The sequence below is a fragment of the Rutilus rutilus genome (assembly GCF_951802725.1).
Source record: "Rutilus rutilus genome assembly, chromosome: 13".
NCBI classification, from domain to species: Eukaryota; Metazoa; Chordata; class Actinopteri; order Cypriniformes; family Leuciscidae; genus Rutilus; species Rutilus rutilus.
The window spans coordinates 36,000,147-36,286,837 of record NC_140218.1 but is presented as its reverse complement, the minus strand read 5'-3'; the positions used below and the strand labels follow the sequence as shown (position 1 = coordinate 36,286,837).

Genomic DNA, 286,691 nt, shown 5'->3' with positions numbered 1-286,691 from the left:
TGATTCAATAGATAAGACAAAGAGCTGAAACGAAATCTTCCATAGTATGAAAACACCTGCTGTTCCCTTTATGTACATTATAAAAAATAAAACCCGTCATTTAGAAAAAGGTCAGGAAAAACTCTTGACACTGTGTCCCCTCACATCTCACATGATGGATACACCCCTGCTCAAAAGAGTGTGAAATGAAGGGTGTTTTCAAATGATCTTTCAAATCGTGACAGCCTTTGGTGTCATTGCAGCAGAGGAATGCAGTTACATCAGCACATCAGTGAAATAATCTAATTATTACAGAAATTTTCATCACAAAGTCTGCAGATCCACAAATGTATTTCTGTTGAGACTATATAACTTTCACTTGGGCTGTTAGTTCCCTTTTACTTATTATGATGACGCCTGTTTTTTGTGGCGTCTTAGAATATGTACCACAGCTCATACATTTTGTAAAAAAAAATATATATATTATTATTTTATCAGAAAGTTAAATACATTTTAAGTTGTTTTATTCAAACATGTGCACTGGACATGTATCAAGGCTCAGTGCTAAGGATTTTTTCAAGTTTGACTTGCCCTGCCAAAATTATATTAATAATAATATTGTATTTTTTACATGCCCCACCAGGCAGGAAACATACTTTTGTTGTGTCTCTTGAATCTCTTGAATTGTTAAATTGACAAGACTTAAAAACAACTGATAAACTTTCGTGATGATGTAATTCCGTCAACGGTCCAGAGTGTCTTCCACGCTCCTTATTGTCGAGCCCTGTGAATAGATGGAAGACACGGGCAGTTTTTATATAAGGAAGCCTGATATTGTCTGCTAGTGTCTGGGTGCTGATAACGCTACTGGATATAATAATATTATTGTCATATCTAATCACATCAGATTTGATTCTCATTGTATTGGAAGTATTAGCTTGTGATGCATTTAAGACCTTGTACTCTCTTAAACATTGTTTCATACCCCATTTACTTAATGAGAGTAGGAAAAAGTTAAAGGCCCCTTGAAATCAAAATGTAAGTTTGTTAGCTTTTAGTATGAATATGTAACCATTAAGATTACGAATAAGCTGGTTTGTTCCAAAACAATGACCAAATTCCAGAGGTGTCAAAAGTATTCACATTCATTACTCAGGTAGAAGTATAGATACTAGTGTTTAAAAAGACTTCTGTAGAAGTTGAAGTATCAACTCAAGCTTTTTACTCAAGTAAAAGTATAAAAGTACTTGTTTCAAAACTACTTAAAGTATAAAAGTAAAAGTAATGTAAGGAAAAAAAATGCAATTAATGCTCTCTCTCTCTCTCTCTCTCTCTCTCTCTCTGTCTCTCTCTGAATCAATATTTGACGCGATTTGCCCCGATTTCTCCCTCGCTTACCGCATCTAGGTTTCCTTCGGAGGAGTTTTGGCGCTTCGCACAACCAAATGTGACTACAGCCTCTTACAAGTTAGAAAGAAAACACAACGCCAATCAGTTTAGCGATGTGTATTCAGGAGGCGGGACATGGTCAATAATATTTTTAACGACGACAAGCCGGAATGAAAACAAGCCGAAATTAAATAGGAGTAACGAGGCTATTTTTAAAATGTAAGGAGTAGAAAGTACAGATAATTGCGTGAAAATGTAAGGAGTACAAGTAAAAAGTCGTCTGAAAACTAATTACTCCAGTAAAGAATAGATACCCCAAATTTCTACTTAAGTAAGGTAACGAAGTATTTGTACTTCGTTACTTGACACCTCTGCCAAATTCGCATTTAGGAGATATAAGCAAACTTACAGTCTCTCTCTTCCGCTAAAATGGATCACAGATTTTTTATGATGTCACTGCGGACTTCAGCTTCTCATCATAGCTTCTGTCCAATCAAATGCTCTCTAGAATCTAAAGCTCCGCCCCCTGTGCTATGAACACCACCTGGCCGAAGCGAGCGTTGACACGTCACGGAGCGATATGTGTTGGAGATGTGTGTTTGGATGATCAAACGCTCCAGTTTTCCAACTGTATGTTGGTTAAGAATGAAATGGCTAGAATTTATTCACACCTCTACTATTGAATCCAACGTATCATCAGCGCTCGGGTTCGCTTCCATGGTGCCGTCAGTCTGTGAGGTAAACTAAACTAAACGCTATTGGCTATTTGAAAAGGGGGAGGAGCCATTCAATATGTCCCGCCTCAGCTTCTGTTTCAGTGGAACAAAGCTGCTCGTTCCAAGGCACTTCCGTGGGCCTTTAAACACACTACCAGAACGCAGAATCCAATAATGACCAGAAGTATTCAAGGGTCGTTTAAGGGAGTAGCATCAACTTTTTGGACCGAGCAAGAGATCAGCAATCTGCCGATTGCTTGTTTAAGAGCATAATCATTTCTGATCATCACGATAAATACAGCATGGTAGCAACTAAACTTCATGCTTGTTAGTTGACATGACGTTACCAGAGACTTTATGGTCTCTAACACAACAGCATTATTGTGATGACGGCATTCAAAACGGCAGCTTCCCAAAGCCAAACAAAGAGCCCTATTGTGTGGATAACGGGAGAACTCCTGCTCCGACAGGGCAAAGGGTGTCGTGTTTGCTTTGTTTACATTAATTCTTCTGATAAATTGTGCCCTTGATGATACTGGCTTGATGTGTTGGCCCGGCATTCGAGTGTGTAAATGAATTTCGTATAGAACCGCATATTTGACGGTAAATGCTTCCAGGTGTTGCCGGGTAAGGTGATGTCAGAAGCTGGAAAAGAGAAACGTTTTTTTTTTTGAGGGGTGTGTAAAAAGGCCTCTTATTTTACTCCTTTTAATGGAGGATCTTTCATCCTTCTGCAGGTAAATTGATGTTCTGGTGAGTTCTCGCTGCACTCTGTGAAAGGTAATCACATTAATCTGACTTTAGTGCACTTAGAAGAGGAAACTCTCCCTTTCTCTTTCTCTCCTCCGGTTTCTCCACTTGTCCGTCAGGCGAACGGTCTGGTTGGAGGGGAAATCTGTTTGCCACGGTGCCTGCTATTGCTTTTGGCAACCCTCTCTAAACTCTGGCAGACCCTGTCAACGCCTGGAAGATCTGAAGAACTTCGAGAGTTAGATACTATTTCACTTCTTGTTTTGGCTCTATGAGCTCTAGAAAGTGAAAAGCAAAGGTTAGCCATCCTCCATCCTCCCTGTGCTGGAAAAGTTGTCTGATCCAACATGATTTTCTTTTTGTCACTGCAAAGCCGCACCTCTCTGGCCATGGACCCATGCAGGAGAAACGGACAATGGCTTTAAAAGAGGGAAAAGAGAAACTGTGCTGTGGATCATTGGTTGGATACAATGTGATAAGTGTTCTTGTTCCCAATACTTTGATGCAATAACAGACATTTGGATATTTTTCACTGCGTATATCATATTTTGGCATCGATTTTCCTAATCCTCCTTTTCTTTTTTCTTTTTTTTTTACAATTTCCTTCCACCCTCCACCCTTCTCTATCTTTCTCTATCTCACTATTTTCCATCAGGATGCCTTATCCTGTCCAGCTCTTTTTTTTTTTTTTCTTGTGTCAATATACTCAGCACTTATTAACTCTCTCCAAAGCCTAGTGCGCAACCTAGACAGTATTGCAGGCATCATAGACATACTTCCCCAACTAAACCAAAAGGAAGGAAGCAATACCATGTTGTCGAGTGTCATTTAAGATATTATTTTATTCCACTCCTTACTTTCCTGTGACAAGGGTTTTTAAACTCTTTTGCTGCGTTTACACTAGCACAAAATATCCCATTTTTAACTCACATCTGACTTTTTTTGCACGTGTAAACACAAAAATCTGCACGAGATCCGATTATTTCACATAAATTCTGAACCGCTTGCAAATGTGGTTTTAAATCAGACACATATGCGACATCTGGACATCTGATCGACGTCTACACGTGTTTACCCTGGGAATTTCAAGCCACCACAAGGTAAGGGCGACACATTTTCCCACAAAGCTCACTTTTTAGGGTACGTTACTACATTTACACAACAAAGATATGCTTAAAACAGAGAAATTTTTCCTTTGAGTTTTCCGCGTGCAGACAAAACGATCCCCATTCACACGGATCCGCGAAAACAACTAAAAACGTATTCTGCTGCCAGGCCATTAGATGGCGATGAAACACTATAGACTGAACACGTAATACGCATGTGCATGACGTCATCGTCTTCACGTTTCTGTTGTTTACTCAGAGACCGTTTTTAAAAACTTCCACTTTGAAACCCGTTTTCAAAAGTTTGCGTTTTTCAGGCCCCCAAAACGCCGTTGTCGTGTAAATGAACTGCCATTGACAAGAGCTGAAGGTCATTCGAAGGTCAGACTAGAGCCTAGAGCTGAAGGTCATTTCTTAGACTAAAATACCTGGAAAGCATGTCAGGATTAAATCTTTGTAAACCTATAAATCCTGCTAAAGGGATAGTTCACCCAAAAATAAAAATTAGCCCATGATTTACTCAACCCTGAAGCCATGCTAGGTGTATATGACTGAATACAATCTGAGTTATATTAAAAAATGTCCTGGCTCTTCCAAGCCTTATAATGGCAGTGAATGGGTATATTTTTTTGGAAGTCCATCTATCCATGATTAAAGTGCTGGAAACAGCTCTGCAGGGGTTAATAAAGTCCTTCTGAAGTGAAGCGATGCGTTCGTGTAAGAAAAATATCCATATTTAAAACTTTATCGACTAAAATAACTATCTTCCGGCAGACGGCCGTACGCAAGTCGACTCACGCTACAAGAGCAACACTTGAACTTGACACACTACGTAATGAAGAACGCGGTTTCCCAACTCTGTGTGTTTGAACAGTGAGAGGCGTCAAAGCTTAGGCTACTCCTACATCTACGTCATATATCATCATCAAGTGTTACTCTTGTGGCGTGAGTCGACTTGCGTACGGACGTCTGCCTGTTATTTTAGTCGATAAAGTTTTAAATATGGATATTTTTCTTACACGAACGCATCCCCCTATTATTAACCCCTGCAGAGCTGTTTCAAGCACTTTTATGATGAATAGATGTGCTTTGATGGACTTCCAAAAAAAGTACCCATTCACTGCCATTATAAAGCTTGTAAGAGCCAGGACATTTTTTTATACAACTCAGATTGTGTTCGTCTGAAAGAAGAAAGTCTTATACACCTAGCATGGCTTCAGGGTGAGTAAATCATGGGCTAATTTTCATTTTTGGGTGAACTATCCCTTTAAGTTTAAAACTAAACTTTGACTTGATTGATGATTGATTCAGGTGTAAGGAACTTGTGTATGTCTGTGTATGGATTTATGCCTGTATTTTTAATTGAATTTGCATGGTAAGTAAAATGCCATCGTTGCTATATTTTATAGAAAATAATTTATAGAGGTTTAAAATTTCCCAGTCTTCTCCCCTTTGGCTGAGCTCATGGTTACGTTGGGATGCATTTAAAACTCACATGGAAGAAAAACAAACAAGTCTCTCTCGATTTGACGGCCTGGTTGAGATTTTTATATGAGAGCTGTGTGACTGGGCTGGAGAACTTGGAGGTCACGAAGATCTTGGGTTCCAGAAAGCTGTCGAAAAAAGCATTCGCCTGTTACTCTGTTTACATAACAGAAATTTGAGCAAGTTCCTGGTTGCTTTACTGACTCTCATACTCACTTAGGAATTTTCCACTTCACTTCCGTATCTGACCAGTATCAGAGCAGTAAACAAACATCTTTTATTAAATGTTGAGGAAAGCAGCAGCGTTATCTAACTCATCTGGACTCACTGACCTCTACGTTCATCTTTCCATTGGCCTGACACATTAACAGCACTATGAATAGGTTTTCTTTCTTTATATCCTTCTTTTATATAGCTTTCATTCATTTAATTCTCTTCCATTGAAAAGATGGCCCCCAAGATAAGCGTTCCGGCAAACGTCCCGATGCAGCGGCTCAGCAAAAAAACACACTTTTTTACTTGTTGTGTATTGTGTTTTTATTTGTAAGTAATGCAGCGAACAGTGTGAGATACAATGACAACAAAGATTCTTCTTCTTCTTCCACTGTTTCACTCAATGCATATGATTCCTTTGGACATAATTATGGTAGATATAATTATTCAATCATCCTAATTTCTGTCAGAGTTCTGTCACTTCTGTTTGTGTTACATCTTGGGTTGATGACAGAGCTCTGGCATTCTTGGGGTGCTTCTCAATTCTTATTTGTGCATCCTCCTTTCCTCTCCTCGCTTCCTTTCCTCGCGTCTCAGCTCCGCCCCCTGTAGGATGCGAGGGAAGGCTGCAAGGAAAAGACGCGAGGACGGAGGGATCGAATGAAAGCTTTTTTTATACATTGGAATCCTTGATCACTCGAGCGTCACTTCATCGCGTCATCTGCAGAGCTCAGAGGATCTGCCCTTATGTTGTTGAAATTTGTTTATTTAAGAAATTCATAATAAAGAAAGATACCCTGTTGAAATATGTGAGATGTGTGGTTTATATAAACTGCAAAAGTAAAGTATAAATCAAAATTATTGTGACCGATGTGAAGGGGGAGGAGAATTTATACGTGCGTCACGTTTTAGTCGATAAAACTCTTCCGCATAGGATACACATGTGTATCCTCGCTCATGACTCCTCTGGAAGCCTCCTCACTCCTCGATCCTCGACTCCTCGCGGTGCAATTAGAGAATTGAGATGTCCTTCAAGATGGCTGTGCTCGATCGGTTTCCGGGTCATAGGATGGAGGACGGAGGAGAGAGGAGACGAGGAGGGATATTGAGAAGCACCCCCGGTCTGTCATGCGTTGGGTATAGTCTGGTTTGTTGTGAGCACATGGCTTGTCATGTATTTCCTTGTGCCATGTGGTCTCCTGTCAATTGTCTGGCCCCTCCCATCTTGTTACCTGATTTTTGATTAATTTGCCCCAACTGCTTTCCTCGTTACCCTCTTTTGTTTGCTTCCCTATTTAGTCTCCCTGTGTTTGCAGTCCTGTGCTGGTTCGTTCTCTATGTTCCCTCGTGTTTCCAGTTTTGCCAGATGCCTGTCTTGTTTCCCCCCATGGGGAGTTTTTGTTTGTAGTTTAGTTTTGATTTTTATTTACTTAATAAACATCCTTTTTCCTGCACATGAATCCTCTCTCACTATTTCACCATTCCGTGACAATTTCTCTCTTCTTCCTCTGGTAACATTCATTCCACCAAAAACGTTTAGCTTGTTTTCTTTCTAAGTTCTTTCAAATTTTTTAAGGGAGAGATCTTAGAAAGGAGGTTTTGCTCTTTTCGAAAAATTTATTGAAACATGCTGTTTCTACAAACTAAATGCCATGTTTGGGATATGACATGTTTTAAAGGGATAGCTCATAGTCTGTCATCATTTACTCACCCTCATGTCATTCCAAACCTGTATGATTTTCTGTCACGTGGGATCCAGTAGCGAATGCAACAATAATAAATGCTGGGTTGTTTCAACCAAAATTTGGGTCAAATATGGACAAACCCATCAATATTTGACAACCCCCCCCCCCCCCCCCCCCAACTGGGTTACATTTTTTTAATTAAAAAAAACAGCTTTTTTTTTTTTTTAGAGTGAATAAATGAGAGTTTATTTAAAGTACAAATAAACTCAGAAAACACAGTAGAGTGATGGTCAGATGTTGCAACAGCAGGTGGTAGATGACAGACTTTGGCAGCGAGGAACAGATTGCAACACAAGGTAAAGAGAGATGATGTCAGGTGAGGTTGGCCACTGACAGAAACACAACACATGCAAGGATGAACACACAGACCCATGAACCGTGACATTTTCTTTCTTCTGCAGAACACACAATAGTTTTGGTGACCATTTACTTCTATTGTATGGAAAAAAAACACTGAGACATTTCTCAAAATATCTTTTATATTCCATAGAAGAAAGAAAGTAATACATGTTTGGAACAACATGAGGGTGAGCAAATGATGACAGAGTCAACGGATTGAAGGTGTTTACTTCTTCTAGTCATCCGTTTTCCAGCTGCCCTTCACGCTGACTCAACCTGTAACAACAGTCACATGTCTATATCAACATCAGCTGCTACACAAGGTATAATCGGTCTGTGAATATATCAATAATAATAATAATAATACTGCAATCTCACCAATTTACTTCTGGCATTTCAGAAGAATTGTAGCCATATGTTCAGAATATACATCACTGAACACCAATGGTCTCTTTATAATTACTTTGCTTTATGACCATAAACTAATAATATTAACTAATAATAAGTAATAACATACAGTGGGGAGAACAAGTATCTGATACACTGGCGATTTTGCAGGTTTTCCCACTTACAAAGCATGTAGAAGTCTGTCATTTGTATCATAGGTACACTTCAAATGTGAGTGACGGAATCTAAAACAAAAATCCAGAAAATCACATTGTATGATTTTTAAGTAATTAATTTGCATTTTATTGCATGACATAAGTATTTGAAACATCAGAAAAGCAGAACTTAATATCTGGCACAGAAACCTTTGTTTGCAATAACAGAGATCATACGTTTCCTGTAGTTCTTGACCAGGTTTGCACACACTGCAGCAGGGACTTTGGCCCACTCCTCCATACAGACCTTCTCCAGATCCTTCAGGTTTCGGGGCTGTCGCTGGGCAATACGGACTTTCAGCTCCCTCCAAAGATTTTCTATTGGGTTCAGGGGCCTCATTTATAAACGTTGCGTACGCACAAAATAAGGCGTACGCCGCTCTCTACGCAATAATTGGTATTTATAAAAAGCAAACTTGACGGGAAAATGTGCGGTCCTTCATGCAAACTCTGACCCAGGCGTACGCACAAAAACGGGTGAAATGAGAAATGGCGACACCGCCGGCAGATGGAAGAAGCACATGAAAGTGTGTGGAACTGTAGACCGTTGTGTAAAAGAAATGGCAATACTGCCTCTCATAAATAACATGAAGACTTCACAAAGCAAGCTTACAATTAACAGCCAACACGAACACCCGTTTGATTGATCTGCAGTGTAAAACAAACAAAATCAAACGAAGATTACAACAGAAATGCAAATTAACACATATTTGCAAAAAGAAAAGTGAAATATGTTCTGCAATAATATTGGCATGTTATGCAATTCATCCTCATAACACATCTGTAGCTTGTCAGATGCAATCAAATGGATGGTAATAAAATGCCATGATGCATCACAATGCGTAATGACGCACAATGGCTGATCTTGCGCTTCACGCTTCCGCGTGAGTGAGTGAAGTTACGTTTCTTGGTTTTCCTCTCTGTGTTTCCCATGATTTCGCAATCGATGAATATTAACTTGTGGGCGTTTCACGTACTATTTATGGGCAACTATGGGCGTGACATGAACCTGCAAAAGCTGCGCTACATTTAGAATTGATTGTGATTTATTAAGGGAAAACTGCGTAGGATGTGCGTGCGCACGGTTTTATAAATCCGAATATTTTTGTGCGTACGCACGTCCTATGTTTCATCCGTACGCCACTTCTGACGCAAATCCTACGCAAAGTTTTATAAATGAGGCCCCAGGTCTGGAGACTGGCTAGGCCACTCCAGGACCTTGAGATGCTTCTTACGGAGCCACTCCTTAGTTGCCCTGGCTGTGTGTTTCGGGTCGTTGTCATGCTGGAAGACCCAGCCACGACCCATCTTCAATGCTCTTACTGAGGGAAGGAGGTTGTTGGCCAAGATCTTGCGATACATGGCCCCATCCATCCTCCCCTCAATACGGTGCAGTCGTCCTGTCCCCTTTGCAGAAGAGCATCCCCAAAGAATGATGTTTCCACCTCCATGCTTCACGGTTGGGATGGTGTTCTTGGGGTTGTACTCATCCTTCTTCTTCCTCCAAACACGGCGAGTGGAGTTAGACCAAAAAGCTCTATTTTTGTCTCATCAGACCACATGACCTTCTCCCATTCCTCCTCTGGATCATCCAGATGGTCAATGGCAAACTTCAGACGGGCCTGGACATGTGCTGGCTTGAGCAGGGGGACCTTGCGTGCGCTGCAGGATTTTTATCCATGACGGCATAGTGTTACTAATGGTTTTCTTTGAGACTGTGGTCCCAGCTCTCTTCAGGTCATTGACCAGGTCCTGCCATGTAGTTCTGGGCTGATCCCTCACCTTCCTCATGATCATTGATGCCCCACGAGATGAGATCTTGCATGGTGCCCCAGACCGAGGGAGATTGACCGTCATCTTGAACTTCTTCCATTTTCAAATAATTGCGCCAACAGTTGTTGCCTTCTCACCAAGCTGCTTGCCTATTGTCCTGTAGCCCATCCCAGCCTTGTGCAGGTCTACAATTTTATCCCTGATGTCCTTACACAGCTTTCTGGTCTTGGCCATTGTGGAGAGGTTGGAGTCTGTTTGATTGAGTGTGTGGACAGGTGTCTTTTATACAGGTAACGAGTTCAAACAGGTGCAGTTAATACAAGTAATGAGTGGAGAACAGGAGGGCTTCTTAAAGAAAAACTAACAGGTCTGTGAGAGACGGAATTCTTACTGGTTGGTAGGTGGTCAAATACTTATGCCATGCAATAAAATGCAAATTAATTATTTAAAAATCATACAATGTGATTTTCTGGATTTTTACATGCTTTGTAAGTAGGAAAACCTGCAACATTGGCAGTGTATCAAATACTCCCCACTGTATATGCACTTTAAAGATTGTGATGGCATAAAGACACAAAATTGTATTACTTTTTTATGTTCAGAAACTAACTTTGGTTACGGTGATGTGATGTTTTTGAGTAGGTTATGTTGTAAACCTGTCAGTCAAACCAGTTGAACCATATTTGTTTAATCAGTCACCAGATGAGCAACAGGAACACAATATTAATTCAGTATTAAATCAGAAGTTTCTTTCATAGAGAAAGCCTCAGGGTATTCTCTGCTGGTCTTATAAACACTTGTATTCATATACTTGTTCACATGTGTGTTTGCTTGTGCTGTATGAACGAGATGACCTCAGTGTTTACGGATGATGGGTGGAGTGATGCTGCTTCAGTTAACATGTAAACACTAGCATCTAGATCAATTCCAAAAACTTTCTAATTCAGAGTTTATAGTTTTGGTGGCTCATCTCATTTCTACAACTGGAAATATTGAAAGAGAACTGTTGTAAACTTCTCTTCCGTCGTGGACGATGTAGGGATAAACACTTCCATAATCCACTGGAAAGAGTATACCATCCAGGCATCTTTGACATACCATTTCACAGTCTTGCTGTGAAATGCACGGAAATGCATGCTAATATTTAGTGCTAATTTTTTTACATTAATTTTCTTTAATTTTAAATTGTACTCAAAACTCTGTAAAATTACAAATAATATCTGTAAAATAAAAATTCAGCTGTTATTTTAGGTTATGTGACATAAATGACAAATTGCAGTAATTCACAGTTTTCATACAGAAAATGTACTGTATTTTTCTGTTTTCTTAAATTACATAAAAATGTATGTAAAAAACGACCCTAGGTTGATTTTACTCTGAACCATCCCTTTAAGGTGGACGATGACGCAATTTTCTTCTAGAAACAAACTTTGTTTTATTATTTTCATGTTATCACTGTGAAGCTGCTTTGATACAATCTGTTAAAATATAAATAAAGTTGACTTGACTTGATTTTATTTAAATTAGGATATTTTACATTAATTTTACGGTTTTTGTTTGGCAGCCGTGAGCTGACAGTCATTTGGCTGTTTTTTAAATATTTTATTTTTTACAGTGTGGGCCTTTGATTTCCTATCCCTTCCGGACACAAATCGCACTGATGCCCTGAGATTAGAAAGGGGTCTTGGGACGTCTGTCTCTGAAGCCATGAGCATGTGCTCCTGCGGTGGTACTAGAGCAGACATCTGTACGATTCCATCAGTTTCATCTGGGAGATTTACAAGATGAGAAGGTTTATTAGTTCACTGTTGGTACGATGAAGCCTCCGAGTCTTTACATTATGAAAAGAAAACAGACACGTGGAAGGCAAGGTTACCCTCTTTATTTTCATGTTCAAAGAAAACAAACAGTTGAATCTTATCGTTCCATTCCTGAAATTATTAGCGTCTTTAAAGAGGGTATACATTGACGTCACTTTCCCGCTGGATAACACCCCCTCAGTCAGAGCATCCTGTAGCTCGGCTGGCACTAACTGTGAAAACAGGAGTAAAATAAACATTTATCTGCTTAAGACAGTTAAACTCGACGGTTATCAACTTACCAAAGAACCGTGGTCCATGGACATTGAGTGGCCAGGAATCGGGTTTCCTTATGTTTATATACCTGGTTTAGATGCCAAGGAAATACACAAAAGCACGAGTATTTTATACTAGACAGCACTATAAATACAATACAACACACACTATATAGTAGCCGAGTCTTCTTCTTTATGTTTACAGATGTGACGTAACCACACGAAGACGAATGACCTCAAACTGACATTTTCCACGAAATTAGACCCGACAGCTCAAATGATCATTTTTAGAAGCTTAACATTGCGAATCAGGATAAGGTAGGAATACAGTTTTGAAAACTGATTTCTTATGTACTTGCTCAATAACTGTTTTTCATTATATTTTTTGAATAGGGATGCACTGCGCTCGTTTACTTGTACTCGCACTGGTTAAAAAGCTCCTATACCATTTACCGTGTACAGTACAGTGCTTGTGACAAAGAAACACCAACAACAGAGCAGGATGTCTATGAAGTAAATGTATCAAATGAATATAATTAAACATTTAAATAATATAAATCACAAAGAACAAATTAAATATTTATGCCTTGATCCAAATGTGTGCTGAGTGATCGATCAGCAATCAAGAGCATGCAACTTATTATTTCAGGGTTTTGATCTTCTCTCAATCGAAAGAGAGCACATCCTGTATTTAATTGTGTTATAATGACTATTTAATATTACCTCTAAACTTTGACTAGGCTAGACATGTTGCATATTAATTGTTCTAGGCACTTCAAAGCATATGTACATTTTTGTGTATGCTACTCAATGATGTTCTGGTTGAGGTCATTTGTAGTGTAGGTAGAGCCCAAACTCAAGACCCCTATCCCAGTACTTCTGGGTACATTCCTGTGTATGTATTCCTGAGGAACAATTCAGAAAACCAGGATTGGTTCCTGACAAGCCTTTATTTTGGTTTATGCCTTTATTAATGTAGGACCATTTAAACACTGCCACATTTTCAATAAGCAAGTACATTTTTTTTTTTTTTTTTTTTTTTATCAGGCTTTTATGTTTAGACTCTGGGAAAGTCTCAAGCATAACTTGTCACTTGATTACTCATGTGTTTGATAATCTTCTTGCATTTGTATGCTGCTTGTTTACATTCCACATTTTATTGCAACATAGTTATATAATTTCATGGATAAATCGATAGTGTGTATATAGTGTAACAAACCTCTCAGCTAAACAAACAGGACCTCACCTGTGAAAACAATGCTGCAGTTTTTGTTAGGATACTCATATTATCTGTCAGTTCTGAGTATTTATCATCTTGTAATCTATACTTTCCTGTCTTTTTTCAGGTTCAAACAGACTATAATGGATTTCACACCTTGAGAAATATGCAAAAGTGCCTCTCAGTAGGGTGATAAAATCATCACTGATTCTATGATCCTTGTCCTGTGTGCCGCAGGGTTGCCAGATTTGGTGACCTGGCTGGAGTGAGATTTTGATGACATGGGCCATATTAATCACATGCCCCTATTTGAGGATTAAGGATCCAACACTTCATTTTTAATTTTTCAAACCCTACACTGCAATTAACCCAAATGCTTAAGCTTAATATTGTATTAGATGCACTTTTTAGAAACTTGCACTGGTTAGCTGTAGCTACCTAATATTAACTCTCTTACAATTTACCAATCAGTCAGATTTCTTGTGTGGGAAAATGGTGTATATAAAAATAACTAAATGATGTATTATGATATATTACAGTTTTTCTCAATTGTTTACACACAAATACTGGTACTTGAGACACAATGACCACAACATGTAACTCATTCACTAACCCCCTGAACCAATTCTGCTAAACTACAAGCACAATTCCTGCTTTACACTCAAATTGCAGTTCTAAAACACACCTTTTTCAAAACACTACACACAATTCTCTGCTTTTGGCACAATTTTCATGCAGAAAATCTCTTGTTTTCACAAGGAACACACTGCCATTCAAATATGCACACTGACTCATCACATGGGCAAACACCCGTCACACAGTTTTACAATTAGCAATCAGAGCTTTAGCATAAAAGGGCAACAGGTGAGCTCTTCAATGGAGCAATGGATGCCAACATTGGATTTTTTTTTTTTTTACTGTAACTGTATACAGTCAATTCTTCTGTTGTTTTGTATGTAGACCACTGTGTAACACTGAACAAAAAAGGCCCAAGTCATTATGATGAATGGAGAAGAAGCGTTTTCCATTCATCATAGTGTTTTACATTGAGCACATCAGTGTTCAACTGGTTCTTATAAATGTCTATTCATATGATGGTTTGTGTGTGTCATTTGAAAACAAAATTCCATTTTGAGAAGAAATAACATTGTTTTGAATGTAAAGTTTCATTTTGCAGGAGAATTGAGGGGTTTTGCCCATTGTGTGTGTGTTTTTTGATTTGTGTGTAGAGTTCTGAGAATATGAGGCATGCTTTCAGAAAATGTGTGTAAACAATCAAGAAAAACTGTAAGAACAAAATCAAATGCAGTGTTAACAGGAACACAAGTGTTATACTTTTTCCTATAGAATGTAAGTGAATCTTTTTTAAGATCCCATTACAGTTATTTAAGATATCATTTCTTGCATAATTTGATCCGTGAAATAATGCATGAAAATGCATTTTCTAGTCTAAATTATTGTGCTATTGTTCTCTGTTGCGCATTTCTCTCTTTGACACGCATTCACATGCATATTTGAATTTGAACTGGGACTCCCTTGCTATTATGACAAACTGTTTTGCAAGATGGAAATACACAAATAAGAATACGGGGACTGTATCTCTCAAGTACCTTATTCACACAATATGAATTCTCTCTGCACCTGATGCCATAACCAGCTCAAATAAGACTAATATGTGTTCTTGAAGTTTGCATTCTTCTCAATAGGTTTGCTATTACACAGGCCCCTTGACTACATAGTCAAGAAGTTTGATTATTGCTTTATCAGCAGACCAGTCAAAAAATATCTGTTTTAGACCAAGCAAGCCACTTGCTGGTGGTAAAATCCTATGAGCACACTTATGGATATTTTGCGGTTGCTATTTGGCATGAAATTTAGTTGGGCAGTGTGAGGGTGTGAGAGTGTTGAGTGTTGGCAATCCTGGTCACAGTCAGGATGAATAAGTTTACTAATAACTGATAGTCTTAGTTTTGTTTCTTGGCTTCAGACCACCAGAAAGCACTACTGGGTTAAATACCTTCTCGCCAAGGAAAACAAATCCCCTTTCTGGGCCTGATGGGATAGTAAAGTGCATGCACACTTCAGAATCTCTCTGGAAGTAGTAGGTCATGGGTATTTTTTGGAAACTGTAAACTGTGTTAAGCTAACATGATGATAACATTACTTAATGTCTTGAGTTAGTATGTGTAACGGACATAGGCCAGTAAGAGCTGTGCTTGTAAACCTCACTCCCCTGGCCTCAAGAGGTGCGCTAGCGACTGATGCTAGAAGCTGCGGTCTTTAGTGTCCTTGTTAGCGCGCCCGCCTCCCACGCCGGAGACCCCATTGAATCCGAATCCCGCTCTTTCAAAACTAGCCGGCCAGCCAGTCCTTCAGCTGTCACATTCATGTCTTGTTCTGTTTAGTTGCATTATCTTGTTCTGTTTGTTCTCATTGTGTCCATTTGCCTGAGTTCTAGTTCATTAATTTGTTGTCATGCTTTCTGATTAGTTTTCACCTGTTCTCTATTTTGTTAATGATCGTTCTGTGTATTTAAATCATTCTTTCTTTTGGATTATATACACATGACAGAACCTAGAGAAGATTGAAATGGCGTTAATAGCAATGGATATTCCTGCGGTTTGTCTCCTGCTGGTACAGGGCGATCACACCCAGAACTTCCTAGATCTGGCGTGCCTAAACCACTATCCCTACCACTTGCTATGCATTTTCTATAACACAGGCCTCAATGAGGGGTCGAAGGCGCGCCTGCCCGTGGATGGTCCTCGAGGGAGCTTTGCAGAGCATGTGGAGTTGGTGCTGGTTCAATGTGGAACTCCATTCGCTGTGTGCCCCATTAATGAGGACAACGCCAGCCCCACTCTGGACCCAGAGCCCAGCCACCCTTCAGCCATGCCTGCAGTGGAACAGCCAGAGCCCACCGCAGACTTTGAGCATGAGAAGGCCATGAAGCAAGAGCCAGACCTTTTTGGCCAATTTGGTCCCGGAGCCCGAGCACAGTGTGGAGTCTGACCAGGTGTGTGGCACCAGCTTTGTCTCTACAGGTTCAACCCAGCACAAAGTATTCGTCGTCCAGTCCCAGTCATCAGCTCTGCCTTGGCCTGTGGATCCCTCAGCTTCATCTCAAGCTTCCAAGCCCCAGTTTCCACCTCGACCCTCCCGACCCATCGGCTCCACCTTGGCTCAACGCTCCCTCGGCTTCACCATAGTCTGTAATCCCTTAGGATCCGCTGGACTCCCTCATCTCTCTGGCTCCATCTTGGTCCATCATCGCTCTGGCTCTGTCACGTCCGCCTGCAGCTCCCCCGTGGCCCTACAGACCTTCAGCATCACCGTCTACGTCTCCTCGGCCCTATGGTCACGTTTCCACCTCCTGTCTCCATCCTGGCTCCCCATCCATCAGTTCCACCGTGGGCCTTCATCATGTCATCCTCTGGCTCCTCCCACCTTTATCTTTTCCCTGGTCATCTCCTTGGGGTCTCCCTCTGCCTGCTCCTCATCCTCCTCCAGAGCCCATTCTTCTGTCATTGCCTCCATTTGCATGAGTTCTAGTTAATTCATTTGTTGTCATGGTTTCTTATTAGTTCACACCTGTTCCCTATTTTTTTGATGATCACTCTCAGAGTATTTAAATTGAAAAAAGTGACGTGACGTGTTGCCAAATATGGTGTCCCATCCTTGGAATTTGTGCTCACGCCCGAGGAGCGATTGGGGGTTAGATGCCTGGCTGAAGGGCACCTCAGTTGTGTTTAATGAGAGTAGAAGAAAGCGCAGTTCATTCACCCCCCCCCCCCCCCCCCCTACATTTCCTTTTACATTTAAGCCTTCAGTTTTCCTCAGTTCCCTGTTCTGCATTGTAAACATTTAATGTGTAGTGTTCATGTTCTTGACCCTCTATTAAAAGTATATTTATTCTTCATTCTGCTCCCACATCTCTCTTTTGGATTACACACACAGTACATGTGAAATCAGCATTGGTGTGCTGTGTTTCCAGTAGTTCGTATGCCTCTGTTGATTAAGTACTGTTTGTTTCAGTTAAATTTTATCCAACACACTCAATTCCTACATCTACATTCCAGTTGAAGCTTAAAATTTTCTGAGCACATTTTCACGTTTTTATAGGTTGCTATAAGTAAAAGTCACTGTGACTGTGTTGTCTGAAATCTGACCCGATAGCACAAATTATAAATCAATCATTATAAGCACCTTTGAGAATTAAGGTAAAGAGGCAGAACACTGTTTTTATGAACTTGCATGATAAATTATTTTTATACAGATTTAACAACATAAATGATTACATCTGTTGCTGTCCTAATATTGAAAATTAAGTAAAAATCCCAGTTGTTCAAACAATTGTTTAAACAATCAACAGTGATTTTCACATTTATTGTTACTGCTTTAGACAGTTGGAGTGTCAAGGTGAATTACATGTTCAATTAGCATTGCTAGCATTCCTCTAGCTTCTACGCTCCTGGGTTGACCTCTGCTCTCCTGTCCATATCATTATTCATTACTGCTAACGTTAAATGCTTAAATTATATTTTCAGCCTATAGGCCAAAAGATATGTCCCTTGGCTACACACAGTGCAGTTTTTTTGAGGCAATAAGTAATTGCGTGTTGTATTTTATAAGTAGTAAATTAATGGTGTTAAGGACTTTGGGTAACTTTTGGCCCATTCTCAGGAAGCTGCCATTTATGCCTGGAAATTACAGGATTCTTCATGTTATTAATTTCACTTCAAGGGGTCAGTGCTAAACTTCAAGTGAAATCATATTTTCCCACGTGTGTGTGTGTGTGTGTGTTTCAATGGTTGAATATTACAGGGTTGAAGGCCAGTTCAAGGGACATTATTTACAATCAATATTATATTGTAAGTGTCATGTGTCATGTGTGTTCATTAAATGTGAGAGCATGTTAAATCTGAGAACTAACCTGCTTTGGCCTCACCAGTATCCTCCTCACTTGACCTTCATTTAAGTGTTTACTTTCTCGAGTTTCCCACACGTGTACTCCAAACCACACAACCAGCCCCGTGTCTCCAAAATACACTAACCTCTTGCCGCAGGATGGAAACTAGGTTGGTGGAAGACTGGAGAGGGAGAAAGAGAAAATGTAATGGGGGAAAGAAAGATTGTGGCACAACAGTCTTTCTCTTCATGACCCCGTGAACAGTGTGAAATTGGATTAAGAGGTGTGAAATGAAGCTGTATTTACCCTGCAGCAGGACGACCGGCGAGGCAAATCATGGTTACACATATCAAATTAAGGAGCAAAAGAGAAAGTAAAAGCATGTAGAGTCAAAACATTCTGTACACTGGTGCACTGTTGAAAATTGAAATCAACACCCAAACAAACTATTTTGTGAATATTTGCTAGATATTTGCTCTGTGTTTGTGTTGAAATATTGTATTTGTACATAAGTCCTGGCTATGTAAATAGGAGAAATTAAAAGTGGATCGGACCGTTCATACGGAACATCACAACACCCTTGCAGCCAATCTACAATAAGGGGTGTCAAAATGAAAAGTCTGAACAAGTTGCAATTACAGTGGATATAAAAATTGTGTGATGTAAAAAAACTGAAACAAAGATAGATAATATCAAAACTTTTGCACATTTAATGTAAGAATTACAACCTAAAAAATGCACTGAAAACCATGGTTAATTTGTGATTACCATGGTTTAACTACAACCCCCAGCCCTGGTCCACACAGCCCCTTTTCCCACATCCCACATGCCACAAAGACTGACGGCCCTGGAGTGGCCCAGATCTGGATTAAAGGGTAACTAAACCCCTGGTCAGAGCTTGACTCCACCCACTGGCAATATTTGAAAAATGCTGGAAAAGTGGGCAGAGCCCAGTGGAGAGGGGGCGTGCATCTGAGACGCATCTCTCTGTAGGCAAGGGCGTGGTTAGCTGGCTCCCTCTGACGTCACCGGCCACCATAACTTCCAATCGGAAAATTCAACTGCAGTAGCCACTGTTCAACCTGAAGAGGGCAGCACTCAGACATTTTTACACCATATATTGTAGAATTAAAACACTTTAAACCCAAATGTCAAAAAAAATTACTTAAATCAATGAACAGCATTAATAAAGCCCCAGTCTTACAGATCATTAACTAAAAAAAGTTGTTTTAGGGTTTAGTTACCCTTTAAAAACATTGGCCACACATGTGCCATAACTGGCCCGAGTCTCAGCCAATTACTAACCTATGACTGGACTGGGCCTGAATAGGTTTTAGTGTTGGTGCCGATTCTCAACCTTAAGTAAACCAGAAACCCCCAAAACTGAGCCACACCTGAGCCTTATCCACAATACGGTTGCCAAACTAAAACCGTAAAGTATCCTAATTGAAGTAAAATGCAAAAACCTTTAACAGGTATTTCCTGCATTATTACTAACAAACACATTCGCTGTAAAATGTGAAACTCTTACAGTGAATTACATATGTTAATTAATGTAACTATATGTCACTGCATCAGCAACTACCCCAGTTAATGCCTCTTAAATAAAGCAACATGTAACAAATCATCAATGTTGGTCTTCTCCTGGATTAGTACAGAAGTATAGGCTCTACTCTTCAGCATAGTGGTGACCCACACAACTCAACAGAAACCCTTTAAATCCTAAACAATAATAAAGTTTAATGTCACCATTATGGTGATTAGTGTTTGCTTTAGTTGGGCTCTTGACCCTTGACTTTTTAACAATAAATCTCACTCTACAACAGTTCCTCACACAAAGCATCATGTCCTCAAGATTTGGATTGGAACACAGGAATAAAATACGGTGTGTTTTATGACAGCATATTAATAAAAGTATGGGTAACACTTTATTATAACTGCACGCTATTAATCATTAGTTAAGCATTAGTAAATAGTTAATTCATCATTTATAAAGCATTAATAGGCATTAATAAGTAGTTTATAAATACAGTATGCTGTATTCTTGATTTAAAAGCATATCTATAAAGTGTTTAATAATTGTATTTTCATACTTCATTAATGATCAATAAATGCTTTATTAACATGTATTTCTACTGTAATTCAGGGTTAATTTAGGTAGCTATAAAGCATTTAGTAGTGGTCAGTGAACTATTTTTGTGAGCTCATCTAAAGTGAGGACTATTTATGCCTTGTAAAGCATTTACAAAGGAGATTTAAAGGCTGTTAAATATTTTTATGTTCTGTATCACTAGCTGCGTTTACATGGACACAATCGGAATGAAATCAATCCGATTGATGAATCCGAACAAGGTGTTTACATGAATGATAAATAAAGTAATCGGGTTGATGTGCGCGTTTATATGTCACAAGTTTCAAATCGGATCTGATGTTTTGACATGCGCACACTGCACGAATATACAGCGTTTCCCGCTTTTCGCGCATAAATATTCTCCTCTATTGGTTATTTGTTTTAAAAAGCAGACGTAATATTAATTCGTCTCTGGTCATAATTTAGATATTAACCGTTTTGCCGTGCTGCTTGATCACGCAGTTAAAATGCCCCTCCCCGCGGCCAAAACCAGTCGTCTGTGGATGAGAATCCAAAACAAGGACTGGTGGGACGTTGTCCTGCTCCACTTCACAGACGCGCGAGTGAAATGAGAATTTTAGAATGACGGGAAACTTATCAATATGACACTTTATTCAACAGGAAGAACAGCTCGTTCCGCGCGTCATACGTCATTATGCTAGTTAACGTCATTGCACATGCGCAGTCCTTTCAGTTTCGGTTTTCAATCCGATCAAGTGTTTACATGTTCTCTCGATCGGATTACAAAAGGGATAAACCACCCCTTTCAATCCGATCGAAATTTCATTCGGATCGAGCTCAATCGGATCGATTAAGGTGTTTACATGAAGGTTTTTTAGTCCGATTGAGCCGTCAATCCGATTATAAGTGTCCATGTAAACGCAGCTAATGTGTTGTGTTTGTTTCCTTTTTCTGTTTAGAAGATCAGTGATTGTAAATGCTTTACAAGGCATAACTAGTCCTCACTTTAGATGAGCTCACAAAAATAGTTCACTGACCACTACTAAATGCTTTATAACTACCTGAATTTACTACATTTACTTACACTTTCTAAGTGATCTTATGAATCAGTGACAATACCTAAATAACTGGTTTGTAAATAATGCAATACTTCATTTAAAAATGATAAATTGATCATTAATAAATTATGACAATTATTAAACACATAGATATGCTTATAAATCAAGAATAAAGCATTTATAGCCGTATTTATAAACTGCTTATTAATGTCTATTAATGCTTTATAAATTATGCATTAACTGTTCACTAATGCTTAACTAATGATTAATAGCATGCAGTTATTATAAAGTGTTACCAAAGTATGGCCCATGATAAACAAACTTAATGAAATATAGCATTATTATGGTTAAATGGTCACACAATTTTTATTGAATTTATTTTATTTTTTTAAAGGTTGTATTGTTTAAAATTAATCTTTGAAATGCCAAGTCATAACAGAATGAAATGTCTTCATTTCAAATGAAGTACATTGTAAATCAGTCAAGTCAACTGCATTAAAGTGCACTTAATTGGCCCAAGGACAGAATCATGATTTGGAGCAGATGATCACTGGATTGATCTGGGCCACACTCCTCGTCCTCCCAGCAACAATCGGCCCTCATGTTGTTTGCCGTGTTCATGCTGTGCTATAATTGACACATATGGCCCAGCTCTGGCTGAATGCCATTGCCTACAGGAGGCCAGCAGTGCCAGCTTGAGGCCACATTCGGGCCAAGATCACTTGCTATGTGGGAATAACCATGGTTTTATGATTTTATTTGTAGTAAAACCATGGTTAATGTTCGTAAGGGTATGGTTCATTGAACAAGCAGGAAACACATTGTTTAAACTTTCACAGTATTTGCTAAGAAATTGTTTGTGTTTTGAATGCTTTTTAGTGGCTTCTTAAAGGGGTGGTATAATGCCCCTTTCACAATATGTAAAATAAGTCTTTGATGTCCCCAGAGTGTGTGTGTGTGTGTGTGTGTGTGAGGTTTTAGCTCAAAATACCCCACAGATACTATGTTAAAGTTGTCAATTTTTGAGGGTGAGCAAAAACGCATCATTTTGTGTCTGTTCCTTTAAATGCAAATGAGCTGCTGCTCTCGGCACAGAGGGCGGAGCTTCAACAGCTTGCACTCACACAGACATGCACCGGAAATTTCTAAAACGTTTAGCCTTTTATGTTCAAACCGGAGTCAGACAAAGATGGAGAGACTCAAGAAGAAGTGACAACATGTAGAAGCAACAGGACGTTTCTGAATGGTTAGTTGATAAATTTATGTAGCTTATGTGTAGTTATCTTCTAGTCATTGATTAGCATATTCTGTCATGATAATCTATAAATCATGTTCAGGGGGCGGGGTTTATGTAAATTTTAGGGTTGGTGATGTCACTAACCCGGGAGGAATGTCCTGTAGTCTCTACCAGCCGTTTGTTGTAGTCCTTAAAAAAACGATTTCTTTATAAGAAAATATCTCCCTTTGCTTTGAATTTTGAGCGCCGTAACTTTGCAGATGTTGTTTATGCTCAAAAAGCAACATTACACACTAACTAAAGTTAGAAAAGCGAAATCATAATCAACCACCCCTTTAAGTTTCCAGTAGTTTAATTGGTATCATTTCAAAATACGTATTTCCCATTGACGATTATTAGATGTTCATTATCTCTGTGAAAAAGGCTGTTACGGTAAATACTGCCATCTGGAATCTGGAATCAGATCAGAAACATTGAAAGTAATACGTTTCTTTGTCCAACTCCAAGAAATTTTTAATAGTCTGGGAAAGAGAGGTTAGTGAACAATTGATTTGTCTCAGAAAGGATGAGGAGCTTTTTCACCCTGGCAGCCATTAAAAGACAATACATTGAAGAGGATTAACAAGATTTTGAAGAGTACAACTGACCTTTGGAAATGCAAAACCATTTAAAGGGGTCATGACATGGACAAAACAACAAATAAACATGTGGAAAAATAATTAATTTCAACCCCTCATTCTGACTGAAATGATCCGATTGTAAGGGGCGACTCCTTTTAGTAAATGGCCACTGTTATAATTGGCTAATAGGAAACAGTATCACCGCCCGCTGGCTATTGCACACGAGTGTTTTGAAACATCCTTATAAAACCATAATTTACAGACAAAGCATTATGAAATCATTTACTTACGGTTTGTGATGCCGCTGATCAGGGGCGATTCTAGGATTTTCATTTTAGGGGAGCTCAGCCCCCAATGAGGGTATGAAAAAAAAGTTAGTTTATGGTCTAATGCGCATTATTTACTATATTTTATAATCACTGAGGTACCAAATGCAAGGTATTTAGGGGGGTTCGCGGGCATGCTCCCCCGAGAAAATTTTGATTTCTCTAATCTACATATGTGCATTTTAAGATGTTTTGAAGGCCAAAAAACTTGGATGACAAAAGCTTTAAAACCATGTGCGGGCAGCTGTTTATTTTCCACACTTCATCAGCATCACACTCTTCTTCTCTTTGTTTTTATCTTGCTCTGTCTTTTCCCCTCCTAAAGCTGAGCTTTGACTGATATAGGCTTTTCATTTTTGTCTGTCAGTGAAGAAAGTAAACATAGGGTCAATTGATAGGTTGATTTAGGAATCATTTTCTCAGACAAAGCTACCAGGAAAGCTAGGTAACTAAGTTTATTAAATTCATTCACAATATGTACACATTCATTATTGATCTAGGTCTAATACATGGCCGTAAACAGGGCTTTATAATCAAAGAGGTCATAAATTTGAGGTTGTTATGGGGTTGAACATTTTTATTTCTCTGATATGCGCATTTCAAGACGTTTGAAGGCCAAAAAAGGATAAGAAATAGATTTAAAACCTGCTCTCTCCTCATCTCCATCACTGTCTTTTTCTCTTAGTCTCCTGATCTTGCCCTGTCTCTTCCCCTCCTAAAGCTGAACTTTTTTAATTTACTGAAGGCTACAAATTGTATTATATTAATTCTCAACATGTACACATGCACTATTAATCTTGTGCCTATGAAAACGGCTTTGTTAATGTTTCTTGTCCCCTCACAATGACATAATTACACGTTATATAGGCCTATTTTCAGCTCAAAATGGCGAAATTAGACAAAAGTTTATTAGTTTTCTAATTATTTTTGTCATTCATTTAACATTTATGACCTAAAAAACTGTCAAATATAAAACGTTTAGTTTAGCTACTTACATCTTAACTCGCACTTGACCGTAAACTGAAGCGTCAGTCGTGCTGCTAAAATTCCATGTAAAATTCGCGCTCAGCAGCTTCTGTGAACATAAAGCCCGCCTACTTTGATTTGATTGGTCATCTCAAATATTCTGACACTGACGAGAAGCGAAAGACCAATGAGGCTCAGATGAACAAACACACACACGCGCGCGCGCCTCTGTTTCTGACCTGCGCTCTGCTTGGCGCTTCTGCCGACTGAAGATGAAGAACATTATTTAACCTTGTCAAAGACAAAAAAAAAATATATATATATATATATTTTTAGAATAACAACATTTCTTACTCCAAGTTTTAGGGGTGCTGAGCTCCTTTTTAGGGGTGCTGAAGCACCCCTAAAAAGGGGCTAGCCTCGCCCATGCCGCTGATCCAGTCCCAGTACATCTGTCAACGCAAGTATTTTACAAACTCTTCACACTGTGCCTCGTTTACAAAACAATCCGCGGTCAAATTCTCTGAACAAACATATAATCCTAATCCTGTTTAAACAGGACGCGTCAAAGCATTCGTTTACATAGAGTAAGCCAGAAAGTGATAGGCCTATACTGTATCAAGTGTAGACAGCATCAGTGATTATAATGGGTTCTATGGGCCAATTAAGCATTTTGATCGGTATCGGCTATCCTAAGCCAGATCCTTCGGTTTACATCAGCTGTCACGCAAGGAGATTTTCCAACCGCCATTAAAAGCTTGGGAGAGAAATCTGTTTATATTGTCAACAGTCTTGTCACAGTTTCTCCAAGTTTGCTTTATTGTTCTAGCCTGGCAAGCCAGACCTACATCAAGATGTTGGGTCTGGCAACTCACCATAGACACTGCTCAATCCGAGGGGCGGGATAAACGGCTGTGTTTCAAATTCCCTCTGCACGCAATAGGACAGCGCTTCAACCAACCAGAGCGTTTTCCCAACAGCGGAGCAAACGTTAGTTGATAGATTCAACTTTTGAATCTGGCCGGCAAAACTATGAACACATCTTCCTTTTTTAAGAATGACTTAAGTGCGGTTCTTTGCTCTTTTCTCAAAGAAAAGCTTAACTCCAAGTCCTCCAGAGTCGCGGTCAAAGCCGATTCGAAAGACTGTTCGCCAGCAGCAGCCGCCATTCTTTGTTTTCAAGTAGCAGGGAACCGTTGTTATGTTAAGCCCGCCCCGCCTACTCTATACACGATGTGATTGGCCTGACCCAATTTAGGTTTTTACAGCTCCGAAAGTCAACGGAGAGTTGATAGACTACCCTGGCTGCAAAATAAATTTTGCTGCCGCTAGGGTGCGTCTAGATTTCTAGGCTATTATTGTTCAGTATTACCTTAACAATAAGGTTAAGGTACTTACTTGCCCCTCTTTATTATCTAGTCATTTACGACGCACATCGAAAACAGTTAAAAATCATATGAACCATGAACACATCGTGTTTTCAAGGTCAGAACGTGTTTAATGTTTTGGATGAAAGCATCTGCTTACTTTTCAGGCTTGCTCTGTCATGTCCAGTCAAATCACCAAACAGATTGTTTCAAAGAAGCTTTACAGTAATAGACAGGAAAAAAATGATCAACGACGATCAAACTTCATCAAAATATGAAGCAAATTCAAATAGGCCTATTTCACAAAAATGGCCGCCGAGACCGGAAGTAGGGTAAACTCTTTTCCGGTGAAAGCGCTAGCAGTAGCAGTCGGAGGACAAATGCGGAGACTAAAAGCGGTCAGTCCTGTTGCGTACATTTTTATGTTTGCACTCATAGAAGAAACAACCCTATTTATAATGTCACAGCTTTCCTTGTGACGAAACGTTGAAAAAGCGCTGGATTTGGGCACTTTTTTGTGTATTAAGCACTTCACGGAGGATGATGTCCGTGTGACTTACGAGTCTACGAGAGTCCGGTCGTAGATATATTACACCGCAGGCCGTGCTTTGCAGGTTTTCATGGAACAACTGGGGAGAAGTTAAATCACGCCAGACACAGACGGCAAAAAGACGTGTCTGTGGTGTGAAGGAGGAAGCAGATGTTGAAAATGAAGTGTTGATGCCGGTTCGGGAGTGATGCCCTGACTAAACATGTTTATATTGCTCTTGATTGTTATCTGATTTGCACGTCATGCACTTTTATTTATTATTATTAACTGTTGGCAAATTAAAATTGTTTGTAGAAGTTGTTTTCTGTAACTTTCTTTCAAATGAGTGAACACGGAGCAGTTTTCCCGGAAACCCGGAGTGGATCAGGAGCGGAGTAATTACAGAACGCTTAGAGTGGAGAGAGGAACATGCTTTTGCTCCACTCCAGGCTTTGACCACATCCCCCTAAGTAGGGTGAATAGCCTACACCTCGTCCTTCCCATTCAAACTAAAATTAAGACATTTATTACGCTATTTGAGAAATGTAAGAATATTTACAGCCTTAAAATTATGAAAAGTGAATTTAAGACATAAGGACAGGGGGAACCCTGATATTGACGGAAATCCGTCGTACACTCTCGTAGCGACTGAGCACTTTAATCCCTGTATATATTATGAAGTGTATTACTGAATATAAAATTACATACATTATGATATATTAGTAAATATATCGTCTCACGTTTTTAAATATGTGATTTTGTTTATGTATTATTCAATATATTGTAATATTAACACAATATTTTATTCTGTATATTTTCATAGTACTGTTAAACCATTTAATATATTGATCATTCATATATAGGGAAATATATTTTCTTTTCACAAGGGGACCCGACAGTAAAATGTGATTTTGTAACATCATGATGTTTTAAAACATGAAATATCACTCACTTCATTCATGTTTTTAGTCTAACCATTTTTTAATTATTTGCCTTAATTTCATTATTAGACCTACTACCAACGTTAGGTCAAATTCACTGTAAAGATGTTAAATTTTTTGTTTCATTCATGGTGGTAACATGAAAAATGAGCCATAATCTAGTCACTAGTGGAAGATTGCTGCAATCTCCGGGACAAACTAACACTTAATAACATGAAATTTGAACAAAAGTCACTATAGATTTCAAACATAGCCCACAATCAGACATAATTTCAATTTATTTATTTATTTATTTTGTTTAGCTATAGTAAGTGTGAGCTTAGTCATCAAGTGCCATGCCATTTAAATGAATGGAACTTTTTTTTATGTAAGCAAACGTCAAGAATAATTTGTAACCTTTGTCCAATTTCGATCTTGTCACAGCTCCCTGAAAACTATCAACAAAACGGACAACATCTGCTATTCTTACTTTTGTCAGATATATTAATGACAGAGAAAACAAGCTGTTCACAGTCTATTTTGAGAATGAATAGCGATCGTAGCGGGCGGCGGCGCGACCGGAAGTATCGCTACCCTACTTCCGGTTTCGGTCGCCATTTTGTGAAATAGGCCTATTTCAGTTCAAGTCAGTTCAGTTGGTTTAGTACGGTTCAATTACAGTCAACCCCGACTAAACAAGCCAGAGGCGACAGTGGCAAGGAACCCAAACTCCATCAGGTGCCAGAAATTGAAAAAAAATTGAATATAAAAAACATGGGAGAAACCAGGCTCAGTCGGGGGGGGGGGCAGTTCTCCTCCGGCCAAATGAAGGAACATGGTGAGATTATGATTCTGGGCTGCAATACAGGTCAGATCGTGGAGTGATCCGACAGTGTTGGACCTCGTTGTAGTGTCAGTGACTACGTTTACATGCAGCCAATAACCCGTTCAAAACCGGGATATTAGCAATAACCCGGTCGCGCACGGCCATGTAAACACCGGCAAAAACCCGGATATGCTCATATCCCGGTTTTTAAAAACCCGGATATTACCCCTGGGGTACCCCTTTTCTAACCCGAATATTTGGTCATGTAAACGCGTATCGGCATATCCCCATCAAAAGGAACATTGATTTGTGTTCTGCGCATGTTCTATTCGCAAGGAATCTTGGTCTTTTGAGTAGAGACGGCGCATACAGAAACCCGCATGCAGTATACCGGAAGTAAACAAGAAGTAGAGGTTAACATGGCGAGACGCAGCACAGCAACACACTTTTGGAGCGAGAAGGAAAGCGCAAACAAAGGCGATCGCTATCTGCCCCGAACTATTCATTATCCGCGTGTTGCTGCTGTTGTTGTCGTCTTTGGATACAGGAAGAAGAATTGGAAATGACGCATATTGCGTCTTAAGGTTGTCCGTACGTCCTGACGCTAACCGTGCGTCGCCGTTTACATCGGGATATTCCCAACTGATTACAAATTCCATGTATACAGGAGTAACTCTCTCTGCTCACGCATGTAAACGGGTTATTCCGAATGTTTCAGAAACCCAAATAGTGACCCTAACCCGACCATAACCCGGATATTGGCTGCATGTAAACGTAGTCAGTGTTAATATGCAGTCAAAAATAGTACACTGATAATAGTATATTTTCAGTGTTCTCCTTTTATAAATTAAAGAGCCCAAAGGTTCTTGAGGTCAGAAAAGTAATCCAAATGTTAGAAGAATGTTTACTGTGGTGTGTTTTCACTGAAAAACTGACTCAAGAAATGCTGCAGATATTGCTGCAAATTTTGAGAAAAGGATGAAAAGAAATGTAATGTCTGTGTCCTTTCGTTTGCAAGAAAAAAATGTGAATTATGTGACACGACAGCACTGGATATATTTCAGAGCTTTTGAGATTGAGGCAGTAATGCAGATTTGTAAATAAAGACTAATGAATCAAAGCACATGGGCCTTAATCAGAGTCAGGAGTCTCACAGCACGCCACAGCTATGAAATGTGAAATCTGTTTAAAGTCGATAGACTTTGACTGTATTCATGAAAACTTTAAATTGTTCCACACCAGCTGCTGCAGGCCTTTAGAGTCTAAGTATTGTGTTTAAGCTCAACTGCCCCAATAAATCTCCAGCTGTGTCAATATGTTGAATGTGAAACAGCACCAAACATTTACTGTTGCTCTGGCTGTGCGGTTCCTGTCACACTGATGTTCAAGAGAAAACTCGGTCAGAGAGAAAGACTGGGATTGACTGAAAAGCTAATAATGTACTTTATGCAGCTGTATAAGTACACACACACACACACACACACACACACACACACACACACACACACACACACACACACGCACGCATGCACGCACACACACACACACACACACACACACACACACACACACACACACACACACACACACACACACACACACACACACACACACACACACCAGATGTAAAGCAGACACTGCCTGCTGCAGATTTACTGTGTGTGTGTGTGTGTTTAAAGGCTTTATTACACACACTGGAGCTCTTGGATACCCATCACTCTCCTTTGCTTCTCTTTGACAAGCTCAAGAGATTTCTCCATCTTAGAAGAATAGTTTCCCTGAAAATGAAAATTCTGTCATTATTTACTGACCCTCCAAATGCTGTTTTTTCCATGAACACAGAAATTGTGACTAATTTTTAATTTTTTACCTTTGTATTCACACAACAGTTTATATTAACCATGACTGTCAAACTCCAAGAAGGACAGAAACAGTTCATAATGTGTCTGCAGCCCGGCTCCTGGAGAGCTCATGATGTTTGAGAGCAGAGGGGGAGATTTCAAATAACTTTAATTCTGCTTTAAGTGTAGTCCGTTTATAGATAATACTTTTTTTTTTGGTGCACAACTTCTTTAAAGTCTGCATTAAATGAAAATTCCCTATCTTCTAAATGAATGTCGCTGATCTTATTGTGAACAATTCATGTTTGTGTAGGTTTTGACCTGGTAATGTTTGATCATCACAATGTCACATGTCACAATCATTTAGTCCACTTAAACCCACCCCCCACAAACTCATCTTCATCTGCCCACCCTTACGGAACGAAAATATATTTCCATATATTTATGATCAATATATTATATGGTGTAAATATATGAAATAATATATTGCGTTAATATATTGTGTTATACTGTATATTACAATATATTGAATAATACATAAGAATTGCCGCTTTTCATATTTAAAACTATATATATATATTCACACTGTAAAATGTAATTAGTTCAGTGTACTTTGAAAACATGAGAAAAACGATTGCTTTAAATTTCTCAAGGATGTTTTCCTCAAAGTTGTAAGTTTCTAATATAAAAACATACAAAAGAGTTTCAGGACAATGATAGACTGAGCATTTATTTGTATTTGTTAAACTGAAACTTATCTGAATAAAATAAAAAATCTTAAAGAGCTTAACAGAGATCACTGCAATAGATTACTACATTTTAAATAAAGCATCTTCTGCTGGACGATCAGGCTCTACTCTTCAGCACAATGGTGACACACACAACTCAGACAACAGAAACCCTTTAAATCCCAGCAGAACATTAAACACTAACAGATCTCTCAAGATCTCAGCATAGGAGGATTAAACTACAAACACAGCATTACCAGCTTCTCTTATTACTAACAGTTTGACTTTATTTCTGTCAGACATTTACAGAAGTTATTATTGCGAATCAACAGAGGTTTAGATGTTGATGATTTATTGAAAATAATATAATTTCACAGTCACCATTATGGTGATCAGTGTTTGGACAGGAGCTCTAAAACCTTGTTATAGTTTCACAGTGTTTATAATACAATATTTTAAGCGCATTTTATGATCTAACACACTTTTGATCAGTGATAAATCTTGGGATGAGATCTAGGCTCAGGATAATTAACAATAATTATGATATCATCAATAAACACACAACAGCTTGTCCCCAGATTTTCGCTTGGCTTTCTGAGCCATAATGCCTGTGTCTTATAAACACAGTTACAGCAGCCAGAGAGCTCAAGAGTCAAGATTCCAACTAAAGAAAACACTGATCACCATAATGGTGACTGTAACATTTTATTATTTTCAATAAATCATCAACATCTAAACCTCTGTTAATTACGTAGAGTCTGAGTTTTGTGGGTCACCATTGTGCTGAAGAGTAGAGCCTGTGCTTCAGTCCAGCAGGAGACCAAGAAACACGGATGATATGATGGATGTTGCAAATTTACTGAAAATGTAAGGCAATTGTAGTCTAAGTACACTCAACTAATTATATTTTATAGTGTAAATATATAAAAAAGCTACAATTTCCTATGTATTATTCAATGTTTTGTAATATATAACACATTATATTAATGCAATATATTATTTAATACATTTTTCATAATATATATATCAATAATATATTGATCATAAATATATGGAAGTATATTTTTGTTCCGTACGGGTTAGAAGTCATTAAAAATATGTCAGCAAAGAGTTTTCAACGTATGACAAAGACATCTTTTGGACGTACCTTTGCTCAGTAGGAGATATAGATTGTGCTGCATGTTAGCTGGCTAATTTTTCTGAAGATCATGATCTATTAAATCACAATTGGTTAAATGAGACACATGTGAAATGCATGTTAATATCAGGTGGAAAAAAGTAATGCATCTTGGCTGGCCACTTGTGATCGAAAACACATTCTTCTATCAGGTGTAAACAGGGTTAGATACTCAGTCATTCCACCTTCTCCCTCTCTCTCTCTTTCTCTTTAGGAGATTCCCTTCAGGAAACCTAATCCCTGGTTGAAGGTCAGAACACAGAAGCTAAACAGATGCTTACATTAGCAGTCCCCAGAGAGGTCAAAGTTTAGTGTCTTTTTATGGGCTTTTGTGCCTTTACTTATAGAACAATGTCTAGCGGCAGGAATGTGGAGGAAGAGGGTTGGGAAATGGGATCAGAATATGACACAGTCCAAACTCAAACCATCATATCCAAGAGTCAATGGCTCTTACAGCACAAGCATATGCATTACCCACAGGTGTGTGCAGTGCTTGAATTGTATTTTATAACAATCATTTTTTTTCTTGTGTGTGGATAATTTAAAGTGAATGTTACTGTTTCTTTATATTCCCTTAAAATTTCCTTTACATCACCAAAGTACAATTATCTGCCAGGTGAAAAAAAAACAAACATAAGTATGATCATTCTGAAAAATAAAAGCACATCTCTCTTCAACAAGCTGCCTGATCCATAACACAATCCAGGGTCATTGGAAAAACTAAATCACAACACATTTGGCGACATTTCTGCAGTAATATTATTAAGATATTGCTTCTTGTGTGTTTTGCAACATTTTCAAAGTGAAATGTACAGTGAGCGCCACTAAAATGGCATTTAGTTTTATCCGAAACAGATCAAAGTGAATCTGGCAATGTTTTATTACGTTAAATAGACCATGAAACACAGTGAAGACAGTCATCGACAAGTGGAGAAAGTATGCAAAAGTTGAAGAGACAGTGAGCCAATGTTGCAACAACTGTAAAAGATCTCTAACACAAAACAAAGTATTCTGTAATATTTTGGTTCAGGGGTTTGTTAAAATGTCTAACTCTCATAAAATGGTCTTTCTGCTTAATGTTAACCATGCACACATTTTTCCCATGTTGTAAGACTATACTCTAAAGACACTATTATTCTTTATTACCTTTTTTTTTGTATTGCATTGTTTTAGAAGAATGCATTCCTTTGTGCTTTTCATTTAGACCACATTATTAAGGAGACATATTAGCACTCTTTTTGTGAGTGGAAACATCAGTCAATAGCACAAATCCCCTCTGAGAGAATCAAACAATAATGTTCTTGCTGCTTGCTTGCTGCAATTCTTTTTCCAGGAAAGATTTAGTGAACTATAACAAATGTCTTTCTAAATGCAAATAATACCACATACTTTTTCCATCGGCTTTGCCAGAAAAAACCCAATTGCTTTTGGAACTACTGAGATGGTCAAGATCACGCTGTATCTTTTCTCAACTTTCAAACTAATGCATTGGGATGATTAAGACAGGAAATAATAAATTCCAAAACATGGAAGGAGGACTTGTTCTACTGTCTACCTAAGTAGCAACTTCATGTCAAACACACTCAAAGCTCAGAGATATCCAAACTCGGTCCTGGAGGGCCACTGTCCTGCAAAGTTGAGCTCCAACCCCAACTAAACACATCTGAAGCAGCTAATCAAAGTCTTACTAGGCATATAGAAACTTCGGTTACACTTTAATTCGATAGTCCACTTTAGACATTCCACTAACTATAAGTAACTTTTCAACTACGTCAACTAACTGTCATTAGAGTATTAGTAGACTGTAGTAGACTGTCAGTAGACTGTTAGGTTATGGTTAGGTGTTAGGGTTCGGGGTGGGAGAATAAGTTGACTTGTAGTTGCCAAGTTACTTGTAGTCAGTGTAATGTCTGTTGGGGGACCAACAAAATAAAGTGTTAGCAGATATTAAGCAGACAGTCTACTAATCCTCTAATGACAGTTAGTTGACCTGTAGTTACAAAGTTACTTATAGTTATTAGAATGTCTAAAGTGGACTATCGAAATAAAGTGTTACCGAAACTTCAGGCAGGTGTGTATAATAATAATAGATAGATAATAATAGATCATCTGTTTAATCAGAGATTAAGCTCTGGAAAAGATCAATGAATCAAGTCACTAAAAGATGATTTTCATCATCAAAACACAACCATCGACACCTGATCATATTTTATTTTGTGCCACAACAAATGTGTTTTATAAACACACAGTTACAGCAGCCAGAGACAAACTGGTGTCATAAAGTCTAGGTCAAGAGCCCAACTAAAGCAAACACTGATCATGGTGTCTTCAAATGAGACTCAATAAAACATCAACTTCTAAACCTCTGTTAATTCTCAATAAGAACTTCTGTAGACGTCTGACAGAAATAAAGTCAGTCTGGTTAGTAATAAGTGAATGCTGTTGTTTAATCCTCCTCTGCTGAGATCTTCAGAGATTTAACGTCTTTTATCTTCAGTTGATTTAATGTAAGGCTGTGTCTGGAAGTCAGTTGTAGTTCTTGTGTTTCTCTTTTCTTCAGTGATTCTGCTTGTTGACAGCAGGTGTTCATCACTAATGCTCAATCATCACTTAATTAATCACTTAATTATACAATTATCATCCAATTAGCATGCTTTGAGTTCTGTTTCAGTCATTGTGTCCACATAACTTTCTGTAATATATGAGTGCAATTACCTCATTTTTATTTAGTACATATAACTGTTAGGTTTTACAGTGTCATAAATATCCTTGTTTTAGTGGACTCCATTAAAATAAGTTCAAAGTACTCATAACTATTTTTTTTAAATAAAATTAATTTAATTGAGGTAATCATTGTCCTCAAATGTTATGAGTTACCTGAACTTGTAGGGCTTTACAGCACTGTAAAACCTAACAGTTGTACTAAATAAAATTGAGTTCACTGCACTCAAATATTACCAAAAGTTATGTGGACACAATGACTTAAACATAACTAAAAATGAATGCGTTATAGCAAATGTCTAGTTCCCAGCAAGATAATTGGATACAAATTGTATAATTAAGTGATTAATTAAGTGATGGTTGAGAATTAGTGTTGAACACCTGCTGTTAACAAGCAGAATCACTGAAGGAAAGAGAAACACAAGAACTACAACTGACTTCCAGCCACAGCCTTACAGTAGATGAAATTATGAAGATAAAAGAAGACGTTAAATCTCTGAAGATCTCAGCAAAGGAGGATTAAACAACAGCATTACCAGCTTCACTTATTACTAACCAGACTTACTTTATTTCTGCCAGTCATCTATAGAAGTTTGTTTCTCTTATGATAATTATTGAGTTTCGTTTAAGGTCACCATAATGGAAATCAGCGGTTGCTTTAGTTTTAGGCTCTTGAACCTTGACTTTAACACATATGTTTTTCTCTGGCTGTTGTAATTGAGTGTTCATAAACACATTTCTTATGGCACAAAACACCCCAAAAAATGTGATTGGGTGTTTATGGTTAAGGATTGATGATGACAGTCATCATTTAGTGATCTAATTCACTGATCTCATTCAGACTAAAGCTCTGATTGAGCAGGTCGTGTATTATTAGTTTTATTCATTGTAGTAAAACTGTGACTTTTTTGTGGCAATCAGATGAAGTGAAGGATTTAACAAACACAAAAAGTTATCTATGGCATCTCTTAGACTTACACAGACATCAAGAATCAGCATATAAATCTCAGCAATGGTGACAAAAGTATTCGTGCTACAATGCATGCTGGTAGTCATGGGTGAGTACCTGTGCTGGTACCCAGCATGCATTGCGACATGAAACTTTTAATGTCATCATCGTTTAGATTCATATGCTAATTCTTGATGTCTGTGTGAGTCAGCATAATACCACAGAGGTTTTTATATATATATAAACACACAGTTACAGCAGCCAGAGAAAAACTGCTATTATGAAATCAAGGGTCAAAAGCCCAACTAAAGCAAATGCTGATCTTCATCATGATAACTTTAATGAAACATTAACCTCTGTTAATTCTCAATAAGAACTTCTGTAAAGAACTTTTCCTCAAATGTTATGAGTTGACTTAAGTTATTGGATTTGACTTTGTGTGTGATATTGTGAGCTAGCAGTTGGTGATGTTTTATTGAAAAAAAATTATAATAATTGTAGTCACCATGTATTTGCTTCATGATCAGTATTTGCTTTAGTTGGGCTCTTGACTCTTTAACATTCTTTTTTTTTTCTTTTTCTGGCTGCTGCTCTGTGTTTATAAAACACATTTATGAGAGCACACAGAGTGAACACACAGCGTGAACAGCAACGGTCCTAGTACTGAGCCTTGTGGTACGCCATACTGAACTTGTGATCGATAAGACATCTCTTCATTTACTGCTACAAACTGATAATGGTCAGATAAGTATGATTTAAACCATGCTAATGCAATTCCACTAATGCCAACATAATTTTTTAGTCTATTTAAAAGAATGTTGTGGTCAATGGTATCAAATGCAGCACTAAGATCGAGTAACACTAATAGAGAGATACAACCACAGAGTTCATTTAAAGTTTGTAATTTCAGTGGTTTTACTCAATATAGTGAAGTTTCAGCTATGTAAAATATTTGAATGCAGTGTAAATTTTAATTGTGTATTAAGAAATATCCTTGTTTTAGACTCAATTAAAATAAGTTCCGAGTACTCAGCACTATTGTTTTTATCAAATTAATTGAATTGAGGTAATCGGTGTCCTCAAATGTTTTGAGTTAGTTGAACTTGTAGGGTTTTACAGTGATACATTGTGCATATTGATGAACAACACTGTTAATCCAGCTAAACTGATTTATTTTGAATAAACTACATTATGTTGTGTGTAAAAGTTTGTTTAATCAAATTAAGTAAGGGTAATGAATTTGTTTTTGAAGTGTATTTACATCAAGGTGGAACAAGGACTTTCATCATATAAAACAAAACAAGATTATGTCAAACTTATTAAGTTTTACCTATTTGGAGAAATCAGGTTGAATATACTGACAGTTATGCTTCAGTAAAACCTTGTTTTTCTGGTTGCTTGAACTATATATGTATAATCAGTAATATTTAATCATTTATTTCATTGCAACAAAACTGGTTATTGTAGATGTTACCATAGGAAGTACATTTTCTAAGTTGAACAGACTAATCATTTTCAGTGTACTTTGCACACACAAGTTTGGCATACTTTTTTTTTTTTTGTTAGATTGAGTTTTTATTACTTTTTAGTACTTTTCAGTGCCATATTAATTTGTTTGCACTTTAATTTACAGTATGTGCACTTACAATGTAATTACAGTTAACTTACAAGTGTTATACCTGGACTTAATATGGGTTATGGTAAGGTTCTGGGTATAGTTTTTATAGTAAGTAAGGAAAACAACAATTTAGGTTTTATACTTTAATTTAAAGTACCAAATTCTGTTTTGAATCTTATACTGATAACCACTGAAGTACACAACCTGAGGTAATTTCTTTGTATTGAACTTTGCATTCTGGGATTGTCTTGTTCATGAAGCAGTGCTGTCTTAGAAGCCAAAACGAGGCAGCGTTGAAGACCTTGTGGAACAGCCTTTACACTGGGAATTAGCAGACCACCTTAGCTTAAAATGCTCCCAGATATACCTGCTAATAAAGAGCTCATCCAGACCTTTCACCTTCCAATATTTCTCACAGACACATGCAATAATGTCTGTATAATATCACAAGCATGTATGACATGTATGACCCCAGTGGACCAGAGAATTGGAGCAGCAACAAACACCTGTGCATGAGATTTCTCAGAGATTTTAGTGCCGTTAGCTTGAAGTGAGACACTGCAGAATCATGGGAAAGTGGCAAGACACTGTAAAGAGGATGTTTTGGAAAGACTGGAGTGCTGGAAACATCATACAGACTTCTTTCATGACAACTCATTTTATCATCCAACCATTTTTATAAATTATGATGAAATAATCCTTTTGATGTTGCATTTGAAATAGTTTTGTTTACCAGTGAAGTCAATACATGTCTTTCCAATGCAGAGCGACATAAGCCTCTAGTCTGGCTATTAATTATAGTCTTGTTTACACTTCAAATAATCATAAATAAATAGTAGTTGATGTGAGTGTATCATTTTATCAAAGCAATGCATATCTTTCTTGTCCTTGTTGCATGCTGGAGAAAAACACGTTTGCTCTTGATGAATTACTCAGCAGCACAGCAGCACTGTTTCAATAACACTAAAAGGGATTTCAGTGATTTCAGTTTTGAGCTTAATCTTATTAGAAGATGAAAGTATTGTAATTCTTATAAATGGAGTGCAACTGGAAGAAAACAAAACTAGACATTTTTCGAATTTCGTGAGAGAGAGCACGACTGCGTACAGAAAAGCCTTTACAAACTGATAGATCTGCTTATTTTTCGACTCTCTTAGAAGAAAAAAACACAATCCTAGGTATTTATTTGACACATTGGCTAAATTAACAAGAAATAAAGCTTTTACTTCTGAAGTTTCCAAAGAGCATAGCAGTAATGACTTTATGAACTTCTTTACTTACAAGATTGATAATATTAGAGAGAAAATAATAACTGTGTGTTCACTCTGTGTGCTGTCATAAATGTGTTTTATAAACACAGAGCAGCAGCCAGGAAAAAAACTAATGTTAAAGAGTCAAGAGCCCAACTAAAGCAAATACTAATCATGAAGAAAATACATGACTACTATTTTTTTATTTATTTTTTTATTATAAAACATCAACTGTTAATTCTCAACAAGTACTTTTGTACATGTATGAAAGAAATAATGTTAAACTGGTTTGTAAACTGGTTTCAGTGTGGCTGGAAGTCAGTGCCTAAATGAGATCAGTGTGTGCTTTAGTTGGGCTCTTGACCCTTACATTTTTAACTTTAGATTTAGTTTGGCTGCTGTAATTCAGTTATAACTGCCAGATGAACAAAGAGAAAAAGTGATCTGATGGTGTTGGTTGTGTTTTAACAATCATTTTTGACCTGAATCACTTAACTCATTTAGAGCCTCTGAGTTATCTCTTCGGATTTATGTGTTTCTATGTCAACACTTTCACAGCGAAATGAATCTGCTGCAGTCAGGTAGTACAACTCTTATGAAAAAGATTATTAGTATACTACTTTTAAACTTAAAATTATTTTCAGTCTACTTTTTATGTACTTCTCAGAAATATACTTAAAATTGCACTATACTGACAGACAATTCTATGTATATTTGGCCTATATTTCTACTCAGTCTTTTGATTTGATCGAGATATACTTAAAAGTATCCTGGGAGCCATTATAATATAAAGCTTATGACTCCCAGCATGCATTGCAGAATGAAGTATGTCACCATTGTTGAAAGATTCATATGCTGATTATTGATGTCTGTGTCTAAAAAAAAAGAAAAGGTCCTGCAATGTATTTAAAAATCCAAATTTAGAATGTCTGATCTGTGCCAACAAAATAATATTGGAGAAAATGTATCAATATCAAATAACTAGTTTTGGTCAGGGATAAGATTAGTGATTTATTCTACTTCATGGTGGTGAAAACTATGTGTGACTAATCTGATCATCTTTGTTTCTGGCATCCTTTGCAACAAATTATGTGATACTAAGACCACAAACTCACTTAAAAAAGCCAAGAGTCAAACTGCCCAACTAAATTAAACACTGATCATCATAATGGCGACCGAACATTTTCAATAAAACTTCATCATCTAAAGCTCTGTTAATTCTCAATAAGAACGTCTGTAGACGTATGACAGAAATTAAGTCAGTCTGTTTTGTAATAAGATATATTTAATGTCTTTTCAGTTGATTTCATCTAAGGCTGTGGCTGAAGTCAGTAGTAGCTCTTGTGTTTCTCTTTCCTTCAGTGATTCTGCTCGTTATCATCTGGTGTCTTCAAGGTTGGCAATAAAAAATAAAGAGTTCTTAATTCACCTTTGATGTACTTGTGTGTGTGTGTGTGTGTGTGTGTGCTATTTGCAGTTGAATTTTAATGAATTAATTTGATTAATTCTAACTCAATAATTATTGGTTGGATTTAATTAATAATATTGCTTGTAATCTGTTGCCAAAATTTTATTGAGTATATATAGTGTATTATTTTTTTTTACAGTGGGAATTACCCTTTAAGTTACATGATTAAATACATCTGTATTAACCTGTAATATAATCTTATCTGTGTTGGTTGGTTCTTTCTGAGCCAGTAATAGAAACAGGAGACAGGAGAATCATGTGGTATATTACCATTTTGTTATAGTTTTTGTTTTAGATAGCAAGCAAATGTTCTGCAAACAATTTCTGCTTCCTGTGAGAGTTCAGATGATGTCCCAGACAACAGAGAGCATGTGTGCCGTCAGACTCGATGACCTGTTGTCCAAACTCAGCTCCACACAGCCCTGAAGAGGGCACAATTCATTACTCCTGCGTATATTACGCATCCTCTTGGCACACTTTCACACGCTCCCAAGCCAACGCTGGCATGATCGCTCACAGCTTTCCGGATGTTCTGATGCCACTGGAATGCTTTGCTTTTGCTTTTGCCCTTCACCAACATCAAGATGCTCATAGGTCTGTCTAATAACGTCTGGTTCGCTGGCTTGATCCAGCTTGGCTGATGTGCAGGTTTTATGCATTCCAGCCGCTAGATTGCACGGACTCAGAAGCTTCCCAGATGTGCTGGCTTGCAGTGCTGAGCCACAGCTGTACAAGAGAAGAGTTCACATCGAGGATTTGGGTGGGTCTGACATTTAGCTCTCGAGCGTCTATTTAGCAGGAGTTTTTTTAGACATCGGTCTTCCCCTTCAAATAGACTTACAGGTTCAAGTTTGGGATTTAACTGACATCTGTGTGTAAATACGAATGATTCGTATGAACAGGCTCCTGTTGAATCATTTGCATTGAACAATGTGTTTCTTGAATGTGCATTGAATGAGATATTTAACGCAACATAAAATGCAGAAATCACTTAAAAACTACTTAAAATGATAGATTATAAGGCTATTTATTGAAAGTTCTCTTTGGACTGTTGCATTGTGAATGTGATGGTTTAGTTTAAGTCACATCGCTGAAACATATGTTGTGTTATAACTCAGACGTTTAACTTTCAGTTTCTAGCATGATGGATATTCTTAACAAACAGATCAATCACACAGTCAGTGCTGAATTTATTGTACATCTCTGAAGACCGAATACTTCCAGAGAAACTTGCCTCGGTTTTCCATCTGTCAGTTCAACGACACAAGCAACTTTCCAAAGTAATCCTATCATCAGCATATCGAGACAATCAAGCAGCAAAACAGAACAAGGAGACTCATTACGGCAAATTTTCAAGTCACATCATTTTTATTATGTAACCACCGTATATTACACAATTATGGAACTGAATTGGGATATTTATTATTTAAATATCCATAAGACATTGTTTTGTTCACTATTGATTATATACTATTATATTTAGGCACTAATTAAAGTTCATCATTTACTAATTAACTATATATATATATATATATATATATTTTTTTTTTACCGTTTTCATAAGCCCAATAACAAACTTGAATGTATGTGTTTTTTTTAAAAGCCAAACACGTTTGGGAATATATTGCCTTTAAAACAGGAATGGAGATGTACTTTGCAAAGGTTTTTGCTTGTTTTAACATGTACCCCTTAAAACTGCATAAACATCTTTTCTTTAAATATTTCTCATCTAATAGTTGACATATTTGTTTAGATTAAAAAGAGATGAAAAAGTGAGTACTCTAGGGATCTTATAAGATCAACAGCCCAGCTTTGGTGGAACATGGACAAAGGAAAGAATTCAGAGGCTGTCCAGCATTCCTTGTTTTTTTAACAGGGAAATGAGTTTGACTGCTTGAGAAAGTCGTCTATTTTAATAAATCTGTTTAAATAGTCTAGTCCAGTTTTCAATTCAATTTAAATTATGTTGTAGTGCATTTTTCCACAATATACTTCCAAATCAAATCTCAAATTAAAGGAGACAGTAAAATAAAATATTCTCTGAGATGCTTGAAGGGGAAACCTTGAGAGGAACCACATACAGGTCAAGCAACTTCTTAAAAGTTTTCTGAAATACTGAATAACTAGTAAAAAAAATAATATATATATATATATATATATATATATATAATTATTATTATTATTATTATTATTATTATTATTTTTTTTTTTTTTTTACAAATTACCATTGGTTATAAAATGGGGCTGCTGAATGCTTGATTCTGATTGGTTGAGGAAAGTTCTAAGGGTTGCAATTATTTTTCAGTAAACAGCTATAGCGGTTCCAGGTCTGCCAACCACATTACAGTTATCACTTCAGTAACAATTATTTAAGTTATTTCAAAGGTCATTACAGCCTACAACAGCAAATGAACCAAAAGCTGCAAGACCAAAACCAAAGGACACTGACCAAGCAAAGAAATATGACTATCAATAGGATACAAATGACAAACGATGTACGATTTTTGGATTAAAAATCCCCAAACCACTAAAACAATGTTATATAATTTGACTTGTGTACTTACATTATCCCAAATGTTTCCAACAATGTTTAAATATATAGAAATCAGCAGTTTTAACCAGTGTAACGGCCCGTGTAATTGTGTCTCCTGTCAATGACATCATATGTTACCCTTGACTTATGTAGAAACCATGGAAACACCAAAGACGCTTTAATAAATATATTGTGTTTTGTAAGTAAAACAGCGCTGCGTTACCCCACAATTTGAATTAGTCAGATAAAGATCATTGGAATAAAAGAATGTGAATTCTGTAAGTGATCAACGGTGACAAAGTTCAAATTCAGTGAAGAAGGAGGCGGACATTAAACATAACTTTGATTATAAAATAAACATAAGCAACGAAACGGAAGGAGCAGCGACTGCGGCATATGTGCTGAAGCATAATAAAAACAGCAACGTAAATTGTCCCGGGCTCTCGGCCCTGCCCTGCTTTATACCACAGTAACGTTAATAAAACTTCAAGAGCAAAACCTCTTCTCAAGTCTCCAAAAGTCTAAACACATTTTCTGCTTTACACACATTTTGCAATTCAAAATGGCACTTTTTAAACGCACTGAACACGGTTCTCTGCATAACACACAACAATCTGACATAAAGTCACGTGTTTGCCATTTCAAAACACTGCCATTCAAAATGACACTCCATGAGCTGATTGGCCGATACATGTGTCACCTGACCAAACACCTCAATGGTTCACTGTTAACACTTCAATCTTTTTCAGTTTGCTGTTTTTTTGTGAGCATATTTTTGTCCAATGTAAATATTTCTGCTGTGCATTTGTTGCACTGACTTGTTTGGTGAAAAATAAAGAAAATAATGTTTCAACAGTATGTGTGTGTATCTGCAAATATTTCTGTGCATGTGAACAATCGGAAGAATTTTCTACAATTTGAACTATTTTAGTATTACAGTTTTTCTCAATTGTTTACACACAAATACTGGTACTTGAGACACAATGACCACAACATGTAACTCATTCACCAACCCCCTGAACCAATTCTGCTAAACTACAAGCACAATTCCTGCTTTACACTCAAATTGCAGATCTAAAACACACTTTTTTCAAAACACTACACACAATTCTCTGCTTTTGGCACAATTTTCATGCAGAAAATCTCTTGTTTTCACAAGGAACACACTGCCATTCAGATATGCACACTGACTCATCACATGGGCAACACCCGTCACACAGTTTTACAATTAGCAATCAGAGCTTTAGCATAAAAGGGCAACAGGTGAGCTCTTCAATGGAGCAATGGATGCCATTGGATTTATTTTTTTTATTGTAACTGTATACAGTCAATTCTTCTGTTGTGTATGTATGTAGACCACTGTATGTACAACTTTGTGTTGGTTGGGATGTACACTGTGTACATTGTTTTTGTGGGAAAAATACAATATATTTGTTACAGTGTGTTTGTGTGTTCTGAGTATAAAAACAATATTCTCAAATATTTTACAACACACTTATGTATGTACTGTCTGTAGTAAGTGTAACACTGAACAAAAAAAGGGCCAAGTCATTATGATGAATGGAGAAGAAGTGTTTTCCATTCCTCATAGTGTTTTACATTGAGCACATCAGTGTTCAACTGGTTCTTATAAATGTCTATTCATATGATGGTTTGTGTGTGTCATTTGAAAACAAAATACCATTTTGAGAAGAAATAACATTGTTTTGAATGTAAAGTTTCATTTTGCAGGAGAATTGAGGGGTTTTGCCCATTGTGTGTGTGTTTTTTTGGATTTGTGTGTAGAGTTCTGAGAATATGAGGCATGCTTTCAGAAAATGTGTGTAAACAATCGAGAAAAACTGTATGTCAAAGCATACTGAAGATGAGAGTGCTTTTCATGATGCCCAACAGTGTGTAGTTGGTTAGACAAAAATCTGGTAATATGAATGAAGTGTGTGCCATTTCGTGCAAAAGTTTGATTTTGATAATGCTATATGTAGTTTTGGTTGCAGTGCTTCATTTTGCAAAGGTATTTTGCAGTTTGGGTGTGGTTGGTTTTGTGAATTGTGTTAAGTATTTTGATAAAACCAGCCTAGTTTGCAAAATTGTGTGTTAGCAATTGGGGAAAAAAACTGTAATTAGATGCAGGAGTGACAGTCTCGTGTTTCTTTGGAAAGGTCACCTGGTACCTCAATTTATCCTCATTCTTCCTTGCCGAATTGGACACTAACACTGTTGTTTTTAAGCAATTTTCTAAGTAGCATTGACTTTATTTTTGGGGTCATTAACATGCGAACAGATCTCCATCAGTTTTCCTCTGGGATTTCCTTGTGTTTCTGTGGATCTGTAGCTGAGATGTCTTATGACGGTGATGTTATGACGTATTCCGATTATTTGTGTATCCGATTGGAATCTGATCTAAAATTATTGACTGTCCACATTGTGTATTGCAATTGTTCAGATCCGATTTGTGTGTCCCATGCAGCTCTTTAGCTTTCCTGAATATCTGCATTGGTTTCTATGGCAATGACGTTGCGTTGGTAGGAATACGCCAACAACCGCAACATGGAGGGGTTTTGCAATACAGATGTTGTCTTATTTACAACATGACAATGTGTAGACGCCGCGCTGGACTACTGGGGACCATCAGCAGTTGTTGCTGTGTCTTCTGTGTCTTAAACGTATGAGGCTGGTGTGCATGGCTTTATTCTGTGCTGTCGTCTCCGCTGGTTTGAAAACATGTCTCTGTTATATTGTCATTTTCTGCTCGTCCGGCACTTTGCAACATCACAACCTTGTTTCTGCAGCGACTTTCAGCATGTTTCCTATAACACCGTCTGACGGCATGAGAAAGTCACATAAACCACACGAAGCCTGATCAGAGCAGTCAGGCTGAAACATATTTCCAGAAATGTGATTTGAATAGGATTTCAAACCGCATATGAATGTAGCTCAAAACAGATTTGTAAAAATTGCATTTCATGTGATTGGATTTCAATCAGATATGCACAAAATTCAGATTTGGACTGATAGTCTGAACGAGGCTAAAGACTTCTCTGCCATTGTGGCTTGTTAATTAAACGTACAGTATGGAATTTTTCGCCGCTAAGGATCGCTAACCTCTTACAATAACAAAGGCGTAGTTTGATGACGCAACATTTGCTAAGAATTATGGATCTTGTCGTCAACGTCAAGCCGACCGATCTAATAATGTTTATGGATGAGTGAATACATCAATGTTTATATCATGACTGTGATATGAAGCAGGTCGGGATTGCTAAGAGACAGCTATCAGCTCCACACGCGACGCGAGTCCCGCAGATATAAAAGGAATAAGGACATTTCATTCTACCGAACTACACGCAAGTGCAGAATTACTACTAACAGGTCAGTTTATTAGACAAATTAAACTTGTGAGGTAACGCAGCGCTGTTTCACTTGGTCTAACATTACACTATCACACTAAACTGCATTTGAATGTGTTGAAATGTATGTGTTAGTTTGTCTGTATGAGACTAGCAGTAAGCTAGATCAACATTAGAATAACATACAGATCATATTCTAACATTTTATCATTGTTGAACTATATAACATTGATTAGTTTTATGTAAATGTACTCACCTGTTTACAGTTTTTCTCGATTGCTTAAACACTATAACCAGGCTTTTGAACTAAAATTTCAAAACCATAATGCCATTTATCAAAAAGCACACCCATTTCACTAAACTATAAACACTATTCCCTGTTTTGACACATGAGTCAAATTTGTTGAACTGTCACTGCAAAACTCTACACACAAATCCCTTCATTTCTCATTGCCTACACCATGTTGTCATGTATAAAGCACTAGCATTCAATATTGTTCACTCAAGTCAGCACAGCTTCAGCTCAGTTAGCACACAATTACCCAGGTGGAAACACCAAGAGTCAAAATTGAACACACATCAATCAGATCCTTCAATAGATAGATAAAGGGGCCCAAATCAGTTTATTGAGTTTTGGAACAATGGATCCAGAAAGACATAAAGGAAGAGATCGAGGAGGGATAAGGAGGAGGAGGAGGAGGACGACGAAGGACAAGAAGACAAGCAGTCTCAGATGAAACTCAAGCCACTCTAGTTGCCCATGTCTTTGTCAATGGTATGACTATGAGGGAGGCTGGGCTATACGAGTAAGGCCAAATTTGAGTCGCTTTACCGTCGCCTCGAGAACCTTCAGGGAGGTGTGGTGGCAAACAGAATTCTATCACTGAATAAAAGACAAACATTTCCAATAGTCTTTGATGAGGTTTATTTTCTTGCAAGAAAAGGCCAGCAGTCATACAGTCACACAGAGTGGCACAGAGTGTAACAGTGAAGGTTGGCCATCCTTCATCCTTTATAGTCTTGACTCCCAGAATGTTATCTTTCTAGGCAAATGATGGTATTTCAACCATACGTGGAACATTCTTAGACGTGTTCATCATATTGTCTCCTTGAGTGGATCGAGGCCCTCCTGTCACCTACTAACACTCTTTACCACTCCAATACAATTCCACATAGAATAAGGTTTTGTGTGTGCTCTTTTACTGTCATATGATGGTCACACACATCTTACTGTAAGTAAGTAAATACTGTAAAAAAAAATTAGAGGAGAGAGTAAAAAAAATATATAATTTTTTTTGTGTGTGTGTGTGTGTGTTGTACTGTGTAGTACATGAATGAATAAAAATGTGCCAATGTATCCATTGGTTGTGTCTTTAGTGTTCATCATGTGAAAAGGTTTGTGAGGCGGGGAACCACAAGCAACATAACTTACCAGTTTTGGAAATGTTGTTTTGAATTTATTGCACCAGTGTGTTAGACTATGTTGTAGTGTGTGTGATTTTGAGGGCTTGTGTGTCCAGTGTGAGGGCAAAGTTTGGTTTTTCAGCAAGAGTGAATGGTTTTGAGTGTAGAGCTTCATTTTGACCTGAAAATAGGATGTTTGGGGAATTGGGTGAGACGTTATGGATTTGTGTTTACTGTTTTGAGAATATGAGGCATAGTTTCAAGAAATGTGTTTAAGCAATCGAGAAAAACTGTAATAAAGTACATGAAGGAGCGGTCGAAGTCTCGGACGTGGAGCTCTCGTTTATATACTGTCTATGGGAGTTCTAGGCATCTTGAAAACACCGCACTGATATTGATTCTCGTTTTAGTTCTCCTTTTTTATCCAAAGTCTGCTTGCCATGGTCCATAATGTTTGAACGAAACAACAACAGCGTGCAAATAGACATTACGAACTACACAGTTGTCCACGTCAGTCGCCTTGGTTACTATCAGAGGGCTCTGGTTGCTATGGCAGTACGAGCGGAAACCAGGGAGAACGCGGATATGACGCCATTGACGGCGACAAAACGGAAATAAAGAAACGGGACGTGTCTTCGAATTAAATTACAAATTTCTCCTGGTTTGAAAGTTGTTGGAAACAGTCGGGATAATTTAAGTACACAAAAAAAAAAAAAATAAATAACATAAATATAGTGATTTTTGCTATTTTTAAAGCAAAAAAGTTACATATTGTGCCTTTAATCTAAATCATTTTAGATCAGTTTGTAGAAATCTGTTTTCAGCATTTAGTCCAATTATTTGTGTTTTTATTTCATCAAAGTTTATCAGAAGGATCCTTGATGCAGTTCAGAAAACTCTGTCTTAAAGAAATAAAGATTAGTGTATCAATACATAGAAAGCTAATTGTAAGTTTCCTATAATATCACCTAACAGCAGCATGTGCAAGGGGAACATCAAAGGGCCTAAGACCGAGCCTTGTTGCACATCATAGTTTACAATTGTTAGGTCGGACAGGCGCAAATGAGCAAAGTGGTAATGATCTGACAGATACAGGAGGAATTCAATCTGGTTAGTTTCTCTCTAAAAATGTCTAAGTGTTTTTATGTTTCTGCTTAGCTGGATTTCTAGGTGTAACGGTCACCAGCTGGAGTGCCCTTGAGAGCCACCAGAGGGCACTCCACATAAGACTATTATCACTCACAAACTACATTTCCCATAACTCACTGCCCGGACTCATCACTAATCACATTCACCTGTACCTCATTCACTGATTGCATTCACCTGTGTCTCATCATCCTGTTAGTCTCAGTCCATTTATACCATGTTCATTCATTCACTCACCGCGAAGTCTTGTTTGTGTCACAATGCATTTCTGAGCGTTTATCCTGTGTTTTGGTTATCTGGTTTTTGATCTTGGACTGTTTCCTCATTTGTATGATTGTTATCTGCCTGGCCTGACTTGGACTGTTCTTGGACTTTTGATTATTGCTGCCTGCCCTGAATTCTGCCTGTTATCTGGATTACCCTTGCTGTTTGATCTACATTGCTCTGTCTGCCCTGTTTGACCCCGCCTGTACGACCTTCCTTATTAAAAGCTGCATTTGGATCCTCTATTCTCGTGTCTTGGAGCAGTTTCATGACACTAGGTACTTCTAGATCTATATCATCTCCATAGTCTCTCCCTGTATGTAATGGATGGAGTGATGGATGTTGCAGTCAACTGATAGTCTAATGGTTCATGGTTATCTTCCCAACATCCACATGCTGATTTTTCTTCTTTTTAAAAAAAAAAGTTGAATAACATGCATCATAAGTACTTGTTAATTTACACGAGCTTTAAACTGTAAGTCAAATTTAATTGGAATGTTTTAAGAATAACAGATATTTGGCAAGAAAAACTGAATGTAATAAAATACAAATATAAAATTCCTGGGATGTATGGTGTTTAATGCTGAAAGGAACTTTGAAAGGGCTCTTTGTGCTTTGCAAAGATTACTGCGTTCAGCTAATCAAATGGATTAGAGAGGTTTTGAAAACCATCCAATTTTAAATAACCATCCATGCAAAATAAACAGCATTCCTCCATCCAGTAACGTGTGTGCATTTGTGTGAGTGGACTCATGCTGAAAAACAGCTTTATCGAGTTTTATTTGATAAAGAGAAAAACATTCAGTACCGATGAATTACAGTAAGTGATTATAAAAATGATTCGTCTGCTTGTTCAGATTGGTAGTCTTACTCTATAGTCTTATTCTTACTCGATCGGTACGTCGCTAAGGCTGCATTCGAAATTGCATACTCTCTTGAGTAGGCCCTTATTCTGAATAAGTAATTACTTCATGACTGCTAAAATGTATGCCTTATATCGTATGAATGTGTGCAGTATGAATGTAATCTGGACTTGCCATTTTGTCATTTTCACGCGACCTACCAGCGTCAGTTGCGTTGACATTCACAAATCCTCTCCCGTGGCCTCATGGGATAGTAAAGTTTCAATCGCATGCAGGATCTCACTGGAAGTATAGGTCACCTGGGTACTTTTTGCATACTCTATTATGAGTACCATGAATTCAGACATACGAAGTATGATATTTCGGATGCATCTAAAATTTGACTTCACGAACCGATAGCAATTTGATGACGTAAAACTGTACAAAGTGGATGTAAACAGATGAGGCTCGGTTTGCTCTGCAACTAACTGAAACATTACTAAACCATAATAAATCACACATCTTTATTTAGAGCAGGTTGTTTTTATGAATTTATGATTTTTATATTTTACAGTACATTTAAAAAAATTAACTTAAAAATAACAATCAGTTTCAAGTAAAAAAACAAAAAAACAACAACCCAGATTTAGTCACACTTTAATCACACTTCTTTCAATGATAGACACATAAGAGTGAGATCTTTCTTACAAAATACCTCATTTTAGTGATAACATCAGTCTCAGCTTTCCTGAAGTGATGGAGAACAAATCTGTCCCAACAGGCGCAGGAGTGAAGGGGGGCTTTCTTTGGTGAAACTGGGAAGGTATTTCCTGTATGTAACAGGGCTCTTAACAGTTTCTTTACAAATGGATCTTTCCATACGGATTGTCTAGGATTCCCTTTCCTGACTTTTAAGGGGTCAAAGTGTCTACTGTATATTTGTTTCTAATTCCTGAAGTCTTTTCCCATCACACACACACACACACACACACACACACACACACACACACACACACACACACACACACACACACACACACAATCAGTCCTTCAGTTTGTAAACATGGAGTGTTTCGGATATCGTGTCTCATATTTGTAACGGAGACCATCTCAGTATGAAAAGTTTTGAAACAACACCAGCAACTGTGTATAATGAGTGTGTGTGTAAATGGCTTAGTATGTAATGGGCAGATCATGTTATGACAGACAATGCCCTGGACAGACATGCGATATTTTCCAGCCATGGAATAGCCTCAGTGGGCCCACCATCACCAGTCCAACAGCTCAACCGAAACCCCAGCTGTGGGGTGTTTATGTTCATCTTGTGGTGTCAAGCTTTGCTCCACAGACCACATTTACAGCCAGATTTCTGTGGTCAGTGGCGGACGTTCACACCAGTGTTTCCCAGGAGCTCCCACTATAGACCCATTGGGAATTCCATCAATAACAACAACATGCAAAACGGTGATCTCTCCAATGTTGTATCAGCAACTATTCTTAAGGCGTGGCCACGTTAGTCAAGTCAAGTCACCTTCATTTATATAGCACTTTTAACAATATAGATTGTTTCAAAGCAGCTTTACAGTGATAATAGGAAATTACAGTAACAGGGATTGTTTTGGCTTTACAGCAGCTCTGGAATAAAGTTATTAGTTTTTATTTGATTCACTATCATTGCAAAGATCATTAGTTATTAACTTAGGGGCCAGTAGGCTACACGACACTGTTTTAACTGAAAACACAAAACTTTTAATGTGTTCTGGCTGTTCATTTGCACCACATAAGCACAATTTTGCGGGTAAAAAAGCCATTGTCCATTGTCAATAGTGTAGCGATGTACTGTATGAAGCACAGCTCACACAGAAGTCACTTTTAAACCACACAGCTTTCTGTTGGTCAACATAGCGAAGCCAATTTGAACCCATTTTGATCAAAATTCAAAATCAAAATTCCCGATCATGTGGATTCCTGTGGAAATTATTGTATTTTGACAGTCAACATTTGCCAAACAATGGTAAATGTGATCGCACCTTTTGGCTGTTTTCACAAGTGGTTTGATTGCTTGGTCTGAACCTGAGATTGATTCCTCACAGGTTTCCTTTCGCATTGCATTTTGTGTTAGGACAGCTGTGATGACTGCTGTAACTCGGTAATAATAAAGATTGAGTAGGACAACCCAAAGAGTTTGGCCCTTTGGATTTACCACCAAAACTGTATATGTACACAACGACACTTGCGTTTGTCTGTTTATAAGGCAAGCAGCTGTGACCGGGAGCATTCAAAGATACAATTATATGCCATTAATATCTGCTGACTCCTAGAGTTAGAACTCATTGCTTTCATACCAATTATGAATTGCATTAGTGTTCACATGAACCAGATTATCTCTCAGAGGATAAAGATGCTTTATGGCAATAAGGTTTTATATGAAAAAGGGCTCTTTTGACAGATTTCCCGAACCTGTTTTAAGTTATGCTGTAAATATTTACATTGTTTAGTTTGCTTTTTTGAGCACAGTTTAGTATGACTCCACGGTAGCAGTGCTGAATTCTCTCTCTTTTTAAAAAAATACTATTTGTACATTAGTTGTTAGACAGAGTGATGGCTAGATGTGTTAATATTTTGGATAATATAGCTTAATGTCATTTAACTTAACATGCAGATTTATTAATTATTATAACTACTTCACTTTAAAGGTGCATTGTGTAATATTTAGGAGGATCTGTTGACAGAAATGCAATATCATATACGTAACTATGTTTTCAGTGGTGTATAAAGACCTTACATAATGAACCGTTATGTTTTCATTACCTTAGAATGAGCCATTTCTATCTACACACACCGCGGGTCCCCTTACATTGAAATAGCCATTTTGCGCCACCATGTTTCTACAGTGGCCCTAAACGGACAAACGCGTTTCGTCACTTTGTTGTTCTTCATGCAAACAAGCTAGCTAAAGTCAGCGAATAAAACACTGACACAATGATGAACAAGTAACGTCTCGGTTACGCATGTAACCCTCGTTCCCTGGAGGAGGGAACAGAGACGTAGTCGGACGTAACTTCTGTTGGTTGCAATTCGCAACCTTACCACTAGATGCCGCTAAAATTTACACACTGCACCTTTAAAGGGGACATGACATGATTTAAAAAAATATATTCGATTAATATGGTCCTTGAGGTTCACTAATAAAGTGTTTGCACACACACAAATAAATATTTATGTGGACAAACTGTTATTTTCAACCCTCATTCTGACCCTCTGTCTGAAATGATCTGTTTTTAAGGTGCGGCTCCTTTAAGGTTTTGTCAGTAAATGGCCACTGTTCTGATTGGCTAAAGTCACTGCATAGGAAACAGTATCAACGCCGGCTCGCTATTGCACACGAGTTTCAGAAAAAAAAAAATCCATATAAAACCATTGTTCACAGTCCAAGCGTCATGAAATCATTAGGATTGTGATGCAGTTGCTGTCAGACCCAGTACAGCTGACTGCTTCATCTGTCAACACAAGTTTCTTTGCGAACTCAAAGCTCTGACACCGTGCCTCGGTTACAAAACAATCCGTGGTCAAATTCTCTCATTTTGAGGAATTATTTCAACTTGCCCTCACAATCCACTTCTTGTTCACAAATCGTGACCATAACTGTAAATAACATTCCTGATATATATTTTTTACAATGCCTTTCCCTTGTTTTTTTGGGATTGTGTGCCGTTAAACAAACATCAGATGCATCTATTATTTTCTCAGACTTCCCTAAATAAATCTATAGACTGAACTTGTATAAACTTTTTAAACAATGAACCTTTTAATCATCACAGTCCTTTGCTCTGCTGTTTTCGTACTGTGTGCTGCCCTCTGGCGCAGATCTCCCACTAAATGGCTCAGTCTTCAGTGAGGGGGGAGAGATATAAGGGTCTTTAATCTGGAAAATGTGTTTCATTCCCACCAGATGGTTTTAATGACTGCGGCAGAAGCCGGTCCAGAATCCCAGTGAATGGAGTTGGCGTCTCTGGGCCTGGGCTTATTCCATTGGGCCTCTCTGATGGCATTTTGCTTTCCGCTAAGAATAAAACTCCTTCATAAGTCCTGCACTTCTGCTATGACCTCTGCATGTCCCAGTGTGTGCACAGAAATGTTAATTGCACAGGGTGAAGAGTGTAACTATGACGTACGTGTGGACAGGCGACGCTCATATGGCCTGCAGTCGATGCTCTGACTGCGCTCACATTAATGAAGAGATTCACACACTCAAGTAAGAGTTAATCACACTGACACACACGTGCTTACTGAAGAACATGCTGTATTTATGAGGTACAGTACCTCCTGCTCTGGATCTGTATGACTTTGAAACATGCTACTGCAGATGCACAGTTTCAGTTTTCTTTTTCATCACTTTTGAAGCAATATTATGTAAAAATTATTATTATTTATTAGGGGTGTAACGATACCCTCATGTCATGATTCGATACATATCACGATACTGAACTCACGATACGCTATTATCGCGATACTCCAAGACATATGATAAAAGGTAAACAAAAAATGCACTTTTGATTAAAATGCTATATTTGGTATTGCATTGAGTGTGTTAATGAACAGGTTTGGACTTGGTGCTGGAAACCCAAAGCACAGGACAATAGAGACGCCAGAATAGCAATATTCATGACTCTGAAGATGAAAATACAGAATTATTTTAGACAAATATGCTTGGACTCTGTCACTGACTACTTATTTAAAATAATGTAGGCACTTTTTACACAAATATTCCCCCATTGCATTACATTATATTCAACATTATATACAGTAGTTTAATGTAGTGCTGACACTAAAATCTTTTATTTTGGGTGAACTATACACAGTACGTATTGTCACTGTCCACGATACATATTGTTGCACTTTTCTATTGCGATATATTGTGACATAATATATTGTTACACCCCTATTATTTCTTGTTATTATTAAAGGGGGCATCAATTGCGTTTTTTTTTTTTTTTTTTTTTTTTTGGTTTCCTGAGGTGCACTTATAATATCAGTATGATTTTTACATCAAAAACTTTTTAGTTTAGATTTTAGCCCTCTGATTTGATGTCGCCGTTTAAAAGGACATGTCTTCTTTAAGACTTTGATGTGAACGCCCTTTGCTGTGATTGGGTAACATCTTTGCATATGAAGTATTGTCACGATTATGCAAGAGAGAGGACCCAGACGCAGAATGAACAGTGATGGTGTTTCATTGTGTGAGAGAAAACTAGAAATAAATAACTGGACCTTGCAAACAAAAAATAAATCAAAAGAACAAACTTGCAGGGAACTAGATACTGTAGATGAAAATCTTAAAAAGAGAAAAACAAAACAAGACTGGAATGCACATGAGCAATAACTAACTAGAACAAGACTAGAGGAAAAAACACAACAAAATAGCAACAAGGAAACACTAGAAGTAAAATCGGTCCCAATTAGCTTTAAGTGCACTTACATTGAATTATGATACAATGGACTTATTGTGTACATACATGTTTTTACATTGTACTTATATTTTAAAAATACCTGCATGTAATACCACACCTGTCCCTAACCTTACCCGTATTACACCTCAACAGCAGCAAAAGTGTTTTACAATACAACACGAACACAATAAGTACATTGTGCATATTTTTCAATGTAACTACATTATACTTAAAGTCGCTTAATATAAAGTGGGACCGTAAAATCAAATACATGACTAGAACAAGAGATTAAGATTAACGGCAGACACAGGCGAGCGAACAAGAACACACCACAAGGCACATGAAACGATCCAGCAATGACATGAGGGAAAGAGCTCAATATAAAGGGAGCAGAGCACATGAGGAACAGGTGAACACCAGGACTAGAAACAGACTAAACAAGGAGGCGGGACGAGAGGAGCACATGGCCAACACAAACAAAGACAGAGACGTGTTCAGGCACAAGCAAATAAGGAAACATTTAACAGTGACAAGACAGACAAGACAGTGTCAAGGTAGGACCCTATTTTTTACAACGGTCTTACTATTACAGCTGCCGACAACTAACCATGAAAAGTGTTGATTATAACATTATTTTTTAGATCTACTCCCATCCCAGACAGCAACATATAGTGTCAGCCCAGATCTGGCCCACATCTGGATTAAAGAGTCTCAGCCAATTACTAACCCATAACTGGACTGGGCCTGAATAGGTTTCAGTGTTGGTACCGATTCTCAGCCTTAAATAAACCAGAAACCCCCAAAACTGAGCCACACCTGAGCCTTATCAACACTGTAAAAAAAAAAGAGAGAGAGAGAAACACAGAAATTACAACTGACTTCAGACACAGCCTTAGATTAAATCAATTTAAGATAAAATAAGACATTAAATCTCAAGATCTCAGGATTAAACAACTCCACAAACAGCATTAGCAGCTTCACTTATTACTAAGCAGACTGACTTTATTTCTGTCAGACGTCTACAGCAGTTCTTATTGAGAATCAAGAGAGGTTTAGATGTTGATGATTTATTGAGTTTCATTTGAAGTCACCATGATGGTGATCAGTGTTCGCTTTATATACACTTGATTTCATTACATCAGTTTTTCTCTGACTGCCTTAATTGTGTGTTTATAAAATACATTTGTTACGGCACAACAGGTCGATGGTTGTGTTCTGATGATGAAAATCATCAATTAGTGCCTTGATTCACTGAACTTTTGCAGAGCCTAATCTCTGATTAAATAGGTGATCTATTATTAGTTTTGTATTATTCATTATTATTAACAAAAACAGCAAACATAAAAGCAAATAGTAAGAATAAAAGAAAATTGACAAATCACCTGTATTATTTATGTATTTATGTCATGCCGCAATGCATGCTGGGAGCCACGGATAAGTCTTCGTGTTCAGTCTATAATGTTTCATCGCCATCTAATGGCCTGGCAGCAGAATACAGGGCTTTTAGTCGTGTGAATGGGGATCGTGTTGACAATGATGTCGTCTGTATGCGAAAAACTTCTCCGTTTTAAGCAGATCGTTGTCATGTAAATGTACCCTTAGTTTCTAAAATTAAATGAATTAAGGTAATCAGTGTCCTCAAATGTAATGAGTTAGCTTAACTTATTGGATTTGACTTTGCGTGTGGTATTGTGAGCTAGCAGTAAAGAGTTCATTTAAAGTTTGTAATATCACTTTTTCTTCTCAATATAGAGAAGTTTCAGCTATATAAAGTTAAATGCAGTGTAAAGTTTAATTGTGTATTAAGAAATATCCTTATTTTAGTGGACTCAATTAAAATAAGTTCAAAGTACTCATAACTAGGCTTGGGTATCGAGTATCGAGTATCGATTGGAACCGGGACTAGCTTTGCGATTTTCCCGGAATCGTTCAAAAGTTAAAATTTCGATTCCTAGTTTCGATTCACAGTCCGCCGACCGGAAGAAGAAACCGCTGTCTAAGTTACCAATTTGATCATTTCTAGCCCTATTCTGAACTGAAGTAACTACATAATGTTAATCGATTTCAAACAGCCAAATGTTAACTCGCTGAACACTGACAGCTGTAGCCTACTTCCCCACATTAGTTAAACATTTGTAAACTGTAGCAGCTAACGTACACACGGCATGGTAAATGCGTGTATTACTAGCACAGGTGTAAGCATATATATGGATTGTTATGCTAAACTGCGAACCGATACATTTTATGAGACGAAAATCATTCATAAAATGTATATTCAGAGCAAACAACCCTGACGTTAAACCTTAAAAACCTACTTACATGATGTTTTCTTATTCTTCGGTATCTTGCAAGTTACAACCATATTCTCTCGTCCTCTGCTCGTCCGTTTGAAAACTGCGCACGATGCCGGCGAACGTAAAAAAATAATAATCATGAAAACACATTTACACATGAGTGTAAACAACCTTATTTAGCCTATTTTACCTGATAGCCCATTTTAGCTGTGAAAATAGCAATTGATGGAGAAGGTCAGACTATTTCCTTAGCTAGCTCATTTAAAATATCCTAAAAAAAATTGTTTAAAATAGATTTGATATTTATATTGTAGTTGAAAACAGCCCTGTGAGAAATTCATAGTAAAGTTCATAAAAAGTAAAAAGTTCATAGAATTAAAATTTATCTAAACTTTTTTGACCCTGCCTCTTAAAAGAATCGGAATCGAGAATCGTTAGGAACCGGAATCAAAACAAGGAACTGGAATCGGAATCGGAATCGTTCAAATTCAAACGATACCCAACCCTACTCATAACTATTGTTTTTTTTTATAAACATAATTGAATTGAGGTAATATGTGTCCTCAAATGAAATGAGTTAGCTTAACTTGTTGGGTTTTACAGTGTATTGGCTAGTGAGATGTCCTGCTTCAAAAAGAAATATGTCAACACAGAAAAAAATGAGCACCATGAGCACCATGGTTTGACATCTTACAGCATTTGTATGCCACAACACCCTATTTATTCAGAATCTCATGGTATATTAATCCCAGTATTTTGTTTACATAAAGCCCAGCTGTTGACTTTTTTGGCAAACACAGGGTTTTGCTGCCATTTGGACCTGTCTGATGCCAACCACAGTGAAATGTGATCTGCCTAAATACCATTTTTTCCACAGCGGATTAGTCCTGGGCAGATTAGTGGGATCACACATCAGTCTGGTTGGATTCAGGTTCCTGGAAACCACAATCACCCCTGAAAAGTCACAGAGGGATCTTCTTTTATGATTCTGGGATAAAGGGAGTATGTTTAAACAGCATGTTTTGGCACAGTTTCACTCAACTTCTCCCTGAAGATGAGCTTTATTCATGATGCATTAACCATTTATCCTGTATTACCACAGATTTATAAGTAAAAATACGCAGTCTGGTATTTTGACAACACTTTCCTGTTTATCTGAGCCACAGAGGCTTAAAATGTAATGAAAATGGCTTTATACATTAACCTTATAAATCTCTTGGTAGTGCAGGCTGCATTAACTAATGGACCCTTTTCACATTTCCGGGGTTCTCAGAAGAGGAGGAAGATGTCATAGTTGGGTTAACTTCCATAGCGGTGAACAGGAGACGACAGCAAAAAAAATTATATATAATCTATTATAGCAAAAGAAAAAAATATGCAATAGCGTTTTTCCACAACTTTCTTGTGAGATTGATTAAGTAAGTCAGAAGAAAGAAAGATGTCAAATTAGTTTGAAACACCCATTACATTTAGAATCACTCTCGCCGCTGTCACGTGTCAGTGCATGTTTGGATTTTCAGGTTGTTTTGATTGGTTCCTGGTTTCCTTTGTTCTTTTCCCGCCACTCCTTCGTTTCTATGGTTACTAACATTAAGTTAATTTGTCCCAGCTGTTTATGATTAAAGGAGAACTCCGGTCAATTTTAACATTGAGCTCATTTTTTTTGTACATTTGGAGTGCTGTCAGTACAGAGAACAACGACAAAAATCGGTGAATGAGTGATTTCTTCGGAGTGAATGCGGGTGAATCTGACTGCAGTAGATGTGAAAGATATTAATAAAAATGATGTTTATTCAGCCAGCGCACATACCTGTATTTTCTTCCTGTTTTCGGTTGAAGTCCACAGTAGTCGATTGTCGAGTTCACGCACGTGATCATAGGTACTAAACCTATGCGCCGGAGTTCTCCTTTAAAGGTGAACTAAGTAACTTTTTTTACCTTAACTGAACAGCTTCGGAGTCATTGGAATGGTTATATTACTTATTTCGGGTTGAATGGTGGTCGTTTCGCACCCCCCTGGTGCCCGTGAGCGGAAAATACGCACTTGCAACTTTGGGGCGTCAGGAAGTCTCGCGTGATATCAGGTCTCGCGATGTAAACAATTGCTTTACGGCCAAAAGAAATCTGCTAAAATGCCGTCATTATTGCGCTCCCTCACGCTGTTCGAACCCGAATGAAGAAGACGTTTTAAAGAATGTCCCATCTGCTTTGATGTCGTTGATCTACTAGCCTCTAGTGTCTGAGAATAGCCAATGAGTTTTTACAACAGTGTTGTCAAATATCTATTCCGAAGCTGTGGGGGGAGCTCTAGAGAGAAACCTGCGAGCAAAAAGCGAGAATACAGCGAAGAAATCCCGAAGTTACTGAATGCAGCTTTAATTATCTTGTTTCTGTTTGCTATTTAAGATGCACCCTTTCTATCAGCCCTTGTCTGATCTCTGTTGTGTTTATGTGTGTTTTCCATGTCTGTCAGCTTGTTCCAGATTACGGTTATTAAAGTTTGAGTTTGTATGTATAATCGGAATCTTCAGTCTGTTCCTGAGGAAACCACAGTGTGACAGAAGATCGGACCAACCCAAATGGATGAACGGGTAATGTTCATCTCTGTGGCGGAGAGCCACAACCTTTTAGAGTTTCCGAGGGAGTTCCTCCGGCTTGCCATCAGCAGCTCAACACCCTGAGGACCCTGTTCCAGATCGGGACAACTTTCCACCACCCCATTAACCTCCCAGACACCACAGGGCTGGACTGGAGGGAAACCTTGATTTGGTGTCCGGTTTGGAACCAAGCCCATCTTAGAGTCCATTCCAGAGTCTCGTCCGTCATGGCCGCTGTTCCCGAGTCTCGTCCCGTCATGGCCGCCGTTCCAGTGTCTCGTCCCGTCATGGCCGCTGTTCCCGAGTCTCGTCCCGTCATGGCCGCCGTTCCAGTGTCTCGTCCCGTCATGGCCGCTGTTCCCGAGTCTCGTCCCGTCATGGCCGCCGTTCCAGTGTCTTGTCCGTCATGGCCGCCGTTCCCGAGTCTCGTCCCGTCATGGCCACTGTTCCCGAGTCTCGTCCCGTCATGGCCACTGTTCCCGAGTCTCGTCCCGTCATGGCCGCTGTTCCCGAGTCTCGTCCCGTCATGGCCACTGTTCCCGAGTCTCGTCCCGTCATGGCCGCCGTTCCAGTGTCTCGTCCCGTCATGGCCGCTGTTCCCGAGTCTCGTCCCGTCATGGCCGCCGTTCCAGTGTCTCGTCCCGTCATGGCCGCTGTTCCCGAGTCTCGTCCCGTCATGGCCGCCGTTCCAGTGTCTCGTCCCGTCATGGCCGCTGTTCCCGAGTCTCGTCCCGTCATGGCCGCCGTTCCAGTGTCTTGTCCGTCATGGCCGCCGTTCCCGAGTCTCGTCCCGTCATGGCCACTGTTCCCGAGTCTCGTCCCGTCATGGCCACTGTTCCCGAGTCTCGTCCCGTCATGGCCGCTGTTCCCGAGTCTCGTCCCGTCATGGCCGCTGTTCCCGAGTCTCGTCCCGTCATGGCCGCTGTTCCCGAGTCTCGTCCCGTCATGGCCGCTGTTCCCGAGTCTCGTCCCGTCATGGCCACTGTTCCCGAGTCTCATCCCGTCATGGCCACTGTTCCCGAGTCTCGTCCCGTCATGGCCGCTGTTCCCGAGTCTCGTCCCGTCATGGCCGCTGTTCCCGAGTCTCCTGTCCTTGTCCAGAGTCCAGAGGAAGTGGATTTAATAGACTTCGACACCGATATACCCTGTCTTCCTCCATATGTTTTATCTGTCTGCCCGGAACTATCTGTCAGTCCTAAATTGTCCCTTGTTCCAGTTTATTATTATTAAAGTTTGTATGTATAATCGGAATCTTCAGTCTGTTTCTGAGGAAACCACAGTGTGACAGCAGCAGCATTAATGTTTTTTTTTATTGTTTTTTATTTATTTACTGCCAAAGCCAACAACTTAAAGTTTGTCTATAAATTGTATCTAGTTATATTTAAGATACATTACCTTTAAATGTAATCTCAAATAACATTCTATAGTTAAACTATAATCACACACTTTACATGTTTAGTATGCTGGTCAACACATAAGATACTTTGATAAAGTACTGTTTGACAAAGGATTTTTAAATCAGAATAATTTAAAGTGTACTTTAAAATAAAACTTTAAACTTGATATTACAAAGCTCACTTTTTAAAAATGTATTTAAGAGTGTACTCCCTTTAAGTCAGTGGTTCTCAATTCCAGTCCTCAGGACCCGCTGCTCTGCACATTTTGTATGTCTCCCTTATTTAACACACTTGAACCAGATCATCAGCTCATTAGGAGAGACTCCATGAACTGAGTGTGTCAGATAAGGGAGACATACAAAATGTGCAGAGCAAAGGGTCCCGAGGACTGGAATTGAGAACCACTGCTTTAAGTACACTTAAGTGGCATTTTGTTAATATTATATTATCTGCAAGTCGTTAAAAAAACAGGCCTATACTTTTAAGGTTTGAAATCCTCTACAAGTGCTCATTCAATAAATCAAGCAAATTTTTTCACAAAGGTAGTGTTTGCGAAGGAAGGCAAGAATCGCAACTCCGTTTCTTTAGTGACTCTGACACCATGAATGAAGCTTCAGTGTGTATCTGGTCCTGTGCTGTTTGAACAAAGGAAAACATGTCTTCTGTCGAGGTGATTTACAGAGAAGGACAGTTATCTGTTCAGCATGATGACCTTTAATGTCCCTGATGACCTCTGTGTACCGCATACTGCCAATGTTCGCAACTGCCTTATTCAAGAGTAGTGGGTTAATACTGATGTTTTTTATGTTGGAGAATGAAAGGTGAAAATAAATCGAGCTTGTGTTCACCACAGACCTTATTTCAGGCATTTGACCAGAAGCCCGTTCAAAATTCCCACTGGATTCAGGACGATGAAACCGGAAGTGCAAAAATGCAAACTTGCTTCCTGTTTTTAAGATTCATTCATTCAGCACTATGACTGTCAGTGAATGAAACTATTGAACCGGAGAATAAAAATCATAATTTTACTGAGGACTTTACACACATGCGGTTGTTATCAATTGCTGTGGCCAAAAGATTGTAAAAATATCTGATTAAATAGATAAAGATGTCCTCCCCCCTTTTCTTTTAATATCACACATAAAAAGGAGTAAAATCACATTAAAGTTGACTTTTCAATTCAGTAAGTCTCTCAAGTATGAACCCCGGATGTTTGGCAAAGCTTCCGACATATTAGTTTATGTCCAAAACCACTCATGAGGAAAACATGCCTTTATCTCCAAACTCTGAGTCCCGTTTCACAGAGCTGGCATCGTTTCCACCTTCATCTCTGCAGTCTTTCTGCATTTATATTTATTTTGTGCCGAGATGTGAAACCCAGTCCGCTCATTTAAACCCAAATCAAACATTGCGCTGTCTTTTTTGCGCTTTAGGAGGCATTTTTCCTACCGCATCATTTCCAATTTGAACATGCAGTTACCGTCTTCATGACATCAGGCGGCAGAGAGTTTATTTTCGCGGTGAATGTTTACCCAACCGCTTTGTCTTCTTGCGAGTTGGACTTGCACTTGCCTTTGGTTGTTGACGTGTTGTTTCAACATCATCATAATAACTTGCATTTACTGATATGCTTAACAATGTCAGTATATTTTAGCAGTGCAAAATCTCATACACAAACATCACTGATGCAAGGAGGCAACAAACAACAGTGAGACTTCAGATGATTACAGATTGAGATTTATTGGTCAAACTGTGCCAAAATGTGTGTGTGTGCCCTTCAGAATAGTGTAAGTGCTGGTTTCTGTGTGTGTGTGTTCAGACATCTGTTAATGATTCTGCAGATGCTGGGGGGAGAGGGGGTGGGGGTCTTTAACAACAGGAGCTGTATTGTGTTGTGTTTTATTTCTGCCTTGCATTGGGCTCATTTCTGGCTCTCTGGTTCTGGGTGTGCTCATAGCCTGACGTATTGCTCAGTGCGTGTTTACAAATCAGTTGCACCAAGCAAGCCTATATTAAGGGAAATAATGGTTTCCATGTACTTTTAGGGCCTGTCCACACGAACACAGGTATTGTGAAAACCGCATATTTTTCTATGTCCACAGCATCCAGTCACTGAAATCAAGCCTTTTTTTTTTGTTTGTTTTTTTATTCTGAAGATTATCAGAAACTCTGGTTGCAGTGTTGTCGTGAGATTTTGGCTTGTGACGTCAGATAGTGCGCCGCTATCTCCTTTGTGTACATGAGGCGAGCCTGTGCAATGGCGGACGTAGCCAAAATATTGCTGCTAATAACTGTGCTATAACATGTATACAGATATATGCACAGTTCTCCCATTATATTGCGTAACAGAGGCGCCAGAATGCAGTAATACGCAGGTCACTGCTTATGACAACATGTTGTTAGCCTACCAGAACCGGTAATAACCTATTTCTCAGGCTTCTGATTGGCCAACATGGCTTTAGGGTTAGGGTTATATTGACAGCTGTTGGTTTGGCATGCTCTTCACAGCGCTTCATAGCGTGCTTTTTTATGTGGTTGTGTGGACTAGATTTATTTATTTTTTTAATGGAGGAAAAACTCAGTTTATAAAAATTCCTGTGTACATGTGGACTAGGCATTAGTTTGGGGCTGTTTAAAAACTAAAGCTTTTTATGCGTTTTGGCCGTTCATTTACATGACAACAGTGCATGAAAATGGGTTTCAAAGAGCACGTTTCTGAAAACAGTCTCCGTGTAAACAACAAAAACGCAAGTCTCTGAAGACGATGACGTCACACACATGCGTATTACATGTTCAGTCTATAGTGTTTCATCGCCATCTAATGGCCTGGCTGAAGAATACAGCGTTTTTGCTCGTTTTCGTGGATCCGTGTGAATGGGGATCGTTTTGAAAATCGTTGTTGTGTAAACGTGCCCTTTGTTTCTCTCAGTTACCCGTTTTCCTTTTAGTTTCCCGCTCTTCGTTTGTTTTCATGGTTTTTAACCATTTATAAAAGCAATAAGCCCCTTTAATAATAATGCCTAACACCCTTTAGCTGTTCTAAATTCACTGTAAAACACGGCTTCGCAGGGCTTGTTGCTTTATTATACCACAGTAAAATTACTGTAAAACTAACTACAGTAGTTTTAAGCACAGGCCTACTGTAAACTAAAGTACAGCATTATGCTGTTATTTTTTATTGTTTTTATTTTATTAATTTTACTGTTATATATTCAATTACACCAGTTATTGCTTCACATAAACAGCTTTATTCAGAATATCGTCTTTTACAATTCATTAATTAACTTCAATCAAATATAGAGAATTAGCAGCATATTAACCACTTGAACAAAAAACAATTATAGCCATACCAGTAAAATCTCAGTAATGCATTGTGCCAGAGGAAAATAAATGTTGGAAATATAAAAATAAAAGTTTAACGAGTTAAAGTACTTAATTAGTAGTAGTATACAACAATAACCAGCGATTACATATCGACTTAAAATGCTTAAAACCACATGCTGTAAAGAAAAAGGTCTCCTTTATTACGGCGACTCTTCCCACGGAAAAGGCCAGAAAATGAACGCATATTCTTACAAAAAAGTATTAACTAAAACCTAGCTTTATATCTTGCAAATTACCTTATAAAACAGATACAGTGTTTTAAAAAGCCCACATTTGTGGACCTTCATCTTCATGATGAGTCTGTCACAGAGCCGTTGCATGAGGAGGTGTGTGGTTGTTTTTCACGGTCATTTAGTACTATTAAAAATCTACAGTAACATACTGTAAACCGCTTATACAGCTGTAAACTGTTAATAATACAGTAACAGGGCTGTGAAATGACAAAATCTACAGTAACATACTGTACTCATATTCTACAATAAGGAATTGTTGAGATATACAGTAATATTACTGTGAAAACAACATAAATCATTTACAGTGTAGTTTATAGATTTATTGTAAAGCTAGTAAAATTGGTGATTTTAGAGAAGATGTCTTGTTTTTGGTTCCTGTTTTGAATAAATGTCAGCTTTTAAAAGTAAAAACAGATCAACACAACATTCTACAGTATTTGACCACCGTTAAGTATTTAAAATAGACATCCAGTACAAGAAAATGCAAACTGAAATTTTGGAGGGAAACATCTCATGCAGAAGTTTTCAGGTATTGTAAGCAGATGATTTGCTTTGGATCTGTGTGTGAGTGTACACAGGTGCATCTCTTAAACCCCAGTACAGATGTGGAAACACTCTTTGATGGTATTGGTTCTGTCACCTATTGAGAGAGAGGCTAATTGGCCATTGCTGTTGGCAGCGGGGGGGATTTGATGGGGTTATTAAACTGTGGGATGTAGGATGTTATGAGGGCTTGAACTGGTGTGAAATGAGCACTGACTGTTCAAATGAAACCGTGTGCAGTAGAAAGCAATCTACATAAGACAACCATAACCTGTGGCAATCACGACAACAACAGAAAACGTACTCTAACCCTCTGCTGTGTTCGCTGATAGTTTTTGTGTTATTTCAATTCTGTGCAAAATACACTTCCAACTTTGATGGAAACTAAGCGATCACTAGCACTGTTGGTAAGCAAACCTTGAAAGATAGTTTGTTTGCTTTTGCTTTGATGAATGATAAGAGTGGCCTTGTGTTTACTATAACTTTGAAAGCATTTTTAATTTTGATAGAAGTCTTCATTTCAGTAATTTCGGGGGTCTCATTGCGGTTGTGGTAGCGGTTAGCGTTCTGATAGTTAACAGGCATGGATCATGCTCATTTCTAACCACAGCAATGAAAAATGGTACTTCATGCAGTGAGGAAAGAGAAAATCCAGGCACAAAAAAATTTACAAGCCTTAACAAAATAGTGGCACCCTATTTATATCAGCAGGTTACTGGAAGCAATCCCAGAATCAGGTAAAGCGACCAATGTGTGTTGGTTTGGACTTCATGTGTGGAAGTCAGGGGTTGGAGACTGGTAAAAGGAAAGCATGCTGTTTTACTATTGTGTGAGGAATAATAGCACATGCCTTTGATTTTGTTGTTGAGACGTGATTAATGTAGTTTGACAGCTATGTTATATTAAAATATGTGAGTCTACAATTAGTGACTATTTCAGTGGCTGTACATTTTTATATATTTAGTAACAAAAAAAATGCTATAATGGTGTGGAAAATAAACCCCGTGCCAGTTTGGCTGGCGATATATATATACTGTACACCTCTGGGCTTATTTTTCGTTCTTACCTGAGGGGTAAAAAGACGTTTAAAATACCTTTACAGTGGTATAATATTAGCGAATATCCTGACACTGCCCACACTGGGAGCTGCATTTAGATGAATATGTAAATATGTGCTGCAAAATAAACTGACAACAAAAATCATAGCGATGAGGATGTGTTTGCATGAGCTCTGCAAGTCGGCATTCCAATCAATGCACACTGTTTATTTACTGTATTTAGCACAGTGTGTAATGTTTCCTGTCTTGTGTTTCCCTCGTCTTGTGTGGACTTTAGTTATTTCCTGTTCTGTGTCATGTTTTGTAGTCCTTTGTAGTTTTTCTTGCTTATTAGTTCTCCCAGATGTTTCTAATTAGCCACACCCCCTTGCTATCTTGTTTAGCTTGTTTGCCTGTGTATTTAAACCTCTGTGCTTCAGTTGTTGGTTGTCGGTCGTTGTTTAATGTAGCTGTTACCTGTTCTTGTCCTGAGTTCCGTGTTCTGCCTGGATTACCTGTTTGTTTTATTAAATGTGTGCTTGCATATGGATTCTCTCTCTGCTTCATCCTTGCCTCAGCGTGACAGAACGACCGACCTAATGATGAATCCAGCAGCATTTTTGCCAGTGTCTCTTCCCCAGCCACCAGAGAAAGGACAATCTTTTGAGGGGACCCGGTTGGTCATATTTCGTGGGTCCCGTGGAGGCCGCAGTAGAGGAGGTGGTCGAGAGGAGTCCCGACAGCACTCTCCATTCTGGCCCCTCTTCGACCCTGGGTTGGTGATGTCCAGCCCAGGGCCCTATTCGCCACTGGTTCCGTCCAGCACAGAGCCATGCTGGTTTCCGGTGGTCCCGAGTCCGGTGGTCCCAGTTCCAGTGGTCCCGAGTCCGGTGGTCCCGAGTCCGGTGGTCCTGAGTCCGGTGGTCCCAGAACTCCCCATCATCAGTCCAGCCGAGCCTGCACTTTACGCCAGTCCAGCCGAGCCTGCACTTCACGCCAGTCCAGCCGAGCCCGCACTTCACGCCAGAGCTGCCGAGGCCAAGGCAGTATGCGTCGTGCCCGCCGCCCCTGAGACTGTGAGCATCATGCCCGCCGCGCCTGTGACTGACAGCGTCGTGCCCGCCAAGCCTATGTTCGAGGTTGATGACTTCAGCGATCTTCCTCCTCTCATTGGGCCTGACGAGCCAGAGCCAGAGCTTCACGTCAGTCCTGCCGAGCCAGAGCCAGAGCTTCACGTCAGTCCTGCCGAGCCAGAGCCAGAGCTTCACGTCAGTCCTGCCGAGCCAGAGCCAGATCTTCACGTCACTTCTGCTGATCCAGAGACTGTTCACGTCGCTTCTGCTGATCCAGAGCCTGTGCACGTCACGCCTGCCGATCCAGAGCCTGTGCACGTCACGTCTGCCGATCCAGAGCCTGTGCACGTCACGTCTGCCGATCCAGAGCCTGTGCACGTCACGTCTGCCGAGCCAGCGTTTCCAAACCAGATAGCCGCCGCCGAGCCTGTGTCCCCTGACAAGATGGCCACCGCCGAGCCTGTGTCCCCTGACAAGATGGCCGCCGCCGAGCCTGTGTCCCCTGACAAGATGGCCGCCGCCGAGCCTGTGTCCCCTGACAAGATGGCCGCCACCGAGTCTGTGTCCCCTCACAAGATGGCCGCCGTTGAGCCGGTGTCTGTTCCTGAGCCGGTGTCTGTTCCTGAGCCGGTGTCTGTTCCTGAGCCGGTGTCTGTTCCTGAGCCGGTGTCTGTTCCTGAGCCGGTGTCTCCAGCCTATGACCCCGTAGCTGCCCCCAAGAAGATTTGGGGGGGGGGCAGTAGGTCCCGCGATGGGACCATGAGGGCCACCACGCCATGGTCTCCCAAAGGGTCTTCACCGCCGTGGCCGCCCGAGGGGTCTTCACCGCCGTGGCCGCCCGAGGGGTCTTCACTGCCGTGGCCGCCCGAGGGGTCTTCACCACCGTGGCCCAGGGGTCTTCACCGCCGTGGCCGCCTGCACAGCCTGATCTGCCCTGGTCGCCCGCACAGCCTGATCCGCCCTGGCCTCCCATCCTGCCGCAGTCTCCAGGTCCTCTGCCGCCCCACGGGCCTGGCCCTCCATCCCGCCCCCAGGTCCGCCTCCGACCCACCACCCTCCTGGACTTTTCTTTTCTGAGGAGTGTCTGGAATCCACTCCTTAAGTGGGGGGCTATGTAATGTTTCCTGTCTTGTGTTTCCCTCGTCTTGTGTGGACTTTAGTTATTTCCTGTTCTGTGTCATGTTTTGTAGTCCTTTGTAGTTTTTCTTGCTTATTAGTTCTCCCAGATGTTTCTAATTAGCCACACCCCCTTGTTATCTTGTTTAGCTTGTTTGCCTGTGTATTTAAACCTCTGTGCTTCAGTTGTTGGTTGTCGGTCGTTGTTTAATGTAGCTGTTACCTGTTCTTGTCCTGAGTTCCGTGTTCTGCCTGGATTACCTGTTTGTTTTATTAAATGTGTGCTTGCATATGGATTCTCTCTCTGCTTCATCCTTGCCTCAGCGTGACACAGTGTATAAAACAGTGTCTATTTTAATGAGAATTGTACAACTTCAGTTTAATAAAGAAGCCCTTGTTTGTTTTTTCTCGCATCTGACTTTGACAGAAATGAACCGGAGAAGATTTCCCTGTCAAAGAAGAGCCACATCTACCTTCATAATCGCCACGGACCAATGGAAGTTTAAAGGAGGTTACCAAATGGAGCAAACTTTTCCGGAAAGTTCACTTCAGCAAGCTGTTTTCTTCACATGCGTGAGAAAATATGTACTGTATATCATGGCCACAACTTAATTTTTCCCGCAAATTAGTAATGCATCAGCACATTTTGTTAATTCGTTCCCTCATTTTAAGTAAATTGTGCACATGATATAATAATTTGTTCACTTGTTTTATTGAATCGTGGCCATGTTATAAGAATTTGTTCCCTTCTTTTAGTTCAATCAAAATGAGGGAACGAATAAGTCGATATATATATTTTTGCCTGCATGTTATGTGTGGGGCTCTGTAGTTTCGAACTCCTGAAATTAAATCTAAATGAACTGCATTTCGGTCTGATTTTGTTTGAAATGATGTCCTTCTTTGATTTCGCTATAGTTTATAGCAGTGGTTCCCAACCCTGGTCCTGGTCCCGACTCGATCAAACACACCTGATTCAGCCGATCAGCTCCAAGATCTCAGATGTGTGTGTCAAACAAGAGAGCCGTCAGAAGTGTGCAGTGTTGGGGGTCCTCCAGGACCAGGGTTGGGAACCAATACTATATGCTGTATATGTTTAGGAAACAAATGCATTATTGCATCAAATGCTCTGGTAATACTTTAAAATAAGGTCATCTGTTATATCCCACATAGCAACATTTTGACGTCCCAGATCCGGTCCACATCTGGCACATGTGGAAAGATGATCTGGCCCACATGCAGCGAGGAATGACGGCCCTTGGGCGGCTCACTCCTGTTTGCCAGATCTGGGCCACAAGCAGGCCATAGCAATGCCACATGTCAGCCAAGAGCAAAGAAATAAACCACAGCTGGACCTTATCTGAGCCACAAGATCTGTGTATATTAAATATGGAGTCATCTCAGCCTTAATAAGCCTGTTAACAAGCAGAATCACTGAAGGAAAGAAGAGAACAGAAAAAGAGACGAGCAGAAGCACAAGAACTACTACTGACTTCAGACACAGTCTAAGATGAAATCAACTGAAGAGAAAAGAAGACATTAAATCTGTGAAGATCTCAGCAGAGGAGGATTAAACAACTCCACAAACAGCATTACCAGCTTCACTTATTACTAACCAGACTGACTTTATTTCTGTCAGACGTCTTCATAAGTTTGTATTGAGAATTAACAAGGGTTTAACTATAATGTGTTTCATTTGAAGTCACCATAATGGTGATTAGTGTTTCCAGTAGTTGGGCTCTTAACTCTTATTATATCTTTTGTCATTTTTGGCCACTGTGACAGTGTGTTTGTTAAACACATTTGCAGCAGCAAAGAAAGCTAAAGTGAAATGAGATCAGGTGATGATGGTTTCCTGTTGATGGTTTTATAATCTTGAATAAGCTCGTCTCTTTTTCTGTTCTCTTCTTTCCTTCGGTGATTCTGCTTGTTAACAGGCTTATTAAGGCTGAGATGACTCCATATGTAATATACACAGATCTTGTGGCTCAGATAAGGTCCATTTGTGGTTTATTTCTTTGCTCTTGTCTGACATGTGGCATTGCTATGGCCTGCTTGTGGCCCAGATCTGGCAAACAGGAGTGAGCCGCCCAAGGGCCGTCATTTAATCATGGACTGAAAAGCAAAGCTATTGATGTGTAAATTTAAGGATTTCATTTTTGTGCATTTTACAGCTTAGATTCAATAAATGCTGTATACAGTATGTTTTCATACACTGAACCCCTTATGTCAGAATATGAAGTAAAATTTGGATTTTAAGAATAGGATGTTATAAGATTGGCAAACTGGCAAACATTAGCTTTCATTGTGTGTAAGCATGAATATTCTGCTAAACATACGTGTAACATGGAAGAAAGAAAACCACGCAGGTTTGGGATGACATCAGGATGCGCAAATGATGACAGAATTTTGGGGTGAACCATATTTCCTGTGATGGTCTATATTTGTGTTTTGGTGGATTTGATTGCCAGCCCATTTTACTGGAGCTCAGGCTTATGTCTGCCAGCCGCAGCTGCTGCTTTCTGCATTCACAGTCTTGACTCTGAGTTCCTGTCTCCGCTGCCCTGGCACTCCAGGAGGAGCTCGTGCTTGTGTGTGAGCCATATGAGCTCCCTCTGAAACCCTTTCGTTGAGGGGAAATTGAGGCAAACCCAGCTCTGGCCTGACTGGTTTCATACATTTCAGGAGACTCACTCCTCATAAACACTGTCCTGCAGTCTCAAAGCTCTGAAGACCCATCATCACACATCAGCAAAACTACAGCAGATCAGTCCATCTTTAAACTCCGTCACTGCTCAGTCGCTTATACACAAGCATTTATTATGTCAAGACAGAGCATCATCTTTATATAAGTATTTCAGCCAAAAGTCTGTTATTATTTATTCAACTTAATCTCGTTCCAAACACGTGACTGACCTTTTCTGTGGTCCTTTAACTTCAGAAGAATCAAAAGCGCCATAAAAGTGGGTCACGTGACTCGTGTTGTTCTAGAAGTTTTCTGAAGCCATCCATATTGTAGCTTAGTAAGATCTCCTTGGTACACTTCTTGCTAGCAAAGTCCAATCGGTAAACCGTCTGATGTATTTCATTAATAGGTTGATGAAATACATTTTTGGGTAACACTTTACAATACGGGTGCACTAATAAGCATTAATTCATGCTTAACTAATGCACAGATAATCATGTGTTAATGTATGACTCATGAAGAACTAAACCATTAATTAATGATTACTGCATCAGCAACTAATAAAGATTCTAAATGATTCATAGATTAAGTAATATATTAATTGTTATTAATTAAATGTGTCATAATGTATTAATTCCTTAATAACTTATTTTATTAACTAAAAGTGTAAATGAATGTGTTAATTACCACAGCTGGTCAAAGTCATGTACTTCAACTTCCAGTTGTCTGCTTTAATTAATCATTAACTATAATGATTTGCAAATGTATCATTATGTTATGACTTTACTTGTTGAGGCACATGACTGTTAACTAATTGTTAAGTAATATGCCATTTATGGGTTTACATGGCACCAAAATGGCATATTACTTAACAATTAGTTAATAGTCATGTGCCTCAACAAGTAAAGTCATAACATAATGATACATTTGCAAATCATTATAGTTAATGATTAATTAAAGCAGACAACTGGAAGTTGAAGTACATGACTTTGACCAGCTGTGGTAATTAACACATTCATTTACACTTTTAGTTAATAAAATAAGTTATTAAGGAATTAATACATTATGACACATTTAATTAATAACAATTAATATATTACTTAATCTATGAATCATTTAGAATCTTTATTAGTTGCTGATGCAGTAATCATTAATTAATGGTTTAGTTCTTCATGAGTCATACATTAACACATGATTATCTGTGCATTAGTTAAGCATGAATTAATGCTTATTAGTGCACCCGTATTGTAAAGTGTTACCCATTTTTGTTCAACTCACTCTCAATAATCTCAATTATACAGTTGCAGCTCCTTACGCAAATAAAATATATTTCCTTATATATGAGTAATCAATATATTAAATATACAGAATAATATATTGTGTTAATATATTGAATACATAAGAAATTGCCACTTTTCATATATTGAAAAATATGTGACAATATATTTACTATATTTACATACATATCACATATCATAATGTATGCATTTTTATATTCAAGATATACATGTGTATAAATATATTGAACACATATTTACTCATGCAGTAAACATAATATGATATATTTATTACATTTTACAATTATTTACATTTTTTATATACATATATAGCTAGTTAACAATAGCACAAGTCAAACAAACCTGCTTGTACTAAAGTATTTAGCCAAGAGACTATCACTGTGCTCAATGGTCTTCAGCCAGTCATCAACCGAAGCACAGGCTCTACTCTTCAGCACAATGAGCCCAGAAACTCACACATACCAGAACAACGTTTAAATTCCCAAATAACAGATCACTAACAGATCTCCCCATTAAATAACACATTAAAGAACATTTTATCTCATTTACAGTCAGAAGCAAAGCATGCTGGGAACTAGAAATCTGTTGTTACTCATTCTGTGAATGTGTGCATATATGTGTGTACAATACATAGTGGAAAGTATATGTAATATATGTACACAATAAAGGATGAAACTTTATGAATATTACATGTAATATATGTTATATGTATTACAGTTTTTTTCCGATTGCTTAACAACAGTGAGCACAACTGGAGCTACATGTGCAAAACTCTAACTACAGTCTGCACTACCAACAGTCACCTGAGCTAAACAGTTCACATCACCTGCAAAACTCATTCCAAGCAACACAACTCTTAACACATGGCTCAAAACAGGCTCAGTGCAGCTAAACACTGGCACAACCCTCACTGAGAGTAAAAACACTAGCATCAAACACCAATACAGAAAATACAAACTTTTCATCTTTATAGTTTGAACAATTTCAGTGACTTCATACAAAGTAATATTTTCTTCAAAGAAAAGAGTGACATTCTTTCACATGATTTATTTAAATTTTTAGAACATAACAATTCTTTAAGGTAAATGAAAATTAGCAGTTTGCTTCAATAGTCTGTAGTAATTTACGGAATTACAGTAATGAGAAAAAAAAAGGTAGAAACTAAAAGTACATACTGTAATTCGAACAAATAATTGAGGGGCTAATCCTGCCTCTCTCTAGCATCAGGCCACAGGTTTTCATCAACATCAGTTCCCATCAAAACCCGTCTTCCTTGTTCCATTTCCAAAATTAGTCTTTCTGAGCTCTACCTATATATATATATGTGTGTGTGTGTGTTCACTAACAAGTCAGATACAAGACACCTGCTTAACCTTTCAGCTGAAATTGCAATCAGCAGTGTTTGAAAGGCACAAGGCTGAAATCTATTCTGTTTTGAATGTGTGGTTCACAGTTTTGACAGCAGTGTGTTAGCATTTGAACAAAGTGCTGTAAATCCACAGTGTTGTGCAGGTTGTGGTTAAAGTCATGGGATAAGTGTGTAGACTTTTGAAAACTGTGTTCAAGCAATGAAAAACGAACTAGAGTTTGGTCCACATGAACTGCTGCTGTGCAGACTGTAGTTAGAGTTTTGCACATGTGACTCCAGTTGTGCCCACTGTCGTTTAGCAATCGAAAAAAACTGTAATGGTCAATGTATATATTGCAGTACATTGAAAAATTTAAGCACTAGTTTCCCATTTATGGTAATCTATTATGTAATCTATTACATTATATTTTGCGGTATATTCATATATTTTTTTTTTTGTTTCGTATGGGGCAGCTCATTGGAAGAAAAGATCTTTTGGTAAATAGCTTAAATATGGGTGTCACAGAAGTATCACATGACTTGGAATAAAGAGCACAAGTCTTATTAACTGCTTTTATGATAGATTTATAATGTTTTTGCTTGCTGGTTGTTGAAAGCCTCAATTCTCTCCATTCAATGTAATTACATGGACAAGTACAGAACGACCTGTAGCAATTCCTCAAATATTCAGGAGTTTGGAACGAGACGAGGACGAGTAAATGATAGATTTTTTGACACTAATTCTTATGGATCTGTCTGCTGTTTTTTAACACTGCCAAACCAAACCAAGCTGATCTCCAGACTGGCGGCTTCTCTGACCACTGTTATGCTGATGACTTTCTACTGTACATAACATTACTGTGATACAGAAACAATCTTTGCTTGCCTTTCAACATACTAAACCTGATATCTACCTTTCATCTCATGGCCAAGCTCCAGAATCGTGTCTTGGTATTGGTTAACAGTAATTTCAACATTATTGTAAACTCAATAAATGGACAAGCTTATAAGCACTTTATTTTCTTAGTAATAACCAGTAATGTTATTTAACAGGGTTACTAAAGCTCGGGACTTGTAACCAGAAGGAACTGAGCAAAACACATAACTGCAGGTTACTCCCGGGGGATTGTCCCTGCAAGGTTCATGGCACCATTCTATAGTAACAATATATGACAAATTTGGAGATGTATCAAAATATGTAGTAGGAAGCATGTCAATGCAGTTTTAATGTAATGTAATTACTACAGAGCTTCGCCCCTCTGGTTTGATGTCTGATCCTGGTAGAACCATAGACAGTAAAAGAAATGGACACAGCGACCCCACTGGATTCAATGGAGAAAAGTGAAGTCAATTAGAAGCTCTCACTTCCTGATGGCTGAGCGTACTGCGCAGACTCACACTGAGCTTGACGACGTAGATGTGACGTGAGTAACCCGTCTGTCTTCTAGTAGCTGTGCCAAGAGAAATCTGAATCATTCCCTTCCGAAACTTGCAGAGACGGAGAGTGTGAGTAGGAGGTGTCCATGAGCTTGGAGCAGGAGCAACTTTTGCTAAGTATTCTGGTTAATTATTTTGTCATTTTGCCTCCACGTCCCCCCGATTGCCCGCGAGCTTCTCCTCCTGTCCATACGGTAATCTCTCTACTGTGCGACAGAGAGTCGCGTGGTTATGACTCAATCGTTAGTCTATTTTTACAAAAACTGCTTCTACGGGGCCATAACGTAAGATACAAGGTAATGGAGCCTTTTATACATTTTCGTGTTTCTTTAGAAATAAATAATGGACAAATGGAGTCTTTAAACGCCTCAGATGTGAAGTTATTCGCTGTCAAAGTGACGCCAAAATGAATGGGAGTCAATGGATTGCTAACAGCAGGTGATGGTCTGCTAATCAATGGCGGCCACCGGGGAAGCTTCAGTTTCGGCTGAACGATTACCCCCTTGGGTAGAACAAACACATCACGTATTAAAATACAGAACCAGCCGTTTGAGAATTTGATCTGCTTCCCTGACACCTCCACACCGGTGCATCATGGGAGTTGCAGTCTGAGGATTTGGGGAACCGTTTAAAGCTTAACTCTCTTTTCCTGAAGGCTCTGTTTTTCCAATCTGCCCTCATAAATTTCCCTGATGCTTATCTGAGCATCTTGCGGCTTTTCAAGTAGACAGAAAGAAGCTAAACAGGACTTAAGAAAAAAAAGATGACAAGGTGTTGACAGATGGGTTTGTCATTGCCAGAACAGTGAGACAATGCCCTATTCATAGAGGCCAGAAAAGAAGAGAAAACAAAGGAAGACCTTAATCTGGAAGACTATCAGAGCCTACTGTCGATATTAATGTGATTTATTAAAGAATGTCTTACGGTGGAATGCACATTGACATTTTGCTGGACTGGATTTACTGTACATGCACATGTGCTTTTCTTGACAAGAGAATCTGAAAAGAGAATCCCAGTCCCATGATGCCTTTTAGGAGAGTATGTTTCATTTTAGATGTACTATAAGTCTTGTTTTCTAGAAATGTTGGTGGTTTTTGCTCTAAAAGTGACTTGCAGGACACTGGTTAACGAACAGTCATGTGGCATAATGATGAAATCAATGAAAAATCATATTAGCCATATAATGTGTGTCGTGATCCCACATAATCTTATCTGTTTATTGGTTGTAATTGAGTTTTATCTGAACTCACTAAACAGCCAGTGAGCATCTGCTAATGTGGAATAGGGTCATTTAAGTTCATTATCTTGGGCTGGAACAATGAATGAGCTTTTAAAGCAGTCTAAATCCGTGCAGAGCTCCAGAGACCGTCTGTGATCCCAGTGCTCGAGGGAGTATGGGATTTCAGTCTGAGCTTTTCTGTTTCTCAGGCACCTGAGCATTGTGCTATAGGCTTGTCCTGTGAGGCCTTAGGGACTGGTATACTGGAGGTGGTATGGGTGGTTTGGCTGATGGTATCCAGGTTAGTCCACTGACTGTAAAATTTACAACAGAACTCTCAACTGAAGTTATACTTGGAAAGGGGTTTTAATCCTTTATAAGTCATCTTTGGATCAACTAATTTTAAGTTCAATAATAAACCAAGACAGACTCTATTTTTTTATTTTTTTATTATTATTAGATTAGATTATTAAAACAATTTCAATTAAGGCAGTAGTACTAAACCTTCAATATATGTAGAGGGGTTGGACGATGAAACTGAAACACCTGGTTTTAGACCACAATAATGTATCAGTATGATGTAGGGCCTCCTTTTAAAGTGCATGCATCCAATGCAGCATCAGTTCATCTTGGGAATGACAGATATAAGTCCTTCACAGCGGTCAGAGGGATTTTGAGCCGTTCCTCTTCCAGAACAGTGTGATGCTGGTGGAGGAAAACTGACTCGCTCCTCCAAAATACCCCAAAGTGGCTGATAATATATAGATCTGGTGACTGTGCGGTCTATGGGAGATGCTCAACTTCACTTTCATGTTCATCAAACCATTCTGTCACCAGTCTTGCTGTGTGTATTGGTGAATTATCATGCTGATACACGACACCCCCTTCAGGGCACAATGATTGACCCATTAGGTGCACATGGTCCTCCAGAACGGTTCGGTAGTCCTTGGCAGTGACGTGTCCAGGAATGCCATGATATTACATCTCGAACCATCACTGATCCGCCCGTGCTTCACGCTGGACAGAAACAGTCCGGGTGTTCAGCCTCTTTGGTTCTTCTCCACACCGTAACTCACACGGATGTGGGAAAGACAGTGAAGACAACAATACATGTTTCACATTGTCCACAGCCCAAGATTTGCACTGTTGGCACCAATGAAACCGACATTTGGCATTGATACGAGTGACCAAAGGTTTGGCTATAGAGCTGGTAAGTCCCGCCCCTTCCGTAAAACCCCGCTGGACCTCAAAGTTGAAAAACCGTCAATGCAAGTGAATGGGAGAAAATAATTATTTTCTGGTCCCGTTTGAATTTTGCCATGAATGTGAACATATGTTGTCTGTGAATTTTTTATAGAACTTTTCGTGTAAAGAATGCTACAATTTAGCGGGTAGAAGTTTGATACGGTTAGACTTTGTGTGAAAGCACTTTGTGGACTACAACTCTTCGCTGCTTTCGACGCGTTTGAAACGTCACCACCACTAGCACACGGCTCTAGCTCACGGATCCCGCTAAACATGACTGTGTCTTTGGTGCACTTCACCGCCTCCTTTCAGGGAGAGGACAAAATCGTTGAGGTTGGTGAAAACCACGGGTAAGTCAACTTTATGGGGTGACGTCACATAGGCGACATGTAGTCTTTCTCGTTATGTCTTTTCCACAACTGCTAGCCGACGAATCATACCATATACTGTCAAACTTGTAACATGAAAGATTATATAAAAAATTCACAGACAACATATGTTCACATTCATGGCACAATTCAAACGGGACCAGAAAATAATTATTTTCTCCCATTCACTTGCATTGACGGTTTTTCAACTTTGAGGTCCAGCGGGGTTTTACGGAAGGGGCGGGACTTACCAGCTCTATAGCAGCCCAACCATAAATATTGACTTTGTGCAGATCCTGACGAACAGTTTTGTTCGAGGTGCGCATTTAAATTTGCAGCGAGTTATGTTTTTTTTTGGATACAATGGGATATTAGTACCTGGATATCCCTTTCAGACAGCTTCCTCTTGTGTCGACAGTTACTCATGTTGGATGTGGTTCATCTACTTGGTGGTATGTAGGGCTCTATCTTTTCGGAAAACGCGGACAAAATTGCGGAATTCAGTCATAAAAATTTAATTTTCTGTCTAACTCGGAATGTCGCAGAATTTGTCAAATATAGGTCAGTACAGTTAAATCAAATGGTAATATGGAGTAATGTCTGTGAATATTAAGCCGCAAAAAGACTCAATTCTGTGTGTTTCTGTGTGAATGAATGGCGCAGGCGGCAAAAAAACCCTGCATTTGGGAAAAACTAAAAAAAATTCATAGGGCCGTAGGTATGCCAACATTACCCTGGGCACCATAGCTCTCGATACACCACAAAGGCTTGCTGTCCTGGTCACAGATAAGCCAACGAGATGCGCACCAACAAACTCTTTTGAACTGTGATATGTGACATGTCTCCCATTATGTTGTGTGGATTGCAATGTTTAATGTACAGCTGTGCGTTTGGTGAAATTGTACAGTCAAAATCACCATAATCTCAATGGGAATTCATGAAATGAGGAATTTTGCCTGATGTAATTTTGGTGAAATGCCCCTACCTGAAATTATCATTATAGGTTCAAGTTTGGTGAACTTTGACACTTTGACACCAGCAGAAGTTGCTTGATTTGGCAGTGACCTCTTTGTTGTCAGTGCTTTATCAAACCTACACTAAACATCCACAATGAAAGAGGTGTTGTCTACTCAATCACTTCTTTACAACGGCACTGTTATGAAGAAGAATACATTCATTGTTTGGAAGGTGTGTTTCACAAACGCCTTTTTCACCCGCAGAATTTGACAGAGCAGAGCTAAATGTGTGTTAATACTTACCTGTGCAAATGCCACTGTGCAAGGGTGTTGCTAACTTGCTATATGATGAATTCCACAACACTAAACATGATAGATACATCAATCCCTTTATTTTACTCTACTGTTTGTGCTATAGGATGCCTGTTGGATTGTATCAGCAATCATGCAAGATTTTGAGATGGAAGAAATGTGGCCAAAAGTACAATTAAATGCCTTGTTCTTGATATCATATCTCACTCCACCCTCCCAATCACAGAGCTCAAGACCTCAGCTGTCCATGAGGCTGCACAAACAATTGTGTTGACCAGCACATTTGTGTTGGTACACATGCTGAAGGAAGGATGTACACACACACACACACACACACACACACACACACACACACACACACACACACACACACACACACACACACACACACACACACACACACAGATGCTCTATGAACAGGAGACATAAATGAGTTTATACAGTGAGAAAGGCCTGTGTGTTCAATGAAGAGCGACGTTGTGTTGAGCTCACATGGACGTCACCGCTGAAGTTTCAGTAGCGGTGAGATGTGTGTGTGTGAGGTTAGGAAGGTAATTTAGTCCAGATGCTTAGTTTACACAGGGTTCTATACTGTGTGTGTGTGAAACAAAGCAGACAACTGATTAACAATCCAATATAATTTCATCTAAACCACAACGGCTTAAATGATACATTGTCATGTCAATAAACATTATCTCAGCCTTCTTATGAATCTCAAAGAATAATTTCTGACTACAAGCTCCGATATAGAGTAAGAGAAACATCATACATGCATACATACAGGCTGAACAGTCTGATTATAATGAGAGCATTCATGTTTAATTCAATCTTTTGAGGTTCAGTCTCTCTCTGCATTTACAGTGATATGAGATCTACTCAAATGCTAAATGCTTCTCGTTTGTGTGACTGAGATTTTGGCACATGATCTCTGGTTGCCTCTCTGTTCTACATCATATTCTACCTTTAAAATAAAACCATAAAACACTAAATCCCTCCTCTAGCTGATTAGAAAATGCATTCCCAGAGGAAATCTCTTAAATAGTTGCTCCAGAGGATTTAATTTAGTTTTCAGTTTTACTCTTTTTTAAAGGAGAACTCCGGTCAATTTTAACATTGAGCTCATTTTTTTGTACATTTGGAGTGCTGTCAATACAGAGAACAACGACAAAAATCGGTGTTGCCTACACCGAGTTATTCTATTTTTAAAATTTGCACCCTATTGACTTCAATGGGGCAAGTAGTAAGCCTGCTTTTTAGCCTCTTAACATCCTTTAAGTGTCATTACAAGTGCACAGAAAATGTGAGTGATTCCTTCCGAGTGAACACGGGTGGATCTGACTGCAGTAGATGTTAGAGATATTAATAAAAATGAAGTTAATTCAGCCAGCGCACATACCTTTGTTTACATCCTGTTTTCGGTGGAAGGCCATAGTAATCGATTGTCGAGTTCACGCGCGTGATCATAGGTAACTAAGCAACAGTGGAGACTCAGACTGTCAGCCCAGCCGATGACGGTGCTGTGTGGTGTTCTGAGAATATCAGATCTGATGGATAGTTCATCCGAATCAGATGTTGAACACACAGAGGATTTTTTTGAACTCGACAATCGATTACTATGGCCTTCCACCGAAAACAGGATGTAAACAAAGGTATGAGCGCTGGCTGAATTAACTTCATTTTTATTAATATCTCTAACATCTACTGCAGTCAGATCCACCCGTGTTCATTCGGAAGGAATCACTCACATTTTCTGTGCACTTGTAATGACACTTAAAGGATGTTAAGAGGCTAAAAAGCAGGCTTACTACTTGCCCCATTGAAGTCAATAGGGTGCAAATTTTAAAAATAGAATAACTCGGTGTAGGCAACACCGATTTTTGTCGTTGTTCTCTGTATTGACAGCACTCCAAATGTACAAAAAAATGAGCTCAATGTTAAAATTGACCGGAGTTCTCCTTTAAGAGGGATAAAAGTGACAAAAGAGTAAATTGTTAACATATATCAAAAGCACAGAGTTAAAACATGTTTCTGGATACCAGCTCAGATAATGTGGTGGTAAATTTGTATGAAAAATGTTTAAGTTACTATCAAGTTTTCTGACTTTTGACTGAAGATTTGGAATTTTGACAAATGTGAGCACAGTTCGAGACATTGTTTTGACATTCAGTGCTCTTCAGAATAGGGTGTCGAGATGTCCCAGTTTATCCTTAAAAGTCCCCGTGCCACTAGGTGTGTCTCAAAAAACTGTAAATATGACCCAAATTCAGCTGTTAGTCTCACCGACTTTATATCAAATGCATTTAACATCCTTTATTTAATGTCTTTTAGTTATTGTTTTTTGTGTTTTAAAAACTATTTCTTAATCATAGCAAGCTGGCGCTTCTGGTGCCGAACAGCCCTGCATCATACTTATTTCAGTTTTACTCTCATTAAAATTAAGAACATTTAAAGACAGCCAGGCCTCCACATCAGACAAACAAGTCATAAGTCCTTCCAAACCGTCAGAACTTTTGAGGATCATCTGCATAGCAATGAAACGCCAGCCCATGCTTCCTCCCAATGGGAGCATATATTTTAGAAAAGAAATTGGAGCTAAAATGGATCCATGGGGAACACCACATGATAGAGGAGCTGCCTCAGATTAATGTTCGCCAATGTTAACCTTAAAACTATTGGACAGATATATGTTTTAAACCATTCAAGAGCACTTCCTTTTAAAAGGGACATAAAAACTGAGATAAATCTATAGCCAAGGGGTAATTGTAATTGGTGACAGGATTTATTTGTTTGGTGACGAGGGAAAGCCTGATGTCCCTGGTGGAGAGCCAGACCTTCTGCACAGGTTGGTATTGGGGAGGAGTGGATCTCCGTGTGTCTGGCTCTTCTGGTGTCGAACTTCCCTGTAAAGCTGGATGTGTGCTGCAATCCAAACCCTCTCGCTTTCTTTGAGCCAGTGGTCCACAGCTGGAACGTGCGATGGTTCCCCTGGTCAGGTAAATAGGGGAGGATGATAGCCGAGTATGTGTATACTCAGCTCATGGAAGAAAACGCCTCCAGCTGTGTTGGTTTGAATGGCAGAATGTCCTGAGGAAGTGACCAATCTCCTGTATCTTTCTCTACAACTGTCCGTTCGACTGTGGATGATACCCTGAGGACAGACTAACTGTTACACCAAGTAACTTCATGCACAGATTTGAGAAGGGGGCAGAGGCTACAAATTGTTCTTCCTCGAGGGTAGTCAGGCAGAGCGGGTTCGGTTTCCATGGCTTGAGTGATCTGTGTATTGATGTGCCACTGGATAGGAGACACGAACACTAATGGGGGTAGGATGGGTTCAAGAGTGCTGGACTGTTGCTCTGGAGCATGAAGGCGGGATAAGGCGTCGGCTTTTATATTCTCGGAGAACCAGAACGCTATGAGATCATGAACTGAAACCTAGTGAAAAACAAAGCTCAGCATGCTTGGCATGGATTAAGCCTCTTCGCGGATTGAAGGTATTCTAGGTTCCGGTGATCAGTTATAACTTTGAATGGATATTTTGAACCCTCGAACCATTATGGCGACAAGCCCTGTAATATGGATATTTACCAGTCTATAAGGCATCACCAGTTACACATAGTGCTTGTTAGGAGAATCAAAGGCCGTTTTCTATTCATCCCACCTTCGTATTCGAACGAGGTTATTGGCGCTGCGGCGTTATTCAAGGCACAGTAATCCATACATGGCCGTAGTCCTCCGTCTTTCTTCTGGACAAAGAAGAAACTAGAAGTGGTAGATGGGAGGTAGATGTCAGCTTAACTGCCAGAAGCTCACGGTTACCAATGTCATAGTTCAGTTCTGCCTGTGAGAGTTTACGGGAGGAGAAGGTGCATGGATGGAGCTTTTTCCGGAGTCCCCTTCCACTGAGACAATACAGCACCAACTCCTGAAGTACATGTACACATTTGGCAGACGCTTCTATCCAAAGTAGATGCGTCCTCCTCCACGACGAAGGGGAGTTCTGGATTTGGGTGGACCACAATGGGAGCCGAGGTGAAAGCTTTGGTTAATGCAGCAGAGGGTTTGTCGTTCCAACTTAGCGTCTTCGGTCCCTTCTTGCCGAGTGAGGTTAGGGGGGCTGTGATGGTGCTGTAGTCTCGGATAAATCTTCGATAAAAATTTGCAAAACTAAGGACGCGTTGGAGGTCCTTGATGGTCCTTGGAATGGGCCAATAACTAACCGCTTTTACCTTCCCCTCGCCCATCTGTATGCCTTGCTTGTAAATGTTGTAACCGAGGAACTGAACACTGTGTTGATGGAATGAGCATTCTTCCGCTTTCAGGAACAGCTGATGCCTCATCATATGCTCTAAAACGAGGGCTACGTGTTGACGATTTTCGGTCAGTTTTAAGATGCATCGCAGATTAAGATGTCATCAACCCAAATGATGACAAAGCGGTGGAGGTACTCCCAGAACACCCCGTTCATAAAGCCCTGTAACACAGAGGGGTTGTTTACCAGTCCATAAGGCATCACCAGATACTCGTAGTGCCGTTAGGAGAAATAAAGGCTGTTTTCCATTCATCCCATATTCATATTTAAACAAGGTTGTCAGTGTCAGTGACCCGTCCTGATCCCAGATCATATGAGCCCACTGTAGAGCTCGACCCTTCAGCAGGGAAATTACATATGCAATCTTGGGACGTTTGGTCGGGAACTGATGAGCCCGCATCTCCAATACGAGCTGGCACTGCAAAATAAATCCGCTGCACTCTCACCCAGAGAATGGAGACGGATTGATCATGGGACTGGCTGGTGGAAGGTCGGGATGTTCAGTGTGTGAACCACTCGCTGAAATGGATTGTGATTGAGGGCTGAGAAGAGTGGCGTGTCATTTCTGTACCATGTCGGCAAATGTTGTTTCTGCACTTGAAGCTGCGGCTCCAGCTGAGTCCATGATTAATACTCTGTCATTAAAAAAGACACAAGTGTCCTACACAGACATAAAAACAAGAGAGAGATTACTCAAGTGCGCGAGAGTTTTATTCAACACAAACACATTCAGGTAAGTATTCATGGGAGAATAACTTCAATAATGAATGAATGAGGCATTTATATACAGAGGAACAAAACGGCTTCCATGAAGCACTTAAACAACAAAAGATAAACAAACTTAACTTAAATAGTCCTTAGAACAGGCACAAGAATATCAGTATAAAACTAATGGCTCCCAGCATGCATTGCGGCATGAAGCATGTCACTGTTGTTGAGATTCATATAGTGATTCTTAATGTCTGTTTGTGTCTTCAAACAATGTGTTTAAAAATCTAAATTCAGAATGTCTGATCTGTTGCAAAAAAACAACAACAATTGTTTGTGAATATAATCTATTATTTAATAAATTATATTTAATACAAAACTATTTATTTAATACAAAACTATTATTTAATTAATTTTATAATATCTGCAAATTCAGTTTTTTTTTTTTTTTTTTTTTACAAATATACTTTTAAGATTCGAAGTATCACACAAGTGTGCTTCAGTACAATTAAGTACAACTAAGCACACTTATTCACAAGGGATTTAATCCCTTTAGAGATGTTTCTTTCCTAGAGTTGGACAGGTAAAAGAAACACACAACTCTTTAAACATTGAATATCTAGAATATTTGCAGGTTTAGGTCAGGTTTAGGCCAGTGTCTGCTGAAGATCAAAATGTCAAATTCACAGTGGTAAAGCTGTCCAGGTATCCATCAACAAAGAAATGCAGCCATCGAGTCCAGGCGTGAGAAAAGCTTTTCTTTCCCAGCCTTCTAAACATTCCTTATCTGTGTGAGGAAGTCACAAACATTCGGTCCAAAGCTGCATTGTCAAGAAGTTTTGTACACACATGGACTGCGAGCTGAGGTATTTATGGGTTCAAACAGTGACAGTTCTTCTTTGTCATAAATGCAGTTTACATAATGCAATGCAGGAGCATTAAGTTTCCCATCCACTGTGATTTGTCACTGCGTTCAGCCCTCGTCACACTAGTTATTTTCCACCAGTTAAAACAGAGCACTTCACATATGCGTGAGGGCATACTGATGCTGTTCTCATACTAAAATGTAATTTTTACATTAAATATTTAAATCCAGGAAAATCGTATAGTAAAGCTTAAAGTCAAGTCATCACATTTATTTATACAACGCTTTCTACAATACAGATTGTTTCAAAGCAGCTTTACTGAGATAACAGGAACATAATGCAACAAAGTTTGTTTCTAGAAGAGAATAGCGTCACAGTCCAGCTTAAATAAGTTTTATTTTTGTTGTAAAAAGTTATTAATTAAGTTATAAAAAAAAAGTTAATATATATAGTCACTCTGGAGAAAACGGTGAGGGCATCGTCCAGCTCAGTTCAGTTGAGTTCTCATATAACGGTGTCAATGCAGGCAGATCAATGATATTGTTGAATATTAAATTAAATGTAAAATTTTAAAGGAGCTGTATGAAACTTTTTCACTTAAAGCATAAAAATAGCATAATATGTTTGCAGATATGCCGAGTTCACATGCTCGTTTCTCTGAAAAACACTTCTACAGCCAGTTATTTTACTTTGAAATGTGCGTTACGTGTGGGAACGTCTGTTTTGGTTTTGGTCTGTGTGACTCCGCCCACTCCCAATAGTATTTCACCACCCCGGGATGCCAGTTGGCAGGAAACACATCGTATTGCAGCCTCGGAAACAAACTGGGACAGAGATTGCAGATTCTATCCAGCCATGGTATCCATCTTAAAAAAAAATCTATTCGAGAGCATAATAATACGCGGATAAATCAACTCATCAGCTTACGATAAAAGTTATAAGATAAGTCTCCTCAATTTTCATTGTCAATTGCGCTCGTTCCTTAGCCTGGAAATCCAGACCTAAATCTGAAAGATTAATGGTCTGGCGTCGACTAATGAAAATCGGCCAGCTCGAGGGGCGGCACCAAGCATGCATTTGAAAATCTCACTGCACGCAATTGGATAACACTACGACCAATCACAACAATACGCCATACGCTTAGCTACCAGCGGAGCTAACTGGTAGATTAGACCATACCTGTCAACACTCCTGTTTTTCCCGGGTTTCTCCCGGTTTTTAGCACTATCTCCCGGACCCCTATCGGTTTGTTATTTATCGCAGGAAACTCCCGTAATTTGCATGGCCCAAACTCCTTTATGAGTAATCGGACCAATATGTTTTAGATAAAAAGCCAAGTCTAACTCTTTCATTGTAAAAAAATGAACCAATGAACGGCCAAATGAAAAATGAACGGCCGTTTCAAACAACTGGTGTTCATCCATAGCCATCTTGCAATGTTTACTAATGACTTCGACGTCACAGCGCTGTCGTCATCTGTTTAGCTCGCCTGTGGCCCGCCTATATCAGATAACCCGCTGTGATTGGTGCAGCTCAGATCGAGGGGCATATTTAATGAGCACCATTACTCGACACCAGAGTAACTCGCTGAGCAAATTCAACTTGTGCTCTCGCGAGAGCTCTTGATTACCAGAGTACTCGTTCCTGTCGCGTGTCCTCAAACTGGCGACCCCGAAACAACGCTCTCCGATATTTTGAATTTGGACTGCAGTACCTATTTCCACCACTAGCTGTCATTCTTACAGACTGCACCTTTAAGGTCAGGTTTGATGCTCCACTTTAGACATTATACTGACTATAAGTTAGACTCGAGCTGCTGTACAGCCGAAACACACTTTATTGGATAATTGTCCTGTTGTTAAGCTGCTTTAAAACAATCTGTATTGGAAAAAGCTCGATATGAAGGTGACTTGATTGACTATAAGCAACTTTGCAAATGCATGCCAACTAGCAGTGCAAATTTCCCCGAACGCCTATTTTACATTGCACACCTTATACCCATTTTGTACATTCGTAGGACATTCGTTTAATCAGGGAATGACATACAGTGCATTCAAAGTACATTATACACGTTTTATCGGTTCATGCATGCAGATCACACATTTCTGAAGGATCACGTATCAATGAAATACCAACGGCTAGCTCTCTGCAGCTATCGCATATCTCCTCCTGTTATGTGTACACTAGGAAATTTAACTTTTTTTCATGATTTAACATGTTGTGACTAGGTCTGTCAACATGCCCACGTTATTAAACCAATAGAGTTGTCATGTCTTCTCAGCTTTTATTTCATTTGATGGGGAGCAGGTCACCATTAGAACAATTTGGCCAGCAACTATTTTGTTAAATAGCTTCTGTCATTTCTCTGGTGTTCTTCCAAAGGTAGAACAACCGCTGGAAAGAAAGGAGAGTGAAAGAAAGTCTATTGGGGAGAAATGGGCCTCATTTTTTTTTTTTTTTTTTTGTAGAGAAAGGTATCAGTATCATTTTATATATAATATATCACTCTTCAGTTTCTCACTACAGTGGTGTGCTCATGTGTGTGTGTGTGTGTGTGTGTGTGTGCATTGTGCTTCTAGCTCGTGTTTTACACATTCTCTATAAATCTGGGGTACATTTAACAACTTGTCAGTTCGGGACACATTTCAAGAATCCGCAGAGACACTCGGTTTAAAAATTACACTGCAGTTTGGAGGTTATTGCATTAAATTAAATCCCTCGCCGCAGTCGGAAAACAGCGACCATGTGAGTTTTCTACAAATCTGCAATGTATTAACATTTTCATGTGGTGAACAATACAGAGCAAATATGCTAATTAAAGTACATTTCTCTCCTATGCATGGAAGCGATTTGGCAGTAGAGATAAGTGTGCTTATCTGAAACTATTCACAGATGTTTCATGGTTCATGGGTGGTGAGGGGTCCAGAGAACTAAATAATACAATTACTGAACACAATCAAATGGACTGATTTAAATGTACAGATCGAACGTTTGCTGTTTCTCATCATTGTGATGCAGAAGGGTCATTCCTACAGTTTGCCATGCGATGTTTATCGACTTTCAATGTATAGAGACCCCATTTACAAAGCATCATAATGATTAATACCTAAGAATCATTTTTAAATATAGAAATATAAGTTTGAAGCACATGTCCCCATCCTGTTTTATCAACTTAACTTTGAAATAAAGTATATTTCTAAATTAGCAATTCTGAGAAGTGAAGCTTTTAGCGTATGTTCATGAAGACTCGACAGGCTCATCCCCTACTGTACCCTTTAACACATTAATGTTGACTATAAGTAATGTTGCACCTACATGTCTACTAACTCTCATTAGTGTTAGAGTATTAGTAGACTGGTAGGGTTGGGGTTAGAATAAGTTGACATGTATTTGCACAGTTACTTATAGTCAGAAGAATGTTTGTTGGAGGATCATCACAATAAAGAGTTAGTAGATATTAAGCAGACAGTCTACTAATACTCTAATGAGAGTTAGTTGATATTGCAAAGTTCATATACACTAAACTTTTCTATACACTAAACACAAATCATTGTATACTTTATACTTTATACTGCCCTCTGACTGATTATCTTTGACATAACACACAATTTATTTTGACACATTTGTTTTAATGTGTAAAACTGTTAAATAAGTGTGTCCACCCTTTTACATTGGTGCTAATTACCATTAAAAAAATCTTAAGCATTTGTTCAGAATCACATCACTTGCTAGAAGGAACGTGATTTCCTTAGAGGAAAAGCAACTCCAAGAACAAAGTATTATCATACACTTTTCACTCTTTTCCTCATTTTGCGAAGGCTTATCTAGTGTAAAACATAACATGTCCAGTTACATATATATTTATATTTGATCAGAATACTCTAGAGCTTGTGGCCTGAGCTCAACCAGTGCGCTTTCTTATCAGATTCTCCCTCCCTAAATTCAAAATTACTGAATTTTAACATTGTTTTCAACAAACCTGCTCTGTCCAAAATCCACCAAACTTTAGAAATGACCCAGGAAGAGAAAAATAAATAAATTGTGGTTTAAACTTATCAGTTGGATCAATCTAGAAATGTACGAATGTCTTAACCACAGTTCATGATGACCATCTCTATCAAGTTCCTCAAACACATCAAAAGCCCCATAAATATCATTAAAAAGTCCATTCAGTTTGTGTGCTATATTCCAGATCTCTAGTTAGTCTCTCTCTGGAGGGGAAGATTATCAGCAAACAACTTAATTCTCATCACACGAAGAAGGACCTCAGAAGATTACGAATAATGCACATTATGGACCACTTTAATGGTCCCTTTGTGAACATGACAGATGTAGTCACTATGAATTGGCACTATATAAAGTCTAGGTTAATCTTAATTCACTTTTTAATGGCTACACTTTAAATAACTTATATTACAGAAACAATATACTTTAATTACAAACTCAATGTGATGTTTATGGACACTTAACTATTGCATTTAAATTAAATGAAAATGTAGAATAGTTTGCAATTATATAAAAATCTTAATAAAGATCTTGTATTGTCATCCTGCACTGTAAAAAATGAATCATGGGTCTAGTAATTTTCATAAAAAAAAATAAAAAAAATAAGGTGATAAATAAAAATATTGTGTATATTTCATTAAAAAAATTGTGGTTCAGTGTTGTATAGAAAATACTGAGAACATTTCACTAATCAAATCAAGAGATACATTTTTTTCCTACTTTTGAAAAAAAAAAATTAAGAAAACATAAACAATTTTGAGGCTTGAATTGAGGAACCGATTAAGCTAATAAAATTAAGGGAAAAAAGGCTACCTATTTATTTCAAGAGAATTAGTTAAGTTATGTGGTTTTATTTAGAGACGCCATTGTTAGTTCCCAGCATGCTTTGCACATGGCTGGAAATGGAGAGGAAATACTGAAATTAAGTGTTATTTTATGTGTTTTTGAGTAAAGGGACACATCTGTTAATGTTTAATGTTCAGTTATGTTTGACATTTGAATAGAGTTTCTATTTTGTTGAAGTTTTGATGGTTACCATTGTGCAGAGAGTAGGGCTTGGTTAGGTTGAGAATAACTGCATGTAATGATAATCTGAAGCATGTTACTTTGTTCATTGAGCAAATATATGTTACAATGCCAGTGCAGTAACAAGTTTGATTGTGATAGCAGCATCAGTCTTTTAACTATGCAATATCACTCAAAGTCAAATATAAACAGGTTATTACTCTTTACATGTTTTTGAGTGTCAACTTAAACTAAAAAAGTATAGTTCATTAAAAATATTGAGTTCATTGTGTAATTTAGTAGTAATTTAGGGGATTTTATGATTTATTTAGGTAGATTCCATGAAAGAAATCAAGACTTATTTACTCAAAAATATTATGTGTATGTAGTTTTTTTTAAGTAAATAGAAGCTACACACTCCATATTGGGTAAGAAGAACTGTTGCCAAACATATAACATGATAGAAACATAATAATCACTGCAATAATGATCCAGTCATAGACTCTTAAGCATTTGCTTATTTAAATCCAAACAGCATTTATTTATTTTTTCGGGCAGTGTATATCATCTCAAGTCCCTATCTTCCTTCAGCTTTCTGATAAAAATGAGTTTTGTTGTTTTCTGATTGATTATGAACTCAACTTTTCACATCAAGTTTGTCATCGGTATGTGTGAATGCATTTGGTCTCTTTGCATTGGTGCATTCTTGCAAGAAGCTTTCTGCAAATAAGACTGCTTGGCGCTCTTTGCTTTAGATAATTATGTGTGAATGAAAAGCAAACATGACATTGTAAATGTGATCTCTTGACACCTAGGAGAGAAGTGCTTTTCCTCTGGGTTTAGTAGACACTGAGCAGCTGTTATTGGGTGAGGAATTGCTCCTGATCCGGTCACACACTGTCTTAAATTATCTGTCATGCCCCACAATGACCTTAAACTGCATCAGCAGTCGACTGGTCACTGGTTGATCGGAGGAGATCAGGTCCAAATCCTGTCCTCATGAATCTGTCACACAGTTATACTCACCAAACTAGTTCTGGCTTTTTAGTTTGGTCTTTTTGCTGTTTTAAAACAACAAGAAATCAAATCATCTCTATTTCCTCTGTTAATAACTGATCCTGGTCTAATGGTGTATGATTTATAACTGGCATACACTGCATGCTTATGCTGAAATCCACTTTTGCTAGTTTAACGACGACGGGAAAAATGGTCGGCGCTCCCGGCGCATGGTCTAAAAGAGTTGTCCCTATTCTCTTAATGAGTATTGGGTGTGTTTTTGGGCGTAACCAATCAGAGGCAGATTCGCTATTTACACGGAGGAATTCGCAAGCGGAAAGACTGAACGCTTCTCTAGCGAGGAAACGGATCTGCTCGTGCGCGAGGTTAAAGCGTAAGCAGACCATCTACGGGACAAAGTGTGTTGTGGACCCGCCTATAGGTGCACATTACTAACGCGCTCTTTACATAACAAAAATAATATTGCGCCATTGACTTTAGACCAGGTTTCAGTTGGTCAATGGCTCAGTCTATTTTAACGCGTCAACAATGCGACAGAACACACACTTCATTCTCAGACCAGCAACGCATGGGCACACAAATGCATTTCCTATTTAAACAATGTGGTGCAGGACGTGAAAATGATAACTGTGTCCTGCTGAAACTAGCAAAAAACACTTTTGGAGATGGAGCCTGCTCGCATTTTTCTGCAGAAATTGAGGAAAAGCACAAAGCAAAAGAAATGTTTGGAGATTTATAGCTGCAGGCACGTGAGAAGGTTATGGGCTGAGGTCAATGAAGGGGGGTGTAGATTTGGCACAGAGGAACCCCCCCCCCCCCCCCCCCCCAAAAGAAATCCTAATCCCAGTGTGCTTTTACACTTGAGCCACAGATTAAAGCTGCACTGACATAAACGAGCAGCGAGATTGGCTCTTGTTTTTGAGCGGTCCGGTGGGTTTCTGTTTTGAGAGAAACATAAAGTGAACGGGTTCACCCCTGCTGTCGCCTGCTGGGTCTCATTTCAGGCAGGAGTTTGGGGAGGGATATGCAAATGCCCCTTCAGAGCTGCAGCTGCAGGGTCGAGCTCACCGGCCCACTGTTGGCTGAGGCATCCGAGCGCTCGCAGCGACTCCTGCTTTAGGATTCTGCTACTGCTCTCCTCTCTCTCTCTCTCTCTCTCTCTCTGGTGTGTGTGAGCGGTGCAGTGGGCAGGATGGTGCCAGAACAGCAGATGTTTCAATTGCAGCACTGCTTGCCCGCCAGTAACTGAAGTCAGTGCTCCAGAGAAACCTTGTGGGACTCAGCAAGGAAAACAAGCAACACTTCACAACCTCCGGACTCTGCAGCCCTCCCCAGCTCCTGCTTTCGACACACTTTCTCCGTCTTCCTCCACTTTATGGCTTTTTCTGCAAGTGTTTTTGTCAGCCTCTGCTCTGCTGCTTGAAGATGAGGGGGATATTCACGTATGGGGGTCTTCTGTTGGTCACGTTGCTACTGACTTCAGTGGATGCCAAAGGAAATCTCTATGGAAGTCCATACAGATACAATCTACACAAGTCTGGGAGCGTCCCGCAACACAACCCTGGAAAACCAATGGGTCACCATAAGTAAGTAAACAGTAAAGTTAGATGTTTGTGTATGAGTATGTGTGTGTGTGTACAGAACAGAAGCCCAATGTATCAAGCATTAGACCATAGGCTGTGAGTGTGTATGGATGTGTGTGTGCACAAGTAATGAAATGTCAAGCAGTGACAGCAGCGTCCTGCAGCTTCATATGCTTCATCTGCAACATTTTTCTGATTCTTTTAATTGCACATGTAGTTTTAGGAGCTCAAATTCATTGAGAGACTACATGTAATGTTTGTAGTTAGAGAAATTCATTTGTCTCACCTCAGGACTATTAGTGAACTGAAAAAAAGTGATTCAAATAGGATGCAAACTTTTCTAAAATGACAGTCATCACAGGGCTTAAAATGAGCATTTGCTTTTTATGATCGTATAAATTTTAACAACATCAACAACAGCAAAAAGTGGTCACACTTTATAATAGGTGGCCTCATGTAGCGTGGCCTCACTGTGTACTAACAATAAATACATACATGATGATGGATACATACATAACTATGCATTGCTCTGGAAAATTCCCACATTACTGCCAATGAGTTTGAGGTTTGGTTAGATTTAGGAGTAAATGTATGATTAGTTTTTAGTGTGAGGGTTGTTACAGTCAGGAGTAAAGTTAACGGTGCAATTAAATGTAATTAAAGTCCTTTAAATGTATTGCAATGCACTAACATGTACAGTATGTGCATGAGTTAATTGTATCAAATGGTTAAGTACTATAGTTAAGGCCACCTAATATATAGTTTGACCAAATTTTTGTCAATTACTCAAATTTTATATCTCGACAATACTGTATATCATCAGCATCAGCCAACATGATGAATCCAATGTCAAGGTTTCCTTAATGTTTCAGTCATAGCTTCTGAAATAGTTTTGTGTCACCAGATATTTGGAAGGATCCCTAAAGAAATAGCACACATACCTGTGGTTTCACAGACTAGGTTTAAGCCTAGTCCCAGATTAAAATGCATGCCTAACTGAAAGCATCTTGCACTGACGTACCTTGAAATATATCAGTGCCATTGTTTGGTGTCAAGATGCACACCATGTTTTCTTCCAAGGAATGTTTATAAAAGCTACTTAAATGTCCTAATTGAACTAAGACCTAATCCTGACTTAATCTAAACCCTGTTTGTGCAACCACGCCTTGAATGTATACTGTTGCAATACTGAATTTGTAAATTAATAGTTGCCCAATCAAAAACAGCAAATAAAAAGCGCTGTGACTGATACTGACCATAGGACTTCAGTTTGCCCAGAACATTCAATGACGTCACTAAAAAGTGATAGCACAACTAAATAAGAGCATATTTAAATATTTTTAAGAGTAAGTTTCTGTATGGCGCTATCTACTGCCTAGTGTATTATTCTGTCACATACATAGCTACTTTGAAAAATTAAAATATGCTTGAATATCTTTTTGACATTTTGCCGATATTAACCTTTTTTAATATAATAATTTGTCAGGTATATACACACTCCAAACTTCCCGATGCTTACTGCACTCAAAAAATAATCAGTAAGCACCAACCAACAAGAATGATTTTAAACTTAAGAAAGCTTATTGGTTAAAATGTTGAGGGCCAATAGCAAAGCATATTGCAACACACACACTGTCACCATGTGATGCACTTGTTAATGCCGGATCGTTAAATCCAAAATCTGACTATTTGGATCCGGGACAACAGGATCCGGCTCAAATTAAGCACTGGTCTGAAGTTATTATAAATGTCGTAAAATCAATGACGTTTTGTTCCAAAAGCAGCTCTGGAGCAATCTGAATCCGACCGAAAGATAAGCAGCTGGCATGTTGAGAAAATTCCCATCAAAGACCTGTTGGCATCTAGGAATTCTGAAATGCCAGTGGTATCAAATGCAGATCGCAAATGTTGGCAGTGATGTTGTATCTGTCCTCAATGACCCATGTTCTGAGCACTATCTAATACCATACAAACCATTTGTGCATCTGAACATGTTCATCTTGGTCCCCAGATAGCCTGTATATCTCCTGTCTATCTCTGTTTCCAGAGAGATGCCCATGTAGACAGCAATTTAAGGCTTCCTTGGCATGCTCCCGATTCAAAAGCTGCCGATTAATGACAGCACGATGATAATGATACTGCCTTCTAAGATAGCTTCTTTTGTACACTGTCTACAGTAGCACCTCAATGCAGTCCACAAGATCCAGGGGGCGGGGTTGGATCCACATCTAAGGGGTGGAGATTGGTAGGTTTAGGGGTGGAGATGGGTAGGTTTAGGGGTGGGTTTAGGGATCAGGGGATGGAGCTGGGTAGGTTTAGGTATATGTAAGGTGGGAGGAGTTGGATCTGGATCCAACTCCTCCCCCTGGGTTTCGTGTTCTGCAGTGAGGACCATCTCACTGTCTAAGGCAGCATCTCATGTATTCTTCACAGACAAGGCAATCCCAGAATGCATTGTGATTAGCCCAGTGAAGATATTCCATACAGTACTGGACAAAAAAGGGAAATGCTCTTTGCTTTGACAACCCTTGTGTAAAAGAATATGGACGCGGTCATGGCTAGGGAAAAGGGGCCAACTTGGCATGCCAATTTAGCAATCCACACTAACACGTTTTTGTTTGAAAACGCATCTTTTTCTCTCCTTTTTGGTCTTCCGTCCACACTGACACTGCGTTTTTAGTAACGGAAATGAAGCTTTTTGAAAACGGTCTCCAAAGTGGATACATTTGAAAATGCTGTTTTCACGTTGCAGTGTGAACTGTGAAAACTATGAAGATAAATCAGTAGCAAAACTCGAGAGCACGTAGATGTGCTCATCTGCTATTCTGTAGTATGCATTATTAGCATTGTGTTTACTGAGTTTGATAATATCGTTTATTTCTTTTAATATCAGTCTAATGCATGCATTAAGCCATGTTAGCATTTCAGTGCACGCGGGTTTCGTGACATCATCGAAGTCCCATTTCATTGGCTAGGTGCCAACCAATAAAACGGCTCCTTTGACCCCCCCTCCTCCCGCCCCCCTTTCTCTCTCACCGCCTCTGAGTTTCAAGTGCACAAGTTAGTTTTGCACCTGATATATCGCGAAAAGAGTAGCAAAAGTCAAGGCGTGAAATTTGAAATTGCAGTGACAGATTTGAGAAGTTGCACGTGCCTAATTGAGGAAGTACCGTGAATGTGAATGTAAGATTAAACGCAAAATATATATTACAAGTTTGTGTCTGTCGTTGTATTTCTGTGAATGGCATTTTACACATTTGTGTCTACTTGTCTGCAGCTTCAAATTCAGAATACAGGTTTGTGACTATTGTATGCGAGTGCAAATTTCAACATTCAACTTCAGATTTTTATTTTACAGGTTTTCACATTGGAGCTGTGAGTGTAAATGTTCATGTACAAGTACCAATATTTATTGTACAAGTTCTCAAATTCACATCTACGTGCTCTCGAGTTTTGCTACTGATTTACCTTCATAGTTATGTGCTATTCACTTTCACACAGTTGCTAAAATATGTTACTTTGCACTCTCTTTCATATCACAGTCCTGCAAAATGCAACCTGGATGCATCAGTGAATGCTGAGATATTTAGCTAAATAAAATGATCCTGTCAGAAGAATTGCGTGAGAACTTGATTATGTCTTGTTCTGTCTGTATCATCTCAGTGAGCATTGATGAGGGTTTACACATGCGCTGTAAGGTGAATTTAGCATTTTCCAACGTTTCAGTGTGGATGAGAAACATTTTGAAAACGCCTGAAATCGCTAGTGTGGACGGAGAGCGTTTTGAAACGAAAAATCTATCCGAATTAATGTTGACGTAGCCTGAGATGATCATGCTAAATTTCTGACATTGTCAGAAAATGATCGCAGGCTATCTTTGGTTGCAAGACGGTGACAATGGATGTATTTGAACCTCTCTCACTGTAAGATGTAGGACCAGCGATTAGGAGCCACGACCACAGAAATCACCACGATTAGTTATCTTTCATCCGGGACAGCCCATATTCTTACAATAGCCGCGTTTCCACTGTCGGACCAGTCGCAGGCTGCTAGTGCGTGCCAGGGCCAGTCGCGGGCTGCTAGTGCGTGCCAGGGCCAGTAGCGGGCTGCTAGTGCGTGCCAGGGCCAGTCGCGGGCTGCTAGTGCGTGCCAGTCGCGTTTCCACTGTCACTTCCGGGGCTTGATCTCGTCGGGGCTTCCTCGAGGCCAACGGACAGGGTTTTCTGGCCCGCCGAATACCCTGGTCCAAAGCGGGCCGGCTCGGGCTAGAGGAGTGGTCATAAACAGAGGCGGAGTTTACCTGAGTCTGGAGACGACAGCGGCGGATGATTCTGTCAACTAACATCAGCATTAAAGACTTTTAACATCATTTACCTCAAAACTCACGTTCATGTTTGAATGCCTTCTGTTTGTGATCCGATGTGGATTCTGGTCACCGAATAAGGTAGAAATATTTATACGCGATGCAAAAGACTATGCACGCTAACCATTACCATAGTAAACATGGTAAATATGAATGCTTGAATAAATCAGACAAATCATAAAGGCTATCACAATCATGTTTTTAATGTATCTGTCAGTTGCCCTACGTCTCGTCTCTTGTCTCTTCCTCTGTTTCTCTGACTGAAAATATAACTAGCCTACTGGGAGAGAGTGCTAAAGCTCATCAGGTCGTATTTTTGGTGGCATATTTGTAGAAATGATTCAGTTAATTCATTATGATCAATGTATCACTTTTTATTGTAAACCTGTGGTAAAACATCGATTATCGGGCTTTAAATATTCAAGTAAACAACAAAAATGCCAGCAAACGGTTGCTTTTATCATATTTGCTTTGCGAACACGCTAGTTTCCAGTGATTTCTTTCTGATTAGTTTTCTGATAAAACTTTTTTTTTACTTCCATTTGTTGGTGAAATGATGGGTTTGTGTGACGTTGTTCCAGAGAGGCGTGTTACGGGCGTGTTTTATTGAAGCGCTGTGGAGCTTCTGGCCCGACAGTGGAAACGCAGTGTGTTTTGGGCTCGGTGCTCCAGGCCCGAGGCTTTTAGCCCCGCCCGGCCCGTTTAAAGCCCCAGCTCGCACTGGCCCGACAGTGGAAGCGCGGCTAATGTGCACGCCATAAGAGCTTAAATACACACAGAGAGGTAATGAGGAAGCTAAATGAACTACAGGTGCATGTAATCAATAACTAATGGAACAAAGTGGCACACAGGTCAACTACAATGACAGGAACACAGGCAAACAGGAAACAGAACCAAAACACAATGAAACTAGAACAAAACAGAGCATACACGTTACAGATATCTTTTGTTATATTTTTTAGGCATACTAAAAAGGTCAAGCTATAGCTAATAAACATCTGGTTTAATGGCAGAGGCATTTGAGTGTAACTATATCGCCCTCCTTCGGTAAAGGTCTGGTACCTCCTGAGGATCACACATGAAGAACAGTATCTGTATATAAATGCACTTCTCAAGAAGTCAGGGACTGTCGTTCCATTTCAAAACAAAATGTGAGATTCAAGACAACATTCAAACTTGAAATAAAGCCTCATAAGTGATCTTGAACACTAACATAGGCAGCAACTATACTATGGCAAGCCGTTTTAACTTTTATTCATTTCCGGGATATGAATTGTTGATATCAACAATTACATTTTTGATATCAACAATTACATTTTTTGATATCAAAAATGTAATTCTTGATATCAACAATTTAATTTTTGATATCAACAATTGAATTCTTGATATCTGTAATTATATTTTCACTAGTGAAATCTCACCATAGGCTGCCATTCAAAATCAATTGTTGATATCAAGAATTACATTTTTGATATCAAGAATTACATTGTTACTAGTAAAAATGTGAATTACTGATATCAATAATTCAATTGTCACTAGTTGAAATATATATTATTGATATCAACAATTGAATTGCTACTAGTACAAATTTTCATTTTTGATATCTGAAAATGTATTTCTGATATCAATATTATTTCAGATATCTAAAATGGCTTTCTTACTAGTAACAATCACATTCATGATATCAGAAATTAACATTGTCACTAGTGAAAATGGAATTATTGATATCAAAAATGAACATTGTTACTAGTAGCAATTCAATTGTTGATATCAAGAATAGACATTTCAACTAGTGACAACTGAATTCTTGATATCAAAAATAAAGGTTTCTACTAGTAAGAATTGTATTTCTGATATGTGAAACTGGAATTTTAACTAGTAAGAAATCAATTCTTGATATCAACAATTGATTTTGAATGGCAGCCTATGGTGAGATTTCACTAGTTGAAATTGAATTGTTGATATCAAGAATTATCAATTTAACTAGTGAAAATGTAAATGCTGATATCAAGAATTAGCATTGTTACTAGTGGAAATGTAATTCCTGATATCAAAAATTGCCATTGTTACTAGTAGAAATCTAATTCCTGATATCAATAACTATCATTTTAACTAGTGAAAATTTAGTTGTTGATATCAAGAATTCATATCATGCGAATGATTAAAAGTCAAAACGGCTTGCCTATTGCCATTCCCAGGATATAAATTGTTAATATCAAGAATGATAGTTTTTACTAGTTGAAATTCAATTGTTAATATCAAGAATTATAGTTTTTACTAGTTAAAATTCAATTGTTGATATCAAGAATGAACATTGTTACTAGTGGAAATGTAATTCCTGATATCAAGAATTATAATTTTAACTAGTGAAAACTGAATTGTTGATATCAAGGATTCATATCCTGGAAAAGAATAAAAGTTAAAACGGCTTGCCATACAGCAACCCAGTGTCATACAGTGTTAGCATGTTATTTATGTGACACTTAAATACACACATTATTAAGTATTTAATAATCAAATAATTAATTAATCGATATGTTTCAGTATTAACTGAATTATACATTTCTGTTTCCACAATATTGATGAAATGAGGCGGTGTGATTCTGCTTTATGTCTATGGACTACATTTGTGGCACATCTGTTAACATGAACAATAATTTTGATTCATTGTGAACGTGTACACATATAAAAACTGTTTAATTGAATGAGAAACATATTATAGTAATATCATTATAAAGGAAGCTTAACATTGAAGTGGACATCCCAAAAATAAATGTTTTGAAAGGACAGATTTTTAGGTGCCATAGACAAAGGTGTTCACGTACATAAATGAATACAACTGAACATGTTTCTTGTTCAGTTATGCATGGTAATTGACACCTTGCCACAGATGCGGTCCATAGTGATTAAGTTGAAAATAACTCAGCTTAGTTTGACATCTATTTCTGCATGTGTCTTTGAATGCTGTGCATGAGAGCAGGTCAAATAAGCAGGACTAAAGAGCCATTTTTATTCCTTCTCAGAACTCAAGCTATTCTGGAGGCTGGATACAGAATCTCCATACTAAATGTATCCCATTGTTCAGCGTGTCGCAGCAACTCTTTTCTTGAGTTAATGGATCCTAAAAAGCTTGCATGCACCGTATCTCCATATTTATACTGTCAGTGGCCCCATCCCTTCCACAGCGACTCTTTAAGGCATGACCAATGACTGAACCCAGCGACCGATGAAAGACTGCTTCCATTAGTGTGAGTGAGAGAGTGGATGAGATAGAGAGAACAATGAAAAAATGGAGGGAGATATTTATATGGAGAACGAGAGGAAAATTCTGGCACAACTCCATCTCACAACTAAGCTTTAAGTGCCATTAAAAGCTTTTGACATGCCTGTGTATTACTCAAGGGTGACTAGGGGTCATTTTAAACAATGCTGGCCATTTATATTTAGATTATGAAAATCCACAGCTAACTCCTGAGCTAGATGATGGTCTAAAATAATTTGTGTGGCTCTGCTGTTTTTGCACTAGTCACATGTAGCCCAGCTGCATGAAGTCTGGTCCATAATGTCAGGCCAAGAACTTCCCCTTTAGACAGGAAGAGACAAATGACTGGCATGTACAGTTACCAATAGTCCTTTTTTATTATTATTTAGTATTCTGTGCTGTTTATGGGTGGGAAATATGAAATAAAATGAATAATAAAGAATAGGCTGGTGGGTAAAAAGCAATTAAAAAAAAAACAAAAAAACACATTGGGCTGCGTGAATGATTGTTCAGAAGAAATTGCATAAACATTTATAGACTTCCAATAGTACACTGAAAAAAATGTTGGCAGTGGATCTGTAGTTAACAGCAACATAACGTGTTTAATAACCCTAAATCACGATTTCTCATGGAAGCAAAATTCGCCTGTCAGCAAGGAGTCGAACATGTCCATCCTGAGCTTTATTGGAAACTGATTGTTAGGTCAATGTTGTATTGAAGTTGTGCTCTCCAGCTTTCTTTGCTATTTGCATCAGAAGGTCAGAAAATATCATCTTCCTGAGGCTAAAACAAGTTTTGCACCTCTTTCTTCATGTGGTGTACCTCAGGTGTATGTACTAGGCCCCTTCACACTGTTACCGATTCATCACTGCATTTTACCCTGAGATGAATCCAGCACACACAGAAGACACACCAGCTGAGACATCTCTCCGATAGCCTCTTTACTCCATTCCTCTGACAGATGAACTCACGTTTTCCTCGTGCTGTGTGGTCTTTGTGGTTTGGGAGATCAGCCTGCAGAGCTAATATTCATCTTTCATATGCAACACACAGATCATAGGCTCTGTTTAATACATCACAGGAGGCTCTTAGATCACTTTACATGTCAGACAATGTGTTAATTTGTCCTTTCACAAGTCACAGTACTGTAATTCAAGCAGCTTCACAAGATACTTTGTTCCATATTACAAATGCAAATGCATGGAATACGATAATGTAAATAATGTCAAGAGACTTTGTTGTTAAAGATTCGTTTTTTTCTTCAGTTGACAGAAACTTAAGCAATGCTTGCGACTTACATGCATACTGTATCTGTGTCCTGTCTCTCCTGTTCTTCCTGTCGACATAATTTGATATTGATTGAATCAACTCATGTAGATATGGTTGGACTGAGTTATGTGTATACATGTGGAGCATTTGAACACCTGGACTCATTTTGCTTGACTACAGAGGTTGTTCTTTTTCTTCCAAGTGTGCGCTCACCTGACAAGCAAATGCTGAATACTGAAGTCTGTTTTTCGTTACCCACAGTCAGAAAATGTTGATGTAGTTATTCCCATTCCCTTCATTTGCATGTGTTTGCACAGATCTGTTTAATGCCTCCTCAATGAAAGAGACAAGTCACAGGGGTCATTCCAGTTGTTGCTGTAAGTGAGAAATGCTCTCACTATAACTCACACAACACAACTTCAGACACACATGTTTGGCATAGTGAGTAATTTCGTGCATTAGATTTATTTTTTCTACAACTTTTCATGTCTGGCTCGCTTAGTCAAAATGCTGCATCTTATTAAGGCCAAATTACTTTAATATGACTTAGTCATTTTAGTCACTTAGACTTTTAGACTTGAATATGTTGATGATGAATCCAGAAAATTAAGTAAATGTTACAGATTAAAGGGTTTAGCACAAGTGGCTGTTACATAAATTATACAATTGACCCTTTGCAGGGAGTTTGATTGATAGGCGATCTGACCAATCATAATCCGCCTTTTTTGTCCGACAAATCCGTCATAGTAGATTAACGTTGGAGGATTTGAACTTGAAAAACGGTGTGTACTGACGTCTTTCCACGGTTAAATTCCTTCTGATGTTCATTCATGTTTATTTGATGCTATTAATTAACTAGAAGGAAGAGATGATCGGTTCACGAGCAGCTTTAACTGAGGCTCTACAGCGATCTGTCACACACATTAAAGAGCCACAAAATGGTATTTATTGTTTAAATTTCTTAAAAAAATGACCAAATTTGAAAGTTGAGACTTTATTTCATATCAAAAGTAACCCAAAAGTAACCTGGTCTGTCCTGTCTGTCGGCGCGTTGTCAGTGTCCTCTTTGCTCCGCGATGTATTGTTCACTGCGTGAGAACATGTGTGGCGTGAGAGCGCCGTGGCTTGTCGGACACAGCAACAGTAACTAAAGGGGGCGGGTCTTTGCAAACGGCAGAGAATGTCTAATAAGGCGAGAACTTCCACTCTCAGTAAACTTCTGGCTTCTGAACTGGCTGCAGTTCCACTCTGGCTCCACATGAGGGCGCTCACAGGACGAGTGCAGAGTGAATGGAGGTCCATTCTATACCCCTCAAAATCCACTTTTCTCAGGATATAATATTTTGTCTAGTAATTTGAATGTTGTATTCAAAAGGAGATGCAAAGAAATTACACATTGCTGGGTGTTAGATTTTATAGAGTCACTTATTTGCTTTAAAAAGTCTTTTAAAATGTCAATGACGTCATACACATCGTACGACCAGAGATACTGCTTTATGGCAATCCTTCAGTCACTTTGGTGCTTTCGCACTCTGCACTTTCTTTTCTCTCGAGGCATCGACAACACAGCTGACACAGGTAAATACACGTGCTGGAAGAGTTTTAGTTTTGTTGTTTTAAAAGACCACGCCGAAAATACACACACACACACACACACACACACACGGCCATCAAGCGGTATCTCTGGTCGTAATCAGTCCTTCACTGACCAATCAGTGTTCATTAGCAGAATGCTAGCGTGTTATGGGCAACAACAACTCAACCTGTAAGAAATCGAAAGGACATAAGTACTCGTTCATTCAACTTTCGACCTATAACCCACGTTGAACTTGCAAAACCTACAATCAAATCTGAGATTTCTCAACGGCAATCGGGTGAAAGAGTCAAATTTAGCCGTCTAGCCCCATAGGCTCCCATTCATTTTGCACTCATGGGCGATCGCCCCCAGTGGAGCTCTGGTGGAACTACAACCAAAATTTGGTACAATAGGACTTAATAGGGAGTGGCCAGGCTCTCCGTAGACGGGCTCTGCGAACGGTCAATTATTAACATGAACAATTAAGGTCATATTACCTAAAAAAAATGCTGTTTTCAGTTAAATGCAGTTGTGCAATGCAGTGATGGGTTTCCATGTTTTATGTATTTACACACTATTGTTTAATAATCTTCAAGCTGTTTTAAGACAAATTCACGAGTTCACACGTACATGAAATCTGATGTAGTATTTATGCGTATTTGGCTTGCTGTCCAGGGGAGGGCTTCGAGCTCGGAATTTGGCCCGAACCCAGAGTACTCCCCCCTTATACTGGGGTAGACCCAGCCGAGTGTGAGGTGATGGGGTGGTGGAGGGATGCTGAGAAACTTGTCATGAGACAGAAGGTGAGCAAAGGCTTTATTTAAACCAGCTTCCTCTTGTGCTGATTGGTTGACTACCTGAACGTGCTCCTCCCGAACTTTGTTACATGAAACTTCATAATGTGAAGACGCACCAGACTTCTACCCAGTTCTCAGGTCAGTGGACTGGCCACACTTGTAATTAGAGTCATTAATGTCAGGGATCTCTCCACACCTGAACTCTCTTACACACTGTGAATGACTGAAGCTCTATCCCAGTCCAGATCTCTCAAGCAGAACCGCTGTTGAACAGCAGGACTCAGAGGTTTGCTCCAGGCTCACTGGAAAACGCCAGCTCTAGTACAGCAATGCATGACTGCTCTCCAGTCAGACACTCTCGTTTCCGTGAGCAATATGTGTGTGAAGACACATGTACAGTAGGCCGTGCAAATGAATGGCCAAATGTGGGTTTCCTTGTGTGCCTTGTGTATCACTTCAACAAAACTGTTTGTTCAATAGCTGATAGCACTAGACAGTCATAAATCAGATATCATCAGCTGTTGAACTGTGTTATTACTGTATAATGTGGTTCCTAATGCGGTTAGTAAACATGACTTTGAGTTTGACAGAATAGCATATTTCTATACTATTCATACTATGTTTTAGTAAGCTGAGAGCAAGCAATATAAAATCAGACAGATGGAATATAAATCATTTACATATCATGGAATACATATATGATGACATTTAATGATATACAAGATAAATCTCAGAATTTTCTAATATTTAAAATGTATTGACCTGATCAGTAGCCTATATTACTGTTATTTTTGCAGTATGCAGTGTTTACAATTTCCACAATATGCAATTTTTTGATGCATGCATGTAATACCCAATAACCTACCAAAACTGAGAAGCACCAGTGTTGGGGAAAGTTCCCTTTAAAAGTAATGCATTACAATATTGACTAAAAAAGTAACCAATTGCCTTGTAATTGTTACTTCGCATGTACAGTAATGGCTTACGTTACTTTTGTGTTACTTTTTCTGACCAGGGCTGGGCTTGCTCGTTTGTTTTTTAACAATGATTCTACAAAAAAGTTATATTTTTTACAATATAAATGTAAAGGCCCTTTCACAGCAAGTGCCCTATTTTAACAATCTGAAACGCAAGTAACTTTGTGGGCGGGTCTCGGCGCAAATCTAAAATGGGTTGGTCTGAAGTAGCTTCATTATTCATAGGTGTGGTTTGGGCGTAACGTGAAATAAACCAATCAGAGCGACATCTCACATTCCCTTTAAGAGCAGGCGCTTGATCCATGCCGGATTGCTATTATAACGGCGGATTTGCCAGGCGCGGTTCACAGCCGAGGAGACCGACGTTCTCGTCAGGGTCGTAAAACACAGAGAAGTGACATTGGGGACGGAGAAACACACCCAAATTAGCTTCGGTTAAACAGGCGTATAATAATTTGGGTAAATGTGTAAGCTAGATTTATGTCTATTTTTTCACATCTTCATGGACACAACAATGATTTCCCTCATGTGGAATATTTTTCCTTGTAATAATGTATGATTTGCAAAAATGGCAACTGCTGCATCTGTGTAGAAGAGAGAAGCAAAGTGTATGCGCATTGAGCACACGCTACATTATAACCAAGCATGAAGAAGAAGAAGAAGAAGAAGAAGAAGAAGAAGAAGAAGAAAGAAACCTTTATTTGTCCCACAATGGGGAAATTACAGAAAAGCCATCAACCTGGCCATACAAACATACATACAATATGACAAGGGGGTAGACAGGACAGGAAGACAGGGAATACAGCATTGACATGAGGAGAGGTGAGGAGAAAAAAAAAGGCAACCCCAAGACTATGCTCTTGTAAGGAGTACAGTTTGGGAACAGGCAAAAAACACCTCAGCAACATTAGCACATAATCAGTACACTCTACAACATGAACACACAAGACTTGCAACAGGGGAGGGGAGTGGGGGGTGGAGGTAACCCAGCACAGGCAAGCAGCCATCCGGTCCTGCAGCCATTCTCGGCGCTGGTCACAGACCCGCCTGTCAGACTGAGGGTACAAAGCGGCGAAGGCGAGGGATGGGGGTGGGTGGGGTGATTGCATATCTGTATATATATTTTCGTGTATGTGTAGGCCTGGAGAGTCGCTACGCCTGGCATCATAATCTAGGTTGCGCCCTTAAAATAGCATCTGAACGCGCCACTGAATAATGCGGAATTGTTTTCTGAAACTGCAAAATAGCACCAGGGAACGTTTGCGCCGGAACACGCCTTATCTTTTCGCTGAATCGCCCCAGCGCAAGTTCATTCCCTAATTAACAGACGTGCGTCTGTGGAGGGAAAAGTCCGCTGTGTGTCGGGTGCAAAATAAGAATGATACATGCGTCAGTGTACAAAGTCAATTGCGCTGGGTGCAAGATAGGTCTGCTGCCATTCTGAAGGAGAAAGTTCAGCATTATTACTTCAGCGATAAAAACAGAAATTTTTTATATATATAATTTTTTTTGCTTATAATTATTGTTGAATTGGTTATCATTGAAGGTCAGCAGCAAAGACATTGCTTAATAAAGCGAGATTAAATACATAAAGTATATTTGTGTAATTTAGCATATTTAATTATTGCAGCTTTACATAATATTGTGAGTTTGCATTTCATTGTTTTTTGCATTTTGAGGAATCTTTTTTAGTTTTTTTGTTCAAGTGAGATGAGTAAATGCATGCTCACATTTAGTCTAGATCTTCAATAACTGATAAGCATGTAAGAACTGATGTTTCAGTATGATGTATGATAATGAAGAATGTAAGAATTGATAAGAATGTAAAATGTGTACCTTGAAATGCAATGTAAGTCGCTTTGGATAAAAGCGTCTGCCAAATGCATTAATGCAAATGTAATAACCATCATGTTATTATCACAACTATCACATTACAACTACTTATACTTGAACAAATAAATGAGTTTCCATCATGAAACTTAGCACTGCTAATAATATAAAAAGCCTTGCTTTTCAGACTTCTTCATTGTGAATGTCTCTTTCCTCTCGACAGGAACTTCTGTGCTTACGTGGTCCAGAAGAACGTCACCTGTGTGATGCAGGACGGAGTGGCCACATATGTCAAGCCAGAGTACACTACCAAGTGCATATGGGGACAGAAATGTCCTGTGCTCATGTAAGTCATGCACTAAGCATCTTGAATGGAATAAAATGTAGAGGGATTTCAGTGTTAGACCAAAATATAGTTTCAAATGGGTGTTTATTTTTCAAAACAGCAGGAGAAAGATGGTCTCAAACATGTTTATCTGAATGTTATATGTTTTGGTGGTGTTTGAAGATGTCGAGCACTTTTCATTGTGTCCTTGAGTTGCCCTCTAGTGGCCACTCAGAATACTGTTCAAAGTCTAGTGAAACTGTGTCATGTTGCCTGTTTTTAAACTGGAATACACTGAAGAAAAAGTGAAAAGTGCTTTTTTATATTAGTTTAATTAAAAATCATGTTTTTCAGTTTAAACCTATTTTGTTCAGCTGTCCACAGAAACAACATAGAAACAGTTAAGAGGATTTTTTTTTACAATTTTTTAATAGTGCTGATTTACTGAGTTGTATTCATTTTTTACTTTCTTGCTTTTAAAGTACATAAAGTACATTTAAAAAAGTAAAAAAGTACATTTAAAAGTACATAAAGTACATTTTCTGTACATAACAGAAATTATGATTCCTATTTTAAAAATAAATCACAATAAACATTAAGGTCTTTTGAAGTTGTCTTTATTTATACTAGGTAAACTAAATTAAACATTAACTAACAACATGTTTTTAGTTTTATTCCATGTGAAAATGTTACTTTCATATTAATTTATCTTTTGTTTATGGTGAAATTAAGTTGTAAAAAGCCAAAAGATAATTATATTGACCAACATTTAGTAACATAAAATATATCTGATTATATGAACAATATATTAAGTACTGTATGGTATGGTCTTTAATAATAAATAATGTTTTTAATAAGCTTTTTGTCTCAGGGTTTTTTTCTAAATTTTTTATTAAATGCTTTTATTCAAACAAATATTACATTCTGATTACATATTAATAAAACATCTTTCTTTTCCCACTCAGTTTGTCTGTAACTGTCACAGCTTGGTTACAGCAGAGATGCAGTCTTTATTCAGAAACAAACTCAAATCTTCACGTAACACTCAAGAACAGGAACAGAACAACCAAATGAACACGACGTATAGAGACACACAGGGCTTAAATAGACAGAACAAACCAATCAAAGAAAGTGAAAACTTAATCAAACCATTTGTAACCTAGGAGGCTAACAGGAGGGGAACAGAGGATGACAGGACTAATAAACAGAACAAGAAAAACAACCTTAGAAACAGAGATGAACAGAACAGAAAATGATATCAAAAGCAGACTCTAAGCATGACCAAACTCAACACGTGACAGTAACAAATTCGAGTCAGTTTTAATTTGGTCCAAAATATATACAGTGCAATGCATAAGTGAATACACCCATGCTAAAGTTGACTAAAAAGAGGAATAAAAAATCATCTTTTGGAAATTGAACTTAATGCCTTAATTTAAAAAATTAGGAAAAATCCAACCTTTAAGGACACCAATTTTCTCTGTGAATGAATAATGTATCGTAAATAAATAAATGTTCTTCCTTAAAATACAGGGTGCATAAGTCTGGACACCCCTATGCTAAATTCCCATAGAGGCAGGCAGATTTTTATTTTTAAGTTTTTTTTTTTTTTTTTTTTTTTTTAGGATACTATGCATCCTGATAAAGTTCCCTTGGCCTTTGGAATTAAAATAGCCCCACATCATCACATAGCCTTCACCATACCTAGAGATTGGCATGGGGTACTTTCCATAAGATCATCTCTCAATGCAAATCAAACTAGCTATTAGGCTAACTGAAATAAAATCATGCCAATCTCTAGGTATGGTGAAGGCTATGTGATGATGTGGGGCTATTTTAATTCCAAAGGCCAAGGGAACTTTATCAGGATGCATAGTATCCTAAAATTTTTTTTTTTTTTTTAATACTTAAAAATAAAAATCTGCCTGCCTCTATGGGAATTTAACATAGGGGTGTACTCACTTATGCACCATGTATTTTAAGGAAGAACATTTATTTATTTACGATACATTATTCATTCACAAAGAAAATTGGTGTCCTTAAAGGTTGGATTTTTCCTAATTTTTTAAATTAAGGCATTAAGTTCAATTTCCAAAATATGATTTTTTATTCCTCTTTTTAGTCAACTTTAGCATGGGTGTATTAAATTATGCATAGCACTGTATATATATTTTCAGTGCGGTCATGCCTGAATGTCAGTGAATAAAAGCCCTGAAGCTGATCTCGTTTTACACATAGCAAACGGCGGGATGGTGAAGTGTGAAGTTCATCCTGTTTGTGACATTCAGTGTGTTTTTCCCCGCAGGTATCGGACACTCTTCAAACCACAGTACAAAATCGGTCATAAAACCATCACTGAACTGGAGTGGCGTTGTTGCCCCGGTCTCTCTGGAGAGAACTGCTTTGACGGGTCGACCTCTGACCCGGATGCCATGATGCCACCCTTCAAGGGCTCGTTCCCTCGGCCTGGGGTCAAGGGTTACCCCAGGGGTCATCCCAGGACCCCCTATCCTGGAGGACACCCCGACAACAAACCCATCCCTAGTGGGTTCATACCAAGCTATGGTAAATGCAAGTTACACATCTCACCATTAGCAGTTTGATTATTAATGTGACACTTGCGTTAATATTTGGGGAAAGTATAATGGTAATAAATAGATCATTACAAAGTTATAATGTTTACAATTGTACTGTACATTATTGTTTTAAAGCCAAACATCTATGCAAGGGTTTCCCAAACTTTTTGCCGTCAAATATTTATTTGGATTAGATTTGAAGGTAATATTTCAATAATTTGACAAAACTCTCACATTTAAATTAGCCAATGGCTCTCTGATGTCGGTTAATGGTCACATGACATGCAAGTACACAGCAAAATCCCCAGTGTTAAATGAACACTGCTCAGTGTTTATATAATCCACTCTCAGTGTGTTATAAGTAACACTGAAGCAGTGTTAAAGTTAATGAGATAATTAAGTGATTAATTGAGTGATGATTGATCATTATTGAAGACACCTGATGTTAACAAGCAGAATCACTGAAGGAGGAAGTCACCATTATGGTGATCGGTGTGTGCTTTAGTTGGGCTCTTGGCCCTTACATTTTTAACTTAAGATTTAGTTTGGCTGCTGTAATTCAGTTATAACAGCCAGATGAACAAAGAGGAAAAAGTGAACCACTGAACTCATTTAGAGCCTGATCTCTGAGCTAGGTTTACTTTATTGATTAGAACAGCAATGTTCTTGCATGCATATTTTTTTTTTTTTTTTGCATTTTCAATGTAATCCAATGGATTTCTTAAAGTTGTTTCTTTTCTAATTTCGTAAATGTAGATTGTAAAGGTGTAAAAGTTTCTCACTTCTTCCAAGGTCCAAAGGCGGGAGTCTCTGGTGAACGCTTGGACCGCATTGAAGAAAACCTTCGTAAACTCTCTCAAGATCTGGACACGTTGAACGGTCTGGTGTCTGGCATGGAGGAGCGTCTGCGCGTCTCTCTGCGCGAGGAGACCAGGAAGATGCTGAGCTCTTTGCTCGGTGGCGCCCCCCGGCTGCTGGACACCTCTGTGGGCTTCGGGCTAATCCCAGAGGGCACGCCAAACGGTTTAGATGGCGAGGCGAACCTCCCTGGTTTTGGAGAGTTGGTGGGAAATGTGATGGAGGTCAGAGATGAGCTGAAGGTCAAGAGCGAGATGCTGGACGAGATCCGTGGAATGGTGATGGGACACGATGGCCAGTTAAAGCGGCTGATAGACACTGCCACTGGGAGACCCATCCCTGGGGATCAGCGCCGGCTGGAGGAACTCCTGGACTCCAGACTGGCCGGAGTGAGGGCCGATGTCCTCGATGGCCTTGAGAGGAGACTGACGGGTCTGGAGAGTCACTGTGATGAGAGAATTGGTCAGGTGAGTTGATCACTCAACTTTTCACCAAGAATAAGTTGGACTGTTGACATTTGTTTTGTTGGTTCTATTTCAAGTCGGCATGAACCAGAAATTGCCACTAGTTACATTTTTGCAGTTAATGTTTCATACATGAATTCTGTGTCAAAGTGCAGCATTGCAAGCAGGTACTGAAAACTAAATTAAGAATTACTACTCTTTAGAGATACTAGATGATCAAATCAAAGCAATATTCAGTCATGCATTGAATCATGCATCTATTACGCAATAGCAAACTCACACTCTCTCAGTATGACTCATGCAGAACTGTTTAAATAGGGTCTTGCATTTAATTTCTCAGCTGTTACATTCACACAAGTCCCCCTGTGGTGAAAATCAAGCTTTTAATGTTGTTTATGTGTCTATGTGGTGTTTTTAATATGCTTTAAGACAAACCATGTGTAAATTCATAAGTCAACACCATTGCTGAGTATTTTCTCATTAAAACTGCAGTGAACCAAAACACTTTGAAATCGCTGGTGTTTCTGACGTCACAAACGACCTTGTAACCAATCAGATCAACATGTGATCGTCAACGAGTGGATCTCTGAGCTGAGTGAGTGGAGGCAGGGCTCATTTGCATATTCATAGAACCGGGTATACTGAATGAGGCAAGGGTGTCGAGTTACATTCAAGCTATTTTAAGGCATGAATACATTTTTTCAAGATTTTTTTTTTTATTTTTTTTTATGTCATTTTGGTGAACATTTTATGATGTGATTTTGATGGTGATCAAAATGAGTTTTAAGGGATACAATTATTGACTACAGGGGAGTGTGCACACTCACAAGCACTGTACTGTACACGCTGTGTGGTTGTTGGCATCGGAGCATTTTAATGAGTACGAGTACACAAGCGCAGTATCGAGCCCAGTATATATATCCTTGGTATTAATATATAAGTACAGACTAGGATTCATTAATCTAAGGCCTGGTTTCACAGGCAGGGCTTAGATTAATTCAGGATTAGGCCTTTTTTAGTGCATTTAAGTAGCTTTTATAAATGTGTCTTAGAAAAAAAACACTGGTGTGCATCTTGAGACAAAACAATGGCACTGATATATTTTAAGATATGCCAGTGCAAGTTGCTTTCAGTTAAAACAGCTCAAACATGCATTTTAGTCTGGGACTAGTCTTCAGCCTTGTCTCTGAAACCGGTGGTACGAGTATAAAGAGCTTATTTAGCATTCAAATTAAACAGAATATGATACAAGTTTTTGAGGCAGAGCATAATCAGCTATGACACAAAATGTATTCTGTTTAAAAGTATGTTTTCCTGTGTCCTGTCCTTAGGTTCAGCAGCAGTGTCATGACGAGCACTTGACAGGTCAAGAACAGATCCAAGTCTCCCTGGATGGCCGAGAGACGGGCTTGAGGAAAGAGCTGGGTGAGCTGCAGGCACAGATCCTGGGTCTGACGGTGACCGAGAGCTGCTGCGGCGAGGTGAACAGCCTGACCCAGAGGATGTTCCAGCTGGAGGACTCAGTTACGGGCCTGACCGAGTCCCAGAGGCAGCTACACGTGGACATGACTGAGCAGACACTCCACATCGAGACCCTAGTGGATAGCCGGATGGTGGACATGGAGGGCAGGATTAATGCCTCTGAACATGGACACCAAGATGGGTTCAGCTCCCTGGATGGGTTTAAGACTTTGTTAGACGATAAGCTGAAGACACTGGAGCGACGTCTGTTCGTAGCGGTGGAGGAGTTGAGCAACGCCACGGCACCGGCGCTGCTAGAGGGGCAAGTGGTGCCCGCACTGGAGACGGAGATCGACAGTGTCCGGAGGAGGCTGGAGGCCGACCTGGATGGGATGCAGAAGCAGATGTCCGTCCTCGAGCTCCTCTGCACCTCTGCGTGCTCCCCTGCCTCTAGCCCGGACACGGCCCTCATCCAGACGGAGGTAGAAGACTGCAAGGAAACAGAAAACAAGATCATGGACCGCTTGGACGTGCATTCAAGCAAACTGGACCATCTCAACAGCACCTTACTAGGTCTCCTAACACAGCTGTCCCAGGAGGACAAAGAGGGCTCTATTCAAGGGGAAATCACACTCCTGAAGATCAATGTCAACTCCGTCAATCGTACCTTGAAGGGTCTACGGGATTCGGTCAGCCTGTTTGCTCGAGAAGTCGGCAAGGTGAACTCCACATGGGAGGAACGGGAAAGCCGTTTGGTCACACAGGTGCAGGGCATCTCGGATCTGGTGGAGCGGCAGGCGTCCATGCTTGGGTCCGGGGAGCGGAGGCTGATCCAGTTGAAGGGGGAACTCCAGAGCTTGCGACGGAGGTTAGCCGGGGAACTGCAGGGTTGTCGCTCCACAACGCTGGGAATGCAACGGGAGGTGATGGGGGTGGACAGCCGAATCACCCAGGTTGAAGGACAGTGTGGCAGCCTAAGTGAGTTGGCCGATGACCTTGAGAGAATCCGCAGTGAGCTGGAAAGACATTCGGACAGCTTCCTGGAGCAGGTGAGCGGGACACTAGAAAGCCATTCTGAGCAGCTGGTCCAACTGAAGGACGGTCTTAAAGACTGCGTGAGCAAAACGGACCCCGCAAGGGGTGACGGTCAGTAATCCTTCCTCTACAGAGAAACCACAAGGCCTGAGGTTGTACAAACTTGCAATATTTGTGTTCCCTCAACAGGGCATGTTGTCTCCTATTATTTGTTTTAAGCCTTTATACCGAGTTTTGTTAACTTATATGAAGAAAGTGTGACTGCATTATTAAACATATTTGACGATTTGTTCAATGAAGTAACAAACATGCAAAACTCATGAAAGCGAATGTTATGACACTACTAAGCTGCTACGGGTTTCTAATGGCAAGTACTGTTCACTACCTTCTCATCTCAGCATCCAAGTCATCTCCTGATTTAATTACTGTATCATAACACTACGAAGCTACACATTTTTTTATAAAAGTTTGATGAGTGTGAAATAGGTTGTTTTAAAAATATATTTCGCATTATTGAAATGTTTTCTAAGAGATTATAATTTTTCATTAATAAAAGCGAGTTGTGTGAACTGAAGAAAAAAAGTTTGTCAACTATTTCCTTTATATTCTGATTATTCTGATTCTGATGGATCATTTGTGGAAGTTCCAGTAATGACCACCCAGTGTCATCAAGAACAAACTAAACTTTCATTAGTTCAAAATAAGCCCAGTTTGACATTCATGACAAGCTGAATGGACCTTCATATGCTGAACACGTGGTGGATTACCAAATAACTGGACACAAAATATTGTTGTTTAGTTATTTCAATTATTAAATGATTTTATTATATAAGAACACTGTGTTGTGCGAGACATGAAGCTAGCACCGGTCATGTAGGTTAAATTGTTTGCATGTATAGAAAGTGGTCAATACTGTTCAACAGTCATCATACTGAAGTATCTATTCCAGAGAAATATTTTATGTTTATCGTATTAATGATCAAATGTTATGCTATACACAAATAAATATTTCATATTCGAATCCATATATGATCCATATTCCAACCCACTTTCTTTTATACTGGGTGAACATTATTGTATATGCTAATACAGACCCAAGCATCTGTTTGACTCATACTATTTATTTTATTTTTCTTCATTTCATGATAACCATGTGATAATATCTTCAGATTTAGATATTCAGACTCATTGCATTGTGAGGAAGACTGATAACATGAATGTAGACAAACACACTTTTTATATTTTTCATGAGGACATTGTTTGTAGTGTTTTGGCCTCAGAGACAGATACAATCCGTCCCTGAGCTGCTCTGTAAAAACACCCACTATTATAACAAGGCCATAGCAGTGTGTGTGTGTGTGTGTGTGTGTGTGTGTGTGTGTGTGTGTGTGTGTGTGTGTTGGATAAAAGGACAACAAAACAAATAAGTGGACTTTTATGACATTGAAAGCTCTAATTTTATTGAGCACACACACACACACACACACACCTGGATGAATGTGAGTTCTCTTTTGAATGGGAACTTGCACTGCGTCCTACGATGTTTTGGGAAACGCCTCCAGCGTGACCGGTGTCTGAAGCACGTGTCTAAACGCGACAATAACGTGATGACAGTACCGGTGCGACCAGAGAATAAAAGGGCTCCTGTAGTACACACCAACAATTTCTTTTGTCTTCAGGATCCATTTGTTAATGTACGTGTGAAGACAATCACTCAGCCACGCGTCTCCGGAAGTGCAGTATGCCTCTGCACTCACTGGTGATATATTTGACATATTGGGAGAGAGTTGTGGAAGGCCTATACTTCATGTTAAACATAAATATATAGCAGCAAAGACAACGTCGGCAGTGTTGACGGCAATATAGGCTATATAATATTTCGTTCTGTATTGACAGGTGCAGTATTTGAAAATCGATAATATTTTTTTCAATTGCATTTATATTTGCATTTATGTCAAACCCTAGACACTTTCAAACATCAAAATGACATGTATTAATATGTATTCGTGTCAAAATGACATATAAACATATTTTCCTATTCAATTTTGCATGGAAACGCTTCCAAGACGCTTGCGTGTCGCGTGAAAAATAGGCGTCGGTTCTATTTCTAGCATGCACCCGTTTTCCGCGCGTGTCACGCAGGCAGTGTGCAAGCTCTAACCTGTTAACATGGGAGCCGAAATAAAAACGGACACGCCACGCAGCTGAGACGCTTACGCCACGCATCCAGTGTGTCACCGGCCTTAGATGCAGAGAGAATGAAGACAGGTGTTATTTTCAGATCTGCCCCATCTGCTGGCCTGCACAATAGCAGTGCTCGTGGTGGCGATCTCTGGAACCTGGCAAGGGGTGTTTATTCGCTCTTAGTTTGCAAACCCTTCCTAGTTGTAGGCACCTTCGTGAGTGTTGAAGTCTAGAGAGGACGTTGTTCCTCTGGTTCGACTGAAGAGTGGGTTTTTCACCCGTTTGCGAACCCTTATTTGTAGTAAGGCACCTTCAGAAGTCTCTGAATATTTGAGATCCAACAAAGACATATGTTTCTGAGTGGTCGCAGGATCACTCAACTGTCTCCACTTGATGGCAAAGTTTCCATTGTTGAGTGCAAGTGGAATTCAACTCCCTATAAGAGTCTCAGATCATATTACAGGTTTACAATGGTTGTAGCTTGACTTAGCTGGTAGCTCCCGTTGTTGTTAGGCCTCCTCTCGCTCTAGAGAGTCGTCCTGCCTAAGGCCTCTGCTCCCAAGAGCTGTGCTTGGATAGCAGTATCGAGTTGTCAGGCTCTTTTGTGAGCCTCCTTGGTAAGCAGTCCTTAGTGTCGAGTTAGGGTCGTTATGCTGAAGGCTTCGCTCTGGGAGCTCTCCGTGGAGGCAGTGGACTGGGTTGTAGGCTCCTTTTTGAGTTCAAGTTTCAAGTTTGTTTTATTTACATAGCACATTTAAAAACAGAAAACAGAACAACACAAAAAACGAAGAAACACAGGGCAAACCACACATGCATGACAGAAGCTCACAGTGAATTGAAAGCCAAGAAAAAAAAAAAAAAAAAAGGTTTTACAGTAAGAGACGATTTAAAACAGTTTAGGACTGTGCCGATCTGATATACGCCGGAAGGCTGTTCCACAGCGTAGGGCCAGTAATGGCAAAGGCTCAATCTCCTCTGTGCTTTAATCACGATCTGGAGACTGAGAGAAGTCTCTTATCACCAGACCTCAGATTTCATGTGGGATTGTATAGATAGAGTAGCTCAGACAAATAGCTTGGTGCCAGATAATTTAAGGATTTAAAAACATAAAGAATAATTTTAAACTCAATTCTAAGATGCACGGGTAGCTAATGTGGAGATTTTAAAATTGGAGTAATGTGATCAAACTGATGTTTGCCTTTGAGGAATTTTGCAGCCTCCCGGATTAATTGTCTTCAAAGTGGGCTTTGCTAGTCTTCCTCTCGCTTTAGAGAGTCATCTTGCTCTTAGAGCTCGGTCAGGGTGGCTATGCCGGGTCGTATGGCTCTCTGTGAGCCTCCTTGGTGTACCACCCTTAGGGAAGCGTTGTTAGGTTGCCCTTGGGAACAGAGTCACTAATAGAGTCCGCTGGTGCGTACCATCTAGGACAGGGAATGGTGACTCTGGACTTAGCTCTATGAAGTCATTGATGTTATGTCAGTTGTTACGACATTCATTCCTTCAGCATGGCATGCGAGTATATGTACCCAAAAGCGTGCTATAGGATGTTTCAGTTCCCATTCAAAAGGGAACCTCTTGGTTAAAAATGCAACCCTGTTTCCCTGAGAAGGGGAACGAGACACTGCTTCGGGTGTGCTTGCACAGGTAGTGACAGGATAGGCTGTCACCAGCCGATGTTATTGTTGCGTTGACAATTGCTTCATACACCGGTCAATGCTGGAGGCATTCCCCAAAGCATCCTAGGATGCAGTGTCTCATTCTCCTTCTCAGGGGACCAGGGTCACATTTGTAACGGAGACGATTTCCCGGTCCGAAAATGTTGTCCCAGTCTAGTCCTGGGGTTAGCTCACATGTAGTTGCAAAATTAGTAGAATGTCTAAATCGAAATTAAGTGTTACCAAATATTTTTAAATTGTAATTATAAAAATGCAGTGTATGAGACAGTACATGCACAAAAAGCCACATCCCATCAAGCTCTAAAGCTGCTGTTTCAATTCCTTATCCGTTCCCAACATAAGCGGTCCATTCAGAGCTGTCATTGAATTGAATTCATTCATGCTTCCAGTTTGACACAATCACTGTCTGTGTATTTCTGCTGCTCTTCGAGTCGCTCCAGCTGTCTGTGGAAAAGAAGCAGATGAGTGCTAAACATGGGGAGCGTTATTTTTAGAGGAGGACATAAAAAAAATACCCAATTCTGTTTCAGTTTAGCGTCTGATGAAATGCCAGTTGGGGCTGGATGATATGTGAATGGAAAGTTCAGCGCACTTTATGGTCTATTAACTTAAAAATGGACTATTAACAGTACTTAACACACTTTGTTGGCACAATTCATCAGTGCATGCTATTAAAAAGAAGGAAAAAAATATATACTTTTTTGGGGGGCTGATGTCACCGAGCCCTCTTTACTTTACAACCCCAACATCTGTCCCATCCCTCGTTTCTCATTGAAGATCCTGTTACATTTACAATGTTTCATTTACAGTAGGTACACACTGTCAAACACTCTTACACTTACAAACATCAAATGTAAGAGATACGTTTGATATGACAGAGAAGGGAAAGGTTGACCTCATGTCTGTCACGATCTGGCCCAGATGAAGATGAAATGTTCAAACAAGTTTCAACAAAACAAAAGGTTCTTAAACAAATGTCGGTTATCCAAATGCAGGAAGGCAACGTAACAGCACGTTTCACACAATCACACGAACAATACCAGACAACAACTGAATAAAAAGGAGGAACTTAAATACACATGGTGCTCATTAATCAGAAACCATAGTCAAGTCAAGTCACCTTCATTTATATAGTGCTTTTAACAATATAGACTGTTTCAAAGCAGCTTTACAGAGATAATAGGAAATTAAAGTAACAGAGGTTGTTTTGGCTTTACAGCAGCTCTAGAATATAAAGTTATTGTCCAGCTAAAGTTAGTTTTGATCGATTCACTTCCGTTGCAAAGATCATTAGTTATTAACTTAGGGGCCGCTAACACAACACTGTTCTAACAGAAAACACTCAATGCGTTACAGCCGCTCATCCGCACAAAAGAGTGCCTGGTGGCTCGAGACCGCAAACCCTGAAATAGGTTTCAAGGAGCAAGTGATTATCAGTTATCTCTGCGCAAACCTCTGCGTCACGCACATGCACATCACGAGTTCAGTCTATAGGTATGCGTGTTTGAATATATGTGCACAGGTGTGTAGTCCTTCTTTACAAATCAACCCTCAACAAACTACTTGTCTGGCCTTAAAAATATAGAATACAGAATTATTTATCGTGTCCGCGTAGCCATGTGGCGACTCTGTACAGATAAAACGACAACGCTTATCACGCTTTATCTGTAGAGAGGTAAAGGGAGGGGAAGGAGGCCTTCACAGGGGAGAGACTAGTTGACACTTCTGGACTGCGCTGTCGTCGCGTCCAGGCGAAGGTCCTTCATCAGATCTGGATACGCCCGGGATCCGGCGGACTGCCGTAAACTGCGGACTCGGGATAAACAGAGACACTAAGGCCACATTTACACATAGCCGGGTATTTAGAGAAACTAATATTTCTCCCCCCTCCGTTTTCAAAAATAACATCGTGCACACAACATCGTTTTCAAAAAAGTTGTCGTTTACATCAACCCGCATAAATACGCCGTCGAGCAACATCATAATTATGCCAAACCTATGGGCGGCAGTGTAGGGAGAAGGATAAAGCCATGCAAGCCAATCAGAATCCTCAAAATCGACAACAACGAATAGCACGAGCGACTTCCAGTTCCTTTCATAACAACAGACATGGCGCGAGATTCGTTTGTGTGGACAGACAGCGAAGCAAATGCAAACAGGCCAAAAACGTTTGCACAAAAGTAAAAATGAGTACCACCTTAACAGCATCCATGATCAAACAGTAGCCAAACAAACTCTAAACATAGGGCGCTCACATGACATAAGCATTTTCTGGCGCATAATGTGACGTTTGAGAACCTAAAACCCCGTTTCTCCCAGTTGACACGGCAACACATAACCGGCGTTTTCAGAAATCTCCACTTTGGCCGGAGTTTTTAGAAATAATCGTTTTCTTGGATAAAAACGGCGTTTTCGTGTAAATGACAGGCCAAAACACAGGGAAATATCTGCGTTTTCCCATCGTGTAAATGGGGCCTAATATTAGCGTAGACGCCATTCTTCTTATGATCTAACGAGTACATTCCTGGTTCCGGCTGACCTGATCTATGCAGCTTAACATTGAATTATGGAAGTGTATAATGTGTTATGTGTATGCTAGGCCAAAGAGATGTGTTTTTAGTCTATCATACTAGTATTGTTTTTTTTTTTGTTGTTGTTGTAAATAGCATATTTATGCAAGAAATATTCCACAGTTTTCAGAATTCAAAATATAAAGCAGTAAATGCAGTGTTCAAAATGAAGACAATTTTAGACCAAATATCTAGAAAAAGTTTGCATATGATTTTTGTTTTATTTTTGAGAATCATATTTGAAACATCAGGCTTTTATGGATCATATATGATTAAGTGAGAATGTGGAGCTCAGACAAAAACAACACAATTGTATTCAGATACCCAAACTGAGCAAAAGCAGTTGCTGATTAATATGGCCAAAAAGCAAGATGACATTTGTGTTATAAATCAGTGTAATCTTTATAACGGTATATTATGCACAAAATGTTTATATCAGTTGTCACTTAGATACATCTACCAGTGAGATGATATTTAAATGCTTAGTTTTATGACAAAAGCTCTGTAGTTTTGCAATGATTATTGAGAAAAGAACAAATAAATAAACAACTAGGCCTAAATGTTCCTCAGCAGCCTGATGGATCATATTTGATACTCATATTTGAATAATTCTTTCCAAAAAAACATGTATGGATAATCAAGTAAATCTAAGGGTAAGCTTACATGATAACAATGTACTAAAAACATAAAAGTTTTTTCCTATGATGTACAGACGACAACGTAGTCAAAACTGTCCCCTTTCACACGGATCTGCGAAAACGACTAGAAACGCTGTGTTGTTCATGCCAGGCCAGTAGTGGGCGATGCCACTTTATAATACACATGAGCTCACAAATTTGCATTTTGTAGTTTACATGGAGATAATAACAGTCTCGTTTTCAAAAGTGCATTTTTAGGCCATGAAACGCAGTTGGCAAGTAAATTAACATCAACACCACATGAGAAGTTTTATGTTGTGTTGCTTCAGTCTACAGATATTATTAACAATATAAAATGTATTCTTAAATTTGCTTGATAAAAATGTACACAGGAGGCATGTAATGTAGTGGATTGTGCACAACAGGATTTCCAGCGACATTTTGATCACGCTGATAATTTTGCGTATCAGATATGATAAAGAGGGCTTCATAAGGTTAAATATGAGTCCTCTGAGCATTACTTGAGTGCAGATGTCTCTTAGTTTTTGATCACTTGCACGTATAATGCAATGAAAGACACTATGTGCAATGAAAGACAAGTGACTGAATCACTCAAACATACCAAGGACTAAAACAAGATATTGCTTAAACTTATTTTATTGGTGTACTTCGGTCATTTCAACAATGATAATAGAAAAAAAAAAGATCAGACATCATAGAAAGTGTCTCTACTCAAAGATATGTTCATACACAAACACTAAGGCCGAGATGTGTTGTACGAGTGGCAGATGGCTTCACTTCAAGGAGACCGGATCTCCTCATAATGGTCGACAGCATCTTATTTTCTCATAACATTTCAATTGTCTTGATATTATACAAATAATGTTGAATGTTTTTCACTTTGAGATTGATGCAGAGGTTTGGCCGACAAAAGACCTTTCAGTAAGACATAAATATGATAATTTCAGGAGCTTCTTCATCATCACAAATAATCCTGAAACAGTATTTAAGGCCTGGTATGATAAAAAAAAAGAAAAAAAAAAGAAACAAATGTTGGAGTGAATAGAAAATACATGGCATTCACAGAGAGGTAAATGGCACCAAATCATTGTCGGACTAAATGGCTCCAAACTCTTTCTTAATAGCAAATCAATCTTTGTAGATCCTTTATATGACAACTTATGCTTAGAAACACTACACAATATGCACAAGTGAAAAAACACATTAACATATTTAAATATATTTGCTTATAAAAAATAAAAACATGATATCATTGAATAAATTAACAGGTGTTAAGGCAGCCAGTTGTTCAAGGTACGGGTTAGTGCCGTCTCCGTCATTTCAACTGGAGCTGAACGGGGGATATAGAGGAGTGTGCCAATGACGGGACCAGTATTGCATTTTCTTTTATATGGAAGATAAATCAACCCAGCAAACATTTTCCTCACACTAAACATAATGAAATGGAATAACCCATAACGAATGCTAATCATACTTTGGAAGCAAGGAATCAAATCCTGTAATTCGTAGAGAATTCCTGTTTGACCTTTAGCTGCGTTCACGTCAAGTCGTAGCGAAATGCTCGTAATCACGTGAATTCAACTTGTAAAAACCATTTGTGTCCTCGTAGAGCTCGAAATTAGCCTACAACTTGTACGCTGGGAAATTTTCTGAGAGCTCCTACTGGGACCACCTGACCATTGTAGAGTAATTTAGGAAATGAATGGAATGGAAAAGCATAATTCCTCAGACAGCTCAGAGTAGACGGGTTGTCATCTCCAAACGACGATAATCACGACATGGCGTGAACGCAGGCATTTGATTCCAAGTTCCAAGAGTTTTTCCATTAGCAATACATTAATTGGGGATTTCGACCTTATAACTGTGTCCTACACTGTAAACAAAGATCTGTAGTAAAGCAGAGGTACTGGCCAGTACATTATCCCACATTTCCATACAGGTGAAACACCTGCGAATCAATACGGAGCATAGTGACTTTACTTTTATATTTAGATGCACAATACAGCAACAAGCAATCAAAAAGACTCTTCTGTGTAAAGTCTTTTTTTTTTTTTTAAACCAAATTTGACAAGCGACATGGACATTTAGTTGGTAGCTTGGTTTTTACTTGGACACAGTGTAAGAGTATTAACTGTTAGCTTTTATACGAGTAAAAAGACCCCAAACATTGGCGCAGAACTCCACGAGCGTCAGACACGGAGAGAGACGAACATTAGAGAGAAGTGCTTGAGCGCTAAACACGCTACATGGAGAGCTTACGCTGCCGACATGCTCAGTGAGTGTCATTAGTTTCAATCCCGTATAACTATCTGTTACAAGACAGAAGTAGCTCGATACTAATGTCCGTGAGATCAGCACCATCGGTTATCCGTGCGCTCAAGAACGGTCTCTCCAAGCGTTCTCCTCCTCTCGTGTCTTCATACGAAACAGCCGTCCATTCAGTTTAACAGCGAAAGACTTAGCCTCACGTAAGAAACATATTTCAGTGCTTGTTTTTACATCACAGTTATCTTATCGATCTGTTTCCCTCAAAATAATCACAATTACAGTAAAACAATAAAAAAAAAATTAAAATGTTTATAAAAGAATTAATAAATATGAGGGCCAGCCTCTATGATTTGATGAATACACACAAACACACGCTCACAAATGCGCATTACGAAGCCTCTAGATCTCTAAACGGCATAAACGCATGTATTGAGAATATACTAGTATGCTAGAATGAAAGCAAAGGGCCTCGCTCATGATTCATAAATGATTGACGCGCACATCGTGTTTCAGAATCGAGCGGAACACATTTATGTGCAAATTGTTCGGAATGTCATTTGCATTAAGTTCAATGTGACAAAGAATGTTTTTATGAATGATAAAGCAGAGCATCATATATTTGAACGGTTTGAACGGTTTCTTGAAAGCAACCTGACGGATGAATATGAAAACTTGTGCAAAAAAATAGTTTCATTAATGATTTAGACCGAAAATCATTCTGGTGTTTCATGAAGGAGGCCCTCAGTGAGAGTGTTTGGTCTAATAAAGTTTCTTGTTCAGCCAAATGTTTGTCCAAGTTTAGCTCAAGAGATTAACCGTTAATAACACTCAGAATTAAACAATGTCAATTGTTGGCTCTTGTAAAACTTAATAGCGGAACAGAGTTGTATCCCCTCACACACACACACACACACCCCTTGTTTCAATATGAGGTGAGCACGTAGGCAGCAGCAGATTTCTCTAAATGCAAAGCATGCCAATGTGTTTGTGAAGGGCATTGTGTGGGAAACACTCTTAAAATATCTGCACAATGCAAGCAGGAACTAAAGGGGAAACCCCTCTGGAAGCACAAACCACAACATGTTTGTTCGTCAGACAACTATTTTCAATGGCCTGCAGACCCACATAAATACAGCTTGACAAATGTTGAATCTATCGAGTCAGAGCTGGTCCTTATCTACCTCCCATGACACACATTATCCCAGTGCACAGAGCGGAAATACCTGATCGTTCAGACGAAAGCGCGTTCTGCTGGCATTGCGGTGGTTTGTATACGGCTTGGGTTTGTCGATGCCATCGTGTGGCTTTTAGTCCATGTCTATTGGCTCTGATATGCTGGTGTACTCCTGAGAGTTGAGAACATTCACTTATGATAAATGCATTAAAAATGGCAAACCTATTGATGACTAATCTTGCGCTTATGGGCATGTCCAGTTTTGTGTTTAATCAAATGTCCCTCTCTCTAATACCATCTGTGATTCACAGCTGTGAGATACGCTAAAAGCTGCTGGCTATTTTCTTCTTTTTTTTAAGGCATTTGATACGCCCATCTTCACGGTTTAGTGGAATATACATCAACACATGAAAGAAAACTGTGCTAAGCCATTTCATGAGGTCACAATGTCAAGAAAAATCTGTGTTGTATGCGTTTGCCGGTAAATAAGCATGTTTATATTGTACAGCTAAAAAGGACTATGCGAGGTGTTGGTTTCCACACAAACGTGTGATGTTAGTAGCATCTACTGTGAGTATCAGTGCATGCTTATTTACTCTACATTTAATAAATGTATTTTTTTTTTTTTTGCATTTGTTAGTTTGATATTCTAACACACAGATCCAGCTGTGTTTGTTTCTGGCAGAGTAAAGGGCATAGTCCCCAAACCCTGCAATGGCTATTCTGAAGTGGTTTAGCATAACCGCCATCGACCTGTCCGATAACTTTTCTCGTTCCTGCTGTAAACATGTGACTCCCCCCCCCGGAGAAGCCTGATTAGAAGACACATCGCACCGGATCTGATCGGTCCGACGAGGGGAAACCAGCAGTTGGGGTTTTGGATTCCAGAACAGATCAATTTACATGATAGACAGACAGTGGATGGAAAAATAAAAGGTAAAAAAAAAATTAGGTGGAAAATAAAAAAATAAAAAAATTAAGTAAATGATAAAAGAAAAGACATGAGGATCTGTGGAATCACCCCCTTTCCTAAAGAAATAAGTAAAATCGATAAAGTGGTGTGGCATGTGGCATGTGTCTCTCCTGCCGTCCCGTGTGTGATGTCAGTAGTCAGCGATGGGCGCCAGGTCTCGGCTGAGCGTCACCGACACATTCGTGTAAAGACTCCTCCGGGACACTAGAGGGGAGTAATTCAAGTTATTGAGGCCATCCAGACTCTGTCTTTCCTTGGATCTACGAAGCAACTTGTATCTGAAAAGCAAAAGGAGATAATGTGCATAAGTCTTCAGCAACCTGTCGAAAACTGAAACTTGACATACGGGGCCCTGTTTAACGACGGGAAAAATGGTCAGCACTGTCTAAAAGGGTCGTCCCTATTCTCTTAATGAGGAATGGGTGTGTTTTGGCCGTAACGTGCAATAAACCAATCAGAGGCTCATCTCCCATTCCCTTTAAAAGCCAGTTGCGCTCGTGCCATTGCGGATTCGCTATTTACATGGAGGAATTTGCAAGCGGAAAGACTGAACGCTTCTCTAGCGAGGAAACGGATCTGCTCGTGCTCGAGGTTAAAGTGTAAGCGGGACAAAGCGTGTTGTGGACCCGCCTATAGGCGCACATTACTAACACGCTCTTTAAATAACAAAAATAATATTGCGCCATTGACTTTAGAGCAGGTTTCAGTTGGTCAATGGCTCAGTCTATTTCAGTTCCTCAAAATAGCAACGCGTCAACAATGCGCCAGAACACACACTTCGTTCTCAGACCAGCAGCGCATGGGGGAACAGATGGGTGCAAATGCATTTGCTATTTAAACAACGTGGCGCAGGACGTGAAAATGATAACTGCGTCAGGCTGAAACTAGCAAAACACACTAGTTTCACATATACTTGCATTGCACCGGTATATGATAGGGCCCATGAATGGAAATAGGAACGATTTACACAGAAATGTATTCTGCTCATGAATAAGGCCAAACCTTACAAAAGCCTTTTTCATTAAAGGTCCCGTTCTATGTGATCCCATGTTTCAAACTTTAGTTAGTGTGTAATGTTGTTGTTAGAGTATAAATAATATCTGTAAAATTATAAAGCTCAAAGTTCAATGCCAAGCGAGATATTTTATTTAACAGAAGTTGACTACAAAAAACGGCTGGATTGGACTACACCCCTATACATCCTGCTTTAATGATGTCACTAGAACCGTAACCTCCGCCCACAGGAACACAGGCGTATTGATGGCGAAATGTCAACAGACGTGGTTGATGTTTATCTATAATCGGATACCGCAAAAGTTTAATTCGAAGTTGTTAGTTTGCTCTGTCCATTTCACCACGGACTGTTTTTCTAACCTGGGATAATATCAAGCAGACTTCTCTCAGCGTTTCATACTGACGAAGGGGACTATTTCAACTATATTCCAGCAAGCGGTAAGTAGTGATTTAATATGGAAGTAGCGATCACTCTTCACATCGTTCGTTTCTCTTAGTAGGATGAAAATAATCTTACTTAAACTGTAATTAATATACAGAAAGCAATCAAAGAACAATCCCTTTCCAATCGCCCAAGCTATCAATCACACAGCGCGAGTTTATCTGGACACTTGCCAAAACTCGTTATGAAATCAATGACGCTGTTACACTGCACAACGAAGCTCTTACTGTATTTATATGCCTCATGTTTGCATTGGTGAAATCATTAGTGATAGTGAAGAAACTGCGTTGCAATGATAAGATCTTTCACGCGATCAACAGACTGTCATCTGCTCAGTGCTCGTCACTGCAACCTTTTATGTGATGGTAATAGATCTAAATACTTAAAAAACTTCTCATGATTCGTTAATCCAGATAGCTGTAAGTAATAGTAAAAACGTATAATAGCTGTAATAGTAAAAGTTTTCCAGATAGTTCCACATGTAATGCCAGATATTTCATATGCAAGCATTTTAGCCAATCACAGCAGAGGGCGTTTACACTGAAGTCTCTCAGCAGACACGCCCCTTCAAACAGAGTGTTCAAACCAGGGAATGAAATCAGGCTAGGAAATATGCCTTTTATTTCTAAATTATAACAATTTTTGATCTAAAAAACATACTAACATTATAAGGGCACCCCTGGAAACATTATAAAATAATAAAAATAATCCATGGAATGGGACCTTTAAATACAATTCAATGCAATAATGAGAATCATGACATTCTAGAAGCCAACAATCCGTCCGACATCACCAAACTACATGCGTCCAGGATGTCTTTTGGGACGTGGCATAAGAAATGGAGACTTCAGACATTCAGAAGAAGAGGCCTGTTCTCAACGTACCTGCCCAGAAACTGCACCTCTCCTCGGTGGTGGTGTGGTATAGACATGTAGCGGCCCAGTTCTCCATGAGGACGACTCACTTTGTAGCCGGCGAACTGAACCCTGAAAAGAAACACACATATTAGAGTCAACAAAGTCTCAGGCCACTGCACAAACTATCAAAGTGTCTATTTGCAATATTTACTATGAACTATTTATGATACTCTATAACTACTCTATTAACTAAACTCTATCGATGCAACATCACACAAAAGCAATAGATTGTGGTTACAATAGATTTGGCCAAGATTAATTTATTCTATGTTTCATAACGGGGGTTAGACAAAACAAAGTGAGCAGTGTTTGGCTATCCTGGGCAATCAGTGTACGTCTTTAAAACTACAGAGAGAATATACTTTCAGTCGACTTTTTATATGAAATATACTTACATTTATATAAGTGTACTTGGTTTATACTGACAAGAATACAGAAACGTATATTTGGCCCATACTTGTACTTAATATTTTGATCGAGATTTATGGTACAACGGTGCTTTTCACTGCTCCCAGTGTATGATTGCAGAAAAAATATATATGTTTGTATTGAACATTTATGGAGCAACAGATTTTGTGTGCAAATAAATCATAAAAGTGGTTAATATTGTTTAAAAATCGTATAAATGTATGAGGTGGAGAGGGGGGGTATTTGTATTATACAAATACTTTAGGTAAAATAATGTTTTTAATAATTTCTTAAGTTAATACTTGTTCGAAATAATCACTTTAGCAAAGTTTGTACAATTTTTTCTTGATTTTGATATATAAAAGAATATTTTTTTTGTGCAATAAATACACTGTCATTAAAATATGGTAATTTGGAAATATATATTAAAAGATTCTAAAATAATTGAAAGAGATCCCATAAAGATTTAATATAGATTTACAGTAGCAACAATAAATTATATTATATTGTATTATATGATATGATATGATTAATTTCATATTTTTTTAAATATGATGTTTTCATTATAATTATGGTGAAAATCTATAAGGTTAATAAAACCCAACTTCACATATGATATTTGCCATCTGAATCAAACCATGTCATGTCAACTAATGGAAAAGTCAGCCAGATATTTATTATTATGTTAATTATGTCTTTTACCCCAAATACCATACGTTTACATATTCTTCTACAGTTGAAAACCTGTTGCTTTAATTACCTTAAACAAAATTGAAAAACATTAACAAGACCTTTGTCTCAAAATATAGTCAATAATTTTAGCGATTCTCGTTTGCTACTTAAATCTACAACATAAAAAAATAAAATAAAAAAAAACACATCGAATATTAGATCAAATTAGCTGTACCCTCCTTAAGAAAAGTGTAATTAGTTGGCTTGAAACTGATAACAGACAAACATTTGGCAGATTTTATTGATTATTCTTCAATGGTGTGAGTAAAGTATATGTATGATGTTCATTACTAACACTTTACAATAAGGTTAATTAGTTTACATTATTTGACTACCTTAGTTAACATGAACTAAAAATGAACAACACTTTTACAGCATTTATTCATCTTATTTAATATGAATTTCAACATTTACTAATACGTTATTAAAATCAAAGGTTGTGTTTGTTAACATTAGTTAATGCACTGTGAACTAACATGAACAAACAATGAACATCAGTATTTTTGTTAACTAACATTAACAAAGATTAATAAATACTGTAACAAATGTTACATTGTAAGTTCATGAACCTTATTGTAAAGAGTTACCAGTTAATTTAAAGAAAACATGTATCACTGTAAAATGATGTTTACTGAGATTACATGTACACATATATGAATAAGTGATCTAGAAGGATATAGCTAGTTAACTAACAGTATAATGCATATGCATTTGTAGTATAAATAACAGTTGCAATAGAAAAGGAAACTTAAATGTAAACTTAAAGTGTCAAAGTCTACTTATAATTTTAAGTATACTTTAATCTAGTCCTAAGAAGAAGTATGGATGTGGGACACTTACAAATATACCAGCAGTTCATTCATTCTAGTATACTATATTTAAATATATTCACTGTACTGATGAAATTAACTTATTGTTTTTCTTTTTTTGTGTGTAAAAGTAGTCATGTAATCTGGGAGCGTCTCTTTGGAAAAGTTATTGTAAAACCCTATTATTTGCCCTGAGGCGTTTGGAGCTCGTACCTGTGCCAAAGGTCGTCGTCTTCCCCTCCCCAGCCCCAGAAAGCGTTGGGAAAGCCGTTTATCTTCCGGAACTGATCCGTGGTCATCCCGCTCACGCCGCCAAAGAACTCATCATAGGGAAGCCTGTACATGTCCCGGGAGACGAATGATTCACACACTCAACAGCATTTCAAAATGTGAGGATGTGAGGAAAATGGTGTATTGTGGAAACTTACATGTAAGAGTACTTGTTGAGTTTGACCGCAAAGTGTCTTGGCATGTCACCACAGCCATAGTAGTTGCGGTCGTTCTCCAGAATGTGGTCAACATCGTGGAATATCACGCAATCCCAGTTCAAGTCCTTCATGGCCTCTTTGAACCCGACATTAAACAGCATGGCACGATTGAACGGTTCGTTTCCGGCCTGTACACACACACACACACACACACACACCTTTACTCTAAGCACTATTGTAAAATGACTAGATGAAACAGGACTGCTTTAGTGCTGCCCATGACAGTGGCAATCTTGCAGTAGCACATATTAGCAGAATGAATGTGTGTAAATCATTTATAAAACCGTTTTTAGAAATGGTGTGTCAGTCCAAACTTTATGGGTGTGTTTACAAAAGCTAACGAGGACTCTAAAGATCTCAGCCGGTGAGATTTACTGTGTTACTCTCACCTGTTCAATGACGTAGAAGCCGAACTGCAGTCTCTGTCTCTGCAGCGCTGGGATCAGATGACGGAAAAGTATCGGAAGGTGCTCAAAGCGATTTCGGAAAGGAACCAGGATGGCCACCTAAAACACGTGAAATGGGAAAAACAACAGCAAAAATGAGGAAATATCAATTCAGAAAACACACTTGAATTACCCGTGTGTTCAACGTGCAAAGATTCCCACAGTTCAGCAGTGTGATGTTGCAATACACATTCAAATATATGACGTATTTAGGGTCACTGTTGTCAGGTGTGTGTGTGTGTGTGTGTGTGTGTGCGTGTGCATGTTAGGCGTATACAGGTGCTGGTCATAACATTAGAATATCATCAAAAAGTTTATTTATTTCAAGAATTCAACTTAACAGGTGAAACTAATATATTATATAGACTCATTACATGCAAAGTGGGATATTTCAAGCCTTTATTTGTTATAATTTTGATGATTACGGCTTACAGCTTATGAAACCCACGAAATCAAAATCCCAGAAAATTTGAATATTACATGAAATCACACAGTAATTACACAGTAATACCATGGTCATTGAACCAGGTTTTGGTTCTTTTGGCAGTGTGGGCAGGTGCAAATCCTGCTGGGAAATGAAGGAAGCATCTCCATAAAGCTTGTCTGCTGAAGGAAGCATGAAGTGCTCTGAACATGTCCTGGTAGACGGCTGCGTTGAGCGGACAGCACAGTGGACCAACACCAGCCGATGACCAACACAGACTGTGGAAACTTCACACTGGACTTCAAGCATCTTGGATTGTGTGCCTCTCCATTCTTCCTCCAGACTCTGGGACCTTGGTTTCCAAATGAGATGCAAAATTTGCTCTCATCAGAAAAGAGGACTTTGGTCCACTGTGCTTTATTAAATCCAGAGTCAACGCAGCCGTCTACCAGGACATCTTCAGAGCACTTCATGCTTCCTTCATTTTCCAGCAGGATTTGCACCTGCCCACACTGCCAAGAACCAAAACCTGGTTCAGTGACCATGGTATTACTGTGTAATTACTGTGTGATTTCATGTAATATTCAAAAATTTTGAAATCCTGTTTTCGTGGGTTTCATAAGCTGTAAGCCGTAATCATCAAAATTATAACAAATAAAGGCTTGAAATATCTCACTTTGCATGTAATGAGTCTATATAATATATTAGTTTCACCTGTTAAGTTGAATTCTTGAAATCAAATGTTGTATTCAAATGTTATGACCAGCACCTGTATACTGAATATTTAAGATATATTTGATATTTATTTGGTGTCTTCTAAAGGCTGTCCCAATCTCGTATCTGATTTAAAAATCACAAATACAAAAAATACTGATGAGAGTTTGATTCGTTTCCATGAAATCCTGCAGTTATTTTTGTCCATTTCAATGAATTGCTTCATTACACTGATTCACTGACTAAACCTGCTTCATCACTCAGTGTTGAATTTCCCATTTAGCATTCTTAATTTTAGTTTTAAATTGATATTTCTTTTTATTTTAGTTGTTATGTATTATAATATGGCCTGGTTTCACAGACAGGGTTTAGATTAAGCCAGGATTAGGCCTAGGATTAGGACACGTAAGTAGCTTTTATGAACGTGCCTTTAAAAAACATAACTGGTGTGCATCTTGAGACAAAACAATGGCACTGATATATTTTAAGTCTTACGCCTTGTCTGTGAAACCGGGGATATATATGTATATTATTATATTGAAGCATGTCAATGAAATAATAAAAAAAATAAAAAAATAATTGTACTTCTCACATAAAGCATTTTAAATGAACTATGCAACAATTGCTGTTTGCAGATGAATCACTCAAACCCAAATGAACAGTCTTTTGAACTGTGGTTTTAACCAGACGAAGAGAAGCGAGCATCTCGCAACAGAGCTTTTCATGCAACAGCCTTTTTTTCTCACTGGTTGAGATCTTTATCTCTAACCACAACACTTCTCAAGAAGGAAAGATAAAGTTTGGCACCAGAGAGGTGTTTTCACTAACCTTCCAGCGTGGGAGACAGTCGTGAGGTTTCCAGTGGCCTCCGAGAGAAAGACTCGGATCTGCCCGATCCAGAAGTTTCTCCACTTCAGACAGAGAGATCTCGCTCATGTTCACCTTCAGCCGGTCCTCTGACAGACAGGAGGAGAGAACACTCATCACTGCTGATCTTATAAGCACATATGTAGCTGATGACACCAGGAACACGCACAAGCTCTCTATCAAAACCTTGTGAAAACCTAGTTTTTCTTTCGGTAGCCATGACAGCCATACTGGATGTCAGTGTAGTTTATGATTGCACATTATTACATGGCTTGGTTGAATTCCAATGTAGAATGAGATGTTTTATTTCTTGATAACACACCACTGCTAAGTATAACACACCTTTGCCAAGAAAAACACACCGTTGCCAAAAAAAACAGAGCGTTGCTATGAACGCAGGAACTCAATAAACAAGCAATAAACAATACAATAAGCAATAAACTCCTTTTTAAATCAATATTTTGTGTCAAATTATTGATTTATTTGGTAGGTAGCCATGTAATAAGCGGGATAATGTAGAGCGAGGCGGTTGTTATAGCGAATATCAACCGCCTCGCTCTACATTATCCCTTACTTATACTACGGGGCTGTTGAATGCTTGATTCTGATTGGTTACTTTTTTTTTTTTTTTGGTTGATGAATGTCCTAATTTGTGCAATTATTTTCAGGGAAACGCACGGCTAAAGTAGTTCCAGCAGGTCTTACTTATTGTGTTGTGCCATAAAATTACATTTTATTATGTATTATGCATGTATTAGTTATATGGAAAAGCACATATCACTTTCTCATGCTCTCTCTCCCACTCACACACACACACACACACACACACACACACACACACACACACACACACACACGCACACTTGTGTGATGTCAGCGCTGCTCTGACGATTTTATCAGTAAAATAGTTTAGCAACTTAAAGCTACATGACGCTTCTCACTAGCGAGGTGCAGATTAGGAGCTATTAGTAGACACTGGTGAACACAGTTAAGAGACACACACTGCGGTAACTCACACACGCTTAATCTCTCTCTCTCTCTCTCTCTCTCTCTCTCTCTCTCTCTCATATTAATAACTGCATTAGTCTGCTAGTATTAGTGGCTCAAGTCGCTGTTACTAACTCTAAAATAACTTTTTGTAATTAGCAACGGGGGCGTGAGATGAGATGCGTAAGAAATTAGTCTCACACACAAGAGCGTTTCAAGGAAACCTGACAAACGTCTTGAAATACATCATCTGAGCAATGTCCTGATGTGTGGTAACTGAAGTATAAGCGTAATAATTGACTTAATCGTTATCAAACTGATTCCAGTTCACATGGATCCACGGAAACAACTTAAATTCTGTATTATGCCGGCCACACCAGTAATTTGGCGATGTCAATTTGTAACGAAAGACTGTGCACATATATACGCAAGCGCACATACACTGTAAAAAATTTGCTGTAGTTATGCAGCTGTTTGCCAGTAACTTACTGTAGATTTAAATTGATGCTATTTACTGGCAACAGTTTGTTCAAAGTTAAATGAACATTAAACATTAACAAGTCTTTGTCTTTACAGAATAAAACTATAAAATAACAATCTAATGCAAAGCATTCTGGGAACCAGAAATCTTCATCAACCTTTTTCTGTTTTTCCTTCAGATTTTGGTTCCCAGAATGCTTTGCATGAGGCTGTTATTTTAGTTTTATTCTGTAAAGATAAAGACTTGTTAATGTTTAATGTTCATTTAATTTTGAACAAATTGTTGCCAGTAAATAACATCAATTTAAATCTACAGTAAGTTACTGGCAAGTAGCTGCCAGTAATACTGTAATTTCTACAGATTTTTCTAACAGTGTACATATAGACCTTCTGTAGCCCCGCCTCTTTTCAGCGCGGCACTCGTTGTCTTTTGACATCCGGTTTGTATTTTCACAGCGATCTTGCGCATTTATGAATGAACGGCTCGTTTTAAAATCTTCCCGGTCGAGTGACATTTGTTAAGTCATCTGCTTTTGCAGTGCAATCCTCATGATAACTTTCGTTAACTTTTCATTAAGTAAATCCACTTCAAAAGCTAATTACTCCTGGACAGCAGCGCCATAGAAATATACAGAGCGACCGAAAAAAACGAAAGTTCAAAGACAATATTCTAAAGATGGCGGCGCCCTCGTTTCTCTGGCGCATAAGGTCTATAGCAGGCGTTCTCAACCCTGGTCCTCGAGGGCAACTTTCCTGCAGAGTTTAGCTCCAACCCTAATCAAACACACCTGAACCAGCTAATTAAGCTCTTCAGGATTACGAGAGAGCTACAGACAGGTGAGCTTGATCAAGGTTGGAGCTAAACTCTGCAGGAAAGTGGCCCTCGAGGACCAGGGTTGAGAACGCCTGGTCTATAGACTGAACACATAATATGCATGTGCACGCCATCACCGTTTTCACAGATTCGCGGTTTTGAATTTTACACGGATATTATAACGTTTTTCAAAATGTTTCAAAACTTGCACCACGTTCTGGAGCCACCAAACGCTGTCGTCATGCAAATGAATGGCCAGGACACATTAACCCCTTAACGCCTACTGTCGCAAATTTGCAACAAACCCCTTCCATTCAGACTGCAGGCGAGATAGCGTGTGTTTTCCCCCAATGCCTGTTTGTGCACATTCGATACATACCTAGGAACATTTTGCACGCACTGGTTTCTCGTAGGAGCGGTCGGAGTGGAAACTACATCCGGTTCACCGAAGCTAATATTTGGTTTGCAAAATCCGCATATCAAGGGCGCAAATGTGGAGAAATTGCCCAAAATGAAAAAAAGTTGTGCTAAGATAAAAATATGTACTAGCTTATTGATTGCTTCTATAGCTATGTTATTCATATAGACTTCATGTGACGAATATTTTTTACGTACTTTGTAGATTTCTGTTTGTAGCAAATTTGCGACATTGGTCCATAACGGCTGGATTTGGCTAATGGCTACATATTATAATAATGCTATATTTAGATGGTTTCAGGCCAAATATATATATTTTTTTTACAAAAAAATGGCATGTTAGGATATAACACTATAAGAATATATAATGTATGCACTGGAGAAACAAGGAAAGAGTTAAACAGAGTGTAACATGGAATGTATAAAAACTACTGTCAATGTTAGGGAGTAGGAGAGTGTTTTGTTTCTTGCTGTTGTCAAGATTCATTAATTTGTCAATTAAAGTTTATAAGTTCTAACAACTTTGTGCCATGAATAAAATCTACATACCTGAGATGGGAAAATGTGTTTTATTAATGTTACCATTTTGTAAAAAACATTACCCTAAATGCCCGTTGTTGCAAATTTGCAACATACCAAAAATTCTATTTATTTGGTGTGCAAAAGTGAAATTGATAATATCAACATTATTTACCATCCACTTAAAGGCAAAAACACACATAATTTATTTTTTTATATACAGCTATATAAATTCAGGCGTTAAGGGTAAACATCATTTCCATAATGACCAACACAATCCACCAACAGCAGTGCAGATTAGCTTCTGTAAATAATGGAGCAAATGCCAGTAAATTGACGAGCGCAAACCTTAGTGAATCACCTTGCAGGATTCATTGAAATACTCTCCTCACATATTTTTTGCATGAAAAGGAAACTCCTACAGATGAATATGCAGTTCAGCCACAAAAATAACCTTGTCCACGCCTTTTCAGCGCTAACTTTTCACTGCGCGTCTTTAGTGAATCCCGACAGTAGTTTTTTTTAACACCAAAAAGGTGTTTTGTAAAGCGGTTAGTAAACCAGCTGTCCGTGAGTCTGTGCACTTACTCATGGAGGGCAGTTTCTCCGGGCAGACGTGATCCGGCTTGTACGTGAAGCCCAGCGGGAGGAAAGGAGTGGAGGGATCTTCTGTCTCGTTGAAGTTAAACTCATACGTGTAGTCTAGAGAATGAGAGAATCAAACAGTCATGTACATCACAAACATCTCCAGCACTGTCTTCCCTAAAGCCTGCCGTATCCTGACGCAGTGTTTCTCAACTCCAGCCCTCGAGTCGGGATCCACATCCCACAATGTTTTAGATGTCTCCCTATTCAACACGCTGAGCCTCTGAGGAGTCGAATCCGTGGAAAGCTTTCTGGGAGGTGGATCAGTCGAGTCCTAAAGCTCATCTTACATCTTTTACATACATCTTATTGAACAATTTCATCAAATCAATGTCGCAAAGTACTTTGTTAAGTACGGGTACACTGGCTTAAAAGCTGCCTTGTTTTATGAATGAAACATATGACTGGCTAAAGTCTCTTTCTACAGAGCATGGGATTGGAAAACTTTTTTGGTAACACTTTATAATACTGTTCCTTCATTAATGAATAACTACACAGGCACAAATGAGTAACGCACTAGTAACATTCTAGTAACTACTATTAACTAACAAGAAACTCTGATTAACACAGTAAGTAATAGCGCTCAGTCTATGTGTTAGTTCACTATTAGCTAATCAATAACTACTATTTTTCATACTTCACTGAAGACTATATACAGGTTCATAATATTAATAATGCACAATTTATAATAAAAGGTAACCTTCTAAAGGAACTACTAATAATTTGGATCAGTATTATAAAGTGAAAAACCTGATAACTAATATTGACTGAAGTCATTGTACGCTTTTGAGATTTTTGTAAGATCTTGAATAGTAATTCCTTCAGATGGATTTGGAAACACTAGTCATTACTAGTGTGTTCCCATGATCTTCACTTTAGATACTGATCCAGATAACTAGTAGTTCCTTTAGAAGGATGTATTAACACTTGACTAATGAGTTACAATAACCTTATATTATACATGATGCATTGTTAATATTAATAATGAACCTGTATATAGAAGTCTTCAGTGAAGTATGAAAAAAACAGTAGTTATTGATTAGCAAATAGTGAACTTCCACATTCAACTGAGCGCTATTAGTTACTAATTCATTCATCAGAGTTTCTTGTTAGTTAATTAATAGTTATTAGAATGTTAACACTGTGTTACTCATTTGTCCCTGTGTAGTTATTCATTAATGAAGGAACAGTGTTATTTTTTTGTTAAATTTTTGGGGTCTCAGAAGGATCTCATAACACGTTTATCTGGTGAGGATATGCCACGATGGTGTGCTCTCTGTTGTTTAAGATGATGGTGAGAACACATCAGGAGTGTTTGTACCTGTGCCGTTGACGCTGTAGGCACTGCGGACCATCTGCTCAATCACCTGAGCTCCCATTTTCCTGATCTGGATTCCCCGGGCCTGAGCCATGAACAGGTATTCATTAACTGATGGAGAGAGAGAGAGAGAGAGAGAGAGAGAGAGAGAGAGAGAGAGAGAGTTATACCACTAGAATAACTGTATACTGTACATACTGTACTGGCACAACACATTATTATGATTATGGCCATCAGTCTGCAGCTGCTGTGAGACATGTATAACATTTGGGCCATAAACACGAGTTCATCTTCAAAAAGAACAGCAAGAGAGAAGAACATTTCCTACTTATAGGAATATTTAATGAAATGTCACGGAGATGATAACGTTTTTAACGTGTGTCTTGGAACCTACTTCAAAGTCTGCGTTCTGGAGCCACCGAACACTGTCGTCGAGCAAATGAACGTCCAGAACGCATTCAACGTTTTCTGTTTTGGTGTCGTGTTAGCGGCCCCTAAGTTAATAACTAATGATCTTTGCAACGGAAGTGAATCAATCTAACTTTAGCTGGACAATAACTTTATTATAGAGCTGCTGTAAAGCCAAAACAACCTCTGTTACTGTAATTTCCTATTATCACTGTAAAGCAGCTTTGAAACAATCTTGTTGAAAGCACTATATAAATGAAGATGACTTGACTTGTTGACTTGAAAAGGAGATGTTAGGAAGGATGTTCATGCTGCTCTTTTCTATGTAATGAAAGTGAATGGTGACGTGGGCTCTTCCAGTGTGTGACAGTAATACACAACACTTGTGTGATATATTCAAGTGTTCTCAAGCCATGTGATAGGAAAAGTTATTCATTATAAATTTAAATTCTTCCCATACACTACTTAAGTATGCACATTGTGGCCGAGGAGAAGAGAATAGTGAATATCTCGCTCACATGCTTTCACAGGACGAAGCACACAAGCTATGGACTACTTTTATAGTATGTTTATTTTTGTGTGTGTCATTTTTCAAGCTCGAGCCTCATTATTACATTTCACTGTATTGAAAATAAAATAAAATAATTTGTTCCATGAAAAAAAAAAAAAAATATATATATATATATATATATATATATGTGTGACATGAATGACATGAGGGTGACACAGTGCTATTATTAATTTAATTTAATTTAATTTAATTTAATTTAATTTAATTTAATTTAATTTAATTTAATTTAATTTAATTTAATTTAATGAAAACCAGTCAATTGATTAAGAAATATTGCAGGTGTTTCTTCATCCCCCTCCATTATATCCCTCACGGCCCAGTCCACATCACTCAATGGCGACTGCGTGGTGTTAACCCGCTGAAAATCCCAGCATGCCGTTCTGTGTTGGTCTTTTCAGCAGGCGAGAAAGGAGCGAATGCAATGATTGGCTACAATAAAGAGCCAAAAAATATATCTTTTTTTTACTACAGTGTAAATATATCAAATAATGTACACATATTGTATGCAAAGTGCAACACTTTTAACAAATCTATTTGCATAGTGGTGTTGTTGTTGGGTGAGAAACCCACAGGCGGGGTGTGTTGCTGTGAACGCAGTCTCACACGTTCAACTCTTTCATTCATTCAAACCTTTTTTTCCGGCATTAATGTTTGATTTTTGTATCAGCAAGATCAAATGTGGTGTGCCATCATTTAATGCTGGACTCCGTCCTTCACGAGTTTGAGTGTGTGTGTGTGTGTCCTGTGCAGTCACAAGGCCGCACAGATAAAGCAGAAAACAATCGCTCTTTATGTGCAGAAATGAGTGTCCCTCAGATAACCCAGAACACAGCTTCATGCTCACACTCTGAGTGAGTGTGTGTATCTCTACATTTACAACTGCAGTCTCTCCCTGAAACACTGAACACGGCCACAACCCTCATTCCAGTGAGATCTCGTGCAGAAGCTCTGGAGGAGTCAGCGGGACAGTATGTGGTTAATACTGCACTGTACAAGAACTCAACTCATAGTGTGCATTTTTATTTTATTTTACTTAGCTTCCAAAATCGGAGATAATTTAATTTTGTCAATTTGAAATACACTGGACATAAACACAGTAAATTAAAGGTATAGTGGAGGATTTTCTTTTTCCGGGTGGATCATCAAGACTATTGGTCCTCCTAATTGTCAATCATTCTGGTGATATGTTACGTAAGGCCGTCGTATACGTGCTTGCAAGTAAGCATGTATGAGCGATGCCGACAGCAAATTGTAAACAGAGCATGCATGAGGAGAACTGGGCTCGTGCATGCTCTCTCGCACACGTTTAATAGGCGTTCCCTCTCGGGAGCAGGTAGAGTGTTGCGCATGTGCAAGTGGAGAGGGCGGTTCTTTTCTAAAATTCGGAAAAATCCTCCACTATACCTTTAAGTTTAGTTTATTTGCAGTAAACAATAGTAAAACATTTTTTTTACAGAGCTCATCTCTGTTTAAAATTATATTTTTTTACATACACACATGCTACAACAGCTTTAACATTCTGTTCAAACACACTCAAACTCGGACACACACACACACACACGCACGCACGTGAAAGACTGAAATCTTTTATGTACAACTTTGTGAAAACAGTTTTTACAGCATACATTGGATGTATCCTCAAACCATCAGGAATTATGGTATTGAAAGTACCTTATTCATCAATAATGTTACAAGAGGCTGTGGCAGAGTTGCCAACACTCACATTCAGCGTGAGACTCACGCGATTGACACTTTCACACGCTCTCACGCCACGCATCCATTTTCTCACGCACAGACAAATTGCAAAGCAAAGAGGACACGGAAGACTGTTGTACGTCCCAGGAATCACTTAGCGACAGCCATATATGAACGCAATGATTTTTATTAACAGAGCTCTAGTTGCCAACACCACATATCCGGGTCAAAATCACCATAAAGTGCCTTTGAGACTTCACAATTTCCACAAAAAAATCGGAGATTTTCCATTTAACTTCATATGTGTTGTATTAAGGAGACATTAGGCTGTTAGAAATGCATATTGGTCAAGCTCCAGCACTTTTTATAAATGAACTGCAAGCTGACAATATACGAGCAAACCATAAAATATGTCCACCCTGTCATGGACAAACTCATAGTAGAATAAATACATTTTCATTGCATAGTGATTATAAAATGTGTCCCTTTCCCAACAAAACATTTTAGTTAATGGTAAAAGTATTTTGATAATAATGAAGTTACGGCTTAAATATTTATTGCCCAATAAAATATGCGATAGTTCTATTCTAAATAAAATCTAACAACAAAGATATTTATTCAAACTTTAAAACAATACTAACTGGCCCTCATTTGTTTATTAAGAAATCACACACAAGGTTTTGTTAACTTGTTAAAATAATTAGTTTATTTTCATCATAAAAGTTGCCATGACAGGGTGAAAGAAAGATGACAGGGTGGACAAATGCTTTAATGGGTGAACTAGAACGGGGGAACATTTTAAAAACAACAGGACCTTCAAGAAACTCTTAACCAATATAGTAGAAGGAGGGGCCTGGCTCAGGCTGATTTTCAGGAGTTGCAAATGTCCACCATGTCCTGTCATGAACCATGTCCACCCTGTCATGTGACAGGGTGGACATTTTTTGGCTAAAGTTAGTATTTAATGAGCACATGGTGTGCGGCAGTTAGCAAAGTGATTCACTGTTGAAGCTGACTGCGCACTGTTTAAAATGTATATTTAGAATTTCTGAAAAGTTTTTATATTAATTAATATTTCACAATGACAGGGTGGACATGTTAAGCTTGACAACACGCAACTACAAACACAATATGATGAAAATTAGGAAATATAAGTGTAGATACTTTCTGTGTGTGTTGCAGATGTTTTTAACCTCCACTGAAGAAAGACCAAATGGGGGAGGGGATGTCACTAAGTACATCAGTTGGTTTCTTAAAGGGGTGTTTACCCCATAATGACAGGGTGGACAGCAATTTCAGGGACACATGCAAACTGCTTAATATTATTATGAAAATAAAATATAAATAATCAAAATTACTTGTTTTATTAAATAACTTGCTGAGGGCAATAAGTACATTAAAAAAGTATGATAATTTTATGTAATTTAACCACTTTTTACACTTTTTTTGACATGCCAAAATCACATACATCCAATCAAAGAAAATGGTATAAAATCAGAAAAACACATTTCAAGAGATGTATCATTGTACTTGTATGTGTGTAAGTGTTTGGCCATTTATAATAAAACCTCAGAATTTCATTATTTTGCATTATGTTCATGATGACTGAGCGATTCTTATGAGGACACCAAAGGCACTTTATAGTGATATTGACCCATCCAGTATTTGAACAACTCACGTGTATATTCTTAGTGCATATGCGCACTGAGGGGGAAGGACATTCTTAAAGAGCCCAACACTTTTAAAGTAACATGTTAAAATATACAAATTATTGTACTTCTGTACAGATCATTTATCACAATGATCTACATCCCCTTCCTTTAGATGAAACTATCAATCATAGAAAGAGAGTAAACATAAGCCCCTTTCACACAGAGATTCCGGAAAATACATGGATAAAAAGACACGGGATTTGACCCGGGTTCGTTTGATTTTGGTTCATTCACACTGCCAGTGATTTTCCGGAATCAGAGAGTGCGTTCACACACAACCCGTAAAAATCCCGTAAAGACACGTGACATCGATGTGACGTTAATGTCTCAGCAGTGTCTTAAGTTTGCTTATGAGCTGCGAAAACGCTTGTGCATTTTTTTCTCTGATTCGATCATAAACTTGCGCATTACGTACCGTTTCACAGCTGGCGAACGATCCCAGCTTCAGCGTCATCACTACGACACGGCATTATTACGGCTTTTGTTCACACAGCGCGCGTTCCGGGACTGAACACGGCAATGTTACTAGGTCCCCAACACGGCATCGATGCCGGCATCAATCCCGGGTCGTGTTTGCGTTCACACAGAAGGCGCTCTGGCAATTTGCCGGCAATTTCCCGGGTTCAAAGCGCTGTGTGAAAGGGGCTATACTTAACAACGATCAATACTGGGGTATGACATTAACTTGATCAACAACCAAGAACATGAATGACTTCCATTATAACAATGTGTCCATTGCAGTGAACAACTGAACAATAACAGATGCAAATCACAAGATGATCTCTATATGCATGAAGAAAACACATCATAAAGAATGATGCTAACAATATGGAAATTACCATAATAAACGTATTTATCCGGCATTCAGAATAAGAACCAGAGTGCCACTGAATCTCCCATTGCTGCAACTCATTGTTGGTACCTTGGATTCGGCTTGCAAATACGACCTGAACGTGTTTTATAAGGTACATTACTGACCTTAGTGGGAGACTGTACTGTGTGCTTTGTCAAGTCAGTAGGTGTGGATTCTGGTTGTGGAAGGTGTATTTGTGGTGAGTGTGGTGTATGGGGAGCAAAGTCCTCTGTATGTGTAGTGGTGCTTTGAGAGTCTACGTTCTCTGGGGTGAGCTGTGATGGAGGGGGCTCTGCAACAGGAAGGATATGGCGTCGGTTCCTCCTGTATGTTCTCCCATTGCATTGAATGGTGTATGAGCGAGGCTCCTTATTCACCTCTTTTACCATGCCAAGGCGCTCATATCCTTTCGGCGTTTGCATTCTGACAACTTGTCATTCTACCAATGGCCGCAGTGGATGACTTGATGTATCGAAGTATCGCTTTTGGGTCATCCTCTTAGTAAGAAGCTGTGCAGTGACTTGCTGGGTATGTTTTGGGTCTGGTTCCAACAGTCTAGAATTAACAGGAATGGCTGACCGTGTCTGTCGTGACAACAGGCGTTGTGCAGGGGAACCCAACGTCGAGTCACGGGGAATGTCTCTCAGATTCAGGAGGTTAAGGAACACATCCGTGCCATCTCTGTGGGATTTCTCCATCAGCTGTTTTGCGCTGCGAACCGCTCTTTCTGCCAGGCCATTCGACTGTGGGAACTCTGGACTACTGGTGACATGAATGAAGTCCCACTGTTTGGCGAAGTCTCTGAATTGCTGACAAGTGTACTGTCTAGCATTATCAGAAATGAGTGTATGAGGTGTGCCGTGCACTGAGAAATGCCTCTTTAGTTTCATGATTACAGCTGACGACGTTATGTTACGAAGAAGGTCGATCTCATACCAACCCGAGTCCACAAGCACCAGATCATTTTGTCCATGCCACTCGAACATATCTGTTGCCACAGTAGACCAAGGCAGGTCTGGAACTGGGTATGGTCTTAGTGGTTCTTTTTGTTGGTGTGGCTTTGTGCTGTTGCAGACTGGGCATGAGAGGACTTCCGCTGTGATGTCAGCCATCATCGTTGGCCAGAAAATGATACCTCTTGCTCTGTGCTTGGTAGCGTCTAGCCCAGGGTGGCCTCTGTGGCCTTTGCAATGAGCGAGGAATGACTGTTTTGTGGCCTTTCATTACTATTCCATTTTCCACAGCCAGCTCATCTCGGTAGGGAAAGTATGGACGCAGAGTGGGCCACACGCTATGCTCTCCTGAAATTTGCAGACGACACCACTGTCATCGGTCTCATCCAAAATGGTGACGAGTCTGCTTACAGACTGGGGGTTGAACAGCTGGCTGTCTGGTGCAGTTATAACAACCTTGAGCTGAACACGCTCAAAACAGTGGAGATGATCGTGGACTTCAGGAGAAACACCCCAGCACTCCCCCCTCTCACCATCATGAACAGCACTGTGGAAGCAGTGGAGTCATTCAGGTTCCTGGGCTCTACCATCTCCCAGGACCTGAAGTGGGCAAATCACATTGACTCCATCGTGAAAAAGGCCCAGCAGAGACTGTACTTCCTTCGCCAGCTGAAGAAGTTCAATCTGCCACAGGAGCTGCTGATCCAGTTCTACTCAGCCGTCATTGAGTCTGTCTTAAGCACTTCCATCACTGTCTGGTTTGGTTCAGCTACCAAATCGGACATCAGGAGACTACAACGGACAGTCCGGACTGCAGAGAGGATTATTGGTGCCCCCCTGCCAACCCTCCAGGACCTGTACTCTTCCAGAGTGAGGAAGAGAGCAGGTAAAATCATCACAGACTCCACTCACCCTGGACACCCCCTGTTTGAACTGTTACCGTCAGGACGGCGACACAGATCACTGGCCACAAGAACTTCCAGGCACAGGAACAGTTTCTTTCCACAGGCCATTTCCCTTCTGAACACTTAACATGCCCCCCAAAGCATATGCCTGTAAGTGCAATACTCCCACTGTCTAGTGCAATAAACTCAGGTGATATTTATATCTATATTATTCATACTACTCAAAATACTGTAAATATGTTTATAATCTGTAACATGCGCTAGACTCCCACTGTCTAGTGTAATATTCTCTAATTCAGGTGATATTTATATTATTCATACTACTCAAAATACTGTAAATATGTTCATAATCTGTAAATGTTTATTCAGACTAAACCCAACTGTGACCCTACTTTTTTACTTTTATACTATTTTTATTTATTTTTTATATATTTTCATTCTTAGAATTTGTATTACTATGTTCTTGTTGTATTTGTATTTGTATATGTGCACTGGAAGCTTCAGTACCAAGAAAAATTCCTTGTGGGTGCAAGCACACTTGGCAATAAAGCTCTTTCTGATTCTGATTCTGATTCTGATTCTTTAATTGGCCAACCTCGTTGAATCACAGTGCTGAGATCCTGTAACACCTCATCCTCTGCCGTATGCTTTCTAAGTTCCTCCAGTCTAGCAGTGGAAATGTAATTGATAGACATGACCTCAAATGTGTCGTTTTCAGTGTCTGGAAGGTCTTCTGTGTTTGGAGCTCGAGATAGGGCGTCTGCAAGGTACATGAACTTACCCTTCTTGTACACCAGAGTGATGTCATAGCACTGTAACCTGAGCATCATCCTCTGTAGTCGTGCAGGAGCTGTGTGGATTGGTTTCTTCAGAATAGTTACCAGGGGCTGGTGGTCCGTCTCAACGAGTGTAGGTTTCCCATACGCATAGTCCCTGAACTTAGTGCAGGCAAATACGACGGCTAGCAGCTCCTTTTCGATCTGCGCATACCGTGCCTCTGTGTCTGTGAGTGTGCGAGATGCATACGCAGCTGGTTTGCCCTCCTGCATGCATGCAGCACCAAGCCCGAAGCATGAGGCATCGCAGGTTAACGTAACTGGCTTCTTTACGTCATAGTATGATAAGACAGGTGGAGTGGACAAACACGACTTGAGGGTGTCAAATGCTTGTTGGTGTTGCTGGTACCAGCACCATGCTGTCTCTTTGTGTGTCAGCTTTCTGAGTGGCGCAGCAATGTCGCTGAAGTTCGGGATAAATTTCCCCAGATAATTTGCCATTCCGAGGAAACGCTGTAATGCAGGGACATCCTTCGGGGCTGACATCTCAGAGATTGCTTTTGTTTTGGAAGGATCTGCTTTTAGGCCTTCACTCGTAAAGATATGGCCCGCATAGCTGGCTTGGTCCAGTCGAAATTTGCATTTGACAGGGTTTGAGCTTGATCTCACGTGCTCTGTTCAACGCCCTTTTCAGATTGATGTCATGTTCAGCAGGGTTGCGACCTCCGATGATGATGTCGTCAACAATAATTGCACAGGGGTACCCTGAAAACAACTGCTCCATTGAGCGCTGGAACACCTCGCTTGCGGAGTTTATGCCGAAGGGCATACGAAGAATATAGTGCCCAAATGGAGTGCTGAATGTGGTCATCATGGAGGACTTGTGGTCGAGGCGAACCTGCCAGAAAGAGTTCTTTGCATCTAGCACCGAAAATACGGTTGCTCCTGACATCTGGGACGCTACTTCCTCTACGCTGCGCATAGGGTGATGGGGTCTTTTTAAAGCCATGTTAAGATCTTTTGGGTTAATACACAGCCTGATTTCTTGCCTGTCCTTTTTGTGTGTAACCACCTTGGAGGAAACCCAATCCGTCGGCTCTGAGACTGCCGTTATGACGCCAAGGCTCTGCATGCGGTCCAGCTCCGCTTTGACACGGCTTTGCATTGTGCGATGAGCGGGGCGCACTACTGGCTGCACGCTGGGATCCACTGTCATAGAATAAGTAATTGGAAGTTCTCCGGGCTTGTCAGTAAATAAGTCTTTGTACTCTGTTAGAATGTCTCAGGTGCTGCCCTCCATACTAACATGATGCACATCCGGGCTGATTGTAACGATCGCCATGTCGAGGCATGCACGAAATCCTAATAGCAGTTGGACATCTTGATCCACCAAGAAGAATGAAAGTGAGTGATTTTGCACATTTAAGCCACACTGCAATGAGACCAAGCCTTTCGTTTAAATTTTACCTCCACCATAAGCTACAAGGTTAGGTGTCTTTGATTGCTTCACTGGCCGTTCGTTGTTGGCAATTTGTTCGAAAGTCTTTTGTGACATTACATTACATTTTGCCCCAGTGTCAACTTTCATCTCAATTGGAGTTTTGTTTATGTGTACAGTGACAAATCCCTCCTCCAACACTGGCATGTAGAGGTTAACAACGTTAACACACTTGTCAAATTCAATGCCATCAACATAAAAAGTGTCATCATGGTCAGGGGGATTGTCTACTTCGTGTTCATGCACCGCTTTCCTGTGGTTAAATTTCTTCTGGCCGAACTGACTACGTGCATTTCTTGTAATGATTCATTTTCTTGCAGGTATGACATTGTTGTCCGAAAGCTGGGCATTTCTCTTTCTTTGCTGCATGATTATTGCCACAATTTTTGCAATTGGTTATGGTTGGTGAATCATGTTGTTCTGTTCTTTGTTTATGTTTTGTGTGTTGGCGCCACCTGCTGGAAAATGGCTGTATTGCATCCACCTTAGTTGCAGTCTGAGGAATAGCCAACGTTTTGTTATTCTCCTCTGTCATTTCATGTATACGACAAATTGAGATTGCTTTGATCAGAGTTAAATCGCCGTCTCTTAACAGTACTTTCCTTAAGCTTTCATTGTTGATTCCACACTCCGATCACAGATCAGCTCGTCTGTCAATTCTCCAAAATGACAACTTTTAGCTCTAATCCTGAGATCACTGATGAAAGCCTCAATAGTCTCACCTTGTTTCTGATTTCTGGAGTGAAACTTGTGCCTCTCCATTGTTTTATTTGGCTGTGGGTTGCATATTTCACGAAATTTCCTCTTCAGGCACTCCGGATCTTCTCTGGATTCCGCAGGAGTCAAGATCGCGCCGTCCTTTCCTGGTGCACGCACCTCCGCTGCATAAACAAATGAACGCTCCCGTTCAATGGCTTCCGGCCCTGCGAGATTGAGGAGGATGTACGCCCTTGTCTTGGCAGGCTTATCATAGTGCGATGCTATGGGCTATAGCACATTAGTTGGCTAGAAAAAAAGAGTATTTTGCTAGATATGTGTACTATATTACGTATTTATTATATTTTTACTTGCCATTTTTTATTTGACTAAAGTAAAAAAAAAAAAAAAAAAAAAAACGCATTATATTTAATTTGAGTTATTTTTTACGTTAAATGATACTACCAGCTGATAGGGCTGTCTGTATGTTTACAGCATTAGGTGAGTTTTTTTGTTGTTGTTTTTTTTTCTTGAGAAAAATTAACGCCTATCTTGTGTACCTAATATTTATCCAAATGAGTCAATATTAAATCAAATCACAAGAATTTAATTTAATTGAAATCGTGAAATTTGTGTCAAGCAATAAAAAAAAAAATATTGTACCATGTAATTGTACCCCCCCACCCCCCTCCCCTCCATAAATCTCACTCCAAGCTAAACTCAAAAGTTGGCAGCTATGGTTATACTGTGAATATAGTCACAGCTACTAGACAACAAAGTATATTCACAATATATCCTTGATTTTTGTAAAGCAAGTTATTGCGTAGACTAGTCGACCGGTTCTGCCAGTTGTCTGTGTTTGCTAGTGTCCACAAGTCATGTATTAGCTGTGCTCGTTCTAAACCAGGAGCGTTTCAGTCTGTCAGTATATCCACGCCGTGGGCAAAGATCAGAAGGCAACATGTGCAATGAAGAGCTGCTTATTACTGACGATGGATAGACGACATTTGCTAGTTTTGTTTTCAGTTTTTTAAACGACGGCGACGCTATTTCAGTGTGAGAAACCACTGCTAACGATAAAGTCAAATCACAAGCTATTTCGGTAACACTTTAGAATAAGGTTCCTTCGTTAATTAATAACTACACAGGAACAAATTAGTAACAAAATATTAACAATCTAGTAACTAATATTAACTAACAAGAAACTCTGATTAACGAATTAGTAAGTAATAGCACACAGATGAAAGTGTTAGTTCACTATTAACTAATCAATAACTACTATTTTTTTAATGCTTCCCAGAGAACTACTGAAAAAGTTTCATAATTCATGCAAAACTAATCAATAACTAATGCAGGACAAATGTCTAGCACTACATTAACACAATCTTAATATTGTGTTACTCATTTGTTCCTTTGAAGTTATTCATTAACGAAGGAACCTTATTCTAAAGTGTTACCGCTATTTCAGACAATTACTATAGAGATTCATTTGCGAATCTAATCGTTAATCAGTTAATCCCATTGTAGCGACATGATATTGTCACGATATATCAACACATTAATACTATAAGTAGGCTATATCCAACTTTTCGCAAACACACATAAAGCGATATATACTATAAAGCAAATCTCAAATGCTTGACTGTTTATCAGCGCAAAATGTGAACTATATTATTATATAATATGCAAAATGCAACATGAAGATATTATAAAGATTAACATCATGATTTTCTGAAAAGCTGCTTTGAAACACTGAGTATATTGTGAAAAAAGCTATACAAAGAACATTGTGTATTGTAAAGTAGCCTGTAATGGCAAAATATATTGGTAATGTGTTGAGCAAAAGTGAGAATAAAGTGAAGCCGGAGAGCTCAGCATTCCCAGAGCGGCCTGTGAATGAGCTGTGGTGCTCCGAGGAGGACACAAACCAGACGCAAGTGGGACACTGTTTTCCTCCGCGAGCCAAGAGCCATTCACATAAACTGAACACTAACACACCAACTGCTTAAAGGTAGAGCAGCCGATGTTTATACACACTTGTGTTATCCTGGTTGGAACTCTCTTCACATCCTGACAGCAATCAATAAGAGAAGTGGTCTCGATATTTAAAAATGTACATATATCTTCTATATGTGTTCGTCCAATCATTGCACTGGGTCCGAATCCTGTCAACATGTGTGTTTCCATCCCTCTGCGCACTTGTTCACTGAACCGAAACGACGAGTTCATGTCATAACCGTAATGAAGAGATGGCAGCCCGTGACGTTCTCAGAGTAAGCATTTCAATGTCAACACTATCAACGCTGAAACGAATCTGCAGCAGTCAGGTGGTGCAACCAGAGCTCTGGAAGTTGTTCACGATCATTATTATTGTAATGTTATGAGCTTTGAGACATGAGGTAGTTTAACACCGTGTCTCGTCTCGTGACGCTCTCGACCTCATGCTTTCAATACACTGTAAAAAAAATTATGTGATCAATAAGTTACGACAACATATGTTTTTACATTGCATTGACTCATCGAGATAAGTTAAGCAATTTTCAAAACAAATAAGTTATACAAGATTCAACTCATTTTTTAACTCAGTTTAATGTCATTTAAGTTGAAATGACTTAAACATCCAAGTTGATTGTACTAATTTTTTTATTTTTTTTATTCTAGCTTCATCTCTTCCCACCTTTAACTTTAACTACTTTCTGGACAACTACTAAGAAAAACACAAATTTTCATTAAAATCTTTTTTATTGTGTAAATTGATGAACTTCTCCTTCCTCTAGAAGATTGAGTTCCTGGCATGCAGACTCAGCTCATGTAGACTCAGCTTATGTAGACTCAGCTTATGTAGACTCAGCTCATGTAGACTCAGCTCATGTAGACTCAGCTCAGTGTTTGGTCAGTTTCACTTCACGGATGTTACTATACGTCGTGTTTTAGCATAGCTGACCAATCAGCATTCAGGCCCTCATCCATCCATCTTACAATAGCCCTAACCCTAACCCTAACCCTAACCCTAACCCAATTTTGATGATACATTAATGTGGAGATTTCATCCACTAATGGTGGTTTATATCTTTTATAAAAAATATATCTCTTGAACTATGCAGTAAGAGAAGCCTCTATAAACAATATATATATTTAAAAAGATCTTATCTGTGACTTTTCTTTCCAATGAAACGATTAGATGATGATCATTGCGTTTTCTTCTTCTCAGAGAACAACAGCACACTACGCTTTTAGCATAACATATTATGACCAATAAGAGCATCAATGGGCTTTTCATTAATACCAGTCTAAAGCACTGAACTAATAAACATCTCCATAAACCCCTGAGTGATTCCGATTCCTGTATCTCGTTTCCATGCATCCTGAATCCTGATGACCTCAAGCTTCTAAGGCAAACATTTGTGTACTGCGTATATTTGAGATATAATTACATTCATGTGTGCCATTATGAGGAATTGTTTGTGTAGTATAATATCAGCACATAATTTATAGCTTTATTGATTTATCCTGACATGAACCATATGATGCCCTGTCAGCAGTTTGCCAACATCTCAACCTCACCCGTGAAGTGCTCGTGACTTCAGTAAGCTGGGGTCACATGATCATGAGCGGAGGGAGGGGGGGGGGGGGGGGGGGGGGCTGATTAAAACACTTAAAAAACATGCAGTTCAGAGTAAATATGGATCTGATGGTTTATTAATAAAAGCACTGCTTGACAAAAAAAAGAAAAACAAGAAGCCTCACTTAAACTTCAAACGTTTGGAGTCGCTAAGATTGCTTTAAAGGCTGCGTTTATCACACGATCCTCTGCTCAAGAAACATTTATGATTATTATAAGTGTCGAAAATTCATAAATACATTTACTTTTCAGGATCCTTTGATGAAAAGAACAGCATTTATTTGAAATAGAAATCTCTCGTTACATTATAAACTAACCTTTCTGTCAGTTTTCAATGAATATATATATATTTATACAGAGAGACACATGCTAGCAATGACCTGATCTGAATTCTGCACCACATCACATGAAGGCCAGTCATGCTTTACTCATAAGACATCAGTGTATAGCCCGCCCGTGCACCACACACACACACACACACACACACACACACACACACACACACACACACACACATGATTAGTGGTGCTGAGGCGAGCTTCACTGTTACTATTGCTCATGCTTTGCACATTAGTGATTAGCTGCAGTGTAATGTCAGGTCACAGAGGCGGTGGGTCTGTATTTCAGCCACACAATCACAGGAAGCCTCATCAACACACCCAGCTCTTCACACACACAACTGAAGTGTTACCTGGAGTCATTCTTACTAACACTTAAAATACTATATACTGTATGCTGATGTGGTTTATACACACACTCAAGCACACACACGTCTGATTCACTATCTTTATGGGGACTCTCCAATGACACAATGGTTTTTATGCCGTACAAACTGCATATTCTCCCCCATTACACTAACCCTAAACCGACCCGAAAACACACACACAGCTTTATGAATTATCTAAATGGAGACATTGCATAGATTTCTATTGTTTAAAAGCCGTGGCCAAAAGTATTGACAATGACATCGATTTTGTGTTTCACAAAGTTTGCTGCTTCATTTGTTGTGGTGTTGATTCACATTGTTTCTAGATTATTGAGCATGGAGTCTCCATCAGTCAGGATCTGGATCTGGATCTGGCCCAGGAGCTGGTTTGCAATATTTACAATCGTCCTATATAAACAATGGGTGTGAATGTGTGAATGAGAACTCCCAACATATGAACACAAGTGTGTGTGTGTGTGTGTGTGTGTGTGCTTGTACATTAAGTGGTTTACTGAGGCATGCAGGAGGACAAAATCTTTTCCACCTCTATTTATTTTTCAAAACCATATGTGCTATGAATAATGCCTGTTATAGAATAGCAGCTTGACATACTTGCATGTTTTGGACCTAACGTTCACAAATTTCCCCCAGTCTATCCAGACCATTAGATGCCAAACATGCTCATTTTAAAGAAGATGATGATGTCACATCCATGAGCTCATTAACATATGACCGCCCACATTTACTACATATCAACACTTAACATTAGAAATCTGAACATACACTGTAGACTTTATCAAGTACCATACAAGCTAAAATATTTCCAGAGAACGGTGACATATGATCTACTTTGGGCCTGTTTAAAAAATAAAAGATACATTTTTTTTTTTTTTTTTTATAAAAATAAAAAATACATAAAAAAGAATAAATGTAAAATAAAATCACTGTCCTTTTTTTCTAGTGGCATATGCCTTGCAGTTTAGGATGAGACTCAGATGGATGTTCTCAGATGGATACAATAAACCTGATTCAATAAACCGGCTCTATTATGACACGGTGAGCCTGCGAGACCTGCTGCCATGACGACGGTATCAACAAAGGTCCCTGTTGCTGTAATAACAGGACGAACGTCTCATCTGCTGTGGGTGATAAGTCTCTCGCCCCTCAACGCTCACTGTCTGCGGTGTAAATAACCCATAGTGTTGTGCAGACACGTCAAGAGCGAAACATCAAAGAAAACGCAAAGCTATTTCTGCATCAAGTGTTAAAAATGAAAGTTTATTGACGAGACAAAATTAATTGATTGAATGCAGGGACGGACTGGGGCTAAAAAACAGCCCTGGACTTTCTCCCAAATAGGCCCATCATCCGGCCATTCGCCTAGCCGTGTGCGACAGACACTAGTCAGGATGTCCTGATACTATATGCCACAATAGCCTATCAGACAAGGTATTCACAGCAAGTAACATCTCAAAACCAATAATGATTATTGGGGTTGTGTTTATTAATGAAGCCCCAGCCTTCAAATAAAAACACAAAATGTACAATGCCATAAAATACAAATAATGAAATGTCAGTGGCTACAGAAACCCCAAATTACACAAACTTGTAATTATAAAACATATAGTTACTATACAGGGGTCTCCAACCTTTTTGTGTGTGAGGGCTACCTCAAGGGATAAAATAATTAGAAGGAATTTTTATTTGGTATAGGCCTACTCCAATATTTATTATACATAACATGGTGAAGCTTTTTTACTTTTCACCATCATATGGGAAATAATAAAATATCTTGATATTCTGGTTCAGACTTACAAGCGTAATTTTTTTTTGGAAAAATTAGGAAAAATTGTGAAAATATTTATTGATTTTTTTGTTGATGTTCTATAAACCTATTGTATATGTTATCAAAAACAGTAGCCCAAACATTTAGTATAAATATAAGTGAAAAATAAAAAAAATAAAAAATAAACTGCCATAACTTCTAAACAAAACATTACTGCATTAGGCCTACATTTAATACATTTATACATGACTATATTAATATAACAGCATTTTAAATATGAATACAGGCATATTTCTGCCAAAAAAAGTTTGTTTTACTAAAGTTAATTCATATGTTTTGGTGTGAAATGTCTTCTCTCTCTGTCAACTCACAGGCACCACGTTGGAGACCACTGCTATACGATAACTTATTCAAATATAATGTAAGTCAATTTAAAAGTGCGGCCTTATAAAACTAACTTTCTGTCAGTGGCTATAGGCCGACTCTTCTTCCTCAGTTGTTGTTTTTTACACGTAGCATATTGATCATATTAGTGCCCCTTCATATTGCTTTATTAGACTTTTTTTTTTTTTTTTTTTTTTTTGCCGACGGCCCTCGGTTGGACGGCCGTTCTGGACTTTTCCAGAACGCACAGATTGTCAGTCCGTCCCTGATTGAATGGTTGTGGTTTGCTATTGGCTGATCTCATGTGATTGACAGGTTGCCCCGTCCTCGTCATCAGAGAAGAGATGATGTATTCTGATTCCTGACTTTATGCATCAAAATAGCAAAAAATAAAAAAATAAAAAAAATAACCTAAATTGTGTTTACAAATACAATGTACTATGTTAATGAAACACTATACTGAATATTATCAGCTATACCCAAACCATTTAGTTAAAAAAACAAAACAACAACAACATTTCATATACTTATTTCATAATTTCATAACTATTTCATAACTATTTCACATACTGATGAATTAGCTAACCTGTACTCTCTGGTAGCCACTGCTTTACACCCACGAGGGCTTCGGTTTAGCGGTTATAATGTTTTGTTTCTCGTAATCTCTCGTAAAATAGTAACTATTTCATGAGATCGTAATAAAACTGGTTATTGCTTTGGCTCACATATTTCCTTGTCAATTTCCTGACATGGTACAGTAAACTTCAGGCAGTTTATAGCTATACTGCAAGCTGTTTTTCTTGTTTTCTTTAGGCTGAGTAAGACATTTCAGTGTGTGCTAGCTGGGTTAAAGTAGGGCACCAGCCCGTTGCCCTTTGATACCGCTCTGTTTATTCTTTAGAAGTATCTGAGGATTTCGCTGGAAGGAAACAGGAACTGGAGGAAGACTCGACTCTCGAGATCAGCGAGAGTAACGCCTCAGCTTTTGAACACCCACACATGTGCAGGAGAGCCAAACTACACATCGTCTGTCGTAAGCCACAAAGGTCCCGGTGGCATTTCACATTCACACGGTAGAGTTTGTGTGTGTGTGTGTGTGTGTGGCATTTTAAAACCTGTTTGTAGTTTCTGCATACAATGAAAAAAAAAAAAAAAAAAAAAAAACGTTTATTTAAAAGTAATTAGAATGAATGTGGGATGCACACAACTCCATATTCTCATCATTGATTGTCCTGCAGATTGGCTAAGACCGGCGGGACGAAGAATACAAGGACACAATCTCATTGCCAATTGGTAGCTAATGGTGCGTTCAAGTCCTCCTGGGAAGTTCGTACGTACGAGGTGGGAAGTCGTGCTTATAACGGCATGTGCGTTCAAGTCACTTTCGTCGGAGCAAAATGGCGGAGTACTTTCTCTTAATTAATTACACAAAAATACAGTAAGGTTCTTAAACTCTTGTTCTAGAAAATGAAGAACAAAGAAATGTGCATCAGGTGTACTTTGTATTTTTATGTTTTTAATTAATTTATAAAGCCACTGCCAACACATCGTTACATGTTGCATTGTTATATTATAATACTATCATATTCTGTGTTGGCGATCAGCTAACTGAACTGTTAATAGAAAAGCCTGACAATATCACAGCTAAATACCATTACGTATTGTGTATTCCGCCATGTTAATCACTGACACGCCCCCAACTCGTAAAGATCGGAGCTTAGAGAAAATCCCGAGCTCCCCACTGGTATTTACGACATTGTGGTGGCGTTCAAGTGCGTTCAACTCGTAAATACGATCTATACGAGATGACTTGAACGCACCAAAATTTGTATGATCTCATTTGTATGATTTCGTACGATAGGGTTGGGAATGGAGGTGAACCTTCCTGCTTATACTTTTTAAAAATTAAACTGTAATGTACCATTTTCTGCTCTCCGCCATTGCATTGTCTTACACAAAGTATTTGATGCATGAAACCATAACCATACCCTCTCAGAAAAATGGTACAGACGCTGTCACTGGTACGATACCCTGTAAAAAGGTTTGAAAATGTACCATTATCCCCGTTTCAACACGCCTCTCTGGAACAACGTCACACGAACCCTTCATTTCACCAACAAATGGAAGTTTTATCAGAAAGAAGTCACTGGAAACAGCGAGATCGCAAAAACGAACATGATAAAAGTGGCCGTTTGTTTGATTTTTTGTTGTTTACTTACAGATTTAAAACCCAAGCAGTCGATGTTTTACCTCAGGTTTACAATAAAAAGTGATACACTGATCATAATGAATACACTTGTGTCAAGATGGCACATTACTCACACAGAAATAAAGTGGTTTACCGTTATATCACAAAAGAAAGAGGACACACGTAGCCTACTTATTCAGTCTGTTTCTGTTTAACTGTAGTCACAGTTAAACACAATAAAGTCACAATACAGTTGTATTTCCACAGAAAAAGAAAAAGAAAAAGAGGAAGCTCTTATTCAGTTGCTTTATTTCCTGACATTATGCGGAGCTAAATATGGATATCGGAAAGTCCGGTATAAACCCAGACAGCAATGTAGTGTCGGGCCCAGATCCGGCCCACATCTGTCATGTGTTGAATCCACATGTGCAGTACTGTACCAGATGTGGCCCGGCTGTCTGGGTTTCTACGAGGCCCCGAGGAAGCCCCGAGGCCACAAAACCAGTCTTATGGGTTGATTTGTTTAAATAAATAAGCTTTCCATTGATGTATGGTTTGTTAGGATAGGACAATATTTGGCTGAGATAAAACTATTGAAAATCTGGAATCTGGAGGGTGCAAAAAAATCTAAATATTGAGAAAATCGCCTTTAAAGTTGTTTATGTTTGCGATTTTGCTGCATCCACTCACAAAATAAATGTTTGATATATTTAAGAAATATACTAAATATCTTCATGATCTTAACTTAATATCCTAGTGATCGAAAACCCAGCGATAATTTTTGACCCATACAATGTTTTGTTTGCAATTGCCACAAATACACCCGAGCGACTTGTGACTGGTTTTGTGATCCTGGGTCACATATTGATAAGCAAAATCGCTCTAGTTATGAAGAAAGATATTACAAAATTCTTAATGTTGCTTATATGGCTCTAACAGATACGAAATCGCCACCTCGTAAAATAGCTTGTCAAAAATGCTGTTCCAACCCTTTCTGACTGACTCACCCAATCTCAATGAGAAGACGTCACAGTTTTACGAGGTGAACATTTTACATGTATTCGTGCAATTTGATTTGTAGGAAAACATAAGCTTTCAGTTCCAAGCCTAAACCGAACCATCAGTGCGGCGTAAATGAAAACGTTTGAATGAGATCGTACAAATTAGCCACCAATTAGCCAACATGTAAATGTAAAACCATTCACTTTCACTGCACTTTTTTCCATACAGTGAAAGGCTGAGGCTGTCATCAGCATCTCATTATTTAATATTAGATATGTGCATATGATTGTTTATGTCACACTTTATGTTGTATAGTAAATATTTAATGCAATGTGTTGTGTAGCCTGATTGTGTTTTGTTCGTTTTTTTTTCCCTGGAAAAGCCTCTTTTGATTAACTTTCAGTCATAATCTGAACATCTCTTGTCCCATCTGTGCTAAATACAAGGGTTTGGGAACATCAGCAGCCAAACAGGCTGGCACACACATCACAATTATTTCATTTAATACAGTTAATAACGTACGAGACAACTTTTCACACGCTATGTTTTACAGTGTACAGGGTGTGTACTCAACACCACACAATCTTGAGAGTATGTGCTGTAGTTTTTCTCTCGGTCATGAACAGAAGATAAGACTGCTGATCATGCGTATCACTGAATGAGTAAATAGATTAGCTCAGTCATTTTTCACGTGGCTATGAAAGAGGATTACATGTGGTAGTGACCGGGAAGGTCCCACATTGATGTTTAACCAAATTCCCGTCTTAATGTGGCGTTTGGTGTCACATGGCCGTCCTCGGACCCTAACCAGCAGCTCCAGTGGATGGGCTCGCCATGCTGGGACAACACAGGGTTAATAACAGCCTATATCTCTGACAACTGTGAGCATTGTCACCCATGCAATACTGGCTTCAACACTCACTTAGACTGGTAGTACTATCAGGGTTCAGCCTGCGCTACACACATCTGTTGTGTTTCTGTTCAACAAATGATGCTGTCTACTATTGTTCACATTTCTCAAGATAATCGGTGTAATACCAATAACTTATTCTTTAAATAAATTGCTATGTCTATGTCCAGTTTCTTTTTTCTCTGTGACAAAATATGCAAATACCAGTGTTGTGGGGTGTAATCACACACTGTTGTGTTGGCCAGAGGAGAACTGAGCGACTGGTTTTATTCTCCATTCTGTCACGGCTGGAGTTTTGGTTCCTGCCACTGTCGCCTTTTACGCTTTTGGCTTTTGGCTTGCTTAGTTGGGGACATTTAATATTCAAATTTAACATTTAATCTAATATTCAACAATAATATTGATCTGCCTGCATTGACATTATCATATGAGAACTGAACTGAGCTGGACGATGGCATCACTGTTTTCTCCACAGCGGCTGTATATATATATATACAGGGTGGGCCATTTATATGGATACACCGTAATAACATGGGAATGGTTGGTGATATTAAAGTCCTGTTTGTGGCACATTAGTACATGTGATGGTCACCACCCATCTTGAGGAGTTTGCCCCCTCACATATACTAATGTGCCACAAACAGGACTTTAATATCACCAACCATTCCCATGTTATTACGGTGTATCCATATAAACCCATACACAAAAGAATTATATTTGAAATATATTTTCTGGATATGTTTTGGAATATATGCAAATATTTGAAATTGGCCCAATAAATATATTTCATACTTATAACATATTTTTGTTATATTTCAGAATATATTTCAATGTATTTGGAATATATGCCACATATATTTTTGACACTTTTGGGGACCCGTACCGTAAATATAAGTATGAAATATATTTATTGGGCCAATTTCAAATATTTGCATATATTCCAAAACATATCCAGAAAATATATTTCTTTTGTGTATGGGAATGGCCCACCCTGTATATATATAAATGAACTAAATTAATAACTTTTTTAAAACAAAAGTGAGCCATCACTGAACTTACTTAAGCTGGACTGTGACACTATTCTCTTCTGGAAACAAACTTTGTTGCATTATTTTCCTGTTATCTCTGTAAAGCTGCTTTGAAACAATCTGTATTGTAGAAAGCGCTATATCAATAAAGGTGACTTGACTAACATGTGTAGGTGTAAATCTCTCTACCTCTGTCGATCCTCCCTGGCGCATTTCCATGTGACCTAATCTTCTGTAAACAAATGGCCATGCAAATATGACCCAGACCAGAACCAGCGAGACTTTCACGAAGATAAAACAATGTAGAACAGTTGAACGCGCAGATCCTGCATTAGATCCTCTTGTAAACATCCTCTAATGCCACCGCATCGAAGATGTGTTTGCATGTTTTAACGTGTTGTTTCTGCACGGAAAAGTTATTTCTAGCAGCATTTGCATGCGTCTACATGAGTGTTCATCTATAGGGTGTTGGTTGAGGACTGTGGTGTTGAACATCCTGCACATGAATGCACCATGTTAACCAAAGCTAGAAGAGCAGAAAAGCAAAAGTCACACGCGCATGATCGGCAAACCACTTATGTGTCTGGCATTCATGCATAAAGTCAGACCAAAGTTTAAACCAACCAACAGAACTCATTTTTATTAAATCAGTTTCTCTTTTAAACTATTGCAGGTTCCCACTTTTAGTGTGCGGACCTGAATATCATCGAGTCTTGGGGATCTGCTCTTTAGGCAAAGACAAATACACCTTAACATTCGCCCGGCAGCCGCTCATGAACCTTGGCACATTCTGGGAACGGAAACAAGCAGGAACTTGACTCTCTGACAAAATACTGTACCTTCTGATTTCAAGTCGGCTCATTTGGCTCATTCCCCCGATACTCATATACAGTCAAACCAAAATACATTCAACATTTCTCACATTATCACAGTTTATTCGCTATGGTTTAGAAAATTGTAATAAAACAGTTGATATTTGACTGGTTTTGCCCATCTTCTGTTAGACTGTCTCACAGATGAATCATGTTGAATATCTGTCAGCTGTTAAATTTAACTACACAATTAGATAATACCAGTTTAGCTCAACCAATCACCAACTAACTCTTTATTTTGTTCAGTCTGTGTGTAAAAAGGTCGAATTAACCATTAAAGAAAAAACACTTAAGCAAAACTTTTGGTCCTACATTTGTATACATTTTACTGGTAGTCACATAATTTTTGGGTATGTTATGTCACAGTTTATTTTATTTTGCTCTCCTCACTTACATAGATGAACTATAGTGTCCTGCGCACATATCTGGTGTCTGAATAATGTCTGGTTTGACTGTACACGATGGTAATGATCGCGGAGCCAGCGATGTGTTCCTGTGTGCACGCAGCAGGCCGGGTTTAGTTCGGCTCATGGAGCACGAAATCCCACGTAACCACAGGCTGTGCAGAAATGATGACTGCCATTCAGAAAGACAAAAGCATGACCTTGATCATTGCAGTGGAACACACAAATGTGGTTTGATGTATCAACTTCAACCTGTTTTTCTGACAGAGAGAAGGTCACCATTAGTGTTGGGCTCGGTGCTCAAAAAAAAAAAAAAAAGCACTCCTTTCAAGAGTAATATTATTACTTATTACTCCCTGCCAACAGTAATTCGTTACACTATTTGTTATATTACCTTTCCTTTACACCTCACCATTTTGGTAATTGCATATGTTGTCTATTAGAGCACATATACACATTTAGTTTGTATTTCTTCAGACAGAATAATCATTTCTTTTACTTTTCCAGTGAATCATGCGATCTGGTGAGGATATTGGTGGCTGTGTTTTCAAGATCAATGTCATGATTCAGAGGAAGGTCATTCGTCACTCATACGTCACTCATATTACAGTGTTGTTCATAACCTGCAATTCTCTTCCAAAGACAAACATACTAGTCCAGAGAAACGTTTCTACACATGAAACATGAAACTAATAAACGATTACAGCAGCGTATGGTTTTATATTATTTTCATGAGATTTGGGCTATTTTTATGAGAAAAAAAGGACGTTAACATAAGAAATACTAAACAGGTGTAGCGATTAGCTTATCCGAAAATGCTACAAATAACATTTCAATTCAATTCAATTCACGTTTATTTGTATAGCGCTCTTCACAATACATACAGTATTGTTTCAGAGCTTTACAGAAAATGCATGTGTCTACATTACAATTTAGATTGATCTGTTATCAAAGGTGACTGTGTCCAAGTTATGTATTTCACAAATGTACATACAGTATACAAATCACACACTAATAATGTATTCATTTAAACAATGTATTAATTTAAGGCAGAAACAATGAGCTCATTGAAGTAATGAATATGCTATATGTTTGTTACCAAATGATTAGAATATATATGTATATATATATATAAACATTTCCGTCTTATCATATGACCAAAGTCCATATCTGTTTACACAGTTATTAAAGTTATACAGTTATTTTGGAGTAAAAGCATTGTATCAATCTCATAAATTGTCATAAATTGCCAGATATGATAAGATTTCATGATGTATCTAGAAAGATTTGTGATAATAGGTGGGTCAATGTATATCGGGATCAAAGTGACGTGGATGTGCGATCCATGTAACGTTCAATAATTAATGCTTTACATTCGACAACTGGCATCTTTTCTCCTAACAAAATCAAAGTAATGACAACATCTCCAGCCGCTGAATGTCAGCTTTTTCCGAGATAGCTTTCTGCAATGGTGGCGTCACACAAGTCGTGAAGATTGTGAAAACTAATGACTGAATTGTTGGATCTCAAATGGGTTGAGGCAACAACAATAACATTATAACAAGCTATTTTATGGATGCAACTTTAATGTAATTACTGTAATACATTTACTTTGCAGTATAGTTAATTAATCATGAGCTAAAGCAACTTTTTGTCACAACTTAATTTAATTTTGTTCAATCCACTAATATATAAACCTTAATATTGAAGTTTACTTAATTCGTTTGCATTGGGATTACATGGATCATTTTTGTTGACATAACTAACTGGGCAGTGGATGTGTAGTTCCCAGCACACTGTACATACATATTGTTGGTTTAACTTAAAAAAGTAAGTTACCTGTACATGCTTTAATATTTTGAGTTAATACAATGAAGGAGATTAATGAATAGAAACTCAAAATATTACATTATGTAAACCATGCACATAAATGAGTTGATTTGACAAAAGAAAAAAAGTTGCAATAATAAATCATGCAAATATGTGTTTACAGTGCATGCGGAACTGCATTAGGTGTTATTGTACAGTGTGTGTTTTTCAGTACAGGGGAAGACATGTCCGTGTTTAATGTTCAGTTATGTTGGACATTTTTACGAATTTCTGTGATGTTTTTAAGAATGTTATCATCATTGTGCTGAAGAGACTGTGAGCAGATATCTATCTATATAGTTATTGTGTGTAAGTTCATGAAGTTCATTACAACTTCCTGTGTGATACTAACCAGGCAATAGTGCATTTTAGTGTGCTAAAGACATGCCTGGTTAGAATGACACATGGAAGTTAGGGGTGTAACAATATATCGAGTCACAATATTTCTCAATACAAAAATGTAACAATATGTATTGTGGATAGTTACATTATTTTAAATATATCTAGTCAGTGACAGAGAACAAGCATATTCATCTAGAATAATTCTGTATTTTCAGCTTCAGAATCATGAATATTGTTATTCTGGCGTCTCTATTGTCCTGTGCTTTGGGTTTCCAGCACCAAGTCCAAGTCTATTCATTTACAGACACAATGTAATACCAAATTTAGCATTTTAATCAATGGTATACTTTTTTTGTTAACCTTTTATCATATGTCTTGGAGGATCGCAATAACATCGTGTCGTGAGTGCAGTATCGTGATATGTATTGAATCGTGACATGAAGGTATCATTACACTCCTAATGGAAGTTAAACAGGTTTAAATAAACTTATTTCCTTCTTATTGTACTGAGTCTGACCTAAATTAATTGCGAGGAAAAGTATGCCTTAAGTTCATTGAGCAAACTTCAACAATGATCAACATTTCTCAAACAAACAGACCTCAACCATTAACTAAAATGAAAGGGAGAACAGTTTGATAAACTCCAACCCCAGTCCAAAGACTTACCCTAACCCTCAAAGCTGATCTGGTTAGTGGGAATATTTTTCCAGAACCTACAAAGATGTTGAATCTTGGCATAATCTCATATAGGAGCATCATCTCATGGGAATCAATGGATCTAATCCTGTAGTCGTGGATTATAGAGACCGCTCAACAATTTCAACAATGATTTCATGAACATCAACATTATGTCAGATGTGTTTCATTGTTCCTCCAATCCCCAGATCTGACCCTTTATGAACCTTAACTGGATATTCAGGATTGGAACAAAGGCAGTCCTGCAGAAAGACAGCTCCTCTTTTTTTCTTTTTTCCTACGAACGGAGGCACCTGGGTTTCCATGGGGTCCGCTTCTATAAATAGGACCTGTGCTCTAGCAGGATTTTCTCTAGGTTTAATTGAATAAACTGCATCAATCAGACACACCTGTGTCCCGCGATCCCTCCCCCGAGCTGCGGCGTGTGGGAGACGAGCAGTAAGTGCTTTACTGAAGGTTTCGGTGGCCTTCGAACCTTCACAAGCATTCCCCTCGGGGGTTGTTTCCATGGGGACACGAGACATGTATCTCCATGGATCCCATTGAGACAACACATCACTCTTATTGTGTGTATTTAGCCAAACTGAGGTCAGACGCATCTGGTTCCTGATGCACTGAACTCTGGCCATTGTCCTTGATATCTGTAAAGTCGGCATTAAAATGAAAATTCACCCTTTATTTCAAGAAATAAAGTTTCTTTATTTTTTATCAAAATGTCATAACTGGATCTTGCGGTGAAAACAAGTGACTTCTCTCTGGTGACATACACTGTATGCAGGACTTCTCCAATACTTTAGTCCACTTCAATTCCTCCACTACAAGCTCACATTCATCCGCCTCCAGTGGCCACATCTCAACATCCAATCTCGCATACATTCTTTCTTTTTCAATAATCTGCAAAACTCGCATATACATCAAAATACAAAAGAAAATATGTCTTACTTTCATTTTGCATGGCCAAAGACATCAGTCTGCATGTTTACTTTAATCCAACTAATCGAGAAAATACCGACTGCTAAAGCTATTTTTTTTGCGATGTCTATTCAAAGCTTTTGTCTGCCACGACAATGTCATTTCAACTGTTGTCATTTGGGGTGTTACTTGCAATTGATTCGATTAATATTTTTAGTCAAGACTTTGAGAGCAAGGTGATCGATGACCAATATAATATCAATGTATATAGCCTAAAACAATTTAAGGATATTCCGCCCAGTATGAATAGTAATTGGTTTTATAAAATAAACACTTTTTTTGCACTTAATGCACAATATAAATATAGTATTGAAAACAGAAAACATGCATTGTCCTTTGACAAGACTGTTAGCGAATTAGAAATGACCTAAAAACTGACCAGTACTTTTACAAGGTGACTCATGATTATATGTTTCAGGACTTTTATTTTGATATTCTGTTGTCTAGCTGTGCCTGTGTTCTCTTCCTTTGGTTTATTCCTGTTTGCCTTTGGCTGCATCCGAAATCGCATACTAAAAACAGTATGTGACAAAAGAAATATGTCTGGATTCACAGTTCTCATAAAAGAGTAGGAAAAAGTACCCGGATGACCTACTACTTCCGGCAAGAAGTGTGTATACGATGGACACTTTCCTATCCCATGAGGCCACGGGAGAGGATTTGTGAATGGCAGTGAAACGACGCAACTGACACTGGTAGATCATGTGATAATGACAACATGGTGAATACTACACACATTCATACTATATACTGTAGGTAATTACTTATACGTATCTACTGAAGAGAGAATGTGATTTCGGATGCAGCCAATGTCTCCATAGTTTCCCTCATTAGTTACCATGGTGACTAATGACCTTCACCTGTTGCTTGTTAGCCTCTTGTTACCTAGTGCATTTACACCCACTGTGTTTCAGTCCTTGTTTGTTGGTCATTGTCTTTACACTTCAGTTGTAAAGCTGTCACATTTCCCTGTTTGGATCATTGCCATTGCCATTTGGTTTGGATTATTGCCATTGGCTTCTTGTTTGGATTGTCTTTGTGTTTGTGTGTTCACAGAATAAAGGCTGTTTGCTCAAAGAGCCTCACCTCTCTTCCTCCCTGCATACCTGTGACAGTGGCGTGGTCATTTTTAAAGGGACACTTTATTTCAATGATCCACTTTAGAGTAAACATTCTAGTAACTTTGCAACTACAACTCAACTTATTCTACTAACCCTAACTCTAACCATCCCTAACAGTCTGCTAGTTGACATGTAGTCATAAAGTTTAATTGTAGTTGTTAGTTAGAAGTATGTTGATGCAAAAACTCCTGCAACCTCAGTGTTTTCATATAATCTTACAGTGCTCAAGGGTTTAACGGTTGACGAGGAATCTTACTTAAGTCTATAGCTCATTCAAATCTGCAAATTTGTATTACCAAATTAAGTACTTAAAGGTTTAGTTAACTCTCATTTAGCCAACTCTCCCTCATGTCGTTCCAAACCCAGAAGACTTTAATTCATCTCCGGGACACAAATAAAGACATTTTTAATATATTCCCTCATCATTTTTGATGTCAAGTCCACGCGACCCAACATTTTCAAGCTTCAAAAAGTTGATAATGCCATCATAAAGTAATCCATATGCGGTTTAACCCAAACGTTTTATATGATGAACATATTTAATGTAGACTTTTATTCGCATATAAAAATTGATCAACACATATTTACAGCACACCAACCCCGGTTTCATAGACAAGAGCCACTTTTACACCGTCAGCCGAACGGTTCTCATCCCATTCTGTGCCGATCCGGTCCAGCCGGTCCAGTTACGGTTACGCGTTCGTTTTCCACTGAGGGTCTGATAACGGAGCTCTAGGAAGATAATACAAAAGCGGCACTCTTGGTAACGCAAGAGTTATGAGACGATATGAGATTTAAATAGTGCCCGCGTTATGGAGGATGATCAGAACATTTGTGTTTTCAGTTTTGAACTACAGTATGTCAGAAAGAACAGATTTCCATCACAGTAAAAACATCCGATCTACATGAACACAAAAACTAACACAAGCACTTTTTTTTTCTTCAAGAATTTGTTTAACAAATTCCTAAGCTTTATTTTCCGGGCGAAGACAACCAAAAATCATTGGTTTCCCAAGGAGAGCTCATATCTTTATATTTCATCCTGTGCCGAAGCCAAAAGTATGCCCCACAAATAGCAGAAATACACTAGGGGCTTTGACATTTCCTGTTTCCCTGCATTTAAACAAAGCCTTCTTCCAGAAGAGGGCATTCCCGTTTAACTTGTCCCCCTCCATCCGGGACGCTCACCACTTACCGAGTTTCATTCATTATTAACATACTAGCATTTCTGGTCCCTGTTCCTCTTTTAAACACCTAGCCTACTACGAGCGGAAACCCCCAAGGCAGAAGGAAGCTAAAATGGTTTTTAAAGTGACTTCATTAATAATTAAGCAGAATTGCATAAGCGGAGAACATTGCAGAACAAGCCTATACAGAGGAGAAATCTCAACACAATGTTGGGAAACTACTTTTTTCACACTGATGGTAAAACGTTCACAGGCTGGACACAGTCGTAGACCACACCGGACTCCTGTCCGAGGTTTACCGGGGCGCAGGAGAAGAGTTTCTCTGACACCATACATGTACATCTCACAGATGTCCTAAGCACATTCAGGGCTTTTCAGAGACACCAAATGTTTGGCGGTCTCACCATGAAAACTCCCTCTCCTTTTTCTTTAAATATGACTGATATTGATTTAGTGATCAAATGTAGCACTCTTATATGATAATATTTGTGTAATTATCATTTAAATCTCACTAATTTTCAAATCATTTGTCATAAATCAACATCTCAGGAAAATGTTTTTAATCAAAATATGACTTTCTGTTACAGAGCAGGGCATTGATTTCATACATGTCCACTGCATAGACACCAGGACTTTATCAGGCATTGATAAAGTGGAATTATATATCAATATTCCTAAATATTAGGTTACATTAGAAAAATGTTGCCAATTACTACTCCCATTATTACACCTCTTCTTTCATTACATGTTTCTCCAAGAATATATGCAAATTAGATACAGTGAATAAATGCATTGTATTGAATGGCACTTTTGCATACAGCAAAATGGTATGTCAATTAATTTCGTTATATCTTTCATAACATAAAGTTGATCATCTTTAGACAAAGTCTGGTTAAAAAAATCCTGAAACCTAAAAATTGATGAATGAAAAACATCCCATTGTTTTTGCCTATACTAGTCATTCCCTAATTCTTTTGAACAACTGAGTGCTGGTGTACAGAGGACATAGCATAACATATGCATACAATATATATTATTTTCAAAAAAAGGGTCTCAGGAGGATATTCACAAAACAGCTTTGCAATGCCTCCAATTTTGGTCTCTATGTTCAGTACTACTAACAATTATAGTTTTACACTTTTAATTGATTTATTTTTTAACCTAATACACATCTTTACATGAATAGATTAAGTCATACGGCTTTAAAAAAGCTTTAAATTAATAACTTTTTAACAACAACAATGAACCATCACTGAACTTACTTAAGCTGGACTGTCTATTACGCTTTGCATTATTTTCATCTCTGTAAAGCTGCTTTGAAACAATCTGTATTGTAAAAAGCGCTATATCAATAAAGGTAACTTGACATGACTAAAAATATACAGTTTTATATTTCATGTTATCTGTAATTATACATGTGTATATTAAATAATATTTTAAGCATGGCGTAATAACGTCTGTTAATGTACCCTGTTGTTAAATGTTTGATACTGCATTATTTAAGATTTAAATAAAGCTAATTAAAAGTTATTCGCGAATCGACATTTACGAATCCACGCTGTCTTGTAGTATGATTCAGTTTTTCCTCCAGTGAGAGTTACTAAAAAAACGTCAGCATGTCCTAATTGAATATTCATTACTGAATCATGCGGTCACACGACTGTCATCTCGCTGCCGGGAAGGAGCGTCTGTGGGCGGGGCTTAACCCAAAACCGTGCGCGTCCGAGCCAACGCACCCGGAAAGGACGAATAACCTATAGGCTATAACATACAGCACAATTCATAATTTCACTGGAATACAGTCTATAAACAAAGTTGAACGGTCCAAAAAGATAAACGCGAAATTCACTCAGTGTGTTATGTTCTCTATAGGCTAAATGGGGATCTTCATACATGATGCTTGTCTGACCGATCGCTGATTTATTATATTAAACACGAAAACAATGAGGCTATTTATCGTATGATCATCATCAAAGGAGAAATCTGAGTATATAAAAACACAGACCAGCCTAAATCATAATCACACAGCACATTTCACATGTATTCAGATGTTATTCTTATAAAAAAATGAAATAAAATGTTGCCTTACCTATACCAGGAGCTGAATAGATGAAGTACAGTGCAGAAGTGGAGAGCGAGAAGAGAAATAAAAGCCCGAGAAATGACCTTCTCCGAAATCTTATATGTGTCGGCATTATAGACAGATATTCTTCTATGGATATGTGGGCTAGGCAGATATGATCCGTTAATAGACCCAGATGGAGAGTCCTAGCGCAAACACGCTGATTCAGGTGCGATCCCGAAAGGTATCCAATCTAGAAGGTTCACTCGTGTTAGCAGAGTCTCATCATCTCCATGTGTAGATATCAGTGTATAGGGACAGCGCGCGAGCACACACACACACACACACACACACACTCGCTCACACCCGCGCGCTGCTAATGAATGGGAGCGCATGGGACTCGCGTTACGCACAGATATCAGGGCAGGAGGGAGTGTGTGAACATCGCAATGCATGACTTTACGTGATTACGTAACGCTGCACTCATATGGTCCGGGTTTCATCAAAGGCTGTAAAACACACAGGCATGTACAGTAGCCTATACATGCGCGTATTGATCGCCAAGGGGCAATTCATTTTATTTTTTATTTTTTTAGCCTACAGTATGAGCTAAAAAGAATAGAGCCACCACGAATAGAATAAAACAAGCTTAAAAAGAACACCACATAAAATGGAATGGAATAAAACAGAACAGAACAGTGTGTTAATAAAACAGTGACTGTATTGCAAACTTAGGTAGTGTTTGAGATCAAGTTTATATAGTTAGGCTACACCCACCCACACACAAACGGAAAATGACAATCATTGTAGGTCGATAATAAATGTAAACACTAATGGCATGAAATCTTTCATACCAGACTGATGCATCACAGAAATGCGCATTGTAGACACGCCCACCTTATGGACTATAACTCCCAGCAGACATCACTGCATCAGCTCCGTTTTTTAAACTAGCCTACATTTTTTTTCTATACAACGATAAGTCATTTATTTTGTGGATGCTATAATATATGTGAATGTCGATACAGGATATACGTTTTATGCCATTGTTTATGCTTAAAAATACCCGGAGGTTAAAACTACAAATTAAAACTACATTTCCCAGTGCTTCCGGGTAAATAATGATGACGATATATTTACTCTGCGAAACATGGATTGTGGCGACATGAGTTTAATTTTGCGGTTTTTTCCTTACGTCTAATGATTATTTATGTTTATAAGCACGATGAGTGTCAGTAATCGAGCTGCTGTAATCGGTGTGTTATTAATAATATTGACGGCTGATCTCGCGCGGTTTGTTGCGGCAGATGATCAGACACACAGTGAAGAACCTGTCGATAATGAGACAGCTGATAGTGATTCACAGGATCAGAAAACTGCTAATGGACACGGAGACCAGCTGACCAGGTATTACTGTATCACATATCTTCACATAGTATCACATATCATGACAGTTTGCTCGCAGGTTTAACAGCAGAAAGTGTGAGTGAGTGATTGACAGCTGTGATGTGCCGGACAGTACAGTGACGAATAATATTCAGTAACATATGTTATTCATCAATAAGTTCGAGCAAATATGTCATAGTACACACACACACACACACACACACACACACACACACACACACATCAAAGTAGCTTGGTATTACCACCTGATACTTTCCCTGTACAAGTATAGATCTACCTACAGTTATTGGCTGTAAATGTCATCATGTTGGACAGATAAGTAATTTTTTCTGTCTTTCTGTTTAGTAAGTTAGTTTTGTAGGAGCGTTTAGAAAATCCATCCACTTTCATTGACAATATAGATGTGAATGTCATACAGCTTTGAATAATATATTTTCATGAGGTAAATACGTTTCGTCATTGAGATATATCTTAGGAGATAATATGTAGACCTACATTAAATTAAAAAAAGTGATTCTAAAGTAAAATGTGTAATAATATGTTATGTTAATATATTCATCTGACAGGAATGACACCGAAAGCTCCAGCAATGACACTGTTCAAAGCACCACAGCTGTGCCCAAGCCCGCGACCCCTGAGCCTCCTAAGAATGAGCCCATCCTGCCGGAGCAGACGGGGGTCAAGGCCCAGGAAGAGGAGCAGTCCAGCGGGATGACCATTTTCTTCAGCCTGCTGGTCATTGGTGAGTTGTTTTAAAGGCAGACATGATCTCAATGTGAGAATGATGCATATTTCTTTTCTTTTAGTTTACTAAACTGCATCAGAACTGTATCCAAAGCTTTCCAGTTCTCCAGATGTCCATCAGTGATGAGCAATAAGGAAATGCAGCTACAGCATTTCCTTATTGTTCATTCCTTGAAAAAATGTCTTCAATAGCAGTTTTAAGGAGAAAATACTCAGCAATGGTGTCGACTTATGAATTTACACATGCTTTGTCTTAAAGCATATTAAAAACACCACATAGACACATAAACAACATTAAAAGCTTGATTTTCACCACATGGGGACTTTAATATAGTTCCTCTAATGGGAGATAGTCAATTTACTGAGTTTTTCCTGAGTGGTTCCCAGTCTTGAAGATGATACAGGTAATGTTCTTGGCTAGCTGGATCATGAATGCAGAGATGTGCAGCGCTGGGCAGATTTACTTGCACATTGTAGTCGTTACTGATTACAAATTACATTATAATAATAGTAACGTTATCTAGATTTACGATTTACGATTTACGATTTTAGGTGATGTATTCAGACTACTTTTTGAGTACTTTTAGATTACTGTTTTGACCTCATGATCTCATTTATCACTTATCACATATATATATATATATATATATATATATATATATATATATATATATATATATTCAAATCTAAGTGATAAATTAGATAGGTCTAGTATACATTATAAAGAAAATGTTGTCCATTCTTTCTTATAAACAACATGAAACGCATATTATGCCAGGGTTTCCCAAACTGGGATTAATGAAAGACCTGCAGGGGGATTGTGAGTTGATGAAAAGCTAAAGATTGATTAAATCATAAAAATATACAATTGAAATGAATAAATTATTTGAAAATAAAAACAATCAAAATGTTATAAAATAATAAAATTAGAAATAATTTACTGCCATTGTATGAATATGTAGTCATGTAATCCATAAAAAGTAACTGTAATCAGATTATTGGCATTTAAAACCATAATATATCATCTAATTACAAGTACTAGATTTCTGGAGTCTGATGACGTGACCCAGATTACATGTGCTCAATATTATTATTGTCACCCATTTCTCTTTCAGTCCAACATCATTTGTTTACCATTATTGGACAGTGCTTTTGTGTGTGTGTGTGTGTGTTATTTTAGTAGTGTGGCTGATGGGAATGTCAAAATGGTTCAAAATGAAGTCACATCTTCACATCAAATTTACCAGCAATAAACATACCTTAACCCCTTATCTTGACCGAAGATAAATGTAGCTTTTTTTCCCTTTGTGTGACTTGAATTGTCACGTATGATGGCAACTGTTAATGCACTCTGAATGCTGATTTATGCATAGCACAATATTTTATGGACAATTTATAGATGTCAATGAAATAATTGGCCTGGCCGATGTCCAACTCTACCAATAACTCTTTTTCTATGCATCTTTTGTCATTTTTGTGGCTTTCTTTTATGATTAGCTGCTCCTGCGCTGTTTGTTGAGTCATCAGACAGCCCTTCCTCCTCGGTTGCTAAGGGTTACGCCTGCTGTTGTGCATCTGACAGTGACACCGCACAACCGATGATGTCACAGTGAGACTCCTCATGTGTGTTTTGTGTTATCTGAAAGCTCAGAGGTCTCAAGTTACGTGTTGATGTTTTGGGATTGGCCCTCTGCAGTCTCCCTGTGATGTCATGTGTTAATGTGTGTGTGTTCGGTGCATTGTGCCGAGTGTAGTGTTACATACCGACCAGCTCTGCGTATGAAGAGGACTCGTGCCTTGAATTCGTTCATTATGTCTTCATAATGTGATCCTGGAGGCTGAATCTAGGTTAAAGTGTAATTATAAACCTGCACGACACATCAGTGACACAGCACTCTCACAATTCATCCTCTCTGGTCTCTTTAGACCTAGTCTGACTGACAGGTAAAGCAACCAATCACAGTTCATCTTGCTCCGCGTCATGTTTAGGGGCGTGGAAATGTAACTACAACAACTGTGCAAAACTCTTGGACGTCTTTTAAAGAGTCTTTGCCATGAACTTCACGTACTTTTGAAAATCCAGCGTTTAGTTGATCTGATAAGCGCTCATTGTCGAAGTTGTAAACACGACGGCTTTCTTTCTCCATGAGGGGGTTTGGCTTCACGGCATCTTTGTTTCCAGGCGGACTGTCATGCAACCGTTATAATTCCTGCAGAATTCAACCAATCAGACCAAAAGTATGGAAGCTTGTTTCCGTCACAAAATAAACCATTTTAAAAGATAATTGCGACTTTTTATCTCACAATTGCGAGTTTACATCGCGCAATTCTGACTTTATTTCTCAGAATTGCGAGATATTAAGTCAGAATTGCGTGAAATAGTCGCAATTGCGTCTTATAAAGTCCGAATTTGGACTTTTTCTCGCAATTGCGACTTTATATCACGCAATTCTGACTTTATAACACGCAATTGCGACTTTATATCATGCAATTCTGACTTTATTTCTCAGAATTGCGAGATAAGTCAGAATTGCGTGAAATAAAGTCGCAATTGCATCTTATAAAGTCAGAATTTTGACTTTTTCTCGCAATTGCGACTTTATATCACGCAATTGCGACTTTATTTCACGCAATTCTGACTTAATATCTCGCAATTCTGAGAAAAAAAGTCACAATTCTGACTTGATATCTCGCAATTGTGAAAAAAAAAAAGAGTCCGAATTGTGAGATAAAAAGTCGCAATTATTATTATTTATTTATTATTCAGTGGCGGAAACAAGCTTCCATACAAAATAGAGAGAGAAAAAAAATAAAGATGACCAAGGAACAAGCACATATACAAAATTTTTAATACTTGTTGATAACAAAAAAATATATATTTGAACTCTCTTTACCCTTTATTAAACACACATTTACTACCGTTAAAAGGTTTGGTCAGTAAAATGTTTCACTCTTTTTAAAAGAAGTCTCTTCTGCTCACCAAGCCTGAATTATTGATCCAAAATACAGTAAAGACAGTAAAATTGTGAAATATTATTACAAATTAAAATATCTGTTTTCTATGTGAATATATAGTAAAGTGTAATTTATTCCTGTGAATTTTCAGCATCATTACTCCAGTCTTCAGTGTCACATGATCCTTCAGAAATCATGCTAATATGATGATCTGATGATCAAGAAACATTTATGATTATTATCAGTGTTGAAAATGATGAATATATTTGTGGAAACACAATGCATTCTTTGCTCAATAAAAGTCGTACTCGAACTTTTTATTGATTCCAAAATTTGGTGTGTATTTTTCCTATATTTTTACCTAAATTTACTTAGAATTTTAAGATGATTATTTTAGTGCCCTAAATACTTGTTATTGCAAAACAAGGATAAATGAATTTGATGTCTTAAACATGTATTTTATTTTATTTTATTTTATTTGATCATATTTTACATGACTGTGGTGCTGATACCAAGATATCACTGTTATTGCAGTAACTATAACTGTAGTAACTATTTTGTGTGTGTGTGTGTGTGTGAGTTTTATTTATTTATATAAATAAATAAATAAATTAAATTTATTTATTGAAATGTATTTATTTATTTCCCCCGCAGGCATTTGTATTATTCTGGTGCACCTGCTGATCAAGTTCAAGCTGCACTTCCTGCCGGAGAGCGTGGCTGTGGTCTCGCTGGGTACGTGTCCTCATGATCTCATTCTTTCACCTGATGTCATGATGACAGAAACACTAAACACAAAATGTTCCTGTTGCCATGTGATCAAGCAATCTGTCTTAGATATCAGATCACTCTGTTTTAAGAACAATCAATTAACCGATCAATAATGAATGTTAGGAGTACGTGTGTGTGTGTACGGTATGATGTGTTTCACAATGCGAGTCTGAAATGAACACAAATGTAGTTCCTGTAAGATTACACGGGGATTGATCAGTTCCTCTTAGCATGCAAAAGTATTAAAGACAGTGGCTTTGTAAACATTTAAAGCGATAGTTCACCCAAAAATCTAAATTCTCTCATCATTTACTCACCCTCATTCAGACCTGTACGGGATAGACTTGTCAACTCAAGTCTTTGTTTACTGTATGTTTGTGGGACGATGTTTCGGTAGCTGAACATTGAACACACTGGACTTCTGTCAGTCTCAGCTTTGTTTAATATGGCACTAGCCTGACTAAGATCTGTTGTGTGGACAGAAAACGCTCTGAAGGTGTGCCCCATGCACTGTGTTATGCTGTTTTGTAGTGTTGATAGTGCGAGTAACAGTGTGTTCACTGAAGATAAAATAACCTAATAAAGTGCATACACTTACACGGTTGAGTGCATGAGTGCATAGTGTGTCATGCAACTCGAGACATTTCTCAAAATGTCTTCTTTTATGTTCCGCAGGAGAAAGATTTGTTTAGGAATGACATAATGGTCAACAATTAAATAAGTAATTAAAGCTGCGAGCAGCATTTATCGGGGTTCAAGCATTTAAGGCCTTTAAGCACATGAGCATCAAAAGACAAAGTTTTATTTAGCAAACTTTTAAACACTGACATCATAGATGGAAAAGACCATTTACAGCCAATACAGGCGATTTACCATTTTCCATTATTGATCTCGAGAGTCCAGAGAATTGTCCTAGACTGGTTTGGTTCTGATCGGGGCAAAAACCAGGGACTAGTTCGCAAAAGTAGGTTTTGGACAAAATTCGACATAGCGGAAACTTTGTCCTGCCTAAATCGAAATTGGAGATAGCCATTTTGTCCGTCTGGAGCCGGGGATCACAGTGGTGTAAGACACTTAAAGGGTTAGTTCACCCAAAAATTAAAATTCTGTCAGTAATTACTCACCCTCATGTTGTTCCAACCGCGTAAGACCTTCGTTCATCTTCGGAACACAAATTAAGATATTTTTGATGAAATCTGAGCCATGTCTCACTCCTCCACTCCATAGGCTTCTATGTGACCGAAACTTGCTGGCCCAGAAAAGTTATTAAAGAGATCGTTAATATAGTCCAAGTGACTCCAGTGGCTCAATCTTAAGTATATCAAGCGGCGAGAATACTTTTTGTGCGCAAAAACAAACAAAAATAACGACTTTATTCCACTATTCATTTCCTTCTCTCTCGACCTCTAGTTGGTTCGCGTAGTGTTTTTGCGCAGCGCGTCTGTGTTACACGTCACCACGTAGGCTCACTATTGGCCGACGCCGGTCATGTGTGTGTTGCGTGATGACGTGCAACACAGACGCGCAGCGCAAACACACTACGAGGCCCAGAGAGAAGGAAATGAAAAGTGGAATAAAGTCGTTATTTTTGTTTGTTTTTGCGCACAAAAAGTATTCTCGTCACTTGATATACTTAAGATTGAGCCACTGGAGTCACTTGGACTATTTTAACGATGTTTTAATAACTACTCTGGGCCGGTGAGTTTCGGTCACACTGGAAGCCTATGGAGGAGTCAAAATTCTGTCAGATTTCATCAAAAATATCTTCATTTGTGTTCCGAAGATGAACGAAAGACTTACATGGTTGGAACAACATGAGGGTGAGTAATTACTGACAGAATTTTCATTTTTGGGTGAACTAACCCTTTAACGGTCTAAGAGTTATGAGCGATTTTGTACTTTTGGTTGCTGTAGCGCCACCTATGGGCCAATCGGGGTCATACTCTGATATGTCCCCAAATTGAGGCCTACCATCTGTTTTCAAGTCTCTAGGCCTTATGGTTTGTCCTGCACGATGCGTTTTACAAATCCTTACAATTACAATAGTGTTTCAGCATTTCATGCTTGAACCCCTAATAAGAATGAAGGCTTTTTGCCAGTTATAGCGCCACCTGTGGTCCGATCTGCATGAAACTCTGCATGCTTCCTCACCATGTTATGACACATATGCTCATCAATTTTTGTGAAGTTCTGTTCAGGCTTTTGAGTGTATTTTGTCACGCCCCTTTGCTAAATGACCCTGTTACAGCCACCCAAATGCAAAAGTTCAACTTTTTTTTCCGATAACTATTGATCTCTAGAGAGTCCAGAGAATTGTCCCAGACTGGTCTGGTTCTGATTGGGCGAAAAGCCAGGGACTAGTTCGCAAAAGTAGCTTTAGGACAAAATTCGACATAGCAAAAAAAAAAAAAATCTGCCTAAATCGAAATTGGACAATTGGCCATTGTGTCCGCCTTGAGCCAGGGATCACAGTGGTGTAAGACACTTGAGTCTAGGACAAATGGCCTCTGATAGGTTGTCCCCAAATTGAGGCCTACCATCTGGCCAGGTTTCACGTCTCTAGGCCTTACGGTTTGTCCTGCACGGTGCGTTTTACAAATCCTTACAATTACAATAGGGTTTCAGCATTTCATGCTTGAACCCCTAATAATAGCATTTTAATTTTTGGGTGAATTACAAAATATTGTTCCTCTTAGTTGGTCCAACCTATTCTTTTGTTAATAATTCATATTGCAGGTAATTACTTATTCAAAAAAAGGGTAGTTTGACAGGAGTTGAACTGATACTAATTGAACACAATATATTTGGCGTTTGTTTTCCAGGGATTCTGATGGGAGCGTTTATCAAGATCATCGAGTCCCTGCAGTTGGCCAACTGGAAGGTACGATCCTCACGCCATCACTTTGTTTGCAACCGGTACTAACACCAGTGTTTAGTAATCCAGTAACACGTCGTCAGACACGTCCTGTGACCAGTTGGGAATTTCATTAAGCGGCGACTGTCTCATTAACTCGACTACGTACTGTGCTTTTCTGACTGGATTTGGTTGAAATGTGTCAAAGTTACACTACTTTTCAAAACTTGGTCAGTTTAGATCTTCATTTTTTACGTTTTGAAATAAATTGATACTTTAGGATGCAATAAATTGATTAAAATGAACAGTAAAGGCATTGTTACAGAAAATTCTGTTTCAAATAATGATTCATCACAATATCCTGAAAAAAAGGGATCACGGTTTCCCCTAAAACATTAAAGGAATAGTTCAGCCAAATACTTACTCACCATTTTTCTGATTATTCACACACTCCTTGTAAACAATTCTTCGCAGATCTAGACTAATCGAGCATTTGTGGTTTAAAAGTGTACATACATACAGTACAGGTCAAAAGTTTGGAAACTTTTTTTTTTTTAATATATTTTTGAAAGAAGTCTCTAATGCTTATCAAGGATTATTTGATCAAAAATACAGAAAAAAAAAACAGTAATATTGTGAAATATTATTACAACTTAAAATAATAGTTTTCTATTTGAATATACTTTAAAAAATAATTTATTCCTGTGATGCAAAGCTGAATTTTCAGCATCATTACTCCAGTCTTCAGTGTCACATGTGACATCCAGTCTATCACATGATCCTATAGAAATCATTCTAATATTCTGATTTATTATGAGTGTTGGAAACAGTTCTGCTGCCTAATATATTTGATGAATAAAAGGTTAAAAATAACTGCATTTATTCAAAATAAAAAAATAATTTCTAATAATATAAATCTTCTTTACTATCACTTTTTTTATCAATTTAACACATCCTTGCTGAATAAAAGTATTGATTTATTTAAAAAATATATATATATATTAACTATATATATATATATATATATTAACTATATATATATATATATATATATATAGTTATACTATAACTACTAGTTATACTATATATATATATATATATACTATAACTATAAATATAACTTTTTATTCATCAAAGTATCCTAAAAAAGTATCACAGGTTATGAAAACATATTAAGCAGCAGAAACTGTTTCCAACTTTGATAATGAATCCTCATATTAGAATGATTTCTAAAGGATCATGTGATAAACTGGAGTAATGATGCTGAAAATTCAGCTTTGCATCACAGAAATAAATGATCAGTTAAAGTATAATAAATTGAAAACCAATTATTTTAAATTGTAATAATATATCACAATATTATTTTTTTTCTTCTTTTTTTCTGTATTTTTGATCAAATAAATGCAGGCTTGATGAGCAGAAGAAACTTCTTTCAAAAACATTAAAAATAGTAATGTTTCCAAACTTTTGACCTGTACTGTGTGTATATATATATATATTTCTGAAAATGACTGACCGTTTTGCTAGACCCGTATTTGTCAGCTGGGGTCGTGTGGAGCCCTTTGAAGCCCTAAGTATGGATTTAGGGCAACATTCACTTGCTTTAGATGGAGAAAAATCCTTTCCTCCAACGCTTACATTTCCCTTCGGCCGAGGAAAGAGAGTCGAGTACATGTTGGATGGCCTGGGGGTGAGGAAATAATCGGGACACTTTCAGTTTTGGCTGTACTATTGCTCTAAGCAGCACACCTGTTTTCAACAATGATAATAATCATACATGTTTCCTGAGCAGAAAATCATCATATCAGAACGATTTCTGAAGGATCATGTGACTCTGACGACTGGAGTAATGATGATGTAATGCAAATGTTAGCTGAAGCATTCACTGTAGAGGTTTAGAGAGCAGAGGAAGTCATTCCATGCACACATATCTTTCTTTCCTTGCGCTTCCCTCGTTTCCTTCCTCTTCTCATACTTTGACTCTCTTTCTGTCTCCCGTTTCATTCTCTCGGGCTTCACAGAGTCTCTCTCTCTCTCTCTCTCCAGCATTCGCTTCTCATGCCTGCCTCTCTTTTCTCTTCCTCTCTCCACCTTTTCATCTCTGTCTCTGGCCTTAATTAACATTTTTGTCTGGGATGTGAGGTGATGCCAGGCTCTGTGAGTACAGAGCTTCCTTTTGTTTCAGGAAGTCTAAAGGTCAAGAGGGCCCCTCAGTTCTCGCTGTGTTTTGGTAACCAGAGACCCTCTGGATGAACAGCTCAACTGGAGCGTGTCTCCGCTTCATTCGTTCTGTGCTTCAACTCTTTTCTGCTTTTTTTAGACCACGGATTCTTGAGATGTGGCATAAAGCATGTTTCTAGAAGGCACATAATGTGCAAAACATATTTTCAAAATGGATTATTCATGTAACCATCTTGTCGATTTTGAAAATATGTAGTTTTGGTAGACCAATCAATCTTTTTGCTGGTTCATCTGAACCACAGTAAGGCTCTTTTCTTAGGGCACCTTCACACAGTTGTGTGTAAATGCACATCTCTCTCCTCTGGGTGGGTTTTTATCAGGAAACTATGATTTCTGAAGGATCATGTGATACTGAAGAGTAGTGATGCAGAAAATGTTGCTTTGCATCAACAGAAATGTCTGTGACAGGCTTCGAAAAACATGTTGTTAAAGTCGTCATGAAATCAAAATCAACCCTATTTACTTTGTTAGTAAATAGAAAGTTTGGTATCTACATTAAACAAAGTCTATAGAGTATATAGTATATATACAGTGCAATGCATAAGTGAATACACCCATGCTAAAGTTGACTAAAAAGAGGAATAAAAAATCATATTTTGGAAATTGAACTTAATGCCTTAATTAAAAAAATTAGGAAAAATCCAACCTTTAAGGACACCAATTTTCTTTGTGAATGAATAATGTATCGTAAATAAATAAATGTTCTTCCTTAAAATACATGGTGCATAAGTGAGTACACCCCTATGTTAAATTCCCATAGAGGCAGGCAGATTTTAATTTTTAAGTATTTTTTTTAATTTATTTTTTAGGATACTATGCATCCTGATAAAGTTCCCTTGGCCTTTGGAATTAAAATAGCCCCACATCATCACATAGCATTCACCATACCTAGAGATTGGCATGGGGTACTTTCCATACGATCATCTCTCAATGCAAATCAAACTAGCTATTAGGCTAACTGAAATAAAATCATACCAATCTCTAGGTATGGTGAAGGCTATGTGATGATGTGGGGCTATTTTAATTCCAAAGGCCAAGGGAACTTTATCAGGATGCATAGTATCCTAAAAAAAAATAAAAAAAAATACTTAAAAATTAAAATCTGCCTGCCTCTATGGGAATTTAACATAGGGGTGTACTCACTTATGCACCATGTATTTTAAGGAAGAACATTTATTTATTTACGATACATTATTCATTCACAAAGAAAATTGGTGTCCTTAAAGGTTGGATTTTTCCTAATTTTTTTAATTAAGGCATTAAGTTCAATTTCCAAAATATGATTTTTTTATTCCTCTTTTTAGTCAACTTTAGCATGGGTGTATTCACTTATGCATTGCACTGTATATACATATATATTGACTTGATACCACGGTTACGGTTAGTGGCTGTATTAAGGCGAGACATTACAGGTGAATAGGGTAAAATTTTAAATAATAGATATGACCATGAAACTTCCTCAGTTGATTACTTACACAAGTATATATAAAAAATGCATTTCAAGTTTTAGAAATTTGTATGTTTAATTAAGAAAATTAGGCATTATCTCATTAAATAAGCAAGATTTTGCATATTTTCGGTAGATAGATCGATCTGAACATATGATAAAGCCAGGTGCAAAATTCTTTTTTCATTTTGTTTATACAGAAGATCAGAGGGATTTCAGGATATATGCTTTCATTACCTAGGAAATCAAAATATACTGTCCATAGCCTTAAGAAAATCGATTTTCGCCATATTTTTTTAATTAAAATGTCACATAAATGCTGCTAAGTGTATAACTGGAGAGTTTGGTGTACACAGGTGCTACATAGGCTGAGATGTTTGTACTGGAGAATGAAAAACTCATTTTGAGAAAACGGCATTTAAAGAGTTAAATAGCTCTAAATGAGATTTCGTCGTTCGCTTTAAATCCCCCTTTGGACATTGATGATTGGTTACTGATAGAAAGGAAATGCCCATATTTGGGTTACATAGCCCTGTGCAGGAGACTCAGAGCCTTACAACGAGACCGGTCATGACAGACTCCAGTGAACAGACGGATCCCGGCGTGTCGCGCTGGAATGCTCACTTCTTGGTAAATTCGGGAGAAATTTTCCGCCGCAAGTAAACAAAATGTAATAATGTATATTTTCAACGTTTTCTTTATAGCAGCTTGAAAGAACACATATTGAAGGAGTAAACTAGCCCAAAATCTCAAAACTGACCACTGCATGTCTCGCCTTAAGCACACGACAAAAGAGTCCAATGGAATAATCTTTTAATTCTTAATTTAAACAAGGAACAAGAGAATAACTTGGAGATAATCGACCACATAACCATCAACGCAGAACAAAAACCGGACCAGGAACAGACTGCAACTGAAGGCTTAGACACATGCGGCAAACAAAGGAAACTGATGAGTTGATTAACGAGTTTAAAGACATTTTCCCAAACACATGGAAAATGTGGGTCAAAGGAAAAACAGCTATTGATCAATAACTCAGACAAAACACAACATATCCCTGACAATACCAAAGCACCAGTACATTTGACAACACTAATATATTGAGTTGAGACAGCAGGTTTTAGGGGTAGTGAGTGATAATGTAATGACATTGATATAGAGCAAATCAAATGAAATGGGACACTTGTGTGTTAAGAACAAACTAATGATCATCTCTGACCCGTTTCAAAGTAGAAATGTTGCTATTTAACAAACTAAAGACTGGTTGTGTGACACGTTTTGTCTCATTTTGCAAGAATCAGTGAGCCGACTATTAGGTTAAAGATGAGATGAGCTCAAAGAAACGAACTGAGTTTGTAATAAACTGGATCGATTGATTGATTGAGGCTAGCCTCAAAATAGCATGCTAGTTCTTGCCAGCAGCTTGTCCTCCTGAAGCTACGACATGCTGTTCTCTTGTTACTACAGATGGACTCGAAGCACCTTTACCCGTCTGCCCATATGCTCCGAGTCCATAAATAAGGCTTTGCACCCGATGCACATTTAACCACGTGTCTTGACACAACGTTCCTGAGCCCCATTTCTAATAAAAATGTGCTGAAGTTTGAGGATTGTCTGCCTCGTGATGTACATGTTTCGTGTTTCGTTGCCTTCAGCAAGTCCTAGTTGGTTGCATTGTTGTCTGCTGTCTACATAGGCAGCGACCTCCTAAGGCAACACCCTAACCGAAATGAAGTGGCTGATTTGAAGAGCTTTTTGTGGGCAGCCTTTTAACTAAAATCTACCACGACTGAATCGAAACTATATCCAGAGACGGGACATTTTTTAAGTACATCTTGTTCCCCTCTTTACGTCTTAAGTCACGTTTGTGTCAAAGGCTTGGATTCAGAACGATGATCAAAACACAGGTCGAGTAGATCATGTCCATCAACAGCCCTAAAGCTTCACAAGCCATGTTTCCATTACAGATTTGCACAAAACTTTAGCATGTAGATTGACAACTATTGTGAAATGACGGCGTTTCCACTAACCAATGTTATGCAACTAAAACTTATTTTTTTCCTCTCGTGTTAAGTCATGCCAAAAACCATGGCGATGGATGTTAGTAGGTTTACGTACAGTATATCTCAGCCACCGCACTGGCCATTATTATAATGGAAGGAGACGTAGGCGTGTTATCCAAGCATTAATGGCAAGGAAAGCCCCTTATACTGTGAGCGGCTCATATGAGGCGTTTCTGGGTGTTTCTCCCTCAGATCTGCTTCAAGCTCTTGATAAATTGTGGCATTTCTTTGTTGTTTGTTCTTTTGTCTTTTATGATTTTATTGAAGAACTCTGTCTCCGTCTTCTGTCCAACACGCCGCTCCATCTACGTCAGGTGACCTGTAAATACTTAAAGGGGTGGTATAATGCACTTTTCACAAGATATAAAATAAGTCTCTGATGTCTCCAGCGTGTGTGTGTGAAGTTTTAGCTCAAAATACCCCACAGATAATTTTATATAGCATGTTAAAATTGTCACTTTTTGAGGGTGAGCAAACACACACCGTTTTTTGTGTGTGTCCCTTTAAATGCAAATGAGCTGCTGCTCCCGGCGCAGGGGGCGGAGCTTCAACAGCTCGTGCCCTTTTACCTCAAACAGACACACTGGAAATTTCAAGAACTTTTTGCCTTTTATGTTCAAACCGGAGTCAGACAATGATGGAGAGACTCGAGAAGAAGTGACAACATGTAGACGGCATTTCTGAATGGTTAGTTGATGAATTTATGAATTGTGTTCAGGGGGCGGAGTTTGTTAATTCTAGGGTTGGTGATGTCACTAACCCGGGAGGAGTGTGGTGTAGTCTCTACCAGCCGTTTGTTGTAGTCCTTAAAAAGCGATTTCTTTAAAAGCAAATATCTCCCTTTGCTCTGAACTTTCAGCGTTGTAACTTTGCAGATGTTGTTTATGCTCAAACAGCAACATTACACACTAACTAAAGTTACAAAAGTGAAATCATAATCAACCACCCCTTAAAAAAAAAAAAAAATCCATTGCAGTTTTGCGAAATATTCCTTTTCCGAATTGCCTGAAAACTACGGAAGCCCTGAACCGCAATATATATATATATATATATATATATATATATATATATATATATAAAAAAAAAAAAAAAGCTATCATTTCGAGATTAAAGTCGACATGTTTCGAGATTAAAGTCGAAATGTTTCGAGAATAAAGTCTTCCGTAGAAGTTGTGTGTGTGCTTGCCTTTATTTCACATTGCCGCACAGTCATTCATGTGTGTGCGTGCGTGTGTGTGTGTGTGTGTGTGTGTGTGTGTAAACTGGATCTACACAAAATAATAGCTTTTTACTTTTATCTGGGCTTTCAACAAAGGGATATTCTACAGGTCTACCAACATGACATTAGGCAATAGGACGTTATAAAATATACTGTCAGACTGGATCAAGATATCCAACTTTATGAATGAATGCATGAATGAGACATTTATATAGCGCTTTCATATGTCTACTGTAGGCCCTACACTTAAAAGCACTTTACAATCATTTCAGGGAATCTTTCCTCAACCACCAGTGGTTATTATATTTGAGGAAATCACGGGATCCGGCCAAATGATTGGATACAGAATGATGCACTTAAAATGTATCCAGAACGTACGGTGTCTATTATAGACGGCAGTTCGACTTCACAAGCGCATGTCTTTACACACACACACACACGCACGCACACGCATGAATGCCTGTGCGGCAATGTGAAATAACGGCAAGCACACACACAACTTCTATGGAAGACTTTATTCTCGAAACATTTCGACTTTAATCTCGAAACATTTCGACTTTAATCTTGAAACATTTCGACTTTAATCTCGAAATGATAGCATTTTTTTTTTTTTTACAGATTTTTTTTTTTTTTATGTTGCGGTTCAGGGCTTCCGTAGAAAACACCTCATGCGAGCGTAAAAACTTTTTTCAAGCGAAATTGACGTTTCCATTGAGAGTATTTTTCAAAGGGTAATTGAAACGCAGCTATTGTCCTGTACCTCGTCCTGGGTCAACATTTCATTTGGTTGCGTTTGCTAGTTTTGATTTAAATGCCTCTTAATGTTTGATGATCACATTAGCTTTCGCTTCTATTGCTTGTTTTTGGATGGGAGATCCTGTACTCGTGTCAGAAGATGTGTAACATGGATTGCCGGAAAATCCCAACAATGGTTGGGGAAGTGTTAAATGGGGAAGTGTTAAGGGATAGTTCATCCAAAAATAAAAGTGTTGTAATTTACTCTCCCTCATGCCGTTCTAAACCCAGCTTACTTTTGTTTACCTTCAAAACACAAATTCATATTTTTTTTTTTGAATGAAACCTGAGAGATTTCTGTCCCTCCATTTATAGTTCATTTCAATGTTTCAAAAAGTTCACAAAGACATTGTAAAAGTAATCGCTATTAAATGTGTTCATCATTTGAAGCGACTGTGTCTCTTCAGAAGTCTTGAATTCAGCTTATTGATTAATATCGATTACTTGCTTATTTTTTCATGAACTTTCAGAAATTTTGGTCAAATGGTTTCAATACAAAGATCTTCATGTGTGTTTCGAAGATGAACGAAAGTCTTATGGGTTCGGAACGACGTGAAGGCGAGTAAATGATGACAGGGTTTTTATTTTTGTGTGAACTAACCCTTTAAAACATGAAAACGTGTGTAAACTAACCCTTTAAAACATGAAAACATGTGTGAACTAACCCTTTAAAACATGAAAACGTGTGTAAACTAACCCTTTAAAACATGAAATCATGTGTAAACTAACCCTTTAAAACATGAAATCATGTGTAAACTAACCCTTTAAAACATGAAAACATGTGTAAACTAACCCTTTAAAACATGAAAACATGTGTAAACTAACCCTTTTCATTGCTTTTTTCCATTAAAGCATGTGAATAAACAGACACTGGAAGCTGTTTTGTTTTGCTCGAAGCGTGAATAGACCTTTCACTAACCATTCATTTTCTTTGCTTGTTAGTTTAGTTCTTGATGTTAATAACCTTTCCCTGGTGTTTTGCTCACATTTCTGTTGGTCTAAAAGCCAGATGTTAAACTAAAAACTTCAAACTCTATTAAGCACACAAAAAAAACATGACACAAATGTTGGTTGAAATGATTAATCTTCAGTTGGATGGACATGCTTTTATGTTTTAGTCAGATTTCAGAATGACATTTTCAAAATGATAAATGATTGTTGCAATGCATCCTGGGATTGCCTTGGGCTCAAAGAGCGGTTAAAAAAACCCTGGTTTACACTTATGCCCATTGCCCAACCTTAGCAGCCCTTGCGACAGCTCTGATAATGCAATGTGTACTTCCTTAGTTATGAAACAATTAAAAACAATTTTTATCAGATCAAGCTTACGTTGAGTGTGTTTGCATTCGCATGCAGTGTTTCTGGCTTTATCCATGAAGATTAGTGCTTTTAATTTGATCCATCTTATAAGGCATGTCATTTTGCTGCCTTCTGATTGTAAAAGCTTTGCCGTCAGAAGCTTGCGTATCTCGTCTAAAAAAGTTCCCAGAGTTGCAACAAAAATGCCAACAACTCTCATGCAAGGGTTCATGTTTTAACACCTACACAATTCCTAATTCCTCTCATATTTCTCTGCCGTTTTCAAGACGGTTCCCTGACTTTCTCTCAACATTCATGACCCAACATGTAGCTTGTGTCCCTCAGTGAGTGATGGAGTGTTATGGAACTGAAAGGGAATGTGGTGGAGCAAGGCCTCCCTGCACAGGAACTTCAAGAATGACGGTGTGCAAGTGATGAAATGTGATGCGCTGGTTGTCACATGTGTGAAGGGGATCTTTGTACGTCTCTGCACACATGCCATCATCATCACTGTCACAGGATCAACGCAATTCCGCTTTGTACTCCAGTGTAATGTACATGTTTACTTGCACACACAAATATACGCATATGTTTGCAAACACATTACACACACTCAATCACTGACACTGTGTGTGTGTGTGTCATCTTAAATATCATCTTTATTATATAAAGGCCAGGGTTAAACAAATCTCTCTCTTGAAACCGGCACGGAAGTGAATTAAACGGCAATTCATCGGCTGGCTGCAAAAGTGAGTCAAATCTGCATCTGCAACTTTACAGCAGGAAAAAACATGTTTACAGCCTGGAGCAAAAAGTGGCTTTGGTCTATACAGCTAATTTTGCCCTTCATGACGACTGTGAGGGGGGTGAATTTTTAGCATATTTTCTGCATAATTAAGGGTGTGTCCACTTTTGAGTGACAGGTGGATTCCCGCTGCTGTGGTCATTAGTCATCATTAGCCGTTTGCTGTCAGTTAGCCGTCACGTTATCTCAGCTCATTGTCTGACTGCAAAAATGACGCGCTGCCAAGATGGCGACGGTCGGCCACGCCCACTTTAGGCTTCAGAAACGGTCTTCAGAAACCTACGGGTGACGTCACGGATACTACGTCCATATTTTTTTTAGAGTCTATGGTTTCATCTAAAAAATATAGTTTAATCATTTGTTTTAACTATAAGAAAAAAAAAAAGATTTTTTTAAATAAAGAGACGTAAACTAGACTAAACATGATTACCAGCCAAATTATTACTACTGTTACTGTGCTTAATATCATTGAAAATGACTATGTTAATAGTGTAAATACTATGTAAACAGGGTATCTGCGGTTTTCCTCAGATTTGGGCCCGTTTTAAACTGTTACTGTGTGTTGATTTCACAATCACCCCTGACTGAAATCACAATCACATGATAGACTGAAATGCTTGTAAGACTAACCTACTATTAATAATAACAGTATTCATATGAGCAGTATCCACGATGAAATAAAATGTCTGTATGTTCAAGTATCTTTCTTTTCTTTCTTTCACAGGAAGAGGAGATGTTTCGTCCCAATATGTTCTTCCTGTTACTTTTACCGCCAATCATTTTTGAGTCTGGATACTCATTGCATAAGGTAAATATTACTGAGATATTATTCATTTTCAAAAAAGGAGCCATGAATAAGTTGTTGTAAAATATGTCAGCACTATATGCTTTAAGCACCCGAACTGAATCCGTCTGAAAGGTCCAAACTCAGTTAGCCTGGAAATCCAGACCTAAATCTGAAAGATTAATGGTCTGGCGTCGACTAATGAAAATCGGCCAGCTCGAGGGGCGGCACCAGGCATGCATTTGAAAATCTCACTGCACGCAATTGGGTAACACTACGACCAATCACAACAAGTTATCGTTTAGCTGCCAGCGGAGCTAACTGGTAGATTAGACTCTCGCCGTATCCGGTCGGCAAAACAGCAAAAACGTCCTTCTTGCAAAGGAACGGTTCGAGCGGCGTCTTCTGTTCCTCTTTAAGATAAAAAGCCAAGTCTAACTCGTTCATTGTAGCGGCCAAAGCCGTTTCAAACCACTGGTGTTCATCCATAGCCATCTTGCAATGTTTACTAATGACTTCGACGTCACAACGCTGTCGTCATCTCGCCTCTGGCCCGCCTATATCAGATAACCCAATGTGATTGGTGCAGCTCAGATCGAGGGGCATATTTAATGAGCATCATTACTGGACACCAGAGTAACTCGCTGAGCAAATTCAACTTGTGCTCTCGTGAGAACTCTGGATTACCAGGGTAACACTCAGTAGTTACGAGTTAGAATGAGAATTGCTGAATCTCACTGCAAGTTGGTGTCTTAAAACGAAGCAGGTTTAGTGTAGTTAAGCTTTGTGAAACTGCGTGTGAAGACTTGGCCTTACAAATTATATATTGTAACGGTGAGACCCAAAGTCAGAAACGGAAGTTCGATTGAAACACTAAGCCATGTGATGCAGACGGTTTATTGCTTTTAATAATAATAATAATAAATATTAAAAGTTGTATAGAGTAGCAAACTTTTTTTTAATGAGTATGTTAGTCAACTTTTGACTGTTATAGTTCTATAAATGGATATAAACGACACGTTTTTATTCCACAGGGTAATTTTTTCCAAAACATCGGCTCAATCACATTATTCGCCGTCTTTGGAACAGCGATTTCAGCCTTCATCGTCGGAGGGGGGATCTATTTCCTGGGACAGGTATCTTCTTTCTGTTTTAATAGACATCAACAGTTATGTAAGCAGACCTATAAGTGATCGTAAGTGGTTTATCTAGTTGGACTAGTTGGCACACCTTAACCGCTCCTTCGGCATGATCTCTCCATGATTATGACTGTTATGTTTGGATGTGTTTCTTGAAAATAGGCTGATGTTATTTACAAGATGACAATGACAGACAGGTGAGAAGAACATCTGAAACTATTGAGCAAAGGCTTTGGCGTGTACGTTCATGTCTTCATGGTTCTCCTCTGTTGTTCTTCTCTCTCTAGTTTTGCGTTTGGTTCTCTGATCTCCGCTGTGGATCCAGTCGCCACTATCGCCATCTTTAATGCCCTGAATGTGGATCCGGTGCTCAATATGCTGGTGTTCGGGGAGAGCATCCTAAACGACGCCGTCTCCATCGTATTAACAAAGTACGCCTCACTGAATCATCTTAACTCTTTGTCTGTCATTTTACACCAACTGGAACTGAAACCTAAGCACAATCTCACCCCCATTCTACACGTTCCCACCAGAAAGATCAGCTCTAAAACATGCTGGTCTCAAGCCACCACTACCACTATCATTGGCCAAGTGGTTCAATTGTGCAAAAAGCAAAAGACAACTACATTCACAGCTTCTCAAGGGAGGTTCGCAGACACTGCGCTTGAGCTTTGATTTAGGAGAATGTGTTGTGTGACAGGAGTTGGTGTTGCAATCTCGGTCACACATTGTTTCTGTGCAGGTTTTGTGAGCAAGTGTGTCAGGCATTTTTTTGCTGTCTGTGGCCAAGCTGCCGTTGGCTTTGTGGCCTGCAGACATCCTCATTCTGTGTGCTTCTGCCTTATGCTCATTTTCTGCTTCCACGTCACATGGTTTATGACCATATAAAGGTGTGCTTTCAATATGATAAATGACTTTCGCACAGTGTATACATGCAGATTTTTATAATCGACTAGGACTGATGGACTTTGGTGTTCCTGTACAACCTTTTTCCACATTGAGTTTGTTCTAGACAAACACACTTCATGATAATTCTCCAGAATGGCATTGTGTGGTGCTAATGCTACGTTTGTCTTCACTAGAATTACTGGAACAGCCAAACCCATTCATTAGAAGGAGGGGTCCATATACTCTTGGTCATGAGGTGGTTATAAATGAATGGGTGTTTTTTGAGTCCTCTTCAGCTTTCTCAGCAGGAACTCACTCTCTTCTCAGATCAGGAGATACTCTAAATTAAAGGTGACGCATCGTGAAAAACAGGAGATTGCTGTTTTGTACCATATGCAGATCTAATCTGCAGCGTTCCCAAATAAAATTCTGCCTGGAAAATCATGGAAATTAATCAAATCTTCAAAAAAAAGTCAAGGGAATTTGTGTTTATGTGGAAAATGATGCTAAATTATTTTTTTTTATTTTTTTTAATAAGCCTTAACTGACATTAGAAGTGGAATTCAGAAATAGATGACATCTCAAGTGCTTTAACGGGCCTTTCTGCTTAGTCATTTAGCACGTCTCTATCGTGGAGGTCTTGTCTCGTCAATTATTTAAAAGCCCTGATCTTAAATTAGCCGTTAGATCCACTTACGTGCCACATTGTAAGAAATGACCAGAACTGACTATTACATGGAACTGAACACCCTTTAGTGATCAAAACTTTTGTCTTTGTGCTTGGACAAAATCAAGCTCATTTAATGAGTTCCAGGAAATATGGAGCCTATAATAAATTGCAGTAATGAACATGTGACTCATCTTTCACCACCTTTCCTTCCAGCTCTTGAATGATGGGAGATTACGACTGTGGATTTGGGTCAGGGTGGCCGGGCAAATCCTGAACTTGCTGAGCACGACAAGATCAGATCCATGTATAACATGAGCGCTTCTATCTTTATAACCGGCTCATGCGTATGTTTACATGTATCTCTCATACGGCGTCACATTAAGCAACGTTTGAGACTGCCGTTTTATTTTTGTGCACGTATAGTTTCGCATACATGATTAATGATTATAATCTCAGTCCACTAGGCAATTACACGCAGTCATGCTGGCTTTGTTTTAGCAACACAATTGCATCCAGCTGTCTTTGTGCGTTTATGTAGAAACTGCTGATTCTAATGGAATATCAGAGATTAGAAGTCAAAACCTCATTATTATCTGTTGACCTCATGGGGAGATGTAATGTGACGTCTTTGAAACGTTTGACTTGTTTTACAGTCGATGGGACTTTGTGTTTTTGAAGATTCGCACAGAATGAATATGACAACTATCTTGATGAAATGATGTTGCAAACACGTTGAACAGGAAGGGTGAGATGTGTGATCTTCTGCACCACATACTAACCAGCTCACGGATCTGCAATCTCTCATTGTGGCTTTAACACTGTATTATGTGTTAGAACTCTCTCATCTGTCTCTTCTTGTCCCTTTTCTAATCTCGTCTCATTTCATCTCGTTGGTCTTATTGTTCTCTTCTTTTCAAATCATTTTTTCTCTTCTCTTCTGTTCATCTCTTGTCTCTTTTGCATGTCATGTTTCTCATCTCTTCTTGTCTCTTATTTTCTTGTCTTTTTGTCTTTTCTCATTTCATAGTTTGTCTTCTCATCTCTTCTTCTCTATGATTGCATCTAGTCTCAACTCAGCGTGTCTCTTTTTTTTCTTTCCAAATAATCTGTTTTCTTTTCTCTTCTCCTCTTGTCTCTTCTATTTCACCTCTTTTTGTTTATTCTTCTCGTCTTTTCCATTCTTGTCTCGTGTCTTCTCTTGTAGTCACTTCTTGACGTTTCTTCTGTTCTTCTCTTCTCTTGTCTCTTCTCATCTAGCCTCTTTTGCCTTTATCATCTCTTCTGATCTAATTTTTCCTCATCTCGTCTTTTGTGTCTGTGTTTTTACATACAGCGTCTTTTCTCATCCCCTAGTTTTTCTCATCTCATGTCTCAAATTGCCTCTTCTCTCTCCTCATCTCTCCCTGTATATTTTTATTCTCATTTCTCATCTCATCTCATTCCTCTTTTTTTCTCTTCTCATACAGTCTCTTGTTTAACTTTACTTGTCTCATCTCATCTCATAGTTTGTCTTCTCATTTCTTGCCTCATCTTGTTCTGTTATACAGTCTAATCCTCTTTTCTCATTTCATCTAGCCTCTTGCTAGTTTGTCTCCTCATCTTTTGTCTCGTTTGTTATCTCTTGTCATTTCTTGTCTCTTCTCTTGTTCCATCATATCTCTCATCTCTCCTCATCTAGTCTCTTTTCAACTCATCTCGTCTGGTCTCTATCTCCTGTCAAGGTTTGTTTGTGCTCATTGTGAGTGTGTACTACGACTGTCTCTGGAGTGTAGGGTGGTAAAATGATCTCATTCATAATTGACGAGTGTACGGAGTTGCTGTTGTCAGCTGTTTGTGTGTTTCCTAGAAAGCAGTAATTCTTCTTTGGGTGTAGTTTTACACCTGGTTGCAAAGCTGTCATTTCCTGGCTACTGTTAATTTGTAATGGTTTTCTGCGCACAAAAATACATTCTTCTAAATAAAACGTCTCGGTTACGTATGGTAACCCTCGTTCCCTGAAGGAGGGGAACAGAGACGCACGTCGTGACCGATGAATAGGAATCTCGCTAGAGAGGCCAATCTACTTCGAGTGACACTAAACGAGCCAATGCACATTGGCGTGCAATCATTTGCATCAGCTGTTCAGCCACGCAGCGCGGGTATATAATGAGTCGCAGGTGCGATTGCACTTCAGTTTTTTGCTGAGGAGCCGAGCTGATGAACTGGCTGCCCCGGCTGGTCGCAGCAGATGTGGCGACGGGACGTACGTCTCCGTTCCCTCCTCCAGGGAACGAGGGTTACCATACTTTACCAAGATGTTCCCTATCAGTCGGTCGTGACCGCTACCAAAGCGCCACAGCTGCTGACACCATCCAGCGCCCTGTGCGAGTCTCTTGCCCCTTCTCGCCTGGAAGGACGATAGGAGAGGGCTTACACCGAGTGTATCTGTCACTGTTGTTCCATGATAACCCATACAGTGAGATTATTGGATAACACTGGGAAATCGTGCCCTTTCTGTTAGGAAGGAGAACGCTGCGGAAACCTCATTCTTCCCTGAAGTTATGTGGAGATATACATATGTACTAACCCGAAGGTTGTACTGCAAATGAAATGCTGTGTGACTTAGCCCAAGGGAAAGACATAAGCTTCCGTTTAGGAGCAGCCGTGGAAGAAACACCACGGTCACACATATGGGACCCAGCCCAGACCCGGTTCAAAGGATAAGGGCCTGGCGCTGGACGCTCCGCCATGTCCGGGCCGAGGGTGTTTGGAGGACTCAACAGGTTTTTCACTCTGGAGCAATAAGGGTGCACAGTAGGGTGCAGCAAGCTGACAGAGCCTGGCCCCTCAGTGCTTCTACCCGTTTAGGGTGAGAACATGGGAGGAGACCGGCTCTACACAAAGGCTATAATATCTAGCGAACGTGTTAGGTGTCGCTCAGCCCGCAGCTCTACAGATATCTGTTAGCGAGGAGCCATGTGCCAGTGCCCAGGAGGATGCAACACCTCTCGTGGAGTGAGCATGCAACCTGAGCGGGGAGGGTACGCCTTGTGCTTGGTAAGCCAAGGCAATGACATCCACTAGCCAGTGGGCCATCCTCTGCTTGGAAACAGCCTTTCCCTTCTGCTGGCCTCCGTAACAGACAAAGAGCTGGTCTGAGACTTTGAGTTCTGTCCACGTACAGACGCAGAGCGCGAACGGGACAGAGCAAAGCCAGGGCTGGGTCTGCCTCCTCCAGGGGCAGCGCTTGCAGGTTCACTACCTGGTCCCTGAAGGGAGTGGTAGGAACCTTGGGTACATAGCCAGGCCGGGGTCTCAGTACAACATGGTTGTCACCCAGCCCGAACTCTAGGCACGATTCGTCGACCGAAAATGCCTGCAAGGTCCCCTTACCAGCTGCAAAAACACCAGCTGCTTACCAGCTGTTTTTGCTCAAAAAAAAAAAAAAAAGATAAAGAGAAGATGTCGACCATGCTGCCGCACTGTATCGCCCGCACCAATGCAAATGATTGCACGCCAATGAGCACTGGCTCGTTTAGTTTCACTCGAAGTAGATTGGCCTCTCTAGCAAGATTCCTATTCACCGGTCCTGACGTACGTCGAGAGTGACCGACTGATAGGGGACCAGGTTTACATATACAGTAAATAACAAGAACAGTCGAACACTTGTGAGTTAAACTTTATTACAATGTTCAACTTTAGACTTTAGACTTTGCAACTACATGTCAACTAACTCTCGTGAGAGTATCAGTAGACTGTAGTAGACTGTGAGGTTAGGGATAGGTGTCAGTAGAATAAGTTGACATGCAGTTGCAAAGTTACTTATAGTCAGCAGAATGTCTGTTGGGTAGCATCAAAATAAAGTCAAGTCACCTTCATTTATATAGTGCTTTTAAGAATATAGATTGTTTCAAAGCAGCTTTACAGTGATAATAGGAAATTAAAGTAACAGAGATTGTTTCAGCTTTACATCAGCTCTATAATAAAGTTATTGTCCAGCTAAAGTTAGTTTTTATTGATTCACTTCCGTTGCAAAGTTCCGTTGCACTTCCGTGTTCATTAGTAATTAACTTAGACACGACACCGTTTTAACAGAAAACTTTTAATGTGTCCTGGCCCTTCATTTGCACAACAACAGTGTTTGGTGGCTCCAGAACGCAAACATTGAAATAGGTTCCAACAAGGTGCAAGTTTTGCACATGCATATTATGCGTTTAGTCACATGCATATTATGCGTTTGAGTAAATATGTGTCTTTCTTTACAAATTGTCCTCACCAAATTACTGGTCTGGCCTGCATAATACAGAATTTTTAATCGCTTCTGCGTATCGGGAAAGGGAAGGGAAGGAGGCCTTCACAGGGGAGAGACTAGTTGACACTTCAGGACTGCGCTGTCGTCGCATTCAGACGCAGGTCCTTCATCAGATCTGGATACGGCCTGGATCCGGCGGACTGCGGTAAACCTCGGGATAAACAGAGAGACTAATATTAGCGTAGACACCATTCTTCTTATGATGTAATGAGTACATCAGGATTTATGGGAAGTGTTCCCGGTTCCGGCTGACCTGATCTATGCAGCCTAACATTGAATTATAGAAGTCTATAATGTGTTACGTGAATGCTAGGTCAAAGAGATGTGGTTTTGTCTAGCTTTGAACTGACAGAGTGTGTCTGCTTCCCGGACAATGTTAGGAAGATTGTTCCAGAGTTTTGGTGCTTAATAGGAAAAGGATCTTCCGCCAGCAGTCGATTTTGATATTCTAGGTATTATCAACTGGCCGGAATTTTGAGATCGCAATAGACGTGAAGGACTATAATGCGTTGAGAGCTCGCTCAAGTACTGCGGAGCTAAACCATTCAGTGCTTTGTAAGTAATCAGCAATATTTAAAAATGTATGCGATTGTTTAATAGGGAGCCAATGCAGTGTTAACAGAACCGGGCTAATATGGTCATACTTCCTGGTTCTGGTAAGAACTCGAGCTGCTGTGTTTTGGACCAGCTGTAGTTTGTTTATTAAGCGTGCAGGGCAACCACCCAGTAGAGCATTACAATAATCTAGCCTTGAGGTCATGAACGCATGAACTAACTATTCCGCATTTGTCATTGAGAGCATACACTCACCTAAAGGATTATTAGGAACACCTGTTCAATTTCTCATTAATGCAATTATCTAATCAACCAATCACATGGCAGTTGCTTCAATGCATTTAGGGGTGTGGTCCTGGTCAAGACAATCTCCTGAACTCCAAACTGAATGCCAGAATGGGAAAGAAAGGTGATTTAAGCAATTTTGAGCGTGGCATGGTTGTTGGTGCCAGACGGGCCGGTCTGAGTATTTCACAATCTGCTCAGTTACTGGGATTTTCACGCACAACCATTTCTAGGGTTTGCAAAGAATGGTGTGAAAAGGGAAAAACATCCAGTATGCGGCAGTCCTGTGGGCGAAAATGCCTTGTTGATGCTAGAGGTCAGTGGAGAATGGGCCGACTGATTCAAGCTGATAGAAGAGCAACTTTGACTGAAATAACCACTCGTTACAACCGAGGTATGCAGCAACGCATTTGTGAAGCCACAACACGCACAACCTTGAGGCAGATGGGCTACAACAGCAGAAGACCCCACCGGGTACCACTCATCTCCACTGCAAATAGGAAAAAGAGGCTACAATTTGCACAAGCTCACCAAAATTGGACAGTTGAAGACTGGAAAAATGTTGCCTGGTCTGAGTCTCGATTTCTGTTGAGACATTCAGATGGTAGAGTCAGAATTTGGTGTAAACCGAATGAGAACATGGATCCATCATGCCTTGTTACCACTGTGCAGGCTGGTGGTGGTGGTGTAATGGTGTGGGGGATGTTTTCTTGGCACACTTTAGGCCCCTTAGTGCCAATAGCGTACCGCACGATATACGTCACCTTTTCTCATTAATATTCATTAAGCTAGCGACGGTTGCTAGGGGGGTCAAACTCGCGCGTGTCACTCATGCTAGACGCATGTAAACAGTTTACGGACGAGATGTCTACTGAGCTAAACCTGTTAACTCTGTCCGAGAATGATGTCCCCGGTGCCAAATTCACTGGTATAGAAGTAGAAGAACATACAAATATTCAATTGAAGAGATGGCTTGAGTGTAGAGGGCTGAAAAAGACGGGAAAAAAAGCCGACCTGATCCAGAGGTAGATTGTTATCGACAGAATTTCTCCCCCAAAAAACATCGCCTTACGCCACTGACAGTGACATTTTGCAGTTTCAACAAGCTATCTTTTACCACCCTATGTCCTGTCTGTCATATATACTATGTCCTCTGGTTGTCTTACGTCTGACAGTTGTTGGGGGTCATTTATATTATTATTATTAATGTATTTATTTTTTGTTTAGCGATCGCTAATGCTACTTGGTCACAACCAACAACACTTAATTTTTAATTAATATCAAATCTAAATTCTCTCAATTATGTTACCCTCCCCCCTAAGGCTGTTTCCTTAAATCTGTCAGATCTAGGACCTACCTGTAGCATGACCAGGCTTGCTAGAAAAAGGTAGAGGCTGAACATGTCTTACATATTTAAATAAGAGTATTTTAAGAAAGTAGGCCTACATATGACTTTTATGATAAATACATGTCATTCAAGGCAGTAGTAGCACCTACAAGTAACGTTAACTATATATATATATATATATATATATATATATATATATATATATATATATAGAGAGAGAGAGAGAGAGAGTTGTTCATTCATTCAAAATAATGTTTTAATGCATTGAACTGGTCTTTTGGACGTCCGCACAAGTTGACCCATCGTTCACATTTATCCCTCTGGGTTTTTGGCTTCGGGAAACGAATAAAGAATACATCCTTCATATGTGGACGGTCATAGTGTCTGGAGTCGTTTCTGCAAGTTCCATAGCAGCAGTGTTTCTCTTACGAGAGTTCTCTCGTACTGCGTCTTAGCTAAGACGCTGCGGGAAAAGTCTCTTTTCACGAATATTGAAGCAAAAAATTATCCTTAATTTTAATATTTGTAAAACGCATTTGCAGCAGTATGCAGCCATAGGCAAGACGGCTCGTTTGCTCATTGGCTGTTCTACTAGCAAATGCATAAGCCTATCGAGCGCAGGCTGATGCAACATCAGACCAATGAGGCCACTTCCCGCCGACGCGGGCGTGGCCTAGCCCTATAAAGGTAGCTCGAAAAGGCTGACTCACTTGATTTTTCATCTCTTCAGCGAACCTCTCACATCGCTGGATCTCGGATAGAAGCAAGCGTCGTCTGAGTGCAAGCACATCAGCGGGACGAGCCATCTGAAGTCGCTGGCCTTCGCCGCCTTCCACTGCCGTACCTGCTGCGCTTTCCGGCGCTCATATCCTTTTCTGTTCCTCTGTGTGTGTGTGTGTGTTCGCCCCGCGACACACACTCGTAAAAGAGCTCGCGTCTTTTTCAAGACGCCCTCCCTTTCCTAGAGGATCTCGCAGCTCTCGCGCTCGCTGGCGGCGACTGCCCCCACTCCGAGCCAATTGTCTATGGTGACTCTGAGGACTCACCTGGCATCCTTCTCCGAGGCTGCTCCTCCTGAAAGCGGACGGTCGGGGTTAGTTTTTCTTTACGTTACAAGAAAAACTACCCTGCCTCTGCGCGTCATTCACCGGCGAAAGGAGAAAAGTGTGTTCGTTGTGTACTGGCCTCTTTTCTCTTACATTTCCCAGTTCCCTGTCGGCGACTGGAAATGTCATTTGCAGCAAGCGTACGCCTGCTAGCAAACGCTGAAGAATGTTGACGCTCAACGCATGCAAAAACCTGTATTCCCCTGTGGCTCAGTGGTGGAGTGTTAGGTTTTTCGCACGGACGACTGTGGTTCGATTCCCGGTCTGGCCGCATATAATTATGCCGCTAATGCTTCGCTCTGTCACTCCCCTGAGGGCGACTGCAGAGGTGCATTTTTGCAGCCAGCAAGCGCGTGGTCCTCCCTCACTCGGCTAAGCGCCATAGCGGGGTCGAGGACGAGCGCTCTGCCCGCTGTCATCAGCGCGCCCCACGCCTCGAATGCCACAGACATAACGCCTGTGTTACAGCACATCGAAGCGCCTCCGTTGCTCAGCCAACAGAGTGCGCTTCGCATCCAACCCTTAGCCATCCATGCAGATGCATGGGCAGCGCTTCCAGGGGTTTCGGAATGGGTGCTAAGCATTATAAAGAGAGGCTACTCGCTACAGTTTTATCGACGCCCTCCCCGCTTACGGCGCGTGTCGAAACTACGGTGAATTCGGAAGTAGCACACCTACTCCGAGCCGAAATTTCAAAACTGATGAGCAAAGGGGCTTAGAGCCTGTATCTCATGCTCAAAGCGAACGGGGGCTGTACAGCAGATACTTTCTGGTTCCCAAAAAAGACGGGGGCTGCAGACCCATACTGGATCTGAGACAGCTGAACAAAGCATTAGTGAAACGCAGTTTCAGAATGCTTACGACCAGGAAAATCCTCGCGCATAGTATACAGTCCTGCCATTCGGTCTGTCCCTGGCACCTCGCACATTTACGAAGTGCATGGACGCAGCGCTCGCCCCTCTCAGACTCAGAGGCATGCGAGTGCTGAACTATTTGGACGACTGGCTGATTCTGGCTCATTCACGATCAGAGCTCGTGGAGCACAGGACCATGTTACTTGATCACCTCGAGAAACTCGGTCTCAGAGTCAATTGGACGAAGAGTTCACTGAACCCCAGTCAAACGATTTCGTTTTGGGCATAGTTCTGGACTCACAGTCTATGACGGCGCGGCTGTCGTCACAGCGCGCGCTCGGCATTCAGCGCGCAGCGAGATCTCTCCGCTGCGACGCGTCCTTCCCGCTCAAGACGTTTCAGAAGATGCTAGGTCTCATGGCCTCAGCATCGCCAGTTCTTCAGCTGGGCCTGCTCCGCATGCGCCCCCTACAGTTCTGGCTGAAAGCGCGGGTACCACGCAGAGCGTGGACTTCTGGTCGACTGCGCTTCAAGGTCAACCAGAGCTGTGTTACAGCTCTAGAACCTTGGACAGTGAACGGCTGGTACCAAACAGGTGCAAGCCTGGGGACTTCCTCGAGAGTGAGAGTGGTGTCTACGGACGCCTCCACCTCGGGATGGGGAGCGCTGCTCGAGGGCAGACCGTTATATGGCCTGTGGTCAGAACGGGAGAAGCTCCGACACATCAACTGTCTGGAAATGCTGGCAGTAGAAAACGCGCTGATACGTTTTCGTCCCCATATCAAGGGCCATCACGTCTTAGTCCGTTCGGACAACATGTCTGTGGTGTCCTACATAAATCGCCAGGGCGGTCTCAGATCCCGAGATCTGTACAGGTTGGCGGAACGCCTCCTGGTATGGGCTCAGCACAACTTGCGCTCGCTGAAAGCAGCTCATGTGCCTGGGATACAGAATGTGGGTCCAGACAGGCTGTCCAGGAACAACATTCCCGCGGGCGAATGGTCTCTACACCCACAAACAGTCCAGCTGCTGTGGGAGAGATTTGGCAGAGCGGAAGTGGACCTCTTCGCGTCCAGCGAAAACGCTCACTGCCCCGCGTTCTTTTCCAAGAGCGAAAGCGCGCTGTCCCAGAGGTGGCCGCGCTGCCCGCTCTATGCCTTTCCCCCCGTCTCCCTCCTTCCAGAGGTGATAGAACGAGTGAGGGAAACGAAATGCTCAGTGCTGCTTGTAGCACCACTCTGGAGGAACCAACCTTGGTTTCCAGAGCTGATGCAGTTAGCAGACACTGCCCCATGGCCGGTGCCATTGAGAAGGGACCTTCTCTCGCAGGCCAGGGGCTCGATTTGGCACCCTCAACCAAAGTTGTGGGCCCTACACGTGTGGGCTCTCAACGGTTACCCGCTGATTTCTCAGTAGGAGTGCTAAATACTATCACTCAGGCTAGAGCACTGTCGACTCGACGGCTCTATGCCTCAAAGTGGTCGGTATTCTCCAGTTGGTGTGTGGCTCGGGGATGCTCACCCCTCGACTGTGAGGTAACGGAGGTTCTCTCCTTCCTTCAAGAGCTGTTGGATCAGGGCAGAGCCCCATCCACGCTCAAAGTATATGTGGCGGCTATCGCAGCGTTCACTGAGACAACGCTCGGTCAGTCGATAGGAAGGAACGATTTGGTCATCCGCTTCCTCAGGGGAGCTAGGAGACTGAACCCTCCCAGACCCCCGTCGGTTCCTGTTTGGGACCTCTCTACGGTTCTGGAGACCATGAAAGGTTCCCCTTTCGAGCCCATCCAGACGATTAGTCTCAAACATCTGTCATTTAAGACAGTGTTTTTGCTGGCCCTTGCTTCAGTGAAGCGCATAGGGGACCTGCACGTGCTCTCGGTGAGCCCGTCGTGTCCGGAGTTTGGGCCTAATGACTCGAGAGTCATACTCAAACCTAGGCACGGCTATGTGCCGAAATCCCTCAACACGCCGTTTCGGGCTCAGGTTATATCCCTGTCCGCCCTGCCGGTGTTAGAAGAGGAAGGAGACTTGAGCTCTCTCTGCCCTGTCAGGGCTTTAAGAGCCTATGTGTCTCGCTCTGCTGTCTTTAGACAGACTGAGCAACTATTTGTCTCGTTCAGTGGACGTTCCAAGGGAATGGCTGTTTCGAAACAAAGCCTATCCAGATGGATAGTTGACGCCATAGCGTTAGCATACACCTCCAGAGGTCTTCAGTGCCCACTGGGTGTCAGAGCGCACTCCACGAGAGGCGTTGCCTCTTCGTGGGCCTGGTCTAGTGGGATATCTTTACAGGATATTTGTATGGCGGCAGGCTGGGCCTCGCCGTCTACATTTATCAGGTTTTATAACCTTGAGGTTCCCGCTTTGCAGGCTAAGCTGTTATCGGTGTAATTGAACACTGAGAATACAAGCGCAGTGCGTTACTACTATCTTACGGGCAGTATTACGTAAGACCCATATTCCCACTTTAGTCAAGGGTGTCTTGTCTAAGTGATGTCATATATTGCGTCTGCGGATGCAGCCACATATCAGAACGGAGAGTTCCTCCTCCTGTTCTAGGACTCTCTGTGAGTCCCTTTGGTGATTGTGCACTGTAAATCCTGGGTTCGCCTCCAGGTTTATGGTTGTTAATCCCTGCACGCACGGCGTCTTACATTGGGTTCCCGCAGCGTCTTAGCTAAGACGCAGTACGAGAGAACTCTCGTAAGAGAACGTACTCGGTTACTAACGTAACCTCGGTTCTCTCTAGTAGAGGGAACGAGTACTGCGTTCCTTGCCGTGCGTACGATTCACTTTGGTTCGCTTCTTCGATGAAATAAATCAAGTGAGTCAGCCTTTTCGAGCTACCTTTATAGGGCTAGGCCACGCCCGCGTCGGCGGGAAGTGGCCTCATTGGTCTGATGTTGCATCAGCCTGCGCTCGATAGGCTTATGCATTTGCTAGTAGAACAGCCAATGAGCAAACGAGCCGTCTTGCCTATGGCTGCATACTGCTGCAAATGCGTTTTACAAATATTAAAATTAAGGATAATTTTTTGCTTCAATATTCGTGAAAAGAGACTTTTCCCGCAGCGTCTTAGCTAAGACGCAGTACTCGTTCCCTCTACTAGAGAGAACCGAGGTTACGTTAGTAACCGAGTACGTTACTCTGCATGTTCTTATTTGAGGGATAACCGGCAGAAAACAAGCAGTACTAGCATGAATCATAAGCAAGCGCGCTTCTATGTTGACCCCCTTCCGGTTTACGTTGCTGACGTCACGCGGCCTTGCGGTCTAAAAATAGCACTCGTGCGGCACGCTATTGGGCATCGTTTAAATGCCACGGCCTACCTGAGCATTGTTTCTGACCATGTCCATCCCTTTATGACCACCATGTACCCATCCTCTGATGGCTACTTCCAGCAAGATAATGCACCATGTCACAAAGCTTGAATCATTTCAAATTGGTTTCTTGAACATGACAATGAGTTCACTACTAAAATGGCCCCCACAGTCACCAGATCTCAACCCAATAGAGCATCTTTGGGATGTGGTGGAACGGGAGCTTCGTGCCCTGGATGTGCATCCCACAAATCTCCATCAACTGCAAGATGCTATCCTATCAATATGGGCCAACATTTCTAAAGAATGCTTTCAGCACCTTGTTGAATCAATGCCACGTAGAATTAAGGCAGTTCTGAAGGAGAAAGGGGGTCAAACACAGTATTAGTATGGTGTTCCTAATAATTCTTTAGGTGAGTGTATGTCGCAATTTAGATACTGAATATTTTTAAGATGGAAGAATGCGGTTTTACAAATGCTAGGAATGTGGCTTTCAAATGAAATATTGGTATCAAAGAGCACACCCAGGTTCAAAAGAACCTCATTGGTTCTTTTGAACTTTCTATTCATCAAATAATTTTGAAAAAAAAATTGTACACAACTGTTTTCAACATTGATAATAATAATGAATGTTTCTTGAGCATCAAATCATCATATTAGAATGATTTCTGAAGGATCATGTGACACTGAAGACTGGAGTAATGATGCTGAAATTTCAGCTTTGATCACAGGAATAAAGTACAGTTTAAAATATATTAAAATAGAAAACAGTCATTTTAAATTGTCATAATATTTCAGAATATTACTGTTTTTTTTTGTTTTTTTGTTTTTTAATCAAATAAATGCATGATACTTCTTTTAAAAACATAAAAAAAATCTTACTGACCCCAAACTTAATATTAATTATTAAGTTAATAAAATAATTAATATTTCGTTTGGTTGTTTCATGTTTTGCATGTGTTCATAATTTCTTTGTATGACAGCCTGGCCAAAAATTATATTGGCATGTTTTCACAAATAAAACAATTGACTCCAAGCACAACTATGCAATATGCTGACAACATCTTTATACAGTTTTTTTAAATAATATTTCAATAAAGGGTGAAGATGTCAATTTTCCTAGGCTGGACATCACTTATGGCCACTTACTGTACAATAAATAAGGGATCTGAATATGACTTTACTGCCCCCTGCTGACCAAATTGAAGCTATTAGTTTAAGGTTAGGAGATCAGTGGACATGATGAACAGACATAATCAGATACGATACACATGATTTAGTTAATAATTTGCCTTAAAAATATTTACAAAAATCCTAGTTATTTTTCTGGTACCTTGCAAATATTAAATATTGTATTGAATGTACATGATGCAGGCCTTGGTTTTAAACATTAAACAATGCATATTCTGGTCTGATTGTCACTCTTTATTGAGTTAGCAGATGTGAGCAGTGCTTGATGTGTGTGTGTTGTTGTTGGTGTTTCAGCACAGCGGAGGGCTTTGCTGATTCAGATGTCTCGACGGGCTGGGAAACCTTCATGCAGGCGCTCGGCTACTTCCTGAAGATGTTCTTTGGGTCGGCCGCCTTGGGCACACTCACTGGTCTCATCTCTGCTATTGTATCCTTGTGAGTTTGTGTTTTAAAGTGCCCCTATTATGCTATTTTAAAGGTTCCTAATTTGGTTTTGGAGTCTCCTACAATAGGTTTACATGCATCCAAGGTAAAAAAACAAAAACGATAAAAAAAAACACTTTAAATTTCTAATAATATACATTGCACACCTAGCCTAGAAATCTAGACGCACCCTAGCGGCAGCAACATTTATTTTGCAACCAGTGTAGTCTAGCAACTCTCCGTTGACTTACGAGCTGGAAAAACCAAACTCTAGTCAGGCCAATCACATCGTGTATAGAGTAGGTGGGCGGGCTTTACATGATGGCGACAGAGTTGTGGCGGTTCTGCGCAGTGTTGCCAACTTATTTTTAGCGACTTTTCAGACCCCTTTAGCGACATTTTTTCCAAAAAGCGACTAGCGACAAATCTAGTGACTTTTTGGACAAACCTCAGTAACCTCCAAATGTTGCCAGTTCTGTCCTGCGAGCGCGAGGTCTTGCTTTCTCCCCGCCGTCACTCTCTCTAGCTGCGTCTACCCTGTTCAGCGAATGGCTGAGAGGAGCAGAGTTCATCTGTTGAGCGCACGGCTGCTGACAGACGTGAATGAGTAGTGTTTTTCCACGGACTTGTCACTTACAGTGTTATGTATAAGTTTAGACACCCATGCTAAAGTTGACTAAAAAGAGGAATAAAAAATCATATTTTGGAAATTGAACTTAATGCCTTAATTAATTTTTTTGGGAAAAATCCAACCTTTAAGGACACCAATTTTCTTTGTGAATGAATAATGTATCGTAAATAAATAAATGTTCCTCCTTAAAATACAGGGTGCATAAGTGAGTACACCCCTATGTTAGATTCCCATAGAGGCAGGCAGATTTTTATTTTTAAAGGCCAGTTACTTCATGGATCCAGGATACTATGCATCCTGATAAAGTTCCCTTGGCCTTTGGAATTAAAATAGCCCCACATCATCACATAGCCTTCGCCATACCTAGAGATTACCAAACTCTAGCGTGAACTCGACAATCGACTACTTTGGACTTCGACCGAAAACAGGATGTAAATACAGGTATTTGCGCTGGCTTAAATAACATCATTTTCATCCATTTCTTTCACATCTACTGCAGTCAGTTTCACCCGTGTTCACTCTGAAGGAATCACTCACATGACCTGTGCACTTGTAATGACACATCAAGGATGTTAAGAGGCTAAAAGCAGGTTTAAAACTTGCCCCATTGAAGTCAACAGGGTGCAAATTTTAAAACGAGGATAACACGGTGTAGGCAACACCGATTTTTGTCGTTGTTCTCTGTATTGACAGCACTCCAAATGTACAAAAAAATGAGCTCAATGTTAAAATTGACCGGAGTTCTCCTTTAAAGGGGTCATCGGATGCCCAAGTTGGTGTGATTCTGTAGGGTCTTCATGTAATGTTTGTAACATACTTTGGTTAAAGTTCCTCAATGGTTGTGTAAAACAACACCTGTTTACCTCCTCAAAAACAGCTGTGTTCACAGCGACCCATTTCGGTGCATGTCTCTTTAAATGATAATGGGCAACTGCTCCCCCCCGGCTCTATTACACACTGCATGAAAGATAATATTCGAAAAACACATAATAGGGGCACTTTATTGATTTTTTTTTTTTTGTATTAATGAGACAGTGGTTTTTATTAAAGGTGCATTGCGCGAGAGTCTGAGTTTTCGCAGAACTACGCCCCCTCTGGCGGCAAGCGAAACTGCAACCAGAGGTGTGCACGCTCACGGACCACACGCACACGCACGCTTGCACGAGCTCGAGCTGGTCATAACCCAAGGAGCATCAGCCGCACAAATCTTTTGTTTACAATCATAATGTCTTCAGAGGTAATAAAGTTTTAAATCTGCAAGTAATTTAAAATATGTGAAAGGAAAGGCAATTGAGTAAATAACACACTTATGTGTGAGGGAAAAAATGGGGGTAGTAGAAAACTTCGTTTTTTATTCCCATCTATCTCCATGTTGAACTGTGTTATGTGTTTACTGTATCCACTTATGACTATTATTATGGAAACACGTTCATGAACAATATAAGTTATAACTTTGTAAAAGCTCAAAATTGTAATCATGATACCATACCATACACAGTCGGTCAACAAAGTACACCCAAATGTCTCAAGGTAATAAACAATCAAGTGGCACTATGACGTTACCATAAAAGCCAAACAGGCTAATCCGCCGAAGATTTGCGGGGGTTTAGCCTGTTTTATTGGTCAGCTAAGTAGCATATTCCAATAGCAATACATCGTAATTAAGCAGTAATTTGCTCAAAATTTGTGTCTAAGTATCTAACTTATATATCAGCATTTTATATCACAATCATTCTGAACCTGATCACTGACAATGGTAAGTTAGTAAAACCTATTCCGATTGTACATTTATCTAGCTTACGCTAAAGCATTACACATTTTATGGATCGTCATTTATTGTCATTATTGGCCGTATCAGACATTAGAGAATGGGATATATCTTACCTTTTTATCAAGAAAAAAGCCAACTGAGGATCCCGTTTGAGCCCTAGAGCAGACCGGAGATCTCTCCATTTGTTGAAAGCCTTCCCTATGTTTACTCTCGTCTTACCCCGACGCCTGTCTGACTCCAATTTGGACCTTTTGGTTGCACTAGACAAAAGTTCTCTTTTTTTTTTATCTTACGTGGAGTTTGCGTTGGTGTTTGAAATGAACTACAAGCCGGTCTCTTAGAATCCATTTTCTACGGAGAATGGCGGCGTCGGCGCATACACAAACCTGCCAGACATATGAGCGTGCCGTGAACGCGCATGACGTCACGCCCAGTCTCAGATTCCGACCCGAATCCCTCTTATTTATTTTACTGTACAGGATTATAGAGGCAATCGCAGTGATCATAGAAGGGCTCAGTCAGCCCATCAGGCAATTGTTTAAGCATGTATGGGTTAGAAAACGGGTATTTTTAACATGAAAAGTTGCGCAATGCACCTTTAATTAGTTGAATAAATACATTTATCATTAATAAATTGTATTAATAAACATAATTAGGTTTTTTTATTATATAATGCTTATAATATGTGTATTCATTGTTTATTTATAATATCTGAAAGTTGGTGAAAATAATCGGGAAAAGTGATCAGAATAAACACTATTAGTATGTTTGTATTTAGTCGGTCAGTACATAGTGCTAAACATATAGCGAATAATATCCTATATTAGAAAATAAATATTATTATAATATTACATTTATTTGCGTTTTTTGATTTTTATATTGTTTACACAAAGTTGTTTATTTGAAGAACTCTACTGAATTCCTGTCAGATTATATTTCTGAATGCGAGTGTGCAGTCTCTGAAACACTTCGACCTGAGGAAGACTCCGTCTCTGGAGTTTGGGATGATGATTATATTTGCATATCTGCCGTACGGTCTTGCTGAGGGCATCAAACTCTCCGGTGAGCTTAACAACAGATCCATGATCAAATGTGTTGTGATTTCAGTATCAAAAATCCATTAGAATTGATGTCTTTCTGTTTGTAGGGATCATGGCCATTCTGTTCTCAGGAATTGTCATGTCTCATTACACTCATCATAACCTGTCGCCCGTCACCCAGATTCTCATGCAGCAGACTCTTCGAACCGTGGCCTTCATGTGCGGTCAGTTCCTCGCACGCCTTTCACAAACCTACCGCTTTCATAGAGGAGTTCTTCTGTAAACGTGAACTTTACGCTTCTCTTCTGTTTTTATTCCACAGAAACATGCGTGTTTGCGTTCCTGGGCCTGTCTATCTTCAGTTTCCCTCATAAATTCGAGCTGTCTTTTGTCATCTGGTGTATTGTATGTGCCTTCAGAGTGCTTGTTATCTTTGTTTGCATTACTGCTTTCTGCTCTTCAATATCTGTTCGAGCATGAATGCTTGCTGAAGGCGTGATACGTCACTGATTCTGTAGAGTCTTATCTATACTGAGTTATCATAAACAAATAAAAAGGTTTATGATGATGATGTTTATGCCATCAGAGTTCAGTCTAAGTGTTTTCCTGTCACAGGTTCTGATTCTTGTTGGTCGGGCTGTGAATATCTTCCCCCTCTCCTTCATGCTCAACTTCTTCAGAGATCATAAAATCACCCCCAAAATGATGTTCATCATGTGGTTCAGTGGTAAGAAGACCCAGTAAATTATACATTTTAGTTTCTTTGTGATTTGAAGGTTAGAAGTGAGTTTTACCTCATTCTGTTTCAACTGTTTAAACTGCAGCCAACGCTTATACTTCAAACATTCACGTTTTTATTTTTAACCAATATCCTCCTAAGTCATTCATTTTGTAAATCAGCTGTCGTTAATTACATGGACTTTTTTTACTGAACATCTTCTATCCAGCGACATCTTAAAGTCCCCCTGTGGTCAATCATTTTATTCTTAAAACTCATCTTTGATCGCCAAAATTACATATTTAAACATTTTTTTCCACTTGTTCTTTCCAAAAGTTTTTAAATGCAGCTCTACAGCCTTTCCTCATTTAGTATGCGCGGTTCTCTGACTATGCAAATGAGCCCCGCCTCCACTCTCACTCAGCTCAGAGATCCACTCGTTGACGATCACACGTTGATCTGATTGGTTTTCAAGGTAGTTTGTGACGTCAGAAACACCAGCGATTTCAAAGCGTGTTTTTGAGACTGTCTTTGGTTCACTGCAGTTTTAAGGAGAGAATACTCAGCAATGGTGTCGACTTATGAATTTACACATGGTTTAAGCATATTAAAAACACCACATAGACACATAAACAACATTAAAAGCTGGATTTTCACCACAGAGGGACTTGAAGTAAAATTTGATATGAAGGTATAAGACATAGAGATATTTTATTCCTTCTTTTTGAGTTTTTTTTAGTAGTTTGTCAGTAGTGTTACCATAATGTGTAAATTGTTAGAAATACAATCGTTCCATATAGTCATAAAACCGCATTCGGTCTAAGCCTGTGTCTTCCGTGCTCGTGTGGTCAGGTCTGCGGGGTGCGATCCCGTACGCCCTCAGTCTTCATCTGGGTCTGGAGCCCATAGAGAAGCGTCAGCTGATCGGCACCACCACCATAGTCATCGTACTCTTCACCATCCTGCTGCTGGGGGGCGGGACCATGCCCCTCATCCGCATCATGGACATTGAGGAGAGCCAGTCACGGCGCAAGAACAAAAAAGATATCAACCTGAGCAAAACTCAGAAAATGGTGAGACAAATGCTGTTTTTATCATTTTCTTTTAACTCTTTCGCCAACGGCATTTTTGATAATTTTCACAAAGGTCCTTAGAATATTTTGTTGTATGAATATCTGAACATGAACATGAATATATCAAAGAAAGGACAGACCCTCTGCTTTAAAGCTGCAGTCTGTAGTTTTTCCTCTTTGTCGCCATCTCTGTTCGAAATCTGCAATTGCAGTTATTCACGGAATTATCAACGAGGTGGGTTGTGCCTCGGCACGGCATAGCGCGGACGAATACAATGTTTTGAGGAGAATGTGTGGCTGTCGGTCGCCGCGCCGGTGTGGATCCTGGCATTCGCAATCACAGATTCTACTTTTTGGAAGTATGAGCAAAATGTCATCTGAACAAGTAACATCCACTTTTGTTCGGACCAACTAAGGAGAAAAAAGCACTGCAGTAAATCGCGATTAAATCTAACGATCGCTTCTCATATCACATCAAACTGTGCAAATTATACTTTGTTCTCAAATTGTTAATGTTAACAACATCAGCACTGCGTGACTACATTTAATGCCCTTCCAATATTATCCTTGTTTTTCGCATGAGCCGGTTGCAGTCTCTCTTTTTCTCCCAAGTCTTTCGCGTTTTACAACGGGTGAATCTCCAGTTGGTGATTGTCGTATGAACCTTTCTGGATCCGCCATCAAATTGATAAGTGTAATTATATCCAGTGCTGTGAGAAAAGGCTATAAATCTCCACCTCAACATCCTCACACTCATCGCCTACTAGCCGAGACTCTTCTTTATGTGGACAGATGTGACGTAATGACGCAAAGACATGCTCGAATTTCCCGCGGAAATCCACCAGTACCACTGGAGTTAAAAACATTATTACAAGCTTACCGTTCTGAATCGAGCTACGGCAAGCAGAGAGTGTTGAACACTGGCTGGTTATGTACTTGCTCAAACATTTATTATGGATCATTTTTAACCCAAAAAAGCTACAGACTGCAGCTAAAAAAAAATAATAAAAAAAAAATATCTAGCTTCAATATTCTTTTTTATCAACATTTGAATGTCGGTACGTTTCATTAAAAAAAGCAAAATTTCAAACAAAAAGCTAAGAAAATCTAATTTTTGTCGAAGATTACGTCCAGATGGGATTCAGAACGATTATAAAAGCACAGATGGAGTAGATCGAGTCCATCAACACCTTCAAAGCTTCACAGTCCTGTAGCTCGACCAGGGTAACGTTAGGCAGTTTTGATTTGCTCTTTAAAGGTGGTAAGCGGTATTTTAAACACGCTGTTGGACAATGTTGATATTTGAAATCAACCCAAACAAACACACCCCTCTCTTCAATGCTCCTCCTCCAAAACTCACTCTCCAATCCTAACAGCCCTGCTCCGAGTCGGTCTGGAACCCCGACACCCCTGCAAGCCAGTCGAGTGCACGAACAATGACGCTAAACACCGCATTCACTAGCAGTCGTCAGCGCGACTCTGACTAACTGGCCTCCGTTACGCACGCAATCCAAGAGAGGATGTTTCTTTATCATAGCAGAAGTTAACAGAATAATGCTTCATGAAAAATAAAGCGCAGATGATAAACGAATGACCTACCGCTTACCCCACCTTTGATGTTGATGATCGCGTTATTTTATATATGCATCTGCTTACATATGATACCTCTTGTTTCTGCTGCTGCTTCTCCTGTTTTTTGATCAGGAGATTCAGTACTCTTTCTGAAGATGTGTAATAGCGCCCCCTACCGTATAACAGTGAAAACACAAGACGCTGGAAAGTTTTGTCAATGGCGTGGAAAAGAGTAAAACATTTTTTTTTTAAAGACAATGGTCCTTATTCAAGAAATTTCCATAGATCATCAAGTAGGGCTGGGACGATACACCTATCTCCCGATTCGATACTATCACAATACTTAGGTGCCGTTACGATATGTATTATGATTTTTTTTTTTTATCGGGAAAAGTTAAAGGGCCCCTATAATGCTATTTTAAAGTTTCCTAATGTTGTTGTGGAGTCTCCTACAACATGTTTGCATGCATCAACAGCACTACATTCTCTTGAACAAATGATTCAATAACAAATACATATTTTAACAGTCACTTGTCGCCACTTAGTGGCGAAACAATGTAATGATAAATGCGTTATTTTAAGCACCAAGTTTCTATCAAAAGCTGATTTTGATCGCTATCGTAGACATCAGTGTTCATATTTGAACTTTAAACTTTTATCCAAGTACTTCTATGATCATTTTAACTATTGCATCACAGAAATAATGATACTATGAGGTTGAAAAGACTGTTTGTGAAGCTGTTTCGTGACGACTCTCTCCGGGTCAGCGCCAACACAGATCTGAATGTTGCAATATGATTTTGTCAAAGTTTAATAGACAGACGAATTGAAAGATCGCGTGTGTGTTTGAATGGAGATCGCAGTCTTTTAAAGATGAATCGTGCAGCTCTATTGTCTTCTCTCTCTCAGCATATGAGCAGCGCGAGGGCTTTCAGTGCTTTCAGTCTCACGTCTCTTCCACGCGTCCACTTGTGACATTACGACACTCAACACTCATAGATAACGACACATTTCATCCTCTGTTGGCTAACTTCTGTCAACCTCATCTACAAGCAATTACAAAAATAAAGCAATTGAATTTGAATTATTATCGATTCTGGAATTATATAATCAATTTTAGAATAAAAAATAAATAAAAAATTGCGATAGCTGGGTGAATCGATTTTTTTTTTTTCTCCCAGCCCTATCAACAAGTACATTCGGAGTAATTTGTGTGTAAAATGGACCTTTTCGAAACGATAAAACTTCAGATTTCATAGTTAAACATTTGTTTGTTAATGTCCAGATTTAGCACTCAAAACTAACGCAAATAAAAAACAGGATAGCAATAAAACGTTCAAAAAAAGGCAGGCAGAAAATCCCCAAACCAGTTCAGCGCAAACTCTGTCCCCGCAGCCGAGATGTCATTGGTCTGGTCAGTCACAGGGCTGATTGCCTACACAATGCTACAACAGATACTAAACCCTAACCCCACCTCACACCCTAAACTTACCCAGTGTAATTGGCTACATGGTGGGATTTGCGCTGAACTGGTCTGGGGGAAAAATCATGCTTTCTAGACTAGCAAACCTACCAACATGCTTTATACAGGATCGAAGACTAAACGAATCAGCACAGGATATAGCACACAAAGAGGAGGAAATCAAGAGGGTCTGGAGCCAGGCGGCTGGGGCTGGTTTACAAGGGGACGGGGCCAAAACAGCCGAGATTTGGGACACTTTCATGTGGGGGAGAGGTTGAAACATGATCAAAATCACGTTTTTTCCCCAGAAAAACTTGATTTTGATCATGTTTCAACCCCTCCCCCACATGAAAGTGTCCCAAATCTCGGCTGTTTTGGCCCCGTCCCCTTGTTTACCCATGCTATAGTTTTTCACAGATGAACTGGATTACATGAAATGTTTGTCAAATGCACAGATGTTTTCATGAAGCTACTCTAACACTTTTCATTCAATACTTTATGTACTAAAAATTAAACAGAGAGCCCACGAATTACAACAATTGCGTGTGCAGGAACGCTGTGGGATCTTCTGGACTCCCTTCACAGGTTTGCTTTCAGTAAATAGCATAAATGCAATATATCTTTCTCTTTCTCTCTCAGGGCAACACCATCGAATCTGAGCATTTGTCTGAGCTGACAGAGGAAGAGTATGAAGCTCAGATTTTTCAGAGGCAGGATCTGAAGGGTTTCCTGTGGCTTGATGCCAAATATCTGAACCCTTTCTTCACCCGCAGACTCACACAAGAGGTTGGACTGGTCATAACCTTCCTAACAGATTATTCCAGTTATAAGGCTTAAAGAAAAAGTTTTTGACTGGGGCAACTACAGTGCATATAAACTACTCCAGAACACCTAGCCCAAACTGTCCTCAGAACACCTTAGCACCTGCATAGCAACACCCTGGCAACCACCCAGAATCCCCTTGCATCATAGCCACATTTACACATTTAACATATTGAATGTGTGTCATCATTTGAAAGTTAGCAAATGATTTAAATAATGTGAGGAGTCTACTTGAAGAACTGGTTGTCATCTATTGTTCTTCCTCTCTAAGGATCTTCTGCATGGGCGGATCCAGATGAAGACGCTCACTAATAAATGGTACGAGGAGGTCCGTCAGGGTCCGTCTGGCTCTGAGGATGAGGACGATGAGGCAGAACTGCTCTGAGACGATCATAAGAGGCGAACAGAGAGAAGTGTCCGAACTCAGATGAGCCGTTCTCACAGCAGGTAAACGGACTGTACCGCTCAGTGATGGACTCCAACTCCATGACTGGAGTGATTCATGGCTAAATGAGGAAAAGGACAGGAGTATGTGGGACAAGACAGCTTGGGATTGTTTTGTGTAGAGTTTAGGCACTAGGAGCAAAAACACTGAACGGATAAAGATGGAAGGCTAAGAAGAAGAAAAATAAACATCAATGTTGGACACCTTTCTATCATTTTTTTTTATTTATTTTACAGGTTGAAGCAACGTAATATAACTAATGTGATTCTTGCGCTACCTTTTGGCGGGTTTTGTTTAACATACAGGGAAATGACATCAATGAATGTTTCTGTGATTGGAATTAATTTAACAGACATAACCTGTTTTTCTTTTTTATTAAGTATTTATTTGCTGCGTTGTCTTTATAAATGGGAGTAAAAGGGTATTTTATAATATTTCTGGACACTGTATTTTGTAGCTGAATTGAGTTTATAACTATCTCTAATGAAGTTGTGCCTGAAGGAACGTACCTGTGCATAAATAACTGCAGTGGGAAAGTGGTGTAAAGACAAATGTGAATAAATGAAGGATTATTAAAAACTTGTGTGAAGTTGTTTAACGCTGTCCAATCCCTTTCTTCATTTGCTAATATATTATGATGCACAGAAGACAAAATGTAAAGTTCTTTGATAATTATACAAACATAAACCTTATTCTGAGCAGCTGTGAGGATAGACGTACCGTGTTTTCAGTGGCATCCGCTGTAAAACGCTTTATAAAGCTCCTAAATCACTTATTTACCACAGCTCAAGTTTTTTGTCTACTGAAAACTCTTGTAATGATATTTGTATTGCAGTAAATCCAAAAACACTAAGAACAACCCACTGAAGAGACGTCTATCCTTCACAGCCTCTCTTTCATTCAGTTCTCTATTACAGCGTGATATTTTATCTGGACACAAGGGGGTGGTCATATACAACGTTTTCAGTATCTATATTTCCATAGATCATTTAAATGCCTTTGGTTATGAGAGCATAATTATATGAAAATGCCACATAAAGCCATCTCGGCAATATAGAGTAAAGGCTCACTTTGATTGACTCGAGTCTGGGAGGACACGAGCCAGGACTAAAAACTGACGAGGTTAAATCAGAGTTTTACACTGGAACAGGCTTTCTTTTATTCTGCCTTTAAGTGCACCTGGGAAGTTGTGCATTACACACGTCAAACGTTCAGGTCAGGAAATGTTTTCTTTTGAATCTTTTTTTATAATAATTTATATTTTACATTATTTTTATTATAGATTGTTAATATCTAATAACACACTACAGTACTTTACATGTGCTTTAGTCAAAATATCAAAAGTGTACTTTAATGCAAAGCTAAAGATTATTAAAATGATGGTTAATTTGACATTATTAATTGGACTTTTATTCCATTATTGTTACTTTATATATATATTAATAATAATAATAATTATTATAATATATATATATATATATATATATATATATATATATATATATATATATATATATATACATATATATATATATATATATATATATATATATATATATATATATATATTTATTTATATATATATATATATATATATATATATATATATATATTTTTTATTTTTTTTTTATGATTTGAAGTGATCATTTATCAATGCATTTAACTGATCATTGAGCCAGTATGTAGATAATTAAACACTTTTGGAATGTAGGAATGTAGGCATAGGTTTGTCAAGTCAACTTAAGTAACTTTTATTTTCTATAGCGCTTTATACAATACAGATCGTTTCAAATCATTTCACAGCATAACAGGAAAATGATGCATTTCGACTGTTGTTCAGCTGAAGTCCGTTCAGTGTTTTTGTGTTTGTTTTGTTTTTGTTCTATTGTAAAGATATATCAATTATTAAATTAGTTAATTTCATCTATACAACAGTTATGTCATCATCCAGCTCAGTTCAATTCTCACACAACAGCGTCAGTACAGTCAGATCAGTAATATTGTTGAATATCAAGTGTACAGTGGGGAGAACAAGTATTTGATACGCTGCCGATTTTGCAGGTTTTCCTACTTACAAAGCATGTAGAGGTCTGTAATTTTTATCATAGGGACTCTTCAACTGTGGAAAAATCCAGAAAATCACATTGTATGATTTTTAAATAATTAATTTGCATTTTATTGCATGACATAAGTATTTGATCACCTACCAACCAGTAAGAATTCCGGCTCTCACAGACCTGTTAGTTTTTCTTTAAGAAGCCCTCCTGTTCTCCACTCATTACTTGTATTAACTGCACCTGTTTGAACTCGTTACCTGTATAAAAGATACCTGTCCACACACTCAATCAAACAGACTCCAACCTTTCCACAATGGCCAAGACCAGAAAGCTGTGTAAGGACATCAGGGATAAAATTGTAGACCTGCACAAGGCTGGGATGGGCTACAGGACAATAGGCAAGCAGCTTGGTGAGAAGGCAACCACTGTTGGTGCAATTATTAGAAAATGGAAGAAGTTCAAGATGACGGTCAATCTCCCTCGGACTGGGGCACCATGCAAGATCTCACCTCGTGGGGCATCAATGATCATGAGGAAGGTGAGGGATCAGCCCAGAACTACACGGCAGGACCTGGTCAATGACCTGAAGAGAGCTGGGACCACAGTCTCAAAGAAAACCATTAGTAACACACTACGCCGTCATGGATAAAAATCCTGCAGCGCACGCAAGGTCCCCATGCTCAAGCCAGCGCATGTCCAGGCCCGTCTGAAGTTTGCCAATGACCATCTGGATGATCCAGAGGAGGAATGGGAGAAGGTCATGTGGTCTGATGAGACAAAAATAGAGCTTTTTGGTCTAAACTCCACTCGCCGTGTTTGGAGGAAGAAGAAGGATGAGTACAACCCCAAGAACACCATCCCAACCGTGAAGCATGGAGGTGGAAACATCATTCTTTGGGATGCTCTTCTGCAAAGGGGACAGGACGACTGCACCGTATTGAGGGGAGGATGGATGGGGCCATGTATCGCAAGATCTTGGCCAACAACCTCCTTCCCCCAGTAAGAGCACTGAAGATGGGTCGTGGCTGGGTCTTCCAGCATGACAACGACCCGAAACACACAGCCAGGGCAACTAAGAAGCATCTCAAGGTCCTGGAGTGGCCTAGCCTTGGCCTAGATAGAAAATCTTTGGAGGGAGCTGAAACTCCGTATTGCCCAGCAACAGCCCCGAAACCTGAAGGATCTGGAGAAGGTCTGTATGGAGGAGTGGGCCAAAGTCCCTGCTGCAGTGTGTGCAAACCTGGTCAAGAACTACAGGAAACGTATGATCTCTGTTATTGCAAACAAGGGTTTCTGTACCAAATATTAAGTTGTGCTTTTTTGATGTATCAAATACTTATGTCATGCAATAAAATGCAAATTAATTATTTAAAAATCATACAATGTGATTTTCTGGATTTTTGTTTTAGATTCCATCACTCACAGTTGAAGAGTACCTATGATAAAAATTACAGACCTCTACATGCTTTGTAAGTGGGAAAACCTGCAAAATCGGCAGTGTATCAAATACTTGTTCTCCCCACTGTATATCAGATCAGGTGACTGCCTGATGATGAGTGACAGGTGTTTGCTTGTGAGAAGACGTGCTACAGAAGTAGGCTACCGAGAAGGACAAGAGAGTTTTTTTTAAACAAATCTGAAGTCACGTTTGTATAGACAAGAGGTAAATTAATTTGTTTCTTCCTCTAAGCTGTCCCAGACGTAGGTGCTACTTTTAGGGCTAAAATGCTTCGTGAATTACTCTTAGTAAAACACATTAAGTTATGAGTGACACGCCCATTATTTTTAGGAGTTTCTCTTAAATTCACCAGTTAGGAGCTACTTGTATCCTCTTATAAGATTCTTTGTGAATACGGCCCCAGGTAAAAAAGTTTGATATGCTCATTTGAACAGTATGAGAACAGTATTTGAATGTTATTCTCTTGTTGTAAGTGGCTTTGATAAGTGTCTGCTAAATGAATACATGTAAATGTAAACAGTAGGCCTACAGATAAAAGGAAACATAACATATTAAGCTACAGGGGGTCAGGACAGGAGACCTAGTGAGTTGAAATAAAAGCTATTTTTGTGAAACTATAAGAATTGAAATTATGATATGATTAGCAGAGGCAACATAACTTTTTTTTAAATATAGTTATATATATATATATATATATATATATATATATTATCATTATTATTATTATTATTATTATCAGGGTGGCCGCGGGTCCTTAAAAAGTCTTAAAATGTCTTAAATAAAGTTTTCCTAATAAAAGGCCTTAAAAAGTATTAAAATGTCTTAAATTCAGATTCGATAGGTCTTAAATATTTCTGGTCACGTAACCGCAAAAATTTCTCCAGTCTGACGGACCTAATGTCCGTCAAATAACCAGTGAAGCATCGAATCGCGAGAATGATTCAGATTGTATTACATAAACAGCTATTGATAATGATAATGTAGGCTTTTTCTGGTAACGCTGTTTCGTTATTTCAAATGTAGGCGCGTTGCGCGTGGCAAGCGCGCTCATAATGTAAGAGACGCCGGCGCGACCACAACATTGCCCAACATCAAATGGCAAACGTAATGCAAGCGGAACGAAACTGCTCGTTATTGTGTGGTTGAAGGACCGTTTATCAGTTTGGACCAGTGCAGCGCGAGCCGATCGTGATCATGCGACACTGTTTACACAGCGCTAATAAGAGATGCAGTAAAGAAAGCATTTGAATTCGCCACTGAAGTAATAACATCGCTGCGAGATCTAGTGAGAAACATTCATATGTCTCCGTTATTAACGGATCAACAGCGCTGACATGGAAACCAGGAAGAAACATTGTGCCATGAATGAACTACCAGTGTCCACAGATCAGCAACATTCACCATGGATTTACTAACTGCAACCATTGACGTTTGGCAGGAATAGTAAGCTATAATGCCTTTAAGTAACACGTCGGTTTTATTTTGACATTATGAATACAATTGCTGCCCTCAAATGTTAATCTGAACTAAAATACCGGTAAACTTTTGTTTATAACTACTACAATATGACATTTCATTTTTTCCAAGGAGCTGTTTTGTTTTATATGCTCCTAAGAAGAGTCAATTATAGCTCTAGAATTGCTCAAAGTAAAAAAAAAAATATAATAATAATACTTTATGATGTTAGTTTTAATATAAAAAAAGAATAAAAAATTTAAATCAAGGAAATTTCTCTGCCATTTATTTCTTTATGCTGTATCAAAAACGTACCGAACCGAACCATGACACAAGTGTATCGTATCGAACTGAACCGTGAATTTTGTGAACCGTTACACCCCTAATATATACGCATGTAATATAATGTGTATTTCCATCACAGGTTTGGTCTTAAATTTCATTCAAAGTGGCATTAAAAAGGTCTTAAAAAGTCTTAAATTTAACTTGTTCATATCTGTAGACACCCTGATTATTATTATTTTACCCTTTTTGTGAACAATTGTAGAACTTATTCATGGATTTCACCAGGTCCCTGATACATCCAGTGTATCCTATCTACAGGACCAGTCTGCGGCTAGTCTAGGCAAATTCAGAAACAAATTGATTCATGTCCAGACCTTTTGTGATTTTTTTTTTTTTCTCGTGTGCCAAATCTCTCTTCCTTGAATGCAGCATTGATCTTCGAGAGGGGTGAGAATGCGGCTCAAGGTAGAAAAAAATTCACATGCAGCTGAGGACACACCAATGATGAGTGCTGTGACATACAGCTTATGCAAAATGGGGAAAAAGCCTCTTTATACTGTTGAATGCACTTGCATACTTCAGAGAAGTTAGCATCAGTGGACAGTTTATTGAGCAACATTGCTTTTGCCACAGCAATTTCATTTTTCAAGGTCATACTATTTTGCTCTGTGCCTGCAAGCACTTGAAGTGGCTTCAGGAGAGAAGGGTCAAGAAAAGACGCTGATTTTGGTAGGAGAAATGACGTTTCCCTCATTAAATCAACATTTCTTTGAGAGAATCTTAGCCCTATCAAGGATGTTGAACATAGCCCTTTTAAAAGTCTGATTAGGAGCAGTTTGGTCATCAGTCACCACCATGCCCTATTGTAGACAAGATAACACTACTGACAAGTTGTGAATTAACCATCCGTCTCCTTAGGTGGGTTGGTAGGCCTACTTCCACACTGAGAGAAATGCTCCTCCCAGAATGAAAAACTGGTATTGTAACGATTGTACTTGAATAATTATTACTTATCCAAAAGCCTACTTCATTGACTGCAGTGCCAACTTCAGTGACTAGCAGCTAGCTAAGCAGCCTGAGCTAGGGTGTGTTACCCAACAAATTAATAGCCTGCTAAAATGACACAAAAAAAGTGGCAACAAAACTTAACTGTTCAACTGCAAGACTTTCAGGAAAAGCTTATAAGAACACACTAGCATTAAATGAGAAAATAACAAAGTAGTGAGCGTTTTAACACGATTCTGTGTGCAGAGTGAACTGTGACTGCTGCTAATGGCTGTTAATGTGCTGACAGCAGACTGACACCCCCCCAATAACGGCCAATAGAAAAGCAATAAGCTACATGTTTTTTAATGAACGTTCTGGTTAGGGACTGTTCGTTTTTTATTTAATAGGCTACCACAGGAGTTTTGAGATCTATAGTCAAAATAGACTTAGATAAATGTATTTAATTAAATACTACTATTTTTCACAGTCATCTTTTTACTTTAATACCGGGGTAAAGCAAGGAAAACTACAATTTATCTCAACAAGGCGACATAAAAAACAAGTTCTTTGTGACATGCAAGATTTATTATATAAAAATTTAAATGCAAAAGAAAAGGCATGAGAGTTGGCTGTTTTTTGTCAATTTTAAGTTTTAATTTTAAATGTTTGCGATTTTAATATAAGTACATGGTTAAATATTTTACAACTTAATATATAAGTCTATATAGAAGTAATTGTTTAAAATACGTCTATTAAAGAGTATATGTGTTCAAAGAGAATCGCAATGCTGACAAAACTTTTTTTTTAAATAAAAGTTGCTGATAACTTCTGTATTTAAGATAAAAATAGTGAGTATGTGTTTGTGGTACAGCCACAGTTACGCACTGCAGACGCAGCAGATGTGAAAGCATAGCGTGTGCATACGGGTATGTGTGAAACAGGCGTTAACCTCTGCTTTCTTATCTTACACATCACACTCCACTGTTATGGTGGCCATTTCAGTAGATTTACTCACTAACATTCTTGTAGAAACACAATAAGCATGGAAGCTAAAATATGGTACGTACAGCGCACATTCTATCAGCTGCAGTTCTGGCACCTTAGTCCAATACTGTAAAACTCGACGTAAATTCACATCACATGTTAATGCAGTGGTAGAGTTACTCTCACAGGACTCTGCACTTATTCGCAATCACAAAAGTTCATTATTTGCTCGTGCTTTAAAGCTTTGCCGGGCAAACATTTCATTGGCGTTCTGTTCTGACATGATGCACGTTTTCTGCCCTAAGCGCGCGCGCACTGTCAAACAGTGCAAACTGGATTTTAGTTGGGTCAGACCCATCTGCTAGCGATGGAAAAATATGGACAAAACAAGCCACTTTGAAATTTAGCTGTTTTCATGAATACAAAAGTTTATAATTTCTCAGGGAGACAGGGCTTATCCTAGGGGAGGCACAGCTGAAGTCTTTGATCGTTAGTTTGACATGTTCACCGACAGCCGATTAATGACCGTTGCGATCAAATTTTACCTCAGCCGAAATTCAGGCAGTGTTAGAAGATTTGGCTCACAGACCTGCAGTGTGACTTCTACAAATTGTCTTCGTTTTTCAAGACAAGCCGTGACCAAAATTAACGTCAGAGATTTCTTTGTAGTCACCATAGAATGTAAAAAAAGATGGACGACGCCCCTTCGCTCTCTTCCATTGGTGAGAACTGAAGCCGTCAGTGTCCCGATCAAGGGGGTAATCCAGCACCCGGAAAGTGTACCTTCCTCGGGCGCCGCCATTGATTAGCAGACCATCACCTGCTGTTAGCAATACCATTGACTCCCATTCATTTTGGCGTCACTTTGACAGCGAATAACTTTACATCTGAGGCGTTTAAAGACTCTATTTATCCATTGTTTATTTCTTAAGAAACACGAAAATGTATAAAAGGCTCCATTACCTTGTATCTTACGTTATGGCCCCGTAGAAGCCGTTTTTGTAAAAATAGGTTAACGATTGCGTCATAACCACGCGACTCTCTGTCGCACAGTAGAGAAATTACCGTATGGACAGGAGGAGAAGCTCGCAGGTAATCGGGGGGACGTGGAGGCTTAAAGTCCGATAAAGTCAAGGGAGAAGCCGATAGAGAGTCATAAAGTTGCTCCTGCTGCTAGCTCATGGACACCTCCTACTCACACTCTCCGTCTCTGCAAGATTCGGAAGGGAATGATTCAGATTTCTCTCGGCACAGCTACTAGAAGACTTACAATTGTCAGACAGGTTGCTCACGTCACATCTACACCGTCAAGCTCAGTGTGAGTCTGCGCAGTACACTCAGCCATCAGGAAGTGAATGCTTCTAATTGGCTTCACTTTTCTCCGTTGAAGTCTATGGGGTCGCTGTGTCCATTTCTTTTACTGTCTATGGTCCCGATATGGCGCTGACATCTTGGGACTTGAGTCTGCTCAGTAGCGATCTCGGGACCAGACCTGCGCAGTAGTGAGCAGGAAGTAAAGCCACGAAATCAACGTCCCGCCCTCACTCTGGGAGAAGGCACTCTCCCTGCACTTTTTTTAAGTGGCCTATGTTTGCTCCCATTCGCTCCAATTTTGATGTCTGTTGATTGCAGTACAACAAGAGGCTTGTTAAAATAAAGTAAATACAATCTCCTCAGTCCTCCGAAGATCCCGAAAAAAAGTCAGTTGGTGCTTCATGTGACTACTTCGCTCAGAGAACCTGTCAATCACAGCTGTCAATCATGACGTTACACCACCGTTTTTATAGCATCATGTAACTAACTAAAAACAAACTTATTTTAAAAACAGACACTTGAACTTACATCAGCGTGATAAAAACGACAGCAAATGACAGAAACCAATATTTAATTTAATTGTTTTGTTGGTCTCACATCCCGTTGAATAACACGGGGAGGCGGGGTTTATGACCTATACTAGGACCAGTCCAGTGTTGGGGAGTAGTTAACTACAAGTAGCGACGCTACTAACTTAACTACATTTTTCAGTAGCTTGGCAGTAGCTCAGTTGCTTTTTAAACAGTGTAGCTTTTCCAGTAGCTAACTACTTTTTGCTGCAAGTAGCGGTGTAGCGCGAGCAAAAGCTACATTGCGTTTTGTCGAGCCTGCGCGAATCAGCGCGATGCAAGGATATTCTTCTTGTTAGATTACAAACAAATTTTTTGCCATTACCGCCACCTGTTGTTTAATCACGCATCTTGCGGCTAACGGTTCACTGACGTACAGAAGTGGGTTGACACACCCATATTATCCATGATGGAGCAAGACGTGGCGGCAGATTTGGAGGATGGAGAAACAACTAACGTTAATTACCCATGGCCTTATTTGTCCAAGTTCATGTCTCTCAAAGAAACGACAAGTAAAGGTTACACTTTTGTATGCAATCTTTTTAAGAAAATGTTCTACATGCAGTTTACGTTGGATGTATATTTTGTTCTTGCAATGTTGTATTTGTTGCAATTTTGCACTTTTGACAAACAGTCTGAGATATTTGAGTGTTGTGTGTAATAAAACAATACTCTTTGAAATCATAATTGTATTGCATTGTTTTAAACACTAAATATTTTACTTAAAACATTCCTCAGACACTTATTCAGTTATTTATAATATACGTTGTTCAAAAAAATCAAATGTAGTTTCAATGTAGCTAGCTACTTTTTGATAGTAACTTGTAGTGTAGCTAACTACTTTTCCAAAAGGGTAGCTTGACTGTAGTTTAACTACTTTAACTTACGAGTAGCTTGTAGCTTGTCAAACTACAGTTTCAGAGTAGCTTCCCCAACACTGGACCAGTCACCGGGGGGCGATCGAGATGCTTTGGCTTCACTTTTCAGGGCTTGTGCCGGACGCTTTGTAGCCACCATTTCAATCCCGCGTGTAATGCAGCTCACTGTGTGATGTACGTGTCATTGATTGATGATGTAAAACCCCGGACAATTTGTCTTGCGTGCATCCGTTTTTAACGCGTCTTGATTGTCTCTACTATACGGTAGTACAAATAGGTTCTGTACTCATAAAACGAGGCATTGGAAAGTTTGTAAGTACATCAGGAGTTTATTTAAATAACACTTGCCTGGCGGCTCATGCTACCGCTAACCCGGACGTCGACGAACCTTCAGTGGTTTGGGAAAAGCACGTAAAAGTCCTGGCAGAAAGCGATGCATAAGGATGTAGTGTAATGACGCCCAGTTCCAGGAGTGCACTAATATTTTGTTGGTAGTACCAGTTTGCAACAATTATTAGTTAACACTAAGTTGTTAACACTTCGGAAAAAATAATAATTCGTTGTTACAATCTCAGCAGGATGGTATGGAAATGGTATTTTATGGGAAACAGCGCAAAATAATGATTGGTATAAATAGGCAATGTTTACAGCAAGAGAACTAGGTATGAGCAATTGCTTAATGTGCTCCAAATCCCCCTTACGTAAAATGTGCTATGTTTAACAGTCACTTTTGTCATACAGATGACTATTTTAGACCTTACTTAGGTGCTAAGTGCTTAGCCTTTTCAGGAAATTCTGTATTTCATTGAACAATTTAATAGACCACTTTGGGGAACCTGGTGTCAATATTGGGATGTAAATGCAAATATTAAAATAGAAAAAGGAAAAGTAGAAATCCCAAAATGGTATAGTATAGACTATAGTCAAGAGTATGAGTGCTTTAGTAGATCTACAGGAACTCATCATTTAAGAGAATTCGAAGGAAAGTGTGATACTGTATGGAAGCTAGATAAAGCAAATGCTTGACGTTCAAAAAATACCGGTAAGAGCCCCAGAACTACAAGCACTATGAACAAGAAAAGGAGAAAAAATCAATCCAAAAGAAGAATGTAAAAACCAAACTATAGCATTACCATCAATAGAGTTGTATGAAGATCAGACAATGATAGTAGCAGATTTCTTTTGGGCTTGTGGAAAACGATGGCTTCTAGCCTCCTTGCCATTAAAATGGAAAGGAATATGTGCTAGAGTAAGACATTCAAGAAATGTACTATTGCACAGTGGGAACCAGAACAACAAGAACAGAAGTAAGAGAGCTTATCAACCAGATCCTAATATAAAGTTAGATTCAATAGGTCAACCTAGAGGTATACCTAATGAATTTAAAGCAAGAGATGAAGTTAAATCAGCTCATATTCATATGGATCACGCAAAACAAAAAATGTTGAATGGATCAATTATATTTACTATAATCAGCAGAGATTTATTAATCACACAGATGATGCATTATCTGCATTAGGAGAACAATTACATGGAAAAAGTAAAATGACATGAAAAAATAGGCAAGCCCTTATTGGTTATTGGCAGACAAAGGAGGTGTATGTGTTGTGTTTGGAGATCAGTGCTGTACTTTTATACCAAATAACACCGCTCCAGAAGGAAAATTCACTGAAGCGATGATTAAGCGAAAAGGCTTAAGAGCAGAAGTTAAAGCAAATGCTGGAAGAGATGGGCAAATGTGGGACTGGTTTGATTTAAACTTCGGAGCATTGGGAGCATGGTTTGCAAAATTAGGAATGTTTTTAGGTGTTGCAATATTAATAGGAGGATTATTATTCTGTTGTGTACTTCCCATATTAAGAAAATGGAAAAATAACATTAGAGGGCAACCAAAGTAAATATTATCAAGATTACCCTGAAAAACAAGTTGGATTTTACAAGCATTGGACAATGATTCAAGTACCTCAAATGAGGACGAAGAAGATGATTGACGAGCCAGACCCTGGGTGTATGTGCTAGCCTAACACCTCCCCATGGGTGACTTTCTACGATGCGCAAAGCGTCTGAGTCGAAGAGAAAGTCTACACCCCCCAAAAATAGTATAACCCATGGTTTGATGTTTGATGTATTCTACATAACTGTGACAACCACAGGCAAGGCTGAACAAAATACACGCTCACGCTTATAACAATGTTTAAGAGAGAGATGTTTGGTTCTTATGCTCCTCCGGAGTGTGGTGGCATAATCTAGTTATTGGAAAGGGGAATGGGTGACTCAGTTTAGTCACTAGGTAGCATAACTGAGGGGACTGGATTTTGAAACTACACTCTGGAAAAGGAAAATGAAAGTGGGGCTTAAGTAAGCCCCAGAGAGTGGAATATTGAAGATTTTATTATTTAGAAAATAAGTAATTTAGCTATATATTTGTACACTATTATTTCCTCTGTGTGTGTGTGTGACATTGGTTTGACTTTTGGGTGCTTAAAGAAAGGTCGGAATGCTGATGCAACAGAGAATTCTATGTCACATGGTACAAAATCTCACCCAAAAATAATCTATAGGGTGTGACCGAAAATGATGTATGTATATATGTAAAGCTGGCCACTGATCTGGAGCAACTTTCTGCAGGAGACGCTTGGCTTTGTTGTAAAATAAAGTCTAATGTTTCTAGCATCAAAGATCTCTGAGAAGTGATTTCCCTAAAAAGATTGAAACCACAACAGCAGCCCGATAGTTTCTCCTGATATCAGCAAGTTCACAGCTGTCTTTTTTTTTTTTTTTTTTTACAGGGACCTGATGAGACTGAGACTGATGAGCCCCACTGACTTGCACACGAGTCTCTGTACATGAACATGGTCAAATAAAGCAAATACCCTCGGAAATGACAGGTATGGTAATCAGGAACTGTTTCAGGAATGGCACAAAGGTGTGTGACTGTTCACGTCTCTCTGTTTAGATCAGTGTGCTCAATAATGTGCCTTTTTGTCCTTTGTATGTTGTGTTGTAAATAAATCCAAACAATCAAAAAGCCATTCTTTTAATGTCTCTTCATTCTTTGTTCAAGTACCCTCACAGTCCCACCTGACAGGGCCATTAGGGGAGGGTCCTTGTCTTCCCAGATGTGAAACACTTCAATATTCATGATGATTCATCATTCCTCACATACCCTCACATACCCTCACAGGGTTCTTAAGGCCTATTGGACTCTTTCCGTTTTAAACCATGAAGACGAGTCAATGTGCAAACGTTGTGCGAGTGTTATGCCGGTGAAGAAGAAGTAAAAACTGACTAGCGGCGCATATATTCCCGCAGAGACAAGGAGAGATAGGCTAAATCCTATCATATGTCTTAATTTATTTTCTTAATGTTTTTCTTGTGGCCCATGTAATGAAAAATGAGAAGAGAAGTATTTTGTGTTAAACAAGCTGTTTTTGAAATAAAGCTGTTTTTAATTTTCATTGATGACTGATTATTGCATTGTTCGGACATATTATAGACTGTTAATCATTTTAATTACAGGCCTATAATTCATTGTATAATCGACCTAAAGGTTTTTAGATAATTTTCAATGAGGAGTAAGCTTCTATCTAATCTTTTATTATCCTCGCAGCATGTCGGTTATGTGGTAATACGCTGTGAAATTTTAATAGCCTATCAATTTAATAATAAAAGTAGGCCTTCCCTAATAATAATAATAATAATAATAATAATAATAAATTACTAATAATAATTTAAAACATACATTGGAAAGGCTAAATCCTCTTGATATTGATGTTTTATGCTTGTTTTGACAATATCTCTGGATACATGATATCATGGTCTATTGGCACAGCGGCACAGGGTTTATTGCACATATTTCACATGCATAGTGTGAGCAGCTCGACGTTCGGACCGTGTAGTGTGTGCACATAAAACTTGAGCTTTATGGGACGGTTGATACCGGGGCTCCGATACCCTGATGCAGTTTTGTATCATCAGCTTTCGATACAGTGGACCACAACATACTGTTGAATAGATCGGAAAAAGAGTTTGGTATTGTTTGGTCTGTTTTAAAGTGAATTTCCTCTTACTTGAGTGACAGAACCTTTTCTGTATATGTAAATGGTTTACTGTCCGAAGCCACTCCATTCTTTAATGGTGTTCCCCAGGGCTCTGTCCTAGGTCCACTTTTGTTTTTACTGTACATTACCCCTCTTGGAATTTTTTTTAGCCATTACAACAATGTGTCATACCATTTTTATGCTGATGACATACAGTTGTATTGCTCGTTCAATGATTCTGAGTTCCACAAACTAACGGATTTATTGGATTGTATTTCTTGTGTTAAATCGTGGCTTGCTAGTAACTGTCTCCTATTAAATTCGAAAAAGACTGAAACCCTAATTGTTGCCCCAGACAATAAAATCCCATCCATCCTTCAACACCTTGGTTCTCTGAGCTCCTCTGTCCAGTCGAGCATCAGAAATCTAGGTGTCTGGTTTGACCAGCCAATGTCTTTGCACTGCCATTCTAAGACTTTTGGTCAGAAATTGTTTTTATCATCTAAGAAATATTGCAAAATTGAGGGCAATTTGATCGGACTCTGATCTCGAGATAGTTATCCATGCTTTTATTTCTTCACGTTTAGATTACTGTAACTTTCTTTTTACTTAACAAATCTGCTCTAAATCGTCTTCAAATGGCTCAAAATGCTGTAACAAGGCTTTTAACAGGATCTGGTAGAAGGAGACACATCACACCCATTTTGTCCTCCCTACCCTGGCTACCAATCAAATTTCGTATTGATTTTAAAATATTAGTTTGAACTTGTAGAGCTTTAAATGGCCCCACAATACATTGCTGATTTGTTATGCACATACTCCCCAGGCCGTGCCCTTCGATCCACAGGCCAGAGTCTTTTAATGGTCCCAAAGACTTGTTATAAAACCCTGGGAGACCTGTCCTTCCAGGCTGTAGCTCCCAGACTGTGGAACGCCCTGCCCTTTTTCCTCCATGTGGCCGACTCTGTCGATTCTTTTAAAAGGCAACTCAAGACACTGTTATTTAAACAAGCTTTCAGTTGACTGGGTTTTATTTTGGGCTTTTTAAATGTTTAAAAGTTTTTATTGATTGTATACTGTTTTATTATCGTGGTTGCACTTTGTAAAGCACTTTTACCTGTGGATTTTATCTGTGAAAGTGCTCTATAAATAAACTTTACTTACTTACTATAACATAAATTGTAAAAAAAATAAATAAATAAAAAATAAATACACCCAAAATATTGTTTCAACTAATTACGTCAATTACTAATTATGATCACATACTTGTATATTTTATATTATTGATCAATGTGTGAAAACGTTGACCAGGCTACACTTGACACGTGTTGTTGTCTCATTGGCACAAATTAATTTAGAAGATTAAATAGAACTGTATTGATCCCAGATTGATTCCACTCCCGAAGCTTTGTTTAGTCACGTGCTTTTTCTGCTCTGTGGTGATTTGTTAGATATGGTTGAGAAAACAAGTCTGAAGCCTCGGGTAATTAACAGTTTTTGGGCACAGTTTGATGGAAGCCTCAAACGCTTCAGAAAGCCTTGGTTTCCCATCACTAATATTTTGCTGTGTGGCTTTACATCACATGCGATCTACTCGTACAATGTGAGTAGGTAACCTTGCTGAAATTACAGTGTATTTCCGCCTTAACTTAGACGGCACCAGACAACGAAGAGAACCAAACAGGGAGAATAAATACACAGAGGAACTAATGAGATAATTAACTAGTTATTATACTAGTGAACTAATCAGACACACTGGGAAACTCAGTCATGGGGGAAAAAACACAATGAAACATATTAACCCTGATATTCACACAGATTCCAGGCTGAGAAAACTATTATATTCATGTTACATTTTATATATAAATTGTGTCTGTGTGAAAAATGGCCTCCTTTTGGTGATATTCCCACTTTACATGGTGATACACCCATTTTATTAGCTGTATAAAAAAACAATAAGCAAGGCAAGTTTATTCATATACTTCATATAAGGCAAGCACATTTCATACACAATGGCAATTCAAAATGCTTTAGATAGAGAAGGAATTTAAATTGACAAAATAATCACAACAGATGCATAAGGTAAAAATATAATGTATAAGAGATAAAAATAACAATAAAAGCAGAGAGTCCTGAATCACTAAATTCGGTGCGCCTCAGTCAGTGAGAGTCAGAGAGCTTCAGATCGCGAGACACACTAGTAACAATTCCCGACTTCCGAGTGACTGTCGCCTCTGATGGCTTTCAGTAATCACCGTCTCACTTCCCAATCCTCTCAACTCTTCCAACCAGACAGCCCTAACCAAAAATCAAAACAGCATAAGTAAAACAGTTATAAAAAGAATAAAAAGCTGTTGGACTGGTGTGATATGTTCATATTTTCTTGCGTTCTGTATGAGCTGCAACTGTCTTGTGTGTGTGTGTGTAAAGTTGTCATAAGCCATTTTAAGCCATTTTGCTAACTTCAGCACAAGAGAAAAATTAATTATGTATTTGTGATTATATTTCTTGAAAATATTTGGTAACACTTTATTTTGATGGTTCCTTTTGAACATTCTTCTGACTAGTAACTTTGCAACTACATGTCAACTTATTCTAATCATAACTCTACCAGTCTACTAATACTCTACTAATACTCTAATGAGAGTTAGTAGACATGTAGGTGCAACATTACTTATAGTCAACAGAATGTGTTAAAGGGACCATCAAAATAAAGTTTAACCAATTTTCTTTTTTTTTATAGACATAAGCCTCGTCTGGATATTCAGTTCAGACTGATGTCTGTTCAGAGTTGAGCTCTATGTGTGTTTGTTCGGTCTGAGTGCTGAGATTCTCTCTACAGACCAGCACACACTGGAGAGGCTCTGAAATCACTGTCAAACTCAACAAGCAGTGAGACATCACGGACCAAGACTCTGGTATGTGAATGATAAGGATTCGCACACAGTAAACCAACACACATGGTAAATAGAGCACAACTAAGGTAACCATGGTAACAAGAAACAACGATGCACCTGGTCTGTTGTCACTGACAGGTGTTCTGGCAGGAGGGGGCGGGGCTTTGCATGTGATTATGCCTGTGACAACCAATACACACACAGGTGCCAGAATTGAGCCAACAACAAGATAAAAACCATAACCACGGCCACTGAAAGCCAGCAATAATGCACACATTACAGCAAAAATAAGTATAATGATGGAGATTATGACATAACACAGGGTGGAGAAAATCTGAGCAGAGATCAGTGGATATTTCAGTGTCAGAACCCTCTCCAGAGACACCAGCTGTTGCAGGTGAACGCCACACACTTTCAGACAAAAATATCCATGCACTATAATGAATGAGACAAAGTCAAAGCCATAGCCAAAACCTGAAGAAAGAAGCTTTGACACTATATATATATACAGGAGCAGTTGCAACAGGTCACAGAGGAGGAGGAGGATGATGAAGGCTGAGATCCGGCCTCTGGTCTTTCTCTGAAGATGCACAAAATAAAAAGCCCAAATCAGACACGGCACCCCCACACACAGAGCAGTGATGAGGAAGATGGACAGTCTGATTTCAAAATCATTATAATAGCTTCGATAAGAAAGTATTTTGTCATGCTTATAGAAATCACTATAATCATAAACTGCGGTAGAGTTGATGAAATAACTGTAGTTGTCCTCCATGGTCTAAGTTTACTGCTGCACTTTGAGTTCCTGAAAGAAAAGAGAGAAAACTTTTAAGAAGAACACCCTAAGATGGTTTTAGAGTGGTTTGGGTTGAGAGACCAGCTAAACCAGTTTAATACAGCAACTGACTATAGCAAACCACTTTGAGTTGGTTTATTTTTAGATATTTATAAAGAGTGAAGTTGGGCCCTTTCACTTCAGGTAAGTTAAGGAAATTTAAAATGGCATATGCCTTTGAAAGAATTCTTCAGAAGAATCATAACAATATTGAAACAACGATCTCAAATCGTAAAATATCCAACATGGATATTTATGATAAGTAATCCTGTTGTGTGAGGTGAACCCCGAGGACAAACACACACACACACACACACACACACACACACACACACACACACACACACACACACACACACACACACTCTGTAGACTGTGTGTGTGGATTCAATCTTCAGCTGGCTGGCAGAAGATGTCAATAACAGGTCACATGACCTTCCGCCTCAATTAACTACTGAATAAATGCAGATTTATTCATTTAGGCTCATATTAAATAAGTTACAATAATTTTCCATTTTCTGTAAATTGTTTAAAAATACTTTGAATAAATGAATATATTTATTTATTTTCATCCACATCTGAATGTTTGGCTCCTGGCAGTTCAGTCCAGCTGCTATTGAGCTCCAAGAAAAGTTTATAGTCAAATTAAATACAATTAAACGATAGGAAATTTAAATTATCACCAAATATTTAAACAATAACAATCTGTAAGCAGAAACTAGCCCGACTGACTTCTGTTAATCAGCTAAGCGGACACATATAAGCTGCCAATCTCAAAAATACTAAATGTTTGCAGATTATAGTTACTAGTTTGAGTGGATATACTGGTCTATCATTACAGGAAAAAAAAAGCTGTTACTGGCTAAAAATAGTTGTGGTGTGGAAAATTAAACCTGAGAAACTTTCAGTTTCTCTTCTTTTTTTTCCGATTGCTCACATGCATCGTTCAAAACTGAAGTCACAAACTCTCCGCAGAACAAACTGAATCATTTTTCATTGCTTTCACATAAAATGCATTCAATGACCACATTTTCTCAAATTTATGAACACTTTTGTCATTCATTCTTCACCATCTGCAAAACATAGTTTTATGTAATACAGTGAGGAAAATAAGTATTTGAACACCCTGCTATTTTGCAAGTTCTTCCACTTAGAAATCATGGAGGGGTCTGAAATTGTCATCGTAGGTGCATGTCCACTGTGAGAGACATAATCAAAAAAAAAAAAAAAATCCAGAAATCACAATGTAGGATTTTTTAACTATTTATTTGTATGATACAGCTGCAAATAAGTATTTAATAAATAATGAAATAAAATAATAATTATTACAAACAAAATTAATTTCAATTTCATATTATTGTTTCTCTTAGTAATATAATTATTATTATTATTATTTTTTTTTTTTTAGTCATCTTTTAGTAAACAGGATGGCTTCAGGATGATTTTGTTTCACATGCATGAACATGGATCAAGGAAAACACACGAGGAAAGAAGAGAGAGGGAGAACCTTCACAGTTCTGTACATCCATCCATCTATTCCACACATCATGTAACTCTCCCTGTTTTGGGGGGTTTTAGGTCAGTTATGAATGACAAAGTGTGTTTGTTGGGTCACAACTTTTGCCAGTGTTATGGAAGAATGAGTTGATTTGAAGCATTTTTGAATTATTTTGTCAGTTTTAGAGCATTTTGAATGTGAAATGAACCGCTGTGTAAAGCTTAAAGAGTTTTGAAAAAGTGACCTAAGCATTGAGAAATGTGTAACTGTAATTGTATCTGCATTTTTTTCACAGTTATTTAATATTAATTAACAGGGTCAAACTATTGTGGAATATTTGGATACATTCATTTATTTTTCAACTAAATGAGCATATACGTTTTGTATTTACCAGCTGCATGTTTCTGAACAGTTTTCTGCTTGTTGCCCTGTTTCTGGTATTACAGATTTCTTTTGTTTTGTTATTTACAATAACTACTCATTTCTCAGTAGGTCACATAAAAAAAAAATCACACATTTATCCCTACCAACATTCGGATACACTTTATTTTGATGGTCCCCTTTAGACAACCCAGGTTTCAGCATGGCACATCAGTTAAATTCACATTTAAAATACACCAAAACTACCAAAACACTTCATTCAGGACTCAAATCGTCTCAGTTACGTATGTAACCCTCATTCCCTGAGTTCAGGGAACGGAGACGTGTCGTCGGGGGAGTTCCCTGACGAATTGGTATCACGCTAGGGAGACCAATTGCCTACGAGTGAATTAAAATGAGCCAATGAAAATTGGCATGCAGGATTTGCATTCCGCAGCCCGCCTACCAGCGCGGGTATAAAAAGGCGGAAGCAACGCATGCATTGTGCTTTTCGCTGAGGAACCGAATGGTGTCCAGTCCTCCGCGAAGGTACAGCAACATGGCGAAGGGACGACACGTCTCCGTTCCCTGAACGCTGCGGAAGCCCCAGCCTACCTGAGGAAGGCCTGGAATACACATATGTACTAGCCCAGTGGGATAGTGAAACATATGGCAGTGACTGAGGTGGTCCCAATCCAAGGGAAGAGGGAGCGTACTCAACAGGGATGACAGAACGAGTCTGTCAAGGGGAAGACACGGCTGAACTGCACGTGGCATCATGCATCACCGTAGAGACCACTGGAAAAAACACCCAGTCTACTAGCAACTCCTACTAGAGGTAGCAGACCTGGCGCCGGGCGGTCCGCCACGCCTGGCACCGGAGGGGTGATGGAGGAACTCACGAGGCTCACCAACGTAGGGCGCCATACGGAGCAAGGGACGCACGTATCCGGCCGAGGCACGGAGTGGCGTAGCAAGCCGACACAACCTATTCCCTCGCACCACTGGCCGTAGCGAGTACTCGGGAGGAAACAGGTTCCACACGTAGGCTGTAGAACCTAGTGAACGTGTTCGGTGTCGCCCAGCCCACAGCTCTACAGATGTCTGTCAGCGAGGCGCCTTGAGCCAAAGCCCAGGAAGCGGCAACACCTCTAGTAGAATGAGCATGCAACCTGGGAGGACAAGGCTCACCCAGAGACTCATACGCTCGGGTGATAGCATCCACTAACCAGTGGGCAAACCTCTGCTTGGAGACAGCCTTCCCCTTCTGCTGGCCTCCGTAACAGACACAGAGCTGATCTGAGGTCCTGAAGCTTTGCGTTCTGTCAATATAAACCTGCAGGGCACGGATGGGACAGAGAAAAGCTAGGGCTGGGTCTGCCTCCTCCTGGGGCAGCGCTTGCAGGTTCACTACCTGATCCGCGAAGGGAGTGGTAGGAACCTTGGGCACATATCCGAGCCGGGGTCTCAATACAACGTGAGAAAGGCCCGGCCCGAACTCTAGGCACGATTCGTCGACCGAGAATGCCTGCAGATCCCCGACCCTCTTGAAAGAGGCCAATGCTAACAGGAGCGCTGTCTTAATGGACAGGATATTAAGCTCAACTGTTAACAAAGGCTCAAAGGGAGGACTTTGAAGAGCTCTAAGTACCAGAGCTAGGTCCCAAGAGGCTACAGAGTGCAAAACACGAGGTGGATTTAACCTCCTAGCACCCCAAAGACTTACCTTCTACTGCATCGTGATGCGCGGCTATTGCAGCGACATACACTTTGAGGGTGGAGGGAGACAGCCTTCGCTCCAACCCATCTTGCAGGAAGGAAAGCACGACTCTGATTAGGCAAGTTCGGGGGTCCTCCTGACGGGAGGAACACCATTCGACGAACAGGTTCCACTTCAACGCATAGAGGTGCCTCGTAGAGGGGGCTCTAGCGGAAGTGATGGTGTCTACCACTGCCTGTGGTAGATCACCTAGAACCTCTGCGTCCCGTCCAGGGACCAGACATGGAGTTTCCAGAGGTCTGGACACGGGTGCCATAGAGTGCCCCGTCTCTGAGAAAGGAGGTCCTTCCTCAGAGGAATCGGCCAAGGAGGGGCTGTCGCGAGGAGGATGAGTTCCGTGAACCAAGTCCTGGTGGGCCAATACGGCGCCACTAGAAGGACCTGCTCCTCGTCCTCCCTGACCTTGCACAGGGTCTGTGCAAGAAGGCTCACTGGGGGAAACGCATACTTGCGCAGGTCCCGGGGCCAGCTGTGAGCCAGGGCGTCCGTGCCGAGGGTCCCCTCGGTCAGGGAATAAAACAACTGGCAATGGGTCGTGTCTGGAGAGGCAAACAGGTCTACCTGTGCGACTCCGAAGACACTCCAAATCAGCTGGACCGTCTGGGGATGGAGTCGCCATTCTCCTGGCAGTGGAGGCAGCCGTGAAAGCTCGTCTGCCACACAGTTGAGCTCCCCTGGAACATGAATGGCATGAAGCGACCTCAGATGCTTCTGACTCCATAGGAGGAAGTGGGAGGCGAGTCGCGACATATGACAGGAGCGTAGACCACCTTGATGGCTGATGTACGCAACGGTCGCAGTGCTGTCCGTACGGACCAGTACGTGCTTGTGTCTGAGAAACCCCTTGAGGCGACACAAGGCTAGGCGTACTGCTTGCAACTCTAGGCAGTTGATGTGCCAATGTAGCTGGGGCCCCGTCCACAGACCCGAGACTGCATGCCCTTTGTACGTGGCCCCCCACCCCATGGCAGAGGCATCTGTGAAAACCACAGCATGCCTGGAAACCTGGACTAAGGGAACTCCGGCCCAAAGAAACGCAGGATCCGACCATGGGGAGAAGGTTTGGCGACAGTGCGGGGTTACTTTGACCCGGAACGTGTCGCTCTGCCACGCCCACCTCGGGACTCGATCGTGAAGCCAGCGCTGAAGCGGTCTCATATATAACAGGCCGAGCGGTGTTACTGTGGCTGCGGCTGCCATATGCCCCAGGAGCCTCTGAAATTGTTTCAGTGGAACCGCTGTCCTGCCTCGAAAGGACCTGAGGCAGGTGAGCACTGACTGGACGCGTTCCTCCATCTCTTTCCGTGGATGCCTCTGAACTTGGGAGGCCGGCGTGCAAACTGAATTGCATAGCTGAACCGGATGGTGCGGATGAGCCATCGGGACGGACTCGGAAGCGCTAGCCAGGCTTCTAGAGACCGTCCCAACGAGCCTACCCGAACCACCGGCGTACCTGGGGCAGCGAGGTGGAAGGCAGGGACCCGGCTCTGGTGGCGTTGTAGCGACCGAGAGCTGGGTCTGGTCGTGGAACTTGACACCAACCTGCTTCCACCTGTGGGCAGACGGCAGAGAAGGCCCGTGGGCATTCTGCTGCGGGCTGCCCGGTGGCGAGGGGAGGGGGAGAGACGAGGAACGAGGAGCTGCAGACCGGAGTCTGCTATCTGTGAGCTGGGGAGAGGGGAACGGGAGTGGCGCCGTTCGGGGGCGGCGCGCACTGCCATTCTGACCCTCTCGGACGGAGGAGACTGGTCTTACTGGTCTGCCAGCCTCGACCGTGAGGGGAAACGAGGAGCAAGGCCCGGGGGCAACGAGTCCTGGTTTCCATCTCCTCGCCCAGCGAGAGACGAGAGTGACAAGGCCGTAGCCCTCACTGTCATCTGAGCGCTGGGGCCCGTGAGTGACTCAGAGGAAGTGGACTGCTCAAACTTTGGGTACCGCTGACTGGATGACCAGCGGCGGAACAGAAACGAAATTCTCCACCCGGCCCTCCCCCGGGGGAAGGAGTGGTGATGACACGCACTCCCGAAGAGCAGACGTCACATACTCTGGGTCTCTCCTCTCAGGGTCGTTTCCCTTCCTTTTGCTGGGGGGAAACGAACTCCGAGTGGGCTGGTTTTGAGGCGCTTCTGGACCACCAGTGTGGACATCATCTGACCGAGGGCCAGCGCTGTGACTAATCACGGTCAGTCACTAAGCGCAGCTCCACCCCGAATCAGAACTACCCACGTGCACTGAATGTGCAGGGGTAGTGAGAGAGGAAAAACTTCTGCAGATTTAGGCATGTTTGGCTTGCCATATTGGCACCAAAATGCTTCCATACTGCCAAAATTTTTCACACCCATCCAGGCACTTTAGACCCAGGAAGTGTGGCTGTCAAGTCTGAATCTTCAGCACGAGAACACACCATTATAGTAGGAACTCAACATCATTTTCAGAGTATAACAGCCCTCTCTCCGATGTAGCGAACGACATCTGTCCTCCCCTGGAGCCCTGAATGAAATGCTTGGTCCCTCATGAGAAGGACCAGAATCCCATCCGAAAGCCTCAACGGCACACGGCACGCTGAGCGGCTCAAGCCTTTACGCGAAAGGGGAGACGAACAACGTGCTGACGTGGTCATGCACTCATGAGAGAACATGAACCACCCACGAACGCAGTCTCAACACACTGATTAGGCATGTGAAACATCGTGATCGTGGCCGCCAATCAGGCATGCAAGACAGTGAACGTGGCCATCGCCTCGATGACACACGGCACGCTGGGCGCTCAAGCCTTCAGGCAAGGCGAACAACGTGCCGACGTAGTCATGCTCTCATAAGAAAGCATAAACCACCCACGAACACAGTCTCAGCATGTTTGCGATGCGCTAGAGGAGTGGGAAGCTCGTGAGGGTCTTTCACCTGGCGAGACGTTCCGCACTGTAACCCCCAGATCACCAAATGCTCATTAGCCAAAGTAGTCCTCCCCTTTTTAGAAAAGGAACTAGATTGGGGAACAAGCAAAGGGACTCAACCTCGTAGAGGTACACGAGTCTCGATCACGCATCTAGAGCGCTGAATGATGCGCGCTGGGTTGCCGTGACAACCCGCGCTGTCAGCCAGCGCTCGACGGCACACGGCACGCTGAGCGGCTCGAGCCTTTAAAAAGGCGAGAGGAACAACGTGCCGACGTGGTCATGCACTCCTGAGAGAACATGAACCACCCACGAACGTAGTCTCACACACTGATTAGGCATGACAATGAAAACGTGGCCGTCAAATGAGGATAGGAAACGATCGCATCCAGAAACACACGAGTGAAACGGCATCCGGAAAAGGACGCGATCTTCACTCGTGTTGCTCTTTCAGGAAGAAAGTACTCTCTCTATTGTGCTGAAGCACACAGGGACCCAACGCAGCAACACAGCGGGGAAACTGCAAGCCCGCTGTGCGCACTCAACCGTTTACCAGCTGTGAAAACAGCTTTTGAATTAACAGCGTGTAGATGCAGCCGGCAGACAGGAAATCGCGCGGTCGCTGAAACGCCGTCTCACCAACACAGAGAGATCCCTTCCCGAAACAGCAGACTCGTAGAGCATGAGATAGATACAATCTTAAAGCTCATTCACTCAGAGAGGACACAACCGGTCGGCTCCGAAGCTAAAAGCACTATGCATGCGTTGCTTCCGTCCTTTATACCCGCGCTGGTAGGCGGGCTGCGGAATGCAAATCCTGCATGCCAATTTTCATTGGTTCGTTTTAATTCACTTGTAGGCAATTGGTCTCCCTAGCGTGATCCCAATTCGTCAGGGAACTCCCCCGACGACACGTCGGAGTTCCCAGGACGAAAGGGAACTAGTCATTCTTCCATAAAACACACTTTGTCACTTATAAAACAATGAATTAAAAACACTAACAACAGTAGCGTTTGTCACGTACGGGCTGCAGTAATAAAAAAAATTTGTTGTAATAATCTTTAATTACAACTACTCTGGAAACATCAGGAAATAAATCCCAACCACATTAACACTGAAAAAGAACTGGGAGAACTTAGGGCTTAAATACACACTGAAAGCTAATAAACAGAACAGGGAAGCAGGTGCATGCTAAAGTAACAACCATGGAGATTTACTAGGAAGATGGGCAGACAGACAGGAAAAACCAAAACTAAAACTCTAACAGACTGAACATACACCTGAAAGCGTTATACAATGTTAAAAAAAAAAAAAAAAAAACAACAACAACAACAACAACAACAAAAAACAAACAAGAATGACATTCTCTGTTCACTTTGAAACAAAGTAGGGGAGAGCAGGGCTCAACCCATTGGTGGGACATGTTGTAATATATGAGGGCACATGCAGTGTGACAACAGCTTTAAACAACTATCTCAACTGTTAAATAACAGAGATACGATTAAAATAATATTATATTTGTCTAATTTTAAATAAACACACACACACAGAAATAAAAAACAGATATGAAAAATTAACCTAAGTAAGAAATGTACTTTTGCTATGGTTAAATAAATGTTCAGTGATATTTTTTTATTCTTATTTTTTCTCTGTACAGTGTTGATATGGCATCTAGTAAATACCCTAAGTTCCATCATGCTGGCATGTGTGAAAAGTTTAAAACCATGTGTGTTACCACTAGCCCCGCGTTAGTTTGTGCCCCGCTCACCCCCGCCTGACAAATATTATTAAATATTATCAATCTAGGTCATAAAATGTAATAATATGTTATTTGACCCAGACAGACCAGTAAAGAACTGACCTGAGATCAGGCAGAGAGTGATGATGATGATGATGATGATGATGATGATAAAGCTGATGATGATGGTGATGATGATGATGATGGTGGTGATGATGATGATGATGATGAAGCTGATGATGATGATGATGATGATGATGATGATGATGATGATGAAGATGGCAGCTCTAATTCCAGATTGACTTCAGTCTCAAGGATATTCAAAGAAACAGTCGTGTCAGATAACAGTCATAAACAAATATGCATATCTTCTGTCTGTCTCTCTCATTTCTGCTTCCTTGTTCTCTATAACGGTTCCACCCATCTGCATGTCTAACAGGGCAGATACGTGTTGAGATATGAGTGAAAGACATGCAGAGCAATATATGAATATAATCACACACAGCAATATATGCATATGGGACTTTACACATACAGTAAGTCTGTTGCCTTATAGCAACTGTGTAAAAAAGCACTGAGCAAAATTAGATAATGGGAACAAGAAGAGGCCTTGGTGTGAGATCAGACAAACATTCCCTGTTTAATGTCGTGCTGGCAGTGTTTCAGACAGCTCCATATGTTAGCAGTGGAGTCAAGTCAAGTCACCTTCATTTATATATAGATCGTTTCAAAGCAGCTTCACAGTGATTATAGGAAATTAAAGTAACAGAGATTGTTTTGGCGTTACAGCAGCTCTAGAATAAAGTCATTGTCCAGCTAAAGTTAGTTTTGATTGATTCACTTCCGTTGTAAATGTAGGTTCATAGAGTTTTATTTTGAACTTGGACTGAAGTGTAAAGAAATACAGTCAGTTCTTAGTTCAAGGAGTTCAGTAAAGCTGGCAATATATTTACAGATTCGAAATTCCCGGATCAATAACTGATGACACCTATCACGACACCTCAAAACACAAATGACATCTATTAACAATCATAGAAACGTACACTGTAAAAATATACTTAATTTTACAGAAAATAACTGATTTTTTTTTACGTTCATTTTCTTTCATTTTAAACTGTACTCAAAACTAATATCTGTAAAATAAAAATTCAGCTGTTATTTTAGGTATTATGACATTAATGACAAATTGCAGTAATTCACATTTTCTATACAGAAAATGTACTGTATTTTTCATACAACATTTTTTTCTGTTTTCTTAAATTACATAAAAATGTATGTAAAATTATAAATATAATCTGTAATTAAACAGTAACAAAACAGTTAAATGATAAAACGGTCAAATGACTGGCAGCCAATAAAAAACCCTAAAATGAAAGTAAAATAATTTAAATAGAGTGCAAAAAACTTTAACAGAAATTTGATGTCACCATGATGGACATTAATGTGTTTTCCATACATATTTGTTATGGCAATAAATGCAGGAGAAAATGACATCAAGTGATGGTCACTTATTGATGATATTATAGTCATCATATGGTGACATGATTCACTGATATGACTTCAAGTCAAATCTCTGAATATATTAGCTGAGGTTACATAATGTATATAGAGAGAATTTAACTTTATATAGAGAGTATGATTAATGTCCCAGTTTTTCACAAGATGAAATTAATTGTGAAATCTGATATATATTATACAGAAAATGTCTTGAACTGGATTTTTTTGTTTTTTGTTTTGTTTTTAGTCAAGTCAAGTCATCTTCATTTATATAGCGCTTTTAACAATGTAGATTGTCTCAAAGCAGCTTTACAAAGATAAATGTATAGTTTAACGTAAGATTGGTAATGATGGGAGAAACAAAGCTGTTTGAAATTTTTAATCAATTGAACCAGTTTCCAGCAAAATGATAGCCTGACGTCGTCATACTCAATTCTACCAAAAAATATTGTGGGCGGGGTTCGGGCTGGCACCCAGGCTAGCAAAATGATTCACTGTTTCAAAGCACTCAAAATGCCACATGCTGGTGACCCCTGCTGGCCAAAACAGTGTAAATGCAACAAAAACTCAGCCAAAACATCCATAAAAACACCTTTTACAGACCAGTTGCAAATGTCCAATACGAAATATCTTTAAAATAGTGTTATATTTTAATATTTTTTTTTGTTTATTTTATGGTGAGCTTGTTTAATCAGGCCAATAAGAGACTATTACAGTAACTAAGGGTACATTTACACGACAACAATGTAAACAGGAAAGTTTTTCCTTTGCTTTTTTCGTGTATAGACGACAACGTTGTCAAAATGATCCCGGTTCACAAAGATCCGCAAAAAATGACTAAACTTTGTGGGCACAAAGCAAGGCCATAGACTGCTGTTGTGGTCACTGTGTGAAGATGTAAGATGTGCTAAGTGACGGGTAAGTTAAGCCACCCCCAATTGTATATACGTGAGTTGTCTGTATGGGCTGAAGAACTCAGTAAAATAAGTGAACATGTCGAGCGGGTGTCTGTCGTTCCTCTGCCCGAACCAGCCTCCTATCAAAATATTTCAGAAGAGATTTGTGACCTAGAGAAATGGGTCATCAGTGTTATAGACATTATACAACACCACATGGTTTTATACATTTGTATTTGAATACTCACAGACTATACAGTACATTAGTTCAAGTGAATAAATAATTATTGTCAAATTAGGAATTAATGAAAGCTTACAAGAATCACATTGTTCAGATGACTGTTTCTTTGTGTGTGTGTGTGTGTGTGTGTGTGTGTGTGTGTGTGTGTGTGTGTGTGTGTCACGACATGGGTGAGGCAAAGATGAAAAAAGGCAGGATCTAACCACAGCAGTTTTTATTTATAAAAAAAACCCCTCAAAAATACTCAGGATTCAATCAAATAAAAAAACATGAACAGAACAACCACCTAGCATAGACCAGAACGGAACAAAGGCTAGAAAACATTTAAATATATACCAACAAAAAGCAATCAAAGAAGTGAGAAACAGGTAAGGTGCATTAATCAAACAATGAATAACCATGGTATCAAATGCTAATGAAGAAAATGTAATAATGTGACAGTATGTGTGTCCCAATTCGGAGGCTGTGTCCTCTGTAAGGCGCATTTGAAGGCTGATTGCGTCAAGTCAAATCAAGTCAAGTCATCTTCATTTATATAGCGCTTTTAACAATGTAGATTGTTTCAAAGCAGCTTTACAGAGATAAGTGTATCATTTAAGTTAACAGAGATTGTTTTGGCTTTATAGCGGTTCTTTAATAAAGTTATTTTCCAGCTTAAGTTAGTTTTGATTGATTCGCTTCCGTCGCAACGATCATTTGTTATTAAATTAGGGGCCGCTAAGACGACACCATTCTCTCTACACAGACTTTAAACACGAACCTGTGAGAAACGCTGATGGCGTTCACATGCGCATTAAGAACTGGTTCTATAGTTATGTGCGTTTGAATATATGTGCGCAGGTTTGTAATTCCCTACAAACCAAGCCTAAACAAAGTACTGGTGTTTCCTTATAAATTTTGATATAGAATTTCATTTTATTTTGTCCCTCCTCCTAAAATGCCTATAAGACACCATGAAAAGTTATGTACTTTAGATTGTTGGACGAACTGCAGCCACGCTCAATAAAGAATAACTTCTGTTTGAACGCGATCCCAACATCTCCTGGTTTTTGCTTCGATGAAGGAATAAAAGTTTCCAACACAGCCTAACATTGAATTATAGAAGTCTATAATGTATTATGTGAATGCTAGGTCAAAGAGATGTGTCTTTAATCTAGCTTTGAACTGACAGAGTGTGTCTGCTTCCCGGACAATGTTAGGAAGACTATATTAGGAAGCGGCGCAACAAAGGATGTCCCAAATCAAAAGCTGCACCCTTCGAAGGCCGATTGCGTCACCGCGGCGAAGGCAACCCCAATTCAAAAGTGACTCCAAATGCGCCCTTCGTTTCCCTGTGAAAAGGTGGATACATCAGAAGGATCCGCAGCCTACATAGCATATTGAGCATACAATAGCATAACAAGTATTTTTAATGAACACAAAGGTCCATGTTTAATAAAAATGTTCACGAAACTTAATGAAATATTTAGTGAAATTAGAAAATATTTAAGAGATAGTTTAGTTATATAGTATACACATTCTCATATCCATATATTTTGTTTTAATGTCACGAGTAATAATCTCAGGGTTTATTGGGTTTTACACGATTCTTTTTGTATTGTGGTATTGGTGGTGGTGAACTAAAATAAACACTGTCACGTGTGTAGCTTTCTTCTTCTCACCGCTGATTCCTGATGGTTTAGAGAACAATTACTCGAGTCGCCCCCTGTCGTTTCAAAGAATAGTACAACGGCGTGCGTGTCAAATATAAATGCGAAGCCACGCAAAAGTATAAACGAGGCTTTTAGTGTTTTAAAAATAACGATTTTTGATGAAGCACTCCCATTCAAAAGGCAATTTGACCAAAAACTAAAATACTGTCAAACTTAAAAGTGGCGTTTCCATTCAAATTATGCTTTTAAAAGAAAGTTTGCCTCAGGTAGATTAATAAAAATACCCTAGGTTGCTTTTTGGTGTTACCCTTTAAAAAGGTTTTTTTTTTTTTTTTTTTTTTTTGTGTCACTTATTTGTAAACAATTTTTTATTTATTTATTGTAATCTAAATAAAAAAATGAAATGAGGTACTATATATTATTTCTTTTTGGTAATTTAAGTTATTTGTAAATTACTACAGTTTCTGTGCATTGTTTATTTTGATGTAACTTGATGTGGTGGCCTGTGAAATAAAAAGGAATTGTTCTGCACATTGCTTTTTTTTTAATGACAAGTGTAATTTTGAATCTCTGCCATCATCATGTTAAGCCCGCCCACCGACTCTATACACGGTGTGATTGGCCTGACTAGAGTTTGGTTTTTCCAGCTCACAAGCCAACGAGAGTTGCTTGACGACCCTGGCTGCAAATTACATTTGTTGCCGCTAGGGTGCGTCTAGATTTCTAGGCTAGTTGAGTAGTTTAATATACAACAATGTGTCATATTGTTAAAAAAACAAACATGTTTTTGTAGTGTTGCTGTCCTGTGAGAAAAAAAACCTCAGTATTTCACATTTGTACGTCAATAGTTAACGAATGTACTTCCTTACAGTCAACCACAGCTTATTCTGAAAATGAAACGAGCACAATCTATTGTCACAATATTAAAGGATTTGTTGCTCACTACAACTGCGTCTCATATCTGTCAGGACAGAAGGAGGCAAACAAGTAACGTTTGTAATCAGGATTTATTGAACACAAGATGTTACTCAGCAGATGAGCAGGTGAGTTGTTGAAGATTAAAGTAGAGCTCTTGTTGGCTGGGTTGACTGAGTTTCTTATCTGGTTTTGGTTGTAGATGATGAAGATCTGGACGGAAGACAGAAGATGAAGAAGTTGCCTAGCAACTGTGACAGCTGCCGATGATGAGCGGGAGTACTGTTTGTACTGGACTGGTTAAAAAAAAATTGTATATTTGACTTTATTTATTTATCATTTTCTGTTTTTATGCTTTAAATGCTTAAAAACAAAACAATATGAAAACCTGCCTAAATATGTTCACCATGGTCAAGAGAATAAAAATCACATCTTGGTAAGGTACAAGTCAACATTTGAACCGCTTTATGTGTATTTAGTATTTTCATAAGTATTACATTACTCAAGTAAACTCAATACTTATCTACATTTTAAAGTGTACTCCAGCAATTAAGGACGCAGCTTCTGAATTGGGACGCAGCAAACCAGTTTAACCTACCTGGCCACGGTCTTGACTAAGCCGGAGATACATCCCTGGTGGCGCAATTACAAATCCTACGAAGGCTAGACTCTGAGCATCCTTCGAAGGATGCAGCCCCTGAATTGGGACACACTTAGTGTGTAAGCAGCCGTTTAATAGATGGGATAAAAGATGGGAACAGTTTGCTGTGGAGCTACAGGAACACACACACATCATCAACTCATCCCTCCATACTGGCATTTATCCTACAGCATTCAAGCAGGCTCGGGTAACCCCACTGCTTAAAAAACCCACATTAAAGCAGCACTCAGTAGCTTCGGGATTTCTACGCTGTATTCTCGCTTTTTGCTCGCAGGTTTCTCTCTAGAGCTCCCCCCACAGCTTCGGAATAGATATTTGACAACACTGTTGTAAAAACTCGTTGGTGATTCTCAGACACTAGAGGCTAGTAGATCAACGACATCAAAGCAGATATTCTTTAAAACGTCTTCTTCCTTCGGGTTCGAACAGCGTGAGGGAGCGCAATAATGACAACATTTTAGCAGATTTCTTTTGGCCATAAAGCAGTTGTTTAAATCGCGAGACCTGATATCACGCGAGACTTCCTGACGCGGCGGCCGGAGGCCCGCCGCCCCAAAGTTGCAAGTGCGTATTTTCCGCTCACGGGCACCAGGGGGGTGCGAAACGACCACCATTCAACCCGAAATAAGTAATATAACCATTCCAATGACTCCGAAGCTGTTCAGTTAAGGTAAAAAAGTTACTTAGTTCACCTTTAAACACGTCACTTGTAGAGAGTTACAGACCTGTCTCTCTCCTACCATTCATAGCGAAAACACTTGAACGAGTTACTTTCAACCAAGTATCATCTTCCCTGTCTCAGAATAACCAGCCGGATGTCAATCAATCTGGCTTGAAGAAAGGGCATTCAGCCGGGACTGCTTTACTGTCGGTCACAGAAGCCCTGCGGATCGCGAAAGCTGCTTCCAAATCATCAGTCTTCCTCTTCTCCATTTTTAGTACATCGTTGTCATATAAATGCTCTGCTGTTGTTGTGATCACGCTGGCGTTTTCTCCCAAAATATGATTTAATCTTTCTGAATTTGGTAATGCCATAACATCAGGTGCTAGTTGTTGGAATTTAGGGAAATGGGCCAATCTAATGTTGAGATAGTAATAACAGTGCAACAGGAAGTGTTGTTCTGTCTCGACCTCTCTCTGAGACCACAGTGAACACAGTCTCTGTTCACACACACACACACACACACACACACACACACACACACACACACACACACACACACACACACACACACACCTCTCTCTGAGACCACAGTGAACACAGTCTCTGCTTTCTCTTCTCTCTCTCTCTCTCTCACACACACACACACACACACACGCACACACGCACACACACACACACACACACACACACCTCTCTCTGAGACCACAGTGAACACAGTCTCTGCTTTCTCTTCTCTCTCTCTCTCTCTCTCTCTCTCTCTCTCTCTCTCTCTCTCTCTCTCTCTCACACACACACACACACACACGCGCACACACACACACACACACACACACACACACACGCAAGTTAATGAGATCGGGGTCAAACTGCTCTGTGATCAACTCCGCTTTCGCTATTTCACTTCACCAGATCAACTGGATACAAATGTCCCACAACTGTGGAGTAACTGTGCTTCTCTTAGATGTGTTGTGTATCAACACTGGGAAATTATTTACATCATCCCCATAACTAGGAACCATCATCGGCTTCAGTAATACCCCTACTGGCAGTGTCAAGGATGGTGATGTCTCCACCATCAAAACCTCACTTTCCAATGGCACAGTTAACTCCACACTACAGATGGCACCAGAGTCTCCTTCAGCAGGTAAACTCGGCCCAGCCATATGACACTACTCACATGATCTTCAGCATCTGCACACTTAGAGGCAAGGCTGGCTGTATTTCGCAATAGATCCTTGGCTACTGCAACATCTGTATCTACACAGTAAAATCCCTGGTGTTAAATTTAACACCGCTCTGTGTTTATATGGGAACCACCAGCAGGGTGTTAAAAGTAACACTGATGCAGTGTTAGAGCTAATGATATTATTAAGTGATTAACTGAGTGATGATTGAGCATTGATGACACCTAATGATAACAAGCAGAATCATTGAAGAAAAGAGAAACACAAGAACTACAACTGACTTCCGGAGATGAAATCAACTGAAGATAAAAGAAGACATTAAATCTTGGAAGATCTCAGCAGAGGAGGATTAAGTGTGTCCCCGGCTTTAGGCTATGTCATGAGTGAAGGAACCCATTAGCCAGTTACGCATTATTTCCACATTGTCACGCTGGGTTCTCAAAGAGGACGATGGAGGAAACGGGTAACAGTACTCCCCCCTTGTGCCGCAGATGGCAAAACTAGGGAGGTGGGCATCCTGGAGTCTTCCACAGGGGGCTGAACCGGGTGAACAAGGACTGAAGACTCCAGGACAGGACCGGCAGTTCAGGAGATCAGGGCGGGTCAGGCCGAGCAGGAGGCCAGGGCGGGTCAGGTTGAGCTGACGACCATGGTGGAGACGTCTCTTCGGGCGGCCACAGCTGAGACGTATAACCCCTCCCCCAAAATTTTCTTGGCTAGAATAAGGGGTTTAATCTTGGGGACAGGCTTAGAGGGTTTAGGTGGCGCAGCATGGCATGACGAGAACAGTCTATGACAAGGAGCGCAGGCTCGGCAGGACTGACGTGGAGCGCAGGCTCGGCAGGACTTACGTGAAAATGCTCAGGCTCGGCAGACATGGCGTGAAGAAGCTCAGGCTCATTAGACATGACGTGAAGAAACTCAGGCTCGGTAGATATGACGTGAAAAAGCTCAGGCTCGGCAGACATGATGTGAGGGTTCTCAAGCTCGGCAGACATGGCGTGAAGAAACTCAGGATCAATATCAAAGTCAATTAAGTTTAACCCTTCAGGCTTGGCAGATATGACTTGCAGATTCTCAGGCTCAGTAGACAAGACGTGAAGAAACTCAGGTTCGGTATCAAAGTCAATTAAGTATTTTTCCTCTTGTCTCTGGACGAGGATTGGAACAGGGGACTCAGGAAGGGTGGTCTCAAGTTCATCGCTGTTGGAAGGGCCGATGGTGAATTGACAACAACAGTGGAATAATACCCACTCAACGAAGGCCTCGAAGTTCTCTCGAGGTCCCACACTAGGCAGGCGTGCCTTCGTCTTCCCATTGAGACCTGTGTAAAAAAAAAACACTCAATGAAAAGTCAGGGAAGGAAGTAAGGCATGCCAGGTCGAGAAAAGCCGTGGTGTGGGCCTCAAGAGAGAGCTGGTCCTGCTCCAGGAGAATCAGAAGAACCGCAGGATCCATTTGGTAGTTTGGTCGGTGATTCTGTCACACTGGATTCTCAAAGAGGATGATGGGAGGCCAGCCTCATTAGCCCTGTGAAGGCCTGATCGACATGACCAATCAGACTTCTGACCCGGAATGCTGCCTGGATCATAATCATACACTGTTCGCTCGTTGGCCAGAGGAGAACTGGCCCCGACTGAGCCTGGGTTCTCCCAAGGTTTTTTTCTCCATTTTGTCACCTGATGGAGTTTTGGTTCATTGCCACTGTTGCCTTGGCTTTTGACTTGCTTAGTTGGGGACATTTAATATTCAACAATATTACTGATCTGCTTTACTTAAGGTGGACGATGACGCAATTTTCTTCTAGAAACAAACTTTGTTGTATTATTTTCATGTTATCAATTTGAAGCTGTTTTGATCCAATCTGTATTGTAAAAAGCGCTATATAAATAAAGGTGACTTGACTTGACTTATGATCATATGTAGTTGTTATGGAAGCAGACTCAGGAGAGGGAGATGGAAGTTAACAGGAAGTTTAGTTAACAACAACTGAGCGGATAAACTGAAAGCTGGTAAGTGGTAAGTGCAATGATACTTCGGAGAGCGGGATGCTGGTGGTTAATGGTATGTTTCTTCTTACAGGTGTGATGACTGTTGGATGGAAAGATGGATGACGAGAACGCTAAACAACGGTGGGATCGGAGACACAGAGGGTATATTACAGTTTTTCTCAATTGTTTACACACAAATACTGGTACTTGAGACACAATGACCACAACATGTAACTCATTCACCAACCCCCTGAACCAATTCTGCTAAACTACAAGCACAATTCCTGCTTTACACTCAAATTGCAGTTCTAAAACACACCTTTTTCAAAACACTACACACAATTCTCTGCTTTTGGCACAATTTTCATGCAGAAAATCTCTTGTTTTCACAAGGAACACACTGCCATTCAAATATGCACACTGACTCATCACATGGGCAAACACCCGTCACACAGTTGTACAATTAGCAATCAGAGCTTTAGCATAAAAGGGCAACAGGTCAGCTCTTCAATGGAGCAATGGATGCCAACATTGGATTTTTTTTTTTACTGTAACTGTATACAGTCAATTCTTCTGTTGTTTTGTATGTAGACCACTGTATGTACAACTTTGTGTTGGTTGGGATGTACACTGTGTACATTGTTTTTGTGGGAAAAATAAAATATATTTGTTACCGTGTATTTGTGTGTTCTGAGTATAAAAACAATATTCTCAAATATTTTACAACACACTTATGTATGTACTGTCTGTAGTAAGTGTAACATTGAACAAAAAAAAGGCCCAAGTCATTATGATGAATGGAGAAGAAGTGTTTTCCATTCCTTATAGTGTTTTACATTGAGCACATCAGTGTTCAACTGGTTCTTATAAATGTCTATTCATATGATGGTTTGTGTGTGTCATTTGAAAACAAAATTCCATTTTGAGAAGAAATAATCGTTTTGAATGTAAAGTTTCATTTTGCAGGAGAATTGAGGGGTTTTGCCCATTGTGTGTGTGTTTTTGGATTTGTGTGTAGAGTTCTGAGAATATGAGGCATGCTTTCAGAAAATGTGTGTAAACAATCGAGAAAAACTGTATACACCATCCAGAGATATTGATACAGTGGGAATGCTAATGCAATCTTCTGCATTTTGCTACATGTTCTCATTCACATCACATCTTATGTGATCTTGGGAAATACACTTATGAAAGAATATTTTGGCATGCCTGATCCATCCCTGCAATCCTCTGATGATAATGTCACGCCCCTGGGCTGATCTGTCCATTCTTCCTGGTCTCTGTTGTGGTTTTGTGTTTGTTTGGAGCATGTGGGTCTGTTTTGACAGTTCACCATCTCTGTCATTTGCTGTGTCTCTCCCCGCCCCCTTGTTATCCCATTCATTACCTCGTTATTGTTTCACTCCCCTCACCTGATCATGTATCAATTTATTCCTTCTGTCTCCTATTTAGTCCCCTTGTGTGTGTTGTCTTGTGCCAGATTGTTGTTTGAGTTATGTGTGATTATTGCTCCAGTTGCCTTGTCTTGTGTTCCTCTGTGTCGTGTTGGACCTTTTGCTAGCCTTTTGTTTCATTTTTTATTTTTCGCTACCTCCTCCTGACCTTCCCAGGAGGTTCAGCTGCATTCAGACCTGGCCTTGCTCTCAGTCTCTGCTTGTGGATCGTCTCTTTCACTGCCCTCCTTCACATACTACCTGAGAGTCGCCATTCTCCTGCCGCTTCAGACCGTCGCTGCGCTACACCGCCTGGTTCTGGTTCTTCAGACGTTATGTCGATCTACTGAGGACACTACCCTGGGACTCCCTCTAAATTTGTTAAGCCTATATTGAGCTCCTGTCAGGGTCATTCACAGACATTTGTGTTTCACTTTTTGAAGAAGAATAAACCTTTTGTTGCCTGCAGTTTGAGTCTGTGTCCTAACCTAACAGATAAGTCCACCCTTACGGAACGAAAATATATTTCCCAAATATGATTGATCAATATATTAAATGGTTTAACATTATATTTGAAAATATACAGAATAATATATTGTGTTAATATATTACAATATATTGAATAATACATAAGGAATTGCTGCTTTTCATACATTACAGTTTTTCTCGATTGTTTACACACATTTTCTGAAAGCATGCCTCATATTCTCAGAACTCTACACACAAATCCAAAAACACACACACAATGGGCAAAACCCCTCAATTCTCCTGCAAAATGAAACTTTACATTCAAAACGATGTTATTTCTTCTCAAAATGGAATTTTGTTTTCAAATGACACACACAAACCATCATATGAATAGACATTTATAAGAACCAGTTGAACACTGATGTGCTCAGTGTAAAACACTGGAAAACACTTCTTCTCCATTCATCATAATGACTTAGGCCTTTTTTTTGTTCAGTGTTACACTTACTACAGACAGTACATACATAAGTGTGCTGTAAAATATTTGAGAATATTGTTTTTATACTCAGAACACACAAATACACGGTAACGAATATATTTTATTTTTCCCACAAAAACAATGTACACAGCGTACATCCCAACCAACACAAAGTTGTACATACAGTGGTCTACATACAAAACAACAGAAGAATTTACTGTATACAGTTACAGTAAAAAAAAAAAAAAAAAAAAATCCAATGTTGGCATCCATTGCTCCATTGAAGAGCTCACCTGTTGCCCTTTTATGCTAAAGCTCTGATTGCTAATTGTAAAACTGTGTGACGGGTGTTTGCCCATGTGATGAGTCAGTGTGCATATTTGAATGGCAGTGTGTTCCTTGTGAAAACAAGAGATTTTCTGCATGAAAATTGTGCCAAAAGCAGAGAATTGTGTGTAGTGTTTTGAAAAAAGTGTGTTTTAGAACTGCAGTTTGAGTGTAAAGCAGGAATTGTGCTTGTAGTTTAGCAGAATTGGCTCAGGGGGTTGGTGAATGAGTTACATGTTGTGGTCATTGTGTCTCAAGTACCAGTATTTGTGTGTAAACAATTGAGAAAAACTGTAAAAAATATGTGCCAATATATTTACTAATATCATAATGTATGTCATTTTATATTCAGCAAAACACTTCATAATATATATATATATATACACAGTGGGTACGGAAAGTATTCAGACCCCCTTACATTTTTCACTCTTTGTTATATTGCAGCCATTTGCTAAAATCATTTAAGTAAATTTTTTTTTTCTCATTATTGTACACACAGCACCCCATATTGACAGAAAAACACAGAATTGTTGACATCTTTGCAGTATTTAGTCCTTTACTCAGTATTTAGTAGAAGCACCCTTTTGATCTAATACAGCCATGAGTCTTTTTGGGAAAGATGCAACAAGTTTTTCACACCTGGATTTGGGTATCCGCTCCCATTCCTCCTTGCAGATCCTCTCCAGTTCTGTCAGGTTGGATGGTAAACGTTGGTGGACAGCCATTTTCAGGTCTCTCCAGAGATGCTCAATTGGGTTTAAGTCAGGGCTCTGGCTGGGCCATTCAAGAACAGTCACGGAGTTGTTGTGAAGCCACTCCTTCGTTATTTTAGCTGTGTGCTTAGGGTCATTGTCTTGTTGGAAGGTGAACCTTCGGCCCAGTCTGAGGTCCAGAGCACTCTGGAGAAGGTTTTCGTCCAGGATATCCCTGTACTTGGCCGCATTCATCTTTCCCTCGATTGCAACCAGTCGTCCTGTCCCTGCAGCTGAAAAACACCCCCACAGCATGATGCTGCCACCACCATGCTTCACTGTTGAGACTGTATTGGACAGGTGATGAGCAGTGCCTGGTTTTCTCCACACATACCGCTTAGAATTAAGGCCAAAAAGTTCTATCTTGGTCTCATCAGACCAGAGAATCTTATTTATCACCATCTTGGAGTCCTTCAGGTGTGCTTTCATGTGTCTTTCACTGAGGAGAGGCTTCTGTCGGGCCACTCTGCCATAAAGCCCCGACTGGTGGATGGCTGCAGTGATGGTTGACTTACTACAACTTTCTCCCATCTCCCGACTGCATCTCTGGAGCTCAGCCACAGTGATCTTTGGGTTCTTTACCTCTCTCACCAAGGCTCTTCTCCCCCGATAGCTCAGTTTGGCCGGACGGCCAGCTCTAGGAAGGGTTCTGGTCGTCCCAAACGTCTTCCATTTAAGGATTATGGAGGCCACTGTCCTCTTAGGAACCTTAAGTGCAGCAGAACGTTTTTTGTAACCTTGGCCAGATCTGTGCCTTGCCACAATTCTGTCTCTGAGCTCTTCAGGCAGTTCCTTTGACCTCATGATTCTCATTTGCTCTGACATACACTGTGAGCTGTAAGGTCTTATATAGACAGGTGTGTGGCTTTCCTAATCAAGTCCAATCAGTATAATCAAACACAGCTGGACTCAAATGAAGGTGTAGAACCATCTCAAGGATGATCAGAAGAAATGGACAGCACCTGAGTTAAATATATGAGTGTCACAGCAAAGGGTCTGAATACTTAGGACCATGTGATATTTCAGTTTTTTTTTTTTTATAAATGTGCAAAAATGTCAACAATTCTGTGTTTTTCTGTCAATATGGGGTGCTGTGCGTACAATAATGAAAAAAAAAAGAACTTAAATGATTTTAGCAAATGGCTGCAATATAACAAAGAGTGAAAAATGTAAGGGGGTCTGAATACTTTCCGTACCCACTGTATATATATATAACAAACAAATATATAGAAAAATATATAATGTAATATATTTCTTATGTTTTTTTATTTTATTATTTACATCATAAATGTTTCATATTTTCAAGCTAATTAACAAAAGCACAAGCACACCTGCATGTACTAAATTATTTAACCAAGAGACTATCATTGTGCTGAGTAGTGCACAAACATTACTTTTAAAATATAGTAATTATAGTATTGATGATTTTCGGGCCAATCATCAACCGAACCACAGGCTCCACTCTTCAGCACGATGACCCCAAATACTCAGACATACCAGAAAAACTTTTAAATTAAAAAATAATAGAACATTAAACACTAATAGACCTGGGGGCTGTTCCATAAAAGCCGCTTAGAAAAGCGGGGATTAAACTCCAAAACCGGACTTGAATGAGCCTAACAAATAAGTTGGGGCTAAAGTGGTTCCATAAAAGGTAATTGAAGTTCACGCAATCTCACTAATTTGATCCAGGTTTATCAAGTCTAGATAATTGCGTGTGCACGCGTTTCTGAAGCAGCCCTAGAGGTCGATCGTGGATCAAATCGATCCACCATCAAACAGCCTATATTTTGTGCTGTTTTATGTGTTTGTGACATTTTTTTTCCCTCAGTGCAAAACTTACATTTTACAGTTATATTCTCCATCTGTAAATGTTAGAAAGTCATGCAAATGTATCCATTTTACTGCTAATCTTCATATTGAACGAGCGCTGCTGCGCGCATGCGCGGCAAATAGGAGCGCAATAATTCTGACTAAAATATACATTTTGCTTGGAAAATTAATATGCGATATTTTATAACACTAGAAATATCTTCTAATTATAATAATTTATCTTTAGGATGTTGGATAAGTTGCAGTGAACTTCTAGCGAACAGAAGTACTTTAGTGAACAGAAGTAGCCTAATTCAGGGAAGATTTTTTTTAAAGAAACTAAATATATAAAGATACAAAATATAGTTTTGGGTATAGGACCTATGCTACTTAATAAATATGATGTATATTTATTTAGAATGCTGAGAATTACAGCTTTTAATGCAAATTTTTTTTGGATAAAGCAAGAATCCCCAGTTTTAAATGAGTGGTTAGATTTAGTTTCTAGAATGTATTTTTTATATATTATAAATATAATATAATATATTCTTAATGTACTTTACATTATGAAGAGGATAACATGAAATTAAGAGCAAATGTATACATTTTGAAAAGATATGTGCAACTCTAAAATCAAAGAATATTCCATAAAATAAAGGAATATATATTAGTCTACATTAACAAAATTTTTATATAACCCTCCCTCCCTTTTATTTCTAGGCTAGTTATTTGTTATTTTATTTATTTGCTTATTTTATATTGAATATTTGATATTCAAATAATATTACTTGAATAACTATTAGGAATTATGTGTCATTATAAGAGTTTGATATAAATATGTGAATGTTACATTTTTATTAATATTTATTTATTGTTTTTTGTCTTTTCCCCCTTAAATCATATGTAAAAGTGTCTAACTATGTACTTCTTGGTTATTGTTCTAATCATGTGTGTTGGTGGGTATATCACAAAAGAAAAAAAGTAGAAGGAAAAATAAGGAATATTTATTGGGGGAAAATATGATGTCTTTAAAGGACCTGTCAATTTGTATAATTGTGTTAAATGTGTTTGAATTGAAAGACATAATAAAGTACATAATAAATAAATAAATAAATATATATATATATATATATATATATATATATATATATATATATATATATATATATAAAATATTTGTTATTTGGACATTAGATGTGCCTTATTTAGAGTTTTAAACCTACAACTGTATTTTTATGATATATTCAAATGTAGGCTAATATACTGTCAATTACTAAGCTCAGATTCATCTTACCAGTTAAAATTCATACTGTGCTTTTGTAATTATTTATTTTTAATTTTGTGATTTTAACTTCTGCTTTACAAAGCTTTTTTTTAGATTGTGTTCTAATGTTCTTCTAATAATCATAAACATGTACTACAGCTGCCAAACAAACCAGAGAGAAATGTATTCATAAGTCTATATTGTCTAATTTCTCATTGTAGCCTTATTTAAGTTGATTTTCTGTATACTGTGTATTAATGTTTGGACTAATAATGGTTAATAAAGTCCAATAATGGTATGAGAGAGTGTCAGTGGTAATATCATTGTGTTCTTGTTGGTCAGTGTTAGAGGATCTGTGTAACAACTGAGGCTTAGCTTGACAGTTAGCCTGCCCTGGACCAGGCTAGTTTCCCAGCATAAGTTGCCAGGGTAACTGAGTTTGAACTTTTTTAAGTTTGATTTATGAAACCGAATCTACCAAAAATAAGCCTGACTAACCGAAATAAGCCTGGCTTGTATTCTAATCTTGGTTTATGGAACAGCCCCCAGGAGTTGCCACACCCAATCACATAGAGGTCATCCAGGAATTAAAGGAGTCATAAACTAGTATTACATTGGATACCTACTGCTGTATTATAGTCTTTCAGGCCCTTCTAAAAAAGAAAAGTGGAAAAAAAATAAACACAGACCTACTTTTACCCTTATTTCTGAAGGCATTATTGTCTCGCGAGATCAATGCGATGTTTTGGCTGTCGTGGACGCTCATTTTAATAATGCAAGTGAGGGGCGCGTTGATTGGTTGAAGGAAGGAGGGGGGTTGACACGCAGGTAACTTCAGCATCATTACAAACTGACATCATGGCGCAAGTGGTGAATGAACCCGACTCGGCCGCGACCTACGGGATTCAACCCTACATGTTTGAGCCGGACTCTGAACCAGAGCTGGAAAGGGAAGATGTAGAGTTGTTGGATGGACGTCTACATCAAGATGTCTCTGAATGGTAAAGACAATCATTTTGACTGAGACATACATTAACATCGGTAACGAGCTAAAACGTTTGTTGCTATTTTCTCCCACATAGGTTTACCTTTTATTTAATGTCGATTACATTAACGGAGATGTAGTCTACTTATTTTATCAGCTTACAGTGGTTTTTGAGATGAGACGTTTACTATCATGTGCTGTTTTTGCCTTGTTTCACGTTATTTAGACATTCAATATTGTTCTTCTTTAGACAGGTAACGTGTTGTTTTTCTTTATGTTTATTATTACTTGACTGTTTGTTTTATTTATCTATGTATCGTTATCTATTCTATAAAAAATCAATACAATGATATGTTGTCATAGTTATATAATATACAATAAAGCGCACACACATAATGATACGCCAGTTGAAAGGGTTGTTGGGACAGCGTCATTAAAAATGAATTTCATCCACTGGTCCCTGATAGTTTCGTCCGATTTTGGGAGATAAAACACATTTACATGTTTTTTATGGCAATCAACCACAGAGCAAGTCCGGTGTGCACTCGGTTTCTCCATCTTTCTCGACTGAACTGAATATGAGGGGGAGAGGGCTTCCTGCTGCGGTGTCCATATATGGTATATCCTACTACCTCATGACGTCAAGAGGGAGCTGAAATCAAAATCTCGTATTTGAGTGGGCGTGCATGCGCGCTGGTTTATTTACCCTGAGGTAAACAAACGCTTCACTTTTAAATATCGGCTTCCCGGCCAGTGTATAATCGTTAGTCGATCATAACATACATTGATTCTCGTGGAAAAGTGAAAATTACAGGTCATGACTGAGATGCTCAGTGTTCTATGGGAAGTAGTGGGAGAAACACACAATGAAACTCAGGAACCCTGACAGTCACACAGATTCATGTTATTTTTTATATATAAATTGTGTCAGTGTAAAAAATGGGATCCTTTTGGGGATATCCTCATTTGTATTTTTTTTTTAAACAGTATTTATAACTAGCTGTATATAAACCCAATAGGCAAGGCAAGTTTATTTCAGACACAATGGTAATTCAAAATAGAGAATGAATTTAAATTGACATAAAATAATCACAACAGATGCATAAGGTAAAAATATAATGTATAAGAGATAAAAATAACAATAAAAGCAGAGAGTCCTGAATCACTAAATTTGGTGCGCCTCTGTCTGAATGGAAGAGTCAGAGAGCTTCAGATCGCGAGACACACTAGTAACAATTCCTGACTTCCTAGTGACTGTCGCCTCTGATGGCTTTCAGTAATCACCGTCTCACTTCCCAATCCTCTCAACTCTTCCAACCAGACAGCCCTAACCAAAAATCAAAACAGCATAAGTAAAACCGTTATAAAACAATAAAAAGAATAAAAAGATGTTACATAAATAAGATAAAATGCAATCAGTCGAACATACAGTGGCACAGCTAGTGCTCAGTCAGTAAATGCACAGAGAGTTTTGAGTCTGGATTTGAATGTTACTGTTAAAGCACGTCTGATCTCTTCTGGAAGCTGGTTCCAGACTCAGCAGACTCTCCTTGCTTTGAGTGAACCACTGTTATTATTTCTAACTGACGTGATCCTGATGATCAGACTGATCTGTTAGTTTTATATTCGATGAGCATATCTGCAATGTATTGAGGTCCTAGACCATTGAGTGATTTATAAACAAGTAACAGTACTTTAAAATCAATTCTAAATGCAACTGGAAACCAGTGCAAGGACCCGAGGACTGGTGTGATATGTTCATATTTTCTGGCAGCAGCGTTCTGTATGAGCTGTAACTGTGCATGTGCATGTGTGTGTGTGTGTGTACAGGAGTCATAAGTCATTTTGCTAACTTCAGCACAAGAGAAAAAATATTTAAGCATTTGTGATTATATTTCTTGAAAACTTTTGATAACACTTTATTTTGATGGTTCATTTTGAACATTCTACTGACTATAAGTAACTTTGCAACTACATGTCAACTTATTCTAATCATAACTCTACCAGTCTACTAATACTCTACTAATACTCTACTAATACTTTACTAATACTCTACTAATACTCTAATGAGAGTTAGTTGACATGAAGGTGCAACATTACTTATAGTCAACAGAATGTGTTAAAGGGACCATCAAAATAAAGTTTAACCAATTTTCTTTTTTATAGACATAAGCCTCATCTGGATATTCAGTTCAGACTGATGTCTGTTCAGAGTTGAGCTCTATGTGTGTTTGTTTGGTCTGAGTGCTGAGATTCTCTCTACAGACCAGCACACACTGGAGAGGCTCTGAAATCACTGTCAAACTCAACAAGCAGTGAGACATCACGTACCAAGACTTGTGAAAGACGGGGAAACAGTGAACCAACACACATGGTAAATAGAGCACAACTAAGGTAACCATGGTAACAAGAAACAACGATGCGCCTGGTCTGTTGTCACTGACAGGTGTTCTGGCAGGAGTGGGCGGGGCTTTGCTTGTGATTATGCCTGTGACAACCAATAAACACACAGGTGCCAGAATTGAGCCAACAGCGAGATAAAAACCATTACCACCAAATGGCACCAATAATGCACACATTACAGGAAAAATAAGTATAATGATGGAGATTATGATGTAACACGGGGTGGAGAAAATCTGAGCCGAGATCAGTGGATATTTCAGTGTCAGAACCCCCTCCAGAGACACAAGCTGTTGCAGGTGAACGCCACACACTTTCAGACAAAAATATCCAAGCATTATTATGACTGAGTCAAAGTCAAAGCCATAGACAAGACCTGAAGAAAGAAGCTTTGACACTATATATATATACAGGGGCAGTTGCAACAGGTCACAGAGGAGGAGGAGGATGATGAAGGCTGAGATCTGGCCTCTGGTCTTTCTCTGAAGATGCTCAAAATAAAAAGCCCAAATCAGACACGGCACCCCCACACACACAGCAGCGATGAAGAAGATGGACAGTCTGATTTCATAGCGTGGATTAGAAGGATTAGAAAAACTGTCGTTGTCCTCCATGGTCTAAGTTTACTGCTGCACTTTGAGTTCCTGAAAGAAAAGAAAAGAAAAGAGAGAAACAAACTTTTAAGAAGAATACCCCATGGTTTTAGAGGGGTTTGGGTTGAGAGACCAGCTAAACCAGTTTAGCAACTGACTATAGCAAACCACTTTCCGTTGGTTTATTTTTTGATATTTATAAAGAGTGAAGTTGGGCCCTTTCACTTCAGGTAAGTTAAGGAAATTAAAAATGGCATATGCCTTTGAAAGAATTCTTCAGAAGAATCATAACAATATTGAAACAACGATCTCAAATCGTAAAATATCCAACATGAATATTTACGATCAGTAATCCTGTTGTGTGAGGTGAACCCTGAGGACACACACACACACACACACACACACACACACACACACACACACACACACACACACACACACTCTGTAGACTGTGTGTATAGGGGCTCAATCTTCAGCTGGCTGGCAGAAGATGTCAATAACAGGTCACATGACCTTCCGCCCCAATTGAGACAACTACTGAATAAATGCAGATTTATTCATTTAGGCTCATATTAAGTTACAATAATTTTCCGTTTTCTGTAAATTGTTTTAAAATACTTTGAATAAATGAACATATTTATTTATTTTCATCCACATCTGAATGTTTGGCTCCTGGCAGTTCAGTCCAGCTGCTATTGAGCTCCAAGAGTAGTTTATAGTCAAATTAAATACAATTAAATGATAGCAAATTTAAATAATCACAAAATATTTCAACAATAATGATCTGAAAGCAGAAACTAGCCTGATTGACTTCTGTTAATCAGCTAAGCGGACACAGTTATAAGCTGACAATCTCAAAAATACTAAATGTTTGCAGATTATAGTTACTAGTTTGAGTGGATATACTGGTCTATCATTACTGAAAAAAAAAAAAAGCTGTTACTGGCTAAAAATAGTTGTGGTGTGGAAAATTAAACCTGAGAAACTTTCAGTTTCTCTTCTTCTTTTCCGATAGCTCACATCGGTCAAAACTGAAGTCACAAACTCTCTGCAGAACAAACTGTGAATCATTTTTCATTGCTTTCACATAAAATGCATTCAATGACCACATTTTCTTAAATTTATGAACACTTTTGTCATTCATTCTTCGACCATCTGCAAAACATAGTTTTATGTAATATATATATGCATATTTGCAGTAAGTTTTTTTTTTTTTTAATGCAAACACTGCTTTCAAAACTGATAAAAGCACATTCAAATCAGAATGATGGCAAACTTTGCACATTTCTGCAGGAATTATTATAAAATATGTAAAATAATAATTATTACAAACAAAACTAATTTTCAATTTCATATTACTGTTTCTCTTAGTAATATATATATATATATATATATATATATATATATATATATATATATATATATATATATTTTGTCAGTCATCTTTTAGTAAAACAGGATGGCTTCAGAATGATTTTGTTTCACATGCATGAACATGGATCAAGGAAAACACATGAGGAAAGAAGAGAGAGGGAGAACCTTCACAGTTCTGTACATCCATCCATCTATTACACACATCATGTAACTCTCCCTGTTTTTAGGGGTTTTAGGTCAGTTATGAATGACAAAGTGTGTTTGTTGGGTCACAACTTTTGCCAGTGTTATGGAAGAATGAGTTGATTTGAGGCATTTTTGAATTATTTTGTCAGTTTTAGAGCATTTTGAATGTGAAATGAACCGCTGTGTGAAGCTTAAAGTTGGTTCGGGGAACCGTGGGAAGAGTTTTGAAAAAGTGACAGTATTGAGAAATGTGTAGCGATTGTAAAAACAACTGTAATTGTATCTGCATTTTTATCACAGTTATTTAATATTACAGTTTTTCTCAATTGCTTAAACACTATAACCAGGCTTTTGAACTAAAATTTCAAAACCATAATGCCATTTATCAAAAAGCACACCCATTTCACTAAACTATAAACACTATTCCCTGTTTTGACACATGAGTCAAATTTGTTGAACTGTCACTGCAAAACTCTACACACAAATCCCTTCATTTCTCATTGCCTAGACCATGTTGTCATGTATAAAGCACTAGCACTCAATATTGTTCACTCAAGTCAGCACAGCTTCAGCTCAGTTAGCACACAATTACCCAGGTGGAAACACTAAGAGTCAAAATTTAACACACATCAATCAGATCCTTCAATAGATAGATAAAGGGGCCCAAATCAGTTTATTGAGTTTTGGAACAATGGATCCAGAAAGACATGAAGGAAGAGATTGAGGAGGGATAAGGAGGAGGAGGAGGACGACGACGAAGGACAAGAAGACAAGCAGTCTCAGATGAAATTCAAGCCACTCTAGTTGCCCATGTCTTTGTCAATGGTATGACTATGAGGGAGGCTGGGCTACGAGTAAGGCCAAATTTGAGTCGCTTTACTGTCGCCTCGAGAACCTTCAGGGAGGTGTGGTGGCAAACAAAATTCTATCACTGAATAAAAGACAAACATTTCCAATAGTCTTTGATGAGGTTTATTTTCTTGCAAGAAAAGGCCAGCAGTCGTACAGTCACACAGAGTGGCACAGAGTGTGACAGTGAAGGTTGGCCATCCTTCATCCTTTATAGTCTTGACTCCCAGAATGTTATCTTTCTAGGCAAATGATGGTATTTCAACCATATGTGGAACATTCTTAGACGTGTTCATCATATTGTCTCCTTGAGTGGATCGAGGCCCTCCTGTCACCTACTAACACTCTTTACCATTCCAATACAATTCCACATAGAATAAGGTTTTGTGTGTGCTCTTTTACTGTCATATGATGGTCACACACATCTTACTGTAAGTAAGTAAATACTGTAAAAAAAAAATTAGAGGAGAGAGTAAAAAAATATATAATTTTTTTTGTGTGTGTGTTGTACTGTGTAGTACATGAATGAATAAAAATGTGCCAGTGTATCCATTGGTTGTGTCTTTTGTGTTCATCATGTGAAAAGGTTTGTGAGGCGGGGAACCACAAGTAACATAACTTACCAGTTTTGGAAATGTTGTTTTGAATTAATTGCACCAGTGTGTTAGACTATGTTGTAGTGTGTGTGATTTTTAGGGCTTGTGTGTCCAGTGTGAGGGCAAAGTTTGGTTTTTCAGCAAGAGTGAATGGTTTTGAGTGTAGAGCTTCATTTTGACCTGAAAATAGGATGTTTGGGGAATTGGGTGAGACGTTATGGATTTGTGTTTACTGTTTTGAGAATATGAGGCATAGTTTCAAGAAATGTGTTTAAGCAATCGAGAAAAACTGTAATTAACAGGGTCAAACTATTGTGGAATATTTGGATATATTCATTTATTTTTCAACTAAATGAGCATATACGGTTTGTATTTCCCAGCTGCATGTTTCTGAACAGTTTTCTGCTTGTTGCCCTGTTTCTGGTATTACAGTTTTTCTTTAGTTTTGTTATTTGCAATAACTACCCATTTCTCAGTAGGTCACATAAAAAAAAATCACACATTTATCCCTACCAACATTCGGTTACACTTTATTTTGATGGTCCCCTTTAGACAACCCAGGTTTCAGCATGGCACATCAGTTAAATTCACATTTAAAAAACACCAAAACTACCAAAACACTTCATTCAGGACTCAAATCTAGTCATTCTTCCATAAAACACACTTTGTCACTTATAAAACAATGAATTAAAAACACTAACAACAGTAGCGTTTGTCACATACGGGCTGCAGTAATAAACAAAATTTGTTATAACAATCTTTAATTACAACTACTCTGGAAACATCAGGAAATAAATCCCAACCACATTAACACTGAAAAAGAACTGGGAGAACTTAGGGCTTAAATACACACTGAAAGCTAATAAACAGAACAGGGAAGCAGGTGCATGCTAATGTAACAACCATGGAGATTTACTAGAAAGATGGGCAGACAGACAGGAAAACCCAAAACTAAAACTCTAACAGACTGAACATACACCTGAAAGCGTTATACAATGTTTTCTTAAAAAAAAAAAAAAAGAATGACATTCTCTGTTCACTTTGAAACAAAGTAGGGGAGAGCGGGGCACAACCCATTGGTGGGACATGTTGTAACATATGAGGGGCACATGCAGTGTGACAACATGCCCCACCTGCGCAGATTTAAACCCGGCTAGTGTCTCATAACAGTGTTAAATAACAGAGATACGGTTAAAATAATATTATATTTGTCTAATTTTAAATAAACACACACACACACAGAAATAAAAAAAACAGATATGAAAAATTAACCTAAGTAAGAAATTTACTTTTGCTATGGTTAAATAAATGTTCAGTGATATTTTTTTTATTCTTATTTTTTTCTGTACAGTGTTGATATGGCATCTAGTAAATACCCTAAGTTCCATCATGCTGGCATGTGTGAAAAGCTTTAAACCATGTGTGTTACCACTAGCCCCGCGTTAGTTTGTGCCCCGCTCACCCCCGCCTGACAAACACAAGTTCATTTGTGCTGGGTTATTAAATATTATCAATCTAGGTCATAAAATGTAATAATATTATTACGTTATTTGACCCAGACAGTAAAGAACTGACCTGAGATCAGGCAGAGAGTGATGATGATGATGATGATGATGAAGCTGATGATGATGATGGCAGCTCTAATTTTAGATTGACTTCAGTCTCTCATTTCTGCTTCCTTGTTCTCTATAACGGTTCCACCCATCTGCATGTCTAACAGGGCAGATAAGTGTTGAGATATGAGTGAAATACATGCAGAGCAATATATGCATATAATCACACACAGCAATATATGCATATGAGACTTTACACATACAGTAAGTCTGTTGCCTTATACCAACTGTGTGAAAAAGCACTGAGCAAAATTAGATAATGGGAACAAGAAGAGGCCTTGGTGTGAGATCAGACAAACATTCCCTGTTTAATGTCGTGCTGACAGTGTTTCAGACAGCTCCATATGTTAGCAGTGGAGTCAAGTCAAGTCACCTTCATTTATATATAGATCGTTTCAAAGCAGCTTCACCGTGATTATAGGAAATTAAAGTACAGAGATTGTTTTGGCGTTACAGCAGCTCTAGAATAAAGTTATTGTCCTGCTAAAGTTAGTTTTGATTGATTCACTTCCGTTGTAAATTTAGGTTCATAGAGATTTATTTTGAACTTGGACTGAAGTGTAAAGAAATACAGTCAGTTCTTAGTTCAAGAAGTTCAGTAAAGTTGGCAGTATATTTACAGATTCGGAATTCCCGGATCAATAACTCGTGACACCTATCACGACACCTCAAAACACAAATGACACCTATTAACAATCATAGACCCTGACCCAGACACTGACCAGTAAAGTACACTTTACAGTAAAGTACAAAGTACACTGTAAAAATATACAAAATTTTACAGAAAATAACTGATTTTTTTTTTTTTACGTTCATTTTCTTTAATTTTAAATTGTACTCAAAACTCTGTAAAATGACAAATAATATATGTAAAATAAAAATTCAGCTGTTATGACATTAATGACAAATTGAAGTAATTCACATTTTCTATACAGAAAATTTACTGTATTTTTCATACAGCATTTTTTCTGTTTTCTTAAATTACATAAAAATGTATGTAAAATTTTAAATATAATCTGTAATTTAAAAAAAAGTAACAAAACAGCTAAATGATAAAACAGTCGAATGACTGGCAGCCCAAAAAAACCCCTAAAATTAAAGTAAAATATTCTAATTTAAGTAAACCAAAAACACACTGTTATTTCACAGGTATTTCCTGAATTATTACGATCAAATACCTTCATTGTAAAAAAAAGGGTCAAATGACTGGCAGCCAATCAAAAACCCTAAAATTAAAGTAAAATATGCTCATTTAAATAGAGTGCAAAAAACTTTAACAGAAATTTGATGTCACCATGATGGACACTGTAAACCTCAAACAGTGACATTCACCAAATGAAATGAGTTTATTTATCAGATATTACTGAAAGTTCATTAGACTTAATAAAAAAAATAATAAAAAAAAGCACTCAACTGATAACATAAAGCTGAGTTTAAAATGAATGAGTGCAGCAGAGTTCTAGTTCTCAGCATGAGAATGCGTATTGAAATTAAATGTTATTTTGTGTTTTTGAATTATATAGGTTCTTGTTATGTTGAAGTTTTGAAGGTTACCATTGCAAGGTTATCACAGCAGAGCCTGGGGTTAGATTGAGAATGGACAGCAACATTTGATGATTAGGTATATGGTATGTTGTATATTTGCACGTGAACGGAGAGGTTTTTTTTTTGCCAGTTATATTATAATATAATATAACTAGATAGCTTAGAAGAACTAGATATTGCAACAGAAACTTTTAGAGCTCAACAAAGCTCTTATCAGCCCCGGCCCCCCAACAACAGAGTTCAACCTGAGGGAGCCAGGTTTGAAGGATGTTGAGGAGATCATCAAGGCAGCTCACTCAGCATCTACTCCAGGCCCCAGTGGAGTACCTTATTTGGTCTACAAGCGCTGCCCAGAGCTCCTACGGCACCTGTGGAAGATCTTGAAGGTGATTTGGCGAAGAGGAAGAGTTGCTGACCAGTGGAGGTGGGCTGAGGGAGTGTGGATCCCCAAAGAGGAGAACTCAAAAAACATCAACCAGTTTTGAACCATCTCATTACTGAGTGTTGAAGGGAAGGTGTTTTTCAGCATTGTATCACGAAGACTGACAGAGTTCCTCCTCAAGAACAACTACATTGATCCCTCAGTGCAGAAGGGGGGGATTCCTGGAGCTCCTGGCTGCATGGAACACACTGGTGTAGTTACACAGCTCATCAGAGAGGCCCATGAGAACAGAGGCGACCTAGCTGTCTTGTGGTTGGACCTGGCCAACGCCTATGGGTCCATACCGCACAAACTGGTCGAGCTCGCTCTTCACCTCCATCATGTTCCCAGTAAGATCAAAGATCTGATCCTGGATTACTACAATAATTTCAGGATGCGGGTCACTTCTGGGTCAGAAACATCAGACTGGCATCGCATTGGAAAAGGAATAATAACAGGCTGCACCATCTCTGTTATTCTTTTCGCTCTTGCCATGAACATGTTGGTGAAGTCAGCCGAGGTGGAATGTAGGGGACCCCTAACCAAGTCAGGTATACGACAGCCCCCTATAAGAGCCTATATGGATGACCTGACCATTACAACAACATCAGTTCCAGGGCAAGGAAAGACACCATCTACTCCAGGAAGAGGTCCGAGCATGCGTAGAGGAAGAGCGAGTGAGCAGGGTTGTGGGACTCCGGCAGCAGGGAGCATGGACAAGGTGGGAGAGTACACTGCAGCGCGGGATTACCTGGGCAAACATCTTGCAGGCAGATTTCCATCGGGTCCGTTTCCTGGTACAAGCTGTCTACGATGCCCTGCCAAGCCCAGCGAACCTCCATGTCTGGGGGAAGAGTGAAACACCTTTCTGCCTTCTTTGCTCTGGAAGAGGCTCCCTAGAACATCTCCTCAGCAGCTGCCCAAAGGCTCTGGCAGATGGTCGCTATCGCTGGCGCCACGACCAGGTGCTTAAGGCAATTGCTGAGAGTGTAGCCTCAGCCATTAGCACCAGCAAACACCATCATGCTCCAAAGAAGGTAGTCCTCTTCATCAAAGCTGGAGAGAAACCCCTGGCGCGTCCACAATTAACAACAGGCCTCCTCCACAAAGCCTCTGACTGGCAGCTGCAGGTTGACCTTGGAAAACAGCTGAGGTTCCCTCAGCATATTGCAACTACAAGTCTCCGCCCAGACATGATAATTACCTCCGAGGCTTCAAAACATCTGATCATGCTGGAACTTACGGTGCCATGGGAAGAGCGTATTGAGGAAGCCAATGAGAGGAAACGCGCTAAGTACCAGGAACTGGTGGAGGAGTGCAGGGAGAGAGGCTGGAAAACCTTCAATGAGCCTATAGAAGTCGGCTGTAGAGGCTTTGCAGGGCGTTCACTTTGCAAAGTCCTTAGTCGTTTGGGTCTGACAGGGGCGGCCAAGAAGAGGGCCATTCAATCTGCAAGCGAAGCTGCAGAAAAAGCTACAAGGTGGCTTTGGATTAAGAGGGCTGATCCGTGGTTTGCTACTGGGACGCAAGTCGGGGCTTGATCAACCCCGGCTGGGTCGCCTGGGCGAGGGTGTATGATGTTGCGAGACCCGAAACACCCAATGATCCCAGGATACATCACTGAAGATGTGTCCCAGTGCATCCATGAGATGTTTCTTGCATAGTTAACTCTCTCTTTTCCAGCACTTTAGACACAGTTGCTCCGTTGCGCTTAAAGAAGATTAAAGAAAATAGTCCAATGCCGTTGTACAACGAGCACACTCCGGCCCTTAAGAGAGCAGCCAGAAAAATGGAGCGCAACTGGAAGAAAACAAAACTAGAGGTATTTCGCATTTCATGGAAAGAGAGCTCGATTACTTACAGAGAGGCTTTAAAAGCTGCTAGATCTGCTTATTTTTCAAACCTATTAGAAGAAAATAAACATAATCCTAGGTATTTATTTGAAACGGTGGCTAAACTAACCAAAAAATAAAGCTTCAAGCACCGAAGTTTCCAAGCAACACAGCAGTAATGATTTTATGAATTTCTTCACTTATAAGATTGATAATATCAGGGACAAAATCATAACTATGCAACCGTCTACTACAGTATCGCATCAGGCAGTGCATTGTAGTCTCCCTGAGGAAAAATTTGATTCATTCGTTGCTATAGGAGAGGAAGAATTTACTAAACTCGTTAAATCATCTAAATCTACAACATGTATGTTAGACCCTATACCAACTAAGCTACTGAAAGAGATGCTTCCAGAGGTCCTAGATCCTCTTCTTAATATCCTTAATTCATCTTTGTCTCTAGGATACGTACCAAAAACCTTTAAGCTGGCTATGATTAAACCGCTTGTTAAAAAAACGCAACTTGATCCTACAGAATTAGTCAATTACAGGCCGATCTCGAATCTACCTTTTCTGTCAAAGATACTAGAAAAGGCAGTATCCTCACAACTGTCTTCCTTTCTTGAAAGAAATGATATCTGCGAGGATTTCCAGTCCGGATTTAGACCGTACCATAGTACTGAGACAGCTCTCGTTAGAGTCACAGATGATTTGCTCTTATCATCCGATCGTGGTTGTGTCTCGCTATTAGTGTTACTCGATCTTAGTGCTGCATTTGACACCATTGACCACAACGTTCTTTTAAATAGATTAGAACATTATGTTGGCATTACGGGAAATGCACTAGCATGGTTTAAATCATACTTATCTGACCGTTATCAGTTTGTAGCAGTAAATGATGAGATGTCTCATCGATCACAAGTTCAGTATGGCGTACCACAAGGCTCAGTACTAGGACCGCTGCTGTTCACTCTGTACATGCTACCATTAGGAGATATCATTAGGAAACATGGAATTAGCTTCCACTGTTATGCCGACGATACTCAGCTCTATATTTCTTCAAAACCTAACGAAACTTATCAATTCACAAAATTAACGGAATGCATAGCGGATATAAAAAATTGGATGACTCGTAATTTCCTACTTCTAAATTCTGAAAAAACAGAGTTTCTAATTATTGGACAAAAAACGCCTCGGTTACGACTGTAACCTCGGTTCCCTGAAGAGGGAACGAGCGTTGCGTCGATTGACGCTATGGGATTGCTTTGCGTGATGACGTCTTGCAGCACATGTAAAATCAGTCCAATGGTGTAGCGGGACGTCAGAGGCGGGTGACGTCACGTACCAGGAAGCTATAAAAGCCGGCCTGAAGCAGGAAACAACAGCTTAGTAAAGTCTGAAGTCGTGCTGACAGGCATGAAGGAGGTATGGCAGGGTGACGCAACGCTCGTTCCCTCTTCAGGGAACCGAGGTTACAGTCGTAACCGAGGCGTTCCCTTTCAAGGGAACTCGCGTTGCGTCGATTGACGCTATGGGAACGTCTATACCAACGCCTCCATAGCTACAAATGTCTGTCCTGTGTGAAATCTAATAGAGCAGCACTAGGATGACAAAACATGAGACCCTGGAGCAGAGTCTAGATCCAAAGAGTAAAACCTGACGAAAGTGTGCGGTGAGGACCAGCCTGCCGCATCACAGACATCCTGTAGTGAAACTCCTGAAATAAGGGCCTTAGAGGCCGCCATACTCCTTGTAGAGTGCGACCGGACAGCCAAAGGAGAAGGCTGCCCAGCCGCCTCATAAGCAAGTGAGATAGCCTCGACCACCCACTTGCTCATTCTTTGCTTAGACACCGGCCCTCCCTTGTTAGGGGAGCCAAAGCAAACAAACAACTGATCACTTCTGCGCCACAGGGCAGCTCTGTGGACGTAGGCGTCTAACGCCCGAACTGGGCAAAGCAAATTATTAGCCTCCTGGTCCGCATTCTGGAAGGGAGGAGGACAGAAGGCCTGCAGAATAATAGGTCTGGCCACATTAGTGGGGACCTTGGGGACATAACCCGGTCTGGGATGGAGAAAAGCTTTCACCATACCCGGAGCAAACTCTAAGCAGGACGGAGCAACCGACAATGCTTGAATATCCCCAATTCTCTTCAGAGAAGAAATGGCAAGAAGGAAAATAGCTTTCAAAGTCAGAAACTTTTCAGAAACCTCCTCAATGGGCTCAAAGGGGGCCAGGGACAGGCCTTGTAGAGCAATGGACAAGTCCCATGGCGGCACCCTAGAGCGGACTGCAGGCCTCAGCCTCCAAGTGCCACGAAGGAAACGAGATACCAGAGGGTCCTTCCCCACAGACATTCCACCCAAAGGAATGTGGTAAGCACCTATGGCCGCCACATAGACCTTTAAAGTGGACGGGGTCAGACCTGCAGTGAACCGGTCCTGCAGGAACTCCAGCACTGTACCAATTGGGCAGTGGACTGGGTCCAACCGACGGTCACTACACCAAGAAGTGAATACTCTCCACTTCAGGGCATAAAGTTTCCTCGTGGAGGGAGCTCTGGACTGTAGAATGGTCTCAACAACCTCAGTTGAGAGACCTGAGTCTATGAGCTGGGCCCCCTCAGAGGCCAAGCCCACAGGTTCCACAGTTCTGGGCGGGGGTGAAGTATTGAACCCCCTGCTTGGGACAGAAGGTCCCTCCTGACAGGTAGCTCCAGAGGAGGCCCGTCGAGGAGGGACACAAGGTCGGGAAACCATACTCTGCCCGGCCAGCGCGGGGCTATAAGAAGCAGGCAAACCCGGTCCCTGCGAACCCTCTCCAGAACTCCCGGGAGCAGAGCAACTGGGGGAAAGGCGTACAGACGAAGCCTCGGCCACGCCTGTACCATAGCATCCAGTCCGAGAGGAGCTGGATGCGTGAGGGAGAACCAAAGTGGACAGTGAGACGTCTCTCGAGACGCAAACAGATCCACTTGTGCTTGGCCGTACTCCCTCCATATCAGCTCCACCACCTCGGGGTGGAGCCTCCATTCCCCGGGCCTCGGCCCCTGCCTCGACAGAGTGTCTGCTCCTATATTCTGAACCCCGGGGATGTAGGCTGCTCTGAGTGACAGCAACTTCCCCTGGGACCACAAGAGGATATGGCGTGCCAGATTTGATAATGGGCGCGAGCGCAAACCCCCTTGGTGGTTGATGTAGGCGACTACCGACGTGTTGTCCGTATGCACTAACACATGGTGTCCCCTGAGGTCTGTGACAAAGCTCCTCAGAGCCCGGAAGACAGCTAACATCTCTAGGCGATTGATATGCCAGGAACGATGATGGTCTTCCCACAGACCTTGAGCTGAGCGACCCTCCAGGATCGCTCCCCAACCCGTGAGGGAAGCATCCGTCGTTAGCAGTGTGCGACGACAAGAAGCTCCCAACACTGGGCCCTGGGACAGGAACCAAGGTTTCTTCCACATAACCAAGGCACGTAGGCATCGCCGCGTGACCTTGATTGTGCGAAATGGGTTGCCCCTCGGGGAAAACCCCCTGGTCCTGAGCCACCACTGCAGGGGCCTCATGTGCAGCAGTCCAAAAGGTATCACGTTGGAAGCTGCTGCCATGAGACCCAACAGTCTCTGGAACTGTTTGACAGTGAGTAGCTGGCCTAGCTTTACACTTTTCACAGCTGCAAGGATGGACTCTATACGTGGCGGTGACAGGCGCGCCTGCATCGACACTGAGTCCCAAACCACGCCTAGGAAAGTGGTTCTCTGGAGTGGAGAAAGAATCAGAATCAGAATCAGAATCAGAATCAGAAAGAGCTTTATTGCCAAGTGTGCTTGCACCCACAAGGAATTTTTCTTGGTACTGAAGCTTCCAGTGCACATATACAAATACAAATACAACAAGAACATAGTAATACAAATTCTAAGAATAAAAATATATAAAAAATAAATAAAAATAGTATAAAAGTAAAAAAGTAGGGTCACAGTTGGGTTTAGTCTGAATAAACATTTACAGATTATGAACATATTTACAGTATTTTGAGTAGTATGAATAATATAAATATAAATATCACCTGAATTAGAGAATATTACACTAGACAGTGGGAGTCTAGCGCATGTTACAGATTATAAACATATTTACAGTATTTTGAGTAGTATGAATAATATAGATATAAATATCACCTGAGTTTATTGCACTAGACAGTGGGAGTATTGCACTTACAGGCATATGCTTTGGGGGGGCATGTTAAGTGTTCAGAAGGGAAATGGCCTGTGGGAAGAAACTGTTCCTGTGCCTGGATGTTCTTGTGGCCAGTGATCTGTGTCGCCGTCCTGACGGTAACAGTTCAAACAGGGGGTGTCCAGGGTGAGTGGAGTCCGTGATGATTTTACCTGCTCTCTTCCTCACTCTGGAAGAGTACAGGTCCTGGAGGGTTGGCAGGGGGGCACCAATAATCCTCTCTGCAGTCCGGACTGTCCGTTGTAGTCTCCTGATGTCCGATTTGGTAGCTGAACCAAACCAGACAGTGATGGAAGTGCTTAAAACAGACTCAATGACGGCTGAGTAGAACTGGATCAGCAGCTCCTGTGGCAGATTGAACTTCTTCAGCTGGCGAAGGAAGTACAGTCTCTGCTGGGCCTTTTTCACAATGGAGTCAATGTGATTTGCCCACTTCAGGTCCTGGGAGATGGTAGAGCCCAGGAACCTGAATGACTCCACTGCTTCCACAGTGCTGTTCATGATGGTGAGAGGGGGGAGTGCTGGGGTGTTTCTCCTGAAGTCCACGATCATCTCCACTGTTTTGAGCGTGTTCAGCTCAAGGTTGTTATAACTGCACCAGACAGCCAGCTGTTCAACCCCCAGTCTGTAAGCAGACTCGTCACCATTTTGGATGAGACCGATGACAGTGGTGTCGTCTGCAAATTTCAGGAGCTTGACAGAGGGGTCTTTAGAAGTGCAGTCATTAGTGTACAGGGAGAAGAGCAGTGGGGAGAGAACGCACCCTTGGGGGGCGCCAGTGCTGATGGTGAGGGTCCTGGATGTGAGTTTCCCCAGTCTCACTAGCTGCTGCCGGTCCGTCAGGAAGCTGGAGATCCACTGACAGATTGTGGATGGCATGGAGAGCTGAGTCAGTTTGGCTGTGAGAAGATCAGGGATGATGGTATTGAAGGCCGAACTGAAGTCCACAAATAAGATCCGTGCATAAGTCCCAGGTCTGTCAAGATGTTGCAGGATATAGTGCAGTCCCATGTTGACTGCATCATCCACAGACCTGTTTGCTCTGTAAGCAAACTGAAGGGGATCCATCAGGGGTCCAGTGATGTCCTTCAGATAGGTCAACACCAGTCTTTCAAACGACTTCATGACCACAGACGTGAGAGCGACAGGTCTGTAGTCATTAAGTCCAGTGATTTTAGTTTTTTTGGGAACCGGAATGATAGTGGAGCGTTTGAAGCAGCAGGGAACTTCACACTGCTCCAATGATCTGTTGAAGATCTGCGTGAAGACTGGGGCCAGTTGGTCAGCACAGGCTTTTAGACAAGCAGATGAGATGCCGTCTGGGCCTGAAGCTTTCCTAGTCTTCTGTTTTTTGAAGACTCTGCTCACGTCCTCCACACAGACCTTAAGCTCAGGTTGGATGGCAGAAGGGGGGAGGAGAGGGGTTGCAGGAGGTGATGGTGGATGTGTGAAGTGCACATCAGGGCGGGTGTGAGGTGTGAGTCTGGGCTTCTCAAACCTGCAATAGAATGCATTGTGAGAAAGCACACTCTTCTTGGCGTTCAGCCGTAACCCCAGCTCTTTCATGTGGGCGAGAACAACATCTCGATGTTGAACCGCCAACTGATGCGACTGAGCTAAAATCAACCAATCGTCGATGTAGTTCAGGATGCGAATCCCCTGAAGGCGCAGAGGCGCCAGAGCTGCATCCATGCACTTCGTGAAAGTGCGGGGTGATAAAGCTAGGCCGAATGGAAGAACACGATATTGGTATGCTTTGCCCCCGAAAGCAAACCTCAGGAACTTCCAATGACACGGACGGATGGAAATATGGAAATATGCGTCCTTGAACTTGAGCTGCATGACTGACTCGTTCAGAACTCGAAGATCCAAAATGGGACGCAATCCCCCGTCCTTTTTTGGAACTATGAAGTACCGGCTGTAAAACCCGGTTTCCCTGTCGGAGGGAGGTACATATTCTATGGCCCCCTTCTCTAACAGAGTGTTTACTTCCTGTTCCATAACCAGAACCTGCTCGGGGGCCACCACAGTGGGCAGAACCCCCATAAACCGAGGCGGGCGTTTTCCGAACTGAATCTGATACCCTTTTTCCACGGTCTGCAGGACCCAACGAGAAACATTTGACAGTAGCTTCCACGCTGTCAAAGATTCTACTAGAGGTACCAGCCTCTCGAGACTGGTTTCTGGATTTTGTTGTTGTTGAGCAGTCAATTCGACGCCCTGTAACGGCGCACCGGCAGGGAGCGACCGAACAGACTGCTCTAACACCCTCCTCGGAGGGGGCGGGCATCCCGAGGCCACTACGTTTCCGGGTGGTCCTTGAGATATGTGCTCGCCGGAGACCGCTGCGCCCTGTAACGCCGATGGCGGCAGGGTTGGCAGAACGGTCCCCTGAGGGTACCGAAGAGAGACGGGCACCGTAAAAAGAGGTGTTAACCGCTCTGCTTCGGGGGGGGACTACCCTCATTAATCCTGAGCCCTCGGACGTCAGGATTTCTTCCCAGCAGCCTTCTTGGCGGTAATAACGGTCCGCAGATCCGTTCTACCCCTCGAAGACTGCTGGGTTTGAGCGCACCCTCCGTGTCCCCGAGATTTTTGTGGGGGAGCACGGGAGGACACGCTCTGCTTCTGAGTGGCACGATGCTCAGCACCCTTTTTAGAGGAGTGAGGCTGCTCCCGCTCAGCAGCCTCATAGAAAGAACGGCGGGGAAGAAGCTTTTGGAGAGCAGATGCTTGTTTAGCGGCTTCTTGTGATTTTGCAACCGCAATATTTACTGCATCCCCAAACAACCCGGCAGTGGAAACCGGAGCGTCTAACAGAACATGCTTTTCTTTGTCCTTAATATCGCTCAGGTTGAGCCACAGATGCCTCTCAGTGGCCACCAGGGCAGCCATAGACCGCCCGATAGATTTAGCGGTCTCCTTGGTGGCTCTGAGAGAAACATCCGTGGCTCTGCGCAGTTCAGCCACAGTGTCGGGACCGATTCCCCCGCCCTCCTCTAAATCCCCCAATAATTCTGCTTGATAAGCTTGTAAAATGGACATCGTATGCAGACACGCTGCAGCTTGACCAGCGGCTGCATACGATTTATTAATCAGGGAAGATGTCAATTTTACTGGTTTTGAGGGGAGTGTAGGAGCCTTCAGGGAAGATGCCGTTGCTGGAGAGAGATAGCCCGCGAGCGTCTCTTCCACCTTCGGCATCTCCCCATAACCATGCTCTTTATATTGTGAAATGGAGGAATATAGAGAGGTGTGTGGTGTGTACACTCTGTGAGAGACTGGTCTCCCCCACGATCTCAACACCTCGGTGTGGAGATCGGGGAAAAACGGCAGGCTCCTACGCTGGGGCTGAGCACGAGATGGCAGGAAGCGTTCGTCGAGTTTGCTTTTCGAACGAACGTCCTGCCTATCCTCTGGCCACTCAATAGACAATCTGTCAACTGCTCTCGTGATCACATCGAGCAGTTCTTCAAAAGCATGAGACTGAGGTGGCGAATCCTCAGACTCAGCATCAATACTTACAACATCCAACTCCTCAGAGCTGGATAGTTGCAGTACTGGTGCCTCTATCGGGGGGGAAGTAACTGCAGCGCGTGCTTCCACACCCTGATGAGAGGCACTGGATCTATCAGAAGGAGGCTGAGATAAGGCAGAGCCCGTCTCAACATCCACTGATAGATCCATCTGCGAACCCCAGGTCTGAGATCGACGCCGTGCCTCGGCAGCGGCGGGACCAAAGCCCTGGGGAACGTGGTCGGGATTGAACCGAGCCAAGCGGGATCGGAGTGTACGCAATGGAAGCGCACAGCAATGCTCACAGTCACCACCCTCGAGTGCTGACTGGGCATGCTCCTCTCCCAAACAAACAACACAAAGAGTGTGTGTGTCACCTCCCGTTAAATAACGCGGGCAGGGATGGACACACACTCTAAACTGCTGCTTGCTCGCCATACTGAATATAATATATATATATATAGACAACACCAAATAGACAGACAGATTTCAACACAGAGCGCTACTGAAGACTCAGAAAGCTGTTGTTTCCTGCTTCAGGCCGGCTTTTATAGCTTCCTGGTACGTGACGTCACCCGCCTCTGACGTCCCGCTACACCATTGGACTGATTTTACATGTGCTTCAAGACGTCATCACGCAAAGCGTTCCCATAGCATCAATCGACGCAACGCGAGTTCCCTTGAAAGGGAACTTCCTCACGTAATAACCTAGAATACTGTCTAACACTTGATGGCTGCTCTGTTAAGTCTTTGCCGTCGGTTAGGAACCTGGGTGTGCTCTTTGATACCAATATTTCATTTGAAAGTCACGTGTCTAGTATCTGTAAAACTGCATTTTTCCATCTTAAAAATATATCTAAACTACGCCATATGCTCTCATTGACAAATGCAGAACAATTAGTTCATGCGTTCATGACCTCAAGGCTAGATTATTGTAATGCTCTACTGGGTGGTTGCCCTGCACGCTTAATAAACAAACTACAGCTGGTCCAAAACGCAGCAGCTCGAGTTCTTACCAGAACCAGGAAGTATGACCATATTAGCCCAGTTCTGTCAAAACTGCATTGGCTCCCTATTAAACATCGCATAAATTTTAAAATATTGCTGATTACTTACAAAGCACTAAATGGTTTAGCTCCGCAGTACTTGAGCGAGCTCTTAACACATTATAGACCGTCACGTCTATTGCGATCTCAAAATTCCGGCCAGTTACTAATACCTAGAATATCAAAATCGACCGCTGGCGGTAGATCCTTCTCCTATTTAGCGCCAAAACTCTGGAACAGTCTTCCTACCATTGTCCGGGAAGCAGACACACTCTGTCAGTTCAAAGCCAGATTAAAGACACATCTCTTTGACCTAGCATTCACATAATACATTATAGACTTCTATAATTTAATGTTAGGCTGCATATATTAGGTCAGCCGGAACCGGGAACACTTCCCAAAAATCCTGATGTACTCGTTACATCATGAGAAGAATGGCATCTACGCTAATTTTAGTGTCTGTGTTTATCCCGAGGTTTTCCTGCAGCCTGCCGGATCCGGGCCGTATCCAGATCTGACGAAGGACCTTCGCCTGGACCGATGACAACGCAGTGCTGAAGTGCCAACTAGTCTCTCCCTATGGAGGATCCCACTACCACTATACAGATAAGGCGTTGTCGGGAAAATCCGTTTCGCGTTCCTACCCCAAAGCAACAAAATGAAATAAAATTCTTTATCAAAATTTATAAGGAAAGACAAGTACTTTGTTTAGGCTTGGCTTGTAGGGAATTCCAAACCTGCGTATATTCAAACGGACATAACTATAGAACCCATTCTAAATGCGCATGTGAACGCCATCAGCGTTTCTCACAGGTTCGCGTTTAAAGTCTGTGTAGAGGGAATGGTGTCGTCTTAGCGGCCCCTAATTTAATAACAAATGATCGTTGCGACGGAAGCAAATCAATCAAAACTAACTTTAGATGGAAATAACTTAACTCTGCTATAAAGCCAAAACAATCTCTGTTACCTTAAATTATACGCTTATCTCTGTAAAGCTGCTTTGAAGCAATCTACATTGTTAAAAGCGCTATATAAATGAAGATGACTTGACTTGACTTGATAATGCATGTTATAATAATATAATATAAGTTATAATAGCACATGCAAGTGTCTGTAATGATGGGAGAAACAAAGCTGTTTTAAATTTTTAATCAATTGAACCAGTTTCCAGCAAAATGATTCACTGTTTCAAAGCACTCAAAATGCCACATGCTGGTGACCCCTGCTGGCCAAAACAGTGTAAATGCAACACAAACTCAGCCAAAACATCCATTAAAACACCTTTTACAGACCAGGTGCAAATGTCTAATAAGAAGTATCTTTAAAATAGTGTTATATTTTAATAAATTGTTTTGTTTATTTTATGGTGAGCTTGTTTAATCAGGCCAATAAGAGACTATTACAGTAACTAAGGGTACATTTACTCGACAACAATGTAAACAGAAAAGTTTTTCCTTTGCTTTTTTCGTGTATAGACGACAACGTTGTCAAAATGATCCCGGTTCACAAAGATCCGCAAAAAATGACTAAACTTTGTGGGCACAAAGCAAGGCCATAGACTGCTGTTGTGGTCACTGTGTGAAGATGTAAGATGTGCTAAGTGAGGGGTAAGTTAAGCCACCCCCAATTGTATATACGTGAGTTGTCTGTATGGGCTGAAGAACTCAGTAAAATAAGTGAACATGTCGAGCGGGTGTCTGTCGTTCCTCTGCCCGAACCAGCCTCCTATCAAAATATTTCAGAAGAGATTTGTGACCTAGAGAAATGGGTCATCAGTGTTATAGACATTATACAACACCACATGGTTTTATACATTTGTATTTGAATACTCACAGACTATACAGTACATTAGTTCAAGTGAATAAATAATTATTGTCAAATTAGGAATTAATGAAAGCTTACAAGAATCACATTGTTCAGATGACTGTTTCTTTGTGTGTGTGTGTGTGTGTGTGTGTGTGTCACGACATGGGTGAGGCAAAAATGAAAAAAGGCAGGATCTAACCACAGTAGTTTTATTTATAAAAAAAACCCCTCAAAAATACTCAGGATTCAATCAAATAAAAAAACATGAACAGAACAACCACCTAGCATAGACCAGAATGGAACAAAGGCTAGAAAACATTTAAATATATACCAACAAAAAGCAATCAAAGAAATGTGAAACAGGTAAGGTGCATTAATCAAACAATGAATAACCATGGTATCAAATGCTAATGAAGAAAATGTAATAATGTGACAGTATGTGTCCCAATTCGGAGGCTGTGTCCTCTGTAGGGCGCATTTGAAGGCTGATTGCGTCAAGTCAAATCAAGTCAAGTCATCTTCATTTATATAGCGCTTTTAACAATGTAGATTGTTTCAAAGCAGCTTTACAGAGATAAGTGTATCATTTAAGGTAACAGAGATTGTTTTGGCTTTATAGCAGTTCTTTAATAAAGTTATTTTCCAGCTTAAGTTAGTTTTGATTGATTCGCTTCCGTCGCAACGATCATTTGTTATTAAATTAGGGGCCGCTAAGACGACACCATTCTCTCTACACAGACTTTAAACACGAACCTGTGAGAAATGCTGATGGCGTTCAGATGCGCATTAAGAACGGGTTCCATAGTTATGTGCGTTTGAATATATGTGCGCAGGTTTGTAATTCCCTACAAACCAAGCCTAAACAAAGTAATGGTGTTTCCTTATAAATTTTGTTACAGAATTTCATTTTATTTTGTCACTTCGGGGAAGGTACGCGAAACGAATTTTCCCGACAACGCTTTATCTGTAGAGTGGTAAAGGGATCCTCCATAGGGAGAGACTAGTTGTCATCGGTCCAGGCGAAGGTCCTTCGTCAGATCTGGATACGGCCTGGATCCGGCAGGCTGCGGGAAAACCTCGGGATAAACAAAGACACTAAAATTAGCGTAGACGCCATTCTTCTCATGATGTAACGAGTACATTATATGGGAAGTGTTCTCGGTTCCGGCTGATCTAATATATGCAGCTGAAGAATAACAAATTTATTAAATGTTTAATTTAGATTCCAATATAAACTGAGAAAGTTTAGCAGCGGTTATGATGATTATATCAAGAGATTTCTGCCAGTCCTGTTCTCTAAATGAGTCAATGGCTGAGACTCTCACCCTCACCCTTTGTCTTTATGCATTTCCTGACCATTAAGCTCAATGTACAGCTGTGCTTTTGTCTCTGTGATCATGTGAAGGTATGGGTGATCAGGCTGATTGGATCATTTGAATGATAGTGTTATGCTGATTAAGGCCTGTTTCTCTTGAGCAAGCCAGATAACCTGCCAAACTGGTCTTCACTTGATTGAATCAAATCGTCCTCTGCGTTGTTTGAATTTGTCTCCACCTTCAAAAGTCCCTCCTCCTAAAATGCCTATAAGACACCATGAAAAGTTATGTACTTTAGATTGTTGGACGAACTGCAGCCACGCTCAATAAAGAATAACTTCTGTTTGAACGCGATCCCAACATCTCCTGGTTTTTGCTTCGATGAAGGAATAAAAGTTTCCAACACAGCCTAACATTGAATTATAGAAGTCTATAATGTATTATGTGAATGCTAGGTCAAAGAGATGTGTCTTTAATCTAGCTTTGAACTGACAGAGTGTGTCTGCTTCCCGGACAATGTTAGGAAGACTATTTTAGGAAGCGGCGCAACAAAGGATGTCCCAATTCAAAAGCTGCACCCTTCGAAGGCCGATTGCGTCACCGCGGCGAAGGCAACCCCAATTCAAAAGTGACTCCAAATGCGCCCTTCGTTTCCCTGTGAAAAGGTGGATACATCAGAAGGATCCGCAGCCTACATAGCATATTGAGCATACAATAGCATAACAAGTATTTTTAATGAACATAAAGGTCCATGTTTAATAAAAATGTTCACGAAACTTAAAGGTGCATTGCGCAACATTTCATGTTAAAAATACCTGTTTTTCTAACCCATACATGCTTAAACAATTGGCTGATGGGCTGAATGAGCCCTTCTATGATCACTGCGATTGCCTCTATAATCCTGTACAGTAAAATAAATAAGAGGGATTCGGGACGGAATCGACTGGGCGTGACGTCATGTGCGTTCACGCTCACCTAGCTATGTCTGGCAGGTTTGTGTATTCGCCGCCATTATCCGCATCAGCGAAGACAACTCAAGCGACTTTTGCAAAAGTAGAAGATGGATTCAAAGAGACCGGCTTCTAGGTCATCCCAAACCCCAACGGAAACTCCATGTAACCGCGTGCACAACTCTGGTTGCAGTTTTGCGTGTCGCCAGAAGGGGGCATAGTTCTGCAAAAACTCAGAGACTTGCGCAATGCACCTTTAATGAAATGTTTAGTGAAATTAGAAAATATTTAAAGGAACACTCCGACTTTTTGGGACTTTAGCTTATTCACATTATCCCCCAGAGTTAGATAAGTCCATACATACCCTTTTCATTTCTGTGCGTTCTGTAAGTGTTATTTGACGCACCCACCGCTAGCCTAGCTTAGCACAAAGACTGGATGTAAATGGATAATGGTAGCATACTAATCCCAATAAGTGACAAAATAATGCAAACATTTTCCTATTTACATGTTGTGATCTGTATAGTCACAGCGTGTACAAATAACAAAGCTATATGAGACAGAGACCATTTTTAATCGTATAAATACTGGGAACTATATTCTCACTAGGCGTAGGAGCACAGCTAACGTTACTTGGGCGGAGTGATTAGCGCAGCACACGAGACGCCCTGTGGTGAGGAGCAGAGAGTTCGCTCAGAGTTGGAGTAATAGAGTCAGTAATTACTAGATAGTAAATTTATAGTTTACAATCATGGGTGTTCGCTGTATTGTAAAGAGCTGCGACAATAAACAGGGGAGACCAGGTAATACCATGATGTTTCATAGAATTCCAACCAAAAACGCTGACCTGATGAATCGATGGCTACTTGTTCTGGGTATAGATCCAAACACACCTGTAAACATCATCAAGAAGTATTTCGTTTGCTCTGAACATTTTACTATAGATGACTATTTTGATAAATGCAAGTTGCCACACGGACCATGAAACGTGTGCTGAAGGATACGGCCATCCCATCGATAATAAAGACAGGACAAATTGGATCACCTGTTGCTGCGGTAAGTGTTCCGTTATGTTTTGAGATGACTAACATTAGCCATACTGTAACAGTGCCATGCTGTAATGTAACCTTAGTAGTGACACTATTACGTGAATAGGGGCTCTGTGTATCCCCTTTATTGTTATTATTGTGTTGTCATGAACACACTGTATCGCTCAATAACAAATGAGCGGCGCTAAATGTAACTCTCAGGACTGTAACATTCAACTTGCTAATGAACAGCTTCCAAAGTTTGTAACTCCTCGTCTGTGTATTCTGGCTCAAAACTATATGGTTCTGGATCTTGGTTTGATACACAGTTAAATTCCTCTGACAATTCCTCAAAGTCAGCCATGATCACGAGTCACGTTCACTACTAGCTAGTTAGTCACGTTTGTTTTGTTTACAGAACCATCAACAGGGCGTCTCGTGTGCTGCGCTAATCACTCCGCCCAAGTAACGTTAGCTGTGCTCCTACGCCTAGTGAGAATATAGTTCCCAGTATTTATACGATTAAAAATGGTCTCTGTCTCATATAGCTTTGTTATTTGTACACGCTTGTGTACACGCATGTAAATAGGAAAATGTTTGCATTATTTGTCACTTATTGGGATTAGTATGCTACCATTATCCATTTACATCCAGTCTTTGTGCTAAGCTAGGCTAGCGGTGGGTGCGTCAAATAACACTTACAGAACGCACAGAAATTAAAAAGGTATGTATGGACTTATCTAACTCTGGGGGATACTGTGAATAAGCTAAAGTCCCAAAAAGTCGGAGTGTTCCTTTAAGAGATAGTTAGTTTAGTTATATAGTATACACATTCTCATATCCATATATTTTGTTTTAATGTCACGAGTAATAATCTCAGGGTTTATTGGGTTTTACACGATTCTTTTTGTAGTGTGGTATTGGTGGTGGTGTACTAAAATAAACATTGTCACGTGTGTAGCTTTCTTCTTCTCACCGCTGATTCCTGATGGTTTAGGAGACAATTACTCGAGTCGCCCCCTGTCGTTTCAAAGAATAGTACAACGGCGTGCGTGTCAAGTATAAATGTGGAGCCACGCAAAAGTATAAACGAGGCTTTTAGTGTTTTAAAGTAACGATTTTTGATGAAGCACTCCCATTCAAAAGGCAATTTGACCAAAAACTAAAATACTGTCAAACTTAAAAGTGGCGTTTCCATTCAAATTATGCTTTTAAAATAAAGTTTGCCTCAGGTAGATTAACAAAAATACCCTAGGTTGCTTTTTGGCGTTACCCTGTAAAAAGGATTTTTTTTTTTTTTTTTTTTTTTTGTCACTTGTCACTTTTTTTGTAAACAAATTTTTATTTATTTATTGTAATCTAAATAAAAAAAATGAAATGAGGTACTATACATTATTTCTTTTTGGTAATTTAAGTTATTTGTAAATTACTACAGTTTCTGTGCATTGTTTATTTTGATGTAACTTGATGTGGTGGCCTGTGAAATAAAAAGGAATTGTTCTGCACATTGCTTTTTCTTTAATGACAAGTGTAATTTTGAATCTCTGCCATCATTATGTTAAGCCCGCCCACCGACTCTATACACCATGTGATTGGCCTGACTAGAGTTTGGTTTTTCCAGCTCACAAGCCAACGGAGAGTTGCTTGACGACCCTGGCTGCAAATTACATTTGCTGCCGCTAGGGTGCGTCTAGATTTCTAGGCTAGTTGAGTAGTTTAATATACAACAACGTGTCATATTGTTAAAAAAACAAACATGTTTTACAGTGTTGCTGTCCTGTGAGAAAAAAACCCTCAGTACTTCACATTTGTACGTCAATAGTTAACGAATGTACTTCCTTACAGTCAACCACAGCTTATTCTGAAAATGAAACAAGCACAATCTATTGTCACAATATTAAAGGATTTGTTGCTAACTACAGCTGCGTCTCATATCTGTCAGGACAGAAGGAGGCAAACAAGTAACGTTTGTAAACAGTATTTATTGAACACAAGATGTTACTCAGCAGATGAGCAGGTGAGTTGTTGAAGATTAAAGTAGAGCTCTTGTTGGCTGGGTTGACTGAGTTTCTTATCTGGTTTTGGTTGTAGATGATGAAGATCTGGACGGAAGACAGAAGATGAAGAAGTTGCCTAGCACAGTTGTCCTGGACTGGTTTAAAAAAAAAAGGTATATATGACTTCATTTTTTTATCATTTTCTGTTTTTATGCTTTAAATGCATAAAAACAAAACAATATGAAAACCTGCCTAAATATGTTCACCATGGTCAAGAGAATAAAAATCACATCTTGGTAAGGTATAAGTCAACATTTGAACCACTTTATGTGTATTTAGTATTTTCATAAGTATTACATTACTCAAGTAAACCCAATACTTATCTACATTTTAAAGTGTACTCCAGCAATTAAGGACGCAGCTTCTGAATTGGGACGCAGCAAACCAGTTTAACCTACCTGGCCACGGTCTTGACTAAGCCGGAGATACATCTCCACCATCGTCTCCAGTAAAATAAAAAACATAAAAATAAAAATGACCAATTCTTGCTCCATTATCATATTAGAATGCCGTGTAGGATGGCAGATCTCCTCTCACATTGTTGCTCTGCGACAGATTCATAATCGGGAACACCTGGTGGCGCAATTACAAATCCTACGAAGGCTAGACTCTGAGCATCCTTCGAAGGATGCAGCCCCTGAATTGGGACTAGAGATGCGCGGTTGGCGGTTACAGCCGCGGACTCCGCGGATAAACCGCGGATTGGGCGGATGACGTGACGAAAAATAATATTTTAATTAAATTCGGGCGGGTGGCGGGCGGTTGAACCAATCAAATGAAAAATATATGTATACACAAATCAACAGATGGCGGGCGGGTGCGGTTTTGAAAATTGGTCAAAAACGTTGGTGCGGCTGGATGGCGGACGGATGATGATTTTTGTGATGCGGTTGCGGATGAAATAATAGCCCATCCGCACATCTCTAATTGGGACACACCTAGTGTGTAAGCAGCCGTTTAATAGATGGGATAAAAGATGGGAACAGTTTGCTGAGGAGCTACAGGAACACACACACATCATCAACTCATCCCTCCATACTGGCATTTATCCTACGGCATTCAAGCAGGCTCGGGTAACCCCACTGCTTAAAAAACCCACATTAAACACGTCACTTGTAGAGAGTTACAGACCTGTCTCTCTCCTACCATTCATAGCGAAAACAATTGAACGAGTTACTTTCAACCAAGAATCATCTTCCATGTCTCAGAATAACCAGCCGGATGTCAATCAATCTGGCTTCAAGAAAGGGCATTCAGCCGGACTGCATTACTGTCGGTCACAGAAGCCCTGCGGATCACGAAAGCTGCTTCCAAATCATCAATCTTCCTCTTCTCCATTTTTAGTACATCGTTGTCATATAAATGCTCTGCTGCTGTTGTGATCACACTGGCGTTTTCTCCCAAAATATGATTTAATTTTTCTGAATTTGGTAATGCCATAACATTAGGTGCTAGTTGTTGGAATTTAGGGAAATGGGCCGATCTAATGTTGAGATAGTAATAACAGTGCAACAGGAAGTGTTGTTCTGTCTCGACCTCTCTCTGAGACCACAGTGAACACAGTCTCTGCGCTCTCTCTCTCTCTCTCTCTCTCTCTCTCTCTCTCACACACACACACACACACACACACACACACACACACACACACACACACACCTCTCTCTGAGACCACAGTGAACACAGTCTCTGCGCTCTCTCTCTCTCTCTCTCACACACACACACGCACACACACACCTCTCTCTGAGACCACAGTGAACACAGTCTCTGCGCTCTCTCTCTCTCACTCGCTCACACACACACACACACACACACACACACGCACATGGAGGTCATCCAGGAATTAAAGGGATAGTTCACTTTGAAATTAATTTTTGATATGTTTTAGCTTACCTCAAGGGCATCCAAGATGTAGGTGTCTTTGTTTCCGCAGTAGTTTCAATTTTGATATTTTTAGGTCAAACCGTTCTTGTCTGTCAGTCATATAATGCAGGTCGATGGTCACTGTCTCAAAACACAAGCACAGAGTCCAAATTAAAACAATTCCCCACGTCCAAATGAAACAATTCCCCATCATAAGTACACATTGATGGCCTAAGACACGAAACGAGCGGTTTGTGTG

At 39.6% G+C, this 286,691-nt stretch overlaps 3 protein-coding genes across 3 annotated transcripts; 2 read left to right on the top strand and 1 right to left on the bottom strand.

The window, feature by feature from the left end:
* The first annotated feature begins 92,311 nt into the window (after nt 1–92,311).
* Nucleotides 92,312–114,826, top strand: emilin3b (elastin microfibril interfacer 3b). Its single transcript, XM_084429017.1, has 5 exons — nt 92,312–93,017; nt 107,312–107,434; nt 109,719–109,978; nt 110,782–111,314; nt 112,643–114,826. The coding sequence occupies exons 1-5, from the start codon at nt 92,857–92,859 to the stop codon at nt 113,924–113,926; spliced, it is 2,361 nt and encodes a 786-aa protein (XP_084285143.1). The 5' UTR covers nt 92,312–92,856; the 3' UTR covers nt 113,927–114,826.
* Nucleotides 114,827–124,694: 9,868 nt separating this feature from the next.
* Nucleotides 124,695–169,405, bottom strand: b4galt5 (UDP-Gal:betaGlcNAc beta 1,4- galactosyltransferase, polypeptide 5). Its single transcript, XM_084429016.1, has 9 exons — nt 168,998–169,405; nt 137,756–137,863; nt 136,378–136,491; nt 132,534–132,661; nt 130,511–130,627; nt 130,062–130,249; nt 129,847–129,969; nt 127,652–127,753; nt 124,695–125,589 (listed from the first exon to the last, which is right to left on the bottom strand). Exons 1-9 carry the CDS (start codon nt 169,101–169,103, stop codon nt 125,442–125,444), a joined length of 1,134 nt encoding a protein of 377 aa, XP_084285142.1. The 5' UTR covers nt 169,104–169,405; the 3' UTR covers nt 124,695–125,441.
* A 667-nt stretch (nt 169,406–170,072) lies between these two features.
* On the top strand, nt 170,073–214,112 carry slc9a8 (solute carrier family 9 member 8). The gene is made up of 16 exons (XM_084427615.1): nt 170,073–170,377; nt 170,944–171,119; nt 174,731–174,811; nt 177,670–177,728; nt 188,295–188,378; nt 189,389–189,490; nt 189,656–189,690; nt 189,781–189,924; nt 204,298–204,430; nt 207,785–207,890; nt 207,976–208,092; nt 208,191–208,273; nt 208,484–208,595; nt 209,439–209,659; nt 213,333–213,479; nt 213,787–214,112. Exons 1-16 carry the CDS (start codon nt 170,181–170,183, stop codon nt 213,898–213,900), a joined length of 1,911 nt encoding a protein of 636 aa, XP_084283741.1. The 5' UTR covers nt 170,073–170,180; the 3' UTR covers nt 213,901–214,112.
* The last annotated feature ends 72,579 nt before the right edge of the window (nt 214,113–286,691 follow it).

Coding starts and splice junctions, on each gene's coding strand:
- b4galt5 (XM_084429016.1), bottom strand. CDS start 169,103: ATGCCGACACATATAAGATTTCGGAGAAGGTCATTTCTCGGGCTTTTA. Junction 130,628..132,533: donor ACTGTCTCCCACGCTGGAAG/GTTAGTGAAAAC, acceptor CACGTGTTTTAG/GTGGCCATCCTGGTTCCTTT. Junction 129,970..130,061: donor CTCAACAAGTACTCTTACAT/GTAAGTTTCCAC, acceptor GGACATGTACAG/GCTTCCCTATGATGAGTTCT.
- slc9a8 (XM_084427615.1), top strand. CDS start 170,181: ATGTTTATAAGCACGATGAGTGTCAGTAATCGAGCTGCTGTAATCGGT. Junction 209,660..213,332: donor TGAGCAAAACTCAGAAAATG/GTGAGACAAATG, acceptor TTTCTCTCTCAG/GGCAACACCATCGAATCTGA. Junction 213,480..213,786: donor CCCGCAGACTCACACAAGAG/GTTGGACTGGTC, acceptor TTCCTCTCTAAG/GATCTTCTGCATGGGCGGAT.
- emilin3b (XM_084429017.1), top strand. CDS start 92,857: ATGAGGGGGATATTCACGTATGGGGGTCTTCTGTTGGTCACGTTGCTA. Junction 93,018..107,311: donor AAACCAATGGGTCACCATAA/GTAAGTAAACAG, acceptor TCCTCTCGACAG/GAACTTCTGTGCTTACGTGG. Junction 109,979..110,781: donor TGGGTTCATACCAAGCTATG/GTAAATGCAAGT, acceptor ACTTCTTCCAAG/GTCCAAAGGCGGGAGTCTCT.